The 288,358-nt window shown below is 40.2% G+C and overlaps 2 protein-coding genes across 8 annotated transcripts; one reads left to right on the top strand and one right to left on the bottom strand.

The window, feature by feature from the left end:
- Window positions 1–84,868: 84,868 nt before the first annotated feature.
- GRIA3 (glutamate ionotropic receptor AMPA type subunit 3) lies at window positions 84,869–228,556 on the top strand. 2 transcript variants are annotated; one of them, XM_041396396.1, is made up of 16 exons: window positions 84,869–85,269; window positions 86,133–86,291; window positions 118,745–118,984; window positions 149,552–149,739; window positions 166,208–166,261; window positions 167,704–167,865; window positions 171,706–171,873; window positions 175,076–175,180; window positions 176,439–176,546; window positions 177,717–177,923; window positions 187,448–187,824; window positions 194,669–194,867; window positions 208,879–209,126; window positions 225,077–225,191; window positions 227,339–227,586; window positions 228,179–228,556. In XM_041396396.1, the coding sequence occupies exons 1-15, from the start codon at window positions 85,179–85,181 to the stop codon at window positions 227,582–227,584; spliced, it is 2,667 nt and encodes an 888-aa protein (XP_041252330.1). In that variant the 5' UTR covers window positions 84,869–85,178; the 3' UTR covers window positions 227,585–227,586; window positions 228,179–228,556. The 2 variants fall into 2 exon arrangements, with proteins under 2 accessions (XP_041252330.1, XP_041252329.1); XM_041396395.1 differs by lacking the exon at window positions 225,077–225,191 and adding an exon at window positions 209,682–209,796.
- A 9,288-nt stretch (window positions 228,557–237,844) lies between these two features.
- THOC2 (THO complex 2) lies at window positions 237,845–287,654 on the bottom strand. 6 transcript variants are annotated; one of them, XM_041396321.1, is made up of 40 exons: window positions 287,485–287,654; window positions 281,577–281,632; window positions 280,300–280,391; window positions 279,118–279,169; window positions 276,981–277,051; window positions 276,390–276,511; window positions 275,493–275,626; window positions 274,232–274,398; window positions 273,441–273,533; window positions 270,902–271,057; window positions 267,825–267,997; window positions 267,484–267,679; window positions 265,650–265,691; window positions 264,925–264,966; window positions 263,793–263,923; window positions 263,605–263,706; window positions 262,328–262,412; window positions 261,189–261,282; window positions 260,668–260,748; window positions 260,310–260,406; window positions 258,347–258,464; window positions 257,669–257,848; window positions 256,904–257,068; window positions 255,955–256,230; window positions 255,378–255,519; window positions 252,869–253,026; window positions 251,911–252,039; window positions 251,271–251,402; window positions 251,003–251,187; window positions 250,089–250,273; window positions 249,696–249,801; window positions 248,899–249,335; window positions 247,993–248,051; window positions 246,456–246,491; window positions 242,347–242,484; window positions 241,920–241,989; window positions 241,684–241,841; window positions 241,002–241,078; window positions 240,853–240,900; window positions 237,845–238,703 (listed from the first exon to the last, which is right to left on the bottom strand). In XM_041396321.1, exons 1-39 carry the CDS (start codon window positions 287,544–287,546, stop codon window positions 240,873–240,875), a joined length of 4,827 nt encoding a protein of 1,608 aa, XP_041252255.1. In that variant the 5' UTR covers window positions 287,547–287,654; the 3' UTR covers window positions 237,845–238,703; window positions 240,853–240,872. The 6 variants fall into 6 exon arrangements, 4 of the variants coding, with proteins under 4 accessions (XP_041252255.1, XP_041252256.1, XP_041252257.1 ...); XM_041396322.1 differs by having other exon boundaries at window positions 249,696–249,798; XM_041396323.1 differs by lacking the exon at window positions 265,650–265,691.
- Between the last annotated feature and the right edge of the window lie 704 nt (window positions 287,655–288,358).

Genomic DNA, 288,358 nt, shown 5'->3' with positions numbered 1-288,358 from the left:
TTAGTTTCCATCTTTTGAAGAAAACCAGGTCTGAATTACATGAGCCAGTATGTCTAATAATGCCTTCTTGGAACATATTATGTGATGACTACAGATCTTCCTTTGCAGAAAATTATGTGTTACTACAGTGTGGAGGATGTCTGCTCCTTCCAGAAATCATACTTGGGGACTTGGACCTGATGGTCCAATATCTCACCAAAGGTGAATAGGACTAGCTCTAAGTGATGGAACAACCACAGCACATTTTTCAGGTGTCTGATAAAACACCTGAAAAACAGCTATGCTTCACCAGAGACATCACAAAAGTCATTAACTTTATGCTATAGCCTTCTCATTTTAACTTGACGCTTAACTTCATTATCCTGTAGTTTAGATGGGCACTTTATTACATTTTCATTAGTGGTGAGCTGTAGGTAGCTCTCATTGTCATCTTGTTTTCATGCACACACCACCAAAAAACTGAGTTCTGTTTCCATGCTTTTAAGAATTTACAGTGGTATTAATTTCCTGATTATAACATTTACTCCTCATTGAAAGATAGGAATGATGATAATCTCCTGCTGTGCTATAGCATTCTTAATCAGGTAATGTGGGAGTTACTCTGCAGATTAAAACCCTCATATTTTCATGTGTTTCAGTACTATAGCCAAGTGAATCAGATGAGGAGAGGGAAAAGAAAACCCTCAGTCACTCCAGCCTGATTTACAGCAGTGTGTAGCAAAATCTGGAATCAGAAGAAAATATTTCTATATGTTCTGCAGTGGCTGGATGTTAGTGAGCCTGGCTGGGCTTTTGGAATTCAGCAGGGAAAAACCTGTGGCTTCTGCAGCCCTTCTACAGATGGGTGTACAAGGGCAGGGCACCATCATATCTGATGTTTCAGCAGTTATCAGTCTTAGAAAAAGCCTGTTGTACCATGGAGAACGTTACTTCTGAAGCAGTGTCTAACAGCAGAGGAGTCAACAGCCAAACCAAACTGAAACTCCAAAGCCTTTGAAGTTTGCCCATCATCATTTTTAGCTGAGTTCCTCGGTACTTTGATATACAAAGTAATACTGACTAACACAAAATTGCTGAAATTTAAATTGCCTGTACACCCACAGAAATGCAGTGGGTTTGGAGTTTGATGCACAAAAAGAAGGAATTCACAGCACTTTTTCATAAACATTTTAAATGCCTAAGTTAACACATAATTTGTGATAAGAAATGAATTTAATACTTTGTAACGCAGGCAGGACATGATAGGAAATTTTGCTTTTTGCTAAGAGGCACATATATCTAAGGGAGAGCATAAATGAGAACCTGGAGAGCAGATTAAAAGAATCTCAAGAAAGAAACTTGGTGTCTGAATCATGTCAGGGTTTTACAAAAAAATGATACATTTTTCTGGATCACAACACATTTGTAAAACTTGTTCTGAGTCTAAAAGAAAATGGAGGCCAGTGCAGAAAGCACAAAAATATTTGTTACTGTTCTGAGCTAATGAACAGTTTGAAAATGCTAAATTTCTGCGCTATTTGCTTTGCTACTGAGTGATCTTTTTTTAAATTGCAAACAATATTTAAAAATATCAGAATTGTTCTGATTTCAGTTCACTGCATGAATTTTAAAAAGCTGAAATACAGTTTGGGTTTCATATTTTTGCACATGTTTTTTGACAAAAATTTATTTAACTGAAAAGGGCATTTTTTCTTTCCAGTTGAAATGTAATGAGATTGAAAATCTTTCACCCACACCCCCATTCTCCTTCAAGTCCTATTTGAGGTTTCGTGTAGACTAAATTCTCTTTGAAATAACAGATAGGTATGATACATAGTGGGCAAACCAGCTAAATAACAGGATTGCTATTTAATCAAAGCATAAGTGTGTGGAGCTGCCTTCCCATTGTTTGCAAGTACTGCTGTGTGTCTTGGAAAATTGGGAACAGTTGCAACAGTGGGTAGAGCTTTTGTGTACCAGATCCAGCAGTATCATTAAACACAGTGTGACTCTATATTCCATCTATTGAAATATTTATTTATTTAGAGAAGAACCCAAATTATTTGTATGGAATTGTAATCATAAGTGAATTTGGTGCTGGAACTCTCTTTTGCTCTTGAATCTAATGCAGTCTGCTGGTTAACAGGTTCTCCCTGTCGTTCACTAGTTCCAATAGCTGTGTGGTTTTTCTGCTACCTTTTCTCTTTTAAATGAATTCTTGACTTCTGCTATTGCAATATCTTTCACAGATCCATAAGTGAGTGAAAATGTAGTAATTTTTTCCTAATGCTATGTTTTTCTAGTTGTGAAGGGTCTGAGAGGCTCAGCTCATTTTATGGATCTTGCTTTGGTAGCCTGTGTAGAATTCAGATATGTGGGCTGTCCTGCAATCACAGTTTCTGTCTCAGTGCAGTTTGGTCTCCCCATGAAGCTTCCGTGTGCAATACAGTTGTCATAAAAGTTATTGATCAAGTTGGAGTTATCACACTGTTCCACCCAGACTCTTTCTAACTTTTAGTCATTTTGTTTGAATTGGTCTCAGACTTCATAATAGTACTTATGGGTGTAGTACAGAAATTAGTGGTATTGCCACTGAAAGTATTCACATCATCATTAAGAACACCTGGTAAGTTAGATGGGGAGGATGGTGAATTTACTGGCTTATTTTCAGCAGTGACTTTTTCTAAGAGCACATGGGGTCTCTTTCTGTGACTATCACTTGTGCAGAACAGCAGTCTGGCGAGGTTACCTGTGGTTTTCTCACCTCTACCATTCTGTGCTCCATCAAATAACATGTTTTAATGCTGTTCTGTACATCTTTTTCCTAAAAAACCTGGCTGTATCATGGACGTTTTCAGCTGATTGACGAGCTGACAAAACACGTTGTTGGTAGTGTGCTCCATCTGCTTTATGTTCTCCAGGATCCAATAGCATTTGGTAGAGAGACCACCAAGGCAGCAGTCCAGACTTACATTGTGTCTAGTGTGTAGGATTGAAGAAAAGAAACGGAGGGAGTGTTACATTTCCTCTCAATCTCTGTACAAAGAAGAAGGACACCTTAAATACCTTTAGAAAGAATTTCACTTGTGTGAAATTCACTTGTCACTGAAAATAGAGGGACATTTTTCAAGATAATTGTTCAAGTAGTCCTTCATTTTATGTCTCCAGTCTTAAAAACTAAATAAATCTCATGCAGTTTAGCTCTTTAACAAAATTATCTGAACAGTGAATAAAAATGCTCCATCACTCCTCCCACCATGTCTCTCCCTTTTATGGACACTTGGATGCATTTGTAACCCCAGCTGTACTGGATGCAGGCCAGGACAGAAGAGGTGGGAACTGTAACTTGAACAAGCTAACTAGATAAATTCCCAAGTTTAGGAATACGTTAGAGTTAGCTTCAGATCTTGTTTCTCTTCTGCAGTTCATTAGCTTCATCCTCTCTCCATTTTGCAAATACAGTGTAGGCTTTTCTTTCATTTTTGGTTAACTGGTCATGATGCACAAGCGTGAGGTCCAGAGGTTGAAATCTGGGTGTCTCAGGCATCATCTTAGCAGCAGCAGCAAAACAAACCTCCTCAAGTCCCAGCCTTGAAGTTGTAAAACAGTGAGAAAATGCTGCCTTCCCAAGTAGGTTTTTTAGGCCTTCTGCTGGGTCTTCTAACAAGCATAGTTGCATGGTGGAGATATTTCTTGGACAGATACTAATTCTTGAAAATGAACTGAAACTGCGAAGTCTCATTTCACATAAGCAGTTATTGGGATGATCTTTCAATTGCTCCCAGCTTGGGCAAAATTTGAACTGATACCTCCTCCAAAGGCAGGAGGCTTCATGTCTTATTGCCACTCCTCTGAATCATCCAGGTATTAAAATAGTAAAATCCAACTGTTTCTATAGTGACTGTTCTTATTTAATATTTTACTTCTCCTGTCCTCTATCTGCCTTTAGAGCTGCTATTGCTATACCGTTTATTTTCTTCCACTGATTACACTATATGACTGATGGTTAAAATACCAAACTCCAGAGACCTATTTTCCCTTCTGTATGTGCCCACGGTTGCTTTAATGTTAATAGAAATCACATTTGTGGAGAAGCTTCATCAGTTTGTAATTTACCTCCTTCACACTAGAAATCAGAATCTAGTTTATTAACATTATAAACGTACCCTCCTGCCAGTCCTTGCATGCCTCAAAGCCTCACACTTTTCCTGGGGCTTGACCTTAGTACAAAACCAGGTCCTGAGACAACATGAAATTAAACCCATCCTTTCTGTGGCTGTTTGTACAGTTGCTGCCCTGGGAGTGCTCAGCTTGTGCACTGTTGACTTGGATGACCTGGAGTCTGGTGAGAAGCTCCTGGTTTAGCAGAACATCATAAGAACGTTTTGCAGCAGATTTACCCCTACTTGGGAGGGTGCATTCAGGAAAGCACCACCCATTTGATACAACTGTGCAACTGATTTCCAAGGCCTATCTTTGATAACGGGTTGAGTACACAATTAAAAGTGCTTCCATTAGAGTAGAGAAAAATCTTGACACTGCACTGCTTCAAGTTGTTGAAAATGGCAGTTCCCTTTGTTTGTTTGGAATAAAAGTTGCTTAAAAGGAGATTTAGAACAAGACCCTGGAAAAGAAGTTTAAGAGAACAACAGGGGAGATGTTTTCTTACTGTATGATATGGACTGAGTGAACCACCGGCTCTCGAGAAGTAGCACCTTTCAGATTGGAAGTGAATGTGTGCTCAGAACTGTTCGCTACTAGAAGGAACTGATTTTCTCAAATTAGGGAATCTGGAGCAGAAGTTAATCATCAAACTGAAACCAAATAAATAAGAACATCCCAAACACTCTAAGGCACAGTCCTTGGGGTTTCAGTAAAAATAATTTTCTGGTTTTCAGCTGTCCAGAACTGAATCCAGCTTGAATTCTACAGGACGAATGTGCCACCTTTAAGATACAGCTCAGTCCCAGTGAAAGAAGAGTCAAAAATGCACTCATTTAGGTGGCAGAGATACAGGCAATCACAGAAAACCAGTCTGTCACATTGATCCCTTTGTCAAGAGGATCAGATGAAAACAAATATTCCTACTAGCATTGTTTATGTCATACCCTTAGTCCTGTGCCCCTACTATTCTTTGGCAGTTTTCTGTGACCTTAATACACAGAAAGAAGGATAGATGAGATTCCCAGTCCAGGTACAAATATCCAAGCATAAATAACCCCAGAAAATAAAGGTTTTGATTAAGGCATCCTACCCACAGCACAGAAGTACCAGAAGCTGCCATTTTTTCCTCATGGCCTTTTGCTTGACAGATACATGTGTTCTGCCCTTTGTGAATAGACACTTCTCCCTCTCAATCTGTTCCCTCAGCCCTCTCTATCCTGTGCACCCACTTGTATGAGGCAGGAATTGATATATTTTTAACTTTGCATCTGTGTGGGTGCATGTGACTGGCAGGCTGCCAGTGTCTGTTGTTTCTGAACTCTTGTCTTCAATCATTTTGGAAGTAAGCCTTGTACAGAGACACTAAGCAGGAAAGAAAAAGGATTTCAGCCTACCTGCTATGTGTGGCAGTAACTAATCACTTAAAAGGAAAACATGAAGTTCAGTGCAGAATGGAATACAGCAGAAAAAATCAATTTGTTCTTTTAAATCTCATTTGTGAAACACTTCAAATAGGTGATTATATATTCAAAACTTAAAAACTACAGCCAGATATTCTATGGGGCCAGATAATACCCTGGCACCCTTCTGCTCTAGCTCCATTTCTATCACCTAGAAAGACTGTGGAAACAGAGCAGCCAGCCTGTCCATGTCAAATGACAGCTCTGCTAGGAGAGTGACTTATGTTTAAGTCAAATCATTTTTTCCAGGTGTGATTATTTAGCCCAGACAGGGCAAATTATTATCTCCTAAACTCACTTCCAAACTAATAAGGTGCCCACTTGTGAAGCAGCATTCTGACATCCAGCGTGGGCATTAATGTTATTTACAGAATATAGTGAGAAAACAGTCAGTTCACAAGTCACTGAAAGATGTATCTTCTTTCAAGGCAAGTTTGTTATCTAATGGAGATGTGACATGAAGCAAACAGAAAATCCAGTGACAGGTATTATGATATGATGTTTGCCACGTAGGTAGAAAGGAAAGTGTTCTGTTGTTATTAAAGGTGTAAATACATAGAAACATACTCTAATTTGAAGGGGATACTCAAGATGAATCATATAATTTTTCAGATTGGAAAATACCTTTAAGATTATCAAGCTCAGCATTTAACCCTGCTCTGACAAACTCACCACTGAACCATGTCCTTAAGCACCACACCTCCACATCTTTTAAATCCCTGCAGAAATAATGAGTCCACTACTTCCTTGGAAAGCCTTTTCCAATGCTTGATCAGTGAAGGAATTTTTCTTTTATGTCCAGTCCAAACTTCCCCTGCCACAGCTGGAGGCCATTTCCTTTTGCCCATCCCTTCCTTGGGAGAACAGACTGCCCACCTCACTACCACCTCCTTTCTGGGAGTTGTGCACAGAGGTGAAGTCCCTTCCCCTTCTCTGTCTTTCAGCTTTTGGGGGATAAAATCTCTACCTAGAAAACCTGTCTTTCTACACAAACACTTTTTCAGAGCAGTTGAAAATCCCCCCTTTCAGCAGACTTGCTGTAAGATCTGTGGCCCACCTTAGGGAATACTGGAGCTCCCTCTGTTTATATATGCTCTAATGAGCTTTAAATGGTCACTGTTGCCCCAGAGCATGATGAACATGAATGGTGGAAGATATCTTAGACCTTACTGTGGCTGTAACTCCAGTGCCCTTGGTTATCTTCAGTAACGGCTCCTTTTTCCCTGTTCTTATATCTGGAATAACAGGAATATATTGCTGTTTCATAAAGCACTAATGTAAAAGCACTTGAGAAACAATAATGAAGATTTCAGCTGTTAAACCGTGCAGGAAGTCCAGTAGACACAGTATGGTTAGTTTTGTTCTAGCTGGAATAACAGCACAAAGGTATTAGAAGGGTTAATAGTGGCTGTACAACATTCTGGAGCTGTAATATGCTAATTTTTCATACCTGTGTATAATTTCTTTGTATTCTATTACTTCACATTCTTAATTGTGACCTATTGTTGTCTCAAATCTGTTTTTGGGATATTCTATATGGAGTGAAATTTTACAGCTCTTTTGTCTTTTTTTCTGTGCTAAGCCTTCCAGACTGAGCATATTTCTCTGCTGTGCTCTAATGCTCTCCTTTATCTGCAGGGCATTAGTTGTATTTGTCAAGAAATTGAAGAGCATCTGATAGAAGTAAAGTTTGTCTTCCTTTTAAACCATGGGGAAATGTATTGAATATAATGTGTGGTTTTGCAAGTCTTGTATCTCTCCAGTATGTGTTGCCTTCTGCCATTAGGTCTCAGATGTGTTGTGCTGTATTTAAAAAACAAGGCCTCTGTAACTCTGGTTACTTTTAATATTGGAGCCATCTTGTTTTATATTGCTTAATCACATTTTTATTGTTCAACTCAGTTCACTTCTTTGTGTGATAAAAGTAGAAGATCTATGTGCTTGTCTAAAATAATAAACACAATCTTAGTAATTAAACTGGGAAAACAATACTTAATTTTGCTAGTTTACTGTAATAGACGCCAAAAGCTGTTCCTTCTGCTAAACACTGTGTGTGGCCAGTAGACCGGCCCAATAAGTCAGTTGAAATCATTTCTTTGGCTTTAGATTAGGGTCAGTGTTATTTGTGTGTCACGAGACTGCAAGATTTAGTGTAATAGCGGGTTTTGTGCTGAATCATCAGTAGGTAGTGTCCAATTTATTACGTTGGCATGTGAAGCCTTTGAGCATGGAGTATTTGCCCTCTCCCATCACTGCCTGTCTTAGCACTGGCAAGGAGTCAAGCCTTGTCACAGTTCTTCTAAATGTGCTCCAGAGATGGGAAAGCTTCAGGAAGCTGGCATGGTCACTAAGGCAGGTAAGGAGGTAGCCTTTTAATAACCTGCTGAAACTGAGGCAAGATGAATGCAGAATTTCACACTCTGTATTCTATATCTGAGTATATTATTTCATACATCCAACTCTTCAATTTAGGTATGTTGAAGGATTCTGCAACATATAAAATTGTCTGTGGGAACACTGAAATGAGGGCAGTGACTTGTGGGCTCACCACATTCTCTGTTATTGGGAACAGTTCTTGTACATCACGGGCCACCATAGAGGCTTTTCCCCACTATGTCCTCTCTCCTGTCCTACATCCTGGTGTACTCACACAAAACATTATTTGCTGTGAGGGCTGCTGTCTGTGAAAACTGTAATGTAGCACAGCTGATTTTATGGGGGAAAATTTAAAAAGACCGGTGACCATTAAACTCATGGACCTTGAAAGACAAATAAAATTGATTCATATAGTACAAAATATGACAAAACTTGAACATTGTTTCAGTTCATTTGGGGTTTATGCATTGCTTGTTGAACTGGTTACTGTGACAACAAAAACTAGATTGAAAAATATAGAGAAAATAAAAGGTGAATGGGAGAGGGACTCATCTTTGACCTTGTAAACTAGTAAAAGCTAGTCCTAGCCCATCCGTCACTTTGCTTCGGAAGCTCATGCCAGTACAGGTGTATGAGACACTTTTTTCTTACCTTTGAAGAATTGCATTTCCTCTTAAAAGGATGCTAAACTCCTTGTGGGAACACAGATAGCAAAAGATCATGGTAAATTTATCAGTGAGTAGTTTTCTTCATTGACAGAGTCTAGTTTCAGGAGGTATTTAACAAAGAACAGATAAATCTAAGATAGATCATAAAAAGTAATTCCATATTTTTCTTTCTAATTTGCCTAATTTAGAGTAGCTCTGAAGACCTTCTTTAATCATTTGCTATCATAGCGCAGAAATGTGTTTAGCCTTACCAAAAAAAAAATCTCAGAGATGAATCACTGAAATAATTGATCTATTTAAGTTCTGCTTCAGACACATTTCAAGGGCATAAGTTATTTCTACATGTCATTAAAAAGACTTGGTGCATTGCTACAATTAATTATTTGATTGATATTAAAGTGGAATGAAATTTTTGGCCTCTCAACTCAATAGTGTGTGGGTTTTCTTAATGCTGTGTTTAATTCTATGAGGACTTTGTAGTTATATCTGTTAGCTCATAGTTTGAAACTGAATCCTGAACCCCTGACTAGTAATGTACTTTAATGTGGAGGCATTACATGAAAACTAGTTTTTGGAGGTTTGGACGGATAAAAAGGAAATTGAAAAAGCACACATAAGTGCAATTTATAGAAATTATGGCTTACACTTGTTTTTCACAGGTCCACAGAGATTGCCACATTCAGGGAGATGAGCAGTTTTCACCATATATCATTTCTGAAAGTGTCAGCACTATGTCCTGTCTTGGGAGACACAGCAACAACACCTATCACATAAATCTCAGGGCACCTCTACTTAGAGATGGGAAAAACAGAAGATTGGGAGCTGAAGTGACATTTGGGACATCACCTAGCAGCCAAGACAGATAATCCAGATCTTTGGAACATCTCAGTGCTGGAAGGACACTTTACAAAGCTTTCTTCCAGTACTCACTGAAATGTTTGCTGGAGAAATTTCTTCCTGGCCTGCAGCAGTTTGTGGCAGCAATCAGAGACAGTGCACTACTGATTTAACTTACCCCTGTTCAGGCATATTCCTGACTTGCTTTGGAGCCTGATGTCTCTAAATCAGGGAGCTGCACAGTGTCACCTTCAGTGTGTAAATTCACCTTAGATGGAGAAAAGAACTGGGCCACATTTGTTTAATCTTTTTGTGAATACTAAGTGCTTGGTCTCAGTGACCTATTGCAGTTCTGACTTGACAGGTTAATTATAAGTTATGTGGAAAAAAGTATTTATTAACTTTAAACTTTATTGCACTTCAATTTCACTTGCTTGTTCCCTTATTCTTGTTTTAGTAGAAGGAGATAGGAGCCACACATTTATCTTACTATTTCTTCGATCATGTCCACTATTCCTGAATTAAGCACTGCACATTTACTATATTCCTACTGTCTTACACAACAAATTATATTGAATTCTTGTGAGGGGAAGAAAAGACCTTGCTCTCATTAGATGGATGTCATTTGAAAGGGCCAAGACCATGTTTCAACATTGTCAATCTGCAGCTGTAGAGAGGCTCAAGTTCTCTGTCTTCCCATGATTATATCTCTGAGGCAAAGGCTGAGTAGGAAGCAGTTTTGTAGAGAAAACAAATGACACTTTGTCCTATCATTTTCAGGCTGTGAAATCTCTTTAGTCCAAACTGAGAACAGAATGCTATCCTGAGAGCAAGGAACCCATTCAGACAACCATTTGAAAATACTTCCAAACCAGCCACTTCTACCCTCTCTCAGTTACAGAATACACATTATGTTTATGTTTCTCCTAGCAGGAGCAATAGAGTTGCTGTCCCTTCAGATTTCTTCACCACAAAGATTGCCAAGCGGGAGCTGTGCAGAGCAGTGGCTGGGGACCAGGACCAGCCTTGTATCCATGTGCTGAATCCCACCCAGGATGCCTGGGGAAGTAGGGGAAGAAGGTGGCCTTTTGTCCCCAGCTGGAGAGCTGGCACAAAGTTGGCCTGTGCTCAGGAAGGCAAGGTGACAGCTGCAGTGTTGCTGCTGTAAGCTGGATGTCAGGGAAGCCCAACCTGTTCTTTCTGAGGGAATTAATGGTCTTCATCTCCTTAGGCACTCGCATTTCTGATATTTTATTCAGGAGGAGCCCAGCAGGAGAAGGCTACATTACAGCTCTGTCCACATCCTCTATTCTCTGCACTCTCATTATTGCAGACCAAATTTCTGCCTCTTTTTTTCTGCTGTCAGTATCTGAGTGGCATTTCTTCCACCACCAATGATACCTCTAGCTTTGTTGATCCAGCCCTTAGTTCCTCTCAGGAATGGTTAGTACTTCCACTCTCAAACACATTCTGAATCTGGCTTGCATTTAGGCTTATGATATATGGCATCCTTTATTCCCCTACTCAGCAAGGAACACTAAGCCTCTGAAATGCAATGTTGCCTGTTCCATGCTGCTGTGGGAGAAGCAGTATTTGCAGTACCGAAATTCATTACAGTACCAAGAGCTAGCTTGGATTCTCCCAAGGCAGATAACCTGCTAGACAATCAATTGTAGCATTCAGAATTGCAGCAAATGCATTATTGCAATTAACAGTGTCTCCTTAAAAAGTAATGTATTGTCAATATTAATAGAACTCATCCAGTGCTACATGACATTTTCTGTGCCATCCTCCATGAAAATGCTTGGGTGTGAAATAATTAGGCTTAATAAAATTGCATCCTCTGGCATTAATAAATTAGTGCCTTATGTTACATCAGAGCTCAGATCAATATTTTTTTTGCCACGGAATTTCATAAGCCCAGCAGGCACACATATAGATGCATTTGAATATCCCAGCTGTAGTTTTTCTATTTCTTTATCCCAGCTGACTTTGCTGTTCTTTAACCTCTGCCATAAGGCCAAACCTAGGATAAATGTTGTGAGGAGGAGAAAGAGAGAGAGAGGAGGCTGGAAGTGGGAATTATTCAGAATGCAGGGGAAAAGTGGGACAGGCACAAGTCAACTGAGTCTGCCGAGTTCTAGAGTTCATGGAATTGCTGTGAGCTGGAAGGTAGGATTGCACAATGCTTTGTCTTTCTGGGTATCACAGAGAACAGCAAATAATTCTTCCAGAAAACTGCAGGCTTTCTTTCATTGAAATGGCCCTTAATCAGGTACTATGAACTTCTGAAGAATAGTTTAGAAAATCTATCTTCCATGTACTCTTATCCTTGTTTCCCAATCCTTTATAATTGTCTGTGTTATAACAGAAAATGCTGCTTCTTCCTTCTAAAAAATACCAATTTTGACTACACCATTATGATTTTTAAAAATGTAATTATTTTATTTGTTGTTTGTGCTATATTTACAAATCTTGGCAAGGCAGGATATTATGAAAAATAAAAGGAGTGCTGCTTCTGGGTCATGATGGTTTTGCCTCTATCTACTTTTGTTCAATAGACAATTATTCTCAATGTCTAAATTCACAATTATTTGCATTTCATGAAATAGCAAATCCCTGAATCTTGTGCTTGTATAAGCAAATACTTGTACTTCCTACATTCCTCTAATTTCTCTAGGTATGTCTGCAGACTCCTGTTCTGCTGCAGGTAGAGAAAATCTTCCTTCTCAGCCTGCAAACAAACTGACAGCAATAGATAGAGTGCAGATCCCACATGTTCCTCTCAGTTAGGATGAACAGGAAAATATGGGCACAAAGCCATTTTTTCTGTTTTTACTTGCAGGTCACCTTTGGGGGTAAAAAAATGTCTGTCTTGGTTGTGTGAAATGACAGGCTTGTCCAACATAAGCCTGAGCATCTGCAATGATCAGCCTGAAGGCCTGGAGGAGATGGCCTGCCATATGGGGTTCCCAAAGCTCTTCCTGTACCTATTCACTGCAGCAGCAACAATGCACAAAATGCTGATGGGAAGAGTAAGCACTAATTGCTTCTGAACTTCACTGTTTTATGGCCAAAAGTTTACTTTCCATTTCCAGTAAGGTCATCATTCAGTGAACCTTCATAATGCTTTTGAGCTAAAACCAGCCTTTATTGTGTTTAAACGTAATGTGAGGGGAAAATCTGGAGCATAAGAGGTCCCTTCCATGTATGTGTGATGAGATGTCTCAGCAGCAGACTGGTGACATTTTAAGGGGCCTGACTCCAGCACACACAGGGAGTGTCCTCTCCCCAAGTGTTGGGAGTCCATGGGGCTCTCTCCTCGCTCCTCTGGAATATGTGGAGTTCCAAGGTTAAAATCCTGACTCCTCCTCCAAACTGGAGAGAAAAAAATTGCCTGTTTCAAGTGGGTAACCTTTCATTCAAATGTCTTATTAATTCAGGACTTTTTAGGTGAGGATGTGGCAAGTGCCTGTCTGGTGCTTGTGGCAATGGTCGTGTCTTTGGCCAAGAGCACACTCTGGTAACTCATAGGTGGCATCTGAGGACAACAGGAGGGGAGATGTTCAGCCATCATTCCCTACTGGCTCAGTGGTATCAAGAGCAATGGAGTATGGAGAAGGTCCAGGAAAAACATCTTCTCTAGAATTGTTTGTTTGAAAGGCCCAGCACTGGACTTGTTGCAAAGGAAAGGGAATATTACATTTACTGAAAAAAAAATGTAGCTCCCTCCTTCCCTTCTTTCAGTTTCTCTGAGTGGTTTGCGAGGCTGGACATTTTTTTTTTTTATTATCTTTAGAGAAGTAACAAGCACTGTGGAAGAGCTAAGGAAAACAGAAGCAAAGTAATGCATTTTATTTGGCATCGAATGAAACAGTTCTGCTTTTGAATACAAAAAATAAAAACAGCCTTTTTCTTTTCCTAGGGAAAGAACCTACTATGGTTTGCATATTACATTTTCAAGCCCTTTCTTTCATGAGGAGGCAAAGATAAAATTCCACTGAGCTGATCATGGTTTTCCAAAAGTTCAGTTTAGCTCCTGTGATCATCTTTTTTCTTCTCTTCTCTAAATTTCCCCTCTGGTCTGCTCCTGTGTTGCTCTCATGTTGCCTCCTTCCCAATGTTCTTTTGAAGTAAATTTAGTGGGACAGTGAAGACATCACTAAGGACAAATGCAGAGTGAGGACACAGACTTATTTTAACACATAGGCTCAGATCTCCATCATATTGAGTGATTTCTGAAAGACTGCAAAATCTGACAGTGCATGTGCACAGATAACTCAAGTTTAATGTGATATAAAAGAAAAATCTGCTTAGTGTTCGAGTAGAAATTTGCACTTGGCTTGCAAAAAAAGAAAAAAAATAATCCTAATGAGAAATCTATCTTGTTAGCTCAATTTCATTTCTTCCAGCTCGAGAGAAGCAATTGCGTGCTTCCCTTGTTTGCAATGCCGTGGAAGGAACCCGGTCACCCTGAGTGATCTGGGCTACAATTAACAGATCAGTAGCCTCTTCCCCTTAATAAAAGCCATGGTTCTGTGCTGGGCTGATATTTTATTCCTTTATTGTAATCAGCACAGTGCATCTTTAGTCACTGCAGGTGTGTCCTGCCAGGTACAGAGTCGTGTGGCAGAAATAGGTGTGAGCAGAGGGCCTGAGCTGAGCTCCCTGCACAGCCCCAGCCCTCCCAGCAGCCAGGTCCTTCTGCTCCACTGTGCAATTACTCACCTTGTTCCACTTCAGTGCCCTGTGTGTATTCCTAATGATTCACCATATGACTAAGTAGAACAAATCTCCAATGACATAAAATGCAAAACGTACATTTTAATCAGTAACATATTTAGATATCTGCTGAGTGTATGTTTATGAGAAACTTATTTATTTCTAATCACTGAGAGGTGCTGTAGTGGAACTAATTGTGATAGATTATTTTCTTGGCTCGAAAAATTTATCTGATGAACTTAGGCTACATTTTTTCCTTTGTCAGTGGAGTTTGTCTGGACTTCTCTAAATATATGTATTATTTGTAACTCTTTGCCAAACTGCTTTTCCAATGGTTTTTGGTTTTCAGATCATTTGTTTGCAGCCTAGTAGTTGTCTATTAATAAGAGAGCAATGTAATTTTGTTTGGATTACTCACGTAGTCTATAACTGGATGAACAGGACTTCTGATGTGGTCTTCAGTCATAATGAATTCAGATTTTGCTTCTTATGGCTGCTTATTGATTCACTTGCGTTTCATGGCTGCTTCCTTTTCGTGACAATAACTACTAAATTTATTTATGGAAAGCAAGCATAAACTGGACATGAATATACAAATCTTATTCTGAGCTTGGGGATTTTCTGGGGGGGGAGGGGGGAATCAGGGGAATTAAAAATAAATGACAGGCAAATATTTATGCTTCAAGAATTCTTCACTGCCACTGAAACACACACAACACAGATATAGGTGTCTCTTTAAATAAATGGACAGTTCCTGGTGGTTTTACACTCAGAATTCCAGTTGGCTTCCACTGTCTGGAAATTGGCTGAAAGTTAAGTATAAAGATAAAAGGTCGCCAGTAGTCACAAAGTAAGTCATAACTATTACAATTTGTCCTTTAACAACTTGAGAAACATTAAAGTAATGAATTCTCGATAATCCTTTCCTAGTAAATGCATTCTTGACATGATAAGAGCATCATGTAAGAGTCAAATGTGTGAATATAACCCAGATAAGAAAAATAGCTGGCACCTTGGCACTGGAAGATTAAAAGCTAACTTTTCCTGTAATGCAATTAATTCTTGAAAGAGTTGAGGTTTATTTGAATGGGGAAACATCACTTTAAGGTAACTTTATTTTTGTCATTGGGTCACTTTTACCTTTGTTTGAGAGGTGTCATGCTTGATAGAAACCAATTAGAACTGAATTTGATTTTGCAAAGTATTCATTTAATCTTTAGCTCTCATTTATCGATCTAGAAAATAAGGTAATTGGAATACATGGTGAACATGAAATAAGTGATGTATATTATAGGAATGTTTGAAATTTGTTTAATAATTTTACATATTTCAGCCATCAGAAAGTATATTCAAAGACTTTGACAGCTGTCATTATTTGACATATATACATCTCAAAATCTGATTTATTCCTAAACTGAGGCCTTTGTGCTGTTATACAGACCTGTATTTCACTCTCCTTGCTTTTATAGACCATTTTAATGGTGGTGTGGCCATGATGGTCTGAGATATATGAGAAGTAATTACAAAAGTGCAGTTGAATGTCAGTGGATACCTAATAGGAGTTTAAAATATTGTGAAGGCACAATGATGTACTGTTGCATGTTACTTATGCAGTAAAATCAAAGTTAGCTTTAGCAGGAGTTTGGGACAGGGATTTCAAATTTCAAGGATCTCTTAAGACTAGGCAAATACTCTTCAAAGGGGACCAGCAGTGCTGCCCAACTCTTATGGGCCCTTGCATTGGTTCAAAAGATTCAGCACAGAGGAAGAAGCAAATAGACAACTATACCAATCCAGTAACAGACCTGTCACAAAATTAGTGAACTTCCCCCATCTTTTGTAGTGTTTTTCCTTATATATTTTTTTTCTTTACTTTTTCTGCTTTGTAGTTTCCCTATATATTATTGTTTGCCACTAAGAATGCATAAAGATTCAGTCCTCCTGTGCTAAATGTCAATAGAGCATGAACACTGTCTTCTCTTAAGCATACAATGGACACAAAACCCAACAGAATTGCATGAATCGTGGATTGAGGAAATTTCAGAATTGCATGGATGAAGTGGTGAGAAAAAGTATTTTCAGATCTTCTAAGACTGTGAAAAAATTCAGTCCTCCCAGAACACTGTCAGCTTCCCTGATCTGAAACAGAGTTTGAGAAGGCAATGCCAGGCTTTCAGCCAGCTTGTGCCTTCCTGAACTCACGCCAGCATTTGGAATCTCTGCATTGTAGGGATATGACACACTCAGCAGCCCTGCTGGAGTGGGCCTATGTGCACTGACAAGGACACTCATTCCAGGGACCAAAAGACCTGTATGAGGCCATGATGGGCAGCCTGTTTTCTAGGGAGCAGTTCCAGACTGGTACTGGCTAAAGAACCTGTCCATGCCAGGAAATGTTATGCCTCTGTCTAATGTGTGAGAATCCAGGGAATTTCTTCTTTCCTAGCAGTTACCTGGATGACAGAGTCAAAACTGGGTGTGAATGCTCAGGAGCACTCAGGTGAGCTATACCTGGCTCTAGCTCCCTCTGCTCTTCGCTCTGCAAGATCCATCCAGTTTTATCAGTGAAGGACTCAAACCCTTCTCTCTGCCTTTTCAATGGTTACCAAAAACTGTGCTGTCTCCCCAGTCTTCCCAGTTGCTCCTCTCTAGCCCAGGGCTGTGTTTACATGTTCAGGCAGGCAGGATTTTAATGGTCCATAGACTCCAGGCACATCACATTCTTTCTGATTTCCCTATTGCATTGGTGTCATAGGTTGATATATTGCAGTCAGTCTCCTTCTTAGTCGTTGCTGGAGCCCTCCAGTCTGGGACTGCCATCACTGGACAGGAGCTGAGCTCCCACATGAATAGGGCATTCTGTCCTGCACAACACACCGTGTAACTACAAAACTGGTGTATGGATTTAAGATGCTGTGCTTTTCCACTCAGGAATACCCTCTAAGAATACCTTGGTACTTCTAGGAAGCCCCAACCAGTGTTAAATTATGGCTCTATTATATGGCAATGGCACCAATTATATGGTGGTTACTGGAAGCAGAATTTATGCACTTCTTAATGAATCAGGGCACCACCAATGTATTACTAGAGGAGGGGGGTGATATATCCATAACCAAACTTCCCTTTGAGCCAAGAAACAATTGGGCCTACAAGCTTGGTTGATTTTTATGTCAGGCTGGGTACACCTTTTAAAGCATATAGAACAACTTTGCATTCTGAATATCTGTGTTGGTCACAGCAAAGTAGCTCAAGTCCTTCAGCCTCTATAAATTTTGAAATTAAACATATACTGCATTTTAATATATGGGTATTTATTTCTCATAGTACTTTCTTGAATTTTGTTTTTGTATCCTGGAATATCAGTATGCATTTTCTAGTAGCTAAGATATTTTCTGTAATACAAATCATAAAGTCACATCAACAAAGAAAATTCATCTTTCCTCTTATTTGTATTCAGCTCATGAGTGGTAAAAATAGGTTTGAGAGATTCACATATAATGTTCATCAGATCTTAATGAATGTGTGAAGTGATTCCATCACAAATGTGTACTTTAAAACTTCTGCACAAGGTCAGACTTTGTCAGTATTGATTGGGAACAGAATTAAAATGCCAGAAGTTGTCCAGTTTATCATCAAGCTGCTGAAACCATCTCCTCTCTGATATTTCAACAAAGAAGCCTCAGGCAATCACAGTAATTATTCAGAAAAGCAAATCTAAACTACTTTCAAATGCAAAATTCTCTGTCCTAGCCAAATGCAATGGATTACAGCATTATAAAACATACTCTGCTCTTCCTTATGCATGAATCAATCTTGTTTACATCTGACCAAAAGAGAAAAACAAATGAAAAAATTCAGCCAAAAAATTCTAGAGATCAGGTTTCAATGCACAGCAGATGATGTCAATAAATACAAAATAATTTCAGAGTGTTCAATAATACCTAGTTTTTAGTTGAAGCTTCTTCAGAGATAAATCAATACACTCCAATAAGACCAAAGTTTGTTCTATAATAACCTTCAAGTTATTTCAGTTAAAACAAAATTTAAAAAATCTTCCCTCACCTGAAATAATCTTAAACCTGGTGAGAGAAGTGTTTTTCTTTCAAATTCAGAGACATAGGTTTGAGAGCACATAAGCAAACGAGAGAGTTAAATGTGGGACTCTCCCTTCTTTCACTGAAGCAAATCTTCTTACATGCTATCAGAGTTGCTGAGATAAAAATAAATAAATAAAAATAGAATGTCAGGGCAAGGAAAAAGCTTGTCAGCCATAGCCTGCTCCTGCTACAAAACAAGGCAGAGAGGAATGAACTACAGCAGAGTAGACCTGGAGGGCCAGGTTCCAGGGCAAGCAACAGTTAGCACCTCCTAATCCTGCTGGTGTTTTAAAGGAGGTCTTACCTCCTGTCTGTCTTCAAGGAAGGGCTTGGAGCAGGGATCTTACTGGAATTGAAGTGCTGAAGCTGTAGTGAGGAACAGGCTACATGGATTTAAGATATATGGCTTGACCTCACTTGAGGCTGGATTCTCTGTTTACAGTAAGTGACTCTTGCAGGCTCTTGTAGATCATGTTCTGTCTAGAACAAGGCCTGGGCTGTTTTTGGCCATGGTGCAGTGCAGTACCCAAGTCCTCCGTGCCAAGGACAGTCTGCTGTGGAGTAGTCCCCTCCTCATGAGGCCAGGTCTTCTACCTGATAGCGCTCTACATCACTCACTGACTAGTTCATTTAGGTTTAAATGGCCCTTCTGCCTGAAGAGAAGTGTTGGCTGCTGTCTTCATCTGTCATGGCCATCTGCTCTACTCTTTTTTTCTTCTCAGCATGACTAAAGTAACTTACATATGAGAACAGATTGCGGGACACACATTAACCTCTTTAGAGACCATAAATGATCCCCCAGGAGTAGAGAGTTCACTGTTAACTCTGATTCCCCTTCTCTTGCAAGCACACATGCTATCTTATGCCACTATTCCCACATCTGAGTGTTTCAGGCTTCTCAAAATAACTGCCTATCTAATTTTCTCTTTGGGGCATATTTTGCTTTCACTTTTACAGACTTCCCCCTGATGTCAGTGAAAGCTATGGGCACATATTAAGTCATATCATCTTAAATTAAATGTGTGTCATTAAAACATAGTAACATGCTATGATTTTTTGAGCTCTGTCATTGCACTCACTGAATGAACTTAGACATACACAAGATAATCATCTTAAGTGCCTAACAACACACACCCTTCCTATAAACATGAGGTTGGTGGGGGTTAATTGGATAAGATTTTAATCTTAGTATCAATGATTCCTAAAAGTACATTTTATTTAGAAAGATATAAGTGGAAATGTTTCTCTATTTATTGCTATTTTTAAAAAATAATATATAATTCCATATTGATTTACTTCATATGTCTAGATTGTAAGACAGTTGCTACACAAGGATGTAGCAGATTTTTGAAAGTCCCTTCTTTGATTACTTTATCATACTGGTAACACATTTGAAATATTTTAGTTATTAGACGAACTTACAAGGCAACAGCCACACATTTCAAGTGCTTGAGCCTTTCTATACCTTGTCTTTCTGTAACACGCACATTACAAAAATTTGATCATTTGACAGTTTTGATTTTGAACAGAACTTATAAGACTTTTGAAATTGGGGATATACTTCTGTAATCATACAACACTCTGAATCACACAAAGGTTACGGTGCTGATCATAAGAAGGTGGTACTTCACTGGAACTCAGTTCATCAGAATCACCTCATTTCCTATTAAGACCTAAAATCTTCTCCCAGATTTTTTGACAATGCCAAAGTATACCCAACTCTGCAATTCCTTAGAGAAAGGTGGTGCCTTTTTGTTTATTCATACTAATTTTGCTAAATAGTACTACATACTGTAAAGTACAATAGTTTAGCCAGAACTGAATCAAGCTGCAATATCAACAGAGATACATTCTGAAAGGAAAAAAAAAAAAAAAACAAAAAAAAACCACCAAAAACATGAGAGCAAACAAGGTGATTCCTTTGGCACTTGCCCAGAAAGCCCCACACATCTATAAAGACTTCATTCACTGTGTCTTCTTCATCTTTCCTTAGGGGAAAAAAAAAAAAAAAACAAACCCAAACCAAACAAACAAAACCCCAAAAGGAGCAAATGTGGTTTATATTTGAACTGGGAGATGGAGCTGCAAGAGACAATATAGTTAGAAAATACTCTTTCTAATCTGGTCACTCATTGAGCATTCAAATAAACTGAGACGCCAACTGTTTTCTGTCCTGCTTTATGGTCTGACTCACAACCCTCTCTCCCATCAAGCAGTGCTTACCTACATGAAAAAAAACTAGTGAATCCTGAACAGCCAACCCTAGTGGAACTCCCTGTGCTGCCCAGCATAAGTGAAGAATGCTGAATAGGACTCAGTTTACATTTTAACATTGTTTTCACTTTACTATCCAAAGTCCTACTTTTGTATCACTGGGGAGGCCTAATATTCTTCTGAATGGAACAATTATTTTGTCAGCTGCCCACCAATCAGCACCATGCAGAAACAACCAGGGCCTTGCTTGTTCACCTGTGCAGGAGTTTCCACCTTGAGTGCAGGCTAATAGCTCTATTCCAAGCTGACAAGTTGTTTCTATGTGTATCTATTTTAATCAAGGATTTATATGTTCAGTTTGTTCAGGAATGTAATGCCTCTGCAGCTGATAAAACTTAGAAATAATTTTTCTTTGAAAATTAGTTTGTAAGAAATTGGTAAGATAGGAATGACAGAGGCAAATGACAGAAGGAAGCTAAAATGGCTTGGGCAGCAGATAGTTCTGTTTGTGGAATCAAGACCAGCATGAATTTGTCCCTGCCTGAAGGGTGATGGTTAATTTTGGTTAAAGATGTCAATGCCTTTCTGTTGTGGCATCTCCAGTTGCATAAGGAGAATCACAGTTTTCTCTCTCGCTGTGAATAAGTATAACCTTTGCTGAACTACCCAGCCCTCAGCTATTAAAGAACCACAGCCCTGGAGAGCAGGAGCACAAGTCCCCAAGCTGCTTTGGTGAGTTTTCAGGGATTTTTTTAGCCAGCTGGTTTAATCTTGGTTTGTAAAAAGTTTAGAAACATTGTGATGAAATATCTGACTGCTTCCCTTCTTCTCCCAAGGGCTCAGAAGCTCTACAGCCAATACAGGCAACACCAAAACCTGCAGGGTCACAGATTAAGCCTCTACCCAGAGAGATTTGTCTTCTGTTCTTGCCCTTCCATGTGAGATTCCCCTTCAGCCTTTGTGACTTGTGGGTGCTCTTTTCCTTATTCCACCAGTGGCTGTACAGGTCATTTTGTTCCTGGCTGGTATACCTTAAATATTGTTTAAATATTAACAGAAAACCAAAATTTTCCACATAATACAGTTGAAAAAGCACAGGGGACAAAAATATTAGATCAGTAAAAAGATCAGACTCTACCTGTCTCTCTCCAAGAACAAGGGTTCTGGCTCCTGGTAGCAACAAGGAAGAAAGAAATTATCAGAGATCTCAGGTAATAAAAGCTTTTTTTCCACATGATTCAGCAAGAGCAGCAAGGGGTAGTCTGGCCTTCGGCCAAGCTAGCCCAGCAGCTGATGCCATGCTGAATTGGGAATCTTCTCCACGATATGGGAGCAAACTCTTTGCCTCCCAGACAGTCTCAGCTCCCCTGGCATCCTCTATTGCACAGCAAACAGGAGTAACTGGGATTTTTTGTACGGCCCAAGCATCAGAGAAAGGAGGAAATACAAATGTCTGAGGTTCAGGTGAAGGCACCACCCAGGTTGGCAACCTGGCATCAAAGTGAAAAGAGCTTCAGTCAGTAACATGTTAAAATTTTTTATTGTAGGCACAGGATAATGTATCCCTGTGAAGATCTCATCCTGGTCTCTGCTAATTGCATCTCAGCTTAATCCCTAAAGCATGAGATTTTTATATTCCTTACAAGGTTTGCTTATATTAACTATTCCAATGCCATTCTTGGCACCCTGCATGTTGTGATTCAGCCCTGGATTCTGGTAAATTCTGAAAATAAATTCACCTTCATCCCTATTCCACCTGCTCTTCTCTTGGCAGTGTCCAAGACTGTAGAGTTTGTGCTAAAAGCTGTGCTGACCTATTGGCATCTCTCACAGAAAGGATTCTGCCTTTAACTGCAGCTTGTTCGTGATAATACAGCCTTCACAGAACCACAGAATCAGAGAATGTGCTGAGTTGGAAGAGACTCACCGGGATCATCAAGTCCAATTCCTGGCCTTGTAATTAATGTGTATTGAATGAAAAGACTTTTTTCTATTGGCTCTACTTGATTAACACTTTTATTTATATATTTTTAAATACTTTTTTCTATAACAGTAATTTCCAAATCAATACTTCTGGCATTCAATTTTGTTTAATAACATAGGCCAACACTTAATTAGTGCCTCATAATCATGTCAAAACCCTACTAATACAGTAATATAATATGTGCTGAATGTTTTGTTGTTCTTATCCTGACCTGCTGAAAAGGAAGCCATAACAAACATCTTCTATAAATGTAAGGAAATTGAACTTGGACCCTATCATCTGGACACAGCTTTTGTGGAAACAGTGAGTGATGGTTATGTAAGTTTTCTGGGCCATCCAAATACAGTCATCCCTAAGGATGTAGCAGAGAATGTGTGTACAAGGTCAGGATTAAAATGTCCTTACTGAGCCTCTCTTTAGCTCTATCACGTGCAGCTGTGTCTTGAAAATACTTTGGACCGGAGGCTGTATTTTTCCATTTGTTTTTGGAGAATCTATAAGAGCACTGCAAGCAAATGATAACAATTCCCAGTGAATCTCCTGCTTTTAGAGTAGTCTCATGGGATTTTCCTATCATCTCATGACAATGATGTTGACCTATTTATTGACTGACTGAGGGTATGTGCCTTTTGGAAATGGCTGAAAGACTGCCCCAGCTGAACTCTAAACAGCTACTGTATATAAACTGCATCATAGCCACTCCTGAAACTAGCATGTTCTCCCTACAGAAATAGTGCAGTGGAGCTGACAGAAACCAGTCCAGGATGGTTGGCTTTGGTGTGTGCAACTTAGAGAGTATGTGATGTACAGGCACAGTTTTTTGTGCAGGATCATACATTTTTTATGTTAGTTTCTGAAGAAATCCTGGTAAAAAGCAGAACAAGTCTAAAAAGAAATGTATATTATATTGCCTTTCTCTTTTCATTTTTGTATTGCGTTTCATTGCCACAGATGATGCAACACCATCAAGTTAATGGTCTTAATAGTGTAGCACATACCTCTGTTGGTGTGCAACTTTCCTGGAGCCTCATTCACCTGCATGGCTTGAAGAAAGTACGTTGTAGGTACAGAAGGCACGTGTCCTGTGTGTGCATGGTGCACTTACTGCCCGGGTTTGGCTGCAATACCCACACACTGGATGGAGGTGCCCCGGAGCAGCTTTGCCCACATCCTTTGGGTCTTTTACCCTCACTGTCAGGGCTTTGAAGATTCCCAACACTGCTCTGACAGACCCCACTTTCCATAGGCATCTCTTAGAAGATTGGTTAAGAAGTAACTGAGCATTGACTGCCAAACATCTCAAAGTTTGCAAAACAAGTTTTAAATCAGCTGATTTAGATGAAATCACAGCATACTGAGAGCCACCTGTAAGCCTCCTTGGTTTATACATTTGGGGAAAAGATTAAGTAGTGGCTCCAATAAGCCATATGCATATTCATGCAAGATTTGTTATTTGTATACTCATTATTTTTTCTGTCATAAGCATTTAAAAATAAACAACTTTTGTATGCAAATTTCTCCTTAATAATACTTGCCAGCCTTCAAATTAATGAATTGCAAGCATAATTTTGTGCATGACTTTGAATCACAGAACAAATTAAGATTCAGTCACAAAGATGCCATTTATCTTCAGTTTTGCAGTAGATGATTCTCGGTGCCCTGTGCATCAGCATGTAAATATTCTGGCTGGAGATATACAGGCTTGTACAAACAAATTAGTGAAAACTTCATCTACTGATAGTGCTTATTTTCTTATGTTCTCATATCTTTCAGTAACTGCGAAGTACCCTGAGCATTTTCACAGCTGTGTGTGTATTTATATATGCACTGCATTGACAGAGTATCAGCTTAAAACTGTGAACAGTATATAAAAGGCCTCCTCCTCACAGGTCCATAAGGGTCATATAGGGTTATATAAAGATGTGTGGAACTTAGGTGTGCCTAAAAATGTGGTCCAAATCATAGCAAAATCTAAACCTCACACTTTCTAATATACTAAGTAAAATATGAAATTTCATTGCACAATTCTCCAGCTGTTCTTTCTGAAACATTTCTTTCTTCAGATTCCCAGTAACAGAACTGGCTGGGCATTTCCACAGGATTCTGTAGAAGCTGTTTTTTGTTGTCTAATGGCCAGTTAATGCTTCCATCACATAACCCTGGGGCTCAATGCTAATATAGCTTGAGTCAGAGGAATAAGGAAGACTGTATGGAATTCTTGATGCTGTAAGAGCACGGCATATGTGCACACCAGCCAGGTGTGACAGTGCAGTGTTTTGGATGAATGAGTGATCCCTCAACCAGGAAAAATGATGTTTGAAAAATTATGTTTAAAAAATGCAATGAAGTAGATGCATATTACTGAAAGTTTCTCCTAAATGAAACAATGCTGGTATTGAGGGCAGATCATTTCACATTTAAGGACAGCTTTGAGGCAGGTTGTTATTTTGGTTTCATCAGCTTTAGTTACTGCTTGGTTGGTAAAGAGGAAAAAAATTAATCAACTGCACTACAATTAATCTGTGATATGATATGGCATGAGCAGTTATTACTCATAGTGAAAAGCAATTTACCAATTCATCCAAAAATAGCATAGGAAAAATCTTATCTGTAAAAATGATCATCTTATGCATTATTTCCATTTATGCATTATCTTACTACAGCTACTTCTTATTAACTTTGGAAACTGTTAAGCATTTCCCTAATGTGCATATCTTAGTAGGATTTTCCACCACTTGTGTTTCCAGTTCGTATAATGGAATTTCTGAAGAAAGGGTTTTTACTTGTATCCCATTGCTTTTTCTTGGTTTTCCAGTTTTGAGCACCTGCTTCAAAAGCCTTTTTGATACAATTCAGATTTGATTTTTTTTTTTGGGGGGGGGGGGGAATTTTTTCACAATATTTGTTTTTTTCAGGAAAGGTACTCAAACCAGAAATAAGGAGACAAAGATTCCAGAATGTTTTTCACTTAATCTGCTGGGGATTTAAGAATTTGGTTAAATCCTTATTTCTCAGAGCTGGTTGTGAGGTGTAGGCACTACCTTGGGATATTTTACAATAAACAAGGACTTCTATTGCACCTCTGTAATGTTTTTGTCTTCCTGACACAGTAATAAACTCTGCTAATTTTTCACTCCATTGCTATTTAAATATTCAATAGCAGCACCACTGTGTTCCCAATAACAGACCAATGCCGCTGTCTGAGCTTCCATCAAACCTGTGAGAAACTTATTTTTTATTAGAACTGTGAGTGTGATGAAACATTGTGGTTGAGAGATAATCAGGAAAACAATCTGCTTTTGTCTATTTGCTGTTTGCTTGGCACATAACTGCCATGGGCATGGGCTGGTTCTCATCCAGTCAGATTGCATTTGGTGTCAGCTAAATTGTTTTGCTGTTCAGTCTTGCTCCAGAGCAGTCTGTAGAGCACATGAGTTATGGCAAGGTGTTGTTTGAGCCCTCTGTGTTTCCTGGCACAGGCAGGATCTACACATAACTTGTCACTCTAGTTGTTTGCCTTTTTTTCATCCACACTTAGTTCAGAAAGATCTACTGAAGGTTAATGAGCCAATTGTTGTAAAAAACACCAGTCACAATGACTGTTTTCCTGCTTCTTATTATGTACATAAATTGATGCTGGAGATGGAGAAGTATTGTAGCATTCAGTATTGTTCTGTGTACAAGCAGACAAAAATTGCTTGCTGGAGATAATTACCCACTCATGTACAATTCAGAAAAACAAATGGCTCTTTCATTAAATTCTTGATTCAGTACACACATTTTCTTGCACTTTGTTCTTAAACATAGTCCATCAAATATGTCTTTTTAAGTTTTGAAACAAATTTAGAGTAAATTATACCAAGGTGAATTCTGTTAAATTCCCCAGGACTTGTTCCTCTGTCCATTTAGTCACATGCAGGTTAAAATTTCAGTCTCTTAATGTAGCATTCATGCTGAGGCACAGGAAGAAAACAAACGTTGTGCTAGGAAATTACCCTTTTAAATGATGTAGTTGCATAGTGAAATATGTGTTTTCCAGATTTTTCAGTCTTTTGTATTGCCTATAACCACTAAATATGCAATTATTTTTTAGATAAATTTCCAAATTACAACTTGCTTAGACTACAGGGGTGAAGAATCTTCTGAAAACATCCTCTGTTGGTTAGTAAGTCTCCCATCCCAGACTTGGTTTAGGAGTCTCCTGTCTCCCAGAGGAGAGTGTTTTCAACCTCCTGTCATGGGTGTCCACATTTAACCCCTGCTGAGATACTTTTGGTTGCCTAGAGTCCACAGTAGACTTATGTCTATCTATTCAAAATTTGCATATCCAAAATTCTTCCCAGCTCCTTCGTTTGTTCTCTTTTATGATCACCTGACAAAGTTTTCACTAGCATAGATTCAGCTCTGCTATGTTTTAGTATCATTAAACCTTTGTCTGCCTTGCTGTCTGCAGTAATAGTTTACCAAGTAAAAAGCAGTTTTCATTTGCTTATAGCAAAATGATTTAAATGTGATAAAAATAAGGAGACTGACTCTAATGAGAGGGATTTTTAGAGCATTGAGAACACTGGGATTGCCACTTGTGATTGATATGTGTAGAACTTCACACCACACAGTTCTGCTTTCTTCAATCACCGTGCCAATTATTATACCAAAATGTTAGTGATACAGTCAGCAAGTCATATACAGCTGCTGATTTCTCAAGTTAGCAAGGAAGATGCAGGTAATTCTAAAAGACTACAATTTTAGAAGATTAATATGTCACTGCCTGTTGAGAAAAAACAGAGAAGCCACTCAGAGATGCAGAAATAGGCCAAATTTGTAATAGCTGCAGATGTTCATTACAATTTGTATCATGAGAATTTTGTTCAAACTCTGTTCATATCACAGCTAAAAGGCTGTTATGAAAGTGTTATAAGAATTATTCTATTTTCTGTTCTCTTTTAATCTTTGTAGCAGTAATGAGCCATCACAGAATTTTACTCTTTTAGCCTTCAGTACACTGCCAGTTCACAATCACATCAAAATGCTTAACAAAAAGAGAAACTGTGCCAGTTGAATCCCTTTTCATTAAAAATGTTTAAGATATTGTTGATCTATTTATTTGGGGCTCTTCCTGATGCAACATTTTCTAATCATAGCTATGAGGTAGATTGCCGCAGAATCCCAGACAGAAGATGTGTGAAATATCATTAGGAGTTTTTAATGTGTATAATAAGTCATATCATCCATCAAATGTATGCTTGTTAAAGTATCACGATGGATAAATTACCACCTTATTCATGGTAACTGAAATCACACACACAGCTTCAACAACAACACTGGCTCTGTTTCCAGCCTGTAAAGGGCAAAATAACACAGATAATCAGCAGTGCACACCTTTGCTGGGCACAGAGGACAAGGTGATGTGTGGAGAGTCCATAGAGTTCCCAGATCCTGGAAGCACCAAGATACCCATTGGGAAAAACTTGGCCAGTCTTATTCCAGGTTTACAAATTAATTCCTGATCTAGCTGATCAGGAAGTGTGTCAGATAAAGTTGGCCCTAACTGGACACATCACATCTGCTCACCAGTACAGGGAAGCAGTTGGCCAGACAGGGTGTCCATTTCCCTACCAGAGCAATGAGGATTTATTTTTATTTGTGCTAAATTGCGTTGACCTCTCGGTAGTGATGTTCAATATGTGCAATTGTATTTGTCTCCTGAAGGATGGGCTAATGGGAAACATTCCTGTGATAAATACATTCAGGCCAGTTTGCCATTTGCGGATGATGTGGTGACTTGTCAATTTTGCAAAAGAAGCATAAAATGATGCCCTGTTCAAAGCAGCAGTAGGTAAATTCCTTTTCCACAGGCTTAGGTGGTAACTCAAAATGCAAGGCAAGGTGTGCTACCATCAGTAGCTTCTAGAGATTTGCATGTTATTTCTATTGTTTTTCTTGTTTTGTACTTTGCATAGCCAAAAATCTGTTATTTAACTTCATAAATGACTTCATACACTCTATCAAATTTAAAAGATCATGCAAATTTTTCAGCTTGATAATGGACTAATTTTATCCTTAATTTGAATCCCTAATTTAACTGGACAATCAGTTCTTAGGGGTATTATAACATTATCTTCCTTTTATTTTAAATGTACACAAATGAGGTTTAGTCATTCTCATTTGAGAATACTGTTACATTAAATTATTTTCAGTTACGTATACTAGGTTGTTTCTGTGACTTTTTTTTTAATCTCTGTGTTTAAATGGGGAATGCATAACAGGAAATGCAGAATAATCCACTGGATTTTTTCAGAACTGCATTTACCCTGCTCATCAGTTCCATCACATAATCACTTTCACACTTCCCTGAGTAGCCACTCAGGGAAGGCAAAATTAAAGGCAAAAATCCATGTTCCATCACTGCTAATAAGAATTGCCATCATTTTCATTTTCATTTCAAAGACTCATCTGAAGAATGGAGCCTGATGTAGCCAGGCTTAGTACAGATACACAAGCAGATACAGACCTTACTTCAGCATGAAGATGATTGTTACTCATACTGAAAAATCATTAAATTATCTGCAAAGGACAGCATAAATGAAACTGTAAGATGATTCTCTCATCTGTCCTTTAAAATTAAAAAAAAAAAAAAGACAACCCAATTGATACTGTATCACAGTATCAGGGCTGATTATTTCAGGGCAGTGTAAGTTAATGCATGAAGAGAACTGCAGCTTTCATGTTGTTAGTTTAAGTGTTAATGGACACGTTAATTTCATTGATAACAGAAAGAAATCCAGTCCCATAACAAATATAAGGTAAAATTTTCTATCCATATTAAAATGAATTTCAGGCCATTGCTCACAGTTACTGTGGAGTATTTAAAGGAAGAGGAGATGTTTTATTCAGTGCTGGCACAGCTTATCAACAGCATGTGTCTGCACTAGCAAGGGGAGCCTGCTGTACTCCATCAAAGGCTGGGGCAGTCTATAAAAACATTCAAGGAGCTGGGAGAAGCAGCAGACTCTGTTCCAGCTAAGAGAGACAGCAGCTGTGTGCCAGGATGTCGTACTTCCTGCTGTAACAAGTAACAATAGTGAGCATAAATTAAGGAGGTGGAATGGGAAGTGATGGAGAAAGAGTAACTGAACAATTTAGTGACAGTAATTTGCAAATTGTTTAACTGCTTGTCATATCCCAGAGCCAGCAGAGCTGGATCCAAACTTGAATATCCCTTCCTGAACATTGCCATAGTTCTGCTGTTGGTTTGGATGGAGAATCTGACAGACAAATAGTCCTGGGAAGCTGAGGCTGTAAAAAAAAGGACACAAAGATGCCTCATGCAGACAGTGCTATGTTCAGGAACAGTGAGCTGTTTCTGGATGGCCCTCCATTCACTTGACCCGTGGCTGAGAACAAAGATTCATTTCACACAGGTCAGCTGAGAGCCAGCAGACAGAGGTGACCTTCAGGTGCTCAATTTTGTTTGTCCCTCTGGGTTGGAACTGAACAACTTCACATCATGCTGCCAGTTCTCTGACTCACACAGCTCTCTGTTGGCCTTTTTCTTTTTTTGTTTTGGTTTCAAACCTTGTGCTTTGGTTTTGTAAAATCTCTGCAATGACGTAAGGAAAAAAATTCAGCTTCAAGTTTAATTTGTGTTTTTAGACATATATACACAGCAAAGTTCAGAAGGGGAGCAATTCTTCCCTAAAGTATCTGTACCTTCCAACCAGCAGTGAGGCCCCCAAGGAACAATAGAATCTTGAAAAGCAGGCAGTGGTGTTGAGAAGGAACATAGCCATGAGATGTCACCACATAGATTTACAGATCCCCAGCAGGATCACCCTCCCAGGGTACTCTGGAGCTTCTATTTGAAGTTACCCTGACAAACGTGATTATGTCCACCTAGAAGAAAACAGGGCAAACAGCAGCTGTCCACTGTGGAGAGAAATTGCCTTTCCATATGTGTTGGGATTTCTTTCTTCCTGAACTTGCCAAGAATGATATATAAATTAAATAATTCTCTCACTGTATGGAGGAAGCAAGAAGTTCTCTCACCCAGGTATGGATACTCAAGATAGTTTCCATGGCCTCCTGTAAAATGCCATAGACCTTTGAGTCTCACGCCCAAAGGATCTGTGTTCTCCAGGTTCAGCATTTGTTTGCAGAACCATTTCAGGTTTGGCAGGTGATGTTTCAGCTCCTTTAATTTCCTCCCCTTTTCTTCAGAGCATTTTTATTGCTACCTTTCCAGTGTAACACTCTATCAGCCTCATAGAGAATATTTTAAAGTATTTGGCCTCCCACAGTTGAACAAAATTCCCTAGCAAATCCCCTACTCTTTTAGAAGAAAGTATAATTGCACTATGTCTCTTTTTCTTTTCCAAAGCTGAGTGGGATTTACAATAATACAAGTAGAGCATCAAAGGAAATAAAACCTATTTGTCAGTTTTCAGCTAGCAAAAGAGAAGCACCCACCCACCTCATCCATGTGGGTGTTCTTGGCCTGTACCAACAAGGTACATGCTTTAAAATAAGATTGGAACAATAAAGCTTGGGAATCATTCAGCTGAAATCACCAGCCTGCATACACTTGGCAGATTAAAACTCCGGAAAATTTCAGGCTGACATTTAGAATGAAGTGAAATTGTTTAAACTACATTTAACAGTAACTTTTCTATAGCCTCATCTCTTCATGTCCCTAGCACGGAGCTGATGGCCGTGCTCAGCCTCTGCACTGTCTGGCTGGGATGGTGCCACTCTGAATGGACAGCATGCACTGCACATGCACTGTGGTGATTCACGAGGCTGCAGAGGGACACCTGGCAGAAACTTTGCAGAGGTCAGGTTGATTAACCTTTTAGAACCATAGCTGGAAGATATTTTGCTGTATCCTATGCTGGAAAGCCACTTCTGGTTCCTGGCTGACCAACCTCCATGTTAAGCCCTAGCCTGTGTTAACCTTTAAGGGCTGTCAATGCCTAGTTTAACATAATGCTGCTCCACTGAAAACTGCAGAGTTGTGCTGTTTGTATAAAGTGTGGCTAAGGCCCAGGAAGCAATTATTGAATCTTTACTAGAACTACAAATTGTCTCTTCAGGTTTTTGGAGTACATGTATCAAACAAGTTATTGGTTTTGGCTTGGTGTTGGAAAGCAGCCATAAATGCCAAGAACTTGTTTTCCATGATTCCACAGTACTTTGTGCAGTAGCAGCAAAATTTGCCCAGCTCTATCTAAATTTTCTTTACCTGTTTTATGCTAATGCCAAAGTTTATGGTTTCAGTGACATACCCCCTTTGGAAAATTGTAGTAGAAGGTTCGTTCATTTTCTCATCTAGGCAATTGGTTTCAATCCCCATCTTGAACTTTAGCTTTTGTGGTTGAAAGATACTTCTTAATTTTCTAACATAAGGGTATTTATTTTGGGGGGGTTGTGTTGGTATCCTATCCTGTGTGTTTGATTAAGGCCTTTAGTTTGCAGAACTATAAAGTTCATTGAAAAACATCTTCACAGTCCATAGAAACCATGAAAACAAAGCTGGAAGAGACCTCTGGAGATTATTTATTCCAAACTCCTGTTCAAAACAGGTTAATTTCAAAATTAGATCAGGTTACTTAGAGCTTTGTCCACTCAAATTCTGATAGGCTTTAAGGCTGGAGAGAAAGAGAAAGAGAGAGAGAGAAAGAAGGGGAGAGATACTGTGATACTATGGTCTTCCTTCCTTCCTGTTCCTGTAAAGACAGACAATCAAAGAATATACTCAGGAAAAGCAAGCGTCAAGAACTGCTGATTCTTGCATACAGCTGAAAGAGGATAGGGAACTAATTTCCTCCGTGAAATAATAAAAGAAAATATTCAGAAGTTACACGGTTTTGATTTTTTTCTAATGGATGGAAACTTTCTGATTCATTTCTATCTCTTAGAGAGCCCAACCTCCATTTTCCTGATTTGTACAGAACCATACCACTTGATAACCAGTGCTATGCTAATACCCACTCTGGACCAGCCGAGAATTGTTCAATCACCCTTATTTTATTCAAACTCCTAATCAATTCCTTGGCTGCTGCAATTTTTATACTGGTCATTCATACTCTACATTCCTAGACCATTTGTATTCTCAGAGAAGGAGCGCTTTAAGGATGCGAATTTATTGTGTGTTTGTATAATACCTAGCCAAGAGGGCAGTGCCTTCCTTATGGGTTAGAATCATGACTTAAGAAAAAAATATTAAATAATAATAACAATCCAATACACTGAACTGTGTAAAAAAGTATTATTTCTTTAACTGTCATGCTCACCTCTTTGTGTGTTCCAGTGATTTTAAAAGTGCATGGAGAAAGGTCTCTGTGGGAGATGTTTATCTCACACTCCCAATTAGCTACCTAAGGATGGGATTGCTGTCTGTTCTCTCTGCCTTGATTAGATGTAGAAAGCTGCTTAAGTTGGAAACAAGTAATGGTGGTTGAGATATATTGCAATGAGAGTGGGAGGAAATCTAGGTTTCAACTTACAAGGAATAGTATTACCAATATGCGGAGAATATTAGGATTTAATTTCTTGCCCATTTTGCAGTATCCTACAGGCACTCACTGAGGCTGGAAGTAGCCTGGATGGAACTAGCCCAGCTGCTTTGTACAGCATCAGCTTCCACATAAGGATTCTGTGCCATGTGAGCGTTTTCCCTTCGGTGGAAGGCAGAACCGAGAGATGGGGTGGGAGGTGAACACCACCTGGCATTTCACAGCAGTCATCACAGGAGTGGTAAAACCTACTCAGAGGATGCTGTGGCATTAGCATCCTCCTCCCAGACACAAATAGAATTTCCAGGAGCTGAAAGCAGCTCATAGCCTGAGCCTGAATGAATGTACTGCAGTGACATTTGGGCTGGTCACGTTCTCAGATCCCTGGCAGCTGGAGCACCATGGAAGAGCCCTGCCCCAGGGCACAGCCTGGCTCACTGCAGAAGGCTTTAGTGGTCTGTGTGAGGTAAGCAGGTGGCCTTGCTGTCCTCTTAGATACTCACCACATGCTCTAGCAGGGCAGCTGACCTTCCAGGCTCCATAGCTCTGGTAGTTTGCCATCAGAAAAAGGAGGCTTTTAGTTATCCAAATGAATCGTTCCTGTGTCATATCCAAAGACTCACTTCAGTGGATTTTGGTTTTAACAATAAGTCACATGTAACTTCTGTTCACCTCATGAACAATATTGACTTGATTCCACTAAACAGAATGAAGTGAGCCCTCAGATATTAATTGTAATGTGCTGGAGCTTATTTTTAGAAGCTAAGAGTACTTAATGTAGGAGAGCTCTGTTGTTCTAGCAACTGCATGTGTACCTGTGCTCAAGAGCAAATCATTGTAGTCAAACCTCATCAACTATCAATAAATAACTCATCTTATTTTCCACTACGATGATATACATAAAATATTACTTACCTACTTCTGGAAATATAACAGTATAATCCTTCATTCAGTCCTTGTTCTTAATAGGTAGAATTTTAGTGAAAACCTGTAACTACAGGCAATTTTACAGCTCAGAGAAAATGTCAGATAAATAAGAGAATAGCTCACACTCCACTAAACCTGCGGAAAGACTGCTATTGACATCAGTAGCAATTCTGCAAGGGTTTGAAGGCTTCATCCCCTTTTACCCCCTTTTTCCTTGTACTCTTATCTGTAATCTCCTCTATTAAGTACAGTTCACCTTGTACATGATAATAAATCCCTGTATAAGGATCTCTTAATGGATAGAAACAAGTTGATGACAGAAGCCCGTTACAGTTTCATAGGATTATGGTGACAAAAAAAATTTATAGACACTTCCAGAAATGAGAATTTTTCAAGGAAATTTTCTTCCACTTTTAAACCAGAATACTGTGTTCCTTTACTATATGAGAAACATTAGGAAAGCTCCTGGACATTGCCTCTCTGGGGAATCTATCAGGAGCAAGTTAAGTCAATTTGTTTCTTGAAAAGCTGACCAGGATTTTTTTTTGTTTTTTTCTTCTTTCTTTAATATTACACAGGGAAGCACTCAGAAGATCTTTAGAATCTTTGTTCAAATGGGATATATGAAAGCATTAAACTATGAGCTGGAATGAATGCCTGAAATATATATGTGATATTCATTTGAAAGGGTATTTCAATTTTAAGACATCTGCAAATCTAGAGTTGTCTCTTTCCTAGCAGACTGTGAACAGAAAAAGTAGGAAACCTTCAACATGTCTTAACTTTCTAAACAGGAATTTGGTGCTTTTCTCCAATTATCTTTGTTTTCTTTTCTTTAATTTCTCTCTCTAACCATCTGCAGCTTCAGTGAGATCTTTGCCTTCCAAAGCCTGGTAAATTCACATTAGATACAGAAGCACATAGGCTGAGCAGCAAAGCTGCAACAGGTCTTTGCTGTGCTTTCCCTGGCAGCAAAGCCATACTAAATAATTCTCATGCTGTCCTGTCCCCTTTCCCATTCTGCTTCTTGCTTTTCCACCTTCTCTAGGCTACTGTCCTATCAGGTGTGGTGATTCATCTGTTTGTAGAGCTTTGGCTGTAGGACTTGAAAATTAGGATTAAGAAGAAAATATTGCAGGATTTGGGGGTTTTTCATAGTCTCTGTGAAAGATCTCTTTCATAGCTTGTTCCCTGAAAGCTAAAATAGTCTTGCTTAGAGGTCATCCCCACAAACAATTGCATCAGCCTAGCAAAGGGGAAAAGAAAAGGACAGTGGTGAGCAGCAGTGGCCAAGCAAGGTCAAACCCTTCCAGCAGCGGCCTTCACAACCAGCAAAACCCTGATGTTGTGACACTGACTAAAGCATGGGGCCAAGACAATTCACAGCTGAGTAAATTATGTGTGAATTTGAAGACTGCAAGCTGTCCTGCAGAACCCACTGAAGGGTAAAAAAGAGTGGGTTTACCCCATTTTATATATCACCTGCCCTGCTTACTGCTTAGTCATGGTTAAGAGCAGATGCACCTTTCTGTGGGTAACTCACATGCTATAAATCAAAATTTGAGCTGTCCTGTTCATCTGCCATGTCCTAAATTCTGTTTAAATCAGTGTAAACCCTGATAAAGATCCAGCAACTCATTTTTTAATTTAAAGTATTTTTGTCTTTTGAATTAAGGGGTTTTTGTATCCTATTTAAAATCCTCCACGTGCTTTCTCCAGTTCTCCATACAGTACAGACTTATCTGCTGCACACACTCTCCAGTGATTGAAAATGCTGTGTTTTTCACTGCCAGTGCAGCCGAGTCAAGCTGATAAACATGCTTCCCTTCTCCTGTGTGTCAGTTTGTGGTGTGCTGAACTTACATTTTCATTAGCCTGACTTAAACAAAACTTTTCTCAATTCTCCAGGGATAACTGCTCCCCAGTGTAACTGCTCAGAGCTCCACTGAAGTCAGACAACTTATGTCAATTGCTACTAGCTGAGATCTGGCCTGAGAGCACTAGGTTGTGTCTGACACGTCAATTCCTCATGAAGCAAGACTCATTCTAGACTGCTGTGCTTTCACTGGGCAGCTTTCTGCTTAAGGATTGCATGGTTTCACCAAATATGAGTGGAGGAGAATGTTTTCAGCAGAAGTATCTGCAGCAAATTCTGCAGAAAGTTCTTTGAAAGCAGTTTTCATTGAAAGGGAGAACAGAAAGACAACCTCATTGTTTTGAAATGCAATTTTGTTGCTGAATTATTTATTGCCCCTTCTGCTTCTGTTGCCTCAGGTATTCTTTCAAGTGAAATGCCCTTAAAGCTGATCACATCAATGCCACTCTGTCTCTTCCCTCTCACTTTTCCATACTACTACATTTCTTTTTTTTTCTTATATCTGCTAAGAGAGATATGGCATGTCAATTGCAGAGCCTACAGCTCTACAAAGTTTCCGTGCTAGACAGCTTTGAGTTTCAGGAATGCGTCAAAGGTTTTCTCCTTCCCTTTTGTCCTTTTTCAGCACAGAATACTGGCAAAGATTCTGTGGTGGTTTCTTCCTTTTAGTTATACTACACGATTCTGATTATCAGATAAATTTATAATTGCGTTACACCCCTACCTATCTCTTTCAATTTGGTAAATGTAATGTTGTTTGACCATGACTTATCAGCACGCTTGCATATTATGTTTAAAAGTCGAGTTCAGAAATCACCACTGTACTTTATACTAAATATTTAACTCATGTCCTTGGCAAAACCCTAACCATAGATTTAAAACAGCCTTCAAAATCAGAAGCCATTATCTACAAAAATGGTTTATTCTCGGTTCAGCCATCTATAATTACTATACAATATCAAGCATCTGTCTATCCTATTTATGTTGCCAAGATGAAATTATAACCATGGTTTTATTCACTTTATTTCTATATTGAGAACTAACATAATCCACATTATTTGCAAAAGTAATCACTCTCAGCCATTTAATGGTATTAGCTTTTCATTTTCACCGAGGCTTCAAAATCTCTTTCCATATTAAATTAATTAATAATTCTCAAATAAAAATATTTTCTAGGTATAACTATCTGATAGTCTTACTTTATAAATGTAGCAGCAAGAGCAGTACTACTTGATTAACATCAGTAGCATTAACATAGATTTATATCGTGAAAAAGAAGGGAATAAGGCTCCTGATGCTCACCAAGGTTCTACTGAACAGTGGGGGTTGTGGTGCTCAGCTCAGCCAGTAACTGGAAACACATTCACTGCATGCTGGCTCAGACTGTAGAACTAGGCATACATTCCTCATATGAATAATTCCATTGCCATCAACGAGATAATTTATATAAACTAAATTCACATATAGCTGTAGGTTTTCAGGCTCATGCTGTATAAAATCACATAAGTGTGTCTGCAAAAATGAGAGGGAGTTCTGGGTTTTGGTCATAGATGAACTCTGTTGCTTTTTCCAAAACTTCCTCTTCCACTCTGGCCATTATCTTCTGTAAGATATTTTTTCCATGTCTTACATCCATTTCCCAAAGTTTTTTAATTTCTGAGGCTCAGCCTTGTCCTGCTCTGTCCCCTTAGTCTAAGTAGCAGCAAACTGGAAGTAAGCTCTTTGACATCATCTTCATTTTTCAATGATGTGAAAAGACACAAAAGTTGCCTGGACACTCCTGATCTGCCTTTCCCAGAAAAATCCTTTCCTGAGTACTGAGAATCTGGGTGATAAGGTATCTCAGAGATGTTGCCAGTTGTAAGCCACCTTGCTGAGTGTGGGTGAGGTGGCAGCAGTTTCAGAATGAGGGATGTCTTTCCTCTCTGGTGTGTAGAGTGACACAACACTCCCTGCCAGCACCAAAACTTAATACCAGTAGCTGAAATATTTCTAATAAGTTGAAGGGGTTAATTTTTCCTTCAGGATTATCAGCTGCTTTTGGTGGGATATTAAAATCCAAACCAAATCCACAGCTTATAAATTCAACAGCATCAGAGGAACTGGTGGCAGAAGTTTATTGACTACTGGTATCAGCATCCTTCATGTGTGATCCAACCAAGCCCCTGTAATATATTCCTTTCTGAGCAAAAGTACTCCCCGTGCATTATCTGCTTGTGCCAACCAGCTCTTTGCAGCAGGATTTCAGATAACATAAAATGTACAAGATACACAAGGAAACTAAACTGCACCAAGATCTACAGAGACTTTCTTGTAGAACAGGTGTTAAAGACTCGGGGTTTCCTCAGTTTTGTCTTTTCCTTTTGGCAATGGGAAATAAGGAACCAACATCCATGATTCAAAACAAAGATAAAAATTGAAAATTCTACTTTTAGAGTTAGTTAATTTTTGGTTTAATGCCCAGATTGAAAAACAATTATTTTTTTAAAATGTAGATGCATTGTATTTGCTCTTCTGCTGACATTTATGGGAATTTTTTCAGCACAGAGTAGCTAATCTTAGACTAGAAAAAGTGAAAGTGGGTATGCAAAATTCAGGCTAAAAAATCTTAATAAATTGTTGGCATTGTAGTTATTTAGTCTCCTCAGTTACAGCAGTCTCAGTATTGGAGACTAGTAATAGCAGCAGAATTTTATTGTTTTTAATAAGTTCCAGTCATTTTAACTGTGCTAGTACAAGAGTTTCACTTAAAGTTAAGGAAAAAATTTAAATATAAATATTGCAGTAGGGAACAATGAAGAAGTAAAGATCAAATTCTGTGCTGAAATATACAGGCTTCTAAGATTTGGGAGGGGGAGAAAGGTTACTTAGCAGCTCATTCTCTTTGGTTAATTTTAGGTTGTCATTTTTTCGGGCATTAGAAGTGAGCAGATGGTACTGATATTTTGCCCACTTTTATCATCTCTAACTTTTTCATTTTGAATATTCATGTAGCCTCATTGTCATGGAAATGCACGCACAGGAAACTTTAAATCAGCCCTGCCATCTATGTGCTTTTGTAAACCTCTGTTTTCCTTATTTAGCTATGAAATGAGCCTGTTTTTTCATTAATCCACATAATTTTAACATTTAGCATTTTAAGAAAACTTGGTGAGCAAGTGTTGGCTGTATTGAATTAATTTTGGAATGCAAATACAGGGGAACAGAAGCTTTGGTAATGGATTTAGCAAAGGAAATAGAGTGGTCTCAGAAAATTCCATTAGACCATAAAAGGTTTACAAAGATGCTTTTGGCTATTCCTCAGAACCATTAAATATTTATGTAGGGTCAGCATCTCCCTTCAGTAAACTGATCAAAGTGAGATCAACGATGACCTTTCCTCTGATACAAGGATCCCTTGATGAAAATTCCTCTGATCCCTTATTCTATCACAGAATATTCCTAGAGATGTAAAATGGAGACAAGATCTTTAAGGAAGATAAAGAAGGCAAACAATAGTAGCACATAAATTTGGAGAATTTGTTATTCAGAGTGCAGCAGTGTCTGGGGAGGAGCTGCTTTCCCTGCACATGTGTCAGCTCTGCCCTGCTTCCCCCTCAGCAGGGACCAGACAGGTCCCTGGCCAGGGAACCCAGTGGCCAGGGGAGGACTGAGGTCCTGCAGTGACCGGGACCAGCAGAGCAGAACTGCAGCCCTGTCCCCATCCAGGGCAGTGCTCCCCACTCCTCAGGTGACTGAAAACAACGTGTGTGTGCAGAAACAATTCTCCTGATAAAGCCAGGGCAGAAGGAGCCCTGCAGAGGAAAGCAGAGATGCTGTGAAGGCCAAAGTTTTCCTCATTTGCTCCTCTGGGCACTGCTATTATTAGTGTGTTTCCTTTTAAAAAGAAACAAGCAAAACAAACAGAAACACAAAACAGTTGCTCTGAAATCAGAACATCTTCATTCAGTGTAATTATTCTCAGCTTGTTGGCAATATGAGAGAGTTGGGTTTAATTTTCAACTTTTCTGTTTTGTTAATTCCTGTATTAGTCCTGTCTCCTGAAGGATGATTTTGAATCATCAGCCAAAAATTGCTGATTTTTTACAGTCTCTCTCTCTCTCTCATCACAATGCCAAATCACATTCTGAATAGACCTAAATCTCAGTTTTAGTTAAAATCCTGTTTCTGGAGTTAAAATACTTGAAAAAGTCTGCTTATGTTGACTGTCAAACTTTTGTGCTTCTATAGCAGATGGTAACTGTGACCTTGAAATTAGCAAGGAGATAAATAATTTGAAGGTACAGATTGAGTGATTTATGGGCTTCCCCTTTTCACTTCAGGGCTATTACAGTCTCACTTGAGGTCACTGCTGGAACCTAGATGAGTGTTACAAAAGTATTTGACAAAGCAGAATGTGGACTCTGCAGTTGTATCTTGACAGTGCCTCTTGAAGAAAGTATTATTTTGATGAATCTTTAAACCAAAACTGTTGGCTGGGAAATTAGAAATTAGCTGCTCAGAGCTCACCTGTAAGCTGAATAACACAAGATTCTCCTTGCTCTTATATTTCTTTTTTCTTAGTAAGATCTCTGAACAAATATCAGTTAATTTAAATGAAATTTGGTAATTTGGGGTAGTGCATGAGGTGTTAAAATACAAGAAATGGGTATCTGTACCTATGACCCACAGCTCAAGCTGCTTAAGTCTATTTCCAAATGTACTATAATTTTCTAGTCTGATTATATATACAATTACAGATTTTTAACATTTCTGATATTCAGTCTGGCTATCTAATTTTCTTTGATTCATTTTCAAAATGTATACTCTTCTTACTGCAGCCAGAAATACTGCTTTGCTTTGTACTCAAGAAAGTAATTTCAGTTTTCTCTTCTATTCCTGTGTATCTACACTGTAAATTTTTAAAATATGTTTATACTGCACTTAAAATCTCCTTCTGGACACTTGGGATAGGATTTAAGCAGGAGCTAATAACATTATTGGAAATCACTTGGGCATAAATTCATGCACACTGCAGTTAGTCCTCTTAAGATCCTCTCTGTCTTTGCTGAAATTTCAGGCATATTACTGAGTCTGTAGGTTTGGACAAATTATCTCTCTTTTTCAGAACTCTCCAATTACTGAATGAACACCAGCATTATAACATTGCATAACCTCTGTGCTTTATTACTGGCCTTTCTTACAAGCTGAATACCTAGGAAAATAGAAAATTTCAGAGAAATTATCAAATAACCTCCTCAACTCTAAAACATACTTTTGAAAAAGTAATTTTGAGAAATCATTTTGATCCAATTCTTCATTTTAGTACAGTTATAACTTTCAGGTATTTAGTAGCTTAATAATGAGAGAATGAAAAGAGGTCAGCAGCTGAACCTAGGTCAGCTTCATGCCAACAAAATTTTCTTCTCATTTCTACTTCAACTAGAGGACAGATTCTCAGATCTGTGGCATTTAGTTCTTTCATTATTGCAGTTTAAGTGTGATTATATGTTTTACATATCTGTGAAGTCATCTTTTTTCTAGTTTTAAGAGTTCTTTTATATCAACCTGTGAATTGAGAAATCTCTCCTTTATCCTGTGTTCTCTTTCTCTTTTCCAAACCTAACTACTTGCAGGTATAATTGGAAGACCTCTCCACCTTTCTGTTCCTGTGGAAGAAATTTAGAGTAGGAATAAATCTGTCAAAACTCCCATTGGATGAAATAATAAATTTGCTCATTTACTTTTTGGTACTGTGCTCAGAATATATAGAGCAAAGAGTATATTGCATAATATCTTCTCTGGAGACAGGCCATTGTAATTATATTAGCAAAACTATTCCATTGTAGTTGAACTCATGCATACAAATGAAAAAAATAATTTAAGTAAATTTCACATATTTTTTTCTTTTTTTTTTTAAAGAGGCATTAGACTACAAGCCTCTAAATGAGTTTTTCTTAAACATAAATGTAAAGCTCTGAAGTGTGAATTGAGCCTTAGTCTTCCAAGACTCCATTATCCCATGATCACTTGACACATGTACTGTAAGTAGTGTTGTTTTGTGAAGGTTTTGTTGTCATTGTTGGATTACAATTGCAGAGCTTCCACAAAAAGGTAATTTGGAAAGATTTTTAAATGAAAGCAAGTATGCAAAGTTTGTGTGATCCCTGTGTTTTCCTTCCTGCTTCCCATGCACAGTAAGCAGGGAGCAGGATGGCTCTCTGTACGGAGTAGCAAACAGGGTTGGTGAGAAGGATCACAGATGTCTTTTCCTCAAGAGGAGAGAGGGTGCCAGGCATCAGCTGGCATGCATGTTGGGACCATCTGGGATGTGAACAGGGCCCCGGGTGGATCCCTACATGCTTGACACAAGGATGAAGAGGAAAGGTCAGTCATTAGGAGTTTAAGGAAGCCTGTGACACAGAGGAAGCCAGGGGAGCTAAGTGCTTCCTCCTCCCTTGCTCAAAGGAGGTTCAAGAAGAAGCACAGACCCCTCCCTGTGCCCCACAACATTCATCAGATGTAAGGGCAAACTCACTAAACATGCAGATTTTCTAACACCTGGAGAAACAGCCTGGAGAAGGAAAGAATTTTCATCTTTCACTGTAGCAAGGAAAATTCTGTCTTGGTATGTGAGAACCATATGTATAGCTCTGGTGTATGAGGGAAATAATTTCTCTTCTACAGACTAACAAAAATGGGAACACCCCTGCCTGAATGGCATATTTGTCAAGGGTGGAGATCAAACAACAGCTGCATAAAGGGCTGGCAAATGTTGGACCAGTCAAGAGCAGAGATGACTGAGGTCCACTCTGGTTGCCCACAAGTGCAAAGTGGTTACATGGCTGCTGCTGAACTGCTGTTGGTTCTGCTCAGGTGCCTTTTCCAAAGTTAATGCAAAGTGAGCGGATCAGGTCATGTCTGCTCTGCATCCCAGCAGGCCAGGATCCAGGTGCAGGGCTCTGGGGCTGGCTGCAGCAGCACGGCTCTTCCCCTGGCCCAGGGCTCCAGTGGGAGCGCTGACAAGGCTGGGCAAGCACAGGGGCTCACCAGCTGGTGCAGCTCTGTTTGTTAATATGGCAGAAGGTGAACTGAAGCATGTAGTTTACTGCTTTCCACATCTTTGCAAATAGTGTTGGGCCAGTGCACAGTAAAAACACAGAGGGAAATTTGACAGAAACAAGCAGCTATCCTCTTCATCAAGTGAAAAAAGGAGGACTCTCTTTAAAAGTGTCAGTTTTGCTGAACTACAGAGTTTGCCTGAAGTGCAAGCAGTGAGGAGAAGCCAGTAATGAACTGGGGCATGGTTTTACTCAGCCTGCTGACTTCAGAAGCCACGGCTCAAATCAATGAAATCAATAGAAGCCCTTTCTTTGACTGCAATGCTCTTCACTGTGGAACTCCAGTGATATTTGAAGTATGTCTGTATTATTGAGACACATTTCTTTTCATTTGCTGTGCACATTTACTAGACATGTGATCTCCTTGTTAGCCTAAATAAGCTTATAATGCTCCTTTGAAAGAAAGAAAGAAAGGAAAATAGAGAAAGACAGATCAAAGGCCAGCAAACTAGCAACTGCACCTCTTATAGGGGATGAGCAATAAAGTACACAGTGATATGCAAAGAGCTGGTTAGTCAACAAAGGCATTGAAATTTTACCATTATAATGGAAATACCTTATTTGCAAGTAGAAAGAAGACTTATTTTGCTGTAATTCCAAATATCTTAGTAATGACCCTAAACAAATCACAGCTACACCAAACAGGGAATGTTCAATGGTATCACTGAAGAAAACAAAGAGTAGTTCATATGCATTATTGCCCTTAGAAGTCTAAGTGCATTATTACCCATAATAGTTCTCCTAGTGGCCACCTAACTCTTATTTAGTAGAGGAAGGAAAGAAATCAAGCAACACGTTAGATGCAGAATGGACAGAGAGGTCCCCCAGTACACAAACTGGAATTCAAAATACACTTGTTCTAATTCTAATGGCAATCATTTCAACAGTGTGAGGCATATAGGAGTAGGGCCATTTTCAGTAAGATACATCTCCCTCCACCAGATCTTTATCTTCCTTTTCACATATATCCAGCACAATAAGACATGGACTGTGAATCCTTAATTATAAGTACATATAAGCACTGTTTTGAAGATGGTGCACTGTTTAGACGATAGTGTACTGTATTGATTTCCTTTACTAGTTACCTCAATGTTTAATAATAAAAAGAAACAGAAAATAATTACATCTGCATTCACACTCTGCTCTGTTTTAGTCCCAGAATTTCTGTTCCTTTCTTTAGAATGACCCCAGCTCATTATGTGGAACCAAGGCAAGAGGGAGCTTTTATTAAGCTTTTTGTCTGAAACTGTTAATTTTGATGTAAGACCATCTTTTTGTAACACAAAATTCATTAGGATTTTTCTGTGTTTTGAGACAGGTATGGGAGCCTGAAAAATAAGTGTCTTGCGTGCAAATGAAGTTAGACTAGTCATGAAAGAAGAGGAAAATTAACTGAAATATCCACAGATTATTCAAAGAGAATATGGATATTAATCTACCCACCTGAACAACCTAAAAGCCAACCTGAGACAACAAAGCTGTTGTATCAGTGTTGTAAATAAACTGAAGAACATTTTCTGCAGAGACTGCAGCTGGATGGATCAACATTTTACAAATGTCATGGCTGGTGGAAGATGTCCCTCGTCTTCACCTCACTGGCCTCTCTTAGTGCTCTGAAAAGCAGCAGCAATATGATGATGGGAAGGTAAAGAGTGCTGTGCACCTGATTCAGCAGGACTTGCTTCTTTGAGTGGTAAATAAAAGCTAATCCCAGTTTGTACAAGTGCATCAAAGAGATTTAAATGCTGCAACCAAACAGATGCAAACTGTACCCCTTCACAGACACCCAAGAACTAATGTGCCATACAATGAGGTCAGACACTACAAGGCCAAGAGAAACCTCTGTGCTATTATTATTTAGTGTGTTACACATCTGTGAACTTACACTCCCTTGAACTGGAGTTCTAAGAAAAAATGTACTTTTGATTTTCAAATTATCATTGATAGAATTCTTCACAACCTGGATTAAATTGTTGCAAGATCTCCTGCTGTTAAAACTGTGAATCCTATTTTTAGCCTGAATGTATCAGGCATTCATATCTAACCACTGAGCCTTTATTAAAGCTTTGTTTGCAGACTGAAGATACCATAGCAGAGTTGTGCTCTCTGCATTGGTCCTTATATGCAGTTGTCTTCTTTCCCCTTCATCTTTTCATCAGTAAACTGAGCAGAATAAGCCTTTTAAGCATTCCTGTATCTCTCCATAACCAATCAAAAGCCCTTTTAATTGTACTTTTCCAGAACAGGCCTTACCAGTAGGAAATAAAGAAATAATATTTCCTCCTAATCCCTATTTCCATATCTGTATATTCAAAGACTAATCCATTTGGTCTCAGCATCACACTGTGATGGTTATCTACCAGGATCAGGCAGCTTTTTTACAGAGCTTCCTTGTTAGTCTTTATCTTATAAATATGGCTTGACTGTTTATGTAGGTCTTGACTTGTGTTTGTACTGCATTGTTTGTGTACCTTTAGACATCTTAGGATGTGATCTAGTACACTCATATAAATAATCTATGTACACTATACATATCAAGGATTTTTTTTCCACTTCATTTTTAATCACCATTTTTAATGGTGATTAATGTTCCATTTTTGTTAGGTTTTAACAGTTCAAAAATGCTGCCTTAATCCCTGAAGTTATCCACAGAAGATAACTGCTAAGGACTCATAGTTTTCAGAGTTAACAATCAAGGGATAAGACTCACAGGAAGGGAGAAGAGAAACCTTCAGGAAACTGCCCTGATAATCACAGAAATTTATCTAATTTAAATATATCATGTTACATTGATCTTAAAAACTCATGCCACCTTATCTCCTAGCTGGCTCTCCTCAAACCACTGTGCTGGATAGTAAAGTCTCTGAGCACCTCTAATTGCCAGACTCTGAAATCAGTAAGTGATCAGGCAAAGCTCAGGGCTGAATGCGTATTTTTCACTGTATGTAAAAACCTTTTCATATATAATAAGTGATCTGTGTTTTGTGATTTTCTTTTTCTTTTGATTTCAATAAACAGTTAATGGTGTGTAATGATCACCTGTATCAGTGTGCGGCTCCTTGGTCCACTGCATAAAAAGACTGAAGAAAAGATTTTGTCTTTATTTCAGTTCTAGAGTTTAGAAGTTTTATTGTGATCCATAACAGCTCTTCTGACATATCATCTATTCTCCCCTTTAATGTTATTTTGCTTCCTAGTTATTCTCCTGTAAAGGTTGCTTGCTGGCAAATCCTCTTCATGTGGACTTTTAGACTTGTGGCTGAAAGTCATTCCTACACAAATATCTGATTTCAAGGATTCATGTGTTTGCTAAGTTTTCATTGGCATTGTGCAAAGATCATAACATTATCCTGGATAATGTGATGAGGAACACAGTTTATATAGGCAAAAAAAAAAAAAAAAAAAAGGAAAAAATTGTGTGGTGTATTTATCATTTTATCATTTTTAGAAGTTTTCTGACCATAAATATTCTTGTCTGTCAACACTTCATGAGGTTAGTGGCTAGAATAGAAGGGCAGCTGGGCCAAGAATATAATGTGGAAACAGGAAATCAAAATAAGACATAGAAGATGAGGTTTCCCCATTGCACTGGTCCTGTGCAGGGTCACGTTAAATATCTTCTGTTACCTGGTTGGCTTTAAAAGCTCTGCTTGGCACAAAACAGTTAAATAAGCTTTATGTTCAAGAGAAATGTGTATACAGGGAGGTAAGATCAGGCTTTTATGTGGCAGCATGTGATTTAGGGATTTTTAAGGCTGCAGTGTCAGAGACTCTTAAATCATAACAGAGCTTTGTGTTAAATTTCATAGCACTGAGTTCTGTGCTTCTGGGTAGTTTTTCTTAATTGTGCTTCTTAAAATGTACTTTAGAGTTACACATCTCATACTTTGATTTATGGGTATAGATCTTGCTTCTGCTCATAAATAAGGAACTGTGCATCATCCCTACAGCTGCCTGACCCATGAGATACCTGTAAAGGTGCACTGTCCCAGCCAGTCCTTCAGCCATTCCCTGGAGGTCATCACCAGATGTTCTCTCAGTCTGCCTGGTTTTGGGGTTTTGTCTGATCTCTTGTCATTCTGATTATGCAGTAAATTAGCTTTACATGAGGAGGCCCTCAGCACTTTTTGTGGTCAGCTTTTCAGGTGTTCTGCCTCAGGCCTGACCCTAACTGCAGTCAACAAAATATGTACCTGATTGGATTTTAACCTTATCTTCTGTCTAGATTTACATCCTCCTGAGGCTTCATTCAAAGTTTACCTTCTCCTTGTTGTTACCAAAAGAGCTCAAACTACAAGCCAGCCTTCATAAATTTGACATATAAAGCCTTATGAACATCAGTCTTAGACACTTCAGCTCAGGCAAAAACCAAGCACTATTCTCATTTGTTCTGGTAAAATAGGAGAGATCTTTTGAGCTTCTTTCCTGTAGAATTTATTCCTTTAGCATGTTACTACAAGTAGTCTCTCGTGGTTTCTTTTTTTTCACTGTGTGGAATGAATCTTGCCTGATGTGTCATTTTTCTTAAATATTCAGAACTCCAACAGAAGTTTCATAACAGTATATGTGCTCACTAGGACATTTTGTGAAACCTCTGTACACTTTCTTCATTAAATATGCTACAGATGCAAGTTTTATAAGAAACATTTGGCAAATAAATGTTATATTTTTACCAATACAGGAGGAGAACTATGTCTGGTTGTCCCTTCCTAAGCCTCTGTTGCTCAGATGTTTAACAAATTCAAAGAAGCTGCTGCTACTATGACTCTTGTTTGTTTGTTTGTTCATTCATTTGTTTTAAAGACAATTTGTTTTCTCTGAGACATTTACATACTATAGCATTTATTGCTCCTGGTCATGCACGCACACATCCATGGTGGGCCACTCTGAAGTGCTGCTGCTCCCAGTTTGCTTGGAGAGATAAGGCGCAAGGACAGAAAGACCGCTCTGAGCAGCAGAGAAATGCAGAGATGCTGCTCGATCTGATGGTACAGCAGAAGGAGGAGCAGCACAGGCTCAGGTGCAAGAGGCAGGACTGAAACTCTGCCCTTCAGAGCCAGCAGGCTCAGCAGCAGCTCTGGATTTCTGCAGGACATTGAGTCACCAAATACCGGTGTGCTGAGTGGGGTTTCTCTGAGGTTGCACAGAAGCAAATCCAGGACTCCTGTGATACAGTAACCACAAGACCATCCTTTCTCCTGTTTTTTATCTGCTGGATGTGCAGGTCTCCCTGCAGGGACTAAGTGCTCTGAAAACTTTGCAAGCTCATAGCTGGCATGGAAATAGAGATACCAACCCTGCAAAATGTATCAGAGACAAGTGAAAGAAAGGATATCGCTTACACAACACTGCTGTAACCACCAGCCTATACTGTTTCAAAAATATATTATTCTTTAGTTTGTGTCTATTTATAGTTTTAGCTGCAGAATATGTAAATTCTTGACTTTTATTTTCAAAGATCCATATTCTTCAGTTCTAATAAATGTCTTTGAAATATTTCCCTTAAATGAAAACTTACAGATAAATATTCAATGAGTTCTGCTGACCAGAATAGATGTGCTCATTTCTCCTTCAGGCAGACATTTTGGGGAGTCAGGAACAGTTATGCTTACATGGGGTTTGGTGCAGGAAGTACCCTTTAGTGTCAAGCTTTTCTGTTGCTATGAGCTCAGCATCCACTCCACACATGTGATGTTGATGCAAAGTAACATATATGAATCCTGTTATATAGACTTCATTCTTTTTTCATTCCTTTCCCTATGCTGAAGAGATCATCCCTGTTCATTGCAGAGGGGTTGGACTAGATAACCTTTAGAGTTCCTTTCCAACCCAAACTATTCTATGATTCTATGATTTCTCCCTCCTTTCAGCTCCCTCTCATGTCTCTCAACTTGGTTTCATGTCTTCCACAGCCTCTGGGTTTTTTTGCTTTGCTCACAGGCTGTTTTTTCTAGGCTTGTTTTAGCATCTCTTTTCTGAGCAGACTGGCCAAGGTCTGTAAGGAAGTTATTGCCAAGAATCCAGGACATAATATTATTTGATAAAGGATTCAGCACAGCTGTAGTTAACAAGAACTGGAGATTTGGGAAGCCTGTTTATCTTGCTTTTATTGAATGATAAATGTATGGGAATATGAAAAAGAGCAGTTAATAGCATGTGCAATGCCAGAAAAGATAGACTACAAAGGGACCCAGTCAGATTTATCTCTAACCAAACGTGTAAAACAGCAGTGGATGGTAGATCTTTACAGAATACATCATAAAATTAAATAAACCAGGTTACAGCCATTTCTGTTTTCAGCCCCTATAGCTGCAATCCTTGTTTAGTTCCACTATTTTTTTTCCTGAATATCTCCATGAATACTGTTATCCCAGATCAAATTTGTTTTAATCAGAATTACTTCCATTACTAAGGTGATTTCTGACCTCTGTTCTATCTCAGTTCATACAACACAGCTCTTTCAAGCATATTAACACAGGCTGGCAAAATTGCCTTCCAACATGATCAGGTTTTGTATGTAGCTTACCTGGGTATGCAGTATAACAGAGCAAATATCTTCCATGTTATTGAAAAGACCTTACATATCTGTGATCAATTTAGGTTTTACAAGAGCTTACTACATTTAGTATTTGCACAGGTATCCTGAAATTGCTTAACTGTAATGAGCAATGAATATCAATTATGTGATTACTAATGAAAATGTAATCTAGTCTAAGCACAATTTATTTCTGTTGAAATCTGACCTCTCAAAATGTAAATTGACTTGGCTCTGTTTTAATGGAAAGAATTTTTTTTAACATTAATATTTTAACAAGCCATGTCAATTTGATATAGCAGCGTATCCAGTTGCAAAAGCTTCCTCTTTCATTTGCAGATGCATACATCTTGGAAAGGTAATACACCATATGTAATGAGAAATCCCTCCACAGTGATTTAAAGCACAGAAAATTGTTCGTACCCAAAGGCCTCATCTTAAAAGATGTGTACACAGTGATCCTAATACCCCAGGTACACTCTGTAAGTCAAAAGGCTAGATCCTTCAAACTTCTGAAGAATTACATCATCTGATGCCCTTATCAAGATCCCTTTAAAGGAGGGCAGCCCTTCCTCTAAGGTATTGCAAAGACTAATGCCAAGAGAGAAGACCAGGAGCAGAGGAACATCTGAGTCAATGCCTATGGAAATGAGCATTGGTGCTATAAATCCCCCTTCCAGACATGACAAGGATTGGAGCTGCTCTTCCTGTTTCTTAGCCTGGTCTGTTTGCATGGTCCTCGAGAGCTCAAAATATGTGAAACAGGTAACAAGGAAGAGATTTGTTCATTTGTCTCAACTGCCAGAGAATTAATTACATTTCAGTAGTGCCATTGTACCAAAATATCTGAGAAGACTTGGGGCTATTTCTGAGATTAGAACTGAATTTTAAAATGTGCTTGCCACACTGAGCTTAGAGGAAAAGTTTTTCCCTGGAAAATTTCATTTCCTATCAAGCCATTATGAGAGAAGCAAAGGAAATGAGACATTACAGGAGTTACCAATCACTACTCATCTTTTGTAGGCAGTAGTTCCAGCATTTCAGCTGAATATGGAAAACCTTGTTCAAATCTCTTGAAGGCTTGGCTCCACGGTCTGGATGAATGTCCTGATCTCCCAGTTCTGAAGCCTCTCTTAGTTATCTCTTCCAGGTCAGTGAGCAGTGGCTAGAGCTCCTTCTCCAGAGGAAGGCTGGGGATGCTGCTCTGGCTCAGCAAACACAGCAGTTTGGGACAGCCTAGGACAGTGGCCAGGCAGCAGTGCCCCCCAGGTTCCCATAGCCCCAGTGCCTTGTGCTAGCCACTGGACTATTGAGGGACTACTAGCTAGCTGTAAATCTACCATGTTCATCTTTCAACTTCAGATGATTTGCTGCATGCTAATTAAATTTGAGGACTTTGATCAGCAGCAGTAGCCAGCAGTTCAGGAATGGATAGGAATTCAGTGGTACCTGTTTCAGAATGCATATTAATTTTTGTGCTTGACTTTAACTGATCACTTCACTTTGAAGGGAGCTCTGAAAATAAGTGCAATTAATAAATAGCAGTATTAAGCTCCATACTTGTTTGTTTTGAAATCCATTGTTTTAAATCAGAATTTCAATGCTCAGACATGCTACAAAGTAGGATTATTGTAAATTTTAACCCAGGATTCTTTTATTGCAGGATACAGCCATAAATTCCCAGAGGTTATTAGATGTTTTTACTTATAGGCTCTTTATTATTGATTTAAAAGCTGTTAGTCAGAAGGCTTGGTGACATCAAGCTTTTGTTGTTTTATTTTTTTACAGTGAGGAAAGCTGGTCAGGACTCTGAGTCTTCACACTCTGGTAATATGCATAATATTATGTGCAGCCTTTTAATAATACAGCAAAAGGATATGCAAATATACCAATTTCATTTACAGAGTTGAAATGTGCTTCAACAATTCTTGTAAGATAAGAAGAGATAAACTATATATACTCATTTGCATGAAAAGCCTATTGACAGCCAGCTTTTAGGAATAGTTCTGGTGCTTCCTTTGTCCTAAAGTAGAAGTTGGAATTTCTATTTTCTCATAGAAACAGGATATTCAAGTGAAAATAGGCTATTATATATTGGATACTTCTTATATAAGGCAACCTGCACTGGTGTCTAGCTAGACATCTATCATGCATCTTCTTCAAGAGCCTAGAGAAAATATTTTTCTTACTAGCCATTATCCAGGTAGTCCTTCTCCTACATCTATCAGCCAGTTTAGAAGTAGCAGTCAATGTTATGTATAGACTATATATATATATTATATATATATATAGATAGATATAATCTACATATAACATTATATAGATTATAACCTATCTATTTAAAATAAGCAATTCAACTGAGTTTTCTTCGTGAAGGTGATCCCAAATAACGACTGAAATGCAATTTCTACTGAGGTGAGCTGCCCCAATATAGTGAGATGCTCCTTCAAAAGTCTTTGACTCTTTCAAGATGATGCCCTCAAAAGCACATACTTATAAAGCAAAGATTATATGTAAATTTCAACAAACTGCAACAGGGTTATTTGGCACAAAATGACCTATAAACAACTCTCTGATACACAAGTTAAATGACCTCTACTGTTAGCATTCAAAAGGCATTTAGCAGTAAAAAGAACAGAGTATTAGTCCTTTTCTGAGTAGCCTGAGGTTGTTCAGGGACACAAGGGGTATTTTTGTTGTAAGTGATTCAGCCTAACTTTGCTGGTCTAGAGATAACTAGAAAATGTATGGGACAGTTTTAGCCAATTTCCTTGAACTGATCTGGTTATTCTCCAGGGTGTAAGTGTACCACCATTCTTATGAGTAGATGTCAGCTTTGCAAGCTGGTGTAACAGTTCTTGCATGATTAGTCTGTTCAAGCTGGTTTGGAGATGTCAGCACAGCCGAAATTCAGAGGGCCCACTTGCCATTGCTGCAGTGGGCACTGTGAGTCCCAGGTCTCCCCTGGGTTGAAGACCAAAGGACAGGCAGTGCTTGCTTGTCTTGTGAGCTCTGGTACAGCCAAGGTGCACGTGCTCTCTCAGACAGACAAATCTCTCCAGGCAATAAGAAGGCTTGATTTAGTCTTGCAGGGTTGGTTTGGTGTGTTTTTTTTTGGTTTGGTTTTTTTTTTTTTATTAAAAGCAGAGTGTTCTTCATTAACTCTGATCTGTAATTTTTGAAAGCAAAATTATTTCTAATGTTAAAAATCTGCTAGAAACTGACTGTACATATTCATGATCAAGGACTAGCAGAGGCTAAACCACCTATCATTAGTTTCTTTAGATGTCATAATGGTACAATTTGCTTAGGCAGCCAGTCACAGAATGCCTAATGTCATTGGTATTTATCATCCAACCACACAGCTGGCCATTCACTGTATGATACAAATGGCTCTGGCTGTGCTCTTTGTCTGGGGAAGGATCCTGAAAGTGACATTTGCTAGATATTTCCCTGTAAATGTAAGAGAAAGGGCGGGGGGAAAACAGTAGATTGCAATGCCTTTGTAGGTATTGTCATTTTCATTCTGAAAAAAAAAAAATCAGTGACTGATTTAAGGGGAAGCCATGAAGTTTCACAGATTCTGCCTAGGTTTATTGCTGAAGCTGCATAAAATATTTAAAAGTACTGTAAGAGGCCTAGAGTAAAGTACCTCTAATGCAGCTATTCAAATCTCAGTTTATGAAGAATTAACACCTGGTAAAACTGTCAAAAGGGGGGGGGGGGGGGGGGGGGGCAATTAATAGCAGATAGAAACATAAGATTTTTTCTTGACCTAGTTCTGACTGAAACCTTTAATTCCCATCCCATTAAAGATAAACAGCAGAACAACAGGAGCACAGAGAACAGTGAATTATCTGGACTTGATCCTGTAGTTAATATAACATGAGGAAGATGTTCAAATTAGTGCCTCATCTTTCTGTATTCATCCTGAGACAAAAATGAGCATATAAAATAGTATTTGCTGAAGATCCTGACTGACTGAGAGTCACAGTGAATTATTTGATGTTCTTCCTTTCTCATAGCAAGGATCCTGACTTTGAAGCCTTTAAAACTCAAGTATGCTCTAAATAATGAGAGAACCCTGACACATGTTGCTGTAACAATTAAAATTGCTATTATTTTGTGTGCCATCACTACGACTTACCACTTCCTTAGAAAAATACAGAGGGCACATTAGCCTTGCCAGTGCCTGTCTTAGATCAACCTTAACACAAATGGCAATGGACCTAGCTGGGAAGCAATTGAAATGTGTGTCTCTAGCTGACCACAATGTCAGCAAAATAACATGAGTGGGCTGCTGGGAAAAAATACTTTCTTAAGCTCATTCAAGGAAATTATCCAGAGCTCATCATTGCCTGTTTTTAATACTTAATAACTGTTCCAGGGTTACCTAATGCTAAATGTTGGGTTATCACAGTAATGCTTCATCCTGTACAAAGCAGGAATCATTCCCAGACTCCATCAAACAAAAAAGCTTCTGGGAAAACTCCATGATGGATCAAAACATGGGTTTTCTTTTCACTCTTCTACCTCCCCACATTGGCAGTGATCCTTCAACTGATTTCAGAGAGGGATAGTTTGAAATAAATATATCCTCTATATATAAACATCTTATTATATGCACATTTTAAATGAATATTCCCTGCAGGTATTACTTAAGAATTGACAATGCACCAATTTGGACTATATTTAAGCAATAATGACGGATGGAAAGGCTGGTTTTTTTCAGCTAAATGTGCCAATACTCAGCTTATCTGGTAATTAACTGCTGGGAAAGGCCTCCCTGTCAGTCATTGCTGCTTAAATAAGTATTAGATAGGGGGGAGGGGAGGAAGGCTTGTCATTAATCACCAGGAAATTTCAGACAGCTGCTGTTTTGCTGTAATAGAACATGCAAGTATTAAGAAAAATCACCAACAGTTACCTTTCAAGGTATTATAATTATATGTGGGCCTGCAAGTTGTCTTAGATATGGCTCATTTATATAAAGCATTTAGACATCAGCCCAATAACTGGTAGGAAAATAGGACTATAAAAAAATTTTAATTTGCAGTACACTTTCTGTTGCACTTGATTGCTTTCAGTGTGCTTTCAAGTGAAAAAACAACAGCATTTGCTAGGGACAGCCATGCATCAACTTTCAGAGACTGGAAAGAGCTAAAGTCATCAGCCTGAGGTGCAGGCAATCAAGAGTCTGTTCTGAGCAAGGAAGATCACTTGGTATTTCTGTGTGGTATTGTGCTTCATTGCAATATATATGAAGTATAACAAATAAAAAGTATAGTAGTAATTACAAATTAATAAAAAGAAATATATATTTAATAATATTTTTATAAGTATATCTTTCCTAAAAGTAAAGCAGAATTAAATTTTTATTGATGACTGTCACTTTTATAAATAAATATGTCAAAATATAACAAACAAATAAATTTAACCTACCACATAAACAAAACATGGTGAAATATCTTATATTTCCACATAAGCAAGGAAAGCTCAGTTCATAACTGTCTGGTGTACTTTGGCTCCAACTTGCTCAGAAATAATTGCATGGAATCACTCTCATGTCTACAACCCATGCTCTCCTACTGGGCTCTTAAGATGGAGCTCATCTTTCTCCAGCCCTGAGCTGCCCTGTGGAGATGCTTCTGGGAGCATTGTGCTAGGACTCACATGTTGTCCTGTCCCTGAATTATTTTGGTCCTACTGTGAAATCTATATGAGCCACTGGCAACTGATCCCAAGTGAAGCATCCCTAAAAACTCTTCTACACTCAGTCAAGTGTCCCTTTACCTGAGATTAAAAGGGACATTGACTCCATCTGTTGCTCTGTGTACACGTGCCTGTCTCAGGAAGGGATAAAACTGACCCCCACCTTTCCACCAGGCAGCACAGACAGGAGGTGGCTGCTGTGCCAGGGGCATTTTGGGATCTGCCTGGCACATATTAGACTTGTGTAAGGCTTTTCTCCATCTTAACAAAAGGGTGGCTCATGTACTTTCCCATTCATAGCAAAAATATTCCGTACAATGAACCTTCACAGCAATACATTCCAGGATGAACAGTCAGCTAGTATAGTTCCCCATGGATGTTATAAATATTACCAGCTTTAAATGCTGGTACCCATATGGACTGAAATCCTAACCTTACTGAAAGGGGTGGGAGCTTTCCCAGTGTGATCAAGATGTCACATACTGTGTGTTAGAATGTAAATACCACCATATATGATGCATGCAACCCCCCACCTATTTGCTCTACCTTTGGCAGGTATTCTGGATAAAAAATGTTAAGATCATTTCTGCACGACCTGCTTTTCTGAAATTTCAGTGGGGTTATATGTATTGATAGCACTCAGATGAGAGTAGCTGCTTCTAGATATACTGCCAAATACATCTAGTTTGAACCCTAAGATTTCAGGACAAGAGATCTAATAAGGCTTATCAGAGACTATAATAACATAGCAGGCTGCCCTGGGGCAAGTAACAACTAATGAAGCCCCAGGATTGATATGTTAGCCCAGACAAAAAGCATAGTTGATAATTTGATACAGATACATTCACCTCTGCAGCAGAGTTGATGAGCTTGCCTATTTTGCAGCATTTCTACACAGCACATCACAGAGCTCCCTCCTGAGCAAATCAGCCCAGGTGTAACACTGTGTAACACCCACAGCAAGATTGTGCCTGGCTGGAGGAATGCCCTAGCACAGAAATAGGAACAGGAGAAACACTTCATAGAAAGCCATGTCACATAAAGGAGAAGATGGGATCAGCGACTCAGAACTTTGTTTTCCAACACTAAAGACTGAACCTAAGTCAAGAAGAACAAAAGAGTACATTTGTTCATTGGACACATGAATTGGAAAGCATGCATTTTTTCTGGTAATCACAAATTGTCATTTAGGCTTAACAAGAAAGGAGAGAAGGGAACATTTTCATTGAGACATTTCATATATTACTTAGTATTCAATGTGGGTTTAAAAATAACTTTAGACATTTTCAGATTTATCCATATTAATATACATAATGTTCACCCTAGTTCTAGGCTCTGTGGGTGGAAGTGCAGAGCCACGCTGGGCACTGCCAGCAGCTCCAGAAGGGATTTGCTTCACTGGCAGTGCTGCTGTCTCTGCTCCCACTGCTCTGTTACCTCTGCTTCTGCACCTGGTGGCCCCTAACATGAAAGTGCTTTCTTTGTGAGTTCAACAAGGGAGTAAATTATAGAGGCAGCCATTAGCCCAACTCTCCTCGCTATCCAGCACCTCTCACAGCTCAAGACTGGGTGTATCTATTTGGGCTGTTATTATTTCTGAAGCAGCTTCAAAATACCTGAGAATGTCACAATAAGCAAATGAAAGACAAATGAACTCAATTAAAGATAAAGGGGGAAGGAGGAGCTGGATTTTCAAAACTGCTTATATGATTTAGAGCCATAACTCCCAATTCAGTGAGAATTGACTGCCTAAATCTTTCAAGCTTTTTTGAAACCACCACCCAATAATTTTTCCCTGGGCAGATATCACTAGCTATTGCTTTTCCCAGTGAGATAACTGTATCATAAATAACATTCAGCAAAATAACTCCATAATACACCATTTTTATACACTTTTAATACACTTTCACAAGGGTAAAATACTGTCTGTATAAAAAGTTAAAATGGTTTCGTTCTGCCATGGATTAATACATATTTAAACTGTAAAATATTGATTCATTGCCAAATCTTATCTGGGGTAATGCTTTCCCAGTCTGTCTTCCATTTCACTTTGGTTTAAAGGATCAAAGAAGTTCCACTGCCCAATAAGCCAATCTTAGATTAAAAAAGAAATGCATCTAAAGGCTAAATATATTGTCTTATGTTAGAGGTAGGTAAAAGCTGTAAAAATGCCTTCACTTCACTGAAATGAAACCCAAGCCCCACCTTTGTGGCTTACAAAGTTAATTTTTCAGTGCACAAGAACAAGAGGCTTCTTTAGTTAATACTGAAGTGTTTTGGAACACAAATTAGTCCTTAAGTTATCAACAGAAGCAAGAAAGTTGATATCCCCTCAGTAACTACATTTTATAATCTGTCAATGGGCCAGTAATCCACCTAAGATGTCCCATTTTACATTGCTATTATAAGCATTTTAAAATCAAAATTTGATGTGGTACTGAGTTAAATGCCTTGAAGAATTCTGTACCCTACATCAAGAGAGCTGCCATTGTCAACCAGGCACATAGTTCTGCCAAAATAACAAGATATGCCTTCTAGGAATGTTGACTGGATTCCTTATGTTTTTAGGTTCAGGTCCTTTGCTGACCTGGTCCTGAATGGACTGTTTATTATTTCAGTCAGTATTGTCAGTCTAACCTATCTGTTATTCTCTACATTGTCTTTCTCATATATTGATATCATATTGGCAATCACCAGCTGTTTGATAATATCTCAGATTGTCAAAGTGTATGAACATTATTATTTTCAGTTGTGACCTCAGTCAACTTTAAGACTCCTGGGCTGGAGCTATCTGTGTAGGTTAGTCTGATAACATTTTTCCTTTCAATATTTAAAAGATGTTTTGCAACATCTTAGTTTGTTTCATTTAACAAACTTTCCTGAATATTTCTGCCTTTCTTGCATATTTTGTGAGATATTGCTCTCTTACTCAAGACTAGAGGATGTATTTCGAGTCCTTCCTTAAGAAATCCTGTAATCCTGTACATTGTTTGCCTTTCTCATTGGAATAAATTAATTTCAGTGAAATGGAAGCATAAATATGAGAAGCATTTGATCAAGACTTCATTGCATTTCCAGAACAAATAATACCCAGTTAGAAAAGAACATGGTTTATCCATGAGCTGTCTCCAGTTTATAGATGGATATACACAGGGCTTTAATCTGATACCAAACATAGTAGTGAGGCACTGGCACAGGTTGCTCAAAGAACCTGTGGATGCCACGTTCATGGAAGTGTTCAAGGCCAGATTGGATGGGGCTTGGAGCAACTTGGACTAGTGGAAGGTGTCCCTGCCATGGAGTCACTGTAATTAGATTACCTGTAAGATCCTTTCCAATCCAAACCACTCCATTCCTTTGCCACAGATGGGTTATATTATCCATTTTAGTATCTGATCTTCCTTATATCTAAATATATTTTAACAAAGCCTAGTTTTAATTTGTACCAACAACAAAGGCCTTACTAGCTCTCTGTTTTTATCTGCTCTGCAGGAAAAATTATATATGAGTGTACATAAATATATATTTGTACAACAAAAATTAAAGCAACAAAGAGAAGAGGGAGACAGACGTATTGACCAAAGCAGATTGTGGAATTCCAGAGATGATCAGAAATTTTAGAAAGAGAAAATAATCAAAATTCAATCTCACGCTGGTATACATTTGCAGAATAGTCCAATACCTCTGGCCATAAGGCAAAGCAGGTGTTTTGAGGATTTAAGAATGTTCTCATGATCTCAGAGTGGATGCAGATTTCTCATGTGTCATCCTTATTGCTTGTCAGCCTTAGCACAAGGCTAAGGGAGAAAGCAGTAGGATCAGACATAAGAATATTCCAGTTTAAGCATAACAGTTGCCAAATGATACTGTAAGATTTACATGTGTACAATGACAAACCAAATAGGTTCACTCAGTCATGAGAAAAGAATATTAGAAAGCTTGATATATTGTTGTTATTACAAAATAGAGAGTGAAAATACATCTGAAAGTAATTTTTTCCCATTTCATTATAGTTTACAATATGCACGCTCAATAGTAGCCATTAGCTCTGTAAACTATGACATAATGACTTCCTACCTAATCCTAAACAGTGCCATTATAAGCAATTTTAGCATATTTTATTAGATCAGTGAAAATTTTATTCTCTGAAAGACTGTGAGAGAATGAAGTGCTTTATGAATAATATCAAGGAGTACCATGTGTAGCCTGGAGATGATCCACTACCAGTGAGATTCCCTGGCTTTAAACACCCTCAGTTCAGAAGCCAAGTGCTTGTCCTCTGTGTGTGGGTGGCTCACTCCCACACAGTAGTCAAGAATGCCTCTCTGGTGACACTGGCAGACCTGCTGTCAAAGTTCATGGTCTCCAGGTACCTCAAAACAGAGAGGTTCTTCTGCAGCTGAGTATTTTTTAAGCAGATTACCTTGGTAGCTCCCACTGAGTAAACTGCTACTTGCTGGTGAGTATTTCCCTGTCCAGTACCTCTGTCATAAGAAGGAAGAAAACAAGTGCTAAGGAGAGCTTAAATCTTTTCCATTTGAAGACTCAAGACACAGGGAGTTTCATCTTCATAGATTGAAGGTGAGTCCTATGTAACAAAGAGAAGGGAGGTGAGGGTGTTAATGGCAGATTGAGGGACTATAGTGGGCATGTGCTGCTCTAAAACACCTGCAGGGCTTCTCTGAGCATGGGATCTCATGGTGTGGGAAATCTGGAGGTTCTGCACTTTGCTGGCTGTTCTCTACTCCTTGTCACAGCCTTGGAGTAGAAAGAGGCTGGGACAAGACAGGTGACTGGTGTGTGAGCCTGTGAAGCAGTAACCAGACATGTCAGCTGATGTGTCTCCAGGTATTATAAATCACAGGCTTGATTGTGACAACCCATACACAGTGATTTTCAAGGTTTTTTTAATATAGAGGCCCTAAAAACTTTCCAAAGGAAAGGTAAGGTAAAGTAAAGGCTTGTGGGTTTTTCTCCCTTAGTTACTTTTCTTGGATCTCGTACAGACCATGACCCTCTAGGGCTCACAGACCGTAGGCTAAAAACTGCTGCTGTAAACTCAATAATCAAGCAGTGGCACTAATATTTATAGGCTGTCGTTCATTTCATGTTTGTTTTGGCTGTCTGGACTGCAAGCTTTTCAGGGCAGGAACTGCCATTTTCCATTGATAGTGCTCAACAGAGCAAGAAGTTGATTTCAGGTGACAATACTGGAACCCAACAATGAATAACAATAATGAATGAGCACAGTGATTGTCCCCTAGTGTCAGGAAGGATTCCTCCATGGAAACCAGCAAGCCAGAGACCTGATTACTGTGAGGCAGAGGAGAGGAAAGAAGTTTTACTTCCCACTACTGAATCTATCATTTACTTGTTTTTGCAACTATTTTATTGATGTTGGGTGTAATGGGAATTTCTTCCTATAGCTTTTGTACTTGCAAAAAGTGCAGTTAGAGTGTATAAAATGTTGTAACATGCTTGCTGTCTTACAAGTGGCTGTCCAAACACTGACACAAATATTGTACCCATGCTGTTCATTCCAGAAAACTGACATTTCTAAAGATGAGGCCAAATGTGTTTACAGATATATTTCTGAGTTTATTCAAGCTGAAAGGTACTTCTCATCTTTTGAAATGTCAGACTACTGCTCCAAGAAAAATGAGTAGAAGAGATAGGGCCACTGTTGCACAGCTCCATTTTTAAATGAGCAATATCTGATTGAAGATCCCAGGATTCATACAGTTCAGTGTTTTGCTGTGATAGATTGCCTGGACTGGCAAAATGTAGTTGAGTGCACTGATTATGTGCTTCCATTGAGTGCCCAGAGCAATCCCCAAATTCTAGTATCCTTTACCACCCTTATATCTGTTTACATATCTGTGATATCACCTGAGGGGCTGTACTTTCTAAATGAGAGATTTAATAAGCTGCAGGGCACGGGTTCACTAAAGAGCTGCTCTGCAGATAAAGAGAGGCATAAGAGGAGGACAATGTAGTGGAAAGTCTCACTGTGAATTTGCAGTGAGCAGGTTCCCTGTGTGTTATGGGAGAAGACGGGGAATGATAATTTCTGAAAATATCAGAAAAATCATAGTCTTTGTCTCCTGGCTCAACTCCCACTACCTATACCTCTCCTAAAATTTCTGTAGACCTCCTCTCTACTTTAGAGCCCTCTACTAAAATCAATGTGTAATGCCAGCCCTAATACCATTCTTCCTGTACCTTCCACATATATGCTGGCTGGAGATACTTTTGTGTAAAGCATCTCTTAAGGGTACGGAATGTGCAATTTTCTTTTTATCATAGGTGAACTCAATAGCTAATTTTGAGTATTTACCTCAAAATTGCTTGGATATGAAGAATACAGCACACCAGGAAATCAAAGAGGAGAGCAGAACATTATAAATTGTTAATAAATCATTTGACTGTTAACCCTATTTTTGTTCCTCTGGTAGTATTGGAATTGTGTTGAGAGCTTGCTGCAAGATAGTAATGTGTATTTGCTATTGCTGTTGAAACCTCGATTAAACCCCAGTGCCAAATTACCCAGTCTACACTTAGAAGAGGAACCACTTTGACCCAGCTCTCTACTGGATCAAGATGACTTGTTCAGTTTAATATTGTTCAGTACAAAATTAAAGGTTAGATTATGTGTAGCAGCTGCAAGGTTTAAGTGTGGCAAAAGCACTGTGAAGGATCAGGTCAGCCAGCTTCCATTATAGAAGTAAAAGATGAAGTGGCTTCGAAAATTTGCCTGCAATTTTTTGATGTTTATCTTTTAGGATTCTCTTTCCCATAGTGAAGGTGTCTGTTGTTGATGCTTATTACAAACCTCTCTGCTTGACACAAACTGGTTTATTTTCACTGCCTTTTCATACAATTTCATCACAGTCTCTTTTCTTTTTTTCCCATATGATACCTTTCTGTGAGAACAAATATTGACAGATATTTTCTGCTTGTACCGAGAATAGAGGTATAATAATAATTAAATGGCTTTTAAGTAAAATTAGTACTGTTACTTCAGAGAAGGCAAGGATACACATGGAATTTATCCTAAAGAATCTATTCCATGGGGAATTTTACCAGATAAGATTTGTATAAACAGTATGTAAATAATATCTGGCTATAAATTATAACAGTCCCTAAATAACACTTAGGGGGAAAAACATCATAAGATCAGTCCAAATCAAGGAGAATAATAACCATAAGAAACCCCTGGTCACTTCCAGTAGACACAGGACAAGTTCTTATCACTCTGCTGTCATTGTACATCTCAAAGAAGACTGAATTTTTCCAACATCTTCTACATACCTGGCTTCAGGTGTCGTCCTTCTGGAAACACCCATGAAACATGCTGGAAAGCTCAGCTGTGTGTAACAAGGTGCTTTAAAGAGATGTTAGTGAAAGCAAACTCATTGTTTCCTTCCCTGCCTTGACTTTGGAAAGCCATAAAAAGAGGGAGGCTGGAGGCTGTTACAGAGGCAGGTGGTGTTGCCTCTTAGTCCAATAATTTCCTGTCCAAAGCAGCAAATATTCTCTTTAATGAACAACTTAAGTGACGTGTGGTGCCCAGTACTTCCAAAAAGGCTCCAGACTCTGGTACATGACCTACCACAAAGCCAGGCAGGAAAGTTCAAACCTTCCAGCCTCCTTCCAAGTAGTACACCCAGGTGTTTAACCAGTTCAGATGATGCTTGTTAATGGTACTTGTGGGCTCACGTTGAGATAGTTGTAACAATTACTAAATATGAAAAATTTATTTTAATTAAGGACAGCATAGAAAGAAGGGGGTTAAAGTGCAGAGCTCTCAGTGCAGTATCAATGCCTAGTAAGATTCTTCTAGTGCATTTTTTGTTAAGAGAAACTGTTAAGAGTTTCATGTAAGTTGGAATTAATTTGCTAAATGCAATAAGTCTGATACAAGATAGGATTTGGACAAACACTCCTCTACGCACAACCTCTCAGAGGAACTCAGTGTCACACATTTATAAAGCTGTGTGTGGTAGACTAAGTCTATATTTGCTTCTGCAGCAAACATTTACACCTAATGATGACAAGTGTATCCTCTTTATGTCATAAACAATTGATTTTGAAGCAAAGATAAGAGAATTATATATTATGTATTTCATCTGTAAAATTAATTAACTCCTTTGATTTAGCTGAGAAAGGTGATGTTTTCTGAAGTTCAGCTTTACTGAAAATTGACCTTTCCATCTACAAACATACCATTTAATTTACAACAGAAACAAAGCCTTTGAAATTGTATTTACTCAGTAACTTTAATAAAGGTCAACCCTTTTCAGAAACAATTGTAAATGTGGCATTTAGCCTTCATATTTTGGAAAGTGTTACTTGAATCTTCACATCCAAATAGAATATTGCCTTTGAATTAAAAACAGCTAAATAAATAAGAACAAAGAAATTTTACAAAATTATCTAGATCTCAGGTGTTGTAATTAGTCTTTAGCCTTTAGTCCTGGTTTGAAGGACAGGTGTTTGCCAACAAAGGCAGGAACCTCTCTTGGAATGGAAAATGTGAACCCCCTCCCTCTGAATTATTAAAACTTTAAAATTAAGGGGCTTTCAGGCAAATGTAGGGGGAAAGGAACAGCAGTTCTTTACTAGAATGTGTATGTACATTCCAGAATGTGTGTGTACACTGTGTGTCAGTGTAAATATGTGTGTACAGTGTGTGTCAGTGTAAATGTGCCAGTGTAAATGTGTATGTACAGTGTGTCAGTGTGTGTGTACAGTGTGTGTGTGTCAGTAAATGTGTGTGCACTGTGTGTGTCATTGTAAATGTGTGTGTACACTGTGTCAGTGTAAATGTGTGTACACTGTGTCAGTGTCAGTGTGTGTGTACAGCGTGTGTCAGTGTGTGTGTGTACAGTGTGTGTCAGTGTCACTGTGTGTGTGTACAGTGTGTGTGTGTCAGTGTCACTGGGTGTACAGTGTGTGTCCGTGTAAATGTGTGTGTACAATAAAACAAAATAAAACAAAACAAAACAAAAACTGCACAGCCCTAGCAGGAGCTTCAGGGTCGGGCAGACAAGGAGTACTGGGTTAAAGTGTAGTGAAAAACCCAAAGCAAAGGCACAAAACACCAAGGCTGGGCAAAGGCAGCTGGGCTTCTGCAAGAGGATGCTGCACAGCCGGGAGATGTGTCCTCAGGGAAGGGGGACGGGGTCTTGCTCCCATTCCCTGTGAGCTCAGGTGTTGGAAAGGTCCCAGTTCAATGGCTGCTCTTGCGAGATTGAGGGCTCCACAGTGGCAGCGAATCCTCTGGGCAGCAGCAGTCCGGCACCAAGAACCACACCTCTCCACTCGGATCCCAAGAGCCAGAGAGCCAGGAGCCAAGGCCAGCCCCTCACTCGCCAGCCGAAATCTCAATATTTCTGCCCTTCCTAAGAGAAAATCCCCCAGGTAAGAGAGTAGCCATCAACACCCTCTCTCCCACCTCTGCCACTTCTTTTGTCTCTTAAGTACCATCATTATCATCTCTTAGGCAACTAATGAGACAAAATCCCCTGAGAGAGAGAAAAAACACCAGGAAATATCCTAACCTCCAACACCTTTATACTTCTACAGGACTGTATTCTTGAGTCTTCTGTGACTAAGGTCAACTAATGTTCAATACCTACAGTACACATACCAAGAATGAATATAATATGGTTTAAAAGGTCCACCAAGTTCTGCAGGAAATAGAACAGACTTTTTCTTTGACCTTTAAGAAAGAAACTTGAAAATTCATTGAAGAAAAGCCTATTAATCTGAGATACACAGACCCCAGCAAAGCACTTTAGTGTATGGTTGACCTCAAGAGTGAGTAGCCCCACCGCAGTCAATGGGTCTGTCCTGTACTTGAAGGCAGCACTAGCTATTTATTGTGTGCATTGTAGTTGAGCCCTGGAGTGTCAGACTGGATCATAGCCCTTCTGTGTAATGAACTAAAAAACAAACAAACAACAACAAACACCAAAACAATACAAAACCCACCAAAACACACGCACACAAAAATAATTTTAAAAAAGCCTTACCAAAAACCCCCAACCAACCAAAAAATAAAACCCAAAAAAATGCCCAATGCAATAGATTAGGCTAAAATGCTGAAATTTTCAGGGTAGGTTCATTTTTCATTAAGACCTGTCTGAAATCAAATAATCTAATTGCCTGGTGTCCAGGTATGGAAAGTGGCATCCAGGTATGGAAAATACCATCCAGACAGAATTCCCTTGTTCTTTCTGTCTCATCCATAACTGTATAGCTGGAAGGACCTCATTTTTAATCTGACAATTAAAATATAAACTATAACAAGTTTATATACTTGTATTTTATTGTAAATAAAATGCAGACTATAACAAGTGGAGGCTATTTGCATGAGAACACCTTGTAGTTTGCACAATCTAAAGAGGAAATAGCCAAACAAGAGAGATAAACAGGAATTTAAATATAGTTTTTTTTTTCATTCCTGGTTTCTCTCTGAAAGAGCATTCTTTCTTAAGGCTATACCCAGATAGAAAGCTTTCTGCCATGTTACATGATGCTGTAATAGGAAAAGGTTTGGAAGTCTCTGAGTTTCTGAAGAAACCCCCCTCTCTTACAAGGAATTTGTGATGTGTTTCAATGTGTGGATCCCACAAGCAACTGCAGAACCCTTCCAACAGCTTCAGTGAAGAAAGGATTTACATAAATCCAATAAAAAAGCTTACATTTGTCATCATATGATAACATTTCAAACTAGCATGTGGAAAATGCAGCCTAATAGAATTAACCAGAGAATTGGATGGCTCAGGACATTTCAGTCAGATTAATACTAATCTTACAATGATTTATAGTGTGAGGAAACTTTCTCTACAAAATAAACATAGTGGAGTCCATTCAAAAATGTCATAACTGTTGACTTCAATGCTATTGCACCCGGAATGTATTAAAATTGTCTTTGCAAGAGCCCTATTCTGCAGTTTTTAACTACTATTAGTCCCATTGCCTTTAAGACCCTAATTGAGTTGTGAATGAATCCAAAATTACTGTTTCTTTGATCTTCTTCAGAGTAGAATGCTAGTCCTGTGTTTTGTGGACTGAGCACTGTGGGCTAAAATTTGAGAGCTGCTGAGGCAAGAAATTGTTTTACAGTGGCAGCATAAAAAAAGCCTCTAAAACAAACTCAGTGTACAACATACAACAGGGCTAAGCCAGAAATATCTTTCTAGATGCAGAAACTGCTCTGGACTGTTGAAGTTCCTTGTAGGTTCAGCAACAGATAAATTCAAAAAGCTGCTTTCCTGTAAAACATTTGACCAAAGATGAATCAGCTTCCATCATTATTAATTCAAGACAATCATCATAGTCTTCAACCTTGACATCAGCATCTGAGCTAAACCTCTGTATCCCTGAATCTCTTGAAACATCTCCATTTAGAACCAGTTTAAGCCCTGCAAGTCCAATGCATTACTTTGTGTAAGTGGCACTGACATAATTCTTCACCCCACTACACTGAGCAATCCTGAGGAATGAAACACATGAGCAGAAAAGAATCCACTTCAAAGAACTCCGCAAATAAAGCAGCAAAATTCACATAAGTAAAAATGTTATTATGCCCAGATACAACAAAATGAAACACATCTAGACTGCTTCAGGAGAATTTCTAGCAGCTTTTCACAGAAAGACCAATTGCATTTTGTTACAAGCACAAGCACCTTCACCAAGCTGCCAGGCAGCTGCTTGGATCTTGGAGGCACACTGTCAGTGTAGGTGGACAATCCAGAGCCATGACAGATGCAAAAGAACAACTCCTGTTTCCTGGTGAATGATGCCTCATCCCACAGAAAGAGGAAGGGATGCACATTCATCTTTCCCTTTGCTTCTGGAGAGTAAGAACAGCTTGTTGGTGTTCTTGCAGCAAAGTGAAGGTTCCATGCTTTCTGTGTATTGAATTTTATATTATTATTTAAGGTTACATTCCTGGAATTCATTTGGTCCCTGAAATGTTTGTAAGCCTTTACCAGCTGCAACAGACAGTCTCACCAGATTTGTTGTGTTAGATATGACAAGACCTCCAGTACAGAGCAGAAATAAGATCCTGTTTTGTTGGCTCCTTGAAAACAGAGCTACATAAATGTGTGGACAAGATAAACTGGAAGTAAAGACACAACACACAAAGTGAAGAATGCCAGCGCAAAACCAGACAGGTTACAAGTTTTGTTTTGTTTAGCTTTGGGCTGGGGAAAAGGGACAAGCTATGAAAAGAATTATCATAGAATCATTAAGGAAAGACCTTGGAAAAGACCTCCAAGTTCTTTTCCAGACTTGAAAAGTCTTGGCCATTGAGTCCAACCTTTGAAAGCATCATGTCAAGTAAGTACTAAACAATCACTGAATAATCAAAGGTCCTTTATTTCAGCTACTCTATACCTGCTTTGTTTAGCTGAATTTTCCAGAGAACTCCCTCACAAAGATTTTTACTACGTACAAAGAAAAAGTATTTGTTGCACCTTATCCCATTGTAACTCTGTATAGTTTTGCACACAGATGATTTAGGTGTCTTGGTTTGAACTGAAATACTGCAAATATTACTATACTAATTCCAGTTTTATTGTCTCAGTACTACTAAAAACTGTCATCACTTCAGCCATAAAAGGTGTTTGATCCTGTATGAATTAACAGCTCCAATAAAGAAAAGGACTTGTTGGAAGTAATTGACAGGATTTTTTTACTGTAGAGGAGATTAGTAAAATTTTGGCTATATGAATTATTTATCTCACTACCAAAAGAGCCTGAATTCTTCATGAAATGGTCCTGATAATATGGGTTAATGATACAAGTCCTCTTGATCTTTCTCATGCTCACAGTAATGCTTGCTTCACTTTCATAAACTGACTGTTTTCTCTCAAATCTATCAGGGCCCTTTGCAGCATTGCCACTAAAGCTTCAATCTCACTCAACACAGTAATTAATCTCAAAGCTTGTTAGAGAACTCTTTGCAGTGTATTTTAAGTGACACTTCTGTCTTGTCATGTGTCATTTAGGCAGTAATAAAATGGCAGTGGCTGGCACAAAACTTGAAGGATCAGACTGTATATATTGGATCAGACAATATATACAAATGTAATATACACTATAATGCTAGCAATAAGGCAAACCAGTTTGTTCCAGTCAAGTTTTGAAAGTCCTTTAGTATATCCTTTCCCTTTTCCAGAACAAATTCCCTTCTAGGCTCAAAAGGGGAAATGTTGATGTTTGAAAGCCTCATTGCTTTGAAGATGAAATACAGTTTAGTTTAAATATCAGAAGATAATAAAAAGAAATACATGCATGTGGAATATGGGTTAATAAAAAATAAATGTTAAGTCAACAGATGTGATTATCTAAAAGAAATACTAATAATTGTTACTGTCTTACTTTGAAAACAGCTTTCATTGTTAACGAATACAATTTGGTGCAATTTACTATGTTAAGATAACATATTTAGCAATATGCACTGTCTTGAACCAAGCAGTAAAAGCAATCTGTGAGTGAATACTAAAAAGGTTCTTGTACTAATGAAGAAATCTCCTTAACACAAAATTTCAAGAGACAAATATATCCACTGTCAAGCACCAGCTGTTCCAGAATTTTGTGTTTATCTTATAGAGGCTGTAGGTACTAAAAACGTGCCCTTCAGCCTTTCAGACTGGTCATTAGTATTTCAGTAAAGAGAATTTTGAACATACTTATTCTATATATTGAAAGCAGAGTAAGACAAATCCTGTATGTGTTTGTGTAAATACACTCAAACACTGAAACAGTATTTGTTGCTTGTAATGGTATTTTTGAATGGGATTGGTCTTTGAAAACTTAGTCACAAGGGACTGCAGCTACTGCACTTGCAAATGTTAATGCTTCTGGCTGTGGTTCCAACGTTCCAGCAGCCTGCCAAAGGGTGACTGGGAAGCATTTGGCATGCTGCACTATCTAGCTCTGATCACATTCCCTCATATTCTCCTTCTTCCTTCTCTCCCTCCTTGGTTGACACAATTTTCCACTAGCAGTTTAGAAACTGAAGAGAGAAAGGAACACGTTTCCATTTATTTCTTAATATTCAAAAGTCCCACTGATCCTTCAGTAGGAGGCTTGCATATGAAAGGATGACAAGGTTGGGTTGTAATTCATATTTGAAAAATGGCAAAATATGCTTTAAGCTTTAGAGATTATTAGAATGCAGCAACCCCAGGTTTCTGTTCACCTGCTACTGTAATCCCGGCAACCGGATAGCAAAAAGTTATCCAAAATATACCAAAAGTATCCTATTAAAACCACTGTATTCCTTAAAAGGTATTTATTTTCAGATTCCTTCGAAAGAAATAAGCAATAAAGATACCATCCTACCTAAGAAAAGCATGCAAAAGGCAACAAAAAACTGTAGGCAGTTATTGATATCTCAGATGCCATATTTTGGTGCTCAAGTATTTTGTATCCCATTTGTGGTTTCTACTCTGCCTCACACTCCTTGTTAACATTTGATTAAGACATCACATAGTGACTTGAAGGTGATATGGCAGCTGCCTCCAGGCAATTTAAAACAAAAAATAGAGGTGTGATTGTGCCCACACACATATGGACTGTATTGACTTACACAGAACTGTCCTCTGAGACTGGTGACAGAAAGCCAATGAGTCTGGGGCATCATCTGTGCCCTGAGAAATGCTGCTCTGACTAAAGACTCCGCTGCTTTGTTTGGAGCAGTGTATTAACTCTCGCATAAACTGCCTGCACACACTTCTCTATTTTAAATGCGGTTCATTCTTTCATGGTTTTGTGAGCCTCTGTTTGATGACAAAGTAGCTCTTGGCTTGTCAAAGGCTGAATGCCACTTCTGTACAGAGCTGGAGCTTTTTGTGCCTAGCTATCAGTGCATGCCAGTGTTCAACAGCAAAGTGATGAATTCATAAAATGTGCTCGCTGCTCGGCATTAAACATTCTGCACCACTAGGATGTGATAATCATACTGACTTTTGAGAAAATGTTTTGGGGTTTGGTATTACAAAAAGTCTTTGTGTCTTGGAGTTGATGCTCTAACCCTACTAGTAAGAGGAGACTTCTGCAGCATCCCCTCTACACCCCTGACATCCCCCCCACTAAAGAGTGTCCTTGCTGATGTGCTCAACTTTTGTCTAGAAGGGCTAGAGAAGGATTCATTTCCCTTTTTACAGATGCCAGCAACAGAATAAATGTTCTTTCCCTCAAGACTGTTTTTGGAAAACAAGATATCACAAGCATTTGAGCGAACAAGCATTCTCACTGAAAGTATTCACACAGCTGTTTTCTAAGTGTTTGCAAACCATTCAGGTACGGATCAGAAACAATGATGTATGATGGAGGTGACCACTTCAAAAACCTGGAGAGCCAAGACTTCATTCATTCAATATGTAAGGAAGATGAACAGCTCTCTTGCCTTTAATTCCTCTGGAGGGTTTTTCAAATGAATATGTATATGCAGGCCCTGTTGTTCTCTTTATAGATTAAGTTTTGGAAAACTGAGTTTCTTATTAATGCTGAAGCTAGAAGGTGAAAGCACCGCCATTGACTATATGTGGTTACAAAGTATATATTTTTCTACATGTAGGCATTAACTTGCTTACATCTCTGAATATAATGCTAAACAGTTGCTCTTAGCAGTTTCTCACGTTTATTTGAGCACCTCATTCAAGTGATGGACTCCTGGAGGCAGAGCATTTTATGTCAGAGAAATGAGAAGAGCTGCCCTGAGTATACAGCAGAAAAAATTCTCTAATCTAGACCTCCTTACATATAGGCTTCTGCATCTATATTTCACACAAAGTCACCAAGCTTCTAAGAGCTATAGAGCTTCTGCTGCTTTCACTGATTTATATTGATTTCAGGTACCTAAATTAGAACCTTGATTTCAGGAGGTATTATTCACAGTTTAAATGTAATGCAAAATGCAGCTATTCAGTGCAGATATTCTGACTGCTTTAAAACTGTGTTCAGGTGTAGAGTCAGTTGCTTAACTGGGGAATCAGAGTTTGTTTGTCATCTCCCTATTTCAGTTTCTTTACATCAGTCAGTCACCCCTGGTTGTGCAAACACAAAACTGCTAAGCCCTTTCTTAAGAAATATGTATCACATAATGTGTTCTTTTAGTGTTTGAGCCTGTGCCCATTGAGGTCAATGACAAAGCTTCTATTGACATCCATGATACAGAATCAGGCCCCAAGGCTCAGAGAATTGGTGCATTGTTAATCTTTTGGTGCTAGCAGGCAAAAGGGCTTGTATATGCATATCCCACTGCCAATAAATGAATGCCAAGCAGTCAGCATTTCTTGCACCCAAAGAATACATACTTCATATCCATATAAGTTTTTAGAAGTCCAGCCCCTCTCTAGGCTCCCAGAGCTAATTTCTCTACCTTTGGATTAAAGCATCATTAATGAACAACCCAAACTTTGCTTAATTAATGAGACCAAACACAAATCTAGCATATTTTTGTACGGAAGAGAGGTAGTCTGTTTGTTCTATTATCTCCTCTGTCATTGATCCTGTACAGTCCATTTTACAGGGTAAAGTTTTGAAACGATTAACTGCCCTGTTCCCCCATAGTACTTCACACATCTGATCGATTTCTAGTCATTTCATTGAGCCCTGACCTTGCTGTGTTACAGTCATTTCTATGGTTCCAAATCCAGCTCAGTGTCTGAATTTACAGCTGAAAAACCAAAATGTTTACATATTAACTAATCTTTGCTTCTTTCTAAATTCTTTTTGTCTTCCTAAATTGTTATGGTATGATGTCAGTACTTTGCATGTGAACTGTAGGGACATATCCTGAGGCCTGTAATTTTCTTTGACAAAAATCCTACTGAAGATGGAAGTACACTCCCAAAATCTGCGAGGCTATTTAACTCAATCTCCCATTTTTTCCAGGAAACAGACTATTTAGAGAATACTTATTGATGTCTTTGAAACACTGAAAAGCATTAGGCAAGAGGGCTAAGGATTGGCAAGAATATAGACAGTTTTCTAATAATCTGAATCCATAGATAGGGAGCATTATCATGTTTATGTGAAACAACTTTGCTTTTAATGCTGCTTCTGGAATAAAATAGATGTTTTTGAGATCAAACTACTCTTCATCTCTAAATCAATTTTTGATTTAGAGTAGAAATGATAGCATCACAGAATGGTTTGGGCTGGAAGGGACATTAAAGATCTCCCAGTTCCAACCCACGTGCCATGGGCAGGGATGCTTTCCACTACACCAGCTTACACAGGGCCCCATCCAACCTGACCTTGGACATTTCCAGGGATGGGGCAACCACAGCTTCTCTGGGCAACCTGTCCCATGGCCTCACCACCCTCACAAGAAAGAATTTTTTCCTAACATCTAATCTGGATCTACCCCCTTTCAATTTAAAGCTGTTCCTCCTTGACCCATCACTACAAGCTATTGTAAAAGTTCCTCTCCAGCTCTCTTGTACTCTACCCAAAGAGGCCAAATCTGCTCTGCTGAAGTCCAGGGGAGTGAGCTTTCCATGTGCCCTCCTTGCTGCCCTAAGGATCTAGAACTCCACCACTTCACGGTGACTTCATGTCCCTCCACTCAGCTGATGGAATCATGGGCTCTACTGAACAGGAGGAGAAGCCATTGAGCTGAAATACACACTAAGCCCCATGTGAGCAGTACTGCCCAGAGTGGAAAACGTATTCCTTTCACATAGCCACTTAGCAGCACTGCTCACATTTTTAAGAATCAGTTTTGCTGCCTTTTGTGACAAAAATAGGCTTTCATTTCTTTCTTGCTTCTGTTTCAGAATGAGCTTTGTTTTTCAGAAAAAGCCAACACAGCTTCCACATGCACATCAGATTCTTACAAGGGACTTCAAGAGGACTGAAAGTTTCAGAAGTTTCAGTGTTTTACACTTGATAAACCTCACTGTCAAGTTCCAGGCTGCAAGGACATCACTGGGGGTGCAATTAGAAGGCAGTGGTATCACACAGAAACCATTGAAGGCCTTGTTTAGCCTTTAAAGACTGTACTTGGTTGAGAGATTGGGAAGGGAGAGAATATGACTTGACTCTCTCAGGGCCCCATACAAGTTGGCAGAACTAAGAGCTTGAAAGTGCATTTTTAATGTTAAAAGGAATATGTTTGGTACAAGTAATCAAGAGATACATAGGACTCCACAATTCTGGTTTCACAAAGCTGCTGTGAAGTATTTATTTCTGGGTCAGTTGGAAGTACTCAACCTTCTGAATTAGAAATATATTTCCTTTGTGGGGAATGCACACATACATGTACTGAATGGTTTTTTGACTTGTGCTGATCATGGCCTAATCAAAATAAAATTAGAATAGTATTTCTTCCTTTTTGCATTTGACCTCTAAAGACTTGGAGTCCGGTCTGATGACAGTGATGGTTTCTAATCCACTGTACAGGGGACCAGAACTTTATCTCAAATGTACTTTATATTACTTACTTTATATATATTTTTATATTTCTAGACTTATCAATCAGATCTAGCCTAATAACCTTGAGACAGTCTTGAACTTTGAAAAATGCTTTTGCTACTAAGAGCTGCCATTCAGCTTCCTGTTGGCTTGAGTAGTCTAAGTAGTTCTGTATGTTCCAAAAACCTCACTAATTCAGCAAAAGTCTTTTGATGAACACAAACTAAATGGAGAGGGTAGATCTTCCCTGATGAACCAATTTTGGAAATTTTAGTTATGTTTTGTCATCAAAATGAGTGTTGCTGACGGATGTGAGAAGTGCTGTCAGCTGATCTTTGTGTTTTTAGCTTACAGCTACAGTTCTAACAAAATTATTTTCATGTATCTATTTTAGAAGATCATTATCACCTTATTTGAAATATAACATAATCAAGGCATATGTGAGTGTAAAGTCATGGGGACCAATGACTATTTGTAAATATGAGAACTACAGGAATAATCTGTTATGAAAAACTGGCGTCTATATTTCATCCTGAAAATATGCAGAAATTTGTTGACTTTTGGTTCATTATTGTGCAAAGTATGGAAAATGTATTCACTGAGAACAAGTGAAACAGCTGGATTCTGGTCTTGCTTTAAGTACTAATCTCAGCACTTACTGACTTCCAATGTCATCTCCAATGTGAAATAGCTCTTGCAGCCTGTGCAAAGCTCATGCTGCAGTCGAGGAGGCTGTGGCCTGAGCTAAAGCAGCAGAACGAATCTGGAGAGCACAGTCACACTCACACAGCCCTGTGCCTATGTGGAGATGTCCACCATGGCCCAATGTTTACATGGGTTGACAGTAGTTCTGCAGGGGTGTATATCAGGCTGTTAACTGTCAGTAACTGGAGTTTCTTTAAGAATTGACTCATGGACTGTTCTGGAACAATTTATGCCATTTCTGAATTTTTTTCACCTTCTGAATTACAGTGACATCCCTGAGCCTCTTTTTCCTAGTTAAGCAGGGTCTTCTCCCCAGAAATTGTATGTGAACTGCCCTGTTAGAGAAACACCACTGAGCTGGTAATTATTTGTACACAGATCTGCCATTGACTGCTGGCTGAACGGGAGTAGAGACAACTCCTGGCACTCTGAGCCATATTTTACAGCTACCCATTGTTGTATTTACAACAATGCAGCTGGCTGAGGTGACATCTCTCAGCATTCTTCTGCAGAGGGACAGAGCATGTGGGACAAAGGTCATCTACTGAGCAGAGGTATATATACTGGCAGGTGGCTTCCAACTAGAGCCAAGTGGGAGATAAATGATTCAGAAACTACAGGGCCCAGGAGATGCAAATCTTGAAAAACTCTAGTCATTATGGTCCAATTCACAAAGAATTAGAATAATGTTTCTTCCTTACTTAGCACAGATACTTGTTTTTCATGATCTCAACACATTAGTAAATCCGTAAGAGAGAATATTTATCCTCCAAGCTGAATCCATAATCTAATCAGAGGTATACAGCAAACACGAGTTCACGTGTGCCTTAAAACCCCTCACTGAAAACTTTTGGAGTACTGCTCTACTTAGAAGTTGAATTCAGGGGCAAGAGCAAAGCCAGGTTCAAGGTTCATGTATATTTAGGCATAAGGGATTGTGTGAAATTGGTGCAATGGGGTAGACCTAAAGCTATGAATGAGCTTGCACTGAAAACATACCCTTTGTGCTGCTGTCATTGGATTCCACCTTTGACAGCAGAATTTTTCCCTAAAGAATAACAGAAACAAATGCTTTCCAAAAGATATCCAGCATGTCACTTTTCATATATACTTAATACTTCAAAACCTTATAACAGCACTCCAGAAATTTACAGCAGCAAGGGGATCTATTTAGCAATGCCTTTCCAATAATCTGTGTTTTTGGTTTTTTTTCTTCAACAGCATAATTATGTTAGAAATAAGGAAAGCAACTGTGTATTCATGGTCCAATTTAATAGGCCCCAATACTTTGCTAAAGCACTGCAGTGGATCAGTTGGAGTTAATTATTATACAAGATTACATTGCAAATAACAACAGTATGTCAAAGTAATGCATAATGTCTGCTTTGCAACACAAAAGAGAGAAATTTCAAACTTAAGTCTAAAATTATGTCTTTGCTTTTCCTCAATTCACTACATAACACTTAAAGTATTACAGCCCCAAAGAAACCTTGTGTAAGACTGGCCACTTCTTAGCTAACCCTTACATGATAACTGCCTACAGCTGATTAACAAGAAGGTCTTCAGGACAACCCTGAATTGTCTTGCTTTGGGGAATATAATTAACTGGTTAATTGCTGTGAAAGCAATTGTTGAGATGGATGCTGCTCCAAGTCAGTGTCATAACTTGGGTGCAGGAGGCAGAGCTGTTGTTTCTGAAAAGGAGTGATTTGTATGTAAACGGATTTCGAGGTAGAACTCCAAGGTGACCTCTCTGCCACTTTCTTCTTCCAAAAAAATATTTTTAAAAACATCCATGCTCTTGTTTTTTATACTTTCCAATGTATAATGAACAAAAGTTTATGAATTATTTTAAACATAAAAATTCTAGTCCTTATTTTCCTGCTGTTCCCTAGCCTCCCTTGTATCTCAACACTATGGATATGTAGGAACAAAATGGGCTATTAGCTTTATTCAAAGACCATTGAAGTCAAATAGAATGCTGCTTAATGAATGTAATGGTTTTTAGATTAAACTCTAGGTTTCTGCATCACAAGTACCAAGGAAATAGCATCTGACTCATGGAAAGGAAGGACTTGACTTGATTTGCATTCATTGTTTTGTATTTGCTAAAAGACATAAATTATTATCTGAGATTGAGCATCCGTTATGGTTTGATGTTCTAAACAGTTCTTAACAGTTCTCCGTAGCACCAGAGGGGCCTCCAGTAGCAAGTGGAGCAATCACATTTGATATCCCTAATATTTAGAATGCAATATAACAGGTAAAATAGTAATTTTTTTTTAATTTAACTTTTTACTCTTTAAAAGGGTTCTTCATGGGATACATATGCAAGTAAGCTAAACAGGAAAAACAAATGTTAAATTGAAGATCTGGGAATAATTTTTAAATGAAAGAACTTTAGTCTTATGGAAATTAAATCTGATACATAGATCAGTCAAGGGTGTGCAGCCTTGATCAGAATTTTTGTGCCATAAAAAATATATTTACTGCATTTACACTGCAGAAAAGTTAAACAGCAGAATTTATTTCATTGATCTAAGGTGCTTTACACTGGATTAGGATTTGATCCAATATATTTCGAAAAGCAACAGAAAGAACTGTGGGACTGTGAACACCAAACAGATGGGTGCCCCTTCCTTGACTTTGCCTGAGCCAGTTACACTGTGAAATCTGCTTTCAAACTTACTGAAAGCCATGGTTGTATAAACAACAGAGCTTCATCATCAAAAGTAGGGTGCTTTAGCAACATCATGAGTTAGATGAAGTTCCTAAAAATAGACATTCAGTGATACCTTCATGTTAGTGTTTGAGTGCTTAGCTGTTATTGAGTGTTTATGAGGACCCAGGAGAACTCAAAAGAGGATTCTAGTAGTTCACATGTTCAAGAGCATTTTCGGGTTAAACTGCTACTAAAACAACATCTAACAGATGATAACAATAAAATATCTCTTTTCCTATAATCAGGTCTGTAGACTCCTTGGGACATTTCTGGTCTACTTCTGAAGAATCTGCAAAAGGTAATTGAGGAGCAAAAATCTATTGCCAGTCGACTTCAGTTTGCTATATAAGGAGCACTGCATATCTTCCGGAAAAAGCTTAAGACTCTTCAAAGTGATATAAGGTGAGAATTGCTATTACAAAACCCTTCTGCAGTTGTGGGTTTTTTTTTGCTTCTTATGCCTTCTGCTGTGCTGAAAGAGCAATCAAACAGGCAGTCAGTTTTATGCTGCAATTATCAAGACCCAGAACAATTGCTACAAGGTGTGACTTACAAAGCCAAACAACTTTTAATTAGGGATGGAAGTTTCATAAAGCATGAGAACACTTCTGTTAACATTGGCTATACTGTTAATATCAGATCTTTTCAAATAATAAGCCACTGGGTTTCTGAAGGATTTTCTTTTCTCCCAAACACTGCAGATTATTAGAACCATGTTGTTCTTCTCAACAACCTAAGTGTATACCCATAGCCATCTTGTACTTTCCGTTCACCTCTCTGAAATCAATGAAACAAATCATGTTGGATGAAATTCAGGTCTGTCCAGATGGACAACATAAGTCCTTCACAATGTGACCAAGTATGATTTTGTTGGGGGTTAGGTTTCTTGCCTTTTGTTTCTTTTTACTTATAGAACTTCTCCCCATAAGTTGCTACGAAGCACAAATGACTTTTGGTTAAGAAACCAAAGAAATGACCAAGCTCAGGAGAGGAGGGTGTCTGATCACGCTTCTCTTCTCCGGGAGTTTCTCTCCGAGGGGAGAGATACCGGGAGAATTAGGCAGGTGAAGGAGAGGGGCTGGGGGCAGCTCTTAGTGCTCTTTCCCTCACTCTCCTTCCCCCTCTCTCTCTCTCAGCTGAGGAGGATAGTCGGAGCTGCCGCCTGGGGAAAGGAATTCACTGCCACTGCTAGAGTCCAGCCTGGAGCTGCTTCTTCTGCTGTGGGGGTGAGCCTCTGCTTGCTAGAGCACCGCTGAACTGGGACCTTATTGACACGTCACTGAAAGACGGACTCACCACCATCTGCTCAGGTGCCCGGGATCCTGAGCCTTCCTCTCCCTGCCCTGCCCTGCCCAGGGGAGGGAGGGAGCCAGGCCGCCACCGCCCGCCCTCCCTCCCTCCGGTTCTCTGGTACTGCTCTGGGATTTTTCTATGCTGTACTCTGCACACCCTGCCCTGCCGGGACGTCCCACACTTCCAGCTACCACCGCACAGCTTCTGATACATCTCGTCCACTACCCCGGGATTTTTGCTTATTCCAGCTGTTCCAGCTTGGTACTCCTCAGAGCCCTGCTGGGCACTGGGATCAGCTGCCTCAGGGTTTGTGGAGCAAAGCCACTCTTCTCTCCCCCATCCCTTCCCTCTGGGCCGATCCGCCATTGCCGCCATTGCCACGCGCTCCCCGAGCCCGCACAGCGCCCCCTGCAGCCGCGGGGGAATCACCGCCCTGCCCCGCCCAGCGGGAGCCAGCAGCGCCCCTGCTGGCCGTGCCCGGAACTGCACGGCGGGAAGGCCGCGGCCCAGCCGTCCCTGGGCTCCCGGCTCCGGCTGCTCCGGGGCCAGAGCTGCTGGGGTTGTTTGCCTTGTTATACATACCCGTAAAGAACTGTTATTCCTATCCTCACATCTTTGCCTGAGAGCTCCTTCATTTCAAAATTATAATAATTTGGAGGGAGGGGGTTTACATTTCCATTCCAAGGGAGGCTCCTGCCCTAGCAGACACCTGTCTTTCAAACCAAGACAGATTTAAAGACTCTGTATTAGATCTTTCAGTATACAGGGATCAAAATTTCCAGCCTGTGGGTTACTGCAATGTTGCAATAGGGTATCTTTCTCTTCCTATGATTTTTCTCTGTTGCCTTCTCAGATTCTGGACTGTTCTGTAAATTCCCTATATTGACAATTTGCTATCATCCTTGGTGGTTTTCTTCCATTTCTTACTTTGTTAGACCTCAAGCTGTTGGAATTGAATGGTAGGCAGGTCTCCAAGTGAGAGGGATAAAAAGGTCTTCAATTACCAAAGCCACTAAATCTTACCATATATGCTGTATGGACCTCTTTCTTCTAAGTAAATGCTTTCTTTTCATATCAGTTACATAAGGAAATCTTTTCACATTCAAAGTGATGTTTCTTGGGCAGTGACAAAAAAAGGAAGAGACCAATATCCCAGAAACACTATGTTCCCAAGGACTAAAGAAGACAAAGTTAATTTTCTGTCTAATTTCCTTCCCATATTTACTAATACCTTATTTATATTAATTAAATTAATTCTAAATAAAAAGAGAGTTGATTCCATACGCTAGTTGCTCACACTGAAAGTAAAACAGGTTCTTTGAAATTAGAAGAGAACTGAATGTCAGTTTTCTGCATAACTCTGAAAATTTTATAACTACCAGACTGCTGGCTTAGGGGAGGATAGGAATCTCTGTCTGATCAAGTGGAAAAGAAAAATCAGAAATCCTTAAACCTCTAGTGAAAATTTTAAATTCTTTTTGTCTAAACATCTATTTCTAAGAATCTATGTGCTGTTTTCCAAAGACATTTTCATTAGAAAACACTTATGTAGATTTGAGCTGAGATGTGATAAATTCTGATAATATACAAATGTACACAGGTAGGAAAACAGACTTTTGATTGGCAAACAGTCAACTGCAGTGATTATTCACTACTTGGATCTAAACTAGATTCTCTTTGAGAAGAATATATTTCAGTAATTATGTACAACAATTAAATACTCAGTCATCAGATGTTTCACAATTGAAATGGGTATGAATTGAATACAATGCCCAAGATTTCTTGAAAACTGTATTCATAGGTATAATATAAAAAGAGAGTATCCACTTTATTAATATTATATAGGGGATACCACTACATTTTTATTTGATTTAATGCTTCCTGATGTAATAAATATAGATGAGCACAGCAAAGTACAGGTTTAAGTAAGAATTGCAGGGTTGTGTTATGCCAGCAGTGCCTAGTGTACAGTTAATCGGAAAGCAGAAGGTAATATAAATTGTTTCTGACATTATGGCACTATAATAACACTATATTTCCAGCACAGCTCCATAGCTCTTAGAATTAGAAGGATGTATCCTGACGATACCACAAACCCAAGAAATATGAAGATATTTGTCCGTACTGACTGTTTCCACATTTGTGTCTTACTTGTGCAATTGTAATTGATATGTTATTACAGTTACAGTCCATGTATAGTTCTGATAAAAGTTGCTGTATTAATTCGCTTCTGCTACCTAAAGTTGAAATAGATTCCAGTAATGGAGTAATGACTTTTGTTTATGAACAAGTTTCCTCTTTGACCCTGTTCCTATACAAATCTTGATCATCCTTCCATGTACTAAAACATATTCTTATGTGCCAGACCCAATTGTTCTGCCAGGATGTATCTGGTACAATCTTAACTCCAGTGATAGGGGTGATAAACCTACTATACATCTCTGTGGTTTTAGGATTTCACCTGTTAACTGTTCTTTGGAAAAATGAGTAACAACAAATCAATGATTCAAGTAGTCTCTGAACCTGTCTCTAAAACTAACCAGCAAAAAGTAACTTTCAGAGAACTTTAGACACTGTAAACTCTCATAATGAATAAGAGGAGTAAGTCTTTCTTGAGGCAGCAAGAAACATGTTTTTGCAATGAATTCTGAATATTAATCCCTACAGTGTTTTACTAGATAGTCTAATGCATTTACTCTGCTAATTCACATAAAATTTCCAACTTTTAAAAACAATTATTTTGGCAAGAATATTGTGTAGAAGACAGCTTTATAGATTAGCTGTAAACCGCACAGCAGAATATTTGTTAAACTGTCTCTCATCTGCAGCTTTCTAATTTCATTTTATGTCTCTGTTATTGCCTGGTAATGAAAGGTAAACAGGAGAGCTTCAATAGTTTGTTCCATGGCCACTCATAATCAGATCTTAACTAATGTCCTTTTGACCTGTTTTCCAAAATGAAGCTGTAATGTCTGTATTCATTTTCCCTTTTGACACTGTACTTTCCTACTTTCCCCTTGACTCCTTCTATCTGTAGTTTCATCTCGTCCCTGAATCCCTTTTCATCTTCTCTTCTGTCTCTCCCCACTGTCACTCTATCTGTTAACTGTCTATTGTAGAATTAATCAGTTTAGCTAATCAAAATGGTGACATTGACATAAAGACTGGTTAGTTGTGTGTCCATTGCTTTTATGAAGAAATAACTGCTTTAAAACAAGCAAACAAAAAAAAAAAGTGTAAGACACATTTGATAATGCATTTATTAGCAATTATGACATGATTTGGTTCACACTAGGATAAACAAAATATTTGTTAGAATCTCTCTGCCTTGAGCTTCTCTCTTGCAATTAGAAATAGGAATGACAAAAGTAATAAAGTCTGCTTAGTGCAGTTAGGGTGAAGCTTCAGCAACAGAATCCTGCTGTAGATTCTGCCATGACTTTATGCTAACACTATGGGTTTAGCCTACTAACATCAGAAAGCACAGTGAGAACGCTGTGTCCCAAATTCCATAGCATTTTTCTAATGCACTATTAGACATCACAATGAAAACACATTAGCTAATTATAAATCATTACCTTCTCCCACTCAGGTAGATACTCTGAATTCCCAGTGTCCCACAACACTATAAATCATCTAAACATGAAGCTTGATTATCCTGCAAAATCTTTGTTGTATTTAGTAAGGGAAGGTTTGGGAAAGCATCTGGTATGGCCTCAGTTACCACAGAACTCATTAATTCAAGTCACTGAGCATCCCTAGCAAAATGTGTAAAATATTTCCATGGCATTGATATGCACATAAAGGCAAGTAATCTACCATTTTGTCCCAGTACACACTGGGTTCACTGTAAGAAAGACAAACTGGGATGAGGTCTCTGGATTTCTCCAAAATCCATATGGAATAGCTGTTGTGCCATTTGTACCTGCTAATCATGCCATAAGGCTAATGCATAAGCAAAAAAGCAAACTGCACATTCCAAATGCTAATGAGAATAATTACAACATGTAAGGGGCTTCAGAAGGTAGAATGTGGGTGATAATGGAAATTTGTCTCTCAGCACAGATACATTTTGGATCACCACAAGACTGTCAATTTGTAGATTAGACTGTGAAGCACCACTTTATTGGAGACAAGGTACCCACCCTGCTGGCAGTGTGTGAAACTGAGACTCTGACACGTGCCACATTCATTCATTCACTTTATCTCCTCCCTTGTTCTAACATCTATAATGTTATACATCATTTCTTTCACAATTTTTTCAGTGCACCATCAGCTGTCAATGTGGCAGGTGGCCGTCAGCCTGCAATACTTAGCTGCAGAAATGGAGAGAACTTTGCAAGAGCAAGTAACAGGAAGAAAGTAGGGTCACTAGCAAAGTGCACCAAAAAAAAAAAAAAAAAAAAAAGGACAGCAGGACTTTGTAGAGAATACATTAGAAATAGGCTGGAGGTGTGTAGAATAGGAAAGGTAAGTAATTTGGAACAAGGCAGAGAAATTATTTGCTAAGAGGAACACACTTCTGACAACTGTCCTTAATGTCTAAACTTCCTGTACCTGTCTGTAGCTTTCAGATCTGCTGCCCTTCCCAAAAGACATTTGTGAGCAGAGTGCTCTATAGCAAAGCCAGGCTGCTGCTCAAGATGCTAATTCTGGGTCTGAAACGTCCTGGTTAGGTGCGGTGGGCCAGTGGCTCTCCCTGATTTTTAAATTTTTATATTTGTAAAAGAAGAATACAATCATGCCTCATGGGGATGCTTACAGGAATTCATAGGTAATATGTGTTAAGGGCTTTGAGCTTGAGGAGTGCTATAGATACAATCATGGACCTTATACCCCACCTGTCCATACAGAAAACCATTTCTTTAAAAAGAGAGATAAAGTGACAATTGCCATCTCAATCTAAATAGGGAACATTACCATCCACCCTGCAGCCTGATCCCTACTCTGCCTGAACTCTAACAGCCTCCATCTTCTGGGAATGATTCCCATAAAGGAACACAACATGAAGCAACCAATGCATGCACATTGGAGTGAGCAGGTGTCACACATGTCACTAAAAGCATGTGTTACACTCCTGCATCATGACTGTGGCGCCCTGCTCTTCACCTCCACCTCTGGCTTCCTTCAAAAGTAATAGTTTGAATCTCTGATGTTCTTCATCAGAATTTGTGCAGTAACCTGCAGCAATCTTCAATCTTACACCTTGACTACTTACATGATGCTACAGCCAGTGGCACTGGTTGATTATTTTACAAATGCAAAGGCAACTGCATTTCATATTATCCCTATCTGAACATTGACCCAAATAATGCCACAGTCTAAGATTAAGATTAAAAAAAAAAAGAAGCAGAGCAGCACCAAGGTAAAGTGACCTGCTGAAATCAGAGGAAAAGCAAATATTAAGGGAAGAACACTCTTTGCTAGGCCTATGAGATGGACAACTCTACCTAGTATTGCTTTTCTGTCTCTATTTTGTACAGTTTTGTGAGCCCCAAAGCAGCAAAAAGAAAAGCACTGTAGGATCCATACAGCGCAGCGTCAAGGAGATGGGTGAAAGACCACAGAGAGCGTGACTCAGGCAGACGCACAGCAGCTCCCTGTGGATACGAGGGGCGTCTCAGGGCTGGTGTTCAAGACACACGGGATGTCCGCCACCCATCCCCCTGCTCCCCTGCAGGTTGGCCCTGCCGTGCGCTCGGTGCTGGGGCAGCTCGTCAGCTGGCACACATGTTGTGTCTTTTTCAGCATCAAGGATGAAACAGGGAGACTTTGTATAGAGTTCCTTCCTTTAGAGGAGGTTGGGAAGGACCTAACATTCCCTCGTGTGGGATTCAACTCTTCTTGTCTTTCTTCACTTCACAGCACTGTGGGCGGATGATGCTTCCCTGCTGATGCGCTGGCACCGGAGGAGGGACTGGGAGAACTCGGGCGCAGGGCCGGCAGCCCCCTCGGGAGAGAGCACGGTCCCTCGGCATCCCTGGCTGTGGCCCCTTCCAGCCCTCCCTCGGCAGCCCCTGCGCTCACGTCTCTCCCCATCCCTGTCCCCTCAGGAGGGGCCCAGCGGCACCCGCCTGCCCCGGCCATCACCAGGCCTCCCGCCCCCGGCCCCGAGCCGCCTCTGCTGCCTCCCGGCCCACAAGTTCTGGGGCGCCCGCATCGGGCACGGGCAGGACGCGGCCACCTGCCCACCACCCCGGCCTCCTCTGCCGGCCCCGGCGCGGCTCGGCTCGGCTCGGCTCGGTTCCCCGCCCCTCCTTCCTTTCCCCGCTCCCTCCCCCGCCCGCCCACAGGCGCACGCACCGCACTCTCTCTCACATACACACACACACATCGAGCCGATGCAGCTTTAAAGGGGCAGCTGCAGCCCGGGGGCCGCCCCACGTGAGGCCGGTGCGCTCCCGCCGACCGCAGCCCCGAGCGCTGAGCCGCGGCCGGAGCCGCCGGGGCTGGGCGGGCGGGCCGAGCGGAGCGGAGCGGAGCGGAGCGGCTGCCAGCCCGCCTCACGCCAAGTTTGATCGATAACCCCCTCCCGGCCCGGGCGGAGCAGCCTCGGCGGCTCCGCTACCCACCATCTTTGGGGGAAGTCCCTGCGTTGGGGGGGGGCTGCTGGCGACGGGGGAGAAAGGCAATCTCGCAGCCAATGAGCCCTGCTAGACTGGGGTGAAGACGAGAGCAGAGGGATTTGGGGAAGGAAAGAATAAAAAAAAAGAGACGAAAGGCGGGGGACCATCCTCCCCACCACCTCCGCCAACATCGCCGCCACCGTTGACACCGCTCCGAGTCTCCAGTTGCGCCCATGCCTGTGCCGCCACTTTCGGTTTAGGGGCTGAACCGCAGGGGCTGAAGAAAATGGGGCAGAGCGCGCCCCGGACCCTCCTGCTGCTGCTGGCGGGGCTGCTGGGGGAGGCTCTGGCGGGGTTCCCCAACACCATCAGTATAGGTAAGCGCCCGCCGCGGCACCGCGACCCGCGCCTTCCCCGCCAGCCGGGGGGAAGTTGTGAGGAGGGGAGCGGGGGACGAGCCCGGGCGCAGCGGGGAAGGAGCCAGCCCTGCTCCGCTTCGTTCCCCTTTCTGGGGGCGAGAGGCAGCGGCGGTGCCCGGGCTGTGCCGGCGGGCGGCTGCGAGCGGCGCCGGGCTGCCCGCACCCCTCCGAGCGGCGGGGATCGGGTCCGCGCTCTGCGGAACCGTGCCCTGGAGCGGCGCATCCCGTGGAGCACATAATGTGAGAGAGTCGTGGCGTGAATCTGTAGCGACGTGCCCGAAAGCCGGGGCCGAGCGAGCCGTGAGGCTCAGGGCAGCGAGTGAAGCGGGGGCTGCTCCCTGCCGTCCCTCGGAGCATCGTTTCTTCCCTCGGCCGCGCTATCGCTCCACCAGACCGTGAAACCGCACGTTTGCCACGCCGCACGCCGCCGTGTCCCCGCACATAACTACAGTGCCGATATTTTGGTAGTCTGGACAAGATTTAGGAGCCACGGTTCCCCAAGTTAGACTTTTAAGTCTCTGTGTGGGCATCCGTGTAGAAGTGGCCTGGTTTTCAAGGTGCACCTGCAGCTCCAAGCGACTCTCATTGCTCAGGGGGCACCTGGATGTGGTGTGTGGCTTTAAAAGCCTAACTTTGGACTTGGAATATGTATTTCGTGTCAGTGCTCTGTGAGAGTTATGTGCTCACGTTCAGGCTGCTCCTGTCCATTCTCCCCTGCAGTGTGCAGCAGGCAAATATAACTTATTGCCATTGTTTCTCCTCAAAATTAATTCTGAAATCCTTTTTCCTCTTTTCCTTTTTATTTTTTTCTCCTCACCTAGGTGGACTTTTCATGAGGAACACGGTTCAGGAGCACAGTGCATTTCGATTTGCTGTGCAGCTATACAACACAAACCAAAATACCACAGAAAAGCCCTTCCATTTGAACTATCACGTAGATCACTTGGACTCTTCCAACAGTTTTTCAGTGACAAATGCTTGTAAGTAAATACATGGTTTTAAAAAATATATTAATTTGTTATCTATCCTGCATTCAGTTCCTTCCTGGAAGCCTAGAGTTCTTGGTCATACAATAAATATAGTGCAACAAATGTGTGTAGTGACTGGAGGTTTAGTAGATTTGCAGCATTGTATGGAATACCTTAGGAAAAGTTCTCTCACCACCTCATCCCCTCAGTTTTGTTTTTCAGGAAAACAACCATGTTGTTGATATAGCAGTGCTGGGTAGCTGCAATCAGTGAATTGCTGATGAAGAAAGATCCCTTTTCTGTTGAGGCTACAACCTAGCTGTGTGAAAAGGCATAATTTGCAAATAATATACTATGTAGGGAAAAACCAGAAACCACTGTTTAGAAGTGACCTTGAGAGGGAGAAGGCTGGAGGGGCTTACTTGCCTCATCTGCCTTGAAATACTGAGTTGTTTTCTTACAGTGAGAGTCCTGTGCAAAGCTGAGGAGACTGTAAACTGACACATACTGTTAGAGCTGAGGGGAGAGAAAATGGAATCAGAACACTTGGCGTTAGGAGAAATAGCTCTGCACAAGCAGTGCACGCATACAATTTGAGCTTTTATTAACAGAAGATGCAAAATAGAACTTTGAGTATTGCTGATGTGGTGTTAAGATGCAAAATCTCTTTCAGAGAGACTTGTGCGTGTTCTGCATTTTAAAAAGCATTCATTTACCAACAGTAGTTCCTGGATATTTGTTTTACTGATGTATCCAAGTTCGATTCTATACAAGTTTTATTGTAAGTTACTGAAAATGAAAGGAGTCCTCTTCCAAGGTAACTAATGCACTTTGCAATGTGAGGATACATGATCTAATGGACCACTGAATGCAGTGTACTAACTTCACATTATGAACAGGTTTCCTCTCACAGTTTGCACGTTTGTACTCGCGGTGTAAAATGGTCAAAGAGGAAGCATTGTACTGAAATAATGAAGTACTCAAGTACAGAAAAATAGCATTTTTTGCTTTAAAACAATTATGTGTTTTGAATAACTTATTTATTTTTTTATTTGCAGGAGATAGGATAGTTCTTACATTCCTGTCCCACTGTATATTCTGAGAAAGTTGATGGTTAAAAAATATACAGTAAGGAAATATTTGGACAAATTTTGGATTGATATTCTAACATATCCCCCATGTGACTGCTTCTTGGTAGTGCAGTGTTACACTCTCCAAAGGACTTTGAAGTAGAACCTTTAAAACATTTGTAGGGGGGTTAATTATGTAATATACAATAAAAATACTTGGTAAAGTGGGAAAAAATGGTAAATAAAAGCGTGTCTCTACTTTGCATCTTATTTTACTAATCCTATCCAGCTTCAACAGCTCTTACAACAAACATCAGACTATTAATCCTTAATCAGTGTAATCCCTTCAAGAGGCTGCATCTCAAGCGCAGTTTCCTAAATATCAATTATATGGATTTAAACTAAATACATTGAACTGCTTGGGTGATTAATTATTAATTGTTTTTTAAAAGTTGTTACCAGCTCTTCCCCCACCAACAGAAGTGATCCACACACTTGTTCAGTATATTTAGTCAGTGTTTTACTCATCTTCTGACATCTAATGATTTTTGTCAATGCTTATTAAAAGCTGTGGCAATTTTAGTAAAGTGGGATGGTTTTCTGTAGTACAGGGCTGCATGTTCCAACACCCATATTACCAGTATAGTAAAATTGGGAAAACTTAAATCTCTGGAGAAACTGTAAACCAAAGAAGATGTACCTACAGTAACCTATTTTAAAGCAGAAGATGTGAAAAAAGAAACAGACGAAAGAAAAGGTGACCTTGTCTGTACTGTGTCAACCATCTCATAATACTGTTGGTAAGAAAAGAATACAGTGAGTCTAAGTCACAGTCATAGGCTTCAGTAGCTCAAAATACAAAAAGCCCCATCAGAACAGTTATTCTTTTGAATCTGGTACCAATTATCTTTGAAAGTCAGAACACTTTATGTGTATCAATGCATTAGGATGAATTAATAGCTCCTCACTCTACCTAACCAAAATTCCAGCCTTTAACTGTATCTTCATTTCTTACGGGAGTGGCAGATAATTTCAGTGTGCTGCCATATCCATGAAAGAATTCTTTCCACAACATTTTTGCCTCACTTGGAGATAAGCATATAATGTCTCCAGAGCTGTCACACAGCCGTTTGATCAATATTTGCAATTGGCAGGGTTCCATAGGAGAGAAACCTGCAGTGACTCTGCCTTCACTGGGGAGGGAGGCTGAGGCTGACTTTGTGGTGGGATAGGTACAGGAGCTGAGAGGAAATTGAAGAAAGGAGCATGTGTAGCCTGAGCCTAGTGCCTGTACTAGTCAGTATCCATAAAATAATACCTTTCATTCTCTTTTGCATTGATTTGTATGATAATGACTGTAGTAAGTGTTCCTGTGTGCAGGAATTGAAGGGGCTCTGCTCAGAAAGACTTAGGTTCTTACTGTGCAGCTGCACATCCCGTTTGATGCAATCTGGTGCATTCCAGAGGAGAAAAAAAACCTTCTGAAGTATTCTCACGAGCCTGAGAAAAATAGCCCACCTCTGCTACGGCAGATTTGGCAATATCCCAACCTGGGAACAAACTTGTTTAGAAGCAGAAGAAAATTCCTGCCCTAAGCCCCTCCCTCTCATTTCTTTTTCAGTTAAATGATGCATAATCTGATTTATGTACATGTATTCCCTGCTTTGCTGCTAGCACCAAGCCTCTCTCTGTATATTTAATTTACACACATTCATACAGTATTTATCCACACTGTATTTATCTGCCCACTTATTTATTTAGCTGTATGATATCTTAACAGAGAACAAATGCAAACACAGATGAAAATTCTAGTGTATTTAAAGGTGAATTGAAGTTTATCAGTTGGCTCTAGGGAAATTATTACATTTCTTAAAATGTGCAGCTTTTTGCTATCAGTAGAAACAGAAAGCAAGCTAACTTGACCTAAGAATTTATAAAATCAAAATCAGGTTATATTTTCTTTTTAAATGCTCACGCAGGGAGTGAGCTAGCTTTTTCAAATAATATGAATATAACAACTCAAATATATAAATTTGTCACTGAAGCAATATCTCCCATGCATTTCTCATAATCTGCTGAAGGATGTTGGTGTTAATGTTGAATTGTGTGTATAGCTCTGTAGATCACATTCCCTAGAAATAACCCACGTCTGTGGTTCTGCTCTGCACTTGTAGTGCACTGTACTAACACTGCTCCAGCCTCTGCAGTGTCAGCTCATTAGCACACAGATCTCATATTCCCTCTCTGCACTGTCATTGCAAAAAATTGCTGTTGTACACCTTTACAGCCAACAAATGTGCACTTGCCTTATGTACAATTTTGAAGAAATATATAGAAAAGTAAACTAAACCTTATGTATAGTCTCCCTTGAATTTCTCAAGCATTTTTTAATGAAAAGCATAGTTTTCATTAAAATCTGTTGATCATGTAATGGCAGTGGTGGGATGTGTGCAGATGAAAAGGGGCTGTGATTGTAGAATCTAATTAATCTACAGATAGATTCCATCTCTTAGCTAAATCTAACCTATCAGCTGCAAATTCTTGTACCATTAGTTCTTCTGAGTTTTTTTCTTCTGTATCTTCTAAATCCAGAAAGCTTTTTGTATTTTACCAAATATAGATATGTAGTGGTTTGGGTTTTTTTTTTCATGAGCTTTCATTTTTCAAGAGACAAAAAAAAAGAGGGAAGTTGCAAAGACATGCTAACCTTAGGTTGCTAAAATCCTGTAGGTGGTTGTATTGGCACTTTCTTGAAGGGATCTGATTTCAGACTTCTAAAAATTTACTTTAGCATCCTTGCAGTCCTTGTGTTTAATCCTAAAAATTCAGCTTGGGAGATTTTAATGGGAAAAGTGCATGTTCATTGTTGTGAGAGTGTTGCAGAAAATGATACCTCAGGACTAGTAGCAGACAGTTTGTGCGGTTCCACCGAGCTGCTCCCTCTCCCAAGGCTCAGGTGTGGGGGTGTGTGTGCTCACGAGCACCCTCGCTCGCGCTGAGCGCACGTGCGCAGGCCCACGTTTCCTTTAGGTGCTGTTCAGCATTTCTTTCTGCCAGTGGGCAGATAATTTGCTTCCCTTGCATCTGTGTGCTCTTTGGCCAGCTGGCAAAGGACACTGATGCTGCAAGTGGTCAGCTCCCTTCTGCCAAAAGCATAAGCATGTGTTGCTGAAAGCATTGCCAAGTTTGGGCCGGGTACTGCTGGTTTTGCGGGAGCAGCGAACACAGGGGAGATGCCTGAACTCTCCCAATATGGAATATACTCTGGTTTCTCCAGTGTTCTGTGATAAAACACCTGGAAATGTGCTGTCTACACAACTCTACTCATTACAGACCACTGAAAATGCTGCAAATGCACTCAAGTATCGTGTGTACCTGCTGTATGACCAAGAAAAGCAGCTGGCTTCAGTTTAGGGGTCAAAGCTTTTGCGTTATTGGGTCTAGGTTGAAAGGTGAAAGGTGTGTTCCAGCTAACATTTGTTTCCACTTCATGGCAGAGCAGATGATTTGTCATGAAACTTAATGTGATTTCAGTGTTAGCAGAAGGAACCATACCACTTTCAAGCTATGTTTTATTATTTCTTATATTAATTTCAGAATAAGTTTACTCTCCTCTGCTGCATAGATCACATTTATGTACTGTTTAGATGCTAGGATGCCATTTAACTCACACAGTAGAGATGGAAAAAATACCTTACAGGGGTGGACACTTTTTTGAGAAACTCTGAGTTCACCAAATGAATAAAGAGTAAAGCATGGTAAAGAGTGCCATTTACTTGTTTATTTTTGGAAAGATTTTGTGCAGATGCAGATATGAAATTGTTCCATTTTCCTATATAGCACTGGGCCTGGGGGACCCATGGGGCTATTGGGGCAGGTTGGAGAGCTACTGATTAACTACACCTTCCCATGAAATATATAACAGCTGGAGTTTATCTCTGGGAGGAAATGGAGATGCCATGATGGGAAACTAGCCTGTGACAGAAGCTTTTAACAACCACAAAAAAAAGCCCCACAGTTTTGTTGAAGGCTGATTCGGGAGCTTGTCCAAGAGCTGCAGAAAACAGTGGGTTTCTTTCCTCTGGGTTCACTGTGTTCAGTGTCTGGGAGGTGGGAGGCCATCCTACTGCCAGTGTAGGACTGTTATGCAAGAAGGTGTGAAAGGAGAGAGCTGATGTATTTTCAGTGTTTCTGTATTGTCACAAACCATCGATTTAACATTTTCCATTTAAAGTACATATTTTGTCATTACCAGTTTTAGAATGCTAATTTTGATTTAGTTTGGCTTCCTTAAAATGTTTTAGATTATGTTATTTTTGAACCATCAACAGTGTATTTTCATCGTTCATTTCCAACCAGGCCAACCCATATAAATGAAAACCTGCGTTCATTTATTGTGAGGAAGGTGTTGTGTGAATTGGTTTTGGGCATTTAAGTTACAACCTGAGAGCAGTACTTTCTGTGCTGTTGGAGAGCAAGAGATCACTGGAAGACCATCACCCCTTTTCTAAGGAAACTCATAAGGCAGCCTAAAAACTCTGTTCCTGTTGTCAGGAGGTTTGCTATATGAAGGCTTGTACTCCACTGGAACAACGTGGTGATCTAAAGCCAAAAATTTAGAAATGATTGATGTAGATAAAACCACTTTCTGTGAAGCTGTGATGATCACTGCAGTGAAGCAATTTCCAAATTTCACCCATGGAGATTCTATTCTTCTAAATATGTATGCATTATATTTCCTGTCAGAGCCAGAGGCTTCCCTCTGTTGTATCACCTGCTTTATATTGTTGTTGATCTTCAAAATATCAGATGCCTTTGAAACTTCAAATTTGAAATCATCTTTGAGTTTTCATGTGCAGCCCTCTGATAGAGACTCCAGGGTAGACACTCCTGCTCTGCTGCTGGGCACTAATAATTACCACACAGCCTCACAGTACACACTCCAGCCTGGCTATTTGGAGACATTTCTGTATCAGCAGATATAGAATGCAGAGTTCATTTTATTAGTGCACAGCAATGTGTGAAATATTCAAAGGCAGTGAGTACCCTTTCAGCTGGTCTCACAAAGATGTGTTAGTGGTGATACTATTGTGTACACACAGAGCAAGAGAGAATCAGGTGACAGGATTTCTGTGTAAAGAGAAAGAGTGAACGTAGGAACGAGTTATGTCAGTGAATCCACTGAGCAGTCATTCCTGCATATCCTTGCCATTGTGTCTGAGGCTCTGGATCTGTTTTATCATCTTAACTGTTTCTAAAATAGCAAGTGGCAATGTGCAACCCTAACACAAACACCATGCAGGAGGCACAGAAGCCCTTAATGCATGAGGATCAACCTGCAGAGACACAGTGCTGTGGATAACTTGCCCAGGCACTTGTAGGAGGGGTGAATTGCATTCCTGGAATGGATAATAGTGCAGCTGAGCACTCTTCTGCTGGAATGGAGTGACCTATCTGGTCACTTGCATGTAATTATTTAGCTAGACTGTTTGGATGTTTTAGATATGCTGAAAGTTTTTTTGCTTGGTTTGTTTCAAGTGCAATTTACATGTTTGCTTTCAGTCCACTTATAATTTAAGTGATTGGCTTTGAATGCTTGGTCCTGCCCCTTTGTTGGGACAGATATTTACTGGAGCTTGTTCTAATGTAATGTTTGAAATTCAAACAAGAATTTAAAAAATAGGTCAAGAATTTAAAAAATAGGTAGGGCTGTATGGGTGCTCCTATAGCTTGAGAGTTTTTTAGTAAAAGGACCGTCTTTAAAATTATATGCAGCTGTCTGAGTAAGAGATAGCTAGTGTCTGATGGTGTATAGTCTATGCATAGCCATTCATTTTGTGTATATTTCATTATTTTCACACATCTTTCTCCTGGGCTGATGTGTGGAATTGTGTTTGCTGATTTCACCATGGGTAGTTTTGTCACATGCAAACATCAGGGATTTGGGCCTAGCCTGTCTGGTAAAGGGACTGAACTTGGGAAATGGTGGAATCCTCTGGTGGCTCATAGCATGATTTGGAGTAAATTGAATTGTCCTGTAATAGCACGGTTTTGCTGTCTCTTATACAAGGGTAGTAAAATTTACCTCTGTCTCAGAGGTACTGCAAGGCTGTTTCCAGTAAAAAACTTGGAGAGCTTAGGCTAGCAGCACCTTCTTCGAGTTTTGATCCCTTTTCCCACTTCCTAAAAAAGACAAAACCCAAAACCAAAGAACAAAACAAAACAAACAAAAAAAGAAAAGGAAAAAAAACCAAGAAAAATAATCCCCACCAAAATCCAGCCTACTTTTGATCCTGTTGAAAGATGAATTGAAATTGGCAATTACAAATTTGCTGTCCTTGCTGTAAGAAGATGTTCATTCCCACTGATGGACCTGGGAGAACATGTGTCACAGCCATACAGCAAGCCAATCTGTCACTTGGCTAAGGAGGAGTTTTCAGCTCTTTACCTGAAATAAGCAAAGCTGTTGGAGAGAAAGAATATTTGATACTGGAAAGTTTTTTTGTCTGCTATGCCCTTTGGGTCTTTATAATAGGTCTGGTCCATACTACTGCAGCACAGCATGTGCCAAATTCTTGCCTACCTGACCCCACACTCTGACTGCTTATTTGAGTGATGGGAGGAAGACCTGTCTTTGCTAGAAGTGCTGCTGTCTGTTGATTTGTCCCAGTGAGGTGTGCTGTAATCAGTATCTCACAGCTGCTAGCTTTTCCAAGAGATGTGCAGCAGTGCATTTCAGGGGTGGCTGCCTCCTGTGATTTCTTTGTCTCATTTCCATTTCAGAGATCTCAGTCTGTATAGGTGCTGCAGCCCACTTAGTGAACATGGATCAGGTCTTGTGGATCACAGGGTTGCTGCATCATGACACACATCTTGATTTGTCTTTGTACTCTGCTGTGCATGCTAAATTCCCTAAAACTTTTTGGTGGTTGTCATTGTTGTAATTTGTGGTTTTCTGCTGAGGAGGAGCTGCAAGGGGGAAGATGGCCTGCGGAGAAGTAGTAATGGGAAAGTTTTTTCTGGTGAGGGACTTTTTGTAGTTTTTGTACAAGAGAGCATGGTGAAACACTGATTTTTACCAGTTACAGAGGTTTTGTCTTCCTTAGACTTTACCACTTGTGCCACCAAGTTTGAATTCTAATTAAGTCTGCTGGTCAGAAAACTCAAGTTCATGCATTCTTTTTTTTCCAGCAGTTAGATGAGAGCTAATTAGTGTCTATTGATTTGCAAAGGACTGACCCCAAGTCTAACCCTGGATTGACTCAAAACTGTTAGGGGGATTCTAAATTATCTAGCAAGTTTAATGTACTCACCCATCTTTCTCTGAAGTGTTTGTGCAGTGGTCAAGTAGCATCCCCAGAATGGCTTCACTGCTGTTGTGGAATATGTGAAAAGCACTTCAACCGAAGGAAGTGCTGAATGAGCGAACATTCTGCATAATACCTAACTCTGAATTTCTTTTTTAAAACATTGCTTTTTGTGCCTATTTGCTTATGACTTCTTGATTAATAGAAAATGGGCTAAAGAGAAAAAAGGAACATGATCATAATGTGCCAGCTAATCCTATTTCTTTCCTATTTCAGCCATGTCAGCAGAGTGATTCTCATGACTAATGATAGTTTTTATATATTTATATTGAATGCGTTGGCCAGCTCAGACCTACTTCCTCTGTAGAACCATTATCCCACTGTTCTGTGCATCCCAGAAACTAATTGTATATCCCAGAATATCATGATTGAAATGATGGGAGCTATGTGACTTGCTAATCTTTCATTTGAGATGTAGTTCCAAAAAGGTTTTAAAGATTTAGATTAGGATCAACCAATGTGAGAATTAAAATAAAAGCTTTTTTTAATAGTTTCAGACCTAAAAAAAAATTATTCAGCTTCAGTTGAAGTCAAATGTTCTGTTTTGGAAATGATGTTTTGTGCATTTTTTTCCTGGTTGAAACAATTTGGTGAAGCTTATCCACGTTAGCAAGATGTTTCTGCAGGCACGAATCTGCATTTTTCATATAAAAGCATCTGTTCTGTCCAGTTTTCATAACAACATATAGATTATGGATGTGAATATAAAATTGTGTGTGATTTGGAAGAAATCCTGCTTTTTTTCAGGGTATATATTTCAAACTGCTTGTGATGGATTTTATGGATAGACGACTTTTGTCAGTCAAAGTATGTATAGCATGTCTTTCCACACCATCTACAGGCAATTTACTTTATTACCTGGAGAGGCAGTGAGGTGAGCCCAAAATTGATCAAAATGAGACCAGTTAACCCTCCTGAAGTTTTCCACTACTCCAGTTTGGTGCTCCAGGTGCAGAAGCTGCTCTAAAGCATGGATCAGTGTAGCTTTCTACACCCAGAGAGTAGTAAATCTTGTAAAGGTTTCTACAGCTGCAGTGTCCTGTTTCAAAGGTGTGTGTTCATATGTGTCAGGTGTGTTTTACTGACTGTTACAGTTCTATATAGCAAAAAAAGGAATTGCAAGGGGTAATACCTAGTAATGCATATCTGCAGTGATCACTGGGACCTAATGTTTAGTGCTTTATTGTTCTACCTTCAAAAAAAAAAGGGAAAAAAAGCCTCTCTATCCCATCAGAATAAATAGGGGCAATCAATGTGGGTGCAGTTTGTGGTGATGGGATGGGGCTGGCCCAGCCTCATCCCCAGTGGGCACAGCTGTGAGCAGCACTGACAGCACTGAGCCATGGAGTGCCCAGGGGCACTGACCAGCCACCAAAGGGAGCAGAGGGCACACAGGGGCAGGGCATCAACATCAGGGGTGTAAAAGGTTGGGCTAAAGAACAAGAAGGGCAGATGTTTGCAGCCTTCTGAAGTGATCTGGTCTACGGGCAGGTGCCTGAAGCCTTCTGATGTGGTAAGGTGTTACTGCGTATGGGTGAATGCTTAAAGCCTTCTGAAACTGTGTGGTGACGCTCTGTGTGTTGTGGCCGTCTCAGCTGTGATAGTCAAGATACATGATGGGGTCTTCCTCTCATGTGATTTACACGGGGGTAGATTTGGAGTAGCTCTGTAAAATCAGTAAAGGCTAAAAACAGAGTGGTCCCTCCTGGGGTGTTCCTGGCTCTAAGCTGGGGCTGTGGGTCCAGGATAGCCAATGGATTCTTCAGGGGAGACCCTGAACATCTCAATCAATAGCGCGCCTTTCCTCCAGGACTCTGCAGCTTCTCCAGACTCCTGACTTCAGCAACTAACTGAATACATCCTTGTGTTGCATTGCACATTATTTCCTTCTGGAACTTTGGGAAATTTAGCAAAATGATCACGTTCAGCAGTAGTAAGTGTCCCCTTATAAATGATGCTGGGTATCTCAGAAGTATCTGTAATAGACTCTGTAGAGCAGAATCTGCCAAGGAAAGATTTCGTTTTTCAGTTGAAACAAAATAGTGTAAATCAAATAGTCTCCAGTGGAAAGTGCTGACCCTGCTTTTAGCAGAAGTCACTTGCACTATATCTACTTTCAGATTTCCTTTTTTTTCCCCCTTTCCCAACTACAGGTATATTTTTTGGAGCTGTGAAGCTTTCACTACTTTTCTCTGCATCGGTTTATGTGTTTCGCAATTCTTTTATGAATAGAGGCTGTGTGACATTAAAGACTGTAGACTCTTCTGTGAAATTTAACTCCTTGTGTCCCTTAGGTGCTTGCATGAATAGTGATAGTCTTGACTGAAAAACTTTGCACCGTTTTCTGAGTCATTCTAGAGATAATTCAAGAACAAGTCTCTGGTAGAACAGGGTCTTTTGACTGAAGCATAAAGCTAGCATTTTAATTTATTTCCATGTGTAAAAACAGAGTGTTGTTTTTCATAAATGGAGAACCTGTTGTGGGTAGTGATGCTAACTCCTGCATCCTGGTCAGGTTCCAGCTTGGATCAGTATCAACATAAATCAGTTATTCTCCCGAAAGCTTTATTTAGATAAATTATCTGCACTTCCTGTCTTAAATTCTTATTGTGGTGTTCTGCAGTGCTAGCCCCTGATTCACGTAAGATGCATTTGAGATTTGAGGCAATCTCTGCATATGCTGGAGGATACAATTTGGTATTAAAGTATATTTTTCCTTGCGGGCTTTTCTACAAAGATTCTGTGCTTCCTTGGTACTGTCTGGAGATTCTCTGTGTTAATAAGAATTGTTTTGTTAATTGATTCCAGAATCTGCTGCGCTGGAAAAATCTGCCTTAGTCAGGATTTCCACCTGAATTTTAAAATGGCATCTTTCTGGACCAAATTCTACTTTCTACTATGTTGTCTCTAAAACTGATTATATCAGCCCAGTCTATCTCTTGTATATGATGGGTTGAGTCCAGTTCACAGCAAAACTCCCTATAGGGGGATTAAAATCAAAATTAATGGTGTTTTCAAGAAACCTGGGTAAAGCTGTGTATGAGAGATGAATAATTTCAGTTTCTCAGAGATTCAGTTCTGTAACTGAATGTGCATGGAGTACACTTGAAAAAGTATCTGAAAACTCCAAAAACAGGAGACCTTCTGCAAAATGGGTGTGAGAAGGGCAAAAGTAGCACAACAGTCTCCCCTGCTATCCTGGCTGCCTCATTCCTGGATGAAAGAAGCTGTGGAAGTGTAGAGCATTAAGATCAAACCTCCTGGATAATCGGGACTGTGACTTTGTTCTGCATGACAGAGAAGGGCCTGCAGTTCCTGCTGCTGCTGCCTTTTCCACTGAGCCTGCCAGCAAAAGGATCAATTAGTGCCAACTGCAGGAGTGCAGCTCCCTTACAGAGGCCTGTGTCCACTTAGAACTGTTCATTTAAGCTCTCATTATGAACTTCAGGTTAATAACAGTGCATGCTGCTACCTCATCATTTAGCTGAAACTGAGAGACTATTTTACCAGTTTAGCCATCCTCCTACCTAGTTCAGGTGCTTTTTTGCAGCTGAGTCCAACTTTAAATCTCCAGGACAAGTGGATCATGTTGTGCTGAGATGATTGTAGTTACAGTGTGTAGAGATTTATTTGCAATATAGAATAGAAAGTAGTAACGTTAAAATATTGATGATCAAGGACGTGCAGCTTGATAAATCCACCCATTCTTAAAAGCTGGCTTTTCTTTATGAATGCCCTTGCAGACAATTTTACTTTAATAAGAAAATCAAGGCTTTTGTTTTAAAACAGTCACAGCCTGCTTCATTTCTCAGAGGTGTAGAGGTTGTGAGGTTCCCCTGTTTGTCCACTGGTGAGTGTTCTCTTTTCAGAGAAGTTGGTGCCATTAATCCTTTTGCTGTAGGCGGTTAGGCTGAAAAAATCCCACTGCAATGCTGGCTCAGTGTGGCTGGGCATGCTGATTGTCATTAAACTAGCAATAAGCTTGTAAATTGGATAATGCTACAAGTTGAAGATTATTTTAATTGCCAGGATATAAATTTTCTGAGCAACAGAAAAGGCTTTAAGACTGAAAAGTGATTTTTGGATGTAGATAGAACAATGTGCCTTCTGAAGCTTGGTGCAGCAGCACTTTGATTACCTGGGTAATTAAACAGATCAACACACACAGATGTGCTGTTGCTTCCTGCTCAGACTGTTCAGAGGGCTTGGGCACTTCTGCAGAGCTCATCTGATGGAGTTTCTTTGGAGCATTACACTCCATGTGAAGGAGCTGAGGTGATGGCCTTGGCTCCCATTCATGCAGAAAAGAATTGCTGCAGTCTAGTGGTGTATTGAGCTCTCTGCAGTGGCTCATGGCACCACAAATCTTGCCTGGAAGCCAAGGAGTGCCAGCCTCTAGGTTCTTGGGAGAACTGATCTTTCCTCTGTTTTCCCTGGAGCACACACCAGGCACCTTGTAATTCTTACAGTGAAATAGGGTTGAAAACCTGTAAGAATTCCTGGTGGTTAGGAGATTTTTCCTGCAGGAGCAGGAGATACGTGCCTCAGCTCAGGGCTGGTGACCCACGAGTGTGCAGGGTCACAAGCTGGGCAGCAGTGGTGCTGCAGGACTTACCCACAGCCCCGCAAGGTTGCCAGGGAGAGACTCACTACAACCACAGCAACTGGATCTTTTTCACTTTAGCGCTCTGGAAGCTTTCTTTGGGATCTCTACTCCACAGGGATGTGGTTTTTCACTTTAGTCAGCTGTCTTTATTCCTTTTTCTATGTTCTCTGTCCTTGCTTTGCATTTGTAGATAGGAGCATAATTTAAAAATAAATTTTAAAAAAGAGCTATTTCACTTCCCAGAGACAGTGAACAGGACTGTGAATGGCGCCTTCTGTTCCCCGTCTGCCTGGCTTCACCTCGCGCCCATCAGCCTTGGCATTAGTCTCACTCACATGGAGCTGTTTGGTTTGTTTTGCTCTCCATAACTCTTTTGAGAGTGGGCAAATTTCACACTGGTGGTTAAAAACCCCAAACTTGGTCACGTTTCCTTTTGAGTGACGTTAGTGTAGGTCACCACCCAGGCTGGGTTTGCTCGGATCACTGGAGCTTCTGTGAATCCAGTTTGACTTTTGAGGTATTTACCAGTCCTTGAGGTCGTGTGAGTTTCCTGCAAAGCTGGAACTGCTGAAGCACTGGAGGGATCCTGGAGCTTTCAGTGGGGCCTGTATGTAAATACAGAAACTGTGTGAATGAAAAACCAACAGTAAAATTCATCAGCATTTCTTTAGTTTCTTGAAGGCTGCCGTGCCTTCTGCACTGATACGAGGCTTCTGCAGCTCCGAGTGATGAACCCCCTGAAACAAATGACTGAGATTAGTATTATTTATAGATAACCACAGAGATCATTCATCCTTCTCAAGCTGTTTATTTTTGGGCAGCCCAGTGAAACTGATGAAATTGCCAGTTGTCTGAAATGCTGCTGCCAGTTGTTTGAATGAACGGTATTGATTATAGTTACAGGACTATTCATCTCATACTGGCACGCATACAATACATGGATTATAAAAATGTTGTCTCTGTTGACAGCTGGGTTATGAAATGATACACTGAATTATATGTCCTTGCAGGCAGTGTCTGCATTGACTTTTCTTACCCTAACTCAAAAGTATTAAAAGTTACTTAAAGGAATACAGAATGGAGCATTGGACTCTGCAAATATTTTTTTTTTGTACCTTTGTTAGAAACAACCAGTTGACAAGTCTATGTTGAAATGAGGTGACACAGAAAAACTCCAGTAAGTAGTAACTGGTTTAAACAATCTTCTGCTGTGGAGGTGAAGAACATTTGGTTTTAAGAGTAAAGGACTTCTTGGAGTTGCAGATAGAAAAGAGACTATTTAAGTGTACTCTATTACCACAGTTTTAAAATCAAAGAAAACTTTGAGACAAGCCCTGTTTGCAAGGCATACAGTAGTATCCTTCTGGATTCAGAGCAAATACCTTAATCTTTCTCATTTTTTTATTTAAAAAAAATGCATTGATGCAGTGATTGTGTTTGGCTACAGTTACCCTCAAAAGTTTTCCATTCTTCATTCTGTCGCTTACTTAATGGTGTGTATCCCAGTTGCCTGGGTCATTCCATCACAATGTCTTTTGCCGTGGGATTCACTGGAGACAAGGTCAGCAGATGGCCTGTTGGCTGTGGAACAGTCTGTTCTTCTAACTTGAATGAGTTAGAACCCCAAAAGCTGAAATAAAAGCCCCTCTGACATTTTATAGAATGTGCTCTCTCATTGATACGTTGCAGTATATTTGAAGGATTCATATTTTGAAAAAGTGTGATCATTAAATAAAGATTAGATAGATTTTTAAGTACTGTATTTGAAAATTTCCATTGTCTTACTCTGTAGCCATGAGTGACTGAAAAGAGTTAGGATTTTATATTTCAGTGGTCAGAGCATTTTTATTTTCGTTTTACTCATGCTTACTTGTTTATATCTGAAATAACACCACTGCCTCCAGCTGCTGTCCTGAGAGCAGACTTTCCCTATATTTGCCTGAAGTAATTGGTACAATGAGCATAACTTCAGTAGTACACAGCAGTGACAGAAGTAACTGTTGCATGCTAGGGTGTGTTTTAAAATGTGTTTGCAATTGTAACCAATTTATTAATTATTTGCATTTAAAGTTTCATTAAATACCTAAGTCCAAGTCACTCCAGCTGGAGTCAATTGATTTATCATGCCTCATAAAAACAGATCTTTGTCACTGTGGTTCTTAAAATGATTTTTAGCAGTTCTTTTTGGCAGTACAGGGTTTACAGATTTGCTATGAATTTGTGTGTTGTTTGGTTACCAAAGGGTCATGTTCTTCCACAGCTTGCATTACTTGTGATAGCCTTCCAGTGGAATATTTTTACCATAATTCCAGGTTTTTCACAGCATGAAGTACCAATTTTATGAATAGGAAAATAATTTTTTCTCTTATTCTTTCTTTTCCTTTATAGTCTGAGATTTTTTTAATCTGTAAAATTCGTAACGAGAAAATTAGTGAAACTAATCTTGCTCTTCATTTGAGTGTCTCTTGTCATTGGTTTTTCAGATCCTAGCCAGCCACTTTTTATCTGTCTGCTTCCTTCTGCTTGCCTTTCCTTTGTCTCAGTCTCTGCAGTGAAGCTGTGCTAATACCACCACTTTAATTGATGGTGTTTTATTCTTAAATTCTTTCTCCAAAAATTTAATCTCCTCTTATGAGACGGGATATGCTCAATCTCTGTATAAGTGGATGAGTTAGCAGAATAAGTATCCTACGTGTTCATGGGAGAATAGACACCCCCACGCCCAGGCTGTCAGCAGAGAGAGATGGATTCTGTTGATAATTTGTGTGATGCAGTGGCTGACAAGATACAGTAGCAAGGATAAAACACTAGTGACTGCACTTGGCAAAATTTAGTGGTCTCTTCAGCTGTGAATGGGTCTGCTTAATTGTTCCCCTGCTGAAACCATGCATCAGAGCAGCACAAGCTGAGCAGCTGTGATGGCTGAACTTGCTCCTGCTGCTCATGAACCAGACAGACTGTAAATGCAAACAGTAGGTGCTCCCCTTACCTCTAATTAAAGCATGGATGTGGGTTTGACTGTTCAGCTGCAGCGTCAACTTACTCACAAAGGCAGCTTGGGAGGTGATAAGCAGGTATTTTTACTAGATACCTTTGCCATTCTGGCTTCCTCAGCAGAAAGGACAGCATGAGGGTGAAGAAATGTACAATGATGAATCTCTCCTTTTTTTTCTTTTTTAATTATGGAAAACTGTGACATTTCTACAGTTCACTTTAGTGTAAAGAGGAAAATGTCCTGTGAATCCTAAGGAAAGGTGTCCTTTCCTAAGCAGAATTGTCTCATTCTTCTATGGAGCTGCAATATGACTGCTTCTGTCCTGCTTGTGGTTTAAAGATACAAGATCAATTGTGATAATAAAGATTACCTGTGATGGTTATCTGGGCTTTTGAGACGAGAATGGCAGAGGAAGAAATAAGAAAGGATGATAGTGTCATTTGAGACGTTGCTTGTATAGGGCTTGTAGCTAAACCACCTTATTTAATATTCTTCAGTGTTCTGTGCTCTTGTCCATAAGGGTATTAACACCTTGTTGGAGAGCTTGGATGTTGAAACTGAACATCCTGAGGTCCAGACTTGCCTTTCAACAGTCTACTCAGCTGTATGAAATGCTGTGTGGATATCTAATTCAGGCCCCAGCTTTGTTCTGTGTGAGTGGCAGTATCCATTGCAGGAGGCAACTGTGTAATCTCTGTTAGATGTCAGTTGGGGTGAGTTGTGTTGTCTTTCAGGAGAATAAGAACATGTGGGCTTGCTTAGCTCAAATAACTGGTTATTTTTCAGATCGAGTTAATCACAAGCCCAGTTCTTCCTCTGAACCATCCTTCCAGAGTCATCCATTCAGATAGCCTTTTCCAGTCATGGGCAGGAATTATGTTTTTAAACTCTGATTATGCTGTCTTAGAGGAAGAACCCTTCCTCTTGTGTTTGACAATTATTTTTAAGAACTCTTGGGTTTTATTTATATTTTTCTTTTGATTCAAACTTGGTCTTATTCTTTTTCCCTGCAGTTTTGTCATGGACTAAATGTATGTCTTCTGCTTGTGCAGACAATATCTGCTGATATCAAGGGCACAGATTTTAAAGTTATGTGTAATAGTACTGTGATCAGTGCTGTTTCTTAATAAGCAACACAATATTACTGCTCCATTCCTGGGGAGAGTCTCACAAAGATGAGTTAAGTTTTCCAGAGTGAGATTAATTTCTCCGTTGCTCCTCCCTAGTCTCCCAAAACTGGTATTCAGAAATAAATCTTTTAGGAGAAGAATTTAATTATCTTGCATTTCCCACATTGTTGGCTCTAATTAGCTGACTGTGCTGTGGATTCATGCCCTCACATGGGAAGTTTGAATGGACTCTGTAGATAAAACAGTTTTAGAAAGAGACTTCAGAACATGGCTTGTCAGGAGGCTACAGCTCTGTAGAGCATGATTAGTTTCACTTATTGCCTTGACCCAGCACATTTATTCTGCTTAGCTGAAGTAATGAAAATCCTAGATACTGAATTTATTTACATTTGTTTTAACCATCCTTTTGGTAAAAGAAAATATTTTTATTGTGACATGGTTTGCTTTATTTGGGGTAATACTCTCCCTCTTATGTTTTTATTCAGTCTTAATTGTGTTATAGCAAGATGTGTTTTGTTTGAGAATGGGTTTGGGTGTTGGGAGAGAGGAAGAATAGGACCAAGTATGTGAAGGGAAGCCACAATTTGGAAAAGGATCTGGAGCCAAGAGTTAAGTTGCACTTGTTTCTAAGATGTGAAATGGCTTGAAAATACTTCTAGGGGACAACTTGGTGTGTCTGCTGTCTAGAAGGATTTTTAATTACTGTATCATGAGTAGATTTCATGGAAGGGGAGGTTTTTTTCTAAAGAACAGAAATGAAATAATTTGGAACTAGTGTTTAGTCCATCTATTCATGGCTACTAAATTATCCTGTTACTGTCAATCTCTTTCTATTCCTAGAGTAACTCAGCAAAGTAAGATGAAAGATTCAGTGTAGTTTTGTTCCCCCGAGTGAAGAGGAGGCTCCTAGCAGATGGCTACCACTGAATCCTTGTATGACCCAATAATTTGGATGGAATGAAATATTACTATCAAACAATAAAATCCCAAAGGTTCTGTGCTTAAAGAGACAGGGTAAAATTTATGAATTCTATGTATTATGTGTGAAGTTGTTTCCTGCTGTTCTTAGCACCAACATGATAGTCAACCAGAGGGGAAAAAAAATTTCTTCTTTTTTTTTTTCTCTCGTTTTTGTAAGTGGCAGCAATTGCTGACTTCTTACAGGATTACACTTCTGTGTTTGTTAGTCCCATCACTTTGTCTTCTTTTTATTTATCCAATAACAAGAAAAGAGAAAGAACTTTATGTAAAAGTATACTGCTAAATCCATAAAAAATTTTGAGCAGTCCATGATTTTTCAATCCATGGAGTGCATAATTTAGTTTGTTTGATATGGTTTCTGTAGGTCTCAGGACTTCTTGAAATACTGGAATATACTGACAGTGCTTAACCAAAACTAGTGATAACATGTGCTTACATTTCTGGCAATGTGTTTACATTTCTGGCAATGTTTTTGCAGATTTTTCTTGGTTTAGTGGAAAACCATAAAGGTCAGTAGCTTGCTGTATGTCCTTGTGGTAACTTCAGGGTTCAGAACCATGATCCTAACCGAAAGGGCGTTACAAGTGTATTATTCTAATGAGAAAGATTAGAAACAAATCAGAATATTTTTAAATGTGTCACTTTTACTTAAAGCAGATTCTACAGTGAGTTTAGCCCCAGAGGCAAAGAATAGCATAATAGAGGAACTTGAATGCCTGCTTTTCTTTTATAGGTGATATCTGTAGAACAGGAGGTAAGAAATATTGTCTGGGCTTCTTTGGGAAGCTTGGAGGAGCTGATGAATTCATCAATCCCTTTTATGCAGCTCTTCTGGAGGATTTAAATCTTCCTGTCTTCAACTTATTAAATTATTATGAGAAAGTCATTCTATTGTTATCAAATTCATTTTTCTTATGCAAGTTTCTGTGCTATTTTTGTTATAGAAAGGTATTGTCTCACTGATAACATTGCCACTGGGAAGGAGGGCTTGGACTCGCTTGTGCAAATGGAAAATACACGGAGAAAATCAGAGTACAAAGAAGTCTTCTGTGCCTATAGCTGACATTTCTCAGAAAATGAGGTCTCTTAAGCCTTCTGGTATAGTCTGGAGAGACACTTCATTTAGTCCATTAATCTATCTGAAAAGCTTTACTACCTGAGTTCAACAAATAAATCTGTTCAAGGCCTACAAAATTTTCAAGTCCAAAAATAGTCTGTTGATGGGACACTTTAAAAAGCTTGACTCTGTCAGGGAGTTGGTTTGAGAATCAGAGTAGGAAAATTCAGTAGCAGTAGCCCAACATCTCCTACAATGAATCAGTTTAATATCAAATACAAGGGCACATTATCATAGCCCTTTCTGTTGTCTGCAGCTCAGGCAGTATAGAATTACATGAGATACATTTGTGTGTGATGCAGAGAGAGAGATGTGGTGAGCTGCTTTTTGCTGAATGATGTGAATGCTTCTCTTGACTATTACACGGGTTCTGACAAGAGACAAATATTTGAAATTTACCTTGAAATTGGCAGTGGAATTTTCAGTTTAAAATTCAGAATCATGAATCTGTAAAAACTGGAGAATATTGTGTGTTACTTTATAAGAAATTAGTAAAGCAGAAATTTAATAAGTTTTTATTTGGTAGGGCATGGGTACATTTAAATTAAAGTAAGACATTATTTACAATCTCTGACTAGAGTCACATATCAGTTCCTATTCTGTTGTGCATAGCAAGCTGATTTTTTAAAAGCTTTTTTGACAGGCAGCTGAAAAATTAATCGAGTTCATAGAGTTCATGAAATGGTTCCTCCCATCACTGTGTCTGTGCCTGCTGTGAGTAAGGGCTGCCCAGCTCCTGAGCCTGGTCATGTCACCCAGAGTTGACAGTGACTCTCTCCAGTCTCATCTCTCACTAAGATTTTCCCTGTCCTTAGCACAGTTTTGTTCCATGGTTGACCTCCCAGAACAGGTGGTGCTGCAAGTAAGGAAAAAGCAGCAGTGGGGGCAGGCCTTCAGGGTGATGATGGTCTTCTGGAAAGAGCTCATCCTGCAGCTCACTGCAGAGCTTGAGGAATGGTACAGCCCTGTAGGAAATTGCCTTAAGGCAGAGAAATTTATTGCCATCTGTCATCCAAAGTGCTGCAGTTGAGCCGTTTGGTAAATTGGATGTCAGACCTACTGTCCTAAAGATACACACTGCCCTTTTGAGACTGTTTCCCCCAACTCTGTACTGATTTGGGTGTTGCACTAACAGTTGTGTTTCAGACAGTGGTGAGACTCATCTGCTTGTTCCTTGGCTGAAAAAAATATCCCCTAAATGGGATAAATTCCTGATGGTTTGTCAAAGACTGAGAGCTGACGTGTCTAACTGAAGGAAGCATCCACAGTGCATTTCTCTTTAGAAATTCATATTTACTTTCTGCCATAAGGATTAGTGTACTTGTTCCCAAAACCAGAAAAGGCTGGGATAGTGTTGCAGCAACATTGTTGCTTTGGACTTCCTCCTGCTTCATTTTTCTCTCCCTTCTAAGCTTACTCAGTAGTTTTGCAAGATGCTTGGAATTTATTGGAGTATACAAGCAAGTTGTTAGCAGATTTAGTGATTTTTTTGTAAAAAGCCAGAGAATAATTTTTTTGATACTTGTAATAAAGTGTCCAGTAGGGAGGAGCTGTTACTCAATAACTTAATCCAGATTTTTTTTTTTAAGTATCTGTGGTTCTACATTGATTTATATTCATGCTGATGAGACCACAAACATGATCAGATCACAGGAGGATTCTCTGGCCTGCATGATGTTTGTGAATAAGAGTTCCTAACTCTTAGGAATGGAAGTTACAGGAGTCTTCTCATTTTCTGTTAACTCTCCTAGTGAGGGGGAGGGAAGGAGGGGCTGTACCTGTACTTTGAAGGCATGGATTTGCAGGTGTTTTACTGCTAGGAGAGATTTTACTAATGTTAGTAGAGAAGAGACCAAAGAAGTGTGGAAGTGTAATGGTGTAAATCAGACTAAATCATCTGACAACCCCTCATACAGCTCAGTTGTAATGTCTCATGGAAGTAAGTGGCCTGCTGGAGTGAGCACCATGGCAATTTGACCCTCAGCTCTGATTCAGTGTCTGGAGCTTCAGTGTGTGTCTGTCCATCAAAACACTGAAACATGTTCTTAAATTTGTGCATACAGCTTTGGGTTGTAGGGCATTAAGTAAAACCCTCTGTGCATGTAGACCAAGGTTAACTAAGCTGTGGTTCTTCAGGTGAGTGTGTTCTAGAGAAAGTCAAGTGCTGCCCTGCACTGCCGCTGTCTCGTGATACACCCAGCGTTCTGATGAGGGCTTCTAGGATCTCTTGGTCCTAGAACCAAAGGGCTGCTAGTCTGGCCTTGATATGAGGCAGTTCGCTCTTGTTTGTCAAGTAAAGATGTGGGAAGAGCCCCACTGCTCTATCAGCATCACTCATACCCCTGCAGACCACAGTCTCATGCTATTGTTAATGATTAATGAGATTGTTCTCTGCTTATGAATGTAGCAGCATCTTGTGGAGCACAAAAAATGCACGTGCACCATGTTAACATTTTGCTATGTGGGTGGCTGAGAGCAGACTTTAAACCAGTATTTAAAGCTATGACATGGTGTCCAAACCCTCTGAGATTAACAAATAATTCCAAACTAGGTCTGTCTCTCTTGGCCTCCCCTTCCCCCTCTGAAAGGGCACTTAAGAATTAACATGTAGCAATGTGACTTTTCTTTCACAATCAGGCTTTTGCTGTACCATTTCCATCAATTTTGGCTTCCACTTTATTCAGCTGTGCACCAGACAACTCTTTTGTTATGTGCCAATTAACCCAGCTTGATAAACAGTGATTATGCATAATTCATAAAGAATAATATTCTTCTTGTTTCCTGTAAATAAGGCACTGGCTTAGCTGAGGGTACTGGTCTGTGAAATACTGTCAGATGTGATCATGAAGGTCCAGGAGGCTGATAGCAAGAAAAAAATATGAGGGCTCAGGCAGATAGAAATAATATCAACACAAATAGATGGGAGGATGTTTTGGAAGGGCAGTTGGGGTGTTGATGTGGTATTTCTGTAGTTTGCACTTTCAGTGTGAATAAATCTTTCCGTTCTAGTCCAGCTTTCACTGAATTCCATGTGAACTTCTCCAGTGGTACTGGTGGGTGCTTTATTGGACCCCTAAGGAGCATCTTCAAATAATTCCCTGGCTCCTGAAGCCAGTTTCCACAGACATCCTGTATCTGCTTCTGCATTAATGAATCTGAAGCCTTTCAGACTGATCAGCTGACAGCAGTGGAACACAGGGGTGAGAATTGCATGGCCCTTGAACTTTGAGTAGAAGAGAGGAGGAGATACAGAAATATGAAATCCAGTCCACTGGTCCAAGATGTACTGACAGTGACAGTTCTTGCTGGAATACCATTGCAGAGCCTCCAGGAAAGTGTCAGGGACTGTTGCTTTGGGTAAGCTGGGCTGTCTGTCAGCCAGCACCATGCTCTGCAGACATAGAGCCAACTGGAAACCCTCCAGAGCTGGAGGCTGCTTGCACAGCTGCTCTTTTGGCATTTGCATCCCCGTTCTCCTTGAACAACCTTAATCATGACCTTCACCTCCTGGTGAATTTTACCCAGCTCAGTGCTTCAGGTGTGTTGGCCACTTTGCCTCTTCTCTCATCCTGTGTAATATATCCCCACAGGCCTATAAATGGCACCACCTCAGCAGACTCAGCTCATCTTTCATCACACTGCCAGAGCCTTGTTTTGATTTATTGCCTCTCACCACAGTGGCCCAGAATGAAGTCAACTTCTGAAATCACTTAGGAAAGGATCTGCTGAACAAGCATACATTTAATAATATGCCTCTGCCTTTTTACTTCCTCCACACTGAGATGTTCCAGTGATATAAGAAATCCCTTCAGATTACTGGGGTGCTGGAGATCGCAGCTGCTGATTCACGGCTCTGAGGCACAGCATTGCCTTCAGCTGCTGCTCTTTGATTCAACCCTACGTTCTGCCTAACATCCTCAGATACAAAATGCCACCCTTTTCTGATGGGTATGATTTATTTTTTTCTTCATACCACAAAGCTCTTGCTTTCCCTTAGCCTGTTGTTTCAGGTGTTAAGATGGATCATCTCTGAAGAAGGTAACAATGGTGAAATGGGTACTCCCTGGTCTACCACATCTTGTCAAAATCATGTTAAAAACACTTTTTTGAACGTGTCTTTTTGTTCCAAGGCAGGGTGCTTAATGGCTTGTGGAACTCTTACTACTTTGAATATATTTACAGAAACATTTGTGTAACTGTGAATATGCATGTTATTAGAATATATTGCCTGCTTGTAAATAAATGGCTGCTGAATTTTCTGGTGTGTTATAACTGGACAGTTTTTGAAAGAATGGGGGGGTTTTGTATTTTGCTCCCACCAACGTTTTTAGAAAAATTGCTTTGAAAAATAAGAGATACAGTTACAGTCTAAAGTGATCAGAGCAAGTAGGCATGACATACCATATTAAATTAAAAGCATTTCAAATGGTGCAACAGATGGAAACAAGTTATTTCACTTGAGTGAGTGTTACATATTTGTGTTGCATGCGCGCTGTCCGTGCTTCTGCAGAGATTAGTCACGAAGCAGGAGCTGGATATTGGATGTGAGGAACACAAATGATTGTTGTTTGCTGTGAATATATTTAGACTCTCCTGCAGAAAGCTTTGACAGGTCCTCTGGCTCCCTCACACAGGTGTTAGCTCATCTCCCATGGTTCATGGAGAAAGGAGTGTGTGGTTATGTGTATAGGATTGGCTAAAGCGTTCATGAAGGTCAGAGCTCAGTGAACTGCTTTACATCCACTCATTAAGTCCCTAACACTCTCTGAACCTGAGGAATGCCTCTGCCATAAATCTTAAGCATGCAGGATGGTGGAGCTGCAATCAGGAGCAGAGTGTTGGCACTGCACATGCTGCTGCTGTTGGCAAGGCATTGATTATCCTGGAGCAGCTGAGCAGAAACATCTCTTCAGCAGGGTATGAAAGGCAGATACCAATGCCTTTCCATTTCTCTCCAGCAGTGAGTTTAACTGTCTACCAAGAGAAGCCTCTTGTGCTTCTCCTGCAAGCATCTACTTTGGTGTCAAGAGCACCATAGACAGAAAGCAGAAGAGGTCACAAAGAACAAAAATCCAGCATTTAAATTTGACTTCTACAACAGTGTTACAAAGTCTTCTTTCTAAAAGCTCTTTAAACTGTGTGATATGTTTTTAATAGCTTTCCTTTAAAATAAATGTTTCTTGTGAGCAGCCTGTGGGGATGGTGGGATCAGGATGAAAAGTGTTCTGTTAACAGTAGAAGATTGTGAATTACCAGGATGGGTTTAAGAATAGAAAGCTTGGTGGTGCCTGGTCTGAGAGCTTGAACTTCATCTTGTAAAGACACAAGCAGGATAATGTAGTATTCTGATCAGCACATACCTAAGTATAGTCCTTAAGTACCTAACATGTTTTTTAAATCATCTTCAAAAAAATCAGTTGCTTTTTACGGCCTATATATCTTCTCTCACCTGTGATCCATTTTAAGCTTAAACCCCTATTTTATTTCTTTCAAACTCCAATGGTTTATACTTCAAAATGAATCATGATTATCTGACTCACAGCCTTTCAAAAGGAATGTTCTAGTATATTTTAAAATGGTATACTTTAAAAAATCAGTGTGTAACAGGGATCCCAGATAAACAAAATCCTTTCATATTTTGGTCCTGAGAAGAGTCTGACACTTCCTGGAAACTGGCTGGATTGACTCCTGGGTTTCTTCCACCATCAGAAATATGTCACAATTACAGAGATTCTGAATAGCCAGTGATTTTTTATTTTTTTTTTAATGAAAGCCACGCATTGTAATTTGGCAGTTTTGTGGGACAAAAGACTCATTTTGTGCTTGATTTTTAACAAGATTTTACAGGAATAAAAAGATATTTGGTTTTTTTTTAGCTTTGTGGTAAGTAACCTGAAAACAGAGGTAGCTTGCACTGTACACCATTTTAAGTTTGGAAGTAGCTTGGGAGCTAAATGGAAGTGAGTAGAAAATAGCAATACAAGAAGCACTGCCTCTTCCCAGCTCCTCAGGCTACCTGCAGTACCTTCTCAGACTTGAGAAGTTTTCAGAAAGTTAAGCACAGCTTTCTCAGTAAAATCAAGGTTATGTTCAGCTTCTCTTACAGTTTGTACCCAAGACTGCCCTTTTAATTCACATATTAAACATATTAGCTAGTTTTTTAAATACCAAAGCTTTAATTCGTGTAACTATAAAATTGGCAGTTTGGGCCAGAAGGGTTTTTATTCTGCTTTATTTTTATCTGACTGAAGCTGTGCTAATGGACAATATGGACAATAATGGACAATGGATACCCCCATTGGTGCTGCTGGTGTTCCCAGTAGCACTGTTACAGCCCGAGTGGCTCGTGTTTGTCATTGCCAGCTGGCATTTTTCAGACACTCATAAAATTCACACAAACATTTCAGTTTGAAGAGAAGATCCTGCACACAACAAATTCATGCACACTGTTAGGGTTTTATTTGACCACAGTCATATATATAAAAGCCAAAATGTGTGAAGTTTAATGAGTCAAGTATGTCATAAGCAATTGGGCATGCTGAAAGAAACCAAGGTTGTGGCAATGGGTGTGTACAGCACTCAGCACCAAGGAACTGTATTTGTGATTGGGGTTCCAAAGTCATCTTGAAAAGCAGATAAGAAATAAAAACTTCTTTAACAGTGCATGATGGAGTTAGGAACTGGTGACTGAAGTAATCTTGAACAGGATCAGACCAGAGAGTGTTCAAGGCTGCTTGGATCTGAACATGTGTTTAGAATTGCTGTCCAGTGAATGGTTTGTAAAATATGAAAGGCATAAGGATTAATCCATTCATTTACTATTTAATAATATTCCCTCCTCCTGCCAGAACATGCTGTTTTTATTTTATTTGCTCTACTAAAATGAAATGCAAACTGAAGTGTGTATATTTGGAGAAGACATTAGATAGAAGAAAGCAAGCTGAGTAGTTCTTTGTAAAAAGAAGTAGATAAAGCATTGCAATTTCATCATTGAGAAAATTGATGCCATAACTGAAGTAACAGGAGTAAATTATGGTTTTGTTTTGTGCTCTGCTGTGAAGGTTTTGGGTTGGGCTTTTTTGTTTTCAGGGGATATTTTTTTGTTTGTGAGGGCATATGTTTTTCTAGGTAGGATGAGAAGTCATGTTATAGCCAGTATCTCAGGAAGATTTGTATCAAATTTCATGTTGTAGCTTCCTTGGTTCCCTCCTGCCCCCAGGAATTTTCACTGGTAAGTGTTCCAGGAATAGCTGCTTTCAGAAATGAATCTTTTCTCACCTGAATTTTAAACAATATTTTCTTCATGACAGAATTCAGTCTTAATTAAAATGTAAAAGATAGTTTTATTGGCTATAGGTAAATGCAGTTCACTTAATTTTACATTTTCAATATGATGGGCTTGTCTTTAAAGGCAGCTCTCAAGTCTGATTGCCTGGAGCCCCCTGAAAGAAGCTCATTCTGCATTCAGGGGCACTGCTGTGCTGATCTCCTCAGGGCTCAAGGTAGAGAGAATCGTTGCTTTTCATTCTGTGTATTAAAATGAAAGCAAAAGAAAGTAGTAGAGGCATTGTCTGTCTCTCTAAGAGAAAGTCTGTATTCTTACTGTAAGAGGTAATGTTAATGGTAACCCTTGCTTTATTACAACAAGGAGGTCAGGATGGAGCCCTAGAAAATGGCAACTGCTGTGAGTTAGCGGCATATTATTCCATTGTAAAGTAGTCCCATTAGTCTGTTGGCTGAAGCTGGCGGTGAGAGTTGTCTGGAATCCAAGACAATTGGCAGAAGGAAGTGTAGAGAATAAAATTATTTCACAGCTGAGAAAAATGCAGAACACAAAACCAAGGGGGCAGTTTGAGCAGCACACGATAATGTCAGCTGAGACAGAGCTCCTGCAGCGCCTTCCCTCCCAAGAGCTGGAGGAGTATTGCTGAAACACAGTGCCCTGTGACACAGGGTGACTTTGTCAGACCTGCTCTGTAAGAAACTGATATGGACAAAGGGGAAATTCCTTGCTCATAAAACAAGTAATAGTGTCTGAGGTATTGTAGCCTCCAACCCCTGACTCCAAAACTACCGGGCTGTTGCATCCAGGGCCAAAATGCACTGGATGCCACAACTGGGAGAATCCTGCTGACTTTTCAATCCAGTAAAAAAATGGTATCATCCAGTAGAAAAGTATGTATTACATTCCAACAGTAACATATCCCTCTTGTTAGCTTTATGCATCTTCTCTTTAAACAAACAAAATCCAAACCTACTTGTAAATGTTCCTAGTAGCGCTTCAGTTGTTTATAGTAAGAACTGGAAGAAAAAAAAAAGGTGTCAGAAGTTTTGACTTTAGCTTCTAGGCAATAGACAGTAGAAATGTCAGGTCTTATACAACCTTGTTGTGTCAGGAATACTCACAGTCACTAAAACATAGAAAAACTAAATACCATTAGAAAGCAAAAAAAAAAAAAAAAAATTAAAAATACTTAAAACATATGATAACTTGTGTGAAGTGGGACGTCTTTTGAGATTCTGGCCTGCAGCCTTCCTGGAATCTGAGTGCAAAAAAAACCAAACAAAAATTTACCTGGTTAATCTGAGCAAGTTTTAGTGGTGGGCCTGATTTGACTGGAGGAAGGATGGAAATGCAAGTTAAAGAGACATCTGGGTTCATTGGGTCACACTGATGCCTAGGATGGCTCAGCTGCTACTCAGTGTGGAAACTAAGATTTCTATTTATTTGGCTTCAGTAGTTGCATTTTGGTCGGTGGGGTTTGGGTTTTCTAGGTCTTGGTTTTGGTTTTTTGCTTGGTTGGTTTAGTTTAGTTTTTTTGTTTTGGGGTTTTTTGGTGTGGTGGTGGTTTTTTTTTTGTTTTTTTGTTTTTTTTTTTTTAAGTAAATTCTGCTTACGACTGTTATCACTCTGCCTCTGAGCATTTTCCTTCCTTGGCAGGAAACACCATTCTGTCATGACCTGAGAGTTTCTTATCTTCTCTTGACATGCTTGCAAATTCACAGACTTCTGTCATACCATCACTTTCTCTCCTGGACACAATGACACGTGGCAGCTCACTATGAGAATAAGTCCAGCATTAAATCTCCATAAATAAATACTCACCTTGCACCTAATGCCAAAATAATGGCTTATCATGATCTCCCATTGGGAAACTGCTGCTCAGGACCTCTCCCTCATTTGTAGACATTGAAACTTTTTCAAATCAGGTTATAAAGCAACTTGGTTATGTGCTGTCCTTGGAAACAGATGTGCATCCACATAATGAAGAGCAGTTTCATAGCTCAGCAAAAAAAACCTGCTTTTTTTCTTGAGGAATGAAGTTGAACTAGGACTTGTCCAAATAATCTCTTTAGCAGCCAAAGTATGTGTTTGACCATCTGTATTTTTCGAATAGGAAAAAAGACCCCAATAAATCAACTGTGATTAATTAAGGAAAAATACCAAAATTCTTACTCAGACATGAAGGTTGTTCTGATTTTCTGTAGACAGTAGCTTGTAAAAAGAGCTTAAGGCAAGGCTTAGTTAGTCTTTTTAAATTTTTTCTTGTTACTCAGTGATGTTAGAATAATAGTGTAATTAAAATGAATCTAATTACACATTTGTTTTTTGGAAAACAAGCACAAATATGACTCTGGGTTCATGGATATTCTATAGGTTTGTCTGATCACAGAGGAGATTAGGTCACAAACTGTGTGGAGAACCTAATGCTACAAAATTTTAACAAAACTGTGAGTTAAAAAATGCAAATGAACATCGAGGACCAAGATAATTGGCCTTTTAGCTTTTCCTTATAAAAACTAAGGTTTATTTGCCTTTTAAACAGGCTGGTAAAACTAAATTGGCATCCTACAGTGCATACAGTGCACTGTAGGATAGTCAGGAATAATAAACTATTAGTGGAAGAGAGTCCATCAAAGGGTTAATCTTTAAAATCTGCTGTGACTACAAACCTGAACCAGGAGAAATAAGAGTGGGCAGGTAGTTGCATTTGTTAGATTATATTTTTGGTGATCCTCCAAAATCAGGAGGAAAAATAATTACAAGTACTCTGAAGACCAAATCCAAGCTCTCGCCTCCATGCGGGCAGCAGCTCCGTGTTGGCTCCAAGGTGTTACTTGGAGAAGGTCCTGCTTAGTCAGATTGTTCACAGGCTGGTTTTTTCTCAGATTATTCACCAGTTGATGATGAGCATTTTGCATAAAAAAGCACAATCTGCTATGAAAAAAAAGTTCAACTCAGTTGAGTCACAGTTCAGAAGTATTCCTTAGTCTTACACCTGATAAGAGATGATGGGTGAATCTAGGACTATTTGAAATACTCGTGGTTTTTAGGATCAGGAGATCTTTGTGAATGTTTATATTGCAAGAAGGGATGATTCCTGGAATACTTGGTTTTCTCTGCAGTACAGAATCTACATAAAAACTATGCCATTAACATATACATGAAAGAAGCTTGATCATTGTATGTGAAGACACTCACTCCATTAATCCCACTTCACTGATGATTCCTATGGAATTAGAGGGTTGAGACACCATTTAAATGATTTGGAGACTAATGTAATTTTTGTTTTTCCCTTTTTTATCTGTAAGTTAATGCTTTTTATTTGTTACTTCAGCAGATAATTTTTTATGGTAGCTTTTCTGCTTTATATCCTGCTGGTATGTAGTTTAACAAAATGCCTTTTTAAACAGTGTATTTAATTCCTCAGTCATGCCTCTGGGAATAAATTCTTACTGTATTAAAACTTCTTTTATATCTTTTTTTTCTGTGGTGGATACCTCTGCAAACTTTCCTTTCAGAAATTACCACCTCTTATTTCCTTTCTGTGTCTCACCAGCTGCTATTTGCTGCTGGTCATGTCCTGTTACAGTGGCTTAAATACTTAAAGAAATTCCTTAACAGCGTCTCTAGTTTTTGCATCTAGAGCTTCAGGAAGAAAATCAAATTTTCACACCTGACTGCTGATTTTAGATGTTCTCCATGATGCTGTGTCAATGAGCTGATATTGTGGAGAATCCTTTTTAAAATTACTCTTACAGTTTTTAGTGATCCTGAGTGGTAGCATTTATGGTGGAAAATGTGATGCTATTTCAGAAGTAGCAATGCTGTACATTTCTGTGTAGAAGTCATGTCTCCCTTACTGGTAATTACTTGGTTTTTTGCAAAGTTATATATGCAGTCTTTTTGCAGAAGTGTTTAATGGATGTCTTGGTTTAGAGACAAGTTTTAGGAGAAAAAACCCTGAAATTAATGTTTCCTCTAAAGAGAAGGGAGTTTGCCAATGAGAGAAATTAATACCAATGGGTGAAAGTGAAAAAAGCCCAAACTGTTTATTAAACCAAAAAAGGGTGCACACAAGGCACAGAAAAGGATTGAATAAATGCTGGAAACTGAAATTTCCAAACCTTAACCCCCAGCCCTGCCAGGGGGCAGAGATGGCAGCTGTGCCCTTTGTCTCAGGGAAGGGGAGGCACAGGAGCTCACACAGCCACCAGGCAGATAGATGGGAACCTTTCTGGTGCTGGTCTCCTCCACACAGCAGGAAAAGCTGGTGGGTTTTGGTGTCCTTTCCTTTGCTGCCTTGGTGTCTCCTGAGGCCTGGGCTGTCTGGCACAGCCCCCACAGGCTCCCAGCATTGGAGGGGGGACAAAAAGAAAAAAACCAAGCCAAAACAGTTAAAGGGAGAGGGAAAAAAAAAAAAAACAAAAACAAAAAAAACCCACACATAACCAAAAAACTGAAGGATCTCTGTTGGAGTCAAGAGAAAAAGGTGGGGAAAGAAACAAATGAAGCTTCTTGCCTAAGCGAGCAAAACTCATCCAACAAAGGAGCAACGTAATGTCCCTGTCCATGGTGTGTGGAGCACACCCTGTGAAGAGAATTCCAACAGAGCCTTCACCTGGGCTTCCCAGGCTTCAGCCCCACCCTCTGGTTCATATTAAATCTACAGCAGCCATTTCTGGGCATAAAGCAGAGGATTAGGGAATAGAGTATCACCATAAAATCACCCCAGTATAATAGGGCTGGTTGTAAATTATTGTTAAATCCGGTTCTTGACAAGTGAAATTGTTAATTGTTAATGAATGAGCATTTTTCTGGGAAGCCTTTTTTCATTACAAATGGGCCTTGCTCATCCCTGTTCAGCAGTGGTATGATTAGAAGTGCTGCTGTGCTGTATTGTATTGCAATTGTACTGTCTTTTTATAATCCAGAGCCCCAGCACCTCAAAGATCAGGCTCCCTCTCTCTGTGATGCAGACTCCCTCCAAGGAAAGAACCCAGGGTCACAAGAACTCTGTGCTTTTCCTACAAAGCTGAACAACAAGAAATTCTTTTTCCTGCAATGCCATGAAGCTGGCCCTGTTTACAAATCGAAATATTTTCTTTTTGTCCAAAATGGTCATTGTTCAATCTCTATAAAGGATGGGAAATAATGAAGTATTTTCCCAGATAAGTTCATGTGGAAAAAAATCATCTTTGTCTGCATTTTGAGTTTTTTCTGGTGCAAGATGAGTTCCTCAGGACAGCAGAATTAATGACTAAGTTAATGACTAAGAGCCTTCAGTTTAAGGGATATCAGCTTTAGTCCCATGAAGCAACAATATGTGCTCCTCACTTGTGTTGTCGTATAGTAAGTCACAGAGTTTATTACTCTGAAAGATTTTAACACTCTGTTAAGAAGCCATCATAATTCCTTACTGAAAAAGACCACACAGAGGTTTCAGAGTTGTGGACTATAAAGGAATAAAACATTCAGATTTCTTTGAATCAGATCTGAATCAATTTTGGATACCAGGAAAAAATACCCCTTAACATTCTGACTTTAAGGCAGGCCTGGCATTTGTCATGTAGCTCCTCACAGAGTTCTCAAGGTGCTACTCAAGGAAGGAAAGTTATTTACAGACAGGTAATGTAATCCCATCTTTATTTTTGAAGAATAAAGAGGGATTAGTGGATTGTAGCAACACAGGACAAAGCACAACAAAAATTAAATGTGTTTAGGCCAGTTTGTGCTACAGAATTGGTACAATTGGTTACTACACTGAAATTAGTATATATTATCTCAATTCACTCCATCTGCTGCATCATACAGAATAATTTCAGGAATGGTTGGAAGGCTTACCTCAAATATACTTTGAAAGTTTGATTGTATTCATTATATATCAGATTTTAACATCCTCTTCTGTCTTTCTTAGTCTGTTCACAGTTTTCCAGAGGAGTTTATGCCATCTTTGGATTCTATGACCAGATGTCCATGAACACCCTGACGTCGTTCTGTGGAGCCCTTCACACGTCCTTCATCACACCGAGCTTCCCGACGGACGCAGATGTGCAGTTCGTCATCCAGATGCGGCCAGCGTTGAAAGGAGCCATCTTGAGCCTCTTGACTTACTATAAGTGGGAAAAGTTTGTGTACCTCTATGACACAGAACGGGGTGAGCACTGTCATTTTGACTGATTTTCTGTTTCATAGCTTGCTCTAAGTATTGCCAGCATCAGTACGTGCAGCCCAGTTTTCTTGGGGATGTAGGTAGAATGTTCTGAAGGAGCTAAAGTGAATGGATAAATGACCAGGGGGCATCTTCATATTACTGATAACTTTCAAGGAGATTGTCTGAGAATAGTGTTAGCAGAGTAAGTATTCAATTGTCATGCCTGGTTTCCACTGAGCTGCAGACTCCACACTTGCCAGGGTGTTTGAGTCCTTGCAAAATAAATAAGGTCAACACTGTGAAAAAGGCTGATAAGCAGGACCTTCCACTGTGCATGACATTGCAAATCCCATGCCACTTTACATAAATGCACATTTCTCCTGTCAGTGGACAAAGGCAATCCTTGCTAAGATACACTCTGGAGATGTCTAAGCATTAGTAATGGTCTAAGCATATATTGTGTAAGATCTCTGCTGGAGCCCAGAGAAAAAGGTGGGGAAAGAAAAAAATTAAGCTTCTTGCCGAAGCAAGCAAATACTGATCCAACAACAGGAGCAATGTAGCTCTAGATAGCTCATATTCCAGAGACAAATTGAGATACATGCCAAGAATGACCAAAGTCATGTTTAACTAAGTGGAAACGTTTTAGAACCAGCGTGTTCGTACTTAAGCCAATTGTTAACTACTAATAAGCATAAAATGTAGCAAAACTGTGTCTAGAAAAATCTGTCAAAAGAGAACTAGACATCAGAACCATTTTCTGTGAGGAATCTTTCTGCTGCCACCTGCTCTGAGTGTATTGAATTTGCTGAATTTCCTCTTACAGATTTCACCTGGGTAGCATTTTTTATATCAAATAGATGTGCCACTGCCCTTCTTACCAGCTTTATAATTTTCAACTTCAAGAAATTTTTCAGATCAAAGGGATCTCAATAGAGACAAAGAAGCTTCGATTCTGTTCCTGGCTCCCATGACAATATCTCCTTAGGCTACTGCATATTGTTAAGGATCAAATCTTCAGTGGGTGTGCTTTTCACGTTGAAGAATAGTAGCATCACCCAACTAAGAACCCAACTGAAACCTGAAAAATCATGTGTTGAAAAAGTAATTTTCAGTCTGACTTAGGTGAATGCCAAGCATTTCAAATTTTCTGAGTGATTTGGAGGTGTTAACTATTTCTAGCACTGAAAAACCCTAGCTGTAAGATTAAGTAGGATAATATGGAGAAGTTGAGAATGCCATTACTTCTGAATTCTTGTAAAATCACTACCCATAAATCTGTTTTGCTGGCTTAGTCCACTTTTAAATGAAAGCTCCTGTGAATAAGCAGTTTGTCTGAGTAAGAAAGGCTTATTTGATGTGGCCAAATACAATGAACTTACAGTGTGTGATGAAGTAAAATGCCATTAGTTCCAGGACTGATGAAACTTACCATGATTAAGGCTAATAAAGATTGCTTTGGAAAGAGTTTCACGAGTCATTCAAGAAATTTGGCACTTTAGACAGGAAAAATCATCCAAAGCAATAACAGTTTCACTAGAACTTGTCTAGATGACATAACTGTCAGACTAAGTGAGATAATAACAGGAGTCAGGAGGAGGGGAGACTTGCAACCTCAAACTTGCATTTATTTGCAGTTCTCAGTGTGTACAATCTCTAGGTAGACACAGTCTGAGCTTGTTATCATGGCTAATCCCTTTGGAACACTTTACTCATAATCTTACAATGGCTAGCCAAAGTCTTGCTGTGACCTCCAGAGTCTCACAGCGGTGTTAGACTGGCCCCGTGTTATGTCAGAGTGACAAATCTGAGTGAGATGACAGTGAAGGTCACTGTAGGATTATAAAATGTAGCACAGGGCAAGATAAAGGACAACTGTGTCTTTAGCATGGAAGAAGCATCAGTACATATAGGAAGCTTGATGATGGGCTTTAAGTTGTTTGGGGTAAACTTATATTTGGCCATCTTATCTGTTCTTCCTAGTTGTTGCTGTTTGGTAACATACCTATTATTTGCTAAGTTGGGAAAAAATGAACAGTTTATTAGTCTCACTTACTGCTATTTTAGTTTACTTCATAGAAATTGGTAGCCATCCTATCAAGAGTTTTAATTCTTCTAGTATTATAATAAATTAGGAAGTTTACCATAGTAGAGATGCAGGACAATTAGGTACTGAGAAATGGAGGTTAGGTTCCTTTGAGGAGTGGTAATCATGTGGGGCCTGAAGCATTTGGTAATTCCAGTAAGCTCACCAATTTCTTGTGATAGGCCTTCAAATGCCTAAATAATCCCCAAAAGTTTGGACAGTAATAATGGGGAATGACTGCTTGTGTCAGGTAGTGAATAGACTGTACATGTTCTTTTGCTAAGAAATGGAAACACTAGAGCAGTCCCAACTTTTAATAATTCCTGTCTTAGATACTGAATGGCTTTGGGGCACAAACACTGCAGAGAGAATGTGTTGAGCAGTTAATTGTCAGTTCCTGAGATAAACTATCATTTAAATAGTGCATTTCTAGGAATATTATAAACTCGATGAGAACCTGAGAAATCACTAAATATCAGACTGTTCTTTCTTATGTTCAATATTATTTATGGACTGAACTGATGTTGTAAGTAGCTTTACCACATTCAGCTGAAGTGAAGCACCACCATGTATGAAGCATTGCATATACTGCTAATACCACAGCATATTACACATGCCATACAAAACTGAGTAAAGGTTCTTGTGGTTTATTGAACTCTTTTCGTTTAAGCTTAGGAAAATGCAGCTTTGTAGAATTGTTTTCTTTTTGTTCTTTGCCATCAAGTCGTGTAATTGCATGGTTTCCTCCTCAGTGGTATTATGTACAAAACTGTGGTGTTTGGCTCCTGCAGTGAAGACCAAAGATAAATCTCAAACAACAGAATAAAATTAAGATGTGTAATTACATAGATAGGTGGTGAAGCTTTTAATCAGTTGAGTGTGTACATTGTATATACTTACATTCTTAAGTATAAAATAATATTTTCTGTTGCTATGAAATTACTGCGGATTGTGCTGTCAAATGCATATTTATGTGAAGGTGTAAAATTCAGTTTCTTGAAAACTGCTAAAGCACACAGGAAAAGAAAAGGTGAGATTCATTAATTTCACCAGCGAGAAGTATGTGTTATTGTTAATTTCAGTTGATAAATTTATTCTCTTCTAAGAAACAGAAATTTAAGAGAAATACCAAATTACATGTCTCCTCTAGTACCACCAGGAAAAACCCAAAACATGCTTTTCAGAGTGCAATGATGCTTTAGGAAATGGCTGCTAAGGGAAGAAAGGACATTAAGTGGTGTGTAGAAGAAACAATCATACGTTCACTCCATGCCACATGCTTTTAGTTCATGTGAAAGGGAAAGGCAGGGTTGCTTTCTGTTTGTGTTAACTCACATCACTAAGTTGACACTGTTGGTTGCTGTGATGCGTGCAAAATATCTGATTAATTGTATGGTGCTAACTGCCTCTTGTAGGCTTCTCTGCAGTAGGACTAAGACTAATTAAGATTATGTCAGGATGAGATGAGGTGAGGTTAGTACAGAAAGCTATTAAGAATTTAGGTAGCACTTTTCAGGAAAGTCACCTTTTGTATCTCATGTTGAGGATTACGTTTCATCAGAACACTCAGGTTTACTTTCAGTCTTCAGCTCTGTCTCTTCTCTTGCTTTACCTTAAATCAGATGTTATTCCACTGAATTCAGTGAACTGAAGTAACACAGGTGTGAATGTGTGCAGAAGTAAGCTTGCGGGTTTCATAATCATCTTATTGTTGCTTGAGAGTGTGAAATACTTCTTAATTATAAAAATGGTATGGTGAACTGTAATACTGAAGCTTTTGTTTATTTAAATTTTAAATTTAAATGTTAAGTAACATTTTGGTTTATTTTTGCCAGAGAAGCAGTTTTGTACAGATTGTTTGCTTCCCATCTGTCAGTGTAACACAGATGTTTTTTCCTAAGTTATTTTGATTTGTCATACCTACTCTGCACAAAGACGCGTATTTCTGTCAGGCAGATCATTTAAACAAAACCACACCAAGTGATTTATGTGATTTGCATCTAGTCTTCAGGTCATAGGAGTCATTACAAGACAGAAAAGTGGCCAACTGTGTTTGTGTAATGCCTTCCTACTCAATGGCAGCTCCGTCTGGACAGAGGTATAGAGACATCACAGGTTTTTTATGGCATTGTAAGCAAACCCCTCACTAAATCTGAAGTTCTTCTGTCATTTGGTTTTGATTTAGTCTATCAGTAGATACCTAGCAAGACCTAAAGTCAAGGAAAAAAGCCTTAATAAATATGGTTATTGTTGGATAATTTTTTTTTCATTGGTTAGCAGTGACTAGATGAAGGCTGAGGCAGGGAAGTTTTAATCTAATGCCCCAGGTTATTTGGCTAAGGAGAGTTGAAAATGTTTGCTTTAAAAACAATTACATCTTTAATCCTTGCTGCTACCAAAAGACAAACATTTGACTTGAATGTAATGGATAGGTAAGGGTACAGAAGGCCTCAAAATACAGGTTCAGAAAATATGACCAGTCCTATTTCTTCTAAATATAAAACTTCCTGGTGCTCTGTTGCATAAAGAAATGCCAGGTGAAAAGAATGGGGAGAAAAAAAAAGGTACAACTGGAAGCTTTTCAATGATCATGTGTAAGGCATCAAATTGCCTTAAAATGGGTTCAGCACAAGGCAATGAGGTCTGATTCCCTGCTTCTGCTGAAGACAAAGAACAACTCTGTTGAGTTCTGCTTTTGCAGAATGAGGTTAGTTATCTATTGCTATCAAAGGACAAGACACTTCTGTACTGCTTTCCCTGGGGAATGGGAGATTGGAGCTGATAAAAGTGGTATGTAGAACCAGGCTCATTATAGCTTCCACAAAATTAAATTGATGGGTTTTTGGTTTTTTTTTAATTAAGAGTTGCATTGAAAGGTACTCCTATGTAGAATGTAACTATTTTTTTTTGTCAAAATGTGGGGTAGGATTAATTTTTATGGAATCTAAAAGGACTGTGCTTTAGTACTTGGTAGATTCCTAGAGATTTTAGAATTTTGAGTTCTAGTGGACCAACTCTTCCCCTGGAAACAACAATGAAGAATGGAAACAGAGAGTGACTGACCCCTGTTTAAAAGCACCTTCCATCAGCAGAGAAGTGCAAAAGAGCTCCTCCTTCTACATAGCTCGTTTCTTAGACTCTTTGTCTTTCTGCATGTCAGGAAGTTTTATTATAAAGATCATTCCTCAATGAAGGAGAAAATAAAAATCGTGGTAGTAGCTACACCAGCATTAGTAAACCCTGAATTCAGTACCTGCTGTTCAGTCAAATATCAAAAGAACTGATAGCTGAGCTGTTCATTATCTTCAGAGCAGGGGAGTTATCCCACTAGCTGAAAACATATCTGAATCCCTTACATTAAGAAAAAAGGAATTAACAGTGGCTTACAGTTTTCTCAGAATTACACATGGACTTGGTCCGTTTTAGAATTTTAATTCTTGTTTGCTAGTACATTCATACCTGCTTAATTCTTCTCAGTTGTGCCTATGAGGTTGATGCATTGAATTTTGCTTACACTTTCAAAAGTAGGAAAGGTTCTAAAATTTTGACATTTTCTTCTGTAAGTATCAATCTGTGGTGAAGAATAAAGCAACATACAAAGCTTGTTTGGGAGCCTATAAAATAAAAGTGACCTATAAAAAAAAGCCTATAAAAAAGTGACCACAAAACGGAGAGTTACTACAAACTTTGATTCTTCTGAGTTTTTTGGCTCTTTGCAGGAGTGTTTTGGTCAGCAGTCTAGGATCATGGGAGTGACATGGAGACAGTATCAATTGCTGGCATTTAAGTAGCTATGTAGATAAGCTGTCTCATTCTCCTTTCCCACTTTATATAGTGTAGGCAGACAAATCCTGCCAAGGCCTCCCCTGTCACAGGACCAGGTGTCACAGGTCTCTTACATTCTAAGACTTATGTGCACCAGTAACTGCCATGCAGAAATTTCCTTCTAGGTCAAAAACAACTTGCAGCATGGCCATAAAATGTGGCATCTTTTGCATGGCTTTGCTTGAAAGGATGTGGTGTAGTTTCGGGTTTTCATGCTCTGCTAAAGCAGAGAACACACACAGTGTAAAGATCCTTATGATAGAATATCCAGTCTTTAGATTTAAAGAACAGTCATACTCACTGTACTTAGATGCAATAGGAAAATGATTGGTTTATTTCACTATCGGTCTTGTGGGCATGAGTGATTTTACCATCTTATAATACCTAGAATTTATATTTCTGTAGGGTTTAAAGTCATAGATACTGCTTAGAGATGTTTGTATAAAATAAAAGTAATTTAACCTCACAAGGAGGCAAACCTTGACATACTTATTTAGGGCACATTGTTTCACTGCTTTCAACAGTATAATGTATGAACCAAAGCTCTATTCAGGAAACGAGCCAGGACCTTAATTGAAATATTTCAGGATTACTTTACTGTTTGATTTTACTACCTAAATATGTTCAGGACTAATCTGAGTCTGAACAGTTAAATCTAGCTTTTGATGATCACTTTCCATTTATTTCTTCTGAAATCTCTGAAGTCTCATACCAACTCCTTTTATCTTGGTCTCTGTGGTACACAGATATAGAAGAAAGCCTTTTCACTGATCCTTGCCCAAACAAACATTGAGACCTTGTGTGGGAGAATGGATGTTGGCTGGTTTTTAGGTGGACTGAGAGCCTTAAGCTTTTTTCCTGATCTTTCCCATTAGCTGCTATTTGTTTAGCTTACCCTGGTAATCACTTAAACCGTTTTACTAGCTTAGGAACAAGAGGAATGGATCAACTTTGAAAGTCATCCAGCATGAGATGTATCATGATGGCAAGATGCAGCTTAAGACCAACAGCCCAGAGTTCATGGGGATATTCTGTATGGCAGCTTTGTGCCTCTTTACAGCAGTTGTGTACACACAGTGGGCTCAGTTTGGTGTTGAGATGCCCGGGCTCCATGCCTGAGCATCCCTTGAAGCTGTTGGAACACACGCTATTGTCAGCCGTGTTTTCCAACAAGAGGAGTAACTGCATATATACAATATATTTGTGTCTTGCTCCATGGAGCCGTGGAAAATAAGGAAGTGTGTCAGCCCATTCACAAAGAAAAGGGTATTACAGTATCCTCATATCCACATTCACACTGAGTGTGAATCCAGTTGTGTTTGAGCAAGTGTCGAAGTCTGTCTTGACCTTATGTGAAATCAGGTCATAAACCTGAAGCAGAACATTCTGGATACAGAGTAGAAATGGGCAGGTTCAGGATAAATGATGTCTGGAAGTCTAAAGTAGGTTGTGTCCATCCTTGTTTTACTGATGAAAGCAGCCAGAATCCTCAGGATCATGAGCTGAGGCCCTGAATATCTTTTGTAGTAAACAGGAAAACCAGCAGCATTGCTACTCACCAATGCCTTGCAGAGATAAGTCTGCAAATTATTGTATTTATAAACTGAGTTGGGTAAATGCATGCCTTTAAATATTTAATCTTTTCATAAATATGCATGTTTTTTCAACTTTTGGTAGAGCCGTAACATTTAATTTTTTTCATTGTGTGCACAAGTAATTTAAGTGGCAGATGCTTTTGTTCTCAGTTGATTTTATGTCTGTAACAACAAGGCTTAAATGGTCAGAATCTCACTTTTGCAGACTTCCTGCAACAAAGCCAGTTTCAACAGTTTCCAAGTGGAGGTGGAGTGGGGAAGGGATGAAAAGATACGTGAGAAGCATTGTTGGCCCTTTTGTTCTGAGGCAAAGGCAAGGACTTGACACTAAGCCAAGCCTTGGAGGTGATGGACAGGCTTTGCTTGGAACCAGAGGAGACAAGGTGGAATTTGTGGATCCTGGGAAGGAGATAGGACTTTTTAGACTTGGAAGGACGTCTGTAAAAAAGAAAACCTGTATGCAAAAGACTGAGAGTAAATTTTTATCAAACCTATTTATTTAGTCCATCTCACCCAACAGATCTAGGAGTGTCTGAAAGTTATTTTTCTTGATTTCATTATTTTACATCTCTATATGCAGCACAGTGTTAAAAGTCTGGAAGTCTTTGGTGTCTTTAGCATATGGATGCTCCAAGAAAGGCAGGCTGGCTTTACCTGGAAGCTTGGGCTGATTCTGTCCATGGAAGTAAATGGTCTTGCTGACTTAAAATCTGCATAAAGCAGCTGGTACTCTCAGTGGGACTGAAGAAAGCAGCACTATTTAATACAAAATCAAGATGAAGCAATTTTCAAGTATGTACCAAGAAGAGATGTGTAACATCTCTTCTTGCATTAGTATGTGCACTTAGTATGTGAAGTTGACTACTTCAGTGGAGCAGCATGTTCTGGTTATCACAAGTTTTCCAAAGGAAGGACATTTTGACACCTTGCTGCTTAGTGCAGTTAGGGTGGCAGTTATTTAGCATGTTAGTATTCTTACAAGTTTGCAATTGTCATCACCTTTCTCTGGATCTTGACTGTGTTTGCTCTTCCAGTGCATCTTTCTTCACCTAGAAATTGGTCTTTCTTAGTGAGTAGACAACTGCTGCTAGTGGCCCGTGGTATTTATGGAAGAAGAGTTGTTTCTTATTCACAACAAGGGAACAGGTTCCCAACATACCTGGGAGAGACTACACCCTTCTTTGAGCTTGGTGTGGTGGTGAGAAGGTGATTTTCAGCCCAAAAGAAAGCAAATGAACGATTCACTGGGTGAAGAACTTCTGTGGAGTGAGCACAGGCTGTTGTAGCTTAATAGAATGACTGTAATAGTTGGAAGTAGTAAAAAATACCAAACACAAAGGAGATTTTTCCACTGCTTGAGAAATACATGAGTAAAATGGAGTATCTCAACAAGTTAGTAAATCAAAGCTTCTCCTTCCATAGAGTGTCCTCAGATGCTCCAAAACAGCTTCTCAGATGAGCAATGATACACATTTTCTTTTCTCACTACTAAAGGGGAGACTTATATGCAGTTTGAATTTCTTTTGATACAGAACTATACCATGCTGGGTGAATGCTGTGTAAGAATTTCACTTTGTTAAAGCCTTTGTGCTTTTGAAGCAGTTTTTATTTGATGGTCTCAAAAAGCAATGAGAGAATGTTGTATGCAAGGGGTTCCAGTCCCACTTTTCAGATGGAAGATTTGATGTACTGATCAGCAGGTTAACAACCTGGTCTTCATCTGCTTACATGTATGGAAATACCTTTGAGTTGAAAGCACTGTGAGCTTTGGCTTAAGAGATGTGCAGAATGTCGTGCTGGAAGTCAGTGGCTATGGTTACTGATGAAAAGCAGTTTTTCATGCTCCTGCACAAGAATTCCTTAAATTTTACCATGAATTTCCCTTTTCACCTAGAAAAATACTTGAACCTGTGAAGAACATCATAATGGATTAGTTAGAAGCTTTGTATTTAAGGTAGTTGTTTAAAGATGCTTGCCATGGAGTTTATATGAATGAATCCATTGGTTATGTCTTCGTACTCTCCTTCATCTGTGACACTTGGCCAATTTAGATGTAGTTTCTTCTTTCGGGCTTCAGAAAATTTACCAAACTAATTTGACCGCATGCCTTTTCCTTTCCAGAAAATATCAACTGTTTTAGTAAGCATAAAAATTACTTGAGTGCTTTGTAGGAGAATAAATGTGAATGCATTTGTGTCAAACCCACTCAGCTAGCAGGTAAAATGACCTCATATTGTATTTAGGTTAAGGAGTTTTTAAAGGTTTTTTTTCTCCAGCAGAGATAGATTTTTCTCTGGTTTCTCTTGAGACATTTAATATCACACCTCCTTTTTCCTTTTTTTTTTTTTTTTTTTTATTTCCCTTCTTGCAATTCAGATTAGGACAGCACTGTGAGCCAGTATTTCAGGAGGTATATAAGATATGCTAGTACAGTGGGATGAAAAATAGCTCCATAAAGTGATTAAGTATTAATCTCTAAAGAAAAAAAGTTAAAATTTCCTGACATGAATTTTATACTTGGTAACAAGTAATTATTCATTTCTTCAACTCTAGATGCATAGCTTTTCCTGGCCACCTCTTGCTTTGATTCATGGTGCAGAGAATCATTGGGAGGGAAAGGTGACCTGAGGTTTTATTCCTCCTCAGCCTGAGCTCATCGTGTTCACAGGCTGTTGCTTTGCACTTATAAGTATTTTTGACTTACCTTGGTTGTCAGCAGCCCAAGGAAACAAATCAGCAGTCAATGATTTGCACAGCTTAGCAGCATTATTCAGGGCCCCTCTTCAGTTTGTTAAACTGAACAGAGTTGTCATCTCTTAGAGCAGCAAAGTATCCCCTTTAATGCTGAAGTGTTTCTCCTTCAGTACTTAGGGCCAGGTTCCCCACGCACCACTCCACGATGCAAGTTAGCCCTGCAGTGTGGATTTACATCTGTGCTCCTTCCAGGCAGATGGGATAGAGCCTGAGTAAGGTGCTTTTGCCAAGGTAGTGGCTTAGTGAGCAGTGTGGGCTGGTGGGACACCCCCGAGAGTGAATGAAGCATTTCACAAGGCAGAGCTCGGGTCTGTGCCGTGCCCCAGCACCGCGCCTGGTGCTGGGAGGCTGTGAGCACAGGGCTGTGCTGGCAGGTACCAGCAGCAGTCTGCAAAGTTAGCACATACAAGAAGTGGCTGGTAAGGTTTCTTAGGAGCTTCTGATGTGTTGTTTGCTTAGAGGATATTTTTGTCAATGCTGATAGTAATAATTACATGCAGTGAATTGTCAGGGCTGTGCACATATTAGGTGTAAGAGGACTGCTGTTATTTGCATAAAATGCTAATGTCTTTGTAACATTTCTTCTGTTGTTTATGAAGTTATGAGTTATTTCTCTACTCTATATTCATGCTCAGAAGAGCAGTAATTCATTTTTTGTAACTCACATTTTGATAATCTGCCTAACTGTACTTGAGAACAGGTTATAAAGGAGCAGGACCACTCTGCACAGTGCACTGAACCCTCCTGTCCAGGGCCTAGTACACATCCAAATTCCTTTGTTCAGTTGTGGCATTTTTTAATCAGCACTTACGTGTTGTGAGCATTTAACTGGGACTTCTTTCCCCTTTGCAAAGTAAAAGAGACTTCTGGCTATTCTGTCTTAGCCTAATGAAAGGCTGTTCAGTGAAAAGCCCTTTTGCTCCTTTCCTGTTCTTGTGGCATGGTGTACAAAGCAGTCTAAACACAGTGGCTCTGAGCTGTTCTTCAGCTGTCTAGATCTCATAGCCATAGTTAAGAGGACTTTTCTAGAGAAGAAAATGTATGAAAGTGGTCATTAAATATTTTCTGAGGGTACCTTAGAATATTTTAGACACTCTGAAACCATTAAATAATTATGGCAAATAATGCAGACATCTTCAGGTGTCTTTTTTAGCAAAAAGTGTTTCATGCTGGTCACTCTGAGGACATAATACTGTAATTTTTGTAGCTATATATGGCTTTGTAAATTCATCCTATGATCTCCTTGGTGATATAAAAATAATGATGTAGTCTCAGAATTAACATGGGAAAGGATTTCTTAAAACCCTTGGGTGCCTTCAATTGGAATGGAGTATTTAATACAGAAGTATGTGTGGTTCTAACAGATGAATGCATCAAATAAACTAAAATGTTGGATGCAGGTATAATATAAACAGTATTTTTACTCTATTGAATGTAATTTTCAGTCACATTATGTCCTGCTGAGCCACCTATTTCAAAGGATCCATACTTGTCGCTCATTTTTACGAAATGCCAGGGTCATATACTACACTGGCCTCCGTCTATGTGCATTAATTCATCAAAAAATTAATTTGATGAGTTTAAGTCAGAACTGCAGTATGAAATCCTTTCAGTGCAATTTATTTATTTTGCCAGCATTATAAATACATAACACCATTGGAGACTGGATTCTGTCATGATCTGCTGCTACAACTGAAGGTACTGTAAGTGTGTTTCTAGATCAAAGAGTGCTATTTGCTCCAATCTTAGTTCTTACTGGCTTTTTTCCCCCTGCTTAAAAAAAGGATATATGATTTTAGGAGCCAATATTAGTCTACAGTTTGTGTAGTTTAGCACATCTTTTATTAGCAAGATAAGGCTTTATTCTTATTCAAGGGGAATGAACAAGAAAAAAGAACAAAAATAAGGATATGAAAAATAAAGAAGCCAGTCTCCTGACATTGTTTGGCTCAGCAAGATCAAGCCTTTCAGCTGACTACCCCAGTGTCAGTAATTGCTCTGTAGATAGAATTGCCTCTTGCTCAGTAGTGCTGGCATTATCGATCAGCCGGGTTTGTCCATGAACTGACAGTGATAATCTCAAATTAGATCAAGTTTTTATTAAAGGAATAAAATCAAATCATGCCTGACTGTAGACAAATAATAATGAGTTATATAAACACATAATTATTGCAGTACCATTTTTGCAGAGATTTCTTGAAAGTAAAGCCCCCTGGGTTTTTTTTTTCCTGACATTTGTTACACAGTTCTCTGGGCTGGCCTGTGGATTTTTAATGGCTTTGTAATGGTTGCCACAAGGAGGTGGAGAGGAGGGGGTGGGAGTGGAGAGCTGAACTTCTCTTTGAAAGGGGAGGTGTTTGAGGGGGAATACAAGGATGCATAAGTTATTGCAGCCTCAAGGCAGCAGTAATTTATGCACTGACAGCTTGAGTTTCATGCTATGCTATTTTAGAAAGCCTCACAATGAACTGTCTCTGTTACACAAGTGTCTGTGGTGCTTTAAGAGATATTCCACTTCATGGAGACAGTTTGAAGAAAAACTTTTGGAACACATTCATCACAATGTTGTAGTTGTCCTGTTTCAGTAAGAAAAAAAAAGAGTCATAAGAAAGCAGACTTATTTTCCACATCTTAACATGTATTTGAGTGCCCTGAAGTATTTTTCTGGGTTGTCTCACTGCTTATTTGTCTGGTTTTAGATAAGTTGATGTAAATGAAAATTGTCTGCATCGTAGTATTTTAGTTATTATTGCAGTCATGCTCTCTGGAACCACTTAGCTACACTTTTCAAAGAAAACAACAAAATGGATGTGAATGGCAGACATTTAATAGTGACTCTTTTGGTTTTCATGTTTTCCTTATGCTGCAAATCACAGGAGAGTATAAGTGCACATAACATAAAAGACCAAACACGGTTTCCCTTTTGACGTGACCATATAGTAATATCTCTGTATTAAAGCATCATTTCCTTATAGGAAAGTATTCAGCTTGGTTGTTTGATTATGAATTCTCAATTATATAGTAGTAATTTTCATTATTTTAACAAATTATCATGAAACTCCACATCTGGAGGCATAAATAAAAACAGTGACTTCCACATTTTGAAGTGTGTAGAACTACACTGAGCTTTCATGAATAATATAACATACTGAGTGTAAGCAGCTATAGACCATTACAATTTAGATTTAATTTATGTAATCTCTGGGTTGACCTTCTTCAAAAACTGGCCACAGTAGGCAATGTAAACACATCATTGTCTGTCTCATAGTGAATTTTAGGTGCCAGCTGCATCCTCATAACATTTTATTGGGTCTTGTAGGAAAGTTATGGATAAAAAGATAATGTGAGCAATGATGTTATTTGTTCGTAAGTTTTAAGCACTACTCGTATTGCATAGCTATCTTCTTGCTTTATGGGATATTAATTTGCATTTTTCTGCAGATAGTGTTTCTGTGACTTTAGTGACCTCCCTCTGACTCAAAAGCTGGGTTTTGTCAAAATGTTTTTAACACTAAAACTTTTACTGCAGGGAATTCAGACTGCTACTGGATGTAACCAAGTTAGCTCAGTTGTGTAAAAATCAGCATATGCCTCAGAGCATAGCAAAAGCCATTCATTGCATTTCTTTGAAGTGAAGCTACGCACAGGTGAAGATTTGACCTAATGTGTTGAAAAATAATTTCTTTACGTGTCCATTTCAAACAACAGAATTGTAACACAGAGACAAGAACTTGTACAAAACCATTCTTATAAAAGATTTAAAAATCTGCCCTTTTTTGATATTCAAATGTGCTCTTTTTTCTAAATCCCAGATAGGTAATCTTTCGTACTCCACATGAATAATGGATCCTATTTAAAATGTTTGCTTAAGAACAATGAGTTCATTGTATCAATAATGAGAAGTTCTGCTGTGGACCACTTTGTAATATTTTGATTGTCGTGATTTATACCACTCTGGAGGTCAGATGGTAGAACTTCACTTAATTACTGTATTTAACCTGCAGTCATTACTGAAGGTGGGGAGGGAATACATTTTTGCTTGGTTCTGCAACGTCTGTCACAATGGGGATTCTTGAGAACTACTTTAAACAAATAATTGCAGATTATTACAGTGGAGTGGAGGGAAATGGAGAGGCTTCAGTGGACATTTAGCTAGAAATTTGAGAATTAGCTTCAGTTTTATTACTTGAGGTGTGTTTATGGGAGTTACAGTAAGAAGAATCACGGCCTCAATTGTCACGCAGAGACCGGAGTCTAGGAGCAATAAAAGGGGAAATTGCTGTGTCACAAGGGAAACTGGTTTTCTGTAAATGAATAAAAATGATGTTATAATGATTTCTCTGTGATCCCTCAGGGATTTTTAGGGACATATTTGTTGAACCTGAAAGCTATTGTATTTCCCTGGTTTTAGGTTTTTTTAATGACTGTCCTGTACAGAATATTCCTTGGTGCAGTGTCTTCTTCTCAAGTAACTATTCACAGTCTTTTCTCATTTCCTTTCCAGGAATTTGTATTTTATTCTGTGATAACATAGCACTAGGCTCTTCAACATAAGTAAATGTATATTTTCCTGCCTGACAGAATTAAAGCTTAGAAAGAATAACTTAAAGTCAAGTGGAACCTGAGAAAGAGTGGGAAATGTTGAGTGAAACAGAAATTGCAAAATTCATTTTGGACCAAGCTGAAAAACGTCAGTTTTTCTGCAAGACATCTGGTCCATGCTATTTCAAGCCTAACTTTTAGTTTAATCTTTGTTCAGTTTTGAAAGTGAGCATCATTAACTTTCATTTCAAAAAATACATTCCTTCCTTTTCTTCAGCCTGAGTTATAATTTCAGTTTGGTCTGCATTAATTTATCATTGTGGTCCCTTTCTCTCCTAAAGGTCTGTTCTTCAATGAATGTAATGTTAATTGAAAAAAATGTCACCAGCTTTGTTACTGAGTTAAAGAAGCTATAATTGCTAAAGGGAGATTTCCATAAACAGTGAGTGAAGTTATAAGCCCACATATGTATGCAGGGTATCAAAAATTTGAGAGTGGCCACTGACCACACTTTACAGAAGGAAACAAGATAACAATAAACGCACTGCTTTTCTTTAGTGAAGAGAAATTTATCAGGACTTTACTTTAGTAATATCCCTGTATTATTTAAATATATTATCATATTGTTTTGTCCAAGAATATAATTTTACTGAGACTAGAATTACTTGAATACCTGCCTGTAGTTATCATCCACACTTGGTTTTATTGTATTAATAACTGTTTGAAAATAAGTAAGTTAAGATACTGTAAGCATATAGTAAATATGTTCCTGTATTAAAATTGGTCAGAAGAAAATCAGGTATTTAGTTATGAATTTTATTTCATTAAATTATGAAATTATTGCCCTTCTGTATTATATAAAATTATTTGAAATTTATTTATCATTTATAGATATTTATGGGCACATCCTAAATAAAAAGCATAAAATTATCATCAATGAATTTTGTTAAAACAAATATAGCAAGTTTTGGTTACAATTGTTCAGGTGCAGAGCAAACTTTTCCATGTTTGTTTTATTTTCTGCTCACAGTCATCTTGTTCCCGTGATGTTTCCATGCTCTTCTATAGTGATGATCATGCATTATCTTTGTAGATGTCTTAAACATTGTTTTATTGGTGGGAATGAGAGATGCTTTCCCTTTGCCCAAGCATTAGTTTGTATTTTTGTTAGGAACTTGCCAGAACCATGTCTATTTGTAAGACCTACTCAAGAAGCACGGGTGGTGGGTGTAGGTTCCAGCCAGACAAAAGAGCCACCAGACAATGAGCAGTCAGGTTTGCTTGCTGTCATATTTCTTGCCTGTTACTTTCCAGACAAGCAGCCTAAGTTGTTATTTTTTCTTGCCCCATACAGAAGATGAATGGTGCTTTCATACAATGGTGCTCCTGTTGTGGTACCATAGGAGTCAAATGAAGCCGTGGTACAAAGTTGCACCTTCTAGTGGTGAGAGTATTTTTGCAGATGGAGTAGATTACCTAGACAAAATGGAGTGTTAAGACTCTCATCTCTTAGTCCTGGTGGCATGTATTGTTAATTCTCACACTAGCCCATACAAACACTGGGATGAAAATCCTATTAAAACGGAGACCTTTTCCATCATCATATTCAGTTTTCAAAGCAAAAACCCTAAGCAGCAGGAAAGAGACTCCAAAATCCATGAAGCTACGTAACAAAAAAATTGCCCTGCTAGTAAAGCAAGCTTGTTTTGTATTTCTTGTGGAGAATGGAGAAGTTGATGTCTCTACCATCAGCTGTGGCTCTGACTACAAAGGACCACTGCACACTATTGTGTTCTAGCAGCCAGTTCTAGCAGTGTTATATGAAGGCCCCTTCCAGGCCTCTGGTCTTTTTAGAGTAGTCAAACCACAAGATAATCCTTTTTTTCTTCTGAAATTAATAGAAACGTAGTTTAAAAGGCAAGTCTCTGTACATTGGGGTCTTATTTTCTAATGGTGCCTGGAAGAGACTTTATGCATGAACTGTGCTTGTTTCACTAATTGGATTGTTGCATTCAGCTGCTGTGAGTTGCTCTGACAATACCCAGTGGAGCCTCTGCATTTTGTGAGCGAGGGTACAATCATGGTGCATCAGTTTCACCACAAGTGTAGCTGTTTTAAAACCATCACATTTGCTGTCCACTCAATAAAGGTCATTCTGTTTGTGACAGAACAAGCCAGCCAGAAAAGAATTACATGGCTTCTGGCCAAAAAAAAATAAGGGCACCAGAGAAATATTTTATCTTTAAAGATGTCTCCCTTTATATTATTTTTTCCTTGGGATTATATCCAAAGAAATGAAGTGTATTATTCATGTGGCTTTTGGGAGGAAGAATATTTGAAATAGCCTTTTAGCAATGCATCACTGAGGTCAATATGTGTATGTCAGAAACAGGTGTTGCAGTTTTATTTACTACGCAGTGTAGAGGGATGCAGTCTGATCCATCAAATAAGGAGAAGCTGGCTTCCACCACATTCCACCTGAGTGTGGAACAACTGTTTTAATGCAGACTGAGTGCTGCTACATCACAGTCTTCATCTCCCACCTTTCTTTGTGCTGGTAATGTTATTCTGGAACACTTGGGAGAAAAGAAAATTTTGGTCTTCAAATGCCAAGTGAAAATTTAAGTAATTCTTTCAAAGACAACTGCTGGTGCAGGACCTCCCTGAGTATTTCAAAGCAATCCCGTGCCACTGGAGTGTTAAGGGTGGGTCCAGAAGTGTTTGAAGGTCATGCTCAGTGTTGTTGCTCTGAGAAACTCTGTGAAGGGCACAGGAACTGAAGCTTCAGTAGGGAGTGAAATCTTTCTCAAATTGTCAATAATGTATTTGATTTAAGAGGAAAATCATTGAAGAAAATACAAATAATAGGAGGAGCTTTCCTGTGCCACACCAGATGTGTAGCTCCATTCAGAATTCCTAGAGGAGTCAGTGGGGGGGTATGTCCAGTGTATTAGACTTTTCCATTCTGCTTGAATATCATGTCAGTTGGCCGTGAATTGACCTCTGCAACTTTCTAAAATGTGATAATTTGGATTAAAATTTACCCTTTCTCCCTTCTTTGGCCAGTATATTTTATATATTTTAAATTTGGAATGGCAAAGGGTCTTTCCTGTCATTCAGGTTTAGATGCTTAGACCTAAACTGAGTATTTTTATAAACTCTTTCTGAATAATGCACACCAATCTTATTGGCAATATAGCTGGAACAATTGCAAATGATCTCTGAATTCCCACAAAAATTCTACATGGCTTTAGCTGAAGCATATTTAGGCTAATATTAATTGTCAGTGTTTTAAAACTCTTGGCAGGGAACGGGCAAGATCTAGAACATACACGATTTAGCTCTCTTCCTGCTTCACTCCCAAGGTGTTATAGTTCCAGGGTGTAAGAGAGAGAATAAAATACTACTATATGTGGAAAATGAGGTGGGAGTATTATGTGGAAGGCTGAGGAATTAGAAAGTCAAGTTATTTCTCTTCTGCTGTTCAGGATAGATAATGTGATAAATCCACTCATCTCCAGAGTCCTGAGTCCAGAGGGCATTTGGGAGCGTGCTTATGGCAGGCTGTAGGTCTGAAGTGGTTTATGCAAGAGTACCTGGACACTGATGTAACAAATCAGTGGAAGTGTAGAAGGGACGTGCTCCACTGCATGCCCATAGGACCATGGTCTCAGCCCTTTGTGTTTCCCAATGCCTTTATTTTGAATCATCCCTCGGTTCCACATCATCAAAGTGGCAGAGGTAAATCACAATGGGGAATTAAATCGAGTGGGAGCCATGAAATGGAGCAGAGGAGGACAACAGTGCTGTTTCTGAAAGATAGGAGTGAAGACAACAAGACTTCTGTTACACTACAGGCAAAAGGGATATCCAGAGAATGAGGACAGAGGTGCAAAGTGTAGACCTTTTAAAACAGGGACAAAACTTTTGCTGCATTAAAAAGAAAAGGAATCAATGAAGTGATGGACCGTGCTCCAAACAGTGAGCAGGAGTATCTGGCACCGAGAGCTAAGACCTTAGTGGGAGCTGTTAAACATAGCAGTACAGCTGGAATGTGATTCTAGACCACTTTTACACTATTGTACATAGCACTGTCATAATCCAGTGTTTAAAGAATATGCTTTATAAATGTTTGTGCTTTTATTGCCTTTTTTTTTTTATCAGAAACAACAGTAATAGAACTTTTTGCTGTAAAAAGAAAGATGTTGGCTTGGTATTTCACTGCAGGGAGAGTGTTGTTTAGTATTGAGTACAATCAGGGGGGACCAGCTCCCTGGAGTTAGCACAGGCATCATATTTTGAGCCTAGAACATCTGTACATTAATAATTAGTAAGGTTAGATGGAAATTTCTTACTGAAGTCAACTCCATTTGCTTGCAGGCGTGACCGACCTGATTTTAACTTGTATTTCATACCTGCAGAGATAACTACAGTGGCAGGAAGTGTTAAAGAAATCTTAGTTTACTTGGGGGTAAAAACCAGAAGTAGACAAGAAGTGTCACGCTACTGCAGGAGGGCAGTGATGAAATGAGAACCTTTTGGTTTACAGTATTGATTTGCACAAAACACAACATTTCCACTCTTCGTACTAGGGACCTCTACTGTTCTGTGAAATCTGCCTTTGCTTGAGTGACTAGGGTAGTGGTAACCTGGGAGATCTGAAGAACTATCAGTACTTGGGCCCCTAGCTGTGTATGCCAGTTATTGTATATTTTCTCCTTCAGAATAGATAATGCTAAAACTCTTGTATATTTTAGTTTGCTAACCATGCAATCAGATTTGTGAGGCCTTGTATTCATCGAAGGGTAGTCATGCATCAGTATAATATCAAAGTAAATGGAATAAAGGAGTTGTTTTGTTTCACTGAATATCAGATTGAATATTCAAATAACATAAAAGTATTTTAAATAATAATAAACACTTGGCAGTATGTAAAGCCCAACATAATAGGAGTACTGAGCTTCTTTGGTCTCAGGGATGTGCTTGCTACAGTTGCCTGTTTTGCAAAGCAATTCTGAGAAAACACTAAGAACAATTTAGTTTGAACCTATGAAAACAGGGGGTATATGGTTTATGCAACCCCTCCCTTGTAATAGTTAATCTACTGCTCTGCAGTAGATTGGAGTGGAATTTTCTATCTTCCTTTTCTTCTTCAAGGTAACGATTGATAGTCTGTCTCAGATATATGCACATCCCATTTAGGCAGACAGTCCTTATCTGTGCACTTGTTGAACATGTTACAGTGAAATAACTAATTAACAGCATATTCTGTAGAGAATTCTGTGCCACTTTTTAAACAGGCCACAGAGTACGTATCCTGAGATGCAGATATCCTATTTTGGTAAGTGATTTATAAAGGCACACAGGACAGGTCTTTCAGAGATATTTAGGCTTTCAAAACACAGAGGATGACATTGTGGAAAGCACGTCAATGAGAACTGTGTGTGGCTGTCATTGAAGGCAGTGGAATGCAGGTACCTCAGCTGCTGAGGTTCTTCAGCATCTGCATCTTAATTGCCTTTGAAAACCTGTTCCCACCATCCTACCCAAGCTGCTTTTGGAAATGAAAGACAGATATCTGTGAAAACATTACCTCTGTTGCCCTGTCAAGTGAGCCTGTTTCTGAGAGAATCATAGGCAAAAGTACTAGTTGTTTCAAATTCTCTGGTTATTGCCATTTCTAGATCGTTTAACAGAATATATGCTATTTACCAAGTACACATTCCAGAATAAGACTTTTTTTCTATATTTATAATATAAAACTAAGACACAGTTTTACATGTGCAGTGATTTTACTACATCATCATGCGTAGATATGAGTCTGTAGTTCAGCAGCAGTTAACAGAGATCTAGAGGACATGAATTCATGAAGAATGCATGACCTTTTGCTGATACCATTCTGTGTTTGGTGATCCAGCAGTGTACATTTCCATTATGCTAATTTTTGGACAAATTTTGAGGGCATATGTCTGTCAAAAAGTTCTTTATATGCAGGACAAGGTTTTGCCCAGGGTGAGGGAAGGTTGAACGTCTGCTGAAGTTGCCTCTGAAGTCGTATATGTTACCTGAGTCCAGTTTCCCTGTGAAGCCTGTCATACTGGTGTTTCCAATTGTCAGTTATCAGAGCAGTAAATTAGAAAAATTCTGCCCATGCCCAAGCAATGTTACCTTTTTTTTTTTTTTTTCCTAAATATCCTGTGCTGCAGAAAAGTCTGGATCTGTAGACCAGACCTTGCTGATTTGTAGGGCCAACTCCAAGAGTGCCTCTCTGCTTCCTTCCCCAACTGAGCACATGGAAACCTGGAAAATGAAGCCAGAGCTAAATGTTTGAATCACATTCTTGCCTCTGTTTGGTGAATCCTTATGCTGAAATACATTATACACATTTCTGTATAATGCAGCCTAATATTTCATGTGAGCTGCCCTCCTGAGCTAAATCAGGACCAGCATGTGCCATAAGTGCCCAGAGATCTGACACACATCTGGGGTATCTCACCCCATCTGAGCTTATTGTCTCAAACCCCTGTATTTAGAATGTGCAGAATAAAACAGAGCAGCCAAAACATATTCTGTGTGTTAGGAGAGAAGGGATATCTGATGCTAAATGTCTGATTTTTGGTGCAACGAAAAAGACTTCCAATAGCCAAATGGTGTTACAAGGTTGAATAATAAAAGCAAGGCATTGTTTCCCCTTTAATCCCTTTCTTGAATAGCAGGTGAAGCCAAAGGGGTTTCCTGACTGGGAGGCAGTGGGAACTCTAATCTGCAGGTTACATGTGCCTGTTGTGTGTCACCACCCTGCATAACAAACCAGGTTATTTTTGAGACACAGCATTATGCTGCAAGGAGGGAGTTAGGTCACTGAGCCAGTCCAGCCTCCTTCTGCCCCTTACTGGGTGAAGTGTTCTGCAAGGTGACTTGTTACCCCCAAGCTTTGTGCTGGGTCAGCTGTTGCCTGTTGATGCCACGTGAATTCTCCAGTAACTTTGTAAATTGTCATTCTGCAGTGTCACTACAGGAGGAATCAGTATAAAGCAGATCAGATCATACATTTGGTGCTCTGGTCAATGCAGGTGAACTATTTGTATGTTCAAGCTCAGTTCAGACCAAATCTGTATTACCAAGTATTTAGCAGGTATACAGACTGGTTTAGAATTAATGAGAGGCCTTGTAATTAACAAACATGTCATTGTTATGAAGAGAAATGTACTGCAAAAATATAGGAAATAGTGATATATAAAAGCTCCATATTGCCAGCTATTAGCAAAAACGAGGCAGAAATAGGCAGCTGAGTGACACAAACGAAACACGTATGCAGACTGTGAATATGGATCCATAAATTATCATTTATATTACCATAAAAACTCATTTAAATTTCAGAATACTTTTAAGCTCAGTAGTCACCCTTTGATTGCTTTTTCTTTTTTTTTTTTCTTTTTTTTTTTTGTGTTCAGAATAAATAAAAGGAAATTAACTTATGGGTTGAGATATGAAACACATTCCAGCTGCAAGGGCAATTAAAATGCTGGCTACTAAAGGGTGAGATGTTGATGAGGAGAGACTTTGAAAGGCTGATAGCATCTGTTAATGAAAATTCTCAGAGGCATAAGATCTGTTTGCTCAGGTAGTTTAGAAACTAAAAGTGTAGATAAAGGTTAGGAAGTGGAATAAATATTTTTCTAACAGGATTGACTGAAGGTCAGATAGTAAGAATAATTTTACTGTGTCTGAGGACAATTCAACTAGAATTATTTTTTTTTCCCATACATTTATCTGAGGTGAATCCAGGAGGGGCTTTTTTGTGATGAATATGTATTTCAATTCATAGTTGATTACCATAATCTTCTGTGATTGTTTCTTCAAAGGAACACTATTTATCACTTTTTAGACCTAGCAGTTCCAAACATGTTAAGAGAAGGCAGACAGCAATACTCCACACTCATGCTAAAAACCCTAATGTATCATGATAAAGAGTTAACTTGTATTACCAATATTTTTAAGTTTACAGCATACTTTGAAATTATGTTTTTCACTCTTTGAATATATGAAGCCAAGTTTTAGGTATTTCCAACATCCTATGCTGTTGATAAGTTTCTTTTTTTCAGAACGTCTACTGCCTTTAAGAGAATAAAGGCAGTGATTCTCTCTTTTGGCTAAAAAAGTTATTTAAGCTTAAAAAGAATTAATTTTTATTTGCTTTCTCAGATGGTAATTCCACACAATACTTTCCTTTTTAACTCTCTTTGTAATTGTATCACAATTATGCAACTTTACCTGGAATAATAAATGATGGTTTCCATCAGTATCCCAGCTCGCTGGCAGCCTGTAGCTGTTCAGCTTGCTCTAGTAATTAAGAGAAAAATGTATTCTGAAATGCCTCATGGATGGAACACAGCTTTACATGGAATGTAAAGACAGGTTGTCTTTTCTAGACTGATAATTGTTAACTCTGTGGTTCCTAATTAGAATCTTTTCCTTCTGAGATAAATATGAAAACACAATTAAGTCTGTACTTTTAACATGCAGTAAATCGGCCTCATCGGCTGAGTATTAGTCAACCCAAAAATCATGGGGATTTTTGTTCTGGTTTAGTTTTCAATTGCAGGTGGAGGTTGTGAGTGATACCTGATGATGATGCTTTCCACAACTTTGTTCTTTTATGTGTTTTCTTCCATTGATGTCCATGCATGTTTCAAACACAGAAAATTTACATGGCATCTCTCTCTCTCCTGACTAGAGAGAGAATAGAAGAGACTGTCACCCAAATGTACCTGAAGTTAAGGACAGATGAAGTCCACGTAGGTCTCATTATGGTCAGCTCACTGTGTCTGATGTCAGGAGGATTGTGGCTGAGATATTTTCTATCCATGGTGACTAGATCTGGGGTTTTTTTAGTAAACTATGCACAGAGGGGTAATGAAAAAAAAACAAACTAAAAAACCCATCTCTGGTGAGTCTGAAGGAAATGGTTGGTAATATCTCTGTGTCTTGGTTTCTTATGTTTTTACCCAAAGAAATTTGTGATCTGATTATATCATTCAAATGCTTTTCATCTGAAGGCTGGTCTGTTGCAAGGAGCAAGACTTCTTGCTTGCTCTGTGCAAGAGGCAGTAACTGAGGCTGCAAAACCATGGTTATGAGCTAGAAGAGATCAAAGGTGAAGAAGACAAGAGAAAGCCTCTACAGAAAGCTGCAAGGCTGTGATATTGTACTAAAGTTATGCTGTTAGCTTCCTGATACCAGAAAGATGCAGGATACTCAGCAAATGGTTTATTCTGGATTTGCTGGTGGCACTTGGAGCATATCCTTGCTGAAGAATTCAGGGCACTCAGGGAAATTGGTGTCAGTGATAAATACCATAGGAGTTTAACTCCATAGATTTGTACCTCACTGCGTATGTAACAGCACTGTGCTCGCTGCCTAGCTTTAGAGTTTGGGCTCTGCTGGACAGACACAGCCCTGGACTCTGTAGAGCTTCTCTGGTGAAGTATCTGTACTTAGCCATTTTAATTATTTTTTTGTTATTCAGCTATTCTAAAGTTTGGAAGTTAAAACTACATTAGCATTAAAATTAATTACAATTTTTCAATTTGCATGTAAAAAGTTTTCTGTTTGGGAGAGCTCTCTGCTACTCCTAGACCCATGTCTCCCAGGTCTCAGCACTGTCTGGTGACAGAGTGCCCTCACAGCTCTGGTAGCATCAGTTTCATCACACAGAGGATACCCTACTGCCCATATCACTGGACAACACAATGCTCTTCACCTTCTGTCACTTCTCAAAATTCATTTTTCCTTTTTCTGATTTTCAGTGCTGATTCTGCCTTCTCTACACAATTGTTTGCCTGTTATATTTTCCTCAAGTGGAATCTACTCTGGTTTTGGCGTGGTTCCATCTTGTCTGTTCTGTTACCAGTCTGTATCCAGAAGCTGTTCACTCAAATATTATTCCTTTGAAAATTATTTCAATAAAGATTTGCATAGCAAAGCTAAAACTAGAACACAGCTCTTTTGATAAACTTTGGATCATATCCTTGTACTGAGGTATCCCTATCTGTCCTACACCAGCAGATCTGCCCACAACACTGTGAAAGTCATATGAATAAGTCCCCCTGTGGAAGTGACAGCATTGCTTACAGCATCTTTTTGTCTTGTCCTTGGTTATTGAACTCTTTGATCCCTTACTACATTGCTCTCATTTTACACTGGCACAGCTTCATTCAAAAACAACGTAGTTGCACTGACCTAAAACTTGAGTAAAATGAGAAGTGAGTTAGATGCAAGGTTGTTATGAAAGAATAGATCAAGGTGAAATGGATTCAGAAAGAGCCATTTAGGGAGAAAACAGGTATTTTACATGCATTCAGCAGCTCTGAATTTCTGTGGCTTTAGCTTATACCATCCTTAACAAATATGAACCAGATGGTTTCTGTAAATTCTCCTCTAGAGCCAGGCAAGTTCACATTCGCTCAACCAAGCTGTCATACCTATTTGTGTATATTTCTCTGTTTATGGATGACAGGTTGCAGTAGTGTAGTGTATGTACAGGGGAAACTAGTGGTTTACGGAAAAAGCAGAAATTTAAAAAAAAAATTATGAGAATGTGTTTGCTACTTGGTCTAGAAGGTTGTCTGCTACCAGAGTAGTGGAGTGTAACACTTCACGTGTTGGTTACCAGCTAGAAGTGATCAGGTCAAAACCAGATGGATTGCACTTACTCTATTTTATTTAATAATTTGAACATGTGTGAGACTGAAAGAGCATTCCAGAATTGTCATAAGTTGCTGAATTGCTTCCTGGTGCCTTGTTTAGTAGCTTGTTCCTTGCTTCTTCCCCTACTTATGAAGTCGTTAAGCAGACCTGGGTTATGCAAAGCATACTTACCCCACCAACATGATGGGATTTTGGATGATGGGGAATTTTACGGTTGGCTAGTTGTTTTCCAACTCGTGCCTAACATGTTGATCTGTTTGCTTTCAAATTAGTGTTAGGTTCCGTGCCAAACACACAGAATATCCAAGTATACCTCAATTTACCAACCTCTGGTACACTTGAAGTGTAAGCTGGTGTCATAGCAATTGTATTTGTCATGGGGGATCACTTGGCTGGATGGCCTCCTTTTTGGTGAGTTCATTGTGCCCTTGACAAACACAGCTCAACACTTAAATCCCTGAAGTTCCCTCATGGGCTGGAAGCGTAGATCTCTGTATCATGTCCCAGATACACAGTTCAAAACACAAGTATTCAGATCAGAGCCGATGTTCATTCAGGTGGCACAAGCATGCTGCGTGTCAGGAAAATACACCCCTCATAGATCGCTGGTATTCAGCAAGGCAAAAGGAAGAGCAAGTGCTCTTCCACTTCTGTAGGAGGCTAAAGATCCAAGGCCTTAGCAAGAGCGTTCAGGAAAAGAGATTTACACGAGTGGTAACTTTTTTCAGTAAGTACTTTGATGCCAGCTGCAAGGGCTCATGTGATATTACAGATGTTCCAGTGTGATCGTTTAGTCATGTCACATTAATGATTGCTGTTATTCAAACAAGAGTGAGTTCAGTGATGTAACACATGGAATTTCATATGGCTGAGCAAACTGCTGACGTGAATTTTGCCTATGTGGATGTGGGAGAAGTTTTGTGAGCTTTCAGAGATGCAAAAGAGTGAAATGTCCTCTTCACTTGTGTTAGTAGGGTCAGTGGAGAGATGCTTTTATCAAAGGAATAATTAGAAGGACAGGCACAGACTTTACTTCCCTGGCAGAAATAGCAAGATACTGGCTGAATTAGTTTCCTAGTCCAGGTTCAGGGAGGACTGGCCAGTATGCAATTCCATCTGCATTGCTTAAAGTACAGAGACAGCATTGCAACAAGTAAGATTTTCATTGCTTTATGAGAAATTTATTTAGACTGTTTTCATTCTTTGCAAGTTTCAGTCTGAAAAACTCAAAATACTTGCTTCAGCTCACTGAGAGGCAAGCTGGGCAGTTGTTTGGTTCTAGTTTTATTACTGTATTTACCTTCAACCCGATCATTTTGCAGGCTGTTTAGATGAGGGCTAGCTCTTTGAATTCATCAGTATTTTAAAAATAAGCCAGACAATGGCATATTTGAATGTTAAGGCCAGGATCATCTAAGCTTTTAGTGGTGCTGATCAGATTGACTTGTGAGATTGCACTCAAAGATGACAGGAGCAACCTGTGTGTTACATGACCTGGCAAGTATTGCTACAGCCATCACATGACCAAACTATTCTTAAATCTGTAATGCCAGCTTGTTAATAACACAGTGCAGAGAAGAGACGTGCCTTCAGATGAACTAACCTCAGAAACAGTGCTTCCAGAAAAATGCCTACCTTTCATCCTACTATTTTTCACGTCCAAGATATGACTAAAAAAAAGGTTGAAAGATTACATTGGGGTCTAAATAAATTTTTCTTGTGTTCTCTATTGGTGTTAATGACTACAGAATGAGTAGCCACTGAATTTTGGTGATGATATTATGGTCCCTGTTTCAAGATAATCCCAAGTTTTTCTTGCCTTAACTAATATTTTTTGGCTGTTTTGACAGAAGTAGTATGAACTGGCAACAGTATTGCTGAAATCCCTTCCTGCACAGCTTCTCCACAGACCTGTGGTGAATTATCAGTTCTTTAGTGTTTTGGAGTAAATGTGATGCACACCAGACAAAGACTTCGGGCTGGAGGTAGTTGCCATGGCTGGCTGTTGCCTTCTCCTTTAGGGGGAAAAAGATGAGAGGTACCTGTAAGAGTTCTGCACCTGCAGGGGGCTGATAGGTGAGCATTCATGTGTGTGCTGAGGGCAGGGTGTGGACAAGCACCATGTGCAGGCCTGGTCACTGACCGTGCACACAACACGGGAAATCATTTCCCTGTCTGTTACCCACGCAGTGCTCCCAAAATGGCACAGCTTGCATTGTTATGCTAAAGAGAAAGAAAAGTTCACATTTCAAGATAAAACAGTCCTTTTAGTTAAACAATCATACTGCTTATGTAACAGCTCTTTTAATGGTAAAGTACAGCTGGAGCCTGGAACATGTTGTTTACAGAATTCGCACGTAATGGGTAACAATGTAAAATGCGATAAATGGCGCTGGAGGCATTAGACCTGGGGAGAGACCTGAGGCTGGAGCAGTGAGGATGCAGGTGCCACCTTCCTGAGAGCAGGAGGCTTGAACCAAGCTTTAGTAAACCAGGAGAATGGGCTCTGTAAAGGTCATCAGAGGACTGGTGTAACGAGCTGCTGCAGGAAGAGCAAATGGTTCTTAAAGCAAGGATGGGAGAGGGCCCAAGAGAGAGGAGCTGGCACAGCACTGATGGTGCCCATAGGGAGGATTTCAAGAACTGGCAAGGGTGGAGGGGACTAAGATGGTGAAGATTTGATGTGACAAGGAGAAAGAGGAGGCAGACAGAAATTACAAAGCTCTGGAACTTTCTGGTCTTAGTTTACTGTAATTGTATTTTCATGCATAGGAGAAAGGCTGCTGAGTAATCTTGCTCTTTCTTGAAATGGTAACCGCTGACTAATACACATGCATACAAAAATACATATACTCACACCCACACAAACATGCAATTGCACAAAATTAGGAAAATTGCCCAACTTTCTTCTGAGATATTCAAGGTTTGACAAAGCAAATTCTGACTCAGTGTTAGCTGAAAAACGGTGTCTTCACTCCAGCATATTCATTTTCCTTCTTTCCTTGAGATAGTTCACAAGCTTTGTATGTGTCATTAGTAAAAAACAGAGCCATAAACAGATATATTTGAAGTGTCAGTTTTTCATAATAATTTCAACTAATTTGTTCAATCTGGAGTAAAAAAAAACCTGGACTTACGGACTGTTGTTGTTTACGGCAAGCTCAAGGTTCATACTTAGATGTTATATAAATGATGAAACAAAGTTGTAAATATTTATTACTGAGTGAAGTCATGTATTTTCAAAAGCACATCTTTGTACACAAAGCATTTGTAAAACCCCATTAGTGGTATTTATGTTTCCACATAAAAATTCTTCATTTGCAGCCAACTAAGTATCTTAGGCTTAGATCTTCCTGCTGCATGTAATGCAATCACAATGCTGTCACAGACATCACAACCATTTTTGTAAAATATGATGTTAAGGAAGACTGAGTTCATTGTGCTATACATATGTAAATGCCTCTCTTTCAGTAGTCTCAGAGGAAAGAAGATGCCAGAAAGAATTCTCAACCAGCGTACATATTAATTGTCACCACCTTTCATGGGATAGTAAAGTGCATTCATACAATGAAAAGCATTAAGAGTCAAGGAGGCTGCACAGGGAAAGTGAGGGCATTTGAGTGAGACCTAAGGAAGTCACACGGTAAATGATGATAATCTAATTGTAATCCAGAAAATCATTCTTCCCTTGTTTGTGTCTGTAATGAGGTAATGGTGCAGCTCCTCTGGCTTCAGACAGCCACTACAAATTTACAGCAGGCTATGGAAGATCAGGCTGCAGCACAAGTTCTTTGTTTCCCTTGTACCTCTACAAGGATGTCTGAGTTCAGAATAGCTATTGGTGTAATTCGCAGCAGTGAACATGTTGTTCCTCTGTAGCTCAAACTCCTTTCAGTTTCAGAGAACTGGTTATCACAGAGCACGATTAAGTGGTTGTTGATCCTGTATGTTTATGTGGTTGTGTGTAAGCTTTTCAAATCTGGCTGTGGATAGGAAATCCACAGTATGACTAAATAATTGGACTGAAAGTTTTGCATTATTATCTGAACAGAAACAGCACTCATATGGATATGCTTCAGTACAATAAGACTCTACTGAAAACCACTGGGTGTGCTTGAAGTAGATGACCTCTATCTTTGATTGGCACCTGCTCAGGATTAAAACAGTTAGAACTATGCACAAAATTAAATTTTCTGAACGAAAACAGGTTCCCAGCTACATACTAAAATGAAGGGATGCAAATCAATATCTGATGATTTCTACATAAGCATGACTTGACACAGATTCTGTCTCTAGTTCCACCACTTTTCACTTAGGAACCTGACTTGGGTTCTGCCTTTCGCTGAGGCACAGTTGTTCACAAGAGATTGAAATGCTGCTTGCCTCTGTCATTTCCCACTGTGTAGTCCTTGGCTGTTCCGTGCTGCTTCTCTCCTGCATAGAGGATGCTAACTGAGTTGGTATTACCTTAATGAACACATTGAAAGTGTGGTTTAATGCTGCTAGACTCCATATTTAAAAACGTTTTTTGAAATCAGAGTGAGTATCAGTAAAGTACTCTCCTGTGGCTGTGGCTCCAGTGACCGGTGCAATGACTTAATTGACATTCTTGTGCAGTGCTTGGATCCCTGCCAGTTAATGACCCATTGCTGCAGTGTGCACAGGCAAATCACCCCTTTTGTCCTGCTCCTCAGGCTGATGGACCTCTGCCCAAGTAATGGCTGCAGGCTCCTATTCTCAGCTGGCACAGACCCCAGCATGCCCATAAACATCCCTGAAAGGATCATAATATGGTATATTGGACAGATTCTGATATGCCTTGCGGTGATGTACCACCTAGATGTTCTGCTGAAGCTGGTGACTTTGCCAGTGGCATGGCTAAAAGGAGAAACTGGTCCCTACGGTGCTGTTTTCTCAGTCAGTGAAGCACTTGCAGGCTCTCAGCTAATCTGTGTCCCTTTAGATGATGCAAGTTTTTGTGAACCCTTTGTCAAACATTCAAAATAGCTTGTATTTTTGTTCTGCTTTTAAATGGTTGTATTGTTTCTTCCCCCACAGGATTTTCCATTCTTCAGGCAATTATGGAAGCAGCAGTACAGAACAACTGGCAAGTGACAGCCAGATCTGTAGGAAGCATAAAAGATGTTCAAGAGTTCAGAAGAATTATAGAGGAGATGGACAGACGGCAAGAAAAAAGATACTTAATTGACTGTGAAGTAGACCGAATCAACACCATTTTGGAACAGGTATCTGCTTTTCAGAAATTGTGATCTCTCTGTGACAGACATCATCAATATTTCCAGAACCGCTTATTTCTAGAGATTATTAAGTATCCTTTGCAATGTGAGTCCCAACAACTGGCCAGTTGCCTAGTAAAATTAAAATGCCACAGTGATGCTCATAGTTGGTGGCAGCACTTACATGTAACCTACCAGGAAGCAACAACTGGCCAGTTGCCTAGTAAAATTAAAATGCCATAGTTGGTGGCAGCACTTGCATGTAACCTACCAGGAAACATCACTGTGATATTTTTTCCCAAATGTTAATAATGAATAATTTTAAGTAGATAAGGAACATAGAACCTAAGCTGCCAGAGTAATATCACTGGAATCGAGGCTGCTTGTAAGGATTGCAAGACACGTGCAGTTTTTTAAGTAGAACATGAAACAAGAAATAAAAAACCAGTGAAGTATCACAGAATCATCTTAAAGAATTCCCAGAAGGAAATCCTGCTAATGAAAAATTCGGCTGGTAGTCCAGACAATTAATTAGTACATTTTGGTACATAAAGTCCTCCCCTCTGCACAGCCAGTGCTGTTGACAGGCTTAAATTGTGGGTGATGGAGTCTAAGCACCTTTGTGGGCCAGATGCATCTGGAGTGACTGTTTTGCTCTTCCAAGGCTTTCCCAGTGATTGCTTTGCCCCAGAGGAATGGCTGTACCCTCTGGCCATCCCAGGGTATTGCCCACTCTGCCTGTGTTGGGGGTTGTGCTGTGCAATGTGCTTGAAGAGGTGTAGTAACAGCTACAAATTGTCAGAAGCAGACACAGGACAGTTCCCTGCTGCCTGGGCTCACAGTAAAGCTGGTGCTGGTGTGGCACCAGATCCATGCTGCTTGGTTAGTCACAGGCATGTGGGAATTCACTTGAATTAAGACTGAAAAACGCTCTGATTACTGCCACTTTGTAGATTTAACTGTGGGTTCATAGCATGGAATAGATCAAGACATTCAAGACATATGGCACAGATCAATAACATTTAAATTTCATGAAGCATTAGCTTATCTCTTGGAAATGTTGTATTGTGAACTACCAGCAAACTGACCTTCACTGCCATAATCCCTGGGAAACATGAAAAATATATTCACTGCCTTCCTTTTCAAAATGTTCGGTTCCTGTCAGGCCTTGAGGTGCATCACTGAGGGTCAGGCTGTGGGGACAGCCAGGTGCCATAGCTGCTGCTGACAGAGCAAGGAAGGAGGTGCTCAGGAGAACAGGGCACAAGCTGTGCTAGTCCCTAACTCCGAGAACTGGTGTGGTTGTGGTGCTAATGCACAGCATTGCATTTTATGCTGTATTTTTAGGCAATATGGTGAGTGCTGTCCTAAAGGAAATTCATACTAAAAAGTGTAAGAAACTTCTCTTTTTTTTTCTTTCGTTTGCTCATGTTCTTGGAAAAGATGCAAAACACCATACCTACCCACAGCCCACTCTTCTGAAAATGCTGCAGGAGAGCACTCCTGAGCCAAGCTGACAGAGCTCTGTGGGCCCCCTCTCAGCTGAGAAGCAGGCCTTTTGTTTGGTCTGACTTCATTTACATTTGTTCTCATTTTTTCTTCTGTTGTCCAAGTAAGAGGAAAAAAAAGTCAAACCACTTCAGTGCCTAAAAGGAAAGCTGTATACCAAGCAAACCATGTAGCAAAAACCTGACGACTCTTTTCTTCCACTACTATTCTAAATTCAACTCTAGTGAATTTTAAATTTTGTTAAATGTATGATTTGGTCTTCTGTCAGTGTGATCAGCATCTGTTAAGTAAAAATTTGCTACTGGGGTGTCCAGGTTTCCCCAAACTCTACAAAATATGCTGGTGCTCCTGATGCTAAAAATATCTCCTGTCAACAATTTCCAAAGGTTTTTTAATTGGATACTGAAAAACAGTGACTTAAATTTGTGCAGGGAAAGTCAGTAATGGTGGATGGACCCTAGGTCGATAGCTGAACAGTTATTGTTTGTAGGCTTTTCCTTCCATCTCCTCTGCTTACCCTGTTATCTTCTCATAAAGTAGTTAAAAGTTTTCACAAACATGTGTCATATTTAAATCCATCCATCCAGTTTGCTCAAGGGAATGGAGAGTTGTCTTTTTTTCAGCCAAGTGTGTTTGCTGATAGCATAATATTGAGGGGAGAGATAAGTCAGGATTTGCATATTTCAAATCTAGCGTTTTATTGCAGTTTAAAAAGTCAATTCAGTGCTATGTGTGGAGTCTAGGAAGGCTGCTCAGCTGAGAAGCAGTAACATCTGAGCCTGTTACCTCTTGCTGATGCACATTTGCAGATGGGTTTGTTTTTCCCAGTGAGAACAAAAGGAAGCCAAGACACCCTACCTGTCTGAACTGCTGTGTCAGAGCACTGATGGACAAACTGTGTCCATAGAGGGCTGGTGCAGGCTGCCTCTACCCAGCTGCTTCTCCATCCCTCTCCCTTTTTTGGCCTCCTAGGAGCAGAACTCCAAAGGTCAACCCTCCCATTAGTTTCTGGGAGTGCTGCCTCCCTCCAGAGAGGGAGTTTATGTGGTTACTGTGTGGCACCTGCTATTTCACTCTGAGTCAGCAGCAGCACTTGCCAGTGACCCTGGATTTCAAGGCTTAAATAGAACTTATTCAAGAAGAAAAGTCATAGCAGAAATAAACAGACTGTAAACCACTAAACAGTCTACACACGCACTGAGTTTGCTATCAGACTTTTGGGCTCTTGGCCAGCCCATTCAGCAAGCTTGTCAGTGCTCTGCTCCAGGAGCCATGTATCATGGCTTTGTGTTAGTGCTGGGATTCACTAAGTGACCTCTTTTCCTGCATCAGGCTGGTCAGTGTGTGCACTTCTCTTCCTTTGATCCTTTTTTCAACCAGTTCAGACCAGAGTATACATCTCTTCCAAAAATTCAGGCTCATCCAAAGACAATTACACATCTGGGGATTTCCTTCTGAGATTGCAGGTCATTCTGGAATATTCTGTACCTTCCTCCAGAGAGTCAGTGACCTTGAGTATTCTGTGTGCCTTTAGCATATGGTACATGTGTGTATGTCCCTACATTTCCAAGACCTGTCATATGAAGTATTTCTCTTCTCAGGGCTGTCTGTACCTGATCTTCCCAGCTGTGAGTATAAGATCAGGGAAAGAGGGCACCTCAGCTCCTACTCTGCCTGAGTAACCTGTTTTGTGCCAAATTTCATACTGCAGGCTGATTTGTTTTCATTCCCCATTCAGAAGATTTTGTGGTGCGCCTTGTATTTTGTGCTGGAGGTAGATACCCTGCCCACACCTCTTCAGCTGTAGACTAGAGGGAAGCAGAGAAATCAGTAGTTATTCTGTAAGTTGCCATCTGTTTGTTCACCTGCCCTGTAGTTCTATAACCCCTGAGCATGTGGATCTACATCCCCCTTGCACAACAATACTATATCCAATTCAATCTACTGGCCTCTCAGGCATACAGATAGCAACACTTATATCATGCAAAATTCATAAGCTCCCCACACTTCTTGTCCCTTGATGCTAAAATATTCTATATTTCTTCACAGATAGATATAAAATTTTGTTCTCATAAACAGAAGAACATTTTCTTCTGAGAGCTAACAGTAAGCCTTAGCCTGTTCAACCATGTATTTAGAGACATGTTTTTGAGTTAAGAAATATGTTTTTCTTATTCCCAGGATAATAAGCTGTATTTCAGACTAGAGTGGCTTTATGTCCACTTAGAAGAAAATCTCCCAAGGGCAAACAAGGAGGAAGAAACTCCATTCAGAATCAAAATGGTGAAACTTTACAAAAGACCTGTTTATTCCAGAGACTGCCTGCTTTTATCAAAAGGATGCTATCTCCAAACTTAGTCGTGAAGGTTAGGCTCCAAGGCAGTGTCTGTATTAAGTGAAGGCATCTCACAAAGCAAAAGCAATATTACAGTAGAGAATGCAGTCCCCAAAGTTTTGCAATGACAGCCAGACTGTCAAAGACAACTTAAAGTGAAGCCTCTGTAGGATTAAGAAGGGTAATCTGATTGACTGAACTCTGTGCTGTGCTCGCACTGACTGTGACAACCTTCGAGTGTGAAATTCTGAGATTAGGATGGAGGTGTGCAGGGTTTCTGTACAGCCCCAGCTGCATCTCTCTGCAGAGCTGCTCGGATCTCAGAGGAGTGAGCTCACTGCACAGCAGCTTTCACGTTTGGGGTGTCATAAGAATAAACACAGAACTGCAGTATTGGGTTGATGAACAGCCATTAAAAATAACAATAGGGAAAACTGTAATTGAAAAAATTCAAGACCGCTGTCATGTAAACTTCCTGGTTTATGTGTTCCATTAGAAACAGATGATCTGGTGGGGGTTTGCCTGTGTTCTCCGTAGCAATTTAAAATACAATTGCCCACAAATCCAGAGGGTCACTTGAAGCAGAGCTATGAGTAGCTTCAGCTTCTGCTTTGCTTGTGAAGCCCAGCAGTGCCATGTCCTCTGAAGGCACTGTGCTGCTCAGAGCAGACCCTGCAGAGCAGTGTGCCTGTCACCTTCTCCAGGGCTCAGGGCCACAGCTGTGTCACTGGCTGATTTTATCCTCTGTCTGCAGCTGTGTGGAGCAGTGGGGTTCAGCTGAGGCTCCAAGAGAGTATCTGCTTTGTAGACTGTTGTGTAACATCACACTGAAACTGGTACAGTTCATTTTTACATTTCCAATGAACTAGAAACTTAAAATTTAGGACGTTTCTTCATTAGATACCCATGAGTATTGTTGAAACCAGGATGTAAAGCAGAATGAAAGGTCACTTATTTCTCTTCACACCCAGCGAGTTTCAGCAGCTCCCAAGTCCATATGGGCATATAGGGAGGAAAGGGGAATTACTTAGGTCAGGCACCCTCAGGAGGTAGCTAGCAGAAGAGTCAGAATGGGGATAAGTCAAAAGTGACAGCTGTATCTGCCTTAAAGGGCCTGCTCCTGTCAGCAGAAACTCATAAAGGGCAGGAGATGAATTGCTAAAGCAGAGAGAGTAACGTCTTGGGTTAATTGCCCCACATACAGCACATTTCACACTACCTGAGGAAAGCATTTCCAGCTTGTAAAAAGGAATGTCTCTCCAAAGCCATCATCCAGATTTCATAAAACAAGCCAGGTTCTAAATGACAGGAATTTATAAGAGCATTATTAGTCATCCTGCAGAATGATTGAAGTAATGGCACACAAAGCATAAAAGTGTTCAAAAGACATTAAAGCACAGTTTTAAATGTATCTGATCAAGTAGTAATAATAATTAATCCAGAAACATCTCACTGTAAATGTGGAAGCTGCTGTATGTGGAAGATTGCTGCCAAGCTAACTATTGTTTCTTGTGCCAGGGGTGTATGAACCTGAAGTCACCACTGGAGTTTTTATTTCTCTGTGATTGTAGCAGTTACTCATTTTATGTTTTATGATAATTTATGGAATATTAATTCACACACCAATGCACACACATGCATCTGCTTTTAATACTTTGCATATTTTTACCACAATATTTGTAGTATTCACTTATGCTGTTACAATCACACTTATATGGCAACCTCTGCATTGCCATTAAATGTACAGAGAACCAAAATCTTTCTTCAGTTATGCTATTCCAAGTACAGAGTCAACCACTATCCTGAAGATGATATTTAAATTGATATCACTGTGCTCATACAGAGATTGTATTTGCTTTCAATTTCAGTTAATAGGTAGCTGTAGAAGCTGAATTTGCTGCATAGCTCACCTGTCTATTCAGCTTTTCAGTGCACAGAAATGGTGCATGTGTTTGCCCTGAGCCCTCCGAGGGTCCCCCTCACTGCTGAGCCTGTGTCCACACTGAGCTGCTCCGGTTGTTACCCTCGTGCACAAGTCTCTGCAGAGGTGCAGAGGGCCATTGGCCCTCACCTTTCCCAGCCGTTGTATTTGGGGAGCTTTGGGAGCAGATGGACTCATGGATGATTCTTGTGCCATATCTGGACTGGAGGAGGGGATTTGGTCTTTCATTAGTTCTACAGATATTTTTTGAAAACAGCATTCACAAGAAGGGTTAAGGCACAGAGTATTTGAGGCAAAGGGAGAGCTGGATATAATTTGTTCAACATGTGATTCCCTGAGTTTTTGTCTTTCCCTATTTGTACATCTCTCTATCTCTAATAGCTTTGGGAACCTTTGTCTCCTCTTTTAAGCTCCTGACTGATTTTGAAACCCCTCACTCAGTCATCTCTTCCAGGTCTTAAAAATCAGTTTGTGTATAAGTTGCTTTGTTTCATTCGTGGCATTTAAATGTGGTTCTTTCTTCTTATACATAAAGGATAAGCCCTTTCATCTTAGCAGACATTACCTTAATTTCTGCATCTGTCTCTCAAATAGTTTAATGCTTGAAACTCTGCTTCTAACCAAAGCCTTTCCTTAATTAGTTTCCAAGGCAACCAACCATCTTGGCGACAATTCAGATGAACCAACTGCAGGGAGAGGAAGGAAACACACTATCAAAATGAATAGTAATAGCACAGTACCACTGTGCAAACAGGCGTTGTACATCACCAGAGACAGCACGATAGTTCTGGTGTCTCATCAGTTCATTTACAAGGAAAGAAGTGAAAGAAAAGCTGCACAAGAGTGTGTGTCTTTTTTCCACAGCTCACTGAGCTGGGATTAATGGCTTCAGTGTGATATGGATCACGTATCTAGGGGAGGAGGAGAACCACTGGGGCTTTCCAGGGCCCCTCGTGGACCAAGGTGTTCCCAAGTGCATCTCACAGAGCACAGTTCCACTGCAGTTCAGAGAGCAAGATTTTCAGAATGGGGGCCACCCCCTTGGCTTTCTGAGCCCAGGTGCTGGTGGTGCAGTCTGGAACACCCTGAGAGTTCACAGCTACAGTCTTGAGGGGAGACATCCCAGAAGTGAGGGCCAGAGGTGTGATCCAGAGCTGTGGTGTGTTTGCTGCAGGCTCCAGGTGGGTTTGGATCAGGCATTCTGTGGCACAGTACATCCCAGTCCAGTCTCTCACTCTGTAATTGTACATTCATATGGGATTCCTGTCTCTTATCCCCTCTCACCTGTGCAATTCCATCTGTCTCTGGGGAGCAGACTGAAGACATCAGGGGGAGCTTGGACTATTTTTATAGAGAATCAGGCCCTATCAATCAGCTCAAATACAAACTTACCCCACAGTATCCAACCAGTCAGCTGGAAAGCAGTGTAATAATTTTAGAGAAAACTAATGTTCCCTGGCTTAAAAAAAGCCCATGTTACTAAATTAAATTTGTTCGTGTCACACCATAGGCATTCATGTGGAGGTATAATGGTGTATGTATTATTGGAAGCTCTTTCTTCCAAAATGTGTAATAAATAAAATTATCAACAATATACATAGACCCTTAAAAATACCTTAACTATCTTCTATGCTGGGAAAATGCATGTAAAGAATCAGAAAAGAAAAATATTGCTGTATCTCTGTTACCTCATATGAGTAAAACAGTCGGCCCTGCTGCATAAACTAAACCTGGTAAAAATAAATTAACTCTTCATAATCTTTTTTAGTTCATGGTTTATGCACCAAGTTATATGGGAATATTGCAGAGAGCGGCTTATAGTGAAGCAGAATAAACCTTTCAGACTCTTTGAAAGCATTGAAAAAAGCAAATTGAGTGCAATTCCAGTCACAGTAAAATGCTACTTATAATAAAAAAATAAGAAAAAGTAACCTTGTCTTTCCTAGAGGAGATTGCACTGACTATTTTTTTCTTAATTTTGTAGGGCATTTGAAAAGGAAAGGAAACGCTTAAAAAGGAAAAAAAAGAAAAGAGAATGGCTACTATTCAGTATTTTTGGTCTGCTTGAAAGCAGTGCTCTGCAGTACAAAACCCCTTCCAAAAAATTCTCGTGTGAGCACTGGGACTGAATTACTGCGACACTTCTGGGTTATATCCAAATAATAGTTTGAAGTGATCCTGACATGCAGTAATAGTTTATATAAGCAGAATTCTTTTTCCAAGGACTCTTGTCCAATTCCAGGGAATAACACTGGGATTTTACTCTGACATGCTGATGGGAAGTATGGAGAAAATGAGAAATTTGTGTGTTTTTAAAATGAAAACTCTGTGACTCAGTTTACCTAATTTCTTCCTGTCTTCCCCCAGTGAATATAGATCCTTCTACATTTTCAGCAGCTAAGACTGAAGAAGTTTGTGCTGTGGGATAAGAAAAGAAGAAATGAGCATTGTTTATGTGTGTCTGTGATTGCAAGGGTGTGCTCTGAAGGGTGCTGGATGTGCAGTTTCGTGGAACTGAAAGCCAGAATGGGCAGTTGGATATTATCTATATTATCTCCTGTACCACAGGGTTTGGGCACTCAGCCCAAAGGGCACTAAAGAGCTCCAGTTAGTGATGTGGATACACCATCAAGCTGTGGGACAGTGCTGAAGCACTTCTGGCTTCTGCAGAAGGTTTGGACAACTGAGAATAAATGTAATATTACTATCATTATTAGCAGTCTTTGTGAAAGTGACTTCAAGTGTTGTGAAATTTAGGGAGGCACACTAAGCTAGAAGTCATCTTTGGTAGTGGTGGTTTTGATCTGCCTGATATGGACTTGTAGGTCTGCAAGAGCTGCTGAGGAGCAAGGAGGCAGCAGAAGGAAAGAGAGGGTATGGGAAGCTGGAAATGGGGATGGTGGGACCATTGGAGCTGGCTGCGCTGTAGATTGAAGGAAATGTAACTGCTAGTTACATAATAAGTTGCTAGAAAAGCAACTTATCTGTGAGATCTAAAGCCTCTATGGGAAATTTTAGGTGAAATTTAAATTTCAGGAGAACTTAGGATTTTACAGAGGCTTGAAAAAGTACTGGAACTTCCTTGAATGTTAAATCATCTTTCATGATCATTTCTCAAGGGAGGATATTTCTCAAAAAATATTCTAGAATGACATAGTCAATTTAAATATTGTCTCCTTAAAATTACCTATGTGTGAAAACCACTGCTGCAGAGTAACATATGTAATAACTCATTTGCTTCCCATAAATACAGCGGAAAAAACTCCTCCAGAACGCAACTGGATTTTTAGTTCATTACTCTTACTTAAGAATCTAAAGAATTCACTAATTAAAAATTTCTGTGACATATCTCTTCAGAGAAGCTGTCTGGGAACAAGTATCTTTTCGTGAAGGTGTCTTGGCAAAATTAGGGGTAAAGGTCTCAGCAATTTTGAGTATCCTTTTCATATAGCACAAAGAATTTCTGTTTTACTTGTAACAGCCCCTTGTATCTGATCTTGTTTTTAGTGAACTAGCTTCGAGTGATGAAAGATGGTTTAAGTTTTGATTATTTTTGACATGAAGGTCTTTGTATTGAAGGATGTGAATTGTGAAGAGAGATGCAGTCCTGAGAGATATAACACTGGTTTTGTCTGTCTGAACAAAGAAGAAATTTTGGTAGAAAGTTTATTTCATGAATTTTATTCTGTTTAAAGAGTAAATAATTTTGATTATGAATGGCAGTTACCAGAGATCATAAAAGTCTTCATCTCTGTGTGCTCTGATCTGATGTTTTGCAGTCGAATATGTCCTTTAACAATAATTGTGCCAACAGATTTATTAATCTGACAATATTGCTAAGTCATATCAAGGAAAATGAGTTTAAGAAAATTTTTTCAGGGCACAGAAGATTTTGTCAGCACAGTGAAAGAAATTAGGGGGAAGTATCCTGCCCTCAGAACCAACGTTGCAGTTTGTGCTTTTTTTTTCTGAAATAATTTCTAATGTAACCTTTTATGCACAAATTAAATGTGAATTCCACTACACAGTCTTCAATCAGCTAATGTCAGATTAGTTATGGTAAAAGAAGTTTTAGCCATATGGAGGGAGAATGAAGCACGGCACAGCTTTCAGATGTTGCATTTCATTACCCTCCAAGGACTAACATGTACAACCATAATCTATCTGGAGATGGCCTAAAAGCAGAATTTCACTCTTGATGTGACTGTCGTGAAGGAGAGAGGCAAGGCAAAGAAGGACACCAGAAGGGGACAAGAGGGGGAAAACCTAAAGAAGTGCTTCAGAGGCATCAAATCCCTGCTTGCTCCAAGCACATTTTTGTTCTTTTCTTCCAGGAGATTCCGGTTCTCTAGGAGAGGATCTCCCGGGAGAGATTCACTGCGGAACAGCCAAAAGCTGTTTGAAGAATGTTTTATATGCCCAAACAAATGATCTTGATATTGTGCTGTAGAGAAAAGTGAGGATTTGGTTATAAAATGTAGGCACAAATGTATAAGGTGACAGTAGTATGAAAGTGAAATTCTTAGGTCCATATACTGCACAAAAATACAAAATAGGACTGTGTGGGAGATTTGTGACATTCTCTAAAGGGCAGGAAGACTCTGAAATGTTGGATGAATTAATCTCAAATATATATTCAGTTATTTTTATCTGCAACAAATAATATGTGTGTGGAATCTTCATCTTAATATTTAACACAGACTTCATTTAATATTTAACTCAAATTTAATATAGTACTCATTCTTCATATAAATGAAATCATTGTTTACTGCATATTTTACAGCATCACTATCCCTGGTGGCCAGATTCCTGTCCCATTAATACCAAGTGAAGAGATAAATTGCCTTCCCTGGGATTGCACTACAGTTACAATCACAAGGTTTTGACCCTTTGTGTGAGGGAAGCAGCTCCTACAAAATGTGGAAATGGTTTTGTCTCTAGCAGAATTAAAGGCAGGACAGGCATCACTTGTTTGGCAGTGACAGACCACCAGTAGCTGGGATGTGTCTTTTGTCACCATGAGATTGTGGTTCCCGTGGAACCTCATATATTGCCACTGGTGGTGTTGGTGTGATAGAAAGAGACAAAATCATGACACCAAAAAAGCCCTTTTTTATGAATATACTGAGAGAAGGTTGAACCTTGTCTAGTGTTTATAATCCTCAAAGGGAATTTGGTCTTCCTTCAGAGGCTTGTGTGTAAATTGGAAAACAGGTGTGTGGGCTCTGCCAGCTTACAGTAAAATTGAGCTACTGGGGTTACAAGGGATCTTATTTTTACTGTAGTATCTGGTTAGATGAGAAAAGTCCTGTTCCCACAGGAGAAGTTTTGTTTTCTGTTCTCCTGTTTTTCCTAGTCCTATCTGGAAAATTTATGTGAGAAAGGGTGACCTGTGCAGAGCAAACATAGTGAGGAATGGTGATGTGCTGGTGTCCATTGCTCACTCCAGGGGTGGCTCCTGCATTGCTGTTTGCAGTGCTCTGAGGCAGAGAACGGCAGTGCCGTGGCTGCAGAGCCCACGGGCAGCTCCCCCCGTGCAGGAAGGGTCTGCACGAGGCCAGGGAGAGGACTCTGCAGTGTTTCACAAATTCCTCCTTTTGCTCAGGGGTAGGAGCAGCACTGAGGTGCAGAACTTGCAGGTAGCACTCAAGAGAGGTTAAACATCTTGCTAACATACTGACAACTTTTGGGCCTTGCCTTCAGTTTCTATTAAACTAATTGGATGGTCACCCTGACAGTCTGTTCCTCTCCTTTCTTCATTTTGTCCTGAAGACAAATTAGCTGGTACCACTGGTTCCATAGGGTGCTGCATCACCAGGCACAGCTTTTCAGTCATTCAGTCCAGTGTAGGTAGGAGCTGCTCACATCTGAGATAGCTCAGTAACTCAAGTAACTCCGTCCTCAGAACAGAAATGCTTTCAATAGGGCTAGGAGCTAGAAAACCTGACCTGCTAGCCAGGTGAGAAGACAGTGTGCTCCACAGCAATTTAGGCTTGCCAGACTGTTGTTGCTACGCTTGATATCCCTCTGTTCCCATGAAGTGCAATCAACACTGATAGCTCATCCTGATGACACTGTTAAAATTGTTTTATCCCTGAGTCCATTTATCAGTTTTACTTGTTTGCTGTGGTTGTGTGATCACTTCAGACATTTGCTCACTGCTTTGAAGGCAAAGGTGTAATAATTGTATATCTACAGTGAGGTGTAAAGGCACATTACTGTCTAACTAAAGGTAGCTAAGTTCTCCTGTCCTCGGAAATGTGCATGTGCACTTGAAAAGCAGTAGACTCTTTTTCAAGAGTAGGCTTTTTATAACAATGGAACCCAAATTAATGGACAAATAACCTCAACACAAACAACACTTTTTGACTCTGATCTTATGGGAAATTTCATTTTGCTTACTACTGTCTTACTAAAACATAGGAAAGAAGAGCTCTAGAGTTAACATTGTCTCATTGTTCCCAGATATGGTCAAAATGGAAAGACACATTACAGCAGGTCAGATCTCTGCCTGTCATTCCATTAAAGTGGCATATTTCTGCCACTTGTCAGGTATGAAAAGCACAGTAAAAATTTTCAGACTTTCTTTGTGGCAATACTGTGTCAGCATCAGTATGTTATGGAAAGATCTAATAGACTCATAAAATATTGTGGCTTTGAGCTGTAGATGAGGTAATCTGTACTTTTGTGATCTAGTTTTTTAATTTCTTTTCTCATTTGTAAATAAAGGTGAATAAGTCCTTTAGTCTGACATCCTGGTCAGACTGAACTGACCAGATGGCAGTGGATTCAAGTGTGGGAAAGATATGCTCCTTACAGGTATTAATTAGACATGGTAGTTTCCTTTCAGTGCTGCCAAATTCGTAATAGCTGTTTCTCTCACTAAAAGTGCAAGCATATCCTCTTAGCTTATATTTTTCAATGCCTTTTTAAAATTAAAGCTCACAGAGGCAGGAAGGTAGATTTAAAAATGACTAAACTGCTGGGCTTAGAGGGTTGTGGTCAGCAGCACAGAGGCCAGCTGGAGGTTAGTTGCTATTTGGGGTACCCTGAGGGTACTGGGGCTAATCCTGTTTAACCTCTCTCTGAGTGATCTGAAGGGTGTGGGATGGAGTGCAGTCTCAGCAAGTGTGCAGATGATACCAGGTGAGGAGGAGTGATGCACCAAGTAGTTGTGCTACAATACTTTGGCAGGCTGGAGAAGTGAGCAGGGTGGAACCTCATGAAGTTCAGGGAAGTGGAAAGCCCCACACCTGAAAAAGAACAACCCCATGCAGCAGAACAGGCTGGGCAGAGGCTTCCTGGCTGGAAAGCAGCTCTGCAGAGAAGGATCTTGGGGTCCTGGCAGTCGAGCTGGCCACAAGCCAGCCCTGTACTGTCACAGCGAAGAAGGCCAGCAGCATCCTGGGCTGCACTGGGTTGGCATGGTCAGCAGGTCACTAGAGGTGACCCTTCCTTTTCACTCTGCAGTGGTGAGGCTGCATCTGAAGAGCTGTGTACAATTCTGAGCTGACCAGCGTAGGAAAGACATGGGTGTCCTCATGAGAGAATTGTCATTATTGCTCTAGAAATACCACTGTGGTTCATACCAACTTTATATTAGCCACTTAATGGCTTTAGTGCTATCTTCCAAAACTTTAGGAAAAATCTGAAAGAGCAAAAGATTTATAGTTGCCTGTTTGTTATAATGATGACTGATGAAGTGGGAAAAAAAATTGTCTTTATGTTTGCATTCAAAAAATAACTCCCCTAGGTAGAAGGAAAAGTAAAATTGCCAATGGTGATTTAATTTGTCAGTTGGCCATATAGGTCTGTACTTCAAGTAAGCCTGCTGCTGACCAGCAGATTTCACATTTATTTTGAAGGCAGATACATTTTAGTTATGTTCCCTCTAGATGTTCTCTTAATTAATTGGAAATATCCAAAGAGTTAATTAAAAACACAAACTTTATTTGATTCTATATCAAACCTGACATTATGATCTTTTTATCTACAAAGCAAGAGTTATGTGGGATCAGAAATCTGAATTATTCATGATGGTTTCCAGCTATTTTTTCTCTTCTCCTTTGTTCAGTGTAAAATCTTATAAGCTTTTCTTTCAGTCAAGGTGAAAGCAATATTAAGTCTTGGAAGTCAAACTTACGAAAGACATGTAGCTCTGTGAAATCCTTGCCCTGTAATCCTGGCTTTCTATTCACCACCACTATTCAATATCCCACTTTCTGTATAAGCTTCACAATGTATCAGCAGTTGATGAGATTTATTTGTTATACTCCTGTTATACTGTTATACTTCTGTTTTCCTTCTTCATAAAAAAGCTTTATCCATCACTTGGCTCCCCTGGGAGTAACACATGTCTGTGATTGTTTCTGCTGGGTTTGCTAATCCAGCAGCTCCCTTCAACATGCTGGACAGTTGGTGCAGGGTGGAGAGTGAGGGAGAGTGAGTTGTACTTGTTAAGATTTAGGACAGCTGTGTAGTGTGTTGTGAATTTGAAACACATTGTTAAGATCCAGTTCAATAGTTATGAGCCAGCGTGGTCGATTGTATGAATAGAAATGCTGTCAGGTCACTTCTGAAAGATGCTTTATGAATTACAGCTTGACTGTAGTATGTTGGACCTCTTAAAGGTTTAATAAACAGAGGCATTTTGAAGACATGACAACAGAAGAGACGAAAGTTGAGTCTGATCTATGCTAATGAGTCCTACATTTGCTATTTCAGTGTTGCTCCTGATGCCTGTAGCAGTTCCATGTATGTTTTTCTTACAGCCTCTTACAGACTTCATCTGTGGTGATATTTTTCTCTTAAATAAATACATTTCTGAGTAGAAATGTAAAAGCTTTCTTATTTGTTGTTAGGGTTAAAACCACAATTGTTATTCTTAAATAAGTTGTCTCTAACCTGCCTTTAAGGTGAAATTAAAATGTACAGAGAATTCAGTATGCAAATAGCATGCACACCAGATGATCTGAAGGAAGCCTGCACATTTCCACAGAAAACAAATGTGAGTGTAGGAAAGCAGATGCTTTCTACCAACAGAGTGTACATACAGTTCTCAAGAGGACTTGAACAACAGTTTATTTTCAGGCTGCTGGAAGTATGCAAATTCCTACAGAATTAAATGTGAATTTAAAGGAAATAGCATCTATTAAGGACAATACTATCCAAAGAGGCAATTGGGAACTTAATAATTTAATCAAGAACTTGAGCAGGCTCAGCAGTATATCTAAAGTCAGTGTCTCAAATGTCATCTGTTTTTAGCAAAGACGTTAAATGGTTATGTTTTCCTTTAAAGTGTGGTCTTTGGAGTGTGTTTCTCTGATCATGGAGTAACTTTGTATGGTTATGTATAGATTTGCAGATGGTTCATCAAAAAGCATCATCTGTTTGCTTGAGCTGCTTGTAGGACATATACTATGACAATGCTTGTGTGTGTTGACAGCATTATGTTTGCTGGTTTTAACCCAGCGAGCCTGGGTAGAATGGATTGTGTCCTGACATGCATGCAATCAGCACAATTATAAATTAAATTCTTACTGGTGGATGTTGTTCCATTTGATGGCTGTGGGACTGGATGGATGTTTCTGAGGCTATAATCTGAAGGCAGAGGCACAGTTTTGCACAAGTGGCATTGCTAGTGAGTCAGCTGCCCGCTGTGTAGACATGGGAAGTGTTTGTTTTCCTTCCTTATGCAAAAGCACAGGACTCCTGGAGTGGAGGGGGCACACAGGATGGCAGAGTTCAGGCTTGCCAGACAGTGCTGCCTCCACTGTTCCCCATTACCCTCAGAGAATCCAGCTGCTGAGTTCATCCTGCTGCCCTTTTGTCCCTTAGCAATTCCATGTAATGACTGTTTGTACAGAGAGATGCCCAAGTGAGGTCAGCCAGGGCAGGAGATGTTGCTTAGTGGAATGTGCAACATAACATTTAGTGGCAATTTTGACAAAACATTGTAAGGTCAGATGTATCCATTTAGATGCACCAGAAATGACAGGTTTTCAGGCCTTTTGGAACCTGTCAAAAGGCAATGAAGGTCACTGCTTATAACTTTGGGAATTTAACTTTAGACATTCATACATGAAAAGACTTGGCCAGGGTTCATGTAGGGAGCTCCCTGTACAACTTGGAGCCTGCCCAGCCATGCTGTGCTAGTACAGGTTAATAAATATAGTAAGATATAAATAAATAAATGCATAAAGAAAGATATAAAGAAAGATATTTATATAAAGAAATATATTTCTGAAGATATAAATAAATAAATACAGTAATAATGATGGGCTGTGTCCTGCACCTCTCCTACACTCCACAAACAAGGAATAAACTAAACAGGAGTTTGGGTAGATACCATATTACCTCATTTCAGAGCAGAAACAATAACCGATAACTAAAATTAACCTGGTCAGCAGGGAGGACACTGACCACAAGAGTGAATTTGCCAGGTAAGGTCATGTCTGCAAGCAGAGTCTTCCCAGCCTTGGGAGTTACTCTTTGTTGTACTCTGCCCGTGTGTTTGACAAACACAAAGGGCAAACACAGATCTTATCTGTAATGCCACACGTCTGCAATACTTGTGCTGCCCATGGATTGAACATGGAAGATGAGCAAAATGTTCATTCTCTGTCTCTTTTCCGCTAGCTAAGAGTCATCTTCTTACAACTGAATAATGTGTGACGTTTTTCTCCACACAGGTTGTAATCCTCGGCAAACATTCTAGAGGCTATCACTACATGTTAGCTAACCTGGTAAGAACTTTTCTTCATGGAAAGTATAGCTGCATTTTAGAGGGTAAAATATTCTGTTCAGGTTGTGGAAACTTTAATCAGGAAGTGGAAATGCATGGATGAGTACTTGGATTTTGAGAAATTGCTTCAGTAAATACTATAACTAGTATGTCATCTCTACTCAGTTTCTTTTGTCAGAAAATGTCATGTCCTCTACTAATTTTAAAGTAATAATTTAACTATGTATTTTTTTATCGTCATAAATTAGATGTTTCTGTCCTCATAAATTGTGACTGTAATTTTCTATAAACATATTTTGAATTTAAGCACTGAAGGAAAAATAATTGTAGCATGCGTCTGTATAAGTAGTAAAAAGCTGCAAATTAGAACAATTCTATCAAGTAAACCACCAAAGCTGTTTAGCCTTTTTTTTTGTATTTCAGAGTGTAGGGTGTGCCTATGTATGTGCTGACCTACCAGGAAGAGGCTGTACATTTCTATCTGTATCAGAGCTTCTTCTGGAGAGTAGGATTGACTTTCAGGGGTGTTTGTGATGCTTTTGAAACACCATCTACTTAAATTCCTTACAAAAAGTCTTGTAATTAATCCTGCAGGAAGACTCATTTTTAGGTTCTACGCCTACTGCAAGTAGAAAAATGTGAGTTTTTCCAAAACTCTCACTTTCTAGTTGGCAATCCTAATTACTCAAAGGTTCTCTGTAATCATTTTTAGGTGTGATTAAAGCAGAAAAGACAAATTTTTAAATATCCTTATTTAGTATAAGTACTGTATGACTTTAAAATGCATCATTTTGCATTATAAGAAGCAGACATGATCTCACTGATTAGCTCGTGCATAGAAATACAGAGATTCTTATTCTGGGTTGCCTTTTAGTCTGTGTAACCATTGACATTCAGATAAACATGACTGCAATCAAGTCATACTAATCAAAAAGACTCCAATTTACTGCCTCAGGTATAAATAACAACAGAGTGGGAGAGAATCATCCCGTTCTGCTTGCACGTGACATGCTGAGTGATGCTGCCTGGCAAGAGATGGAGTGGTTTTCTTTCCCAGCCCTGAACCTCTGTGTTCACTTTGCTGTACAAATGGGATTTGAGGTCCTTGACCAGTTTTCATCATGATCAGGACAAAAGAGAAAATGGTACTTCAAGTTTCCCTGCTGTTTTCTTTCTGACTGGCAAATATTACCTACCACATTGCCACAACCCAAAAGGGAAGTTTTCTATTGCAAATAATAAGAAAATGTTTTAAATTCTGTTCTATGCCACTATCAAAATCCTAATTGTGGTAGTAGATGTCTCCTTGGTAGAATATTTTCAGCTAACAAGAGGGACATTAGGCAGTGTCCTTTGCTGCACTTGTAGCAGGTAAAACTGAATCAGAGGAAAGTGGCTTTGGATGGCAATGATTCTTTTTTTTTTCTACGTGTGTCCTCCCAGGGTTTCACAGACATTGTTCTGGAAAGAGTAATGCATGGAGGTGCCAACATTACTGGATTCCAGATTGTTAATAATGAAAATCCAATGGTTCAACAGTTTCTACAGCGCTGGATGAGGCTTGATGAAAGGGAATTCCCTGAAGCCAAAAACTCACCATTAAAGGTATTTATTGTAACCTATCAGTGATGGACATGATATGCTTTTAACAATTCTTTGGGAGTTTTTGACCTCAGATATATGCATGAGTATGATATAGATCCCTAATGAGAATATGTCACAACATTCACTGTCCTTCCAGAAGAAAGAGGTAGAGGTTGTTACACCAAGTGCCCACCGTGGTGGGAGCTCCTCACAAGCAAAGACTTGGTCTTGCAAATCCTGTCACTGTGCAGTGGATATAAAAACTTATAATGTGAACCTCTTGAGTTAGTCTTGGGCTGGATATGCGGGCTAGTTAGATGAGGTTTTAGATGCAAAATGTGGATTACTGGTCCATTTTAATGGTAATAGAGAAGTTGACATGCAAAATGAAGTAGCTCTGGATTCACTAAGGAGCCACTGCTGCCTCCTAGTTACTACTGGCAGTTACCTCATAATGTAAGCCTCTGTTTTGCACCACTGTCCTTTACTTAAACAGCCTGGCTATTAAAACTAAAACCAATAAAATTTTTCAAAAAATTTTTGGATGAAAGTCCCAGGTTCACCAAAACTGTCACAGATTAGAGGAAGTAAATGCACCTGTTATTAGGAAACCTGCAACCTCTTACTTTCTCACCTGGATTTTTTTCTGCCTCAGCATCTCTATCATAGAGGGGGATGCTGTTCAGTGTCCTGTGAAGGAGTGCATCAGGGAAATTCTCTCCAGGCACAAAAGTCATAAAATCTTCTAGGAGCACTGCATATTAGTAACATTCCTTCTTTCTTGTCTTCTTTTGGTGGGATCTGTTCTTTTTCACTGCTATCCATAGGTGAATGAAACCTGGCTATGGTAGTATATAGCCTGGTTTCTCAGGGCAGCCAAACCTAAAAACCACTGCCCTGACAAGACAGTTCATGGCTTTCATCATGTTTGATTTGGGAAGGACACGTGCAAATTGATGGAACAGATTTGGAATTCAAAATTACTTTGATAAACTGGAGTAATGTGTCGGTGTGAGTAAGGCAAAATTCAGGAAAGCATTAAAATACCAGATAGGAAGGTAAAAAAATCTAGTTCAGTTCCATGCATGGGGGACAGCAGGGTAGGAGTAGTAGCCCAGTCTCTGGGCTGGGCTAGAGACAGAAAAGGAGCCGCTTACAAGGGTCTGCTCCTTCTGGCAGTGCCATTCATTAATGACTGGTGCCATTTGATGAGATGCTGTTCCATCCCTGGGATTGTGTCATTTCTGTGAAGGAGGAAAATTTTCTTAATCCCACACCATCTCACAGCCTTGCTAGCATTTCAGAGGAGGCAGAGAAAGGCAAACAGAGGCCCACAAAAACCGGATTAGTGTATTGTTGCCTGTGGATTAGGACTTAGTCCTGCTTTCTAAAGCCTTCTAGCAGTGATGCAGAAGTGAAGATAAGTATCATACTAATCTTAAAAGCTCTGAAATATACAAAGTTAACCTGTGATGATTTTATTCCACTTGAAAGCAATTTACCTTGAGGAAAAAATTATTCTCCCTCCTTAAAAAAGAATCTTAAGTATATGGTAGAAACACAAAGATTACATTACCGTTCCACAAATGTACAGCTCATTATAGAAATGTGCACAGTATTTGTCAATCAGACAAAAAGCATACTTAAGAATTGATGTACAATATTTTTTGATTAGGAAATAAAATTGACTAGAGATTAAAGTCCTGATGTTTAATTTATTCTGTATTTTATCAGCCTTTCCCTTCTTTCTCTCTTTTTTCTCTTTGCATGCTCATGCATTTATAAGTAGAATTCAAATAAAGTAGAAAATTAGATAGCTCTCTTGGCATGACTTGGAAGGGGCTGCATTAAGGTTACTGACAATTGACGCAGTCTGCTGAAAGAATTATCAGTGTGTAAGTTTTATGTAGTGCTAGATTGGACAGCTATTACAAGACTTTTTTTAATACAGGAACAAATAGATTAAAATTACTGTCCAGTTCTGTATTATTGTGTGGATTGTGATGTATATAACCTTTGTTAACTTTCTAAAAGAGGAGAGAGTGATTATTGTAAAGCATCACAGAGAGAGGTAGAGGTGGGCAGGATCAGAAGAGTGCCTGTGCTGTACAGTCAGAGCAGGAACCACCACCCACTCCCAGTAAGTTTAATCTGTTGTCGTTTAAAGCTCAGTGAAATGTCTGCTCTATCACCTTCTTCACAGCCCTACCTTTGCACTCTTTTTTATGACACAGTTCTCTTGATCTGCACATGCAGACATGCCTTGTTCTTTCTTGTGGTTTGGTATCAAACTGAAGAACTTGCAGTAACATAATAGTTTTTAGAAATGCAGAACCTCCAATTGTGCTATCCTGCCCTACCGGATAGAATTAATTTCTAAATATCATAAATCTTATCCACAAAGATAGTAGCTGAATAAGCAGCTGAAACTTGGATTTCTGCCTTTCTAACTCCCACATGGGCAGCAGGTCTTGTGGCCTGAACTCCAGCACAAGGTTCCTTAGGAGACAAGATCTTACGGGACCACAGAGAGCCAAAAGAAGGGCAGGTGCACCTTCCATTCTTCATTTCTTCTTTTCTTCTCTTACAAATGATGTGGAGATATTGAGGTTCACTTACAAGGGACTTGAAATCTGCTCTTACAGACTGAGCATGTTCAATTGCTCCCAGTAGGTTCATGCTGAGAGGGTCTCCTTTACACAGACCCTGAAATTACAGGTGTGCTGTAATGCCAGTGGAACCCAGGGGTGTCATATACAAAGCCCAGGCCACTCTAGGAGGGAAGAACTTTCAGACCACAGATACATGTGAAAAAACTATCCAAAAAAAATCCCTCTTTGATGACATTTTCTAGGTGATACTAAATTTATAGCACGGGGGGGTGTCACCAGATAACATGCAACTAGCAGTGAATGAAGTTGACAGCAACAGGAACATGTAAGTTAAGTTGTCTGGGGGTTTTGTTCCAGAGTGCTGCTCCACAGAGCTAACCACCCTCTGCAGATTTATTGTGGAGTAAGGGAAGGCAGATGGTGAATTACCAAGGTGATGTAATGCCTAAAGTGTATTTTGTGATTACTTGCTTATATAGCTGTTTCCTAAGAAAAGTAATCTTATCTATTCCTTGCCACAGATGCTACCTAATCAGGATAGTGATCCAAACAGAAATGATTTATGTTAACTTCAAGTCAAAGCTCTCTTGGCAATCTTGTTAAAAACAAAAAAAAAAGCCTAATGCAAAAACTCAAATATGAGCTTTCCTTTGGTATCAGTATGGTCCAGCATGGAATTGAAGACATTTGTAGTAAGCTCATCTAGATGAGCAAGTTTCCAATTAAATTGAAATTTTATGCAACTGTGAACTAGTATTATTATTTTGCTGCTATATGCTACACAGAATGAATATATTTTTAATTTGTTAATTGAAATAGGTGGAATTGCTACAAAGCACCAGCTGAAGGACAGAGAAGCAAGCAAAGGGTCCACAGTTGATAAGACATTTTGGGGTCAAATTTGGTTTCCAAAGTGCAATTCATCTCTCTAGCTTTCTGGAGACAGGAATACCTCCAATTTTTTCTAGCCCCTGTAGTGATATAAAGTATTATAAAGAAGGTTCAAATCCACTTACTGATAAAAAGATAAAAAAATATCAGTGTGAATTTGGCTTACTGGATAATTTTGGGTCCATGGAATTTTTGTTTTATGTAGCCTTGCACCTCATCTCTAAACAGTGACAGATCAGTCACCAGCCCTGAAGAGCAGGCATGATTCCTCTGTTCTAACAAAGAGGACTTGATGTGATAGCTGGGGGCAATTCTAAAATTGCAGTTTGTTGCTATATTCTCTTTGTGTCAATTGCAGTACACGTCTGCACTGACCCATGATGCAGTCCTGGTCATAGCAGAGGCTTTCCGGTACCTCCGAAGGCAGCGTGTGGATGTCTCCAGGAGAGGCAGTGCTGGAGACTGCCTGGCTAACCCTGCAGTGCCATGGAGCCAAGGAATTGATATAGAAAGAGCACTGAAAATGGTAAGGGCAAAGATAACAGCTAAAGAGCAAGAGCAGCAGTTCTGTAGTGCTTGTGTCCTGCTCCATGTGGGCAGAGATTCTGCACTCACACAAACAGCTGCAGCTCCTCAGGGGAAACAAAGTAAAAGCAAAGTTAATGATGAACTTCAAGGGATGGATAAAATATAGTCAATGGAGGGCAAGGTATATCATACTAGCTCTCAAAACTTTGGCCAAAATCTCTCTGGTACTGATGCAGCAGCTGCCTGATTGTCCCCACCAGAGCACCTAAAATCCCCCAGATCCCCTGTGACACCCCAGCTTCCCAGGAGAGTGAGCATGAGCCATTTTGTAATCAAACACATTTAGGAGGCTTGTAAAGGCAGGGTGAGCCTGCAAATCTGACTAACACAACTAGACTGGGTCTTTGGTACATGCATTGTAATTCTTGCAGGGATAGATGTGTTTATGAACTTAAATGCTTGTGTGCAGTTTTGATAATTTGCCAGTAAAAAGTCAAGTCAGATTGGTTTAAAACAGTGGAGAAATTGTTGTTGGTTATAGCAGTACTGATAGATCTCAGCACCAGCCTGAACCTAGGAACAGTTTAGCCTCCAACCACTTCTGATTCCTGGCATAACCTTACACTCAGCCAGATTACCTTCTGCAGGGCCAAATTTTTATCCTTAACACTTGTTATGGCATGGGATCCTACCTCACTTATGTCTCTAATATTGTTGATTTTTAACTCTTTTTAGTCTGCTATTTGTGTTAAAGCAAGTGACTACAGGAAAAATTGGATAATGTTTTTGTAGATACAAAAGACAAGATTGCTGCCTTTAATCTGGCTCAAGTAACTCTCAAACAAACCTGTTAGCATTGATTATATTAGACAGGCATAGAACTGGAGTGAGTGAGATCAGAATTAAGCCTGTGTTAGATGTAAACAAATCCTAGGTCAATCTTCTTACGCTTAGCTTAATTACTGCTTTTTCTCAGCTACCAAATTGGGAGGATTAGATCAGAATATTATAATGAGTTGTGGGTGATTATAATCAGATTTAACACTCTTAAAACTGAGATGGTTCAGTCTCACATAAAAAGAGCCAGAGCTCTTTTTTATGCTATTTTTTCACCTCCTAACAAATGCCCTAACTGCACATTCATTAGTGTAGCATTGCACACTTTTGAAGAGAAATAACTAAATTCAATCTTCACAATAGTTAAAGAATTTGTACTGTACTGATATATGAGGTACTCATATCAATAGAGAAACCCAACACTGCAATAGGACACTCCCTTATTTAGGAGAACTTCTTAAAAAAACATATTAAAAAGATATTAAAAGGCCTGATTGGCAAAAAATGCAGAAGATTGACTTTTAGCTGGTTGCCTTGAACTTTTTTAGCTATTCAGAGTCATGTAAGTGCAGTTTCCATACACCTCAAAGAGCTACCCAATATCATCCCATATGGCCTTCCAGTAACCCTCCTGTCCATCACCTTATCTCCTTCTATTCAGACAATGATCTTGAATCTTTGCTCAGGAAAAAAAAAAAAAAAAACAAACAAAAAAAAAAATAATTTAATAATTTTTCCTCTCCATTCTGTAGCATCAACTCAGATAAGAATGCCTTTTCCAAGATATCCTTGAAATATCTATGCTGTGGCAGCCAGAAGTCCAGTGCCTCACTATAGTCATCTTGCTGGCAGGATAGTTAGGCATTACTTGAAACTTCTTCCCATCAGCCTTGAAAACTGTGCATGTCTTTGTTTTTGAAGCTGGTTCTAACACATCTGGTCAGTGGCAGACAGTTTACCTGAACAGATCTGAGCACTTACAAATAGTCACTCTGCAATTGCCTCCACATGCTGCCATCAAAAGTGTTTGAGTCCTGGCAAGCCTTCCTGTCTCAGTGCAGCCAGATTTTGCTAAGTCCTAAGTTGAGAAACAAATTAAATTTGAAGCCAAAAGGTGTCCAGTGCACGAAGTTCATGTCTCAATGGGCATCAGGATGGAGCCAGTGTAACAAGCTCTGTGAGACACCCGGTCACTGCTGTGCTAAGGTAGCCAGACAGCTTCCAGTAAATGCCAGAGGCAGGCACAACAACTCACATCTGGATGCAACTTATGTGTCAACTACCCTACAAATACATTTGCTCAGTCCGCAGTTGATAAGACCTCTTGGGGTCAAATTTGGTTTTCAAAGTGCAATTCATCTCTCTAGCTTTCTGGAGACAGGAATACCTCCAATTTTTTCCAGCCCCTGTAGTGATATAAACTATTTTAAAGGTTCAAATCCACTTACTGATAAAAAGAAACTCTCTATGTGGCAGTGTGAATTTGGCTCATTGTATAATTTTGGGTCCATGGAATTTTTGATTTACAGTGCCTCATACCTCTCTCTAAACGGTGACCAGCAGATCAGTCACCAGCCCAAAACAGTTTGCCTTTGACTAGTCTAGCACCTCTTCCTGTGACTTCTACAGTTTCGCTAAATATTAAAGCTAATTTTCCCCTACTGAAGTTTGAAACTGTTACCTTTTCTGCCTGAGATGACAGCTTGTCAGTGTTGATCAGTGATAAATGAAAATGCCTCATCCTTTCATACAGGGAAATAAGAAAGGCTTTTTTTTTGAGACAAAGTACTTTATACTTCCCCTTCAGATGATTCATGTGAGTAGGTAATGATAATGACTTACCGTCTGTACACCCATCCATCCTGACGGAGACCAAAACCCCATAAGCAGTAGAGACAATTGTCTGTGCTCATTCAGAGAAGACATTCGTTCCTTTCTCCTACACTGGGACTGATCTTAAAATAAAGCACTTCCCAGAATGAACAATGAGATGCCATTCTGGTCTGAACTGCAGATCACTCTGTGCCATATTGTGAGGGGTTTAACTGCACTAATTGTTGCTTGTGCTTTGCTGATGCTCCATTCTGTACCAGTGAACCCAGCGTGACCAAGCGTGGCAGGATCAGTATTTCTTACATGTAACATACCTGCAGGGATAATTTCATTTAAATGCAACTCACTCTGGCTCACTCTGAGTCACTAGCTGAGTGCTAACAAATATTTACAGCTGGAACTCAGAGAATGGGGACTGGAGTTGTTTTGAACAGTACAACTGGCTGTGTCAGAAGCAGTACAAGTCTCTTACATAGATAAAAAATAAAGTGAGTCTTTTATTAAAATACTTTTCTGTTTATTCCCTCAAGGTGCAAGTTCAAGGAATGACAGGGAACATCCAGTTCGACACCTATGGGCGGAGAACAAATTACACAATTGATGTGTATGAAATGAAAGCTGCTGGATCAAGGAAGGTGAGTTTCAAGACATGGATCCAGATGTAACACCATCTCAAATATTTATTCCAACAAACCAGAGATGCAGTGTAATGACAGGGTTCTGAGGAGTGCTCCGTCCATGCTGTCTTCCCTATCCCAGGAACCTTGTTACAGTCAGTTCCTGGACTAAACCACTCACCCTGTTTAACATCTCTTCTCAGGTTTCTCTGTCAACTTCAAAGACAACTTTTTCCCTTAAAACCCTTCTGGAGCTTTTTCACTGCCAAACATAATACCTGTTGTCATGGTCCTGTGCTTAGTCTTATCTTCTATATTCCTCTCCATCTTTCTCTCCCTCTCCATATTGGGCTTTAGAGCCACAGTGAAGCTGGAACCATTGAAGCCTTCTGGAATTTACAGAAATTATGTTTAGTTTTGTTTAGAATTTCATAATAATTCTCTTGTCTCCTAAATAAAGTATAGATCCTAAGTGGGATAGTTGCCTAGATCCGTGTTACAAAAGAAGTTTAAGGAAGGTGTTCAAAAACATTAGGTAGACAGGGTGACAAAAGCACTGAGAGAAGAATGTATGTAGGTGAGTCTCTTAAATTCCCAGATTTCACCTGGACGTAGGTTCTTAACTTGCTTGATCACCACTGAGACTCCTTAAACAATTCTGCTCATTTGATAACCAAATACCTCTAAACATGGCCCAGAAGGTGCAGAGAACAGTGATACTTCTGTGCCATGCAGAAATACAGAAGCTATTGTGATAGCCCAGTGATGGGCCAAAGGCCAGCACCAGCCAGCTGATAAAGTCACCTCGTGCTCACAGAGGGTTTTGTGTCCCACACTGGAGATAATGCAGCTGTGCCTGCATTGCCAGTGATGTCTGTGCATCTAAAGCCAGCTCAGGTCTGCAGGGGCTGTCTTGGATAAAAATCACAAAATCAGAGAATTTTACTCAGAATGCTGTGCAGTTTCTTTTCTTGTCTGTAGTATGTTCTTATGTTGTGCATATATGGGAATTTATTCCACAGGCACCATACTGATGTGAATTGAGACAGGGAGAATTTAATGTGTTTTCACTTAGATTTGGCTTGTGCTGAATTGCTCTTGGGCTTAAGAACATTGTTTCTTTAAGAAAATAGATGTAAAGCTAATGTAGACCCTTAATGACAAAAGCAGTGAATGAGAAATATTACAAAGCCTTAGGTTTTGACAGTTGCTCTTACAAGTTCAGGTATCAGAGTCCTTGTAAAGGTATGTAATCAGGTAATCTCCATTTTTGTAGGCTGGTTATTGGAATGAATATGAAAGATATGTGCCAGCACTAGATCAGCTGCCCTCTAATGACAGTTCATCTGTGGAGAACAGAACTATAGTAGTCACTACCATCTTGGTAAGTTTTATGTTCGTGGTGTGTTTGTGTTTAGGAAACAAGGCACGTGACTCCTGAGGTGTGTTAAACACCTTGTCAGGAGGCAGATGTTGAATACTGTGTGAATTCAAGTGACTGGAAAGTTCAGTATCTACCAGAGATGTTCTGAGGGCTTGACCCTGCTAACTGATGTATGTGTCAGTAAGTCTGCTCACAGGAGGAGCTCACTGAGCTCACCATTGTGCTTTGCTGCTTCCCAGACACTTGAACTCAATTAAGTGCCTCATGTAAGTGAAGTTATTATGCATGCCTGTAAATGAGCACAGAGATTGATTGGCTTTGTGCTGTAGAGTCAAATATTGCACCCCTCACTCAGGTACAGCTCCTGTAAACTCAACCCCTGTGGACTGAGTAAGGGTGGCACAATGAAGCCTGTAGAGGACTGGAACTGCTCTAGCACTGGGTGAAAAGCAGCCTTTTCCTGTGCAATTCCAAAGGAGCAAAGCTCTTCCTGTGTGTCACGAGGAGCAGCACCTGTGTCAGTCCCAACACCTCTACAGACCTGCTCTGTACAGCATTCATTGGGACTTCTGTGCTTTTTGCAGTTCTACTAAGCATGAGTTGATTTTATGCTGTTTCCTGAAGCATTGTATTTTATACTCCTATGGATTTAGTGAGGTATAATCAGCATTTCAACTAGAATTTTCCAAGAAGGCTAAGGGAATTCAGTGACAAAAGATGCTGCTGAGGATTTCAGCCCAGCTTCCCTTAGGCTTCTTTGAAAATATCTCCATCAGAGCCCCATTCTTGGCCAGTGGGGCCTTAGGAAATTGTGGTGATGGTACAGGTGTTGGATATGTCAGTCTTTAAACACTAAAATTTGAATTATTGCTACAATGATGCTACTTGACTGTCTAATCGGGCCTAAATCTGCAAGATGTGTAACTTTGTTAAAAAGTCCTGTTGTCTTCAATGGCTCCTTACTAGGAATACAGTCAACAGTATGTGTGGCTGTAGGACCAGCCAAGGAGTTTTATGCTGCAGAAGTCTGTCTTTCTAATTTCTGTACCAAAGCAGGAAATATTGTAAATATTTGCCAGTAATATAAAGGATAATAACAGCTCTCATTTTGTGTGGTTTACAGCTGTATTTTACATTCATAGACTTTTGATCTTTACTTTTGTTTCAAAGGAATCACCATATGTAATGTATAAGAAAAACCATGAACAACTAGAAGGGAATGAGAGATATGAAGGATATTGTGTAGACTTAGCTTCTGAAATAGCAAAACATGTTGGAATAAAATACAAACTGTCAATTGTTGGAGATGGGAAATATGGAGCTAGGGACCCTGAGACTAAGATATGGAATGGCATGGTGGGTGAACTGGTCTATGGGGTAAGTTTCTCTTAACCTTCATTTTAATGTTCTTTATTAAAAAATATGCTCAAAGTTAATAAACTGCAAAATAAAGATCATCTGTTTGAATACTACCTTTAAAATTCTATATATTTCTTTATATTGCCATTTTTATGGTCTACTTTTCTAATTGTTTCATTGCAGGAAAGTGTCACTTTTTTGCTGCTGTTCTCCAAATCAGAGTCCACAAAATGTTGAGAAGTAGCATTGGGCAAACTTCAAATTCTTGTTTATAGCAGAATTTCCAGTCTGCTCTTTATATGCTTCTTCTTCATTTGCCAGATCTCCTTTTTCTGTATCAGTCTCTTAAGTGGGGGGTGTCCCTCTCATTAAAGGTCTGATCTGGGATGCTGAGCCTTGCTGGGTCACTGATCTTGGTTTGTGTTTGACCAGACCCATTTAACTCCATGGTTACTTTTCAGGGTAAGAAACAATGCAGGTGTGAAATCACCCACATGTTTTTTTCTCTTTAAACCCTGGGTTTGGCTTCAAAAATCAACAGACAGAAAAAAAAAAAAAAAAGCAGCTAATTCATTGCATTCTTCTTTATATTTCTATATTGGGTGTACATCACTTTGTTTAGTAAGAACAAAAACAGTCCGGAACTGCCATTTTAGAACCCTTTTTGAAAATGAGAATTTTGGAATACTGTTAAACCAGATGGAAGGGGGAGAAAATTGGCTTTGCAGAAAAGACTTCTCAAGCTGATATTTCGTCTCTTTTTTCCTCAAATGCTAATGAGATGATTTGTGATTCCGCCCAAATCTTTTTTGCAGTTTATTTTTAACAAGCTTCCCTTTATTAAAAATATCTGAGCAGAAGTGCATATTTCAATTGCATCCTTTTGTTCTGTGGCTGAGTGTAATTTCTAAAAGTCACCTCAAAATTTCCTTGGGATAATGCATCATCATCTTGCAAAATGCTTGGTGAGATAATTCTTTTCAAATAAATCAGTCTTTTTTTAAGTAATTGCTAGATTTTCACAAGTTTTCTTACTCTGGAGCAGTCAGTCCTGATGCCTTATTATGTAATTGGTAACCTGTTCAACTTGAAAATGTTTTATAGAAATAACAATGGTTTTGTTGTATTGTACTGTGGCAGGGAGGGGAATCTACTGATTACAGAAAGTAAACAGGGTGCTGGACCCTTGGATTACTTCTTTGCTTCCCTGTTGCTTTGAGGTTTGCTATTATGCAAATCTTCTGAACTTTGCATGCCTCAGTTGTGCAATTTGGGAAACTGAAGTTCACTCTCTCAGAGAACACAAGTCCATTGAGAACCTCTGAAGCAAAGGTTTAGTTTAGTTCCAAGCAAATTACACTGCACTGGAAACCTATACCCTCAGTGGCTCTGTGTGTGGTTCAAGGAATATCAAGAGTATCAGCTGTAATTGGGTCCTTTTGATGTACTTGCAAGTGACAAGCAATGAAACTTGTTCATTCGCTTATAAAATAACCATACCATGTGGAAAAAGCATGGCAGAAGAGAGCCTGAAATTGCTGCTAACAGTCAGAGCACAGGGGCTGTGTACACTAGGGGAGGAAAGGTGTGACATGGGCTACAACCTTTGTGTCTTGAGCCCAGTAAGATTAGTCTGTGCAGCTGCCATACAGGATCCACCTGCATAAAGGGCCTCGAAGATGCTCTGAGAGCTGGAGCACCTGTCCTGTGAGGAGAGGCTGAGACTCTTCAGCCTGATGAAGTGAAGGCTCCAAAAAGACCTTAGAGCACCTTCCAATACCTAAAGGGGCTATAAGATAAATGGAGAGGGATGTTTTAGAGGGTCATGTAGTGATAAGACAAGGAGGAATGGCTTTAAACTGAAAGAAGGCAGATTTAGATTAGATATTAGGAAGAAATTCTTCATTGTGAGGGTGCTGAGGACCTGGCCCAGCGTGCCCACAGAGGCAGTAGATGCCCCATCCCTGGAAACATTGAAGGTCAGGCTGGACAGGGCTCTAAACACCCTGATCTAGTGGAAGATGTCCCTGCTTACTGCTGGGAGGTTGAACTAGGTGATCTTTAAATGTCCTTTCCAGCCCAAACCAGTGTGTGATAAGCAGGCTGGCTGCAGCTGCCTTTTCCACAGCCTCTTGGGACCAGCCTAACTCAAGAGAGTTCTGCCTCCTTAGCATCAAACTTAGCCCTAATCATACTTGTGACCTTTCCACACCAGCAAAACCAGCCCTGCAGGCACCACAGACCATTCCTTAAAACAGCCCCAAAACCACCCACCATTCTCCTTTTCCCCTGCAAAAAGGTCAGTGCCTTTGTATTCTGAGCACAGTTTTCATCTGTGTTTTCTCGTTAATGAAAAATTGAGGAATGTTTCCCTCCCTGACCCCCAGCAGTTCCTGTACTCATGCTGTGAGCTCTGTTACTGAAGCCTCTCCACTGCAATGCTCAATTATTCAAAGGTCAGATGTGTCCCGTGAGGTTTGAGTGCAGACCCAAGTTAATGCTTCCAGCCCCGTGCTGCTGAGCCAGCTCCCCAAACTGCCCAGCTCAACTGAGCTTGCAGGCTGCATGGAAATCCACCTGGCTTTCTGGAAGCAGGGAAAATAGCCCCTGAACTCTGAGTGCAGACCTCAGCAACCCTCCAAACCTTTTCCCAGCTCTATTTGCAAACATTGTGAAATACCCTTGGCCTCTTTCTCCATCCGTGGAGAGGGGGCTGTGTACCACACTCACAAGGATGTGTACTGAGCCCTTTGAAGATGAGAAGTGCTCTAGAAGTGCTGATTATTTGGAGCAAGCGCCTCATTTACCTGCTAACTTTCCTTTATGTCTCACGGGCTTAAAACGCTATTAGGGAGCTAAAACTATGTTAAGATAATGCCCCTGCAAATCTTGTCAGCAAAATTACTCAAATTTGGCTCCTCTGGATTCCATTTTGGGAAGACAAGAGGCAGATTAGATTTTAAGTACCTTTGTTAGCATCTGTGGAAGATAGACTTGATAGGATGAAAGGGGCCTGATTGGTTTTGGTACCAGTTATCCAGCAGCTCAGCTGAGCTGTGGCAGAAACAATCCTTTAGATTGCATTTGTCTCAAGTGATAAGCAGTGACTAGTCATTTGTCAAATACAGCATATTCCTGACCCAGCAGCCTCCTTGCCACCACCTGGCACTGCTGGGGCACCTCAGCCAGTTTTTTGAATACTGAACCCTTTTTGCATAGCCCCATGCACGCAACTCTTTTCTAAAATTGCTCTTAGCACAATTGAAGGAAATGAATGGCTTGTCATTTTAATGTTAAAACCCTAATTAACTGTATTTAATGTTTGGGTTGTGCCAGTTCATTGTTACTATTGCTGTCAATTCCTGTGGAACGCAGCAGGGTCGGGGGAGAAAGGGCAACCTCCAGACTCTGCATGGAGGGGAGGGGCCCCAGTCTGCACTGAGCTGCACCCAAAGCTCCAGGGGTGCTGTGTCACCGTGCTGCAGGTCTGGAGGGTGCCACAGCCCTGACTCCCCTGAAGGACTCGCTGGAGGTCGGCATTAGCTGGGCTGACTGGAGCAGTCCCTGGAGTTACACATTGACATTTACACACTGAAATGCTTCCCATTAGAAATGCTCCCTCCTCTGTCTCATATCATGTCAGGTCTGGTTGGAGGGCATGCAAGTCTGCTGTGCTGGAGGGTCCCTGAAGTCAAGGACAATTTCAGCTCTGCCCCTTGGGCCTTGTGGCTTTGCAAGAGGCTATGCCCATGCACTTGGTTACAGAGGGATGGCAGCCCTGGAGGCAGGGAATTCTGCCTGAGCAGATATTCCCAAACTCCTCTGCTTCAGGCAGGAGAACCCAGCAGGCTTGTTGGAGAGGGAATAACAAAGCTTTGTGGTTTAGCAATTTTTAAATGTTAGTGATAGTAGTAGTAGTAATGATAATTGTAATACTAATTAATAATAATAATGAAATTTTGTATAAAAGGAAATGTATTTGATTTTTCATAAATCAAAAAGCGTCAGTTCAGGCTGAAAAAAAAAAAAAACCTTAATTTTCCTCTTTCACTCAGATGGTATAAAAATAAAACTCTTCATCCTACCAGATACCCATTCAAGCACTGTTATTTTTTTAAACTAAGAGAAATTTCCAAAGAATAATGGAAATTTTCAACAGAATAAAAAAAGAAAATAGGTAAAGTTTTTTCCCTGGACATTTCAGAAGGGAAGTAGCTAAATCATTCTTAGTCCAGGAGACTGAATTGCTATTTAAATCTAACCAGCAGAGCAGTCCAGCAAGGCAAGTGCTGTCCTGCAGTGACCCAGGGGCTGAGGAGCAGCAGCACCTCCCTCGGCCCCTGTGCTCGGGGCTTTGTACCCACCAGCTGCTGAGCACTAGACAGTCGTCTTTTCTCTTCTTTGGGGTCAGCCTCTTTCTGTAGGCTTTTATTTCTTCTTCCCATTTTAAAGCAGGCTGCTGTTCTTCCTTCCCTGTTCAGCCAGGGGAAGCCATCCCTCCCCGGGCCTGGTGCTTTTCACAGCGCTGAGGCCAATTGACAGTAGTTTTAACACAGATCTTAATTGTAACTACAAATGCTTTGGGAATGACAAGAGCAGCCAGACCTTACAGCCTTTAAAACTCTGCTCAGGTTGAAACAAGCCTTTATAAAAACCTCTCAATATGTAAAATAGCACAAAGGAGTGAAGCAGGGCGGTAAGGGACAGGCAGTCCCCAGAACGCAGCAGCCTCCGCAGTCTGTCAGCGTGGGACCGCCGACACATCTCCTGCCTCGAGCAGACTGACCCGCCGTGTGGGGCTGGCCTCTCTGGCTCTAGCAGCACCGTGCAGAAATACTAAACGTGGCACATACGGCCTTTGAATCGTAGCAGAGAGGCAGACTAATTTGATCCCCACTTTTCCTTAAATCTCCCACGTGCTCTGAGTCTGTGGCAGAGCCTGACTGTGCCATGAGTGGGTGAAGTTTCTCCTTTGCTCCTCGCTCCTGGTTTCTGCAGGGGTAAAGCCCAGGTGCAGGCCCCCAAAGGCAGCTGATGCTGCTGCCCTGCAGCTCAGACAGACCCTTGTCCTGTACACATGGACAGATGTGGGGTCCCTGGCCAGGCTGAGCTGTGCTGGGGGACAGGACCACGGCCCTGGCACAGAGCCACACTGCCATGGTCCTAGGCTTTGGCTGACCTGAGTCCATGCACAGGCAGAGGAAGAACACATACATCCACGGCCCCAAAAGCAGATGTAGCCTTTATGTGTGAATTCCATCTGTCAATGGCAGGAGTGTGTCAAAATGAGCTGTGGACATCCACAGAAATCACAAATGGACTTAAGTTTGACAAACTGTGGCAGACAGGGCCAACTGCCATTTTAACACCTTAATACCTTTTTACACTGCTCAGCTAGGGTACATTAAGACTTCAATGCAGCATGTTGCTAGTCAGGTATGACCTATTGGCTTTAAATAAGTGTGAGCTAATGTGTTAAAACCACATTGCCCCCATGACCTGGCCTCTCAACACACCCTGAGTATCCTTGGGGATATTGGACTGCCTTTACAAAGGTAGCTCTTACCAGCCGATACCACAGGTGATGTGTTGCTCTGTCTGACGCTCTTTTCTGGTACCTGGAAACTCAGACTGCACTGAGAAGTGTCAAAACATGCTCTGAGACAGTCAGCATTGCAGTGCTGTCTCTTCAGGTGCCCCTGTGTACCTGCATTCAGCATTTTTGGGGTGCCCAGTGGTTTGGCTGCTGATGGAAGTCGGTCAGTGTCCCTCTGCTACAGTCTGCAGTTGGGGTGCTGCCTGGCTTTCCATTAACACAAAGTGACTGCAGTCCAGACCCACTCCTTGAAAAGTGACCCTTGGCAAAGGAGGTGTTCAGTTCTGCAAGCAGGAGTGACCCAGAGCCTGTGCAGGAAGAAGCACAGCCCAGATCTCACTGTCTCTAGAGCACAGCTTTGAATTTGAGAGTCATCAGTAGGTCTGTAAGCAGAAGAGTCCCATTCCTCCTTTTGCATTACAGAGGTGGAGCATCTTATCATTTTTCATTCTCCATGTAGAATGATATTTCCATTTGCTATTTTTTTTTCTCCCTCCCCATAAGAGTCTGGAGGTTTGCAGCTCCCTGGGGTCATCTTTGAGCAGAGTGGGCAGCGCCTCTGTGCTGCCTGTCCTCTCTAAATCCATCCCTCCCACACTAGTAGGCAAAGACAGAACAAGCCTCAGAGGAATGCATGACATTTCTTGCCCGGCTCAAATGCAGTGAAGATGATGTTTGAAACACCATTAGTCATGAGTGATTAGCAAAGCTCAGTTGTTGAAGTTCTTAAACCCCTCTCCAGTTCTGTATGAAGAAGGGCATGTTTGTAGTTGTGTTCTTTTTAATCGAGCTCAATTTGTATGGGTTCTGCTTATCTGCAGCCATAACAGGGAGGGAAATTCTCAACAGTGCTGCAGTTATTAATGATCCTTTAGGGTGCTTAGAGCTCTCCATAAGCTCTCCATTTCAAATACTGTATCTGTAAATAAATAACCAAAGAGAGAACTGTTTTTAACGTCCCTAGTGCAACTAATATTCAGGGAAGTAGTGAGCAGCCAAGTTTGGGTGTTGGATTGGAGCTGGTCCACTCTCAGTGCCCTGGTTTCCCAAGACCCTTTGTGGCCATGCTTGTTCCCTCTGCAGAAACCATTTGTTCACTAAAGGATAAGGGTGGGTTTTGGTGTTTCCACTACAGTGAATGCTTTTGGTAGGGATAGTAGGAAAGCAGGAAGACTGAGATGTATCGGAAAATTAGTAATTGTATCCCATTTAATATTATAAGGCAGTTTTAAATTATTTACAGAGAAATCTTCCCTGTATGATATGAACACAGTAACAATCAGGGCTTTAACAAGTGGTTTGTCTGTGCTTCAGCATCAGCTTCATCCCCCCACAGGAACATCCTGCATGAACTCAGCTGGGCATGGAGGAGATACAGACCTTATTGCATGCTGCATCAGCACTTAGGAAGAGTTCCACCATGTCTACTTTGGCAATTAAAATATTACTTTGGGAGAATTAAAATTCTCCAAGTCCATGAAAATGCTCCAGAAACTAAATGCTCTCACAGCTGAAGCAGCCTTTCCCTCCCTTGACGGGGTGTTCCAAGGCTGACAGTCCATGTGCAGAAGTGCCTGGCAGGAAGGCACCTGCCTCCCACCTAAGCTTCGCTTCACATGAAGCCATTGCTAATTCTCCACAGGGGTCCTGATCCATTAAGCTTGCTCTAATAAGGATTAATTTGTAAGTACCTCATTAGTTCAACAGGAAGTACAGTGGCATGGTCAAAGTGCTCAGTCTTCCAGCTGGCTGTGGACTCTGACTACATTTAAAACTGATATTCGTTGTGAATCTCACCCTGACTGCAGACATCTGGTATTTAACAGGAGCTCAAAAAGCAGCACCTATAAGAGAAATACATGTTTTGGGGAAATTCCTCAGTTAGCAAATTCCAACTTCTTGCAAAGATGTTACCTCACTCTACCCATATCCTCCCCTCCAGTCTCTCCATTACTTAGGTGATGAACACATTCATCTGCAAAGCCAGGCATCCAAAGGCATTTTCAGTTTTTATATTCAAGCCACATTCAGCTAGATTTTAGCAGTAAGTGACCACAAATCAGCTGAGGTTTTCTCCTTGAGGAAAGGGCCACTCAAGGGGAAAGGCAGTGTCCCAGTACACATGACTGTCAAAAGGGACTGAGCAGGGCTGTCAGAGGGGGCACCCAGGGCCATGATTTCCAAGTGGCTTCCTTACATGCCCAGGCATGGTTTTATCAGATTATTCCAAGCAGTGAACTTGTGCATGTACCTTGTAGCTGCACATGCTGGTATGAACTGTTGAGAGATATTCTTGTGTGGCTGGAGCAAACCTTGGGGTTGTGTGTGCAGATGGGTGCCCTGCAGAGAGAGGCAGCTGTGGGGAGGGCCAGCCCTCATCTGACAAGGCTGTCACTGGCCTTGGTCTGCAAACCCTGAGCAATGCTCCAGGATGGCTGTACGGTGCTCTGAGCACCAGCAGGCACCAAGCCCATGATGCTCTGATCAGCTGTATGAGAGGCCTTTGCCATTTCTGCTTATCAAATGTAAAAACCAAACCAACAGCTAGGAGGAGGAGCAGACCAGATATTAATGACAGTCACGTACATCACCATAACATTTACATAAAGGCATATTCAATTATTTTATGGCACAGATTTTAATCATATCTTATTAACATTTCCCATTAACTTTTATTCAAACTTCCACTTAATCAGGCTTTATTTTTCCACCAGAAAGAGATGCCTGTTTACTAGTTGGGGAAAAAAATCTGATTTAAAAGATGCACAGTGGTTTAGGTACTGATAAGTCAAATTTTCCCTAAGAACCATTTTTTCTTTCTGAAATTCTTAATTACCAATGAAAGACCTTCTTTAAAAATATCAATAACATGAATAGTTAAAGTGTTAAAAATAGTGTATGTAGGTATGTAGACTCTCATAACACTCTTCACGTGAAAAGGACTCTTTTTTTAGCATTCCATTCCACTCTCATTCAAATACACCTGCCTGAGTACTTGGCTGGATCAAGGCTAGGGTATCTAAGTAGCATGACTTGAATCTGTGTAGCATAGAAATACAGGTACAGTTAAATATGTTGAAAATCTATTCTGGAATGTTATTTTTAATTGGGAGACTAAGTAATTTGTTTTTACATGTCTGCCAACCCATGGAATCCAGCAAGGATGTATAGCTTGAAGGGAAGGTGATTGATGAATGATGCAATAGATGCAATTGTGCTTCCAGGTGTCACAGCCCCAGAGCACAGTCTGTTGCAGGTCTGTAGAGCCAAGGTCTCTAAGACAGGAGGGCAGACATGGCACTGCATTCTCCTCAGATTATCCAGGCTATTTACTCCTCAGGGATTCAGAAATCTGTGTTAACTGTTTTTCAGTGACCACAGAAAGGGTCTGTCTGATTCCTATCCCCCTTCTGTCCCTTACTGCAGTGGAGTTTTGAAGGAGCTTACAAGTAGCAGCACCCAAGTGCAGCTGAAATTCAGTAATGGGTTACCTCTCATGGGCTCCTTTTAAAGATCTTGAACTAATCAGTAAAGCGAGAGAACTTGCAGAAAGAATGAAAAAGAGAAAATTAAAACATAGCAAACACAGAATTTGTCCAAAGTCTTCAAGACAAATGGGTGGTTACAGACGTTACTAGAAAATGACATTGTGTTGGTTGCCATCTCACTGTCCAATTTGTGTAGTATTTATTCATCCATTTTAACTTAATAGAAATATCTGCTGCTCTCATGAGCCCCTTGCACACATTTGATTGTAATTTTACTTGTTAGTAATTTTCTGCTAATATCGTGTAGCTCTTAAATTCAGCAACTGCAAAATAGTCTGCAAAGAATTTATTTCCACTCACTCTTGTAATTTATCATCCGATTCATTAGCCTGAGACTCTAGATTGTGATTCTGTTGTGTATGACTTGTAACTAACTTGGGTTTGTTTTCCCTTTTCAGAGAGCAGATATAGCTGTTGCCCCCCTCACCATAACATTGGTACGAGAAGAAGTCATAGACTTTTCCAAACCCTTTATGAGCTTGGGCATCTCCATCATGATCAAGAAGCCTCAGAAATCTAAACCAGGCGTGTTCTCTTTCCTGGATCCTTTGGCTTATGAAATTTGGATGTGTATAGTCTTTGCTTACATTGGCGTCAGCGTAGTTCTTTTCCTAGTCAGCAGATTCAGCCCTTATGAGTGGCACTTGGAAGACAACACTGAAGAACCACGTGACCCTCAGAATCCTCCTGACCCTCCAAATGAGTTTGGAATATTTAACAGCCTTTGGTTTTCCCTGGGTGCCTTTATGCAGCAAGGATGCGATATTTCTCCAAGGTTTGTTCCATATCACTCCATCACCTTTTTGCATTTTATGGTCATTTTCTGATACCATGGTGCATATATGTTACTTTCTCAAATTTCTTTTTAATTCCAAATTTTTTTTTTGACATTTCCATTCAATATTCAGCATCCTCATCAAGCCACCATGCTTGCTAACATTTGCCTCCAGAGTAAGTAGCATTGCTTATAATGCCATTTATGCATTTCTGCCAAACTTATATTCACCATGTTGAGGCTGTAAAATGCATAGGGTTTTCTGTTTTCAGCAATGCTTGGAGGGCTACCGTGTTTTTGCTGCATATCTCATTTTACGGTCATCTCCTTGGTGCATATAACACATTCTGCTTTGCAAAATAAGATTTCTTTTTGAAAGTCACATGCAACAGCACTTTAAAGCATCTCCACTCCCATCAAGGCTCCTGCTAGTCTTTTTACTTTCTTTTGAGCCTAATTTCTCCAGTTTTGTTCTTTTGAGCCATCCTTTCATCCTTCTGTTTGCCACCATTTCGCACACGTTCATGTCTCCAGATGTACTGTGCTGCTCTCCTCTGCGTGTGTTATTTCAGTCCAGTCTAATCTGCTGTCCCTCTGTTCATAGTCAATATGGTCTAATAAGCATTGCCAGTTTCCATAAAGAAAGATTTTTCTTACTCATGAAGACGTTCTTTCTGGATAAGGCTGTAGTAAAGTATGATTGATATTAGTACCAATTTTAACAGAGAGAACTGCTATCAACTATTGTAGAATTATATTTCTTTTTATAGAAGTATTTTAAAAACCAGATTAAAATAGTAAAGCTCCCTTTAATTTAACAATGCATATCACAGATTTTTTTTTTAATAACATTTGTCATGTTTCTGCATTTACACTGGTAAAATACTTTGGTGATTTGTTTGTTATAAGCAGTAAAATTATCTAGTTTCTTAGTGATGGAGCAATAATTTTGTATGTTATGACAATAATTTAATAACCAGTTTCCAGCTATTTTATTTATTAAAAACACCTGCTGAGACAAACAGAATTAAGTTTTCCATTTTAAAAAGTTGCTATTTAGAGGAAGAGAAAGATCTTTTCCCTAAGTACTGACATTCAAAATGCACCTTGTTGATCTCCAGGTTGCCTTTTTCAATACCTGAATCATTGAAAAGGTGCCAGGTTTTCCTGATCCATATAGCATTAGGAGTCTTGAGTTGCCTCATTGAAGCAAGTTACAAAATTTCTATGCAGTTTCTTGGGAAGGATCATGATTTTGTCTGTTAGAGTACAATAATCATGCTATAAATTTGTGTTTGTTGGTTTCCCCGGTTCCTGGTGTCTGGGTGTGCTGCTCCCTGTGTACTGACAGCTATTGGCCTCCTCCCCCTGTTTGCACTCCCTGTTTCTGCCTTATGCCTCAGTCCTGCACTGCCACTTTGCCCCAGTGCTTGCTGTTAACGGGGATGAGTAGGGATAACATTTAAATTGCTGTTGACCATGTGTGTGCCCAATATAAAGGACCGGGAAATAAGCACTGGGACATCACATGGAAAGCTGCAGGCATCTGTTTCTGCTAGGTCTGGTTATTGACAGTTAAATAAAAGTGCATAGGATTTCTGGGAAGCTCTCATGTGACTCTTTGGCATGGTCAGCCATTTACCTTATATAACAAGTGGAACACACTGGATTTTTTCAAAACAACCACAATAAGTGCCTTGGAAATACCTACCAAAAAAAAAGGAGAGAGATAGCCCTATATCTATTTATTTTATCTGTCCATCAGAAGCTATTAGCTCAGTATTAATATGTGGCCCTCATTTGAAGATGTTGTCCAGTTATTTTGTTATCTTCCATGATAACATTTCAGGCAGTTTTGTGCATTGTTACAGGGAAAAAAAAAAAAAAAAAAAAAAAAAGAGAGAAATTTAATACTTTGTTTTAAATTCCAGAAACACTGTTCCTTTTCCTTTGGCTGATATGTTGATTTAGGTTGATTAAAATGTCAAATTTCTTTTCTGTGGAAGAGACTATTCCCAAGTATTCCATTCTTAATCCATATCTTTGTAAGGTTACACCATTCACAGTGCATTGACTATATGACTGTTTCATACTATTTTATTGCCACTAAAAGGGGCTTCATTCTTCCATTGTGAGTTTTGTCTGAATAAATTTCTTATATGAGAGCGTACAGCACTCGTAGAGAGATGCCGACAAGCAGTCTGGAGAGATCACTTTTGTACTTGCTGATAAAGGCTCTTTCAGCTGCCTTTGTGTGGAACAGCTGTGACATCTAATGACTAGTTAGATCTATCCTCGGTGAGTATGCTGTGTGGATATTCCAGAGGATATATCCCTATACTCTCCTCTCTGTATTTAATAGGAGTCGTCTAAAGAGAATCAGAGAGCAGCCAAAGGCTGGGGGCTAGTGCATCCCTTGATGTAATCAACATTTATTTCAGCAGTTTTGTTCTGCTATCAAAGGCTACTGTGTTTTCTGCATAGTGAGCTAAAGCATTGAAAATTCACTTTTGAGGGATCAAAAGTAGATTATTAAACTTGCTTTTATGTAAGATGCGTACAGCAAATGGAATCAGGAAAAAAAAGTCAAATTTGTAACACAGTTCTGAGCAAAAGTATCTTTGAAATCTCTATGAGAGCATGTGTTTTCATTGTGTTCTTTATTAATGTAAAACAAAGAGGCTAGATTAATTAATTGCTGATGGAAAAAGACAGGGGGGTTATCAAAAACTATCTCAAGGTTGGTCATTTAGAGGGTGTATTTCTGGGCCCCTGCTTTCACAGCAGAAGACTCAAGAGACTCCTATTAAAGGCCATGGGAATGTCTTTGTGGGATTTTCACAGTAGCAATGAGAGGGTAGCCTGACATTCCTGAAACTCCCACTGCCATTCCCGTGCTGGAGCATCTCAAGCCAACGCTTCAGATGCTGTGTGTGCCCGTTGTGTCCCCGAGGGCTGGGGGTACCAGCTGAGCTCTGCTCAGGGTATCAGGGGCTCCACACTAGGACAGGTGTTCAGGTTATTTGTCAGCATAACAACCGTCTTGTATCGATCCAAAGAGCCCAATTAAAAATGGAGTAGCGTGAGAAGCTTGTTATGTATCTGTAATATAGGAAATCAAATATCTTTTATGGCCTTGAGCAGAAACAAAATCCAAGCTATTTTCATAAATGAAGTTTTGTTTGAATGTATTATATGTATTGTTCTCCTGGAAACTGAATGTGAATTTGAATGTTTATTTTGTTTTTTCTCTTGTTACTAATTTGCTCTCATTTGACTCCATGCTTCCTTTTAAATTTCCTCTCAAGGTATGCGCTCTTCCTGTTTACTTGCTTTTGAAATCACCATCTGACTTTGTTTTCACAATTGAGTTATAATCCTGTTGTTCCAGATCTGTGTTGCTCGTCTCATTTGTTAGCACTCTAATTCACTTTAAAATAATGCCATACAAATTGAGGTGATTTGGAAAACTGTATTAAGCTAAAGCATTAATTGATAGTTTTTAATTACATTATTGCACATGTAGACAGGTATGGTTTGCATCAGAAACAGTGGTGCTGGTATTAAAAGCTTGATTGCGTTTTCTATAATTATTATCTGAGTAATAGAAAAACATTTCTGTGGTTTGCAGTATAAACCAAACAGCACTCTCTGATTACCAGCCCAGTGTACCTGTACTAACCCTTTTTCTCCCTCTACACCAGCCCCTGCAGTGGGTATAAGGAGTCTTCATTTGAGCAGATGGACGGGGGGAACTGGGGTTCTTTGGTCAAGGAGGCTGCCAGGCCATGCTTGTCCATGTTCTTGTTCTTCATCTCTCTGTCTGTCTTTCCTTCAGTGTCAACTTTGTGGTTTATTTGATTTTTCTTTTGCCTCATCCTGTGACACCAAGTGACAGCTCTGTCAGCCCAGATGCTCCGTAGTAGCTGCTGTTTAATCCTTCTTTATGTGCTCATTGGAAGACTCTAAGAGAAACAACTCTAGTGACATCCAGTTTTCTTTGAAGTGACCTCAATTTTTCTGAGAACAGCCCTGGTCCCCATCTAGCAAGACCCCTCTCTTGCACGTAGGACCCTAGGGGAAGTGCCTTTTTCGTCAAGGGATCCCCTTGTTCCCATCTTCTCCTGCCTCTCAGGTGGTGTTTGTCCTGTATCTGTCTGACTTAGTTCGTACAGGTTACCAGACCTCTGGGGTGAGGTATTTTTACCTTTCTCAGTGTGTAGGATGCTGTCTGAACATGCAGCCTGGCACAAACCTTTTATTGTTGCAATAATGGGAGTTTGAGGTTTCACTGGTTTGGAAAATGCTTCTCTTCTGCACATCTCCATCCTAGCAACCCATCTGTCCTACCAACAGAAGTGGCAGCTACCAATGCAAGTAAGAGATTTCCTATGGGAAACTGTAGGGAAAATGAACACATACTATTTAATTCCAAATGCTTCCACTGAATTTATCAGAACACTCTGATAAGTCTTTTTTTCCTCTTCCTATTTCAAGACCTACCTTAAAGCAAAGAGGGCCATGGGAACCTGGAAACTCCAGACAGAGCTTGTCCTGCAGTAGGGGAGTAGATGTTTCATCTGCTGGACCTGCTAGCCAAACCCCTCCTCCATCTGTCTCTGAAATTGTCCACATCATTGCAGGGAGGAGAAGTTCAACTCCAGGTCTTCTCTGAAGATAGAAAGTGTGTAGTGAAGAAAGGAGCTCAAGGAGGATGAATTTCACCTGACACAGCCATCTGAAAGCAATAGACTGTAGGTTTAGTGAGGCATCTTTGTTCCCTCCGAAGTTATGAGACAGATGGACAACTTTAGATTTATCCCACACTGCAGCAAGTGAGATAAATCTCTTTCTGAGGGTGTCAGGCTCTTCTCTTTTTCTTTGCTGGCTCCAAAGGAAGCCTTATGTGACAAGTTCAGCAGGCGCTGATTTGTAGTTGGAGAAAATTGTGTCAGCCCAAGTAAGAGGGTATCAAGCTTTACCGAATAGCTAAAGCCAAAACCCTACCTCTTAAGGAAGCTGACCAAAAAGGCCTGCAGCCCTCTCTGAAATCCCACACACATGATACCTACAAAGAAAGTAGAGTAAGGTAGATAGATTCCTTGACTGCAAGCATTATTCTGTATTTATATTGCTGCAAATTCCCTTTGCAGCAACTCAGTAGCCTTGTGTTAGTGAGCACAATGGCTCCACAGCCCAAGCTGAAACTTGGAAGCCTCTTACCTTCCTGGGAGGCCATCAAGACAGGCAGGGAGGCCTCCTCCACCTGTGGGTGATCTGGTGGATGTGTGCCTACTCGGAAGAACCAGCCTTCATCTGCCTTCTCAGTGGAGCTGCTGCTTTAGCTCCTTCGGCAAAGGAGAGTGGAGAACAGTGGTGCTTCACCTTTCTCCACATTCCTCTCCCATATTCCACATTGAGCTCTCTGTTTTTATTGTGTTGGTGATTTTGTCTTTGTTTTGATCTTTAATGTTGGATGGATACATTTTTTCATTTCTTTTTTTTTCTCAATAATTTAATGGCATTTTTTTAATGGCTCAGGCAATCTCAGGCTCTGGCCAAGACTGGGCAGTTTACCAGCAAACCCCCCTATGTGGGTGGGGTGGGGCACGTCACAAGACTTTTGGTTTTGCCTATCTCCATCTGTTGGTAGGACAACTTGTACCCACTGTCTGGGAATGGCACTGAGGGGTTTGAAGGAAACAAATAAACAGGTAAGAGTTTTCTATTTCTTCCCTTCACACAAACTGAGGACTGCAGCACCCAGGTTCCACAGATGTTTCTGAGATTGATTCTTCCTCCACTGGTATCAGTACAGCTAAGGGAAAACATGAAATAGCTTTGTCTCAGCAGTTGAAATGATTCTTGGTCAACATGCTGTATTTGAAGAACAAGCAATGTACATGGCAATGAAATTCCCCACCCAGCTGAGTGTAGTGTCACTGCCACCCTTCAGTACAGATCCAATACTTTGAGGTTGATGTTCAGTTGCTGTAAAGCATCAAGAGCTCTTGCTGACATGATCCAGACCTTCTGACCATTAGGCATTTTGTAATTACATGCTTGCACATAGGCTTTTTCTTAAGTCCTTATGGAATCCCTTTAAAAAAAACAAAAATCAAAGACTGCAACAAAAACTAAACACAGGATTTTTTTCTATTTCCTTCTCTGTAGCTCTGGTGCTTATAAAGCAGGGATATGCTTGACTTGGAACAGTGCAACATGCAAATTTTAATTAACATAAAACATAAACCAAACCAGCCTCTCTTCTCACTTCAGTATGCAAATTCAGTTTGTAATTCCTGCTAGGTTGTGATGAGAGAAGGATACTGAATCATTTTTGGTGCATTCTTTTGCATGTTTACTCAGATTCCTTTTTGCAGTTTACTGTACGTTACATTTTGGGAGTGGATGCAGCAAAAGGTGCATTGGTGCCCTCTAAGCTGGGCAAAGAGACATGATGCTGGCATATCCCAGCATGTCCAGCACTGGGAAAGGCTGGGCACACAGAGACAAGAGAAATCTTCTGGGAAAAGCCTTCTCCAAGCAAAGGATTTGTGGAAGTCAAGAGAGCTTGTTCCTCTCCTCAAATGAATTATCTTGTAATTTACTGTTCTTGTTTTCACTGAAAGACTACAAAAAAAGTTGCACTAGGTAAGACCAGGTGTGCACTGATTTTTCACTCCTGAGGGAGGTTATCAGGAGATGGCTCACAGTCCACCTGTTCACAGATACCTGGAAGATCTGGACAAAAGGGTTGTGCATGTGAACTTCTCTTCAGTGAAGAAAGAAAAAAATCAAGGATTGTCTTCAAAGCTATTTAATGATGTGTGTTTTTCCATAGATCTCTCTCAGGGCGAATTGTCGGAGGAGTCTGGTGGTTCTTCACTCTCATCATTATCTCTTCCTACACTGCTAATCTCGCTGCCTTCCTTACGGTGGAAAGGATGGTTTCACCCATAGAGAGTGCAGAGGACCTGGCTAAACAAACTGAAATAGCCTATGGCACTTTGGATTCAGGCTCAACCAAAGAATTCTTTAGAGTAAGTCTGTTAAATCTCCCTTAAGTGCCTAGTTTATTGGTTTCAGAGGTTTGATTTTATGCAGCTGTAATAGCCATCCTATGCTTTGTGGAATCAGGATAGGCCTGAGTGCAGATTTTAATATCAAAAGGCATTTTATCAAAAATGGGTGGTTTTGTTTAACCTGAAACATCTCAAGATGGAAAACTCAACCTCTGCTGTTTTGGGAAGGGTTTTGTAACACCAGTTTCAGAGCCTTGGTCTGACGAGCAATAATGCAGTGGTTGGCACAATATTTAGCAGAGAAAACTCTTGCAAGGAGTGATGCTCTTGACCTACTTGCTGTGTGTGCCCAGCTGGCAGCCAGTAATGCCATCCGACGTCGGTGCTCACTTGCCAGAATGAAGGGGGATGGGAGGTCGATGTGCTGCTCATCCCTGGTGGAGCAATGATTGCTGCCATTGCTGTGTCTTCACTGCTCACCAGCATCTGGCTGTGGCTGTATCTGACAGTCAGGTAAAAGTTTTGTACCCCAGAACTCTGGTTGTTTTTCACTTTGGTTAGGGAGATGCAGCAACATTTGGGGGTAGGGGCAGGTGCACACTTTTATTTAAGATCGTTCTTCCTTTCTCCTCTTGCCAAGCCACAGGCTGAACTGCAGACAGTTTGGTGAGGGGCATTAGAAACTCTAAATATTATCTCAGTCCACTTTTATGTCTCTGAAAGTATCATCCTGAAAAGCTCTTATTTCTTTCCAAGGGTGAACTGGAATGCTCAGGCCTTTCAGGGAGCTCTTGGTTCTCTCTCAGCAGTGCCAATCAGATGCCATTCAAACCAACATTTTTTATATAGAAGAGTGGTCAGTGCTGCAGGACTAATTACTGCCTGTCATGCATACTGGACAGGTGCAAGCAGGAGAGAGGAGGGAGACAAAAACCCCTTGCTGCTGTAGGCTGATGAAAAACTGAGGGCTCCTTGGAGAAATACTCAGAGCTCCTTGAATTTACTTAAAATTTCAATGCATGACACAGACATCTGATGTAAACCTGGAAGGGAATGCAAAGGTATTTTATGAAGCTTTTGCACTCTGCCTGTAATGTCTTTATATTAAAAGAGATAGAACTCAGTGGTTCTTAATTAACTGTGATAGCAGGTACATTACAGCAGCTTCTGTTTGTTTTAAAATCCTGTGAGATAAACACTGACCTTGTAAAGGTGACATTAGTATATAAAAAATTTTATTCTGCTTAATTATCAACCCAAAGCAGTATTATGTCTACAACAAAAAAGAGTTGAATGAACCTGTCAAAAGAGGTAGCACAACTTGTTCAGAAATATTGGTGCTGTTTATAGTCACTGTACTGATCTGAGGGGGAAAAATGCCTTCTTTTGACTATCTTGTTGCAGTTCATATAGAAAGAGGAATTGTATGGGGATGTTCCTTCATTTCCTTAATAGTTTGACACAACAAGGAAACCCCTTCTCACAGAGAGATCAAAGGAATGAGTGTTTCATGTGAAAGGATACAAAGTCTGGTAAATGCATGAATGCTTTGTTGTGCTGCTAATAATCTTGAGATGAGCTGTGTCTCTCTGCTGGTGCTGGGAAAAGCAGGGTTGTAAATGAGCTGATCTGTCAGGAGCTGCCAGCTCCATCAGGCCAGGACAGGAGTTGGATGGGGATGGACAAGAGCAGAGCCCCAGCAGTGTGGAGCAAGGCTGTATGGGCCAAGTGGGAAGAAGAATGAGCCCTAAGTGTGCTTCTCTCTCTTTGGCATTCTCAAAGCACACAACACAATTTCAGTTGTATTAACTTTTGCAGAGTAATTAATTTGAATAGAGTGATGCATCCATGAAAGCGTTGTAATTAGAGTCTTCTTCAGTTGATTTGAAAAGGGCAAAAGCTTTGCCTTAGAACAAATGCGTATGTACAGTCGTTGTTAGTTACTTAATAAGACAGTAAAGGTGGCTGAAACTTTAAATAACTTAGAAGACTCTTGCTTTCCGAGGTCCTGCAGCACAGACTGCACCTCTCTGTGTTTTAGGGTACTTGTTCTCCCTTGGCATCTCTTTCCATTCTGCTGCCAAAGGCAGTAGTGGAAATGACAGTGCTCCGAGTTGGAAAAAGCCATGAGTTCTCTTGGGTGCAGGGTGACGCTTATGCCCTGTGTAAGGGAAATATCCTCCACCTATTTTGCTAGTTTAAACAGCAGTTAGCTGAGTGGCTCATGATAATTTACTCAGTGAGAAGAGAATTTGGCTTTATAACTAGGCCATGGCTTCATACAGGAGGTTCAGGACAGTCTCTCGAAGATCCTATTAAGAAGCTTGTATGGGTAAATCTCTTTCTAGAGCTGTAAGGCTAAAATGTTTCTCAAAGATATTAGTCAGATCCTGATCATAATCGCTGCTGTTGGTCAGTGGAAGGTGCCAGACTGACAGTAGAAAGGAAAAAATGCCTCCTGATGCACCATAAAGGGATAACATGTGAGTGAGCTTCAGATCCCCACCATCTTGTCTGCATGTGCTAGAAGGAGCTCCTCCAGGCCATGGCTCCCTTCTGCCAGCCCCATTTCCAGACAGCATCACTTTTGAAGGTTTTTTTTACAGTGTGAATACCTGAAACTGGACTGATACCAGCCTCTCAATTCAGATGAACAGATGGTAATGACTTTGAGCCACTTCAGACCTGGGCAGACTCCAGCTCCTGACCTATTTTCCAGCCTTGGCGGTTTCCCTGAGCATGGCAGTGTCTCCCGGGTAGAGCTGTCCCAGCTCTGGGGGTAAGCTGGGTACACCACTGCTGCCTGAGGCTTGCACAGCGGCTGCTTTGGCATGACACTGCTCTCACAGTCCCAACACTGCTCTCACAATGCCAACACTGCTCTCACAGTTCCAACACTGCTCTCACAATTCCAGCCAGAGCTGGTATTTTATAACAGTTTCACAGCAGACACTGTTTACACTCCTCACTTGTTGGTGATTCTCTGCATAAGGGCATTTGTCCTCCCAGTATATCTAAGATTCCGAGGAACCCTCCTGTATTCTCATGGTTGTTGCTTGTTTCTGCTCAGAAACATCTTACATTTTGCACTAATTAGCTTCTAAAGGCGTTTAAATGGCAATCAATAGATTACATCAATTCCTTTTTGGCTTTCAAAGAGCACTCATCCATATTGAAAAGGAAAAGAAAGAACCTCTCCTGAGATATTTATTAACACGTGGACTCAGATTAAGGACTCCAAAATTCCTCTTTCTTGAAGGTTGGTGAAGGCCTGAATGAGAAAGAAGTTTCAAATCCCTAAGCTATTTTTAAGGGTGTATCTGTTAGAATTAACATCTTCTAATACATTCCATTAAAGCTTCAGCATATCTGAGCAGCTTATCAAATCAATATAATGCCATTTAATCCAAATTTAGCACTGAGCCTAAGTATAATACCACACTCTAATACTTCGCCTCCAATATGCATATATTCAGAAGCCATGACCTTTACAATCAATTAGTGATTCTTATCTTAACTTGGCTGTATTTAAAGTTCAGCAGGACATGTTTGTAGACATTTAGTAATATAAATTACCCTTGAATTTATGGTTGTTTATTTTAGTTGATAGCAGATATCTCTGTTAAGAGGCATCTGCAAAATACTTTGCCAAGTGTATTTGATCATTGACAAACACAGCTGACCTGCTAGTACACTTCACTGAAAACTTATGTAGTTAATCACTGTTCACAAAATTAAGGAGAACAGAAGATCTCCAATGAATGTTACTTTATTGTAGAAATTTTTCTTTGTATATTTCTCAGCACAAGTTTAAGGATGTCCCCAAACAAACAACTCAGCTACTAAGTGGCTCTCCCATGCCTCAGGTGGAATGACTTGCCCTGAAGTCAGTTCCTGATTTGTCCTTCTGGAAGTGTCATTAATTGCCAGATTTGTTAGGAATTTCAGTAGAAAGATTGAAGGTCCTTTGGGCATGATGGTTGTTCCAGCTCTTACAGTTTGTTTTCCTCAAAAAGTGATTCCTTGCAAACCAAGTTCAGATGTGAGTCCTTTCTGGACTTTGTCTATATATAAAATATGTACAAACCCAGAGTTTTTAAGACACAGGGAGTCGTGCTAAGGATGGCCCTTAATATGTTTCCCATTTTGAAACTATTCTGAAATCAGGATAGTTCATCAGGGACAGATAGAAAAGCATGAGATGCACTGGCAAGAGCCTTTGCATTTCTGGTTGCCCATACTGAGGAGAGGAGCATGCAAACAGCTACCAGAAAAAGCAGTAAGTGGAAAGGGGATTGGTGAGGTATCTCTTGAAAAGAAACTTAAGTACCAAATTGTTTAGCTGGTAAAACTAAAGGTAACATAGAAAACAATTCATTGGGAAGCAAAGGAAAAAAACACCAGGCAGATTGACAGAACATTTATCTAAAAGAACAGTGAAAGAACAAACTCAAAATACTATTGAAATTAGAAGAAAACATTCCTTTAACCCATCAAAAGAAATACCTTCAGCTAAAAGGAGGGGTAGCTCAGACTCCCCTCCTGTTCAGTCGAGCCGTGTGTTGGGCTGTGTGAGATGGGGCCATGGTGGCACCAGTGGGTCCCTGCTGGCTCGAAACAGCCAAGTGCCACTTGCATCCCCAGCTGGCAGCATGCAGAGAGGGTTCCCCATTCAGGTGCCTCTGACAGTGGCAGGTAAGGCCAATGCCAGTCAGGCATCCAAGGAGGAGCACAGCTCCATGCCAGAGCCTCAGGAGAGAGCGAGGAATTATGACCGTAATGCGTTTGGAAGCAGCAGTGTGTTACACCCCGCTATAAGTTAAAGAGCTCATTGCTTTCCTCTGATGATAAGGTTGTGTGAAGATGAGAGGGAAATAAATTCCACGAGCAAGCAGTTTAGGTAAGGAGAAGCCTTGGGTTATACACGCCTAGCTGCCATATGATTTTTATGCATTCTGTGCAATCAAGCGATATTGAGATCATCATTAGAGGCTATTAAAAACACCATTGTGAACTCTGTGCACGCAGCACTAAGGGTTTCATCTGTAGTTAAACTCTTTGATTTTTAATTTCAAAATTTATTTTGCTAGTGAAGATGAAGGACTTGTTTCTAGCACTGCAGTCATACAAATGCTTTGCTTTTGCCTTAGGATAAAACTATGATTAGCAGTTTGGAGCTTTCTGTGCGCTTGACATCGAGCTAAACAACACAGTCATCATAACAAATTCCTGACAAAAATATTGAAGTGTGATTGTATTTATGAGCTTTAAAGAATAGAACATCACAGAAAAGTGGTAGCTTCAAAGATTAGTTTTATAGATCTGAGATACTCAATGTGGCAGTGGTTAATCATAAAAAGTACTGTAAACACAGAAGGTGTGAAAATTTTCTTCACCTATATATTTTCTCTCTCTTCCTGTTTGATATAGGTGGGAGCATGTACAAATATTAAAAGGTGATTGTATGTGTGCAGAGAGATCAGAGCCTCTCCATTGCATGGATGATAGATAGTCTGCTGGTGGGGTTCATTTAATCTCTTGAACCTCCTTTCTGCCACATGGCCAACAGGCAGTTTTAAAGGCAACAGGAAATCAAATGTGACATAATTGCAAAAGAAATGGTTTCCCATGAAGTGATCTAATGTCTTTAGGCCTATAGATTGGAGAGGAAAATGTATCCTTACAGGAACTAAAATTAACAGCTCATCCATCATCTACTTCTTGGAAAGGAAGCATTTGAATGGAGCTGGGCTTAAGGTGGCTGAACCATTTTGCTAATTTCAGCAGGCAGGCCAGGATTTAGCAAAGCTTTCAGTCAACCCTTAGTAACAAATATTTGAATAAATCTCTCCATTATCTTCAATACCACATGGCATTTGTCTATCAGTTCTTGTGTTTATGGTTTAGGCTTTCCAGCTCACCTCTATTTCCATACCACCCAGCAATCACCTTTTGTAAGAGCAGGGCTGTGGGTTCCGGGGACCAGGTAGTGAGAGGGGCTGCAGCCATGGGAAGCTGGACACAGAGGGGCTGCAGCCATGGGAAGCTGGACACAGAGGGGCTGCAGCTCATGGGAAGCTGGACAGAGAGGGGCTGCAGCCATGGGAAGCTGGACACAGAGGGGCTGCAGCCTGTGGGAAGCTGGACACAGGGGGGCTGCAGCCATGGGAAGCTGGACACAGCAGCTCACAGTGGGTTAACACCATAACTGTGTCTGTACCACAGAGGCAAAGCAGAGAGTGCCTGGGGGGAAAATCACTTGCTGTTTGAATGCTCTACTTTTTGGAGAGAAGCTCTATGATAATGATAATGACATTGCCCAAGACAGCGAGGACCCTGGTTTTTCAAGTCTCTACTACTTTATGTAATGCTGCTGTGTCACATTAGTACATGCTTATTAGAGATTCATTTAAAATACATGGGTGCTGATAAATGACTCACAGCACTGCTACTGTTACTTTTGCATAATTAGAAAATACATGAAGGTTTAGAAACTCTAATGATGTGAATATGAAACATCCCCTCTTGCAGTCCACTGGGATTTCTCCATCATTGCCTGTATATTGGCCTTTTCTGTCTGGAGCTGAAAATTCATTAGACCTGACAGTGTTCAGATCATGTGCTGGAAATGCCGTTCTCTGTTAATTTATTACAGGCCAAATCCAGAGCAGGGCTGGTTGTGCTGCTCAGTTGCCCAGACAAGACAACTCTGCTGAATATGTCACTGCTGGAAAGATGCCCCTTAGCCTGAAGGCTGACGTAAGCCTCCCTCCAGCCAGCTCGAGTGTGTACTGCTCCTGCTCCCCAGGCAGACAGACAGACAGACAGACAGGCTTACCCAGCACAGCTGTCCAGATCCCTGGTATGTGCCACCCAGCCCCTGTCACCCCCGGCACTGCTTCCTCGGGGCGAGCGCTGCCCGAGCGCTGGCTCTGGCCCTGGGTCACGGAGGATTTACAAAGGCAGCTTGTCTCTGGTAAAGACTTTCATTTTAATTTCCCAATCAGCATTGCAACAAGGAGGAGTAAAGGCAGCAATAAAGTGAGGAGACGAATATAGTCTGAAGTTCAGTGTTGTGCCAGGAAAGGGCGTTTTAAAACCTTGATTTGCATTCTGCTGCTCAGACTGTTACTGACATGTCAGCAACGTCTGGCTGCAGCCGGAGTGACTCTGCGTGTCTGTGTGAGCAGAGCTCGCTGCAGAAGAGCTGCCTGTGCAAAAGCAGCTACAGCACATCACCCGCCTGCTGCCAAAGGTCACACTTTGAAAAGGACCATGATACACAGGGAGAAAGTCTCAAAAAACACCTCCTGAAATATTGTATTATTTCTGTAAGACACTTCCTTTTGTAATCAGGCCACTGTCTGTGTCAGGTGTGGAAAAACTTATGATGCTGAAGCCTGGAGGGCTTTATTAAGCTGCTTCCCCAGCTGTTTGGGTGGGCAGCACTGCTGTGGACTGTCCTTCCCCACCATCACCACCTCCACCAGCCCCCTGCTGGACTCCCCATCCCTCAGTCCCATGCAGGGGTAGTCTGCATTTTGACACAGAGGATTCTAGAGAAAAGCAGCAGCCCAGGGGTTTGCAGGCCTGATCCTTCTGCTCTCTGGGCTTTGTTTGCCCCAGCTGGGAAAGAAAAATGCTATTTCTAAAGCCTAAGTTATCTTTTGAGCAATAAACCAACATGACAATGTCTCCCATCATATGCTTGTCTTCAAAATATTATTAGTCACCAGGTCACCCTTTCTTTTACGTGTGTGCATACACTCTCAAAGATTTGTGTGCTCCTACAAACATGCAGACTAGTTTACATGTGCATGCTTGAACCTTGCTTTTCTGTGGCATCCCACAAATTCATAAACTATGGGTGGAGATTGGTAGACTTGGGGTTTGGCCTTGCTGGAAGAGAAATGCCCTGACCTACTTTCTTCTGCCGAGAATGTAATAAAAGCAAGAGGTTCATGTAATGATGGGATTGATTTTTCTGTCCATATAGGTAAGTAGATTGCTGGCATCACAAGTTATCTGTGGCTAAAAGCTGTGACATTGATCTATTAGACTCTGCCCTATGACCTTCAGTAAATGGCATCTCTGCTTTCATGTCCTCACTGGGAAAAGGGGACTAATGGTGCCCTCTGGCCTTCATGAGACCTATTTTTACCTTCTCAGTAAAGAGCTTGGAAATCTCAGGCAGAGGGACCTTACTAATAATATTTATCATGTTATCTTATGTAGCATCATCATTAGGCTGGCCTCCATGTGCTCCAGGGCTGAGATTAGGCTGAGGGTTCCCACCAGTGTCTCTCACTCCCCCCTAGAGGCAGCTCTGCCAGGGATCACTCGACATCAGGCTTGGAGGGAGTGGAAAGGCACCAAATCTAAGCCATATCCAAAGAGCAAACACAGTGGTGCCACTCCATTGCAATTTGCCATGGTAGAAGTTCAGTTAAGCAGCTGCCTAAACCGCATGGATATCAGTGGAGCCCAAGCCAGGCAGCAGCAGCAGTACCAAGGCAGTCTCTTGGCAGTTTTTTCATTCCTGTTTAGTAGCTTGCTTTTAAATGGTTCATAAGCTCCTGGACTCATTAGTGGCTGCAGAAGAGCTGATTGCACAGTGAAAGCAGTGAGTGATGATAATGAAGCTACGGTTCACACTTAACTGCCCGAGTTCATTCCAGTGAGGTGTGCCTCCATACAAAGTGAGGTGTGATCTGTATAAAGGCAGCATGCATTATTCAGATTAAATACCTGCACTGATTTTAGTATGGACCGTTGTGTTTTGTAACAGCAGCATCTGTCTGACTGAAGTGCTGTAAATTTCCCTTGTTAAGGAGCTATAATGTGGTCAAAGGGCCGTGCAGCAGAGGACAGTGGTAAGTCTGCTGCTTTAGGACCTTTATTGATGTCTCTGCCTACCTTTATGTGTGTGCTGCAGTCAGGATGCTCCACATGCTTTTTTAGTTTGCTACAATTTGTTCATCACTCCTAGTTGTGAAGGCAGACCTAAAAAAATTAACATCAGTATAATCTGAAATTTCTTGAAGTAAAAAACAGAGTTATACAGTTATACAGTTATAAAATATATAACTGGATTTTTAAAATAATATTTATTTGATTATATGTGGCTCATGACTGGATGATAAACAGCCCTCACCTATAGGAGAACAATTTGAGCTTGACTGCTGGGAAATCACTTCCTGGTCCCTGTCATAAGAAATTAAGGACCTTTTTAGTAATTTTTAATAAAATATCTCAGCGAGGTGCACAAGGAGACATTTTGGAGAAGACCTTCAAGTTGTGGAGGAGGTGGTAGGGAGAGTTAAATGTTCTAAAATTGGTAAAGGACATCTCTGTAACATACTTTAACTAGAAAGGAGAAGCGTTGCTTCAAACACAACAGCTTCACCCCTACTCAGTAGTGGAGGAGGTGACACAATGTCACTTTTAGCAGAAGTGTGAGACAGATGTCTGCAGAGGGGGAAGGGAATTCAGTCTTTGGGAGAAGGCTTCATATTTTAGAGCTAAATTTAACCAATGTCAAGGAATTGTCTAAGGTGTGCTGGGGTTTGCTAGGTATCTCTAGGTGCTTTGGAATGTGCAAAAGTGAAACCAAGGCACCAGGTCTGGCTCAGCTGGAGCCACATTTGTGGTTGCTGGATTGAAGAAATAGCTGCAGCTGAGAGGCAAACCTGTCTCCTTCCCATGCCTGTGTCACTCACCCAGCCCTGACTGGCCATGCTTTTGGATGTTACCACACTCTGGCTGATTTTTTATTTCACTGCTGGAGTCAACCACACAGCAAAACTAGGAGAATTAGAATGAAAGACAGTGTTAAAATTGTGGACTGATGGAATTGGCATCTTCTTTTCAAATGAGTGCATTGCTACCCAGAAGCAATGTGTATTTAGGTGCCAATTAGTAACGGGCCAAGTGAAGTGAGTCCTTGGCACGAGAGCTGCTGGCTCTGCTGACATGGAAAGGAGCTGCCTGCACCCTTGGCTGTGGTGTTTGTGGCTCATGTTTCTGCATAAACATAGGCAAATAAAGAAAAAAAAAAAAAAAAGCCAGCATTATTGACAAAGCAAAGGCCAGTTCTATTTATATCTGCAGTAAGGCTGTGATAATGAAGATGCTTTAATGTGTCTCAGAGCCTAGATGAAACACTGAAAATGTTGCTTTTAAGAAAAAAATTATAATAATATCCCCTTGAAATCCCGAGGAAATGTGTGTGGCGGACTTCTGGAGAGCAATATCAAAGAAATAGGAGTTGCAGAGCATAGGGAGTTACTACAGTTATGGGCTTTGAATTGGCTTAAATCTTTGCTTTTAAGTTTTTTTCCCCCTAAGGATCTCTTTAAAAGTAACACTTTATTGACAGGGCGAATGTTTTACTGCCACTGAACTCTAGCAACAGTGCAGATCTGTCAGACCTTGCCTTACTTAGGAGTGTAAATCCTTTCTCTGTGGTTGCTTCTGCTGTCTGGCCCCTTTTATGGGTGTCAGACTCCTAGGGGGGCTGGGAGAGGCAGTGTGAATGTCTGCAGAGGGGGACAGATGGGTAAGAATGTTCTTTCAACACAGAATTTGGAGCTTTATAGTTAGGAAAGACACTTTTCTTTTCTGAAAGTCTTTTCAGGGCTTCCAGGGTTGTTGGGTTTTGTTGAGGCAATTGGAAAATGGGAAAAAAAAACCCCATTTACTAAAAATATCATCTGTCATTTTATCCTGTTGCATCTTTGACCAGCTTGAATCAACTGGTTGTTTGATGGCATTGAGCAGGTTTAAAATACGGCTCTAGGAGCAGAAAATGCCCTTGAGCATTGCTGAGCACATGTGCAGGTGTCATAGCTTGTCTGGTGGCACTGTCCCTTTCTCCAAGAAGCCTCATCATAGGTAATTACTTTCACCTTGTTGGGAATTTGGGTGAATGGCTGCAAAAATCAGCACTAACCAAGCAGGACTCAGGGCCAGAGCCCATCACATCCCTGGTCCTCTCTCTTAGGAACCCTGAGATCCTCAGCCAGACTGTGCTCCAAAACCAATACATGCCTGATGCATTTTAGAATAACCTTTCCCAGTCAACATATGCTTTGTTTCTAGCTTGATTTTTTGTCTACTTCTACTAGATCAGATTGCTATTCTTATTTAGTTAATTTGATAATAACAAGACATTGTGAAAATCCCACATGGTAGAAGAGGTGGGCAATGACCATATGGAAATGGGAACTGATTTTTAACTACATCATCCAGAAGAGTTAAATGAAGGCAATAGACTATAAAGCTTAGGCTATTTGTTGAAGTTGAAAAGAGATCAGGTTTTCAGTTGTAGAATTTGGTTTTTGAAGCATGAATGATGATATTCACCCTTTGTCCTTGGAGCAGGGAACATGCTTTGTGGAGCATGTGCAGCCCTGTGCATGCTGTTGGCACTCACCAGATAACTGTGATTAACAATGCACAGATGCACTGGCCATTGCTTTCAGGTGGTCAGGCCAGGTGGAAAGAGTATGAAAGAACTTACGACGGACAGGTATTCACATGTGAGTTAAAAGATTGAAAGGAAAAGAAATTCTGGTTTATCTGGGTAATTAAAGGCACACTCTGCAGAGGAAAACAAGCAAAAGCATACGTAGTGCATGCACAGTTTGGAAGGCACACGACTTCAGCTTGCTGAGAGGTGTAAAGAGTAAAGATGGGTTTTCTACCTTGCTTTTGTCCCTTGGGTGCCTATTTGCAAATATAAATGGCCAGGTGTGTTTGTATTATTTATGTTAAAAGAAGATGAAGTTTGTAAGGAAGAGAACCTTGAAGCTAAGACACTCCAGGATTGCCACTGCTCCTGCAGTCTCTGTGTTGGCCATCCAGGCTGTTTTACGTTCCCTCTGTCCCCAAGAGAGCTGCACAAGAAGGGCTGGCAGGCTGGCCACGGGCAGTGCCCGGGACACTGCCTGCACTGCCACCTGCAGAGGTGCACAGCTGCCACGCTGCTCTGCTGCCCACAGGGCACAGGGACACGCCACCTCCCAGCACTTCTGGTATCCCTGGAATCCTCACAGCCCCTCTGGCGGGTTCCTGGGAGCCATGCAGTGCCCAGGGCAGCTCCCAGCAGGGCAGGAGATGAGCAGATGCCCACATGCATTAAGTGGGTTGTTGGAAAAGCAGTACCAAGTCAGTGTGCTCACAGAGGCACCTCGAGCAGGCAGTGATTAAGTGGCTGTCAGGGTGTTCTGGCTGCCAGCCCGTGGGTGCCTGGCCCTGAGCCCCAGAGATTCCCTCATTGGGCAGGATCCATGGTCCTGCAGTCAGCTGAGGCTTAGCACTCCCTACAGGGCCTGAGCTGCCACATTCCCCACTCAAATTCAGAGCCACCATCCTCATCTCTGGCTGTTCAGTGTTTGCTGTTGCAGGGGAAGATCAGGAAAATCCAGATTCCTTCTCTCAACTATGTAAAGACCATTCCAGACCCCAGTTACATCCCTCTTTGTCCTGATGCCGGGCAAACAAAGCTGTACAGACCCTCTTTAGCTAGGAGATGCTCTCTCTGGCTTGTTTTTCACACCCCCTACCCAGCCAGCCCCTCTTGCGACTGGGTTGTATCATTGTCTCTCTGATTTCCTGTTGTCAGATGGGCTGATTTTAATTGGTTTGCATTTTCAGTTGGTTTTCAGTTCATCAGGAAGGATAAAATAAAATCCTGCCCTCCATACTCCTCTCTATCCACCGTAGCAGCACCACCTGAACATGTAAATCTGAGGAGCAGTGCAGGCAGGGCTTGCTCCCTGTGAAGTGTTTGGAGGCTGGTTGTTAAGCATTACATTATTCAAAATGCATTAAATTGTCTTGGATGAGGAGGAAGCATGTCTCGATCATCAAGCTGATGGACATTAGCAGTCTTCCACCACAAGTTTGCTAAATTTGAACTAGATTTAGCTACTGCCTGCTTCATTCCTATTCTGCAAGGAAAGCTGTGGACAGGGAACTGGCAAGGAATATGAGGCATAAATTCGAGGTACCCACAACTTATACTGAAAGCCTTATATAAATCCTTGGGATTTCTAGACTTTGGAGAAATGCAGTTGGCATTACTGCCTTCTGTTGACCAAGCAGGAAGGTTTAACCGGTACTCCAGGATACAAATTCTTGACAGTCTGGAGGTGGCTTTGAGATCTGAGGGTGACTTAAATGTTACTGGTGGGGAAGAGCGAGAAGGGGAAGTAACACATTTCTCAGCATTTCAAGGTTTACAAAGCTTGTATGCTGAGCTAGAGGCTGTTAGGGTTTGCTTAGTCTCAAAACAGGGAAATCAGGAAAAAATAGAGATGAGTGACAGGCAGTTAACCAGTGATTTTTTTTTTTTTCAGCTTATTGCTAATATTTGTATTTGCTGTCTTTTAGGAAAATTCAGATTTTGAATATTTGACTATTGATTCATAAAAGATTTTGTAATTACTATTTATATCCCTTCTTTGAGCATTTCTATTGGCAGTCACTAGAATGTCATGGTCTCCTGTATCATAGACCTGCCATCGCCACTGTGAAAAACACACTCCTGCCGTGCTGAAAACTTGTAATAAGCAAATGCCAGCCCTTCCTAGCTGCAGTTAGTGTAAAAAAAACAAAACAATGCAGAGGATTTGTGTGAAGAGGAGAGGCTCCTTTGGCATCTGATGGATGAGCTGGGATTTCCCATCCTCCTTCTGGCTTGGTAGCAGAGCTGCACACGGGCGGATAAACCCAGCGCAGAACAGGAGCTAAGGCTGGGACAGGCACACACCATTGCTCATTCCGAGGCTGCCAGTTACTCAGCAATCAGTAGAATAAATATCTGAGATTTGCTTCTCCCTCCTCAAACGTTTTGTCGTTTGGTCTTTGTTCAGGGGCAATGTATCTCTCTCTGAGGTACCTCGACTTTTTTGATTTGTTGGCCTTAATCAGTTACAGGGTGTCATTATACCTCTAAGCCAGCTAAGCCCAAGCAGCTCAGTCTTGCCAACACGACTCTTCATTTCCCTCTTTTCGTCTCTCCCAGAGATCAAAAATAGCTGTCTATGAGAAAATGTGGTCATACATGAAGTCGGCCGAGCCCTCGGTGTTCACCAAGACGACGGCGGACGGCGTGGCCAGGGTGCGGAAGTCCAAGGGCAAGTTTGCCTTCCTGCTGGAGTCCACGATGAATGAGTACATCGAGCAGCGCAAGCCCTGCGACACCATGAAAGTTGGAGGCAACCTGGATTCCAAGGGCTATGGTGTAGCAACCCCCAAAGGCTCAGCATTAAGGTGGGTGGAATAATATAACAATATCCATGTTGTTATAGTATTCCACCTACCCTGATGTATTGTGTTGTCATTTTCTTTCTTGTGGATTTTGAGGTAACTTAAAAGTTTAAAATCTTCAATATTCCATGGAGTTAAATAAGACGGTAAATTATGGTTTCATTTATTTAATGCATCCATTTTTTTGTGTTCTCTTCGTGTTGTCCTCTCTGATTGTTTGTTGCTGTTTTAATTTTACAGTTCAATGGCTTTTTCAATTTAAATGGTAAAAGCCAAGTTAACCTGCCATATGTGACGAATGTTAACTGCATGATGTGGTGTTGTTACTTTTTTTCTCAAAGACGATTTCCCCATCCCGCACACTTCAGTTTTGAGCAAATGTTATCCTCCATGCCACCTTCCAATATTTAACCCTGTATTTGCTGTACAGACATTTTGATAGCTCCACGTTCTGTGAAATTTTAGCCAATTTGTCCTCTTGTGCTCCTTTTTTTATACGTTACGATTTCCTAAGCATTTGTGCATTTTTTCTTACAAGTTATGTTTTATCGTTTCAAGAAATGCTGTTAACCTGGCAGTATTAAAACTGAATGAGCAAGGCCTCTTGGACAAATTGAAAAACAAATGGTGGTACGACAAAGGAGAGTGCGGCAGCGGGGGAGGTGACTCCAAGGTCAGCCTCAATGTCACCACAATCGGGTACCTTAGCAAAGAGTAATCGGCAAGGCTGTTATTTTGCTTCTCAAGAAAAAAAAAACCAAAAAGAAAGCAGATGAAAATTATTTCACTAATTGTGGTGGGGAAAAAAACGGCTATTTTCTTGTTCAGTAGCTCTTTCAAAGAAACAGTCTTATTTAATATCATCAGCGGGTTTGTTCGAGCTTGGAAACCTTATTTAACTAACAGATAGAAAATCTAGTGTTTGTGGGACCTACACAGAGCAAGTCAGTGAGGTAACCATACAAGAAACCAATGATCACCTCTGGTCACTGTCCCAGCCCTTGAGAGCAAGGGTTTATGAGACTTCTTTTTGCCAGGACCAGCTGTTACAGCACAGACCTGGAGGTGAAAGAGCTCCTGTTTCCTTTGGCCTTCTGGGAAGATTTTGGAAATGTTACCTGGCGTATTCAAGTGTCACCTTTTGTACAGCACTCCAGTGCAGGAGCCCTGTATCTGTGTTTGACATGCCTTTGATACAGATGTGGACTCAAATCTGCCTCCAGTGGCAGCCATGGCAGCCTTATCACTGCCTTCTGCTGAGCTGAGGCTTCCCCCAGCCTTCCAGGCAGCCTGTACTGCACCTTCCCAAAGTTGCTTCAGTGGGCTCATGTATTGCAAATGTATGCTTTCCTCTTGCCAACTTTGTCCTATAGGACTGGCAGTCCTTTTCTGCAGTCTTTAACCCAGCGAGGATAAGCTATAGCTAGAGTTGGCTGGGTGTTGTTGGTCGCCGTGGGTGCAGGAATTACCAAGAAAATTAATTTAAATGACATTGTTGTACTGAAAAGTACTGAAATTCATTTTTATAGTGACACTCTCCTACATCTAGTAAAACCAGATCTTTAGGGAGCAATAACTCCTAATCTCTCCAATAAAAATACTTCAGATTTGGTCCAAAATCAATAATAACAGTAAACTGCAGTTTCGGACAATTACTGCTACAATCTATTCATAAGAGTTGCATACAGTTGGCTGTATAGGAAATTGCTCAGCTCGTCATGTCTACTGCTAGCAAAAGCCACTGTGTAATATTAAAGGAAGGAAAAACTCTTGAATTTGGATTGATTCAGTAGCTGGAGGTCTGCAGTGCTCAGCAGCAGCCTGGAGATGAGCCGAAGCTTTTTTATGCTTTTTAGCTCTGCTGCTCATCCTTCACAGAACATTTTTATATGTCATATTTGCCTGTATATTAAATGTTTAATATCCTCCTGGGATCCAGCACCTCATTGTCTAGTGCTGCCTCCCTGAAAGAAAACTCTTCATACAAACCAGCTTCAATGAACTTCATTGCTTCAAGTTCACTGAATTAAACCCAGCCAGTAGCCCTAAGGAAACTTAGGAGGGCTTTTTAAATGGTCACAATTAGGGTAGGGCCATCCTTCTGTTTTGCTGGAAGATGTTTTACAAAGAACAGTGCTGTCTGCTTAGCAGGCCCTTGGCAGTGTTGAGGGAGTGGAGTCTGGGATGCTGTGCTGATATGAATTAGTACTCAGAGAAGAGGGAAGGGGAGCAAACACAATAATGTGTGTTTTGCTGGTTTAGTCTCAAGTGACGTCTGTCTGCAGTTTGTTGTAACATGCTGTGGTGAAGGACTTGTTTGAGCTATAGTCAGCAGCTCTTGGGGCACAGCTCAGCTGGCAGAAGTCCCCAGAGAGGAGCACAAGGGATGTAGAAGACCTCCCACAGAAACCAAGCTGAGGGAGGCGGGGAAGGGGTTAGTGGCTGTTTCTAGAGGCGTGGTAAATCAAAGGGCTTTTTTGTTACGAAGTGGCTTTTCCTTTGAGGTAGTCCTGTTGGCCCTGAGCCCTGCAGACTGCAGTGTGGCTCCGTTGCAGCAGACAGGCAGAGCCTTCCCAGCACACCCCCATCACTGGCCAGGCCCTGCCCCAGCCTGGCAGGAGCCCCACAGCCCTCTCCGGAAAGATGAGCTCTGGTGCTGCTCCTTGTGCGCTGCAGCTCCGAGAGTCTTGCTGGCCTCTCTCTCCTCACTGTCCTCCCACCAGAAGTTGCCCCCATCATCTCATCCCATCTTTCCAGTTAATTGTTTATATGAGCACAGATTCATTTGTAGGTCATTCAGAGGAGTCGCTGCAAAACTGTTATTTTTTTCCCTTTTACCTTAAAGGAGGTGGCAGCTGGGGGAATCAGGATTGGGGTGGTGAAGGTGCCTGAGGAGCAGATACAGACCTTGCCCTCCATCTCAACCATTGCTCACTCGGGGCAGCTCTCTCTACCGGCTGAGCTGACAGACTCCTCTCTCAGCTTCCCCAGTAGAGACCCGGGCTTGGGAAATCACTGCCCCCAGTCAGCAATCAGCCTCCCCCCACCTCCTGACAGTGGGTTCTGTAATGGTTGTGTGTAGATGTGAGTCATGTCAGACTGGTGGTGCTGGTTTCTTGAGCCGAATTCCTCTGTGACTCTGATACTTTAGCTCTTGCTGAAAGCCAGAGGTGAGTATGAGCCTGTTTGCTTGTGCCAGTGCCCATCGTTGTACTGCAAGGACCCAGCCACCCTCCCCTGCTCGTCCTCCCTGCGGCCTCGCATGCGGTGTGCCTGCGCTCGGAGAGGAATCATTCTGAGTTGTGAGTTCGTCTCTTGTTATCCTATCTTACCGCCTCTGGAAAATTAAACAGTGACTTCCATTTTCTCAACGATTTTGAGGCTTGCAGCAGGAAAAAGAAAAGGTATTCCATTGGTTTTCTGCAGGTTTTGAATCTGGTGGTTTACAGAGAGTGTAAGGTTAAGCCTGTGGGCATTCCGTGCTCCTGAGGTTCACTCCATTCAAGGCTAAAGAGATTGTGACATTTTAATGAGTTTGTTTTAAAGGCCACAGCTGACATGTGTCTTGTTTTCAGTGATACCAGTCTGTGCCAGCGCTGGTGTGGAGCAGAGGGTGCCAGTGTTGGTATTGCCCTGGCAAAAGGAATGACCCAATTTCAGTAGTGGTTTTTATTTAACAAGTCTGAAGGGGAATATGCTCCATCCATACATAATTTCTCTGGGATGCATGTCAATACATGTGGGCTGACTTGGCTGATGCAGACGTTCTGGTACATGCATCAAAACTCATTCACTTAGCCCTTCTAAATGAGCTTGAATTTCGTTTCATGGCAAAATTATTCTCTCTTCAAATGCTCTTATACATGCAAGCTGAGCTCTCAATCATGAGAGAACACAAAATAGCAATTGTAAAAAAAAAACATATTCCGGGAAATATGTTGCAGTGTATTACAAGTTTAGAAACTAATTATTTTGTTTATTATACAGTCCTATAATCTTGGAGCTGAGTTATGGCTGAATAGGGATTTAACAAGAATTGGACAAAAGGGGATGCAGACGGCGGTCACAGCCTGAGTGACTTAAGTGAAACTAATTATTCAGTTGCATAGGAACAATTTCCTGCTAAGATAAATTTCCATAGTTCTGCTGTTGATAAATTTCTTGTATTCTTATACCTTCATGGTAACATTTAATGACAACCAACATGGAAGGAGAATGTTTGAATGCAGCTTCTCACCAACTTCACCTGCCAAGGTTCCCTGCTAATTATTTGACTTAATTTATTTAATATATTCTTTTTTAGGCTGATACCTCTTTTGGAGCACATCAGAGAAATGACATGCAATGTAATATTATTTAATTTCCCAATTGTTTCTTTTTTATCATAGAACTACTTTTCCAGTGTGCTAGTTGAGTTCTGCCCTCAGAGCTGTGCTCCATACAATATTCCATTCCCAAGACCTTTGGAGCTGTGAGTGTGGCCATTAGCAGATGGGATCTATTCCCCCGTGTCTGTGTGCTGTTTTGCTTTGATACATTTTCAGCACAGCCGTTAGCATTTGCAGCATAATTTTTTTAAGTGGCGTATTTTTAGAAGAAATCTGTTATGCTTTATTTTAGATGATACCTAATGCCTAAAAAGCACCATTGCCAAACACGTAGTGCATAAAAGAGAACATTTGGGGAAATGGCTATCTTAAAAAGATGCAGCACGATTTATTTGAACCATTTGTTTGAAATTATGTTCATCAGCATGAATTTCTTTGTCATCCATACTATAGGCCTGCGTTATGAGCTGGAAAAAGATAAAATGGCTGATCAGAGCCAGTGACAGTAACACAGAGCTAATTCATGCTCAGAGCTGGGAAAGTAATATGAAATTACTGTATTGTGCAAATTAGTGACAAAGCAAAATAATGCTTTAAAAGGAAGACACCAGGATATTGGTTTAATTGACAGCTATTACTTTATAGCATATTAGGAAATAATATTGTGTATGTTTTGTGGCAGTGATGAAGTCTTAATGCTCTAGGAGTTCATTGGAGCATCTCAGAGCACTGCCAAGAAGGGCAGAGAGCCTGCTCTGATTTGCAGAAACAGCAGTGCTGTTGTGCAGATTGTTGAGGGTATTTTCCTGGAAATGGACTTGGGAGAAGCAGCATGATAATTTGGGAAGAGTAGGTTGCCTACACTGGGAAGGAGTTGGTAGGGTCAGAACTGGTGATATCCAAGAATTTGGAACTGTTTAGTTTTGCCAATATAACCTTTAGCATCATGGAGACTGGCTTTGCTGCCTTGCCAAAGCCAACTCAGCACCTGAGTGTGCAAGGAGACCTGTTTGTGCAGCATTAATTGTGGCAGACCTGGGGCTCCTGCCTGGATGCCATGTTCTGCCTTTATGGCCACAAGAAATCTTAAAGACTTGTTAATTGTGCACTCCTTTTCATAATATTTGTGGTGCTTAACAGTTAATTTCCACAGATTGCTTACATGAGTCATTTATCCTGCACTGCAAGTATCAGTATGGGAAAAGTCAAGGCGGAAGGCTCTGTGGTACTGGAAAAGGAAAAAAGGAAAATCAGCAGCTGGAAGTGGAGCTCTCAGCAGCAGGAGCAGGGCCCTTCCTTTGTACATCTCCCTGGGGGTCTGGGCTTGGTTGTTTCTCTTTAATAGTAGCTGCTGTCATTTAACATACAAAGGGAAAAGAAAATGCCTTTCTTGTTCTTCAAAGTGACTCTAATGTTTCAGCATTGTGCTCACGTGGACACAGGCACTGGTGCTGCTCTGTGGATTTCTCTGTGCTGCTGGCACTGTTACCCTGGCCCGAATGCCTCTAGCTTTTGTACACCATGTAGCTCTTCCTCCAATGTCTTGTGGACTAGCCTTTGGACTAAGCAGTACCTACCTGCAGCCTGCTGAGGAGCCAAGAGCAGGAGTCACAGAAGAAGCCATTTCAAGAGGAAAATAAAGATGGGGGGAAAATGGATGTGCCTAGAGACAAGAGAAAGAGAAGGTATGGGGATAGCCAGCATGCAAGGTAAGTTGAGTCTCTTGCTCGTACCCATCCAGGTTAGAAAGGACCCAAGCAATGGCAGGAAAAGTCCATGCTGCTCTTTCAGATGTTTTATGTTTGAGTGTGATGTTGGGCACCTGCCCTCCTTCGCTCTTCTTCCACCCTCTCACCACATCCGTACCTCAAGTATCAGGCACTGCTGTGAATGAGCTGCAGTGACTTGTTATGGCTTGTATTTCCTAATCAAATCAGCGTGTATTATTGCATTAGCACTTGGCACTTCTCTTAAATTATGATCCTGTTAGTACAGAGTTTAATTTGTTTGAGCTACGTTTGTGAAACATGTAAATATTCTTTCATAGAGACACTGCTGCTGCCAAACACAGGCTGCAGACTCTGCAGCGAGCAGAAGAACTTTCAGCTTCAGCTGGTAACACATCTGGCTCTGTAGAGGTGTGCACAGAGTGTCTGTAGATGATGCAATGACATCATGCACCCTAATTTAAAGTGTATACCTAGTGACCAAAGGAAGAACGCTTCACATTCCACAAGGATAAACTGGATGCTCCAGCCTGTAATGGCAGGTTACTCCTGCCCAGTAATGGAGACTATAACAAAGTTCTCTTAGGGACAACTATTGTTGTGCTCAGTGTTCAGCAGGAGATAAATCCATGCCCTGGCAGCCAGGGAGCTGCAGCCCCAGGATGCTCCTCAGCATCACTCAGGGCCCCAGGGCCTTGGGCAAAGGGAACTGCTGCTGGCTCTGCTGTTGAGGAGCAACAACATCCTCTGCCAGGGGATTTATGGCTCTGCCTTCAAGCGCTACCCCAGCCATTGTCATGCAGCGTATTTCTTAGGTGGCTGAGGGATATATAGGGCTTGAGGTGTTGAGTTTTAAATTTTCTAATTGTGCAAGCTCTTTGTCTTTCCAAACTAGATGGCTTTCCCTTTTACCCCTTCCTCTGCCCACCCATAAAGCATTTCAATCCCTCAAATGTTGACTCTTGGAAATGTGCAACTGCTGGTAACACAGGGCAGGGGAAAAGTGGTGTGGGTCTGAAATGGTAGCAAACAGCAACCAAGGGCTCACTATTTAAAAAAGGAATGCCCAGTGCTTTTTGCATTTTTTCATTGAATATTGAATGTTCAGTGTGGAATACCAAATATCACTTTTTGAGACAGAAGGTAGGAAGTAACGATTGACAAGAAGGAGCAGGGATTGACCATATGGGTTTTTGCCTGTATTTTCAAGGCTCTTCACTCCTGCTTGAGGTACCAGGCAACTGTAGTCTTTAAACAAACATAGTGGGTTTGGATAACGAGCCCATTTCCAAACAGTCTTTCCCATCCCTCACGTGTGGGTGTGTCACAAAGCATGAAGTCATGGCACAGAGACATTGCTAAATTAGTAAATTGTAACAGGCAGATGGATGATCTGATCTGAGCAAGGGCAGAGCCCCTGGACGATGCACTCACCCGCAGGTTTTGTATCTATTCAGAAGTTATTTCAGTAACAAGATCTGACAAAAAGTCCATTCAATAGTTACAGATCAGGCTGGGATTTATACAGCTTGGGAGAATAAAGTGCCTTATTTTATTTAGATGGGTCTTTAACCTCAAGCAATGCCCTCTAGAGAATAGTACTCGATTTTGTGTATCTTCCTAGCTTGTTTCTATCTTTGTATTTTAATGATACCAAGATCGTTGTTAGTGATATTTTTTATGGTATCCAGGCAGAGAGCCTGGACTTGATTTCTGCCTTTGTCACTCTCTGCACGGCCGTGTGCCTGTGCAGGCTGGCTCAGGGATGCAGCAGTGGCCACTTGCCTTCTGGCCCACTCAGCTCCAGTCAACAGGACTGGAGGCTGCATTCAGCATCACCTCCCCTCCTCCTGCCAGCAGGGCAGGGAAGGCTGGTGGTTCTGTGTGATGTGTGGTAGTGAGGGATTTCTCTGCTTGGCTGGAAGCAGTGCCAGGCAATGGTGCCGTTGTTCAGGGTCACACTGAGGGTAGCTCAGCTGGTGCTGATAAGACCAAGATTGTGGGTCCAATCCCTGTATGGGCCTTTCATTAAAGAGTTGGACTCAATGGTCCTTGTGGGTCCCTTCCAGCTCAGAATACTCTGTTATTCTGTAATCTCTATGCTCTTCAGGTATTTGCCTCTCAGAGCATGGTAAATGTGACATGTCCCACATGTCCACAGCAAGCTGCTCTCTGTGCTTTCCCTGAAGTCAGTGGGGATTAGCCAGTGACACTAGCAGGAACAATTCAGTGTTTTCAGTAGTTTTACCCAAGAGGATTTTAGGAAGCATTTTGGATTTAGAAAATTCTTGCTTGTTTGCACCTTATTCTTCTTGCCTTTCTCTGACACTGTGAGGTGGATTTTAGAAACTCAGGTGTTTAACATCTGAACTCTTTGATGTTATAATGGTTTTGATTGGGTTGTGCTGATGTCAGCAATCCCAGGGATGTTCCAGCCAGCAAGGACAGCTCTGGTTGTAAGGAACAAAGGAAGACATTTCTTGCTGTAGAAGTGAGAGTGTTCCAAATATGTCAGATTCCTAAATTAAAAGGATTAGGCAAAACCAACAGGGATTATTTAATTATAAAACAAGTTTCTTATTATTTAATAATAAGTCAAAAACCACTTTATAATGTACTAACCAAGACCTCGTACCACCATGGACTCTCACCTCCTTCACATCACTGAGATTTGGACAGGCGGGTAGTAAGCCCTTTGCAGAGGCTGACCCCTTGGTCTGACCATGGGGCTTGGCCAGGGCAGCACTCTGATGCAGAGGGAGGATGTCACCTTTCATTAGGAGGGACAGATTTGGACTCTTAGGAGGGACAGATTTGCCAGAAGCCTCCTGTGGCTTTCTGTTGCTCTGATGCCACAAATCAGCAATAAATCTGACCTAGCCAGACACTAGACCAGATTTACAGCTGTTCTATGCCATGCAGTGTGACACAGTCAGAGCCCAGGGTTGTCTTTGGCACTGTGATTTTGCCTTCTCCTGTGCACCCAAAGGGCCAGTGCCAAGGTACAGGGAGTCACAAACAGCTTTGCTGTAAGTGCTGCATCCCAAGTGATGTGTGCCTGCATTTCCACGACACTTCTCCAACCACAGCAATTTGTTGTCTGCTGTTTTAATGCTGGGAAAAATGAACAAGGGTCTGTTGGTGACCACTGTGCTGCAGTGTTAAGTACACAGGGAGGTCTCTTAGCCAAGGACAGTTCTGGTGGCCATATTTGCTGTATGTTTGGAGCCAGCATCCATCTGCTTTTGTGAGAAGGATCCCCATTGGCCTTAAATTTCTTAGCTCCACCTCTAAATGAACTCTGTCTTGCTGGGTGGGATGGCCCACATCTCTCCATGGTGCTGCTGGGGACATGGATGTCCTGGCCAAGTAGCCCTGCAGAAGCCTGTGGAGCTTTCATGTGCAGGGGCCACTCCTGAGCAGTGAAGTTGGAGTTCTTGCCCAGTGTTTGACATCTCCTGAGCCAGGCATCCCTCCCTGGCTGAAGTGCTGATCAGGTCTGCTGCACCTTGTGCTCTGCTATCCTGAGTCACAGCCCCAGGCACATGAGAAGAAAGGATGTTTTCAAGACCAGAGAGGAGCTCTGAATGCTGAAAGTTATTCTGGTCTTCGTTGAAGTTCATGGCTGATTTCTTTACCCTCTACCCCCAAAAAAGCTACATTTGGACTCTCAAGATGCTGCAAGCAACACTGTTGTGAAAACGCCACACTGTACACCTGAAACTCTACAGAAAATCAGGAACCAGCTGATGGTGGGTGAAGGAACACTTGCAGCTGTAAAGCCCAGGTAGTGAGAGGTGCCAGGGCAGCCCATGCACTGCCCGTCCTCCTCATCTGTGCCCTTTAATTGGTGCTTCTAAGAGCCTTGTTTGTTGCACCTTTACATTGCAGCTTGCTTTTCTGAAAGAAACGCATCTAAAAATTCTAAATGAATTCTGAGCAATGGTTCATCTGGTTTGAAAGGAACAGTCTGCCGAGTTCATTCACTCTTTTTGGCAGTGATTGGGTTTGGGTATAACATTTATATTACATCCATTAGAGCATGGAATGGGATGTGAATTATCCAAAGCTGTTCCAATCATCACTTATATCTTTTATAGATTGCAAGTAATAAACATACTACAGTGTTGCTGAGACTTCATGCCACTCAAACACCAGTTAGACAGAGCTGAAAAAAGTCTGCAGATTATTGGGTGAGATGTTCAAGTCCTGAAGTGACTTCTGTTCCCAGTTCTCACCTCTAGTGGTCACTGACTCCTTGTATCACCTGCTGTGACTTATGAGGACCAACCCAAACACTGGCTGCAAAGACACTGGCATCTTTCCTGGAAAACAGCCCTTTCCTGGCAAGATCACAATGTTCTTTTGGTAAATTAACAGCGCTTTTCCAAGAAACTGCTCAGATTCTTCACTGCAGTCCAAGTTCATTCAGGAAGGGGTCCTGTTTACAGCACTAGTGCACAAACATGATGGGGCCAGTAACTGGAACCTAATTGCCAAAAGGAGCAGCCTGGCCAGCCTTTGCAGTCATACGTGGGACTGCAGCCTGCTGGGCACGTGTCCTAAGCTGGGAGAAGTTAGTGATGGCAGTAGGTGGAACATCTGGTTTTGGGTTATCTTCTTTAAATAGGTGCAGGTGAAATCATGACAACCTAAAAAGCCATTAATCACACCACCAAAAACCTGTTATGATTTATAATTTGAGGGGGTCAGAAGTTCTACCTTCCCACTTTTGGGACTAATAAAGATCTACTTCTTCGATGATTAATTTGTCTTCTACTTCAAGCTTGTTCTGGCCAGAAAGAATGGAAAGAAATATTATAACACCACCAGTTTTCTCAGTGGAGATAACATTTACTGCAACTAACCTGAAACTGGGGCTTTGGTAAGAGGCAAGGCAAGAAATCCCTCAGACAGGTAAGACTGTCTCAAAGAGAAGAGGAGAGAGCGGATGGCCTCTGAGTCATTGTGTTCTCTCTTTTCCATATTAATTGCATGAATAGAAGATGGGTAATAATGAAATATAAATTTAATAAGTGCTTTGCAAAGAGCACATAGCAGCTCCTTCTTCTGAGAAAGAACATCTGCATGGTAAACATAGCCTGGAAACAATGCCATGTTTTGTACAGATCAACCTGCACGACAAAGTGGTGTAACACCTCCTGAATTTGAGGGAGACGTGGCCAAAGTTCTTAAATTGAACCTGAAGCTTTGGGGATGCAGCTCAGGAGTGAGATTTTAATGAGTTTGTTTTTCAAAAATCAGTTCATTCCATCAGTATCATCCTGTCCTCTGGGGCCACCAGCAGCAAAGGGTGCAGAGAGCTTCTGGGTCTGGTGTCCTGCACCCACACAGGCTGAAGTGCAGCAGGGAGGAGGCCCCAGGGCTACACAGCACAAGGAAAAGGAGGTCCCCTTTGGGATGGTGTCATATTAAATCTGGAAAAAGACTGGCACAGCTTGTTTTCTAGCAGTAGCTGATGGCTGAAGAGGGGAAGGTTATGCTGCCAGCACCTGAACAGAGTCTTCTAACAAGGTGGCAGAGAAACAAAACAGCTGAAACACCAATAAAACCCACTTCTGTCAAGGAATAAAATTATGTTTGTGGCAGTCTCTGTAAAGTCTATAAAACAGGTGGGCACTGATCTTACACTCATGCTGCTCTTAAAAGAAACAACCATTGCAGATGGCTTAATTCCCCTCTGAGGGCAGTACTATCCCTTATGAGGCTCCTGGTATTGTTTCTCTAAATGCAAGTCTTCCAGTTATTTGTAGAAAAGAATCTTAGCAGGGTTTGGTAAAGCTACCCAAGAGAACCAACCTCGCAGGTTTAAGCCTGGATGACTCAGATCATACTGGATGAAAAGCAAAAGCAAGGAAACAACAAAATCCTTCAGTTATGGGGAGGAAGAAAAACACTGCAAGTTTCTGGACAAGAATACCATCCTGTGGAATCCAAAATGCTGACATCCCAATCCAAATGGCCTAATTTCATTTTCTTGGCATACAGAGCACAAGAAGAGAACACAAGCTCTCAAACCTACAAAAATTTTACTTTTTATCAAAGCAACCAAGCTAACAGAGAGATCTGGAAACCACACAGGGGAGATGAAAAAGAATCCCATCATAAATTAAAGCATGGGAAAACAGTGGAAGCCACCTGGGAAAGGGCCAAGCACATAATAGGATATCCCATACGGCTCTACAACAGCAAAAAAAAAAAAAAAAAAAACAAACCTGCAAAGCACAAAAGTATCCTAAAAAACTACAAGGAAATTGAAGTCCTTTGAGATAGAGCCCCAGAAAATGAGGATCCTCTGAAGTGGACAGTGAGAAAAGTAGGTGGCTGGTGACACAGCCTTCCCATGGGACCCAGACAAGTCATTTAATATCTTCATTCCTCTGCCTCTAAGGCAATTCTAAATATCCTCCCTCAGTCAAGCAGTCCCAGGACAAGCTATGAAAAACTCCCTTCCTAGACCTAGGCCATCACTCCTAGAAGAGCCTTGCAATTCCCCCTATAACAACCAACAGAACACTTTGCAGTTTGGTGGCCTTGGACTGGCTGGCACAGGCAGGGTGCTGGCACTGCCCAAGGGACACTGTTGGGACCAGCTGGGTGTGAGCTGAGGGGTGTCACAGAGGATTTGTGTTCCATGGGCACTGCTGAGCACTCAGTGAAAAATGCCAGGATCCAGATGTGGCTCTCTGCACTTCCATCAGAATCTCAGCCAAAGCCATGACTGACTCTGGCTGTTAAATTGAACCAGGCTAGACAGCTACTCAGAGATGAGCAATGGGAAAATATATCAGCAACCAGGCTCACTTTCCAATATATCTGCTTATCTTGGGAATTTGGGATTTGAGGAGTCCATCCTGCACCAGCTCATACTGCATTCCTGAAGTGCTGGACCAGGGGTTGCAGAGGCATCATGTCTTCTCCCACTACAAGGTTTCTCAAATCTTGCTGCAAAGGAAACAGCTCATGCATTAGGAGGTTTTGGGATTTATTTCCTGGAAGCAGGCAAAATTGTTCCTTAGGACTTTGATGAAACCAAATCACCTCTCTCCTACCCAGGCTGAGGGAATGTGGTACCTCACCTGGCAAACAGGACTGTGACAAATGAAAATGAAAACCCCAGTTTAGGCAAATTCCCATCTGTTTAGTTAAGATAATTTTAGTTTACTACTTTCTCTTTTTCTTTTTTTTTTTTTTTTTTTTTTTTTTTTTTTGGCAGTTTTGTGTGCACAATTAGCTGCAATCTTGGCTTAAAAAAAATAAAGCACCCTAATTAGCATATTAAGCCTCCTCATTTCCCAATACTGTATAATGTTGTGAAAGCTAATCTATAATGTATTGGATGTTATGCAAATTCTCAGCACTCCGTATGGGGTTTACAAAGGCATGCAAATTTAAAATAGTGTTTGGAATAGGACTGGGGGGAGGGGAAAATTTGCACAATAAAATATGCAGGTAGGAGGAAAGGTGTTTATAACCTTCTTCCTATTGTTTGTGTATTCTCAGCTGCACAATGCTTTTCAAAGCTGAGAGATGTATTGCATAAAGTGTCTCCAAATTGGATAGTTTTTAAATGAAATTTGAAATGAGAGTACTGTTCTCTGAGCAATAATTCACCCTGCTCTCTGCTGGGGCTCCTGACGGGAAGGTAAAGGCGCTGAGCTTTCACTGGCTGGCACTGCAGGCATGCACAGCTGTTCCTTGTGTGTTCCTCTGGGGGACACCGGGGGTCTCGACACAGCCCAGCTGCCCGGGAGGGTCCTTGGTGGGGGCTTGGCCGGGACCTGGCCGCTCCCCATCGCTGTAACCGAGTGGGGCAGGTGCATTCCCTGCACCCGCGGGGTGCTGGCAGTGTCTCGGGCGTGCTTTGACGCCGTTGATGTGTTACAGCCTACCTGGGGGAGGCTGCAGGCGGAGCTGCAGCACAGCTGGCTCTTTAGGATGCCGCTGGCTCCTGGTGGAGGAGCTCTGCCCGCTGCCAGTGCCAGGCCAGCAAACACGCTCTGTCTCATGTGGCTTGTCAGTGCCACCCGTTGGCTGTGTCCAGCTGAGTGTGTACAGCCTGCCCTGATTGATACTTAATTAGATTACAGCTGCCGCTTAAAAATAGCCATTTTATAAAAATAAAGTCTTGGCTGGTGTCAGACTGAGCCCTGTGCAGGCCAGGAGGGAGTGGTGCTGCCTCTGCCTGGACAGCTGGGAAGCTCTGCAGGCACTGCTGGCAGTGCTGCCACTGGGACCAGTGGTTATCCAACCCTTGATGGCTTTCCCCTGCTCTTGGCTCCCTGCTGGCCTGGGTGACACTGCACAGGGTCATGTCAGAGCAGCCTGTGGAGCGTTCAGCTCAGGAGCTCTTGAATACAATCATTTTTCTCATGATATCCCATGAGCTTCCTGGGCTTGGCTGCCACCCTCCTGCCAAAGGACACGGAGCATCTCTGAGAGCAGCTCTTCCCAGCATCAGCCACCAACAGTCTCACAGCCATCCCAAATGCAGCTTCTTGGCAGATGAGGGAACAGGGATTTCTTTACCTGCTACTTCTTCCAGCATCTTGCCCTGCCCCAGTCATGGCGGGGCTCAGCCATTCCTGTTGCTCAGAGTTGTGAGCCCTCCCAGTCCGGGGATGTTTCCCTAAATGCCAATATGCAATTTAGCTTTAATTTAAGGTGTTTTGTATAGGTTTTGCTGCTCTTTCTCCTGAGTCTCTTCTGCTCTGCAGAGAGTCAGGCACTATGGGCAGGTGTGGGAGAAAGGCAGAAAGCAGCAAGAGCCAAACGTGAGGCTGGCACTGGGGCAGGCATGGGCATCTCCTGCATCCCCTCTGCTGACAGCAGGCCTGAATGGACCCCAAGCAGGCTGTGCACGTGTCTGCCTGGTGTCATCCCATGCTAGGTGGCACAGCATTGCTGGGGATAAGAAGCCAGCCCTGTGCAGCCGTGGAGCAGGGATCAGAGCTGTTCAAGCAGGAGCAGGAACTGATGTCCCTTGCACAGGGAGCCTGTCTCATGGAAACGGGCAGGAAAAAAACCAAGACTTCGCACAAGGAGGAAGGACAAAACCTAACCTAGAGCTCCTCAGGTGCTGCTTTCCCACACAGAAGGGCCAGATGAGCTCAACCCCCCTGGGCTGTGGTCTCTTGGCAGCACGAGTCAGCAACTCCATTTATCCTGCCAACATTTCCCACCCTGGGCACTTTCAGCCGGCATTTCCATATTCATCAGTTTCCTTCACAGAGGTCTGCATTTGCTTATTTTCTGCTGCAGTTGTGGACGGGGGGAGCTGGAGATGCAGCAGTTCTGGGCAGTGCGGCCGGGCACGGTGCCTCCGAGCGCAGCCGCTGCAGCGCCGGCCAGGAGCTGGAGGAGCCAGCGCCAGGGAACGTGGCTGTGGCGGCCGGCAAAATCCCCTCCGTGGAGCCAGCCTGGGGGTTTTTGCTTTGTAGATGTGCACAGAGAGCCGCCAGGCACGGGGACTGCCGGGATCGGGGGCTGCAGGCATTGTTGGACCGTGGGAAGCACAGTGGCTGGTGTGGGGGATTCTGTCTGTCAGTGCAATAGGGCCCTGCTGGATCAAACCCACCCAGACGTGTAAAGCTACTGCCAGTGCCTGTGGCACACCAAAGTGGGAGATTGGCCTTGCTTTGTTTCCACTGCCTTCATTTAACAGTGAGTGCCGATTACTCAAAGCGATATGGGCAGGACCTGGTAATGTAGAGATGCTCTAGCCTTAACTTAAGGGGATGATCCAGTTGCCTGCAGTGTAAATACTTTGTGGCCAGGAACCCTGCTTTATCGCTTTGTATAGTTTTAAAGTAGTTTAAAGATTGAATAACATAAAATAACATAATATAATGTTATTTATGTTATTTCCCACGTGAAGAACTCCTGTAAACCTTGCAGTATTGAAACTCAGTGAACAAGGCATCTTAGACAAGCTGAAAAACAAATGGTGGTACGATAAGGGTGAATGTGGAGCCAAGGACTCCGGAAGTAAGGTCAGTCGCTGAAGGTCTTTTTGTACTGATTAGCAATCACATTTTGACCCACTGTTTGTTTATACCAAGAATGACTTTCAGAAATTGCTATTTACATTTTGAAGGTTGAAAGAAAAGAATAGAAAAAAATAAGTCTCAGAACATGACAGCATTTTTCTTATATGCAGTAACAGACTGTAGTTGTAAGTATATTTCTCTGTGTGAGTATTTTGCTAGAAACATGCTAAGAGAAGCCCCCAAAGCCTCCCAAGCTGGTGTCTTCATTTAAATGTGCAAGTTTCAGCACAGTCACTGTCTATTATTCAGGCCAGCATATTTTCTTATTTTTATTGAAAAAAAACATTTTTGCTTCAAAATTGTTACTCAGGTTCTCTACATGTCAGTTTGGGAAACGGTCACATGCTTGCTAAGGGCACAAATTTTCAGGACAGACAGCTGATAAGGAAAAATCACCTTTCCTGCCCTATTTGCCAATTCATTTAAAAAATTGGTTGGATATTTTAAAAAAATCTAGAAATACTAATGGTGAATCATTACCAAAATATTGTACATTCTTTTTTATTCTGCTTTGAACCATTTTGCTGCTGTACTGTCCTGTCATCCACCAGCTGTGCTGTGGGGCTGTCCAGCCTCATGCAGGACCACTGTAGAACCCAGGGCAGGTCCCACCCCTGAGGTGGCTGGGCCCAGTAGCTGCACACTTAAATTGCAGGGAATATTTATTTACACCATTCAGTTAAAAGGAGGACTTTTTTTTTTTTTTTTTAATGCTTATAGACCCATTGGGGAGAAAAGCTCTGTAAAAGTGCTGGGCTTGTTGGAGTGAAGGACATTTTCAAAGGCACCAAGAGGAGGAGGAATCCAGCTCCAGCTGAAATCGGTCGCAGTTGAGTGCCTAACTCCCTTGGTGCCTTTGGAAGTGCTCTCTGTAATCATTCAAACAGAAAACTGTAATTTCAGAGCACCCTTTCAGTGTCAGAGGACAATTTCAAGTTCCAGCGAAGCCAATAATAAAATTTCATTGATTTCAGTAGGACTGGAAGTTGCTTAGGGCACAGCCCAGTAGCTCTTGTGTCAGATAAATTTGGGATCATGGGATATCTGAACACACGGCAGCTGCCAAAGGGAACTGTGATCAAAAAGAGGTATAAATGATTAAGATCTTTAGTGTAAATAGCAGGTTGTTTGCAACAACCACATGTATCCAAACTGTCTGTGAAACACACAGACACTTACAAGGTAAATCGTATTTTACTCTGACTATATGCAAATTTAGCTCTCCCTAGAGAGACTCGTTAACCGAGCTCTGTCAGCAGTGCCTTCTCTGGGCGCAGACAAATTTCTTTGGCACTTGCCTGGCCGGTGTGGTGTGGCAGCCCAGCCAGCTGTGCCAGCCAGGAGCCGTTCCTGCCCACAGCCTCCCACCCATGCAGCAGCAGAAGGGTTGCAGCTCTATTTAATGCCATTCCAGAACCTTGTTTTAAAAAAATGCAAGCTTCTCCCCCATCTGACATGTATTGAAGGAAGATAAACCCTGACCAATGATTTTTGTGTTACAATGTCTGGTTTCATTCAATAATTCACTCTCCAGAAAGTGCTAGTTTAGCTCAGGGCTCTGCTACTTGACCTCTAAGTAACTGACCATCTTTCTAGGGTGGGGTTTTTTTTCCTAACTGTTGAAAAAAGGTAGTTAAGTTCAGCAGCATCTCAAGAATTTTACCTGCATTGACCAAATCCAAGTGTATAGTGGTTTGGCTTTTTCTTTTTCTAGTTTTGTCATGGCCTTCTGTAAATGCTGCTGTTTTATGCAGCCACGATCACAACTTTCCCCCAGTGCCTTTGCTAGCAGGGGTGCTCAGCCGTAGACTCTGGGACACCGAAGGCCTGGGGAAGTCAGTGGCCAAAAAAACCTCATTGCCTTGGAGTCAGCCAGGGTTTCACCCACCACAGGGTGGAGGAAGAGCAGTCACTGCTGTGCAGCCCCGGGCTGCGGGGATGGGGGGACAGCACAGGTCCGTGGGCCGGACACTGAACACCATGAGTGTAGCTATTCCAGCTAGGCCTAATGCAAATAGCCTGTTGTCTGTCTGTCTGTCTGTCTGCCTGCTGCTCTCAGCAGAGCTAACAGCGTGGCTCGTTTCTCTTAGGACAAGACGAGCGCTCTGAGCCTGAGCAATGTGGCTGGCGTGTTCTATATCCTTGTGGGAGGCCTGGGGCTGGCCATGATGGTGGCACTGATCGAGTTCTGCTACAAGTCTCGGGCCGAGTCCAAGCGAATGAAGCTCACCAAGAACACGCAGAACTTCAAACCTGCTCCTGCCACCAACACCCAGAATTATGCTACCTACAGGGAAGGCTACAACGTGTACGGCACAGAAAGTGTGAAAATCTAGGGGTACGGCTGCGGGCCGGGAGGAAACCCTCTGGGTGTTCTTCTTTCTGTCCTTTCTTTAGCTGTCTGTGCTTTTCTGTGTGTGCACCAGGGGGCTGCTGTAAGAGGCTTTTGAAACACCATCTTGTGGCAGTTTTTAAGTATGAGTCATTTAAATTTCTTCTGATCAGAAGTAGGATCAGAAAGGTACAATTCTGTTTTACACACAGAGGTAGCTGGCTTTGTGCTGAAGTGAATAACTCCTCTCTCCAGCATCGTGCTAGTTCAAATGAAAGTATTTTGTTAATTGCTTTAAAAATCGCTATAATCAGAATTCTCATCTCTCTTGTTACTGATCTCTTCCTCTTTGTTTTGTAAGCAATAATCAGGTCAGGTAAGTGCTTTTAGGAAGTTTCCAAAAAAACTTGCAGTAGAACCAAACCTTCTACACTAGAATTCATGATTTCTAAAGCAGGAAAAGTAGAGCTGAATTGCTGACAACTGCTTCTGAAAAGGCCTGGTTAGCCCCTTGGCCACAGTCTGTGCCTCTCCATGGGCTGAGCGCCCCTGCCCCTTGCTGCCAGGCAGTGATGAAATCTCTCTGGTTTTATTTTAGATCTTCACCCTGACAGCATGCAAGACAAAAAGCAGCAGAGAATGTGGCTACTTTGTGGATTTGGACCATCTGAGCCAGTTGTACTCTCTCCGAGGTGTCAGGCATGACACGCATTGATGATGGTGCAATGTACTTTTAATAGGAAAAACTGGTATTTTTTCCTTCAGTGCCTTATGGAAGACTCTGAGACTCACAACAATGCAAACCATCACTGAAATATTCTTGCTTTGCTTCAAAGAAGTAAAAGAAAAAGAAGAGAGGAAAAGACATGAAAAATAAAAGAAAAAAAAGAAACAAAGGGAAAAAGAAAAGGACTGGTAACAAGATATTGGTATGTGGAAAAAAAAAAATTCTTGTAAAAAAAGATCAGTGCAACAAAAGCCATTCTTTGATACCACTGCACAGTAACTGAACTTGTGTCCTGAAAGCAACCGCAGCTGGTTTCATCAGCCACCCCAATCGTATCAAATTATGAAACTCTTCCTGACACAAAGCCTCAGAAATCCGCTGTGTGCAAACGCGGACTGGCCTGCCACTGCTTGTATGAGCTGATGTCAAGATGTTTCAGTATTTACTTACAGTGGTGTCATTTTAGTTTTTTTTCTGAGCCACTTTAACCTCTCCAGCTAATTTGAGCAATTCTGTATAGCAGCAAAAGGAGGGAAAGAATCCGTACGTTCAAACCAATTAAGGTCAATGACTGTGAATCTGTAAATCCAAAAGAAAGTAATTTGTGGAACTGCATGTCTTGCTTCCAGATCAGTAAATTAATTTCTTGACAAGGTAGCTAAAGTGTGGGAAGAAAATATTGCATTCCTTTTTTTTTGTTCTATCATCAGGCATACCTACAGGTGCTTTATTAAAATTACATTGGGTGGCTTTTAAAATTAAAAAAAAATATTAAAAGCTACTTGCTATTTAAGTTCAGACCATATATCTCTTTTCTTGCTGTGCGTTTGCATTTTAATTCACTGTTTAATATCAAGCAATGAAGCAAGAGAAAGGCAGGTTAGTTTTTCCCAGGCCTGCTTCTGCTTCTCCCCAGTTCTCTCCCACCTGCACCGAGCTCAGCTGATGCTCCTCAGTAACAGTCCTTGTAAAACAGAAGCAAGGGGAGAGGATAGTAACTCCAGTTCAGCTGCACTTCCAGAGTAATAGTAAGCGATCTAACATGACTCCTGCTAGTACTGTTATCTTATATCAGCTCCTGCCAACTCTTGTTTCATGCCTGGTGAGAGGCTGCTCCTGCCCTGCCTCTCTGCTCCGGCCGCCTCTGCTCAGGAGGAGCTCACTGGTACTCACATCCAGCATCTTAGACAGCAGCAGCATTTCAGCCTTGAACCTCTGCCTGGAAACTACTTAACTTCATCTCTAAAAATAAAAATAAAAATTAAAAAAAGAAAGAAAAAGAAAAAAAAAAAACGCTAAACTTTAAACATATTGTCAATCACTTGGGAAATGTTCAATGGAATATCTGCTTACTAATTACCTCTAATCGACAATATGTATTTTCTGTAGTTTATGATAGAATTTTATTTCATCAATAACATACAGTGAAAAAGAAACTCATTTAAGCCAGTCTGACCCTTAGGCATTTAGTTTGCTGATGATAGATTTGAACTTTTAATAGGATTTAAAAACAAACAAAAAACAAAAAAATAATAAAAAGAAAAGTCTTGTTAAAAATATGTATTTCCAACAAAATGTAATATAAAATCATTTTAAAAGCTCTTAGGAAAATAATTTATTGTTCAAGTTTTTAACGAGATATTGACAAAAAATTGTTTTGTTTTCATTTTGTTTTCATGAAACTCTGATTTTTTTTTTCAACTTCTGAACACGATCATGTCCCCAGCAAGGGTGAGCTAAAGCTGTGCAGTTATGAGTTGTATTTAAAACAAACGTTTTTCTTAAAAGCTGTATAAAATATGTATGTTTATCAGATCAATTTTTAAGAGTGGAGGCTTCACACCAGTGAAGGGAGTTTGGTAAATGGTTCGATATTTTTTAAACTTGCATGTAAATCTAAAATGTGTTGAGTGCTTACCAATTCTGGCTACCAACTTCAAGCTATCAGAAGTTTGGCAGTAGTCTCATGATGATTTGTTTTGGTATATTTTTTTAAATTTGTTTTGCTTCAGGGGCTTTGGGGGTTCTCTCCTTTTTCTTTTTTTTTTTTTTTTCTTGTTTTTTTTGTTTTTTTTTTTTCTCGTTTTTTTTGGTTTTTTTTTTTGTAATTTATGTTCCTATTTTTGGTCGTTGAAACTGCACTTGAGTGAGCAGAAAAATTGCCAAGCAAACTAATGGCTGTAAAAGCATAAACTGCATGTGTGGACATCAATTACTGAGCCTCATTTTGATGAGGTGTTGTACAAAGAGTTTTAATACATTTTGTAAATAAAACTGTAAAGAAAAAAAAATTAAAGAGCTTGCTTCTCTTTACTTCAGAGGAGAAAGAGTCCCTCCCTACTGCACTCCCTTTGGCCAGTCTGGGATGCTCCTCAGATGTTTATCACAGAACTTTGGAAAGGTTTGGGTTGGAAGGATCACCCAGTTCCAACAGCCCCACCATGAGCAGGAACACCTTTGTCTAGACCAGGTTTCTCAAAGCCTTTCCAGCCTGGCCAGCTTAGGGGCCCCCACACTGAACTGAGGGCACTGCTGAGAAATGGGTATTCCTGGTTTGGTAACCTGCAAACCAACTAATCTTTTGTTTTCTTGATGGTGGAAACTGGTTGATCCTGCAAGGAGCCAGGACCACCCTGTGAGGAGCAGGGGAGAGGCCTCAGGGCTGCAGCCAGGCTGGGAGATGCTCTGCCCTGCCCCTGCAGTGGGCAGCAGTGTGGGTAAATAAATTCCTTAAATATTCACTACACAGATGTATTTTCCTGCAATTTCTAGCTTTTCAACAATGCTTCTTTAGCCAGAAAAAAAAAAAAAAAAAATATATATATATAAATTGCAGCTAATCCCAGCTCTGATTTATTGAGTTTACTTCATTCACAGTGTAGCTTTTCCAAGTCACCACAAACTATGAAGTGTGGGAAGTAATCCTGGTATTAAAGAGCTGGTGTGTACCCAAACCACACCCCAGCACCTCTCTGGCCACAGCACCCACATGGTCCCCATCAGGATCCAGCTCCCTGGGCTCCTTCCAGGGACCACTGAGGGTGACACTGCTGTTAGCACCCAGGGCCTCGGGGCTGAGCTGGAGCAGCACCAGGCTTCCCTTGGATGATTGGGGATGAGAAGATCAGCCTCTGAAAAATAAAACAAAATCCCCCAGTGGAGGTCTTGGGCAGTAGTGCTGCTGCAGAGCAGTGGGCATGGACATGAGTGGTTTGGTGTCTGCTGGCCAAAACACCCTGCAAAACAAGAGATGCCTGGAGTGTCCCTGTGGCACTGCCTCTGGCTGCAGGGAAACAGAAAAAAATGTACTGGCAGTCACTGGTACCTTTCCCAGCTCAGCACCTGGTGCCTGGCTGTGGGTCCCAACCGTGGAGGGGCTGAGCCCAGCCCCAGTCCCTTTGGAGCTGCCAGTTGTGCTCATGGTACATGAGTGCAGGGGGGGACACGTGCTGAGCCCACCCTGTGTCTTCAGCCGAGGCTTCAGCAACTGCAGGTAAGCTCAGGAATAAACAAGGATTAAATCAGAGCAATAAACAACAATTGTTCAACCTCGGACCACCTTACAAGGATGAAGGTGTCAGGTTATGCTGGGTGTAAGCAGGGTGCTGTGCTGAGCACACTGGGCCCCGTGTGGGACCACGCTTCCCACAGGGCACAGGGAGGCCTCCCTGAAATCAGCCTATTGATGTGTGACGTGCCCACACAATGAACTCAGGGAGGCATGGAAAAAATATTGTTCTGTCCTTCAGCTTTCATTTCATGCTTACCATCCAGGCCAACATGGGCAGACTGCATTTTTCCAGGGAGCTGTCTTAACCCACTCCCTGCTGCCTGACAGCCACACACAGCCCTGCACCAGCCACGGGGTGAGTTATGCTGCCTTCCCCCAGAGCTGCCAAAATGTGTCTGCAAGCAGGGCTCTGTGTGCCCACTGAGCCCAGCAAAAGGCCAGTGCCAGGCTGATGCCAGCCCTGCCCTGAGTGAGCAGTCACTGCGGGGCTGCCCCACCAGGGGCTCACCAGATCCTGCACAGTGGGTGTTGAGTTTTTCTAATAAATATGTGTCATGTGAAACAGGGTTGTGGCAAAGCGGCACAGCTGCACCCACTGAGCTGGGAGAGCCTGGCCAGCTGGGGTGGGCTGGGGGATGGCCTCACATGGCTCTGTGGCCACACGATGAGAGGCAGGAGATGGTTTAGTCTGGAGCCTTCCTGGGCCATAAGGGCAGTGCACTTTGGGCCAAAACCTGACTTGCTACACACACTACAGCAATGGCAGCAGGGCTGCATGGCACCCCTGGAGTGCTGGGCTCCAGCACACCCCAGCATGACCTTCTCTCTAGACTTCTGCAGGTGAGGAATAATAATATAAGGAAAAATTCAGAGTAATGCATCAAATTCCAAGAGCTATCAGTGGCAGCAGGACCTCAACAGTGTTCAAGTTTGAGCTTAAAAATCCAAACTAATAGCAGATCTTCCCCATGGCACACCACACCTGACAGCAAAATAAAATAAATACTGTATCATTGTGGCATAGTTTTTCCTTCAAAGGGTTTGTGCAAAGCACTGCAACGTCTATTTTTTCAAAAACAATTGTTCTTTATGGTTATTAAAATAATATTATGTCATGGATATTGCAATTAAATTACAAAATATCTTTGGTGCCCATATTCATCATTTCAGTCTGGAAAATGGGCTCTATTTTGCAGGCAGCAATAGCTAAACAAGATCTGGGTAATGATAGTTCTATTCAATTAACCTAAAGGGTTTAAGTACAGAGATAATATTTGCATGGATATTATAAATTTCATAGTAGTATTTACTAAGAATGTAATACATCTGAAATTGGTATCAGGGAGGACAGTGTCCCCAGGAGCAGCAGCACCCATAGCCCCTGTGGCACTGTGGCACAGCAGGGCAGGCTGGCATTACACCAGGGGATGGCACCAGCAGGGCCAGGGCACCCACTGCTGCACCCCCCAGCCCCAGAGCCCCAGGCTGCAGCCCCAGCACCACTGGGACACTCCTCTAATGTGTGCCCTGTGAGCAGCAGGTTTGGCCAAGATCTGCCCATCAACATCCCAGTCCTGCTCTGACTCTGTGCTTGGGCTTTCTTGTCTTTATTTCATCAGTTACCAACAGAGAAATTACTGAGACTGGTTTGTGATATGGCGCCATCACTGCAACAGCATCAACAGAAATGGTTTCCAGCTTCTCCTGGGTGCAGGCACAGGCAGCAGCTGCCCCACCAGGCAAGGAGCAGCACCCAGAGGAGAGTGAGACAGGACTGCATACACACCTTCCAGCCAGTGCAGCAGTAAAACCTCTGCCCTTCCCTGGTGCGGCTGCTAAAGCTCACTGGGAGCTCCTGCAGAGCTGGTTTGCACCATGGCACTGGCTGACTGATGTGCTGGATGGTGGTGCCTCCATGGGCTGACACCAAGGGCAGGAAAACAAAACCTTGGTGCACGCACCAAGTTTATTTATTGCTGTTTCTATCACTGAAGTGTTATATCCTTTAATTATTTATGCCATCATGGCATTTTGAGAATGACAGGTCATCTTACAGCAGAGCAAGAGGAGAAGATCCTGCTCTGCAGCAATTTCCCACTGGTGAGGAGGCTGTTGGCACCTCCAAGCAAACAGGAGAGCTGAGACCTCAGGGTGAACTCGGAGCTGATTTGCAGCAGCAGATCAAAACCAGGATGTGTGGTGGCACCTGGCCTGCCCCAGCAGACAGTTATGGGGAATTCTCCCACCAATTGTTTTTTGTGGTTTCAGGGTTTTCTTACTTCATCCCAATTTCATGCAGGGAGTAGTTGAAGACAGCAGTAGAAAATAAGATAAATTCAAAGAGAATTGTGTCTGAAGAAGGGCTGGGAAACTTGGCAGTGATTACTGAGCTGCCTTCTCAGTGGGGACCAGCATGGGGCTCAGGAATGGCATTGAGCTGGTGACTGGACCACAAAGAGTTAACAGGAGTGCAGGCACGCACCCCAGCCTTGATGGCAAGGAGACTTAAAACCTGTAAAAAATACACAACACAAAGCAGAGCCATGATGCTGGTAATGACTGGTGCTTTAGATAATGTTTAGCACATAAATAAAGTAATTGACCAATTAATGAGCATGTGGCAGATGCTTGATATGCTGTAACAAGTAGGGAAGGGTGTGATGTAACACCAGGAATTGATTAAAGGAATACAGAAGCAGAGCAGGGTGTGGGAGAGCAGTGCCTGGGCCCTGGGCCAGTTGATGTGGGCAGCTTGGGGCAGGGCCACAAGAGCAGGGAGAGGAGAAAGGGCTGCAGGGACAGAGGGGGGCATGAGGGGCAGTGTGGGAAAGGGGATAACTGTGGGATAGCTTATGTTCACTTACAGCCCAGAAAAACATCCTGGGCAGCATCACAAGAAGCATGGCCAGCAGGTCGAGGCAGATTATTGTACTCTCTCTACTCTGCTCTTCTGAGATCCCACCCGGAGCAGTGTCCAGCTTTGGAGGCCACAGCACAAGGGCATGGACCTGCTGGAGTGAGTCCAGAGGGGCCACAAAGGAACTCAGGGGGCTGGAGCCCCTCTCCTCTGGAAACAGCCCCAGAGTCGGGGCTGTTCAGCCACAGAAGGGAAAGTTCTGGTGGGACCTCAGAGCACCTTCCAACACCTAAAGGGGCTACACGAGAGCTGGAAAAACACTTTTGACAAGTCATGGAGTGATAGGACAAGGGGCAGTGGCTTTAAACTGAAAGAGGGTAGGTTTAGATTGGATATGTGGGGAAAATTCTTCCCTGTGCAGGCGCTGAGGCGCTGGCACAGGTTGCCCGGAGAAGCTGCGGCTGCCCCGTCCCTGGAAGCATTCAAGTCGGGGCATCCCTACCCCGACAGAGGGCTGGAATGGGGGGTCCCATCCAAGCCAGCGCGTCCTGCAGCTCAGTAACGCCGGGCAGCCGCGGGCTGTGGCGCCGTGCTCGGTGCAACACTGACATGCAGCGGCCGGGACCGGGCCAGCGCCGCTCCCTGCGGCCGCCGCTCCCGGCCCGGCCCCGGCCGCGCCGCCAGCCCGAGCGCCTCCCTCCCCGGCTCTCTGGTGGAGCGGATTATTAATGTCGTTCCAAGCCTTTCGATCAACACTGCATTTGATTTCCAAATATGGCCTGAGCAGGCTAATTGCCAAAAAAAAAAAAAAAAAAATCCTCCAAAATTAGTGTAAGAGCCGTGGTTTGATCGGAGGCAAATAAATATAAATGGTGTTTATTTAATATTCCCCTGACCTTTAAACAAGGGACGTTTGCCAGTGTTGAGGGAAAACACCTTATTATGAAATTGCTGAAGCTGCGACCTATCATAGATGCTGCAGATTATACGCAGCAATTAGAACATCACATTAGGGCTTAATTAATGGATTCCGGGTACCAGGTTTTCCCGCAGGACCATAGGCCAGGACCAGGGTAGAGCTGCTTGCCCACCCTCCCGGCCCTGTCTGTTCTTTCCCTCAATCCTCTCAAACCATAAAGAACATTTAGGCTGGGAAAGACTTGCCATTGAGTTCAACCCTTAACCCAGCGCTGCCATGACCATCACTAATACCGGCCCTAAGTGTCACATTCACACCTCTTTTGAACACTTCCAGGGATGGTGGCTTCACCGCTGCCCTGGGCAGCTTATTCCAATGCCTGATCAACCTCTCAGGGCAGAATTTTTCCCTGATATCCAATCTAAACCTCCTCTGGAGCAACTTGAGGCTGTTTCCTCTTGTTCTGTTGCTTGTTGCCTGGGCGAGCAGACTGACTCCCAGCTGGCAACAACCTCCTTCCAGGGAGAGGTAAAAAGTGATTAGGTCAAGCCCGAGCCCCATTTTCTCCAGGCTGAGCATCCCAGCTCCCTCAGCCGTTTCTCCCCAGACTCTTCCCCAGCTCTGTTGCCATTCTCTGGACAGGCTCCAGCACCTCAGTGTTCTCCTGCCATGAGCGGCCCAGAGCTGGACACAGGATTTGAGGTGTGGCCCCACAGCACAGGATGGTCAGTGCCCTGGTTCTGCTGGCCACACTATTTGATGAAAGCCAGGATGCCCTTGGCCTTCTCAGCCACCTGGCACAAAGTCAGTGGCATGCACAGCCACACAACCCGGCCAGCTCCATGCTTTCTCCGGCCCTCACTGAATCCTGGGACTCATGGATTCCCCCTGGCTGTACTCTGTGTACAACTCCCATCACCAAACCCTCACTGCTGTCTCCACAAATGCACCTGAGTCCCTGCAGAGACCCACATAAGGAGGAAGGATCAGAAGGACCAGCTGTCTTTTGCAATGTATCTGGGAGAGAAAACCCTCCCAAGAGGCATGAAATTGGCCAGAAACTGTTGCTGTGCCCCCTCTCAGGAAATCAGGACATTGCAGAGCACATCCAACTTGTCCCAGCCACAGCAGAGTTTAATCCTTCCCTTCTCATTGCTGCAGTTTGCTGGGGGTGTGTCTGCACTGTCCAGACCCATGACAGGGTCAGTGTAACATCCCGCACCCCTTCTCCCCCCTGCTGCTTCCAGGGACTGCAAACACCGCACGGCTCCTGCAGGTGAGCACAAACGCTCCTGCCAGGACAGGCATGCTTCCTTCCCGCTGAATTCTAAATTATTGTTTCAGTTTCCCTGTCAGTGTCTGGGATCACAGGTGGGCCCCTGGTCTTTGGGGATCACGCTGTATTCAGAGACCCCCACGGTGACCCCCTTTGCCCAGCTCGTGTGGCAGCCCTGCCCAAAGCCCCACCTCATTCGCATGGCACTAAACCCCAAGGACTGGAGTGACTTTGATAGAAGCGTTTAATTTCAGACTGCCCCAATGAGGTAATTAAAAGAAACTGAGTATTTAGCTTAGTTACTCTTCTTTTTAGTAATTCTTTCTCACCTCCAATTAGCTGGGTAAGTCTCACCCAATTCTCTTCCCAATTTGTCTCTGTCTTTCTTCCACTGCAGGGCCAGGATTTGTAATCTATGATTCAGTCCGTAATCAGAACAAAAGGTAATCAGGAGAGTTTTACTGACCAAGTCTATAAGCACTAGAGTTTCTTAAGATTTAGTATTTTGAATACATGCATCAAGACATGTTTCCCAGATTACTGAAAGCACAAAGCACCAGGGATGCTCAGCTTTTGATCAAAATTCCCTTTATACTGTATTAAAAAAAAAAAATTTCACCAACACTCCAACAAACCAAAACCCCAAAATATTTAAGAGAAGTCCCTGTGTTTAATAGTATTAATATTTGATACAAAATTGAGATTTTTAATGGCTTTTGGACAAGGGACAAATGGCTCAAAAGAAAGGTGCAAACTTGACTGAATGCAGGAAGGCAAACGCAGAGCTCCCGGGAACCCCTGGAGAAGGGCAGCACGTCTGTCACTTCACAGCAGGCACCACACTCCAGAACCAGCCCCTGGCACCTAAAAAAGGGCAGGGACAGAGGGACAGGAACCACCCCACCATGATTCCAACTAACATCCAATTTTCATAACAATCCAGAGAAGTCATAAAGTGACCACACAGAGAATGATTTACGACCCATTGAGAAAACTATTGTTTATTTAGAAAAAAGGTTACACTGGTAGAATTTAGCAGATAAAAAAATTCTTTTTTTTCTTTTTTAAAAATGTCATTGTGAAATTTTCAGACTAAAGTTCAGCAATACAAAGCTCCTGTAGCTGTAACTGAAACTTAATTTATTTCAGTTTTGAAGAGAGCATTTCCAATCAATCTAAAAACAACATGACAAACAAAAGGTGTGACAAGGGACAACTGAGCACAGGTTTAGATTGGGATGGGACAGAGTTCATTCATTGTTTTTTTAAACAAGTCAACGTTATACACAATATACAAATAATCCCTAAGCATTGCATGAAAACAGTGCTCCCACTTAACTTCGTGTTTTTAGTTACCGATATTAAAAACAGGCCAAGTAATAAATAAAAACTGAGTTTAAATGAGGTAAATCCAAAAAGGTTCAATAACTGTTTATTTGTGGTTTTCAAACATCTAAAAGAATGCAATTTCAAATTGAAAGAATTACTACACTCAGGCAGTATTTTTGACAAACTAAAGTGGAACTATGTACACATGAAACCTCATTTGCACTATGGCAACTGTTTGTTTGCAGCACATTGTGCTAAAATATGGAATAGGTAACACTTTCAGCCAGGTACTGAAAATAAATGTGTAAGAAACTAAGCAACAAGTTAAAAATACAGTAATGTACAACTTAACAATTAAGTCCTTAGCATGGGGAAATAAAGCAGAGAACTGAATAATTTAAGGAGATGCAGATGGGTCCTCTTCATTCACAATTTTCTGTGCAATCTATACTCTGGAAAATACATTTCTGGTCACAGCTGGTTATCTTCCCATTTCAATGTCACCTGCAACAAAGGTGTACATAATTAGAATTAGGTGTTCAAATGAACACTAATCTCACAACTTCATGGAATTTTATTCCATTCACAGCTCAAAGAATGAGGGGAGAAATGAAACTATTTTTATCATCCCCTAACTCTAGCTTATTCCACAGCAAGAGCTACATTACTATGAACACTGCACTGCAAGTAGTGAAATACTAATTTAAACATACAAATAGGAAACAAGTAGTCACTTGTGAGGGTAGAAACTCCTTTAGAGGTGCAACCCCCTCAAAATCTTATTATCTCTAAATTAGGCAAGAAATAAATGCAATCAGACACTGTACATTAGGGAGAACAATATCAAAGATTTAACAGGAGGACAGGATGAGATTCCACAGCTGTGCTGCTATACAAAGCACTTTTTCATACTTCACTATGCACACAGTGGGGTGCTGTCAGTGTTCCAGGCCAGAAGCTCCAGCCCATTACACAGCTGGATGTGAATTCCACAGTATAACTGACATTTACCTGAGCACTTGTTATTTACACTCAGCAGAACATAGTTGTGCTTTTTTAGCTAATGACTTTATATCCTTAAATCCTCACTTTACACTGAATTGTTAGTCAAGACAAAACTTCGTATTTTATTATTAAAGAAGCTGTAAGTGCTCAGTAGTGAACTTTGTTTACCAAGACTGCCTTTTTCCTTTTGTTCCAAAGTAGCATTTAAAATAATAGGGAAAAAGCTGGGATTCCTCTACAGTGATCAGACAGTAACTGCTATGAAGGACAAAGAGTCAAGAAAATTCCAGCAAATTCTTTCCAGAGAATGCTCATAATTTTCAGTTTAAGACAATATTCACAGAAGTATCTTTTATTTCAAGAAGATAAAAAGAAATAGTACTAAGAAGTAATTACCTGAACTCCCATCTTTTTAGCACCAAAGAGCAGCTGGTACCAGCACAAGCTGTGTTACCCAAACCCCTTCACTCAGGTGTCCTCAACCACCATGGCTGAATGAGCCTTGACAGCAAATGGAACATGAGATCCTTTTTCAAATAATCCCCCTTTGCTCTGAGGTCACAATCCAGGAGTGGAGACTTTTCTCAGACACTCAAAATTTTTTTTTCCTTTCCTTAGAATGTAAAATTGTACACTGCCTTATGTATAAAGATTAATAGCAGTCTGTGACTAAAGTTGGATAGATCAGGTGAACTAATTTAAGTTCACTGGGACACTTTCCTTCCCAAATAACTGAAAACAAACATTTCAAAACTTCTAAAATGGCTCAATGTAGAGGAGAAAAAACCCCTGCCCTCATACCCATAAAACAAAATTTAGGTGCCCACATGGCTCCACAGGTCTGAAAAAAGCCCCAACCATTCAGAGCCCCATCAACTACAAAGAACAAAGATTTTTCCAGAAGATTCAGTCTGAATAAGGGTTACTCAAAATACTCTGAAGTTTCTTTTCTTTCTTTAAATAGTCCATGTTTCCATGCCAAAGTTTTCTTTTATCTTGTTCCTCACATCAGACCAGATAAAAGATGATGCAGAGACAATGAGCTGACCAACTGCACTATGTAGCATTGTGGTTCAAAACAACTGCTTTTGCTGAAGTAAGATGAAGATACAAAACTTGAGTTTGCTACATATTAGGGAAGATTTTGCTAAGTAGCAGGTAGATTATCAAAGCTGATGACTACCAGAATTACATAAATCCACCTCTGCTTTTGTATGGCCACTTTTCCTGGAAAAAGCAATAAAGACGCAACTCCACCAAGCACTGCTGACACGCCACATCCCCCACCTCTTCTTTTTTCCACCCAAAAAAAACCTGAGCATCTATATCATTCTCTGTAATGATGATAGGAATGTATTTTTCTCCTCAAGCAGTAATAAAAAATTTAAAATACTAATAATATTTTTAAAATATAAATAATAGTAATATTAAAAAAACCCAACCCAAAACCACCCATACGCACAAAAAACCCCAAACATGAACCAGCATCAATCAAAAAAAAATCCCCACAAAACAACCAAAACCCCCCCCAAAACACCACCCAACTACCCTGGGTGATTTTAGGCTGTTTTGTCTGTATATCCATTACCAGTCAACAGGACCCACGGGAGATACCAAATCAAAGGAATTAATTAACAAACATTTTTACCTTTCCTGAAAGAATCTTCATTATCTATGCTTGTCTGAAGATTTATGAGTAAATTCATTGTTAAGAAAAAACATATCTATTTTGCCACATATAATAAAAGGAAGCTCATTTGCAGAAATTTTCTGAAATGTCAGTGTTTAAAAGGATATTGTTTCTTTTCTTCTTTCCCCCCAGTACTGTCCCGCTTTTCCTTCTTCTCTGCTTTTTCTTTATCATGTCTTGATTCCTTTAAAAATAGACATATGGAAAAGAGCTTATTATGGTACCCATTGTACAGGACATTTAGGAGGACTGTAATATTTAACATTATAACTGGACATAGCTAAAAAAAATCATCACTCAAAATGACAGTACTCGGCTTCTGTGATTTCTGAGAGTATTTTATCTTTCTCACCCAGTTCCCTGGCAAGTGCCAGCAGCAGAGCTGCAACTGAGAACCACAGTTTGGTGAATACAACTGCAACATACCTGCTTTCACCAAAAGAAGCTGTGCTGACACATGCATGTGGAAATCTGAATTACAGGCTAGTTTATATGTAAGTTATGAGCAGTCTGCAAATATTTTAGATTATTCAGAACCTTTAAGTTCTGAATTTTCCTGGCTACTGTCAAAATGAACTAGTCCTCCAAACTATCCTGCTCCTGCCAGGAGCGACTGCTGAGATATTTAAAGCCACAAGATATGAAAAGTTGCAGAAGCATTTTCTTACACATTCACAGCATATCTTTTAAATTTAGGCCATAAAGCAGCAATAAATTTTAGGAAAAAAATATCAGCTTGTTCTATCAGCAGCAACAACAAATAAACAAGAGGAGATTATGTTATTTTACCTTTTTGCTACCAGAGGAGCTCTTCTCCATCTTTTCTGCCTTGATTGAATCACCTTTCTCTTTTCCTGAAGACTTTGACTTGTTTTTCTCCTTCTCTTTTTCATTTAAGCGAGGGGAATCAGAAGGACTTTCACTTTTGCTGTGTTTTGAAGAACCAGCTAAAAACAGAACAGAAAGTTGTAATTCACAACAAGTAAAAGCCTGACAAACACTCACACAAAAAATAAAATACATACTTGTGCCATTTTCCTCTTTGCGTCGTTTAGTTGAATCCTGTGGTACCTCTCGGTCACTGTTTGAATGATCCTGGCACCAAATACAATTATGCAGATGTTAGCACACTAAAACATACTCCTGAAGTAGCATCTGCTTGTATTCTAATTTTAGAGAACTAATATTCTAAGTATTCAAAAATAACTGAGGTGTTATGTCTCACGTGAAGTTTCTGGAGATCGGTTTGGAGGGAGAAGAGGTTTGAATGCATTACTGCAAACCAACCCTTGAAAGAGTAACAGAACAAAAAAGCCACCTCTGATATAGATCACTTCTGCTCAAATGGGCTGTACAGCCAATTATCACTGCAATTACTGCAAGGGCTTGGAACAGAAAACTTTCCAAGGACATACCAACTGTCTAAACTAGTTCATTAAAAATGTCACCAACCCTTTTTCGATCTTTCCTGTCCTTTTCATCTTTCTTCTCTCTCTCTCTGGATCTTTCCCTTGACTTGTCCAAATCTTTCTTCTCCACTTCTCTCTCCTTACTCTTGGACAGTGCTGGAGTAGTGTGGTTTATGTAGTGCTGTTAAATTAAGGCAACATCACCAAATATTAATATGTATTTCTATACATGTAAATAAAGTCTTATTCTAATATATCAGACCGAGCTCAAATACTAAGCATAATTTATTGGCAAAACAAAGAGTGATTGAAGACATGTTCAAACTTGTCATCTATAATTTAACCTACAGCTTATTTACTCAATTCAAGAATATTTTCTCTTAACTGAAACATTTATATTAACTACAGACAACACTGTTCACCAGGACTGTTGGATGCAAGACCACAAATCAGACACGGGGCTACAGGAACAGGATATGAACGTTACTGGACTAAGTTAACGCCTGGAGTCTTGCCCAGAGCAAGTGAATAGAATCAGCTGCTTAAACAAGCTATAATTTATTCTTAAAGAATAATATTCATCAACAAGTATTTAAGACAATACTTTCAATAATGCCTTTTAATCTAATTTCTAACCTCCAAATGAGAAAAACAGCTGAACATAGAAAAGAATTGTTCTTTTCTCTAATATATTCTAGATTATTATTCCACTCTCTCTTCTAACCAATTCTGGTAAGCTCCATAAAACAGGCAGCATATCTGTTATATAAATATGGATACATTACAGTAATTATATGCCTTTTTAAAAACAATTATATAGTTAGATCTAAAAAAATATTAAGCGCATATTTTAAATTAAAACCATTTCCCTTGCTATTTAACTTACATCAGCACATGGATTTAAACCAGTATACTTCATTCTTTCCCCAGTTCCATAAGTTAACAATTTTATTTGGGGACAAAAATATCTTTATTAAAATGTGCTCTGTATTTCTTTTTACAGAGACACCTTACTTAAAAGGACACCAACAAAAGAGAAAAGTGGAAGATTAGTTTAAAACAATCAAGATATCACTTGAACCGAACCAATTAGTGTTTCAGCTTTCAAAATTTAAGTAATCCTGTCCTCCAGTTTCAGTAAATGTTTAACTTACCAAAACCTGATGTTAGTGATCCTATGTTAAAAGTCACACTGACAAAATTTAGGTCTCTTTCCTTTCATTTCACTGGAATTTTATTCTCCTACAACAGACTGAACCTTCAGCACTTCTTGCACTACGTACTTCTTTTTGCTTTTCACTCTTCTTATTAAATTTCCTACAATGCCATTCCACAAGTAAATTTTTTCCTGCTCTCTTCTTTGCTGACAATGACATGCAAATATGTTTTCTCCAAACAGCCCCATTCAGTTGTCTCCTAGAGCTGCTTTCCACAGGAGAAAAAAGCAACCTCATAGCTCTGCTTTCTCCTATTCCATTTCTCGTGTTCGCATGGCTGTTCACGACAGACTCCAGTGCTCCTCTACCACTGCAAAGCAGAGTTTTGGGAAACTACAACCACCCTCCCCCACCTCCTTTACCATGCTGCCAGCTGATGACACATCAAATTTTGGGCGCTTTGGTGTGGTTTGTAACTTGGACAAATGCCAAAGCAAAAAAAAAAAAAAAAAAAAAAAAAAAAAAAAAAAAAAAAACAAAAAAAAAAAAAAAAAACAACCAACAACACCTAACTCAAGTCTGGCACCATTTATTTTATAACCTGCAGTGCAAACCAGTATTTCCATTGTCTGGCTCCAGAAACTCAGCAAAGTCAGGAATAAAGAGAGTCTGTAAGCAGACAACAGCACTAGACTTTTAACTTTCACTGGAAGCTGAACTCATAAATCTTACACGCATGTGAACATCCCATCCCTTCCCCAAGTAAGTACATGGAAGTAAAGAACATTTAACTTGTCTTACACCATGTACAGGGAACACTCATGAACTGCTTTAAGTCTGTTAGAATGCCACTGAAGAGTGAAGATTAGTTCATTAAGTGAGAAAGATTAGAACATTTAGAAAAGGAAGGAACAGGTTGGACACCCCCCAGTTCCCAAACACTTAAAGAATAACTCCATTAAAAGGTCACACAACTGCAATACACTTCCAGCTAGTCTACACAAACACATTACAGTTAATTGTAAAACATAACTTTTCAAATTAACTAGAACAATAAATCTGTTTACTGTTAATTTGATTACAAGTAATTCCACTGCTTAATTGAATCAATGTGCTAATAAGTAAAATAAATATTTGTAAATAAAACTTGAACTTAAGTAATGAAAAAATAAGCAGAATTTCAATTAACTAACTGAATCTTGACTCGTATAGTAAGGAAGGGAAAAGTGAGATTTTACAGATTCCCATATACCACCCTTCAGGTAGAGGTAAGCTCAAGACAAATACTATAGTTTTTTAATTTAAAAAAAATACAAGATATGATGATTTATAAAAGTATCTATATTCAATCTAGAGACACTGCAGTTTCATCAGTGGTAAGACTAAAGGATGTTTCCCATATACACTATCCCTATAATCAGATAGAGTTGGTATTGGAAAAATTCAATTAAAAACAAAAAGTCCACCTGCAAGTGTCCATTAAAGAATCACAGCTACTTTGATTTAAAACGCACAAAGTGTTCTGAATACTCTGCATAAAGATAACTACAACTAAAACAACAGTGTAAATACAGAACACGGAAATCCATAACACATTTTTAAATTAAGTGAACCTAAGTAATCCTAGGTGAATCCAAAAAGTATCCAAAAAGTCCCAATGGCCAGCATTTTCCAAGTGATAAACCTTTGTGCAGTTTAGTTACACACCAGTACTGACTGTGAAATCAAAGACTAACAGCAACTTTAGAAGATTTGTCACATGCCCTGATGCAACAGCAGGTGTGCAGTGGCTGTGACTGTTACTGTACAACAGTTACAACGTGCTTGACTTCTAAAAAGAGCAACAAAATAGTTACAGAATCTGACTAAAATACAATATTCCCAGTGCTTGTTAGGCCACACCCAGAATATTGTGCTCAGTTTTGGTCCCTGCTATACAAAAAGGATGTGGACAGCCTGGAGATGGTGCAGAGAAGGGCCACAAAGGCTGTTCCAAGGCTTGGGAAGGCTGACATGAGAGGGAAGGCAGGGTGAACAGGGTTTGCTCAGCCACGAGAAGGTGTAGGGGAGACCATAGCACCATGTCCCTGTATTTAAACCAAGGGTGGCAACCAAGGGAGATGCCCTTTTAACATGGGAAAATACTGGGTAATGGATACAAGTTACTCCTGGGAAGATTGCCAATTGGACACAAGAGGGGAACACTTCACATCAAGAACTATCAGCCATTGGAGCATCTCCTCAGGAAAGTGATGGATTCCTCAACACTGGACACTTGTACGATCTGGCTAGACAGGGTGCTGGGCCAGCCTGCCTCTACCAAATTTTTGCCAAAAAGGTTGGACTAGCTGATCCCTTCCAGCCTGGGATTCTGATTCTGGGAACTCCTGAGAGCATAGTATCCCCTCTCCTAAGATAATGAAACAGAAGTGAATTTACAGGAAGCAAATACACAAAGATGATCATTCAGGAGGCTGTCTCTGATGCTCAGAAACACAATACTGTAGTACTAGAACATGAATACAGTTGTAAGGAGAAAGAGTATTAATAGTCCAGAGTCATCTCAAATATTCTTTAACTAACTGCTGTTCTTTAATTGGTGTATTTAAAACCCCTCAAACAACTCTAAAACTACTTTAGCCATTCTATTAGCTCTTCAGCCAAACAAATGGCTTAATCATAAGGACATGTCTGTGTATCCAAAAGTTTTAGAGAGGAATAGAAGAGACACTGACATATGACATCTCTTCAAAATATTGACAGAAAGGTAAATTCAGGGGATTTTTGTTATGTTGCTTCTCCATTATCAACTTTATGTCCTGTACAGAGGATTTACACACGAGGACAAAAAAAACCCCATCCCTCTATTACTATGCTAGTATTTACTGGAATGGAATTTGAATTTCTGATAGGAGTTTGCCACAAGAGCAAAAGTTAACTTCTCTCTGCAACAAAACACGAAAATCAACTTGGCTGGTTTCTAAAAGATTCAAACCTTTGCTGAAGAGTCCTTGAGTTCGTTGAGGTTGTCCTGTAGAAAATGAACGGAGATGACACGTGAGCTGGAATAGTTTTCAGAAACCAGAGGGACTTTGGGAAGCACGGCCGTGCCCTTGAAACAAAAAACAGCTACTCCTTCTGGAATAAATCTTATGTTAATACCATACTTTGAATAAAGCTAGAAACTGAAATACTTTTTAAAAAGAAAGTGGGGGTGGGGAAAAGACAGTCATTATCTATTCTCTAGACTTTGCTACTAAATCAACTACAAAATAAGTCTACATCTAATTCTTCCTAAAACAGTGAATACACACTCTCCTGGCTAGACAAAAATATAAAGAAAAAGTAGTCAGCTCTAAATACAGCTGAACAAGAGGTGAAACAGGTTTAAAGTACTTGTAAACCTGTATCTTCTCCACTTTCAGTTAAATGTGGTAGAAGTCACTCTAGAATGACCTTAAGCTGCTGTTTATAAAAAATGACATCTTTGAGTAGTTATCACTGTCACCTGTTTCCTCAAAACTAGTAAAAGCTATTTGAATTCTCCAAAATTAAGTTAAATATTTTAAGTAAATCTTACATAGAAAAATATGTACTTTGAAAAAAACGGAAAAAAAGAGAAGAGCTTGTTCTAAAGTTGGTAAGATGGTGAAGTTTAAAGACCCACATAATCCATCACAGTGCTCTCGATGAAGTATTGGTAACTTACAGTTTTAAATGTTCAACGTACTGCAAATTCAAAGATTCCATGAATATAGATGGCTTAGAAATAATATAAATATGGAGCAAGGAATGGCTACCCTGAGTCTTCAAGTAGGCTACGCCCATGGTTTTGTGCTGCGCTTGAGTGCTTGGGGTTTCTCTTTGCTGGGTAGGAGGCTTGGTGGCCACATCTGGTTTTATCGTAACGCAGGGCTCAACATGGTGGGAACCCATTGGAAATAAACAAACCTCGAAGGGAAGGTACAACAGAAGCTGCATGCGCACTGAATATACACAACTACAGGAGAACTGATCACCAAGGAGACTTTAAAATGGAACTCCTTTCAAGACTCCTCCTTAGAAGGCACATATCGGTATGATGCTCATCAAGAAGCCTGATGAATTCAGAGGTATCGTACATCCCATATCATCCAGGAATCTTCAGTGCTACAGATTCTTCAAAGAAGTGCAGAAAAATATGCTCCACTCTGTTGCAAAGACTCATTTGCTTGTAGCTACCATTGCACTCCAAAAAAACTGACTGCTTAAAGCAATGAGGCACTTCTGTGTAAAAATTCTCTTGAAATTTCCAAACACTATTTTACAAAATTTGTGCTAGGTCCTTGAAGCATTATTTTGGTTAATTAAAAAATATTTTTATAGAAAAAAAGACAGTCCGCCAATAAAGAAAAGGAATGCATTTTCTAATGCAACATAAAACCTCCAGTGGTTCCAGTGTATACTTGGCACAAAACTTGAAGGAAGTCGAATACTGGCATCCCAAACTTGTGAGCCTAACATGGGTGCTGCCTTCCTCAGGCTATACTAACCTTTACTGTTGAGGAATGTGATGGAGAAGAATGTGTATCAACTTTGCGGCGTTTTTGTTCTGAGGAAAGAACAGAACAATGGCATTATTAAAACAGTTCAAAGAGTTTCAGAATGAAATAATACAACTTTGTGAAGTACCAACACAATCACAGCTAGATTTCTTACCACTATGTGAATTTTGTTTTCCTGAAGCTATCTAGAGTTAGCAGCATCTTTATGACTTCGACTATCTTTACAAAAGTTTGCAGCGAAAGTGTAATGTGAACAAACTGCTGCAAAATTATGCTCACTCCAAACTTCCATTTTATACAAGTCAGCATCTGAATTTCAGAATTTCCATGAAGAACCCGAACAGAAAATAATTACAATCCTCCCTTATGGGGTTTGCCTTAAGCAGCACAAATATAAAACTCAACATCAGCCTCAGATAATAACTTAAGGATTTGCTCACCCTTAATGCAAGAAGGGACTGATAAAGCTTTCTGCGTCCTTCTTAAGGATGCAGAGGCCTGTATCTTTCCCTTTCCCTGTTTTCTTCCAATTCAAAGGTTGTCATGAAGCTCTCAAAGTACACACGAGGTTTTTGCATAACACTTTTGCAAAACTTACATGGTCAAAGTTATACTAACACATTTTAATAAAAGTCAATTTAGACTTCCATTAAAAAAATGGCAGGCTTTGTGAGAACAAGCATTCACTGGAGATGTGTGAAATTCACGCATTCCCATAGTTTGCCTTTTAGAGATATTCTGACTACCTCCTTCAGCTATTGACTGTATTGAAAAGCCAGTGCCAAAATCTTACTTACTATGTAACGATTCTCTCTCAACTTCTCTGACATGCAGTGATTTTCAAGTGACATTTTCTGTTCTAGACAAGAACAGAAACTAAATATTGAAACTTACCCCTTTCAGATTCTGATGTTTCTGATCGGGGAACAGGTGACTTCAAGGACCCAGCTACTGGCACCTTTTCTCCTCCTTTAGCATTTTCCTTGGATTTCATTTCCTTTGCTAGATCTCTTTCTCTGGATGGCTCCTTTTCTCTCTCCTTTTCTGCAGTTGACTTCGACTCAATGATGGTAACAACCGTCTTGGACTTTTCTTCTTTTGAAGCTTTTTCTTCTTTCTTCACCTTTTCCTTCTCTTTGTCAGATTTTGGCGTTTTCTCCTTGATCTCTCTTGCTTTCTCATCTTTGTTTGCCCGTTCTTCCTTCGGTTTATCTTTCCCATCTTTCCCAAGTGCCTTCATCTCCGGAGTGGCAGCTGGAGTCTTGTCTTTTTTTTCTTTATCTTTTTCCTTCCCGCTTTTTTCCTTATCATCTTTCTCTTTAATAATTTTGCTGCATCAAAAATAAAATGGCCAATTAGCATGGATACAGAACACAGCTCTAGCTTTATCACAGAAGTTTTACGAATGTTTGACAGAATTTCCTGGAGCAGACACTGTAAGATTTCAGATTTACTGTTTCTTTATCAGAATAGCAACAAGGAAATGTTCTCATTTCTCTTTTGTAGCTAAAATGAAATGCACTTATCAGTAAAACTGTGTATTTTAAAAGAAATAATGTCATTTTTTAAACTTTCAAGAAGTGGGAGCTATTTACACAGAACCCAGAAGTAAAATTAAAAGGCAGATCATTTCCAAGTGTATTTTTGTGGAAGGAAGAAAATAGAGACTGTGTAAGAACAGTTTTTCTCACCTATTAGATGCACTGTTTCCATTGCTTGTTGTCACCTTCGGTGTAGCGTTGACAGTTTTATTAATAACTTTCACCACACCCTGAGACTTCTCCTTTAGTTTATCTGCTTAAAAAAAGAAAAAAACAGATCTATTTCAACAAGTTAATCTATAACCTACTGGTTAAAATACAACAAGTAGCTGAGCATAGTCATGTCAGGTCACGTGTAGCTAACAGCTAAAACAGGCAGCAGATCCTCTCTCCCAAAACCAAGTGAAAATAAAGAACACACCCAATCCTATTTAGCATCACATTTATATTTTTTCTTTTTAGCTTAATGAGGCAAATTTTGAGAAAAGCCTGTCAGAAAAATTCTACTAAAAATAAACATATAATAATCATAGGTGTGTTTACCAGTCTCCTCAGTAGTGCCCTCTTCCAGTCTAACTGTATTTATTGTGAGAGACGTAGGCATCCCAGCACCACCTGGCCCATTTTGTACTGTTGCAGGTACAGCATTCCTGGCAGGTGGGTCTTTGTGGTGAAATTCATTTTCAGGTATCATGAAAGGCTTCCTACTTTTCAACTGTCCAGAATAGCTGCAAGTCGCACAGATTGTTAAATATGCACAAACATAAAGCAAAACATGGGTTGAATCTTAAATGTGGATCTAATCTAACAGTTCATCTGTTATTTATTTCACAGTTTTTCCTAACTGATACACAGTTTCTTCCCCCTATATTGATGAGCTCAAAAGAAAAAGAAAAACAAACAAACCCACTAGACATAGAAGCAGCCCTACTTCCACACCCTCTTCCTCACCACCACACACACACACCCCTGGCCAAACACACAGAACAAACTGACTGCTGACAAAACTTCAGACTCTTAGGGCAACCTGAACTGCCCCTCAGGCATACGAGGATGATTCCACATTCACCACAGGAAGATGTAACATGTAACTAAGCATTTTAGAATCATATGCACTTTCAATATCTAAACAGTCTTGCAGCAATAGCCCTTGGCTTTCTTCCTTTTACTATCCCTCCTATCTCCTTGCTGCTATATTATTTCTTTAAAATTAAGCTATGCTCTTGTGAGTAGAAATCTTTACTATTTTAAGGGTTTTACTAAAGTCTTGTAAAGGAAATTAGTGATCATCCAGCACAAAATGAATGTTTTCATTCACACTGCCAGCACCAAGATGCAGGATAGCGAAATCTTCTGTGATAAGGTAAAAATCAAATGTTAGGACTGTAACAGTTCCGAGTCTTTAGATGCCTTTCATGATCCACTTTTAACCACTTTCTTAAATAAGTTGTTGTTACCCCATAGCCAATGCATATAGATCAGGTCTCTTCTCTTTCTCTTCCTGACATATCTTGTGTACTCTTCTTTCCAAGGCTTGACCCAGGTTCAGCACTTTGGGATACCATGGAAGGATTTTGGTCAGCACAATCAGGATGTTTCTGATATGTGTATATTCACCTGTTTCCAGACAGTGCACAGAAGCCTAAAACATAAATTAAATCTAATGAAGTTGGGGTTTTTTTTAAAGCATTCAAAACACATAAGGTTTCTGGCATCTCTATATACCTTAGTTAATTTATAGTGCCATTTGTGTACCACGTGTCTAAAATTCTCATAATCCAACTGATCAGCCTTATTTCCACCATCAAATCCAGTTGCTCGTAATATAGTTAGGAAGCCTGGATAGTTGCCACATTCCTACATGAACATCAACAAACAGAAAAAAATTATTTTTTGGGAAACAAAACTGGTAATTCTAAATTCTAAACTCTAAAGAAGGAGACACAATCACACTTTACAAGACTATCTTGATTTTTTTTAAGCTAATTTATGCTTTAAAATTTTAGTTATGGGTGAGAGAAAAGATCACTCATAATTTAACTAGCTGGTGTAAGGAGTATTAAAGAAAGTTTCCATATGATCCCTAAATTATCTTCAAGGTAAACTATGTGAAAATCAGAAATGGCAAGGGTTTTTTACTGAATATATTTTTTTAACACCATACAAAATTACTTCTACCAAAACTACATGAATTATAGTAAAATACAAGTCAATTTTAGGACTATACCACCATAGAAAAATCCAATTGCACTGTTTTTAAATCTAACAGTTTCACTAAACCCATTTTTAAACCCCCATGGGCTGGATTACACAAATGGTTAGTACATATTCTAATGAGCAAACTCATTTTAGTAATTTCCTATACCTTTTCATATATGACTCTGTCACTGTGCCACCTGGTCACAGTCTCCAGCATACAGCATAAAAACCTGCCATATCTACTGGCTTCATTTTCTGTGCAACTTGCAACTGTATATATAATATCAGAGAAAACCTGTGAATAGAGCAAGAAAACATTATTATGACCTTACTGAATTACACAAGCAAAAAACCCCAAAAAAATTATAAATTTCTCTCATCTAAACCACCATTAAGCTGGTTTATAAATACAACAGAGACTGCTTATAAAATATTGTTTGTTTCCCAAGTGCTGGTCCTTCATACTCAGCCAGAATCCAAGCATACAGCTGCTGCTGACACACTGTTTGATAGTTGTCTTCACTGACATAAGTATTTTATTTTCAAATTAATAATGATTTGAGCTGGTAGAAGTAAACATCCAGCCAAGCTGATGCAAAAAAGTGGTTTTTTTTCCTGGCCCACACCAGTCCATCAGATAGGGCTACTTGAGAAGAAATGCTCTTTTGGACACATGAAATCAGAGCAGGTGCAGTGACACAAACAAGCCCACTGTCTGTAGCACCGTTTGCCAGGGTCAGGAGGGTCCCAAGGATGTTGCTGGTGGGGGACAAGCATAAGAAAACTTGTTCCACAGCAGAGGGGAACACACAGCTAAAATGGGAGAATGAGAGCAGGCCATAGAAACGCAAATTACTTAAAGGCTACAAAACCTGAAAACAACTCCTATGACAGCTAATGACTTTGCTCTGAAACTCCAGACTCATTAGGGTAAAGTACCAACAACATTTCTTGAAAATAAACACCTGAAGCTTGAAGAAAACTTTGATAAGAAGATCTGAAGCACAAAAGTGACCTGATTGCCACAGGATCTTGTTTACCTCTTTTGGGAGGCAGGGGAGACACTAGTTTGGGATGTTTGCAGTGGTAATGATGAAATTACACACACAGTTGTAGCTACTTACTCGGTCATAGCAGAGAAGTGTGGAGAAATTGGGTGTTTTCTGCTGATGCACCAGTTCAACGAAGTGAGCACAGTAAACTGCATCAATTGCCGAAAAAATGCAGCGAGGAAATATACATAACTGTAAAAATTTGGTGATAGTCTCATTTTTGGTAGATTCTTCAAAAAACAGAAGTTGAGGGAGGAAAAAAGAAAATAAAAATAAAGTAAATTAATGGTTTATCATTCAACTACTCACTTCCCAAGGAGTTCAGTATGACAGATCCATACTCTGGTGTTTGATTTCAGACATATCTTTGGCAGTGATCAGAAAAAGTCAATGTAAGTGCAACAGTTTGAGGGTGGGGAGAGAACAGCAGGGTGGATGTAGCAAATGTTTATTTCTTATTGGCAAAATTCTTCTTTCACACAATGGAGCTAAAAACAGGTTCTGGGAAAGCTTCAATAAACTTCTCTACCTGCTCAAATTGTGCACATCAGCAAAGTGAACACCACCTGCTATTTCCCTAGAACACCTTCTTTCATCTTTCTACATGGAGATGACTTTCAATTCGGTTTCCTTTAAAATTGAAGAACATGCTGTCTCTATAGAATCCATTAATAATAATTTTTCCAATTAATCCAACACACAGAGGAATTTAAAGAAGAACAGCTTTCAATAAACCACCACCCCAATACACACACATTTTGTGAAAAGTTTCATTCTACCACTGAGTAAAAGACTGCACTGTGTCAAGTTCAAGAGTTACCTGCTTCTGTTTGACCAACCACAGGTTGGCAAACTCAACAGCCTAACACATACCCAAACTGCTCCCATGGCAACAAGGAGCACAAAAACAAGTTGAGAGGAATGTACAGCACGAAAGCAAGGTCAGAGGCAAATACAGAACTAAAGACTGCAAGTGGATGCCTTCAAAGGAAGAACAGTCATGATCCTCACAAGGGCCACTGGTGGCTTTGCACAGGTCACAAGTCATAATACCCAGGGTTTACTTGCTTCAATTTATCGATGCTCATGGAATAAAGCTTGCTCAAGAAAGGACTGTCAAAACTTTTGTTGACTTTTTTTAATTTTAGTAACTACCCTTCAAAGATTATAACAAACATTTGATGCCTAAAAAAAAGAAAAAAAAAATCTATCAAGGGAATCACAGTTCATAGGACAATCAAGTGTGTGTTTCTTCAGAAGCATACAAACAAAGCAAACAGCCAGTCAGAACAGGTAGTCTTCAATTGCTAAAGCTACCAGGTTACTCTGCCAAATATTAACCTATTCTCAAGGGTACAAACACTACCAAAAGTTTGTAGACAGGAAGCCAGTCTTAAAAAAATAAATATCAATAATTTAAAATACAATAAAAAAACCCACTACTACAGTGGATGTGCTGCTCTAGTTCCTTGTGTAGTGCAATTACAGATTATTTATTTTAATGGACAAACTGCTGAAATAGTAAGCTTGCCTCTGGATACAATGCTGGGAAACTTCCTTCAGCTGAAGCCCAAGCACAAGAGCTAACAATAAGCTATTTCCAGTATCCCACAGAGAGAGACGTGTACCTGTATGTAAATTATTTGCTACACACTTTTGGGTGCTTCTTTAAGTAGACAAATTTACCAAGTCACCTCTAGACCAAGTTTTAATCAGGCAGTAACTTTTCAACCCATAATTTCTTGTAGTTCATTTGCTACAGTACATTAAATACTTATAGGGAACAGTGTTTCTTCATTAAACCAGTTGGATGGATCTTACATGAGTTGGACAACAAAACTCTTTTCCACTGGATTATGCTAGGCTTCTTGGGACAGACGAACTACTACTTCCAGTTACAAACTCAAAGTTCATCCAGAGAAGAAAACTGACCAGAGAAAAACATTTCAGATTAACCATACCAGCAGAGTTCACAAGCAACATGAAACATTACAGATGTTTTGTAGGAGAAAAAACTTGATTCTGCTTGCTGCATATCTGCTCTATGAAACACATGCATGCTGTTTCACTGCATGGGGCTGTTAGGCTGGCCCAACACTTATCTTGTCATTGGAACGGGGTTAATGCCACCACCCAAACCCTGGCATATTGCTCCTAATCACAGGACTCAAACAAAGTAAGTTAACTCAGACCAATCATTGAGACTTTACATGTTTACTTTTTGTCCTGTAGCAATTATACTAACTTAGCAGCATTCTAACTGCAGTTAGCAAGTACAAGCCAGCCAGCAATTACAAATTTCCACCAAATTGGTCAATCTCTAACTTATTTTCTAAATTAGGGCAAAATTTAAAAGGTCTTGACATGGCAAGTAACAAAAAATTTCTCTATGAAAGCCAACTACTCAGCATTTGCAAAGACACATTACATTCTAACTAAAATTTTACCTTGCTAACAGACCTCAACATAGAAAAAATCAAATTTTCAAATAAACATTAAGAGTGTTAGTGCAAGGAAGTTCTGGAGACGAGCCACTGACAACTACAAAAACATCCACAGCATTTCCCTTAGACACACTTACTTGCCAGAAGCCAGTTATCTTTCTCTAGTTTCAGTCTCTGTAGAACCCTCTGCACATGCTCCAACTGTTTCTTCTCCTCTTCAAGGAGCTTGTCCTGCAGAGCTGTGCAACGTTCTTTTTCTTTTTTCTTTTTATTTGGAGGCTGTAAAATGTCAGCATAACTCATTGAGTATTATACCTAAACTTGCTGTAGACAGAGCAATAAGTTCCTGGTAATACTAAATACTTGAAAAAAACTTTTCACTCAAAAATGTCCTTCTCTAATAATCAACTGATTTTTATGAACACCGGCTGACTATAGTTAAAACAAGAGTGAACAGAAAACCATACATACAGGTATAAAGACTTGCTTTCTGAAACTGATCTTCCAGTAACTTTCACTTAGTGGAGTCACTAGTACTTTTAACATGAGAATTATGAAGGAAAGTCAATCCAAATTATGTTAATGTGGCAAATCAGAATAGATGAACCAGGTGACAAAACTTCCCAGATCAAAACAAGCTTATAACACTTTATGAAAAGAAACTTTTTCAAGGCTAGAAAGCTTAAACTGGACAACAAAATTATATCAACATACCATTTCCTGATTGTCATCTATGGCTTTCATCTGGACTTTAAGTTTATTGACTTCTCTGTCATAGCTGCTGTGTGGCACGGCAAGGTCATACATTGTTAAAGACCAGAATGTAGCATAAAACTGAGGGCTGATGTCATCCCAGACTTTAGGGAGGTGCAGAGAAATCACAGCTTCGTGAACAGGAGCCATCACCAACTCACATGATGTAATGTATTTGTGAACTTTGTGCTGCTGTTTATTTCCCTTCTCAGCTTTTTTTAGTTCATCATACTTGGACTGTGGATAAAAAAAAAATAAAAGAAATAAAAAACTAATCTAGATACACAAAAATTAAACTTAATAATATAATTTATCTTTTCTCTAAAACTTTTCTATACAACATTTAGTTGTGAAAAGTCAGTACACAAAGCACCGAAGAACCTCATACAGAACTTTAGTCTTCATCCTCATTGCATGGATTTGTCTTTCTTCACTGATGCTGCTACCTGTTGTTACAGTAACACATTATGCTATACCAAGCAAAAACTGCTCTCCATATCCAACTTTTTAGATGCAGGAACAAATTCATTTCTGACACTTCCTGAGACAGCACACCATTTTGCAGCTGCAACATTTTCCTCCACAGCAAAAATCCTTCTAAAACACATGCAGAACAACTTACACCTTTGAGGGAACAAGGAGGGAGAGAATTCCTAATGATAACCCAAGACATCCAAAGAAGTGACTTCATTATGACTTCTGTCTGTTGTGTGAAAGTTTACACATGGGCCACATTTCCTAAGATGATTAAGGACAACCTGTTCCAACCCACAGCTTCTATTTGTAACTCTACTAATAAAACTTTTCAAGTTTTATTTAGCCAACAAACTTTATCTGGAACCTACCACGTGTTCTGGTAACAGGTACCAGAGCAACACTAGGAGCAGACAAATGGAAGAGTTGTACTCACTGAAATGTGGTGTGCATACATGGGTCTTGAGAGGAAAAATGCAGCATCATGAGGTGTGTGAAACTCATTACAGAGAACATCAATAGAAGGCACTCGCTTAATGTAATCCTCTGTGCTTAGATTGGATGCTAAAAACCCACCAAATTGTACCAGGGTATCATGGCACTACAAGTAAAAAATACAAAAAGTTAGCAAACATTATTTTGTTCAACAATTAAGTTAGGTAGAGCTTCAAAGTTTGCCTTTTTTTTTTCCTTTTTGTTTCTTGTTTAAAATGCTAACAACAAATAGTAGAGCAAAAAATTTCTCATCAGGGAAGAACAATAAAATAAAAAACCCCACCTAGAAAAGCCAGCAGAAGTCAAGAGCATTCTCTCCTACCAGAATGGAATGCAGTTAGTTCCTACTGCCTAAGGCAGCAACAGAACTATTTTTTAAAAAAAGGAAGTTTCACTACCAAAGTAAGATTGGGAAAACACAATGGACACTTAAAAAATAAGAATTTAACTTTTTATGACAAAGGATGCTTTGCTCTTTTACTCAGAGGTCACTTGTCAATGTAACATAATAAACTTTTAATACACCCATATATTTTAACAGAACAACCCTGCAATTAGTTTTAAAAATCCTATGTGTTTGTATTTATTGTACTAGATTCTCATACATAATTTTGTTATTTATGTGCTGAATCCTCACATATTGTGCTGATACACTAGAAGTTAACAAAAAGAAGGGGATCTCATAAATACAGGTGTTTTTACTTGCCTGATCATACAGTTTTCCCACCAGCTTCAGATGTTTTTCCCCTCCTTCTTGAAAGACAACACCATTTCTCTGTTGAGCCATAAGCAGGCACAGTGGGAGGGCAAGATCATGGTCCAATAATGCATCTTTTAATCTCTGAGATGATTTCTTTGTATTCCTGATTTGGCCAAAGTATCCACCCTGCACAGTACAGAAAAAGTTACCCAAGCTGGAAAACAGTGCATCAGGAATGGAATCCATATAAGCTGACTACAGAAATACTGATGAATTAACAGCAATAGAGTTTAGTGTCCATCAGTAAACCTCTCTGGATCCTGCACTGCAACATATGTATAGAAGAATCAGAAACTAACCAGTCTTGCCTGCTTTAATCAGTTTTTGCTACTCCCCCTGAACAGGGCTGAGCCAGCAGGACTGCAGCACACCCAAGCTCAGTGGCTGCTGGAATGCACAGGCTGTCTTGTAACACTACTGAGTATGAGAGCTGTGATGCACAAGAACTAAGGTTCACATCTACACTGCCTTGGCTGCCTGTCTCAAGGCTTGTAAGCTCAGAAGAGGGGGCAACTCTGATAAAGCACACACCCTTCTCAGCTGTGCTGCCAGAGTTCTTGAACCAGAGTCTTTAGAACCACCAACAAAAAGCAACAGTTATTATTAAATTTAACACAAACACACCTCAGCTTTCAGCTGTTCTCCACCAGTCATGGCTTCCAACTGCTCCATTGTCATTTCTTCAGTAATTTCTATCCCCGCCATTTTCTGCACCACCTCTTTCAAAATAAGCAAATCAAAGCTGCAAAGAAAACGAAAAAGTGGAGTAAAAACAAGACAATTTGTTTAAGAACCAGAAACAATGACATTCAATATATATTACAAAGCAGCACCACAATGCATGTTAAACATTTTCATTCTTTTTTCAAGAAGAAACTGGTATGTCAAGCACAAGGATTTCTTTATTGCAAGTAAAAAGCCACTTAGAAGCAATGCAGTCATTCAACAGCTGGATTGGAAGATGGTAGTGAGTGTGGTGCTATTAAGCACCAGCAAATTAATCAAAGTTTATTGCTCCCTTTTGTTGCTTTCTATGAAACTGGTATGTCAAGCACAAGGATTTCTTTATTGCAAGTAAAAAGCCACTTAGAAGCAATGCAGTCATTCAACAGCTGGATTGGAAGATGGTAGTGAGTGCTATTAACTACCAGCAAATTAATCAAAATTTATTGCTCCCTTTTGTTGCTTTCTACGTTTCAAACTGTATCTATACAGTTATTTCATGAGTGTATTTTGTAAAGGGTGTCTAGAATAGTACACAGCCTCAGAAATGTACTGGCACAGTTAGTCTGGAGAGGTTACTTGGAAACATGGAAAACATCTTATTTTTACTTGAAACACAGAATATATAAAACACTCCAATAATCATCCTGCCCAGTGACTAGGTTGTACTTCCTGCTCTGAATTCCATAAGGACAATGACTTTTCCTCAACAAAAGTATAGTAAACTCTATCCCAACCACACAAAGCAGCAATGTTTTCCAGTTAACTTCTGATATTTGTGTGACTTACTTATAAAATCATTTACCCATGCCTTCCAAAAGAAAGTTTTATCTGCACATAATTCATATGGCTTGCATTTTTGTTTGCCGTTCCAACCCTAAGTATGTTTTCTGTCTAGGAACTGTGCAATATCAGCAAAAGCTCCAATACCTGAATATTGCAGTCCTATGAAACTGGCCATACCAGTAAATCCATTTTATTTTTATGATCCCAAGTACTACACTGACTTGTTTTCCCCAAAATACTTACAGTCGTGATTTTGAGGAAAGATAATAAACATTACTTACCCTTCCTCTGTAGCTCAATGTGATTGCCATCATCAGAACAAAATGTAGGGATAGAGGAGCATATGAGACTGAATGTCTACATTGCAGGGAAGGGGAAAAAACTACATTTCTCAACGTAACTACCCTAAAATAACAGGCTGTGTTATCACCATTGGTAAGGTGCCTTTCAGTAACCATATGGGGATTTCTAACAGAAAACGTTGATACTCACCTATGTGAATAAAATTAAAATCAGAAAAGTAAATAAAACAGTAATACTAAGGGATGACAATGGAAAGACAAAAGGAAAAGTCAAATTGGAAACCTTGTTTTGAGTTATGATTGACTGACACATGAAGACAATTCAATCACCACTAAAAGAACTGGATAAAGTATTTAAAAAATATTAAAGTGTTAAGAGCCATCCCTGCAGAGAAGACATTATGACAAAAGAAAAACAAACTATAACAGTCACACTGCTTTATATAACAGATACTAATTTTTTAAATAATGTACAATAATGTGTATGATGAAATTACACACTAGAAGGTTTTTTCCCCTGTCTGGCTAGGTGTATAGAAAACTATTAATTTAAAGATGTAAAATCACTGCTTCAAGAATGTCACAGCTATACAATTAGAGGAAAAGTCATGTACTAAGGAGTGCATAATTCTTTCTGCTATTTAACCTTCCCAGTGCTATGAATGGAGTTTGCCAGTGCTAGAGCAACAACTACATCGAGTGCCTGTGTATCAGCAAAGACCCAAATAACACTTCATATCAACTGAGTTCATAAGGATCCATTGTGCAACACTTGCCTTTTGCCAGCTTTCAGCTGGTTGGCTACATACTGCAGGAGGCCTGCAAGTTCAATTGGGTATTTTCGGAAAACGGCACCACAAAAGCTTGCCAGACCTAAAGCAAAGAGAAACAGCTATGACCGCACCTGTTTATTAAACAAACATTAACAAACTGCACCTTAGCAATGCATGCATTTCTGGAAGACAAAGGGGAAAAAATTCCTATTAATTAAACTTGACAGCTCTCCATTTTGTTTAAAATATTAGCCAGTAGGTGCAAGTGAAATATTGATCATAATGATCAATGGTTGAATAGATCATGGGGGAGGTGAAATATTTTAAACATTATTGTAATAAATAAAACAAGAATACTAACTCTGCAGCCAGCTTGAGATTGTAGTGTCATCATGCTTCATTCTCTCCTTCTCAGGGTTTGCCAATGCTTCAATGATACAATCTTTAGTGGAGTTAAAGAGAGTATTTTTCCTCAACTTAACAAGCACAAAAGTTACAGGGACTTGTTTTTCTGGCTTTTGTAATACATGAACATGATCTATAAATACAGCAATCACTAACCTAATTTTGGTTTTAAAAAAATAAAACCATGAAATAGTAACCTAAAAGCAGTATTTACCTCACTATTTACAAGATCACTATGCCTTCAAGATTGAAAGAAGTAAAAACAAAGAATAATTTTCATAGTATGAAAGAATTAATAGACAGGGTTCCATAATCCACTACAAGTGCAAAGATATTTGCAAACTTCACTGAAATTCCTGGCAAAAAGCAGCAAGAAGGGAAAACAGAGACAATATTTACTCACAGATAACATATTTAATCTGGCTACAACTGCAGCTTTATCAATAAGTGACGTAGCAATTTAAATCAAAAGGATACATGCCAATACATCATAGTTCAGGGAAGTGAGGTATTTCAGTGAATCAACAACCGGAGTTATCAAGTTATCGTATTTTTGTATTTGTGATAAAATCTGCAAGTGACAACAGACATTCAGCTCAACAGGGACAGTATTCCTTATCTTCCACATAATAGAAGTATTTAACAATACTTGTCTTCAAAACCTACAGAACACATGCTTAAAATTAATTTTTCAAAATTAATTTTGAAAATTAAAATTATTTACTTTGACAGTCCTAAACAACTGTCAAAGTAAATAGGGAATGTCATTAATCTATCTAGTACCTTAAAGAAACCAGTGAAGCATGTCTCTAACACGTAAAAACAATTCTGCATAATTTCTCTTTTCAATTATCAGCAAATAAAATAATGAAAACATTTTTTCCTAATATTTCTTAATCCTAAATGTTAGCAGTAGGATTTCCTCTTACTACATACAGTAATAAAAGACTACTAAAAAAAAAAGCTAAAACCATGAAGCTAGGTCATGAAAGACTACAAGCAAACCGGATTAATCAAGGTCTGGGATGTTCTCTTTGGTACATGACACACATGTGTATATTGCAGCAGTAATTTCTTCAAGTGCAATCTAAAAACTGGTAAATCCATTCTCTTAGGTCACACCTGTGAATAAGGTGGAGGCCCACCACCACATTTTTACAACTCTCCAGAACTCTGCAGCACCAAGCAATCTTAAAAATCCTTCCTAACTTCGTAGGTGTATTTCAGACTTCAAAGCTTTAAGTTTTCTTCTAAATGGAAGACTCTGATCTTTCTCCACCCCACTCACAGATAGCTGTCAGAACAACTTAACCTGAATTCACATTCTGCATAACGTGATCAGCAATCCCTGTACCTGAGATCCACCTCTGCTATCTCAAATTAAATTTCTTCTGCAGTTAGTTTTTCAAGAGATAGTTCCACATTTAATATGTCACTAAGTATTATTAAGTCATATTTAGATCTTACTATGTGCACTACTAAAAAATCACTATATTTTAAAATTTGCACCTAAAGTAAAAAATAATGAAATTAGAACTGCAGGCCCCTTCACCTTCCTGAACTTCAATTATCTGTTGTCAGGATGAAATAGCATTCAGATACATGTAACTACATACATAATCAAATAAAATTGTAGGATTGCTGTGGCTGAGCTTCCCAATTTGTCTTCCAGAGGGTTTCACATTTTCCTTAGTTAAACGCCTGTAAAAGAGGACATATTTTATTACAAAAGACAAACTAGAAGAATTAAATCAACAGGTCAGTTTCAGTGAAGAAACATCTCTGTAAGTCTCAGAGACTAAGTTCTCACTAGCAAATGCATTTTCAAGACATCTCAGCATAGAAATGCTAATCTGCTGAGAACTGGAAATAGAGAAATCCTCCAAGATGCAGACAGTACAACCAGTCCAGTTGTCCCTCTGTTACTATGGTCCATATTCTAGCTTCATCTTTGAACATTTTGCTTTCCAAAGTCGTCAGTGAAACCTGCAGCATACACACCAAACTACCATGTGATGCTGTTGCAGTTGCTTCTGGACATTTAACTTAGCCACAGACCAGTCATTTCTTGTTGCAATCAGTTCACTGAAAAACAGTATTTCTTTCTTTGTTTTACAGTTCCACAGCATTTCCTACTGAAGATTGAGTTCAGCCTGAAACCTGAAGTTGACAGTAAATTATACACATAGTGACCCTGAACAACTCACAGCTCTGTGGTTCACCTGCACAACTGAAATCCATTGTACAGGGGAAGGGGGGAAAGGTTTATGGTGTATGCAGCAAATAGTTGTTCCTAGTTTTCACAGCTCTGAGTGCAAAGTTTTATCCAGAGACAATTACTGTTTTGCCTATATGGAAGGGTTCTGATTATCCACATTGTAACACCACACCATTTGCTTTTGGCAAATGGAGAACCTAATTCCCTGACAGTGACATCAAATGTGAGGTAAATCTGGAATTGCTGTGAGCCCTCTTGAAGGTGAGAATAAATCATTCTGTTCAAGTCACTGCCATATATTCAAATCTACAGAGATCATTACAAGATTCTTGAGACTCTTTGGAAGAGAATCTCCACACCTAGAGGAAATATATAGCACTTGTACATTTCATAAACAAAGCAATTTATCAAAAACTTTACCCATGGAAAAGGTTTTAAGTCATTTAATAGGACATTTTTCAGAGATTATATACACTTATCTGTAACAAATTTGTCTATATTCTTGCTTATTTGATGGTTTTTAACTACAATACCTTAAATGCTTTATGAACAAGGACTATTTGGGAAATTATTAAGTCATTAGACAGGGCATGTATCTGTCAAGTTTTTTTCTCCAGCTGGTGATATGCAATACTCTGTACTACAGTTTATAATTATTTATGTGAATAGACTTACTTCATGATGTATTTGGCTCGATCTATGGTTTGAGCTTTAACTTTCACAAGCAGTGGGTGACTATTGTACGTTTCATTCTTCCATTGCCCATAGAGACGGTACCTGGAAAAGTCACACAGGAAAATGAATTTCAGAACTGACAATTCGGCAGCCCATTCCAAAGGATGGAAACAATCCACTCAACTCACCGGTACTGGTAGGGAAAGGTTTTGAACATTCCCCATAATTCCTCAGACATGCATGCATTGCAGTCCATCAAGGAAAGAGATGGAAGCAAGACTTGATCAGTAATACTCAACAAACAGCTGAAGAGTGTTTCCTGGGATAAAAACAAAACCCAAGGTAACTATCAGGAAGTGCCTCAGAAGCAGTGTTATACATGCAGTGAGCAGATGCACAAATGGAAAATTTGATTAAAAAAAAAAAAGTACACCACAAGATTAAGACTTCCAGAACAAAAACCTAAATAGGACATGGAAATATCTCCCAACATAAATCATTCAGTAAAGAATTTACAGACTATAGATACAGTCAATATTTTAGCTGCCTATGTAAGATACTAGAACAAAGCTGCTGAAATCTTCAGCAGGTTGCACTCATTTTTTAATTAAACGTACCATTAAAAAATGGATATTGTGTGGACTTTCATGAAGTGCAACACAGGAAAACATTCATTTTGGCAACTGCTTTCAATGTATTAAGATAATCCTCATCTTTACTTCTATTTTCAAAATTTCAGATAAAAGCCCAAAAGCGTTATACATGTTTGTAAGACACATTTCCAATTTCCATGTTTTCAGTATTCTACCCTTACCCTTTCTTAAACATTTCTCTTTTCCACTCAGCTATTTTTGAATAACTATAGCAGCAATGAAAAACAACCAAAGCAAAACACAAAACCCAGAAGGGATTTTTTTCTGCAATGATTCAGGAAATCAGGATAAGTGAGAAAGAGGAACAAGTAACAATGAAAACTGCAGAAACTTCATAATGAAAACCCACTTGATGGTTTAAAAAAAAAACAAACACTTGTTTTTGTACATTAGATTTCTACTGAATGCTTGGATTTCATTGTGAACAATGCTGATAATAAATTAGAAAACTTTGAAATAAATAAGTAATTTAAAAAAGAATCATCATACCAATAAACACCTCCCCTACTTCCAATTCGTCTTTTCTCTATGCTTTTCCCCACCTTTAACTGTATTTATAGAATAAACAGCTGGAGGTTTCCAGCTGACTCCAAGCAAATCAGAAGTAAAAATGCACATTTGGTCACCATTACAATCTTGCATAAAAACACCTTCCTCCAAAACTCACCATTTTCTCCTTATCTTCCTGTTTGCTTCCATCAGACTGAAACTATAACAAAGACAATCATGTCAATATAACAGTTACAGTTTCCAAAAAGGGCTATCTCAGCAAAAGCATAAACCCCAAGGGCGAAGCATCTCTTAAATGTTTAATTTGCCATATCTGTCAGCATTAACATATTTTTAAATAGAAATTCAAATGCATGGATGAAACACATTCCTTACATATAGAGGGGCTTTGTACAATTTTGTCCAAAAAGAAATGATGGCTAGAGCTACAAGGAAACTTGCCATTACATATGAAATATTGAATTTTCTTACCAGAAAGGAAAAAAATTGCCTAAGCATTCACCTTCTACCTAAAAAAAACTGAGGACTTCCAATGCAGCTACCAACAGCCATAGATTATTTCCCCCATCTTTCTCTCACAGTAACACCCTCTTAAGCTTTTAGTCTTCGTTATTAAATTACTTTTTCTCTCTGCTTGCTCCACTCACCATGAAAAGCATATTAAGCTATCACACCAGTAAGTGCACAATTATTTTAAAGGTACACTTTAGCATGAAAGCTGCAGTGCAATGTTAGTAGTCTAACTTTTTAACTACTGTATGGGTTAACTTAGAGTCAATTACCTTCAGTTATACAAGTATTTCTACTGTGTGTTAAATGTAGTTTCACAACTAAAACATGCTGATGGCAACAATGCATTAAGAATAACTTTCCCTATGTTACCTTAACCACTCTGTCACTGACGAATTTCTTCACAGTTCCAACCTAGAGCAAATAGCTAAAATGTTGCTCATTCTTGTCAGAAATACATTTAAGTGTTATATAAGTATATTTACAGTAAACCTGCACAAGAGATTCCTATAACCATGTAATCCCCATTCCAGTGTACATATCCTCAGAAACAGGGCTTTCTCACAAACCTTCAATATTTCAATTACAAAGTAGTCCTAAAAGTCTGCTGACAGCGATAAAATGCATCAGTCCCTTAAAATTGTAATTTCCAACTTAACTGCACTGTCAGTGCAAAACAGCTATCACTGAAGTGATATCAGTCTTCTCACTGGCCAGCAAGAAATGAGCATGCTATGAAATCAGAGTATTTACCACTGGGAAATCTTACCATTCTGGATGAGAAAATGCTAAGGAATTATACAGCGATATGGAAGTAGGGAAATAGTTGAAGCTTCCCTGCTTTTATCACAAAGACTACATGGAAGCCAAAGTTATTGTAGGTCTCTAACCCTATCAGTGCATCTTGGAACCTAAAAAGAATAAATTCTCCTGACAAAATCTGCTATTTTGAACAAAAAGGTATTCAATCCCAAGAATTATGTGTTAGCTCTGCATCATCAGGTATAGCTGGACATGAAAGCCTCTCCTCAGGCAGTATATAAATTATGAGTATTCCAATATTTGTTAGTTGCAGTTGAAATAAAAATACTTTTAAGAATACAAAAGTTACAAAACTGAAAACTTCCCCTCCAGTACCACTTAGATCAATCAACCTTCTCCAATTTTCTGTCATAAGTTAAAACAAAATGCTGGGCAACAAAACCCATGGTCTAAGTTTTGAGGAGGTGGACTGGTTGTTCATTGATAATAACTAAAACAAAATGCTGGGCAACAAAACCCATGGTCTTTAAGTTTTGAGGAGGTGGACTGGTTATTCATTGATAATAATAGCAATTTAAAAACTATTTATTCCAAAGTTTCTTTGGGCGGCTGTTTAAAAAAAAAATTTAACCCCCTATTGTTGACTTGAGAATGAACCAGAAACTGCCAGGTAAATAGCAAATTGCCAGAAAAGCAACAAAAGAAATCATTAGCCTCAATGTGAACTGCCAAGTACATTTTAAGGGAGTTCAGAACATAAATTCAACTTTCAGCCTTCTAAAACAGGTCATACTGCCAATCCTTCAATAGACACATGGTCAAAAGACAGTAATCCATCTCAAGGGATCAGGAAATTTCTGAAGTTGGCAATTTGAAGTGATTTCCACACCCAACTCATCCTTAGCAGCATATAAAGATTTGTCACTGACACAAGATCAATACCAGCAGCATTTGAACTAGGCAGAACAGGGGAAAAAAACATGAAGTAAAAGAATGCAACATCCCCTGTTTCCCAAGTAACCTAAACAGCTGGAACAGAAAGCTGACATTATTTGTACTGCACGTGTATTAGGTTATCAATCCTTGCTGACTACATTGTTGCTGTAATAATGTAGATGACTTCCAGACAGTCAGTACCATACATCTATTGGGTTTTTTAATTATATACACAGATAATATTTTAAAATATGAACACCATAACAGAAAATTAGGTATCACTAAACATCTGTGGTTATAAACCTGAAGAACCTTAAGTTGTTCATAAAGATGTTTACAGATCATAAAATGGATCAAAAATTAAAATAAGATTCTCCAAGTTTGTCCTTAGTCAAGATCTTCTTCTGTTTCAGCATTTGAATATCACACAATTAGCAAGACAAGCATTTTTTGACATCAGAGTAATTGGTATTTTTCATGTTTTGACCAGCTGTTATGTCATACCAACCTCTTTCATAAATGCTTTTCCAAGGCGCACTACTTTTGCAAATAAAATGGGATCGTGGGACAGATGAGGACCAAGGTAACAAAGCATGTTGAACACCTCCTTTCTCAATTCCTCAAAGCTCTCTGCTTGTTTTGGTGCTCTCTTGTTTGGCAGAGAGGAAATTGGTGACCCTTTAGCTCCTTTAGGTACACCAACTCTGAAAAATAAAATGTGCAGCATTCCACATGAAACAGATGAAAAAGCTTTAGAAATGTATTTATAATTAGGCTCTTCAGTGAATTCATGCTGTGAAGACATTGTTTTTCCCCTGGGTAGCAGCAGAATTGTGGCTGGCACTTTACCTGCGGTACAGAGGCTCGATTGTCACGTGGACGAGCTGGCAAAGCGCGATCGCAATCGGCTTGTGCGAAGTGGAGTAAAATGGAGGCATCTGATCCATAATACTTTGTGCATGGTGCCAATCACCAATTTTTAATAAGGCTTCCAATAAGCCAAGTTTTTGATTATCAGGAGGCTGCAAGATAATAAAGAAAAAGTATGTTCATAAAGTCTCCTTAATACTTCTCCTTAAGCAGCTGCAATCCACAGCTAGAGAAAACAGCCTTGTATATCAACTGTGTAATAAAAACATACGCAAAATAAAACTTAGCTAGACATTTAGACAGTAAGCAAACCTCAAAAGAAGTTATAAACCAATCCATGTAAAATTAACATCTGGATCAAAGAAAAAGTTAAAAATAAACCAGAAATTTCTTAAGTTGCCTGATGTATGTCTGATCACGTATTTTTTCAAACTGTCACAATCTATTGCAGCTTTTTTCCTTAGAGGACATTTTAAGAACAATGCAAACACTTGAGAATCCTTTACGCTGTGTTTTTCTGGGTTTAAAAGCACAAACTTCTCTTGCAAAAGCAGATTAGAATTTTAAAAAAGCTAAGCCACACTCAAGCCCTTTCTCCATCTCAGTGTGCCTGTGTAAGTTTCATATTAGCATCTGTTCTAGGGGACTCTAGACTTAAGTGCAAGTCTACACAAAGTTTTCCAAAATTCCCTTTGCAATACAGGCATAGGAGGAAACAGGACTCTAAGGTCATGCCTTGAAGCACTTTTTCAGGGGCATGGTATTGATATATTTTATTGTTACAAATTGGATTCCCTGGCTCCTAAGGTAAAAGTCTATTCATAAGTGACCAGCAGGAAGGAAAACTAGCTGTAAGCAACTACAAGATGATGTTTACACCCAGGGAAGGAAGATTACAAGTCTAGGGCAAATTGTTTTTATTATTTTAAAGCAAAATATAACTTTATTTAAACCACACAAGCAGAGAAGGTTGACTGACAAGAACAATAATTACTTACAAAACGGACACTGCTGTGGTTCTACAGGTGTGGTTTTAGTGAGGTCTTTTTCCCTTTTAAAACTTCAACACTGGCAAATATTTTTCTGATAGTTTTGAAAATAGAAAACAGCACAGCACATGGTAACATGCACAGGAAAGCTCCACAGCAAAACCAAGTCAGGTCTCTATTCATGCTGAACTTAGAGAGCTCACACACTGCTTGATTTTTGGGTAAGCAAGTTCTAACATGAGCTCTTCAAAAGCCAAGACATGTCTGGCACAGAGGGGTCAGTCTGGAACTGCTGTCAAATCCATTCCTGCTGCCCACACTCTGACCTGTCTGGATGTCCTACCACACAGCTATGGCAAATGCACCTTAAAAGGCAAAAGCAGGCAGCACATTTGTCAAGACTAAATTATTCATATTAGAATCATGAGATAATAATTAATTTTAACCACACAAAATAAGTACGTTGTAGATCCAAAAATGAGTCAGGTCAATACTTTTTAAACACTGCTTTCCTTATGCAGGCATTTATTCCATGATACTGTATCAAAAATAGCACATTAAATGATGTGCTGGATACAATGTGCCTAAACTTAGGGTGACAACACCTTTCACATGTAGTTACTCCCCTAACCGCTATGAAGGGCACAGCTAAGCACATACAAAAATACTTTTAACACAGAAACAAGCTTTTTAAGAAACAGCACACATTGCATAACAGTGTGTGCAGTCACAGAAATTGGTTTCTGTTAAGTACAGCTCTTAATTTTCCCATCACACAGGCGCAGACTTTGTCATTTTAATCCTTCAGAAAAATGCTGCAGTTTCTGCTAAAGCTTAAAATTCCCTAGTTCTTAATTCTAAAGCTTAGTCATGAAAGCTTTCTTAATTCCTCTGACATTACTTGCAATGCATACGCTCCCCATGTCCCATCAAGAGTTGATTTTTCCATCAGAAGAGGGTGACAAGCACACTTCAGAAAATTCTGGGCAGCCTCATCTGACAGTAGAGAAGGTGGGCCAAAGCAATGTGGTGTAATCAGAAGGGAGGGGATCAGAAATTTGAAGTGAGTGAAAGAAACAGGCAGCAGCTGTGGCTGCAGCTGAGAGTCAGAGGGCAGTGACTGTGTCAGGTGCCTGAAGGAAGAAAATGGAATTAGATTTTTCAAGCCAGAAAAGAAAAATGAAAGGAGAAAGGAAGGTCAGAGATTAACAGAATCAAGGTGGTGGAGAAGAAATAGGAATGGTAGACAAACCAGATTGATAAGGAACAGAGCAGGACACAGAAATTCAAGAACAGAAACCACCAAGACTGATGGATCCCTCCCCCCACTCCAGCATGCAACTTAAAAATGCATTTATCAAGCATTTCTTTTTCTGTTTTGTTTTAAATAAGGTGTTTAAGAAGTACTTATGCACTCAAACGAAGATGACAACAGAATGGACTCTAATAGATCAAATAACTTTGTTTCTAAAATAAGGCTTGGACAACACGAAATCAAATTAGACCTAGGGCAACATAAATCTGATTTAGTAGGAATTTAAATGAAGAGTACAGATTTACATATATGGAGATACAGACTTAAAAGAAAGCACAGTGAGCAGTTGCAAGTAAAAATCCTCAGTTACAAGCTTTTTCTACAATGCAGGATAATTATGCCAACATTCCTAAGTCTGGCAATTCTTTATGTCCCAATTCTTGATTGAGAGAACTAACATCCTTATTTTTATGAAATCAACTTGGATTATACTATCGTGAATCCTAGAAGTGCAGCTGTTAAAGGCTGTGAAGTGTACAAATGCTGGGGCATACTTAGTGGAGCCAATACAAAAAAAGGGAAGGAAGAAATCAATTAGCCATTGAACCAAGAATATTTTATGTACAAAAATCCAGAACAAACCCCAAACCATGCATTTTTGCACATTCCATATAACAGAAGTGTGGTTGGAAGACAAATACAAGCCATCCAAGAAGCACTTAACTGTTTTTCAAATAAATGTAAGTATGTTTTTATAAACCGTTTTGTTTAATGTAATTCAAAATAATTCTACTGAAAAGAAAGCTACACACCTTTTCAGTTTTCTCCTCCTCTTTTTCCTTTTCTTTCTCCTTTTCCTCAGTCTTTTCAGATGATAAGACAACCATTGTAAGTTTTCTGACAATTTGTTTAGCTTCCACTATCTCTCGCTTGTGCTCCTCAATGATGGCATTATCCCCTGGTAGAAGCTGAAAAAACAGAACATTATATCTCAGAATTGAAGTGACTAACTCCTACTGTCGATCACCTGAGCTTGGAGAAGAACTTTGGCCTTTCTTGTTACTAATGTCACAGTGTTTCAGGGTACCAGTTTCTTTTCCTTGCTACCATCATCCCAAACTGGGAATTACACTAACAGCAGACCATTCTGAAATCAAGGACTCATGAGAAATAATACCACTCTACTTCTTCACAGCCATTTGTTGTCTGAGCCCCCCTTGCCCTCCAATTTGCCATCCAGCTATAGCTTTATGGCAACAATTACACACATACTCCATGACAACATTAACACAACTCAGTGCATTTAATCCAAGTCAATATTCAAAATACTGCTCATCTAAAGGGAAGAAAAATTTAATCACTAAAGAAAACCAGGTAACCTACTTAGCCACACACTTTCATTGCACCTTTAAAATAAAGAAATAACATTTAAAGCTTACCTAATTTTTTATTTATGGGCAATGTTTTTTATTTATGGGCAATGTAACACATGTAACATCTGTTCTTTAAAAACCATCTTAGATCAAGTACCTAGTTGTAAAAAACCTCAGCATAGTCTAGTACTTAAGAATAATCACAATGAGGAATATAAACCTACACTCAGAGATTAAAAGGTCAAGACAGAAGAAAAACTCTTTTTCTGACAAAGCAAAACTTCAACTTAGCTCCTGAAACCAAGATAACACTTTCCCTGCAAGTAAGTAATCAACTTACTGCAGTCATGACCTCTTTGATGCACTCACCTTTTCTTCTAATGGTTTTAACGAGGGAAGATTTTTATTGGTTTTTCTTTGCCCAAACTGATCATTGAAGGGCGAAAGAATTCCTTCATTTCACAGAAATTTGGGGAAGAACAAATCCCACTTGGAGAGGTACAAAGTTTAAGGAGCTGCATTTTTCTCATTTGAAAACACAGGAAAACTACTAAGCTGCACCAAGAAGCAGTTACTGTGGAATTTCAATGGGCAAATTGTATCTTCAGGATGCCATACATTCTATATGGCTGTGGGTATACACACACTAACTGAGAACAGTTTTCACAGGCTTGGAAGGGCAGGGAAGGCAGAGGTGGGCAGAACATTCTTAATATTGGCAGATAATCCTGGCAGTGCTCTCCTATGGGAGCCACACAACGAACATCCCTCCAAACTCAACACCTACATGCCAATTATTTGATAGAAACTTCCATAACGAGTTAAATTAAGCCTGAACTGAAAAGAGATTTTAAAAAAATATACCATCTCAAACATGCAAAGACAGACTGGCAGAGAGATCCTGGTATGTGATTGAGAATCACCACCATGCAGGTGAACAGTGCAAATAACTGCCGGGACCCTCGAGCCTGAGACTGGAAATACATGCCCATACCTGCACAAGTCTGAGCTGAGATTGCACAGCAACTGTAACCCCAAGTATCAGCATGTTTTGAAAGCTTACAAACATTCTCTTAAAAACAAGCTTTATCATCACACATTCCTCACTCCACACCAATTATCTGGGACATGCACTCCTACTCTTGCTCCACCCAACACATTTTCAGCCGAAATACTCCTATGAAGCCAGAGACCGTTATTGGCAAGTCAATATTGATGAGATTGTGACTAAGGCTACGAAATGCCACACAAATTAATGGCAGGACTACATTCCAAACCTTCCACAGATGTAACTGTAACTCTTTCCTTGATTTCAGTGGAAGAGTTAAATCTTGAATTATTTAAGACTACCCATCAATATTCTGAAATTAAAAATTCTTTTATAATGTAAAATTAATTTGATAACTACAACATTCTGTTAACCATTCATCAAACTGGAATGTTGGTTTATAAGAGAATAAGTCTCTGACTATATCTGAACATGTAGGTCCATTTCAAATCTTCCTTCAACCTAACAAATGGCCAGAATTCTTGCAGAGAATGAGAGGCCTATTCAGGAACCCACAAGCATTTAAAAAAAAACAACTGTACTATTAAACAATGTTTGGAGCTGACTGCCCTACCACTTTTCTCAAAACCTGATCTTGTAACACAAAACCTGAGGGGTCTAATTTTTAAGGAAGGTTACTTAGGCATTTACCTCCAACTTCCTACTCTGCCAGAAGGTAGACAATCTGGAGGATGTTACACAGATAATTCAAATAAAGTTTATCGGCATTTATACATCAATGTGTGTTTATTTGAATATGTGGCATAAAGAAAGCACTGAAAATTTTAAGAGTCACTAAATATTGTACACCTACAGGTATTACACAGAACATAATGAACTTGAAAATTTAGAAATAGGATAAAGTATCTGATTTTCTTTTTTTAAAATGTCCTTAGCTTTGGCATCTAGCAGAGTAGTACTGTCACTTACATGAACATAAAGATCTTCCAAATCAATGAGATTATGTTGCAAAAGGACAGCAGCAACTCTGTATAAGGAGGAAGGGGTCTCACCACTTGGATCCTAAAATGGACAACACCGAAGTTTAAGAAAAAAGTAATCAGACCACAGCAGAAGGTTTTAGAACAGGAACCACTCAATTTCTGTTCAGATGAAACATATTAACCCACAGTTCTCCTTCTTACCATATTATTGAACAGCTATTACTTCCAAGTCACTAGACTTTACTGTAATACACATTCAGTATTTTCAGAAACAAAAACTTTACCTTCATACCCTATGGTTCTTGTATGCAATTCCTAACTATGCATTTAAAAAAAAACCTCTGGAGTATTTTATCAAATATCAACCATGACTCCCCTGCAAACATGCTCCTCATTCCTGGGGGAAAGTCTTGTTTATTATGTACAGTCCCTTTGTTCATGCCAGCCTTACATAACTCTACAAGTTCAAGTGGAAGGTACCAAGATGGTTTTCAGCTCTTTTAAGAGAACATTAAGCATTCTCCTGTAAAATACAGTAAGACTCCCACTCAAATAAGGAAATGAGTGCTTTTAATGACAGAATTTTACAACTTGAAAACTAATTTCTGTGTGTAAAAAAAAACCAAAATAAGGTAAATCAAACAAACAACAACAATAAAAACAAAGGAAAAAACAAAACAAAACAAAAAAACAAACAACTGCAGAAAATCTGTTATTACTGACTGCAGTTCAACCACCAACCACAAAACCCAAGAATTAATAATGGAAATACATTACCTGATAAAATTTGAATTTGAACCCAAGGATATGGCATAGAGTTTGAGGTTCACACATGTACATGTAAGATTCTATCAGTGGTACAAAGAAATCATCATACTCAGGCCTGCACTCATAGACTTCTAGGATGATATCCAAAACTCTGTTAGGATCAAGATTGAAACATCCTAGTGGAGAAAGACAGAGCAGAAAACCTTCATTTTCATCCTCATACTGTTTCTAAAACACAAATGCATTAGTTTTTAAAATTAATTCTTTTCAGTTACACTTGAACCTGATTTATCAGTAGCAAAATAATCTGGATCATCTATAAATACAGCACTGCTCATTTTGATTTGTCAAATATTGAACTACACAAAAATACTAAACAGGACTTCCAACCCAGATTACAGCAAAAGTAGAAATTAACAACTTAAAGGGAACATTTACAGTTAAAAACCTGACCTCACCAAGACCACAGGGCCAGCAAAAGGCATGGGCTGCTGCTTCTTCTCTTGCGCTGCTGCACATACTCATTCAGTCACACCAATCAGCCAGCTAGTGATTATTTTACAACCCAAAAGCTTTTCTGGTTTGAGCTAGACCCTGATCCTCCAGGTGATCCTGCCCTGTCAATTCAGCATTACTGCCAGCAGAAGAGAGGAGTTTCTTTATCAGGCTGGGAACACGTACTTTTTTTATAAAATGGCAGCACAGCCTTTTGCCCATTACTACACTAGCACCCTATTAGGCACAGGTGCAAACATCAATAAATTTTAAAGAATTCTTTATTCAGAAAGGAAGTGTAAAACAAGGGTAACTACAGGTATTTCCTGTTTTTAACATTCTCCACTTTGTGAGATTCTCATCATGACTCAACTTAGAAATATAGAAAAATCACTAAAAGAACTAGATAAAGGAAGAACATTTACTACTTCTCATTTCTCTCCACAAGGAATCACTCATTCAGTATCTTCAAGAATAAAGAATGTTCATGCATTGAACTGATACATTCAATAGCAAAAAGCATTACTTTGTTATGCTCCAATCTGTCTGACAAGCATATCTTCAAAAGATGTTAAAATCACTGCATGCATATCTAAGGTTACACCATAAATTCAGTATTTCAGTTAAGTATACCTATGCAACATTCCCAAAATTAATTTTTCCACAGAAATGGGAACTTCAAGATACCATAATTCTATCCAAGCTGATCTACTTTCTGTAGTCATAAGATCATACAGGAAAACCAATGCTCATATTCTTTCAATAAATTCCTTACCTATTAAAGATTTGATATTTTCAAGGATTAAATCACTAGTGATATTTCCAGATAAGTCTTGACCCAATTCTGCAATAAGCTTTGCATAACCTTCATTCTCTTCTCTTAGCAAATTAAACTTCTGTTGCTTATAACTGCAAATAAAGAGAAATTAAATACTGTTGTGTAACATGCATCCAGTGAAGCTTACTTACGCTCTCAGCAATTTGTTACACAAAATGCTAATTCTGAACACATTTTTAAGAACTTGTTATTAACCTGAACTGTTGCAAAAACTATTAAATGCAGTATATGAATACCTGTAATGTAGCATGCATTCTCCAAACAAATCCAGCTCTTATTTCAAATGCAGACAATTAAAAAGATTAGACTTGCACTTAACAGGAAAGCTTGTTCTACACACTGCTCTGGAGAACTGCTCTGTGGCAGTCCATGCTTAAGAATCTATTCTTATTTCATGTGATGTTCTTTGACACTGAAACATTGGATGCAGAGACAGAAACCAAACACACACCAAAAAAAACATAACCTGTGTTGCCCAAACTAAAATAACTATGTTTGCCTAGTTATGAAAACAAAACCTATTCTTAACTGATGCAAGAGCAATAATTAATTTAGTTATACTTCGTAAATTCGCATATCACAAATAAATATTAATTAATCTGCAGATATGGAATCCCTGTAGCAAAAGCCATAGCTAACCTGATAAAGATTTTACACTTCTCAAGAGTTTGAGAACTAAGGGCTAACAAAATTCTTTTGCCAATGGCAAGTTCAAGTGCAACAAAAAGTATTTCCCAAAGAAAACTGAGTACTTGGTAGAAAACATTGTTAGCAGACTAATCATCATTGCCCCATCCCACCCACTCCCCAAACAACCCTTGCCCCAAAACTTACAATAGTTTTGTCTTTATTTTAACAGATTTTTGATTGAACTGTTGAGACTGCTTGATGAGTCCCAATGACTCCAGTGTCTCTGGATCTAAACGCTCCTTTAGGACAGTGTCAGATACAAGATACTAAAAAACACCAAAAACACACACCAAATTGTCAATTACAAAGACCTAGAAACCACACAATTACTACTTTACTGCATATTTACAAAGAGTGTTCTTTATTTTTTAAGAAGTCTTATTTTCATATGCTGAACTTTCTTCAAATCAAGCTTATCCCATGCATTTAGGAATGTTACTTCTAAACACAAGAGGAGGTTACATTAAGAAGTGCAACTCAAGGCATACTTCAGAAGTAAAATTTCTGGTAAACTTGCAGGTGGAAAAGTTTAAGTTCTCTCAAAACTCTTTAAAGAACTCAACAGGGAGCTGTACTATATTCTTCTATTACAACACTTTGGAGATGAATTTTTAAATTATTTGGGCAATTGGAAAACACTCCTACAGTCTTTTCTGGAGAAAAATAAAATCAAGCCTCAACACTCCTATTTTCCTTGTCAAATTTTGACATGTAATTTTGCCAGGTATAACTTACCAAACAGGCCAATACCAGTTGTGTAAAATGATCCCTCTTATTTTTTTCTTCTAAACAACTTGTTTCAATATCTACAAAAGAAGATGGGGAAAAAAGGCAATTTTTACTTGTGAAATTTTGAGAGTTTCTTCTTTTAGTAGCTATTCTGATAAAAACTAATGATAACACAAGGCAAAGGAACTTATTGATAGCATGGCAGTTTCTTGCCACTTCCCACCCACTCATCTCCCACGGGGTTCACGTAATATTTTGATGACCATTCTCACACATCCACAAGTCTCATGAAAAGGTAAAACAAAAAACCAGAGGAATGCTGCAATAACTTTTCTTGCCATTCTTTTTGTTGCAATAATGTTTATGGCAAGCATTAAAGATCAACAATAAGCACAAAATCAGAAATATGAACCAGTGAAGAGAACTGCATGAGCCTGGCCTTAAGGTCATGTTCTAATCTTTTTCCCTGTGGCTTCAGAGAATACCATTTGCTGTCTGCCTGCAGCCTTTTACCAGCTATGGTTCTGTATTACCATTAATATCTTCTGTATTGTCAACTACTGAAAGCAATTCACTCCTATGGGAAGACAGGCCATGGAACACTGGCCAGGGGAGCAAACCTTCTAAAGCAGTTTTTAAAAAGCACATCATTACAGGAAGTGAGGAGCTGCACAAGGAGTAGAAAACTCTGCAGCACAATGCAAGACAGGCCTTGCAATAAACAAACCAACAAAAAACCCACCACACATACCCACAGAGAAAACATCAGCAACAAACATGTCAGAAAGAAGACCCTAAAGAGACTGAAAACCAGTGACTGTAGCAGGGTAGAAGTGCAGGCAACCAGCCAGATCAGCCTGGACCTTAGCAGCCAAGACTCTCAGACAAAGAACAAGCCACACTAAAAATTTTTTCCAGCATTTTTCCAGTGTATGTGGATGAGTGGACAAATCAAAATTCTCATATATTGAAATACACAGTCGGGAAAAAAAATCCTGATAGTAGCAAATACTAATTAGAGTAAAAAAGGGGCTAGAGGAAACAAGCAAGAAATTGCCAAATGTCCTTTGCCCCAAAGTTTGAAACTCAGCTTCTCAGCCACACTATTCTCTGCTGCTAGTGAAAGCATGACATTTGGCTACACACTAATTTAAAGGAAAGAGGGAAAAGACAAATAAATAGAAAATGGGCAGACAGATACATTAGTTTCAGTTATTCAAGAAGCAGCTAATTCAAGTCTTCTAATGCAGACTAAAAAAGAAAAGGACATCAGTGTAATAGCGCATTATGAAAACTAATTATTACAAAATGATGATACAAGTACACAGAATGAAACAGTATGAACAGAAGTCAAAATGTATCCCTCAGATGTACACAACCTAGGCTGCACATGCAAGCTTAATGAGGTGCCTCTCTTCACAAGCAAGCACAGCACAGAAGATGCCTCATTCCTTCAATACACACAACACACAGGATCTGTGATGAGCAGACCAGCAAAAGAATTCTGTGAAATTTGTTGAAAAACACAGACATGGAGCAAGACAGAAACTGCAGACAGTTAAAGCTGGAAGACATGAGAGCAACAGCTTTGGATCAATATTACAACATAAAAATCCAGAAGTTATCACCAGAGTAAGACATGCACACCTTTAAAGCCTGCTCAGCTGGCAGATAGTGACTCAATGCCATGTGCCTTTAGATTTCTGGACAATTAGCTCCATTTCACTAAGACTGACTGTACAGACAAAAATATTTACAGAACACATTCTGAGGAGAAAGGATCTACCTACCAGTAAGTCAACTTTTATTAAAAACATTTAAGAATGATAACATCACTAAGTCACTGATGCCATTAGCTAACATCCAACATTCTTACAAGCTAGCTCCTTTAACTATCCTTGGCAGATCAACTTCCACTGCCTTTAATAGGCAAACTTCTGGAAACTATAACAGAACAAAGCAGAATGAAAAGACATTAACAAGTGAAGTACAGATACACCGAGGAAGAATCAACACATGCTTCAAAGAGAAATCATGCTTTACAGATTTAATGAAATTTCCTGAAGAAGTCAACAAGCAGATACACAAAACATTAATTTCTCTAAATCTGTTGCAATGCTGAAAGGGAGGGAACCCAACTCACCTAATATGCAGAATACATCAGCTAGGATAGAAGGCATGTCTTCTCGGAATTCCTAAGAAACAAGATCCCATTTAATGAATGTAAAAATTCCAATATGCAAGTTTAGAAAATGTTTGCATTATATAAAATAATGCTCCATCATAAAGGTCAGATCACTCATTATTTATATTCTTAATAATTCATATTAACAATGAAGATGTTTAATTACTGACTAATATCTAATGTAAGTGCTGTACTAATTATTGATACGTAGTGACACCCTGTAACCTTGAAATACAATTTAAGAAGTGTGTTTTGTGACCAGGGACAAAACCCCCTGGGTTAGTCCCTCCACCTCCTTGGCCCAAGGCTCTTTATCCCTGTGTGATGAGCAAAGCCCAGAAAGAGACCTGCAGTTTCTCAGGCACCAAAGAGATTGCAACTTCCTACAGCAACCAAAGATCCAACATTTCTCATGCCACCCCAAGAGCAAGAGCCTTGCCTTCCCTCAATACCAATGCTCAAGTTCAAAAAACCCAAAAAGGTTACAGTAGATTACTGCAACACATTTTTTTCCTTAATGTTCCACACACATCAAAACAGCAACTTCGCAAAAATAAGAAATAATTTCTAAAAGATTTTTAATGTATTTTTCCTAGTTCACAATCTTAAGAAACCAGTATTTGGTAAGCTTGTAAGTTTAGAGGAAATTACACTCTTGCTTATTTTCTCCACTTATTCAAAGTATTTTAAGAAAAACCTTTTTCAAACAAAAAGTCAGTCTAATGCATTATTTCAAGGGCCATCACAGAACCTGGACATCCCAACAGTAAAGTGAAACATTGTCACACTGCTATAAAAATCAGAAGGTGGTATCACAGATGTGCTACATGAGCAAGTTTGTTTCTAGCATTTATTAACAACTTATTTATTAATAACTTCAGTCTTCATGTGCCGTTTAAAAGTGACTTAACTTTTAATTTATGCTGAAACATCTATTCCTCACCACAAAAAGTAGAGGGAAAAAACAAAACCCTGCCAGTCTACATCTATATCAATTACACACAAATGAAGAATTTGACAAGAATGACTTTTTAAACATGTCAAAGATAAATCTCTCCAATATTTTCCTACTTGGATGTCTTCTGGGCTTTTATAAGAAAGATTTTAGTAAGTATGCAATTGTTACAAATAGATACTTACTATGACATCACCAAGAACATTAGAAGCTTGATCATGCTTTAAGTTTCCTCTGACAACGTGGTAAGCAAGCTCATACAAAGCCTGCTGAATATCTGTGGAAAGACAAGAGATGACTAAGGAACACATTAGCTAATCCTTTGTCTGTTAAAACAATGTTTACAGTAATGCAGCAGACAAGTAAAGGGGATACGCTTCCCTTACCAATAAAGGGGATTATTTTGTTATTGCTAATAGATTAAAATTGATCATCACAATCTAAGATTTCACACAAGCATAAAGTGAGTGATGATCCACTTTCTCTGGAGAGTCCATGGAGTAACAGTAAAATGGGAAGAAAAATTACCATCCTGCATACAGTAACCTGTATCTTGATAGGTGGCTAAACAAAGACACCTTTACCTTTTAATTCACATCAATATCATATTATACACAAATAGAAAACATTACAGTACTTTCCCAGTCATGTCTCATCACAGATATGCTCTCAAAAACCATTTCTCTAAAAGAAAGTAAAATTCAATTGGAGAAAAAATGCTTGATAAGGATTATTTCTTCATTTTTCTAAGGAAAGTCTCCTATAACTCAAGAATGCAACCCTAAAATTACTTGCAATAAGCTGAAGCACTAAACAGAGGTATTCCAGTTGAGAAAAACGTTGCAAAATGTAAACATGGTGGTTGTAAAATCAGCTGTGAGAAACCTGTAAGGTTCTTCAATAATACAAAAAAATGTTGTGTTTTTACTATATGAATAATAACAAAACCCCATGCTTCCACCTTGCACTTTTACCACATGGTCTGCTCAATAACCTATATTCAATAACAAGTTATACAGATCTTAATGCCTTAAATCATGCAGTCAGTAATGTGGTGACTACAGACGGCTGTGGGTCAATTAAAACAATTCATTTTTTACACAGACAGGATAATTTCACACTTGCACACCTTAGGGTTCATATATTTAACTTTCAAAATAAAATCTAGTTTTGTGTTGAGTTTGCAAAATGGAATTCCATTTTCTACAGCACAGATCAAACACTGCTGCCATGACCCACTACAAAAAAAAAAAAAAAAAAAAAAAAAAAAAAAAGCACCTGGATGTCTGAAAGCAGTCCTGGTAGTGGATGTTGGTATTTGTAGTATTCACCTTTAGCACACACTAATGTTCACCATACATGAACATGCCAAGCACATACCAAGCAAAGGTACCATAATCAACTGTTTCCAGGTTTGTTTTCTATTCAACTAAACCAACAAACACACAACAAAAAAACTTACCTCTGAAACCCACATCATGATTTTTGTTTTCACTGAGAGCACGACACAGCTGCACACTAAAATAAAACAAATGTTTGAAAATAAATCATTAGATTTTGAATCATTAGGATACAAATGCTTTGGGGTTTTGTTTTCGTTGATGCTTTGGCTAAAACAGCTTTAGATTTGGGCAGTTTAAATGGACGATGACATTTTAATTTCTCCAAAGTAAACCCTAATTCAGAGAACTTACAGCAAGAAACAAGATTCCCAGTAGATCTCATACACATGTAAATATTCTTCCTAACATTATACCTCCTTGAGAAAAGTAAGAACATGAGGCAATGTGGAAGCATGGAAGTCCTAGCAATAACTTACTGTCATTATCCAATGAGGAAATGCTTCTCAAAGAATTATTATGATAGTTTTCAAACTCCTGCTTGTAAAAAACTTTCAACATTAAAATATGTGCATAATTTCCTCATGCAATGTTTCACCAAGAGTAAGACAGAATTTTTCTTTATTCTAGTCCCTAAAAAAATCCACTCTAGGAAGCAAAAACCTGTCATGTTGCATTGTCACTGGCTGCTTCCAGGGCTCCCTCAACCAAACAGCCATATGCAAAAAGCACTCCAAGTACTGTGCAGACTGTTACATGGGATAAATTAATAGTTCTCTGTGTTAGAAAATAAATGCTTAAAGAACAGGCTTCTTCACTACCCTGACAGATTAGAAATGGACATGTTTCCAAGATATAAGGACCTTCCCTCTTCTCTACCACTACTGTCACCCCAGCAAGAGATTTCAAAAGCAGTTCCATATTTAAAAGTGACAGTATTTAAGAAAGGTAGTGATTTATCTTTATCATAACAGACACCAGAGAATATTTTAAGAACTTCTGTCACATTTGCACATTCTCAACCAAAAGTTCACGAATTTTGCAAAGTATCTTTCACGTGCAGAAACTGAGGAGGGTATCAGAGCTATGTCTCAGTCCTACATAAGATGGCAAGACCACAGTTTGCTGTGGGAGCCATTTTAAGCCGTCTCAAATAAAGCAGATATGTGCAATTGTTACAGAGGCCTATCATGAAAAATAACAGTAAAAAATAGTTCTGCAGCAATCCATTACTCATTCTATTTGCATCCTATATAGATTAGCACTTCTCTAGCAAGACTAAACAGCTGTTCCAGCAATCAAAGGATTATAATTGGCAAATATAAGGTATACAAACCATTCAGACAACTGGAAACTAGGGAGTTTCACACATAACAATCAGCAGAAACATAGAACCTCAGCAAAAAACAAAGGTATGGCTAAGATGTATATTGCATATATGTATATTCTCTTCAATGCTTTTGAAGAGAATGCAATATATTTGGAAATAACCAGAATAGACAGCAAAACAGGTACTTTATTTTTCATTAATGGTAAGCAAACATTTTTTAAAGAATAGATTTTTTTCTCCCAGCTGTCCCAAAAGACTGTATCAATTCAATAAAAATCAATTTTCTTAAATTTTGATTACTTCCATATAAAGAAGGTACTCTATAAGCACTCCTTTTTAAATTCTCTATACAAATAACAGTAAATTGAAAGATCAGATGAAAAAAAAAAAATTTGAGATAGACACTTTGTTCCCTATGTCCTAAGATGGTATCCTCAATGAGGTTACAAGAGCAACAGCCCTGTCTGCTTGGACTGACGAGTTGTTTTAAGTACATCTTAATACAAAATCAGAGTTTCAACCCCTTCCAGCAGTATTAAAATAGTATTAACAACACCACATTACTTTAAAACACAAATCTGCTCGATCAATATAATAAAAAACTCTTAAGATGATCTGCAAAACAACATGCTTAATATTTGCAATTAGAACCCCGTGAATTATTAATCTGGAGAAAAAAAAAAGGAAGGCAAAAGTATTTCTTTTTATGATTCTATTCTTTTTAGAGGCATTCTCTCAAAGCAAGAGCAGCTTTCCTGTAGGTGCTGCCAGGCAGTACAGCTGCACTGATTTAATGGTTTGTTGCTGCAGAAATGGGACATTCACAAACACTTCCTCCCTTCTCAGCAGCAGTTTTAGCCCTTCCATCAGTTACATCAGTGCAACTGACAAACCTGGCAGAAAACTGGTCAAAACCCAAGTCTTCAGCCACTTCTGCAAGTTGAAGCACTTTCCAGAAGGCCACAGAGGCACCCTGGTGACTGAAGCCAAGGCAGAAGCCCTCCTTTCCAGTAACAAGCAGCTGAAAGATTAGTTCATCTAGTCTCAGCTGAGTGCATGAAATTAAAATCACAGCAGCTGCACCTTCACCAGACACAATCTGGTAAGTGTTCATTTGACTTATCACTCTGACCTGGCAGCTCATTGCTGCAAGCTTAGGATGGAGAACTTCCCTACTCTACTAAAACCTACATCTCTTCATCTGAAAGTAAAACTGTTTTTAAAAAATCCACACAGAATCCATCAAAAATGTTTTTAAAAATCCACACAGAATCACTTTTGAAAACCACAGTTTCAAAATTAATTTTTTTTTTGACTATGCTGGGATAGATTTGCTCAGAGCACAAATTGTGAAGCAGTGTGAACGAGTTTGCACGGCAGAAGCAGCAGCGGAACTGAGACCTCCCAACTCACACACCACACAAGGTCCTATAACCTCCATTTCACTCCCACGCAGGGACTAAAGCAGTAATTATCACAAAGTGCACGTGCCTGCCAGCATTTCAGTAGATGCATAACTTAAGTGATGCAGGTAGTTCTTCAGCTGAGATAAAGTACAATCAATTGCATTTTGCAGTCAGGATGGCACAACTACACCAAACTCTTGATGATTCTCAGCCCTTCACTTGCATGAGCAATGTTACAGTGTTGGGTTAAAGTAACAAATGAGCTCGAAGTGCCTGAAAGATCAAGCCTCAAAATTTCACATTCACAGAATGTTACGCTTCTTCAGTTTATCTTCAAGCTTAACACATTGCATGAACTGCCAGGCAGGCACTTTATTAAAGCCTTCCATCCACACTAAAGGCTCCCTGACGTGCTGAGTCTCCCCCAGAACAAGCTAAGGTCCAGTTACCGTGTGTGTTATAAATGTCCACGTGGGCTGCAGCCACAGACCAGCATCTTGCTGTGGAAAACACAACAATTTTCCTACAAAGACAGCACACACAAGTAGGTCTATAAGGAGTCCAGACTGAGCAGCATAAATAGTCACATTTGCACACCAGTCTCTCCCAGTAGCAAATAAATGAACATAATTTAGTAAAGTGTACTTAGAGCAGGATCTGAACAAAAAAGTGACGTGTAAGGTGACCACATCCTGACCAGTGTAGTTCTGGCAACTACATACACTTGAAACTACCACATTTATGTATTTCTGTTAGATGCTATTACACATCAGTAGCTTGATTAATTAAATTCAAAGCTCGTACAGTTTTGACCAATGTCTCTGAACAATGTCTTAGAAACAAATGGTCACCACTGCATTACTAATTAACATTATTAACACTCTTAAGACACACAAAATCCTTACCTTCTGATTTCTGGGTAGTACTGTTAAACCATGACAAGTTGATCACACAATCAAAAATATCACACCATTAAAAAAAAAAATAAAAACCTCAAACCAAAACAACACCAAAAAACCCCCAAAAACAACAACAAAACAAAAAAAAACTCAGAGCAATTATCTTAAGCATCCATTATTAATTCTTGTAGAAGCTGAAACGCCAAATTAAAACAAACCATTTTCTTCTCTCAATATAGCTTCACGTTCCCCCAAAACACAGAAATGTGTTTTCATTTAGGTAACTACTACTGCCAAAATACTATCTCAACTGATCTAGCCAGATCATGTAAGCCATTTCATGCTCCAGCAAGTAAGTATTTTTTTCCATAAGAACTAATCTTTTCTAGTAATTATGAAGGGGTTTTATCCCCTTAAAATGCCTACCAAAAACCTCCTAAATTTTTGTAATTCTTCTATTTGCTAGTAATGTCAGTTTTGCCATCCTGCAGCATCCACCCCCTTCCCACTTGTCTTACATCATTATAATGAGTAGTCCTCACTTTGAACCACAAAGACCAAGACTGAACTTGGGCCTAGACCTAATTTTTATTCTTGGGCATACTGGTATTAGACAAATAATTCAATAAAAATAAGTAGTGTTATTGAATTTATTCCCTTTTTACTTTAATGCTTAAAGACATTTCATGGGTTTCATTCTGAAGTGATAGCATCCTAGCTCTGTTTTCCTCTAGTTAGTCAGGAGATAGGAAGTTTTGGAGAAAGAAAGAACAAGTTACATACTGAAGACTTTCCAATAAAGTTGGCTTCCTAAAAAATTCTCTAAATATTGTCTACAGGTATACACCTTAGATTCTAGAAAATAAGTTCATGCATATTCCTCAAACTTACAAAGCTACCACTGCAAAACCTGACAACTGTTATCCAGACACAAGTAAATTTCTTTTAAAACAGATGGCCTCATCTGCAAACTGCTCTTTAAGTCACGCCTGAACATCATTTAGGCAGTCTTCCAAATGAAGTGCAAATACCACAAATACAGGAATCCAGCTAATCATTTTGTTTTATTGGTCCCATGGCAGATGAACACTTTCTTCCCACCCTGTTTAAGAAGTACTGCTCTGAGGGGAGAGAAGAATGCTCGAAGGTTTTATCATGGCCAAAAGCCATGTAAGTTGCATCTTACAAAGCTCAGAGTGCTGAGAACCCAGAGAACACAGTGCAGTTGCCATTACATGACCAGCTAGGAAATGTCTGTTCTCTTTCAAACTCCACACAGCTTCTCAAGATGTTCAGCTTGTGTATTAACACAATAATGGTTCCACCATAATTCAAACCAAAAATTACATGGCTATAAAGTGGGCCCCCTTCACTACAAAATGGTGGCTCTAGAAATAACAGTGTTTTGTGCAGGGATTCTCTACATTCTCTCATCTCCAACCCACTGCCGTTTCCCTCACGCACAAGGAAGATTCATTGCCAAAGCTGCACAGCCTTTCAGAAATCACGAACAAAAGAAAGTAATAAACTGAGTGATTATCAAGAAGTGTTTCTCTAAGTATTCCTTGCAACATCCATACTTAAAACTGCAAAATTTAAAATTTTGTTGTTATTTAGAACAAAAACCAAAAGCACATGGAAGAATTAAAATAAGAGCACATCAAAAACACGCAGCTCGTGCAGAGAACATCCCTGTTTAAACTAACAGAAAAACATGAAATGACCAAACTGGTGAAGCACCCCTTGAAGAGCTGTACTCCTGAAACGCAACATTTAGTGAACGTGCACATTAAGATGGCTTAAAACAGACACAGGCCCAGAATGGAAAGCTCCTGGCACACCTGGATTCATTTGAGCGGTCGCAACCAGAACCCTCCGTGCACAAAGGTTACTTTGTGGGACAGAACAAGCGTGACTACCTGATCATATTTTGCCTGGGTCAAAGAACACGGGACCAGTCCTACCACAGTCGGTTAAAAAGGGGGAACGGGGGCTGGGGCCTCTGCCACAAAAGTCAGTACCGTAGAGCCAGCGACACAGGAACACCGCAGGGTCCGTATTACCACGGGGGGCGGCTGAAGACGAGCCCGACCCCCGAAAAATCTGGCCCAGAGGCTGGAAGGGGGCGCTCGGGGCGCCGGGGAAGCAGGGCCCAGCTACGGCGGCCGAGCGTCGGCGGAGGGCGGCAGCACCCGGCCGAACCGGACGGGAGGGCGGCCCAGGCCCTGCTCCCGACCACGGCTTCGACCCCACGCCCAGCAGCAAGGACGGAGCCCCGACTGACGTCCTCTCCGCCGCCCCCCAGCCTCCCCGGGTTGGCGAGGCCCGGGCGCCCTCGCCTCCCTCCCACAGGCCGCAGCGCCCATCCCTCCCCACGGCGAGGCCCCGCACTCACAACTCGCTCTTGCCGCCTTTCTCCCAGTTCTTTATCCACTCGGCCGGGAGCAGCGCCGCCATTTTCCCCGTGCAGCGCCGAGGGCCCGGATGGAGCAGCGGCGGCGCCGGGTCAGAGGGGACGGACGGGCCGCGAGAAACCGCGGGACGCGGCCGCGCCGTGCAGGGAGGCGGCGGTGCGGACTGCGCCTGCGCGCGGGGGCCGCGGGGTGGTGCCACGACCGCGCGTGTGCGTTAGAACGGGGAGACGGGGCGGGGCGCCTCGCGCGCGTGCGCGCTGGAATCCCGGGGGCGTAGGGCACCGTGCGCGCGCGTTAGAGCCGTGTGGTGGTGTGTGTGCGCGCGCGTTAGAGCCGTGTGGTGGTGTGTGTGTGTGTGTGCGCGCGCGTTAGAGCCATATGGTGGTGTGTGTGTGTGCGCGCGCGCGTTAGAGCCGTGTGGGGGTGTGTGTGTGTGCGCGCGTTAGCGCCGTGTGGTGGTGTGTGTGTGCGCGCGCGTGAGAGCCGTGTGGGGGTGTGTGTGTGTGCGCGCGTTAGCGCCGTGTGGTGGTGTGTGTGTGCGCGCGCGTGAGAGCCGTGTGGGGGTGTGTGTGTGTGCGCGCGTTAGCGCCGTGTGGTGGTGTGTGTGTGCGCGCGCGTGAGAGCCGTGTGGGGGTGTGTGTGTGTGCGCGCGTTAGCGCCGTGTGGTGGTGTGTGTGTGCGCGCGCGCGTTAGAGCCGTGTGGTGGTGTGTGCGTGTGCACGCGTTAGAGCCGTGTTGTGCTGTGCGCGCGTTAGAGCCGCGTTATGATGCGCGCCCGCGTTAGTAGAGCGGGGCGCGGAGCCCCGCGCGTGTCCGTGGGGCGCCGCCAGCCCCGAGTGCGGCGGAGGGGCGAGA

Source organism: Onychostruthus taczanowskii, unplaced genomic scaffold (assembly GCF_017590055.1).
Source record: "Onychostruthus taczanowskii isolate IOZ18803 unplaced genomic scaffold, ASM1759005v1 scaffold13, whole genome shotgun sequence".
NCBI lineage: Eukaryota > Metazoa > Chordata > Aves > Passeriformes > Passeridae > Onychostruthus > Onychostruthus taczanowskii.
Note: the sequence above shows the minus strand (reverse complement) of the source record. Positions and strands in the feature narration are given on the sequence as shown.

Coding starts and splice junctions, on each gene's coding strand:
- GRIA3 (XM_041396396.1), top strand. CDS start 85,179: ATGGGGCAGAGCGCGCCCCGGACCCTCCTGCTGCTGCTGGCGGGGCTG. Junction 149,740..166,207: donor TCAACACCATTTTGGAACAG/GTATCTGCTTTT, acceptor TTCTCCACACAG/GTTGTAATCCTCGGCAAACA. Junction 194,868..208,878: donor CAACCAAAGAATTCTTTAGA/GTAAGTCTGTTA, acceptor CGTCTCTCCCAG/AGATCAAAAATAGCTGTCTA.
- THOC2 (XM_041396321.1), bottom strand. CDS start 287,546: ATGGCGGCGCTGCTCCCGGCCGAGTGGATAAAGAACTGGGAGAAAGGC. Junction 267,680..267,824: donor ATCGAGCCTCTGTACCGCAG/GTAAAGTGCCAG, acceptor TTTATTTTTCAG/AGTTGGTGTACCTAAAGGAG. Junction 257,849..258,346: donor GAGAACAGCTGAAAGCTGAG/GTGTGTTTGTGT, acceptor TGTACTGTGCAG/GGTGGATACTTTGGCCAAAT.